At 40.8% G+C, this 288358-nt stretch overlaps 5 protein-coding genes, 1 long non-coding RNA gene and 1 other non-coding gene across 12 annotated transcripts; 3 read left to right on the top strand and 4 right to left on the bottom strand.

The window, feature by feature from the left end:
• The first annotated feature begins 34198 nt into the window (after positions 1-34198).
• Positions 34199-37582, top strand: C20H3orf80 (chromosome 20 C3orf80 homolog). The gene has a single exon (XM_085682478.2). It carries the CDS (start codon positions 35111-35113, stop codon positions 35852-35854), a length of 744 nt encoding a protein of 247 aa, XP_085538604.2. The 5' UTR covers positions 34199-35110; the 3' UTR covers positions 35855-37582.
• A 16987-nt stretch (positions 37583-54569) lies between these two features.
• On the bottom strand, positions 54570-135688 carry Ift80 (intraflagellar transport 80). 3 transcript variants are annotated; one of them, XM_087899459.1, is made up of 22 exons: positions 135541-135621; positions 131745-131800; positions 126865-126926; positions 125207-125286; positions 121064-121287; positions 118146-118256; positions 115359-115427; positions 104765-104874; positions 100713-100802; positions 99440-99577; positions 91561-91740; positions 87543-87661; positions 85617-85691; positions 84192-84355; positions 80629-80693; positions 76087-76222; positions 75559-75706; positions 73070-73241; positions 71932-72021; positions 71655-71827; positions 58965-59088; positions 54570-56205 (listed from the first exon to the last, which is right to left on the bottom strand). In XM_087899459.1, exons 4-22 carry the CDS (start codon positions 125239-125241, stop codon positions 56095-56097), a joined length of 2334 nt encoding a protein of 777 aa, XP_087755585.1. In that variant the 5' UTR covers positions 125242-125286; positions 126865-126926; positions 131745-131800; positions 135541-135621; the 3' UTR covers positions 54570-56094. The 3 variants fall into 3 exon arrangements, with proteins under 3 accessions (XP_087755585.1, XP_087755584.1, XP_087755586.1); XM_087899458.1 differs by lacking the exon at positions 131745-131800 and having other exon boundaries at positions 135541-135683; XM_087899460.1 differs by lacking the exons at positions 126865-126926; positions 131745-131800 and having other exon boundaries at positions 135541-135688.
• A 383-nt stretch (positions 135689-136071) lies between these two features.
• Smc4 (structural maintenance of chromosomes 4) lies at positions 136072-167128 on the top strand. The gene is made up of 24 exons (XM_048424880.3): positions 136072-136220; positions 137113-137235; positions 138198-138376; positions 138950-139141; positions 140539-140715; positions 147671-147835; positions 148080-148207; positions 149496-149636; positions 150376-150526; positions 152154-152318; positions 153105-153338; positions 154370-154555; positions 156500-156661; positions 158166-158391; positions 158495-158574; positions 160447-160599; positions 161584-161710; positions 162801-162990; positions 163809-163953; positions 164193-164366; positions 164995-165177; positions 165288-165520; positions 166442-166625; positions 166802-167128. The coding sequence occupies exons 2-24, from the start codon at positions 137118-137120 to the stop codon at positions 166952-166954; spliced, it is 3846 nt and encodes a 1281-aa protein (XP_048280837.3). The 5' UTR covers positions 136072-136220; positions 137113-137117; the 3' UTR covers positions 166955-167128.
• Positions 167129-168316: 1188 nt separating this feature from the next.
• On the bottom strand, positions 168317-180573 carry Trim59 (tripartite motif containing 59). 3 transcript variants are annotated; one of them, XM_087899457.1, is made up of 4 exons: positions 180448-180573; positions 179451-179525; positions 175228-175428; positions 168317-171221 (listed from the first exon to the last, which is right to left on the bottom strand). In XM_087899457.1, the coding sequence occupies exons 3-4, from the start codon at positions 175333-175335 to the stop codon at positions 170007-170009; spliced, it is 1323 nt and encodes a 440-aa protein (XP_087755583.1). In that variant the 5' UTR covers positions 175336-175428; positions 179451-179525; positions 180448-180573; the 3' UTR covers positions 168317-170006. The 3 variants fall into 3 exon arrangements, with proteins under 3 accessions (XP_087755583.1, XP_085538612.1, XP_085538611.1); XM_085682486.2 differs by lacking the exon at positions 175228-175428 and having other exon boundaries at positions 179441-179525; XM_085682485.2 differs by lacking the exon at positions 175228-175428.
• Positions 180574-213389: 32816 nt separating this feature from the next.
• On the bottom strand, positions 213390-276534 carry Kpna4 (karyopherin subunit alpha 4). 2 transcript variants are annotated; one of them, XM_087899455.1, is made up of 18 exons: positions 276377-276498; positions 268918-268962; positions 244759-244803; positions 244000-244089; positions 243860-243889; positions 243712-243764; positions 239707-239802; positions 238929-239014; positions 238041-238127; positions 235669-235838; positions 235538-235582; positions 233203-233334; positions 230015-230143; positions 228367-228471; positions 222686-222757; positions 221067-221229; positions 218351-218445; positions 213390-215316 (listed from the first exon to the last, which is right to left on the bottom strand). In XM_087899455.1, exons 1-18 carry the CDS (start codon positions 276443-276445, stop codon positions 215218-215220), a joined length of 1611 nt encoding a protein of 536 aa, XP_087755581.1. In that variant the 5' UTR covers positions 276446-276498; the 3' UTR covers positions 213390-215217. The 2 variants fall into 2 exon arrangements, with proteins under 2 accessions (XP_087755581.1, XP_087755582.1); XM_087899456.1 differs by lacking the exon at positions 268918-268962 and having other exon boundaries at positions 276377-276534.
• LOC125394250 (small Cajal body-specific RNA 7) lies at positions 229467-229790 on the bottom strand. The gene has a single exon (XR_007230154.3).
• Positions 276535-276967: 433 nt separating the features above from the next.
• On the top strand, positions 276968-287818 carry LOC125394037 (uncharacterized). The gene is made up of 3 exons (XR_007230058.3): positions 276968-277116; positions 286006-286166; positions 287361-287818. It is a non-coding gene; the product is annotated as an uncharacterized LOC125394037 (long non-coding RNA).
• Positions 287819-288358: the final 540 nt, after the last annotated feature.

The following is a 288358-nucleotide window of genomic DNA, read 5'->3' as shown; positions in this document are numbered from 1 at the left end:
AGGAGGCCCCTCTTGTTCAGGACTGTCAGAGCCACAGTTTGCAAAAAGTGCAGCTATTGATTAATGCAATGTAGTGTCAATTAGATGTACATTCCTGAGGTCTTTTGTCTGTTGTAGCTTTGTCTTTCTTTTTCTTTTCATTACATCAGGTATATTGCCCTGTAAATTGTGGTAGTGGTACCAGGAATAAAAAATTAAGGAATTTTTAAAAAAATATATATAGACCCAAATCTATAAAAATTATTGTAGAAAAACCCCCAAGATACATGGTTTTATATATAAATTATATTATATCTACATATATATGAAAGAACTGTATGCAGAACTGGCAAGGTTGCTCATGCTGTGATCCCATCACTTGAGGTGTTGATACAGGAGGATGATTATATTTAAGGCCAGACTGAGCTACAGAGTGAGACCCGAGTTAGTCTTTGCAGCAGAATAAGATAATGTATCCAAAATCAAATGAGACAGGGTAAGAGGGGGAGAGAAAGAGTATTGCCACAGTAACCTCTATAACATATAAACACACACATTTGCAAATATTTAAGTATGTAGGCACGCACACACACCAGATTGGTAAAAGTGTGCTCTCAAAAGGAAGAGAATTAGGTCCTTTGAGATTAAAGATGAATTTTTCATTATGTAATCTTTAATACTGTTGGAATCGTCACCATTTATATTATCACCGCTTGATTTTTAAAATGTTTAACAACTTAAGTCCTACAAGTGGCCAACCCAGCTCAGTTCATAGTTTTATTCTAAAAACATTTACAAAAGCAATTCAAATGCTCTAGCAACCCTTTCCCTAGGCCAGGTGTGGGGGTATGGGCCTTTGATCCCAGCACTCAGAAGGCAGAGGCAGGGCGGTCTACATAGTGAGCTTCAGGATAGCCAGGACTACATAGAGAAACCCTGCCTCAAAAAAAGAAAAAAAAAAAAAGCAACCAAACGCCCCCCCCCAATAAAACCCACCAAAAACTCTTTGTCCCAATGCAATAATAGCAGCATATAATCCCCTCTGATCACGTTTCAATGTAATTTAAGGCTTTGATTTGCCCATCCCCGAAGCAGAGATGCCATCACGAATCCTGGAGCATATCATTTGCACTAACTGTTCATAAATCACTCAGAGTGATGGAAATGAAGCTTGGCAGGGGCGCTCTCTCCTGTGTATCTGTAAACTGAGTTCAGAAAGTGATGGATCTCTCTGTCCTGGACATTTGGTACTTACTCATCATTGGATCATTCAAGTTGAATTGGACTTAACTTACATTGATCAATTATGTCTTTTGGTATTATAGAACTTAATTTATTATCAGATCCCTAGGGGCAAAGTTTAGCATGAATTATGCTTGAAATAGCCGGTAAAAATAACCTACTTGTCTGCTCAGTCCTCTGCTTGGTCATTCTTCTCCCTCTACACTCACTTAAGAAACAGTAATACATGTCTTACACTTTAAAAACAATCTTTTTTATTGTACATCCCAATTCCAGTTTCTTCTCCCTCCCCTCCTCCTGCTCCCCTCACCTTATCCCCAATCCACCCCTCATCCTTTCTTGAAAGAGGATGAGGCCTTCCATGAGGAGTCAACAGAGTCTGTCACATCACTTGAGGCAGGACAAAGGCCCTCCTCCCTGTATCTAGGCTGAGCAAGGTATTCCTCCACTGGGTATGGGCTTCAAAAAGCCAGTTTATGCACTAAGGATAAATACCGGTTCCATGGCCAGTGGCCCCACAGACTGCCCAAGCCACACATTCAGTGGGCCTAGTTTGGTCCTATTGCAGGTCCCCCAGCTGTCAGTCCAGAGTCAGCGAGCTCCTACTAGCTTGGGTCAGTTGTTTCTGTGGATTTTCCCGTCATGGTCTTGATCCATTTGCTCATTATTATCACTCCCCTCTCTCTGTGATTGAACTCTGGGAGCTTGGTCCCGTGCTTGGCTGTGGATCTCTGCATCTGCTTCCATCAGTTTCTGGGTAAAGGTTCTACGATGACAATTAAGGTAGTCATCAATCTGATCACAGGGGAAGGGCAGTTCAGGCACCCTCTCCACTATTGCTTAGATTCTTAGTTGGGATTAGATTCTTTTTTGTGGATTCCTGGGAAAATTCCTAGTGTCAGGTTTCTCGTAATGACTCCCTCTATCAAGATATCTCTTTCCTTACTCTCCCTGTCTGTCCTCCCTGTCTGTCCTTCCCCCAATTTGACCTTCCCAGCCCCTCATGTTCTCCTTCCCCTCCCCTTCTCCTTTCTCAACTCTTCTCCAACCTTCTCCCACTCCCCCCACACTCCTACTTTACTCAGGAGATATTATCTTTTCCCCCATCCTGGGGGATCCATGTATGTCTTTCTTTGGGTTCTCTTTGTTTCCTTGCTTTTCTGGGGTTGTGAACCTGTAGGTTGGTTGTCCTTTGCTTTATGTCTAACATCTGCTTATGAGTGAGTGCATGCCGTGTTTGTCTTTCTGGGTCTGGGTTACCTCACTCAGGATGGTTTTTATATCCATTTGCATGCGAATTTCAAGATAAGATGTCAATGTTTTCTTTGTTTTTGTTTTGTTTTGTTTTGCCACTGACTAGTACTCCAGTGTGTAGATGTACCATGTTTTCTTTATCCAGTCTTTGGTTGAGGAGCATCTAGGTTGTTTCCAGGTTCATCAATATGAAGAATGCAATAGATCCCTATCCATCCACACACACAAAACTCAAGCCCAAATGGATCAAAGACCTCAGCAAAAATCCAGTCAAACTGAACCTCATAGAAGAGAAAGTGGGAAATAGCTTTGAATGCATTAGCACAGGAGACCACTTCCTGAATATAACACCAGTATCACAGACACTGAGATCAACAATTAATAAATGGGACTTCCTGAAACTGAGAAGCTTCTATAAGGCAAAGGACACAGTCAATAAGACTAAAAGGCAGCGTACAGAATGGGAAAAAAATCTTCACCAGTTCATATCTTCACCAGCAAATCAGAGGGCTGATTTCCAAAATATACAACGAACTCAAGAATCTAGACATCAAAGTATCAAACAGTCCAATTTAAAAATGGGGTATAGATCTAAACAGAGATAGAATAAATAATAATAATAGAAGAAGAATAGAAGGATCTCAAATGGCCCAAAGGCACTTAAGGAATTGTTCAACATCCTTAGACATAAGGGAAATACAAATCAAAACAACTCTGAGATACCATCTTATACCTGTCAAAATGGCTAAGATCAAAAACACTGATGACAGCTTATACTGGAGAGGATGTGGAGTAAGGGGAACATTCATCCATTGCTGGTGGGACTACAAACTTGTACAGCCACTGTGGAAATCAGTATGGCAGTTTCTCAGAAAATTTGGAATCAATCTACCTCAAGACCCACCAATACCACTCTTGGATGCACCAAAAAATGCACACTCATACCACAAGGACATTTGCTCAAGTATGTTCATAGCAGCATTATTTGTAATAGCCATATCTTAAACTTAACGATGCAATTCACAAAACACTTTATGTATTTTATTCAACCAGGCTCTGTTTACAGCCATGTTGGGGAAGCAAACAGACATTAATATCTGTCTTATACATGGCGGTACCTAGATCAGATAACCAGGAATTAGAAAACTAAGACCAGAAGCTAAGTTTCTTATTCCATCCCATTAGTTATATACGTTCTGCAGTATTTATGTGAAATTTCAGAGAAAACTGTGCTTGTGTATAAATGTATTTTGTTGAGTGAGAGTAATGTGTCACTTTTACAACGTCTGGATTTCCTGAATGGTGCTCACATAGAAACTGTGTCATTTGCAGCTTTTACCCACCTTGACAGTTGAGACATCTGAGTTCACGTGGGTAGCCAGCGTGTGTTCCTGGGTGATGGGGACCATCCATTCTCATAGTCTCATTTATGACTCATGGTTTTGTGTGGGTGTTGAAAAAGAAAAATCCAAAGGAAGAGGAACAGGAAAAGATTTCTTTCTATATTTAAATATAAATAATAGAAAGAGGCAGTGCTAAGTTATAAATATCAGAAGTGAAATGTTCTCTGCAACATCCATGGTGATAGCATCACCAGTCTGAGAAATACCACCCCTTAAACTCTGCTTTGGAAGTCCTGATCATTGTAAAAATGAATGCCTTTTGATTGTTACTACATCAACTCATTTTCCCGAGGTTTCCCCATCTGATAAATGTAAGAACTCATTTTAAACATTTTAGGAATTCTACATGTGTGTGATTTTTATCATGTGTCATGTGTTATCAGGTGGTATGCTTTCGCAGCAAGTACGCACACACACACTGATTATTTTACACTGAATAGTTCTTACAATGACAAGAAACTTATTATTGACAGTTCACGTTATCCTCCTGATTAGTTCTACATATACTCATGAATGAAGACATTAAACGGCAGGCCCAGGACTAGAGTCTGGGGAATTTGACAATCTCTATGACATTGACATGATTTCATTGCTGTATTTTTCAAATTTCAATAAAGTTAGGTCATTAAATTTGCTTTTAGACACTCTCCAACTTGTTAGGTTAAAAAAAAAAGGGCATATTCTGTGAGAGAAAAATACCACAATCTTATACGAGTGCTGAAATTGTCTTTCTTCAAGGCGTGAAAGAAAATACTTGCTTACAGCAAAATGTTTCCCATCTCCTTTTGTTCAGTTTCAACTTGCAGAGTCATCTTGCTTCTAAAATGGTTTCTAAGCCAGAGATGGGAGGTTTTTGAGTCAGAAAGAAACACCCTTCATCCATGAGTATGAGCCTTTTCAGCATGCGAAGCTTAGAAGCCAAGTGCATAGCTGTGTTTTCCATTTTTTAACGTTTTCATATGCTACACTCAGCAGGTGGTAAACATCCATTTGGAGATTGCACAGGAGTGTCTGTATTAATCATACAGTCATGCACAGTGTTGAAAGAGAGCTGCCATCTCTTTGTAAAGGTGCTCTCGGAAGGATGTGTGTAGATCCCGTGTCCTTGAGAAATGCACTTGATATCAAGATAGAGAGTAAAAGGACAATTGATGTGCAGATGGACATCTAGTTTTCATATCTGTTTTTCAAGACTGATTTATCAAACTTAAACTAAACAAAGACTGATCACCTTGTGCTTGGAAATATTAGCTCACCTTCAAGATTAACACTGACCAGTCTTATTAAACACGTACAGAATCTGTGTATGTCATTATATGTAGTTTTTATCCCAGAGGGGAAGAAAGCAAGCAACAGTATGAAAACATGTCAGAGTCACATCACGCGAGAGGGCAGAGCTACAAGCATCACCACGCAAGAGAGTACACTGTTATTGAGAGCTAGGGAACAGGGGAACCAGGTACTCCAGCGTTTCAAGAGGAGACAGATTCCGAAAGTTAGACCCACCCTGTCTGAAGTCCACACTGCTGTTCAGCATGAACAAAGGTCCATGTGAACAGAGTAGGAAGCACACGGCAAATGTAAAGATTCATATGTATTTCCCACAAGATGGGAAATCTCCTCAAGTCCACAGTCCTTGCCCTGCCGTGCTGATTTATCATACTCAATCGATTTGTTACCAGGACAAACTGAGCTATGTGTTACAGCTGCTGCCAAATAACCTTTTAAGCTCTGTTCCTTCTCGTGGCCGGTAACAAATGGACAAGTTTAAACATGGGAGGGGACAGGTGATGGCACTTAAAGGTCAGGTGCTAAGCACGCCACCCACGCCTCTGGTGGAGCCCCGGTGCCTGATGGCTCAGCTTTCAGGAGCCTGAAGAGGTTGCTATAGAAATGTGGCCATAAAGCTGGGACAGTTGGAGTTCTTAGTAGAACCTGAGTTTCAAAGTCCGCAGACAACAGAAAGGACTTTCCTTGGTGCTGCATTTTACAAGGTAGTTACTTAATCTGTGTGATTGCACATGGTTAGCTAACTCTGAGAGCATTGGTTGGGAGGAAGGTGATACCACTGGGGGCCTAATCATTCTCATTAGGAAAAAGTGGCAGGAACTCCTGGGACTAGATATTAGGGAATGTGAAGGACTTCCCACATACAGATCTTAGTCTCTATGGAGAGTTCCATTCTTTACACCTGTCACTGTGGCCTGTAATTAGAGCTGGGCTCACTGTGGATTTGCAGTGAGGGCAGGGGAGAACTGATGAACACTAAGAGAAGGATAGGTGGTGTGGGAAGTCCTTCTGTATATGCGTTGCTTTTATTGGTTAATAAATAAATCTGTTTTGCCCAGTGGCTTAGCAGAATAGAGCAAGGCGGGAAAACTAAACTGAATGCTGGGAGAAGGAAGGCAGAGTCAGAGAGACACCATGTAACCGCTGCCAGAGACAGATGTGATGGAACCTTGCCAGGAAGCCACTGCCACGTGGCGATACACATATTAAGAGAAATGGGTTAATTTCAGATATAAGAGTAAGCCAGAAATATGCTTAAGCTATTGACCAAACAGTATTGCAAATAATAGAGTTTCTGTGTGGTTATTTTGTGGTCTGGGCAGCCAGGAATGAACAAGCGGCCTCCTACTACAGATAGGAGCTGAGATCAAAGGGTGAAGACTAATGAGAAAGGTGTTTGGGTTCCAAGGAGGTGGAACAAAACAGTTGTGTAGAAATCCAAACTTCTGAGGAGGCTTCCAAACCAAGGCTGTAGGATAGCTTTAGCACCAAATGTTAGGTGGGCACAGGGCAGACAGAATCAAGCAGATGGACCAAGACAGCACTTTTGAGAAAAATCCTGTGCCTGCTCTGAGGATTGTCTCATCTCAAGATACGTAGTCTATCTCTTGCCAAAGACGACTGCCTCAGCACCAAGGGAAAAGCTAGACTTCCTCGCCAAAGGCAAATTCTGACAACATGGTATGATTGGAGTATACATAACATCAAAATATGTCAGTTACCCAAGGGAAGTCTTGAAACAAAAAAGAGACACAAACCCATTTTTCATCCATTTCTATTAGAGCCTATAAGAGTTAGAGCCAGACACCTTGGCATTTTTTGGACCAGTCCTTCATTTTATGCAATGCAGTTGAAGTCCTGAGGGACTCAGGACACACTTAGTGAGGACAGACCTGGCACTGGAATCCCACCCCTCCTGGTGTTCTTGGTCAGAGTTCTATTACACTGGCTTCTGGTAGCCACAGAGTATTTATTGTATGTAAAAGACTGTACCCCTGGAGTGTCAACTAGTAGAGGAGCAGAATTTCACAATTCCACACAAGGGAAGAAGGAAAACATACTAAAACAGCAGCAGACTGGATGATAATGACCGGTGTGAGACATCTCCTGAAGACATTTATATTTGGCCCTGGAAAGTTAGGCGTACAGTCTAGAATGTGTTAGGAAGAAGTTCCACAAAAAGGTAGAGATATCCCAGTCTGGGGGCTGGAATGAATAGGGGACAACAATTCTCAGCTGACTGGGTATCTTAAGATAGCCAGCTGTTGACAGTGGCTTATGCTCTCTGAGATTTCCAGGTGGTGTCTTTCTGATTTCTCAAACAATCCTCCCAGTCACAAGAAGGTTGACTAGCTGCAAACTCATACCCAAACAGGAATTGTGTGACATGGTCATCCTTAGTTGCAAAGTAAGTCAGGTAAGCAAATACTTAGGTTTTCCACTTTATCTAGTAGATCTGTGTGAGGGGGAAAGCATTTAGAATGGGTGTTGGGTTAGACAACACCTAAGCCTGTGGTGTCAGGTGTACACTACTGTCCTATCCCTGAGGCAGACATTACTAATCAACCAGGACACTCTTTTTTCACTTGGCTTGAATATGACCTTAAAACTCTTCCATATAGTTATCCAAGCAAATACCACTAAAGAAGAAAGGCTGACTTATGAGATGAAACCTGTAGGCTGACATTGTCATTTTGGGCTTTCATTGCAGCTTTGAGATATGATGACAAAACACTTTTTACAAAAAGCAACGACGTTTTTATTTATCCTTTGAGAAAGTCATACAATGCATTTTGATCACACTCATCCTCTTTCCTCAACTTCACCAACTTCATGATCTCTCTAGAGAGAGAATACAATTTGTATTGGTCAGCTACTCCTGGGTATGTAGCCTATCCTAGAGTTCGGTTCATATGCCAAGGGTCGTTCCCAAGGAAACCGACCTTGCCTTGCCCAGCAGTAATCAAATGCCAACAGCTCCTTCTCTAGGGGCTGAACTTTGTGCCCACGTTCCATCCTCCATGCTGGGATTCTTGTCTGAGTTGGACTGGTACAGGCCTTGTGCATGCTGTCACTACCGCTATGGTCTCATGCATGTATCTGCCTTGTTGTATATGAAAGATATTGTTTTCCATGGTGTCTGCAGCCTCTAGCTTTGTTTTGTCCCCTCTTCAGAATAGATTCTGAAGCCCTGAGGGAATGACAAAACTCTTTTAAGAATGATATTTAACATCAGGGTCTTCAACTCAATTACAACAGTCCACTTGTCAGTTTTTATGCTAATACCAAGCTGTTTTTATTACTATAACTCTATAGTAGAGCTTGAAGTCAGCGATGGTGATGCCTCCAGAAGTTTCTTAGAATTGTTCAACATGTTTAGTCATCAGGGAAATTCAAATCAAAACAACTCTGAGATACCATCTTACACCAGTCAAAATGGCTAAGATCAAAAGCACCAATCACAGCTTATGCTGGAGAGGATGTGGAGTAAGGGAGCACTCCTCCACTACTGGTGAGAGTGTAAACTTGTACAGTCACTTTGGAAATCAGTATGGCAACTTCTCAGAAAATTGGGAATCAGTCTACCTCAAGACTCAGTGATACCACTCTTGGGCATATATCCGGAGGATGCTCAATCATACCACATTAAATAATGAGAATAAACCCTTTCAACTCTATTGCCAAAGTTTAATGCTGAGCACATAGCTTTGGGAAGCAGAAAGCAGAGAAGTCCACCCAAGAGAGCCCTGGGGACAGGCAGGTCAGGACTACAATGAAATGTGGGCTGACAGACTTTATACAGCGCAGAGCAGGGACCAGACCCCAACACTGACCCCCACACATATCCACGCCCACAGACAGCAGGAGTGTGTGTTCCCAGGGAGGCGTCTCCTGTTTCCTAATTGGTTACCTGCACCTTGGGAATCTTTAGTTATAAAACATTTAGCTGCCAAAACATTATCAATTGAGCCATATGGATAATGCATCAGCAACATAATCTGCAATTAGTGCAGCTGTCCCTCACGAGCTAGCCTGGGGAGCACAACAGGCCCAGAGCCGTGCCCTCTCCCTTGCTCTTAGAGCTTCCTCTCGGGGCCGACGCCGAGGACCCAGCACCCTCCTGCTTCCTCTAGACTCAGAGCATACACTCTTAAAAGCCCTAGTCAAAGCTACAGCGCTTCAGGGTTGGCCGTCCTCCCCAGGAGTTGTGGAATCGTTTCAGCCTATCAGTGTAGAATTGTGGGAAGGAGGAAGGCACTGGGGTCGATATTTCAGCTATAGGGGGCGGAGTCATGGCAACTTCCAGCGGTCCAACATCTTGCCCTCTCTGTCTTCCTTCATATGTCGCTGGCACTGCGGATAGCAACACTCTGCACTTGTGAATTTGCCGGGAGTCTCAAGTTTAAGGCCCTTACCCAGCCGTTGCCCCACTTCTTACCTCGTTCCTGCTGCCCCAGCCTTCCTCGGCCACCCTCATACCCCCACTCCCGGCCCCCTCCCCTGCCCTCACCCCCATCCCAGCCCCAGCGTCTTGTCTCGGACTTGCAAACAGGGCCCGGTCTATATGTAGCTTCAAGTACTCTCTCATCTCTCTGTCTTCTAGAAAACCTGTCTCCTATTGAGCACATACATGAGAAACGCTGAGGACATCAACGGAGTGGACGCTATTCAAAAGGAAAAGCCTGGCAGATGTCACCATCGCAAAACCGGAAGAGTTCAGACCGGGCATCCAGCATGTTACAGTACCCTAAGAGCTGACACAGGTTCCTAAGACACGTGAAGGAAAACGGCCAGACAAAGAGGAAGTCAGAGTGAAAGGCACCTGTATTCAGCCGAAGTAGCAGTCTCCTCCACCATGGGAACTGCCCCTGTGAGGCCAGTGCCCGGGGCTTGAGCTGCTGTACCCCTCCAAATCCAGAGATATGAAAAATAAATGCCTTTAGCCTGGAACCATGTTTCCCTTAATTGAATTGAAGGGTGGTGTCTTTCCTGCAAAGAAATGTTGAAAGCCTTTGGGAGAACGCCTTGGGTAACGGCTGATTCTACAGCACAATGATTAGGAAATGCACATTAGAGTCACACAAACGTTGGTTCAAGTCTTAAATGCATGGCTTTGGGGACGCTGTTTAATCTCTTTTAATGTTTATTTTCCTGAGACTGGCGAGACAGCTCAGCAGAGAAAGACTCTTGGCATCAAGCCTGATGACCTAAGTTTGATTCCCAGGATTCACATAGTGGAAGCAGAGAACGCCCATAGTTGTCTTTTGACAGCCACGTGCATATGTGCCATGTGGGCGTCACCTAAACACGTGAATAAATGTGATTAAGCACAAAGCTTTAGATAAAAGATTTCTTTTCCTGGACTAGGTTGTAGATCAGTGGCAGAGGTCTTGCCTGCTGTGCCGTGCCATGCTATGCCATACTGTGCTGTGCTTGCCATGCCGTGCTGTGCCAGGCTGTGCCGTGCTGTGCTGTGCCATGCTGTGCTGTGCCGCACTGTGCTGTGCCGCGCTGTGCTGTGCCGTGCCATGCTATGCCATGCTGTGCGGTGCTGTGCCATCGTGCCATGCCATGTCAAACATGCTTTCCACCATGAGGTCCTACGTTTGAACACAAACATTGGAAGTTAAAAAAAGGTCTCCTGCAAATAATAATAGCTTCTTGTAGGGTGGCTATAAGATTAGATATTCAGCATGTGTTCTGGAATATGGTAAATGCCCAACACGGGGACATTATTACTATTGTTGACATCACCGTTGCTGTTATATAATTCCCAGAAAGATGGCTTTTTGTGGTGTGCTTTGTAGTGCTGGGAGATCAAACCCAGGGTCTTGAGTGTGCTAGACAAACGCTACATGCCCAGTCCATTAAGAAATTCTTTAACTTAAGACCTTCTAAAGATATCAAAGGTATTGTGGAGATGTTTGCACTCACTCTGAGCTGAAGTTGACAGGCAACTCAGAAGGCAGAGGAAGAACAATGGACTAGGCAGAAGCCATGTGCTCGGAGGTCAGCCTCCTGTTTCTTCTTGCTAGGCAGAGTCCTAAGCAGGGAGACTGGGCTAACAGTTTCACTGCTGGTCCTGGCAAGCTTGTGTTTGGTGGAATTACACTACCTTGGACCAAGCAGAGTGTTGACATCTTGGTTTGAATCCCTGGCATGGTATCTTTGTCATTACTCAGAGCCTTGGACCGGAGCATTCTGAGGAGATTGGACTTCACTTATGAGTGAGGAAGAGAGGTTGCAGAGGAGACGCTCTGTCCAGACTGAATCAGCTCCACAGCCTGCCACATTCTCTGCCCTGCCAATAGAGTAATCTCCCAGGATAGATGGGACATGACAAGGGCATCAAGAGCCAACCTAGGAGCTGGTTTAAGTCTGTTCTAGAAAATGACAGTTTATTTGAGAAACAACAAAGCATTCCCCATGACTGAAATACAAAGCATCTTGGGTATTTAAAGAGACCTCCTAGCCCGTCACACAGCACCATCCTCAGATGGGGGAAGCTGGGACCACTTTGCTGAACCCTGAAATAATGCCCAGAGGGCCTCTCTGAGCTTAGGAATTACAAGGCTAAGGGAATGTACCCAGCCAGAACTCTATCTTCCCTTCCAAATGATACCCAGTAGTCAGAAATTTCCTGGCTAAATAGCCCTGAACCCACTTCTAAGGCTCACATGCACCTCTTCCCAAAGGCAAGATGCTTAACAGGGCTCAACTGGTAGGCAAATGGCAGTTCCTACTGGTAAGGTTCACCCCCACTTACTGGACAGTTGAGGTAGAGTCCGAGAAGGGACTAGAGCTGAGGATGAGGGTGTGAACCACACGTCATCAACTTTCAATACAGGGCTCAAAGAGCTTTAGAAGAGGTCTTTATAGGCTTGAACAGTTTGTCTATTTGACTTGTAACTGTGTGTGTGTGTGTGTGTGTGTGTGTGTGTGTGTGTAATGACATGTAAGCCTCCAATTGTTTACTGAATGGACAAATGTTAACCTCTGCAGACAACCAGGAGGTACTGTTTCAGTAAAGATGCAATGAACGAAGACGTTCTGAAGAAGAAGGAATAGAGGTTAAACTCATCACCAGAACTCCCTCAGGGTCAGCCTTGAGGGATTCACTACAGCCAATAAAGCAAAATCTCTCCCTACCTCCCCTCAGCTGGAAGTGCATGACCCAAGCAACAAGTGTGTCTCTCAGGGAGTTTACACCAGGCAGCTGCTGAATCTGCCAACCCCAGCAAGGAGCTCTCCTTAGACCAAGGACTCCAGCCATTTCCAGAGTGGCTGGGAGGCCGTTGTAAGCTTTCAGAGATTCGCTCCATCACACCTGACCTGCCTGCTAGGACTTCAACCTCAAGTTCACATGCATGAAAGGCAATAAGGGACATCACCATTAATAGCTGGCTCTATCTTATTTTCCTGGGACCTAGGAAGTTTGTTGGCTAAGCCCCCCAAAAGATAACTTAACCAAAGAAGGGGGAAAAAAGAGTTAATTCCATAAAACGAAGTAACTGCTAAGTCAACTTCTTTTAAAACATTTTAGAGATTCTAAGGTCAAGAATTAATGGTCCACTTACTTCAGAGGAATCAATTTATTTCTTCAGGGTTCATCTTCAGAATCAATCATTTTGCAGTCACCTAGAGAGCTTACAACACTGAACTTTGAGAGCACATTACAGTAAGCGCTCATCAGTCTGTGCATGACTTCAGCTACCACCAGCTTTTCCACGTAAATCCCAAAGATGGTTGATTTCTTGTCGCCTCGCTTGGAATGGGTGCAACCCTGTCAAGGCATTCTAAACAATGGGCACTGGAGCAGAGGCTTGCAGGCATCCGTTCAGCCGAGCATCTGGGGGAACCCAGGCTGCGGGAGACGCACAGGGAGTAGCGCACAGCTATGACGGAGACAGAAAATACATGGTGGTTATTTAGATTTCCCTTTGCTTGCTGAGTTACTTCTGCAATATGGGCCTCATTTGGGGCCTTGAAAGGTTGAAAGCAATAATTAGATACTGATGTGTCTTGGGGCACATGTGTTTAATTTCTGCTTTGCATGAAACGCCCATTCTATTTCATTTCAAGGTTGGTGCTGGTATCCCAGAGCTAAAACCGGTAGCTTGGGTGACCTTGGACAAGTCCTTCCACCTCCTCAAGCTTCAGTCGGGATGGATGCTCAGCGCTGAGAGTCTGGAAAATCCCATGCTAATTGACACCACCAGGGACTCAGACAGACCAGCTGTTTGACTTCAAAATAACCAAGCTCCCAGAAGAATGAGGGTGTTTTAGCACTGGGCTTTTTGGCAGCTGCCCAGCCAGTGGATCTAATGTCTGCAGTTTAGGCAGAGGGACTTGGGTAGAGAGCGCCCTGGCATTCAAACTCTAAGCATCCTATTCAGTCAAAAGTGGCTTGGGATTAAACAGACATTTAAATGACCCACTTGTCCCAAATAGGATCTCAGCTGAGTGTCGTCACTGGCGTGGACGAGTCGAGCCTGCAGTTCCAGGTTACCTGCTCTGTTCAACCTTTACTGCAGGCTGCATCACGGCGAGACGCCTCCCCAGGCCTACAGGTTTTATCCTGTCTTTGCCTGGGAAGTGATGGGAAAGGCCCAAGGGCTGGCTGCCACCGCTTGTGGGAGGTAGGGAGGGTGCGCTCTTCCCTCACTTTAGACTTCGCCCGCCCTCTGCGTTTCTTTTTCTCTAATCAATAAGACCCCCTCCTTCCCTCGCTAGCACTTTTTAATGCATCTCTGGTTTCCAATGAGAACTGGGTCAGAATGACTTGAGGCAGCATTCAGAAAGAAATTCTAGCCCTCGGCTACGTGCTGAAACTGCCTAAAGATCCTTTTTAAATGACCCACGTTGTGTCCTACCCAGTGACCTGCTTTAATTGGCCCAAGGGTTACCTGGCCATCATTTCGAATACTCCCCGGGGTGCTGTAACGAACAACGAGGCATGTCCACACATGCGATGTATGACACACGCAGCTACCAAAAGGTTTCTCGAGCCCGGTTTTCCCTTTTCTTCTCCTAAACAGCTAGACAACCAAAACATGGCATTGCTCTGTTCTCCCTTATAGGTAAGGAGCCCACACTGACCAGGGGAATATAAATGGAGCTTACCGGTTAGAGGTCTGAGAAGGCCTTTCAGGGGAGACCGGCATGGCCAGCATCCAGCCCTTCACCTTACCCTTCGCCCTTTGTGAGCTCACACCTGAAGCATAGATGCCAGGGCTGGAGCTATAGAGCCGTATTTCGGTAAAGTGGATGAGTGACTGTCTTGGAATGGAAAGAAAGGCCTGGACTTTTGGAGACATCTTAGCCAGAGGCATCTACCCTGCTCTCTGCCTGGAACCATGAGATGGGTAATCACTGCACTTGTTTCGATCTCTACCTGGATGGCATCCCTCTTGCGTGCTGCCGAAGATATAGAACCATTCCTTAAAAGATGTAGAACCAATAAGGTCTTGGCCATGAACATGGCCCCTTCTCAAGACCACCTCAGTCTTAGAACATGGAGCCTTAGAGACAATCTTCTTTGCTTAAAAATGGTCATTGCTCTTAAAATACATTTGTACTTAAACCTAAAGAAACGCATTTATAGTTCATTCAGAAGCAGGAAGTGCTCCCCAGCCCCCACTTCCCCACCATCCACGTGGTGTTAGTAAGAGAAATGGAAGCAGCAAGAAAGATGTGGATTCAAAGTGGTGATGTCTTTTCTTCAGGACTCATCTGTCCACCAATGGCAACAACGTGTAAGGAGGAAGAGGTTGATCGTCGAGAAGAGAAAGGAAAACAAAGGACCACATCCTCAGGAAGGCAACGGGATCCTGGAATGAAGGCACAAGCAGAAATTGGCCTTTTGGAGAAGGAAGACCAGTTCCTCTATTATGCAAGATGGAGGTCCAGCCCTGTGTCTAGACATACAAGCTTGGCTTATTTGCCTAATAATTAAGAAAGGGAACTTCTCAACCACAGACAAGAGTGACAGCAGAGAAGCAAGTGTGGAAAGTCAAAGAGGGGAAGCAGGTAGAAGCACACTCATGTGTGTGTGTGCGCGCGCACACACACACACACACACACACACACACACACACACAATCACCATGTGCACTACCACCATCTGCCTTCTTTTTCTTTTCTTCCCTAACAGCCTTGACCACCCCGTTACGCCCTAGGTTATGAGATCCAATCTATAAATGTTTATTGTAGGATATCCAGCTCATGCAGAGAAGTGCACGAGATCTCGTTCTCATACAACATCCAAGTCTGTCCCTACGGTGTCTCCTTGCACCTCAGCATCTTTGCTTGGGATGCCAAAAGAAGCCTTTTGAACAGCATCAGAACTATGGCAAGTCAAATGGGGGAGTCCAGGGGAATGAAAAGGAAATGTGATAGCTGAGAGAAGTGATGGTTGTGTTAGTAGCTCTGAAGTCCCTGGACATATTGTGGTGTTTCAGAACTTCCTGGGGCTCTTCAAGTCTCGAAGTATAAACAGGAATCTCAATATTGCTCTCAATAGTAATGCTAGTATTATGTTTTAATATTGCTAGAATGTTAACTTAGTTGATCTGGGTCAGGTCTACAAAATGACATTAAAATAACCTAAAAATACGGGCATGGAAATGTAGGAGGGCATGAAGAAGTTATGGGAGGGCAGGATAAAACTCCCCAGCAATACTTCCTGGCACACTGCCAGGAATCCCACACCAGGCAAGAAAACAGAAGCTGTTGTTATAGGAGAGACACAAAGAATGTGGCTATCTTCCTCCTGGAACCAAGACGGAGGAGGCCCACGTCCCAAAGGAACCCAGAACAAATGGCTAACTGTGGTGTCGACTGGCATACAAAAAGTTCATGTTCGACCTCTAGGCTCACTCAGTACCTATGGCTCCTGCCCATACTTCTCACCCTGTCCCCGTCACTAAACTCATACAGCCCAGGGGCTTTGGTTCCCTTCCCCCAGTTTCTGATTCCTATAAACACCTGCCATTTTGGTCACACACTCTCTTGTCTCCCCCCACACACCTTGTCCTCTTGGTTTCCTTGTCTCTCTCTCTCCTCTCTCTTCTCTTCCTCTCCCATTCTTCCCCGCTTTCTCCTCTCGTGGCCGGGTTAAGCAGCCTGGTCATGTCTAGTCTACTACTTTCTCTCCCTGCTCTGGACTCTTCCAGAAGCCTCTGGCTCTGCTCTCCCTCATATCTATAATAAAAACCTTCTCCTCCACCATACCTTGGAGTGGTCGTGTCTTCATTTTCATTGATCTTGTGCCAAAACCCTGAAGGAGCATGTACGACCCTCGTTCCAAAGGCCTAACCGTCCTCCTGTTCCTGGAAGATCACAATTTTGGGTCCTAGCTGTAACTAAGAGAGAGGGTGATGAGGCCTTGTAAGCAAAGCTGAGGAAAATACCAACCAATATCTTTCAAGATGATCTCTACTACAGCCTTCTAAGTCAGAGCTTGCCATGGTTTCTATTCCTCTCCTTTGGTTTCTGCTCCTTCCTGTGAAGTCTTCATCCTCCTCGTAGTTACACTATTTTTAGAACATTTATTCTCTCTCTCTCTCTCTCTCTCTCTCTCTCTCTCTCTCTCTCTCTCTCTCTGTGTGTGTGTGTGTGTGTGTGTGTGTGTGTGTGTGTGTGTGTGTGTGTATGTGAATATGCTCACGCCCTAGCATGCACAGGTCAGAAGACAATTTTGGGAGTTAGCTTCCTCCTACCATGTGAACTCCAGGGATTGAACTCAGGTCATCAGACTTGGCAGCAAGCACCTTTAGCTGTTGAGCGAGGTCACTGGCCCCATATTTAGAGCTTACATCCATCTCTTCCCTTCTCCTAAAGTGACCCCAGGAAGAAGACGTCTGAAGAATCCCTTAATTCTAAATGCAAGCTGCAAATATTAGATCACTAGTCTTTCCCTGTCAAGACAACCAGAATTAGAAGTTTGGAATTTTAATTTTAGGGGAGTAGCTTTATAAAGCAATGGCTTCAACATGGTGCAATGTTAGTTCTTGGTGAATGGAGACTAGCGAATTGCATAGTCTTACCATGGGAAAGTGGATAGATGACTTTGTAGTTTATAGTCAACTTTCTTCTACTAAAATGTCAGAGCAGGATTTGGAAAGGTAGCTCAGTGGTAAAGAACCCTTCCCGCTCTTGCAGAGGACCTGGGTTTGATTCCCAGCACCCAAATCAGGCAGTTTACAATTGCTTGAATTCCAGATCTAAGGGATCTGATGTCCTCTTCTGTACTCCATGGGTATTCATGGAGTATTCGTGTGTACATGCCCACACACAGACACACATACTTGTGTATAATTAAAAATATAAATAAACAAACAAATAAATAAAATGTCAAAGTAGATTAGTTAGAAGGTGGGGCTCAGTGGCTCTTAAGTGAAAAAGTATATTTATTTTGCTGGTGGCAGTTTAATTTGTTCTGTTTTTATACAGGGTTTGATTGTGTAGCTCAGGCTGGCTTTGAACTTATTGACCTTCCTACTTCAACTCCCCAAGTGTTGAGACCATAGGCTTGTGACACCACATCAGCCTCTACATAATTTGTTTTTAAAATGAAATGAGAGATATTGGAGTATAGGGGTGGTTATCAGAAGAGGATTTGCCTAGATTGACCTGACATCATAAAAATACCCAAGTTCATTCGGTAGAGGGAATCTGGCATTTTTGTGCAGGATTGTGGGAAAGAATTTGAGGAACTTAAAGGGTTACTTACGTTTATTTTATTTGCCTGAACATATATGTGTACCACATGCGTGTCAGGTGCCCATAGAGACCACAAGAGGACATCAGATGCCCTGGAACTGGAGTTACATAAGGTTGTGAGTCACCATGTGGGTGCTGAGAACCCAGCAGAGGTCCTCTGGGAGAATAGCAAGGAGTCTTAATAGGTGGCCCATTTCTCCATCACTATCCACTTTTAAGATGAACTGAATATGAAGATTAAATGTATGAAAAGAGAAATAACTGAAAAAAAGGAAGCAAAAGTAGACAGTAATAATGGATACTGTGAGGCATCTAGCCGCCCCTCCCTTGCTGACAGTCACCTTCAGTCCCTTTTGTCCCTCCAGTGACTTCCACTGGATTTGTGGCCTTCAATCAAGGACACAATGAAAGACAAACCCCACCCCCATTTGTTCTCCCTCTGCTCGAGCACCCCTACATTTCCATGAATCCTGCTAACTTTGGGCTTACTTCTGGCTAACAAAGAATGACCACAGCTGTGTTATCGAGCTTTCCCAAGAGCCCCCGTGGCCGCCCCTGAGGTCTGAAACCAGGTGCTGTCCCATTTGTGAGCTCCTTCATCTGCTTCCCAGCCACGCTGAGACATTTGAAAAGTGTCATTCCTTGGAGGCCTTTAATGGCTGCAAAGCTGCAGCTTCCCTGGGTCACAGTCACTGAGCCTGTGTGGACTGGGGAAGTTTTCATCTGGGAGCGGAAGGGGCCATCAAAGCACAAGACTTGTTTGGAATTTATTGATGTATTGGCAAATGTCTTGCAGCTTCTCTTATTATGATTGTTGCCTATGTATTGATTTAAAAAGAACAGCTTTTAAAATTGTGATTTGTTTGTCATAGAGATTTAGGTTGTTGGAGCTGACCTCAAAATTGATGTAATTAACTGGCTTTCGTTTGCTCTGCTTAATTGACTTTGAAGAACAGACAAAGAGAAAGCGTGTGTGGGGAATCGTTGGTTAGCTGGATGTTGTTTCTGGCTTTGGAGTCCTTGGTTCCTCAGACAATGATGTTCCAACATTAACTGCACTCTATCAGCAATCCCGTGATTACTATGCCATTATGCCCAATCAACAGCTGTGCGGAAGTGCATTTAAATCATATTTTTCCCTTCCTAGAAATTAGCAGATGAAGGATAATTACACCAAATCGCTTGAGTTATGATTGACTGCTTCCCTGCCTAACACTGTCTCATGAGTGAAAACTTAAAGAAAAATACAGAATTCTTGTTTCTCTTCTTTTTCTATAAAGTATGAACTCATGAACTTTTTTTCTAGGTGAAAGCTGGGGATGAGATGCCCCTATCCAATGTATCTAAAACCTAAGTCAAGTGCATTTACTTTGGTTGGTGAGATGGTTTAGCCGATAAAACGCTTGCCACCAAGCCTGGTGACCTGAGTTTGATCCCTGGGACCCACATGGTGGTGGGAGAGAGCTAATCACCACAAGTTGTCCTCTGGAGAGTATGGCTGCTCTCGTGGTTTTCATTCCTTCAACTAAATGACCTCGCAGTTCAGATCTTAAGTCACATGTGCCCAGACTCTGGGATGGCATCTATGATGGCCTCTCAGCAACTTTCCTCTCTCCTCACCGAGAAACACCCACCCAATGAGCATAACATCAACTTCTTCCATGGTCATATTAAGCAACTCCTTAGAGCCCTGTTGTATCCCACAAAGCCCCTGGCTAGGCTGAGAGGCTCACAGTCTGAAGAAACCATCTTACTGAATACACTGTTTAGCAGGTGGCAGTGGCAGACACCGATTTAAAAACTGGCGTGTGTCTTTTCAATTCTGTTCATTTTCCTCCTGTTTAGAAGTCGTCTGTGGTGGGTGGGAGCAACATGTCACCAGCTCTGTATACAAAGGGCCCCAGAAGGCGCTTATCCATGCAGAGCAGGGGCTCACCGCCCTTGCTGTTCCTCTTTCAGTTTCTCTCCAGCTGATTTGTAGAGCTGAGCACAGTTCTCCTGCTGCTGGTGACGGTTCCCCACAAGCCGGAGCTGGCTCTGATTGTGCCCACTACAGTCGAGACGGTTGGTGGTGCCGTGGTTGGGACAGCTTCTTGAGCAGGAACCATTGAACGGAAGACAAAGCTGAGATACCTGGACAGATGGTCACAGGGCACACTTGAGGACCTTAGGAGTTCTCGTATGAAGCTGGGATAAGAGGTCACCCTCTGAGTCCTGTGGTTATAACAAATCACCTAGAAATAATAGTGGCCGCTTATTCTGCTTATTCCGTTTCTTGGTTGCCTGGGTCAGGAACTGAAAGGGAGCATGGTAACAGAGTTATATGGCTGCTCCCCAGGGACCTCAGCAGGGACATGAGGGCAGGGATCTTTGGCAGGCTCGTTGACTCACAAGATACTGCATATGGACTAACAACCTGAGTGGGTTATACCATGTACAAATGGGGTCTCTCTCTGTGTCCTATCAAGATGGAGGAGGAGAAGGATGGAGGCGTGGAAGGAGGAGAATAGGAGGGAAAGAAAGGGGTGATGAACGCCATGTTGTGTTTCATAGTCTGGCCTTGAAAGCTGTTGCCACTCATCCCTGCTGTGCTCTTTTGGTTCAAAAGAAAAAACCACCACGGATCCCAGCGGAGGAGAGGTTATGAGTCTGGTGGCGCTCACCTATGACCCTAGCACTGGGGGACTGGGCAGGAAGATTCTGGGTTCAAGGCCAGCCTAAGTCACAAAGTGAGACCCTGTCTCACAACAAAACCACAACCACATAAAATGGATCATATCAAAGATAGCAGTAGTTTTCCCAAGAGGCCATAGGAGAGTCAAGAGGCAAGGGTATACGCATGTTACCATAGATCTGGGGAAAGAATCACCTACCGAGTTGTATAGTACATGCGCTCTGTTACCTGGTAGCTGCTGTGTCTATTCTATCTCCCTTATTTCATTTTTATTTCAGTATTTTACTCTGTAGCCCAGTATAACCTGCAACTCAGCCCACGGCTGTATCCCTGCCTGGCTCCCCACGTGCGGGAATAACAAGTGCCCATCAGACCCAGCTATTGTGCGTGTCCTTGTTCGTTCATTGGATCTGTGCCTGTCCTTTCCCTGACTCCTCCTCAGCCTTCCCTTCTCACCTCTATGCTGGGACCAGCCTCCTCCCCAGGGGACCCTCCCTTTTCCCCAGCCTCACAGAGTCCAAGATATCAGCTCGACAGCATCGGATGCTTTTGTTGGTCCCAATTAATGGTAGTGAATAGCAAATGATAGCGGGGCATCCTGGGAATATCTTATTCTCTGGTGTTCTTTGATGGATCTAATCTGTAAATGTAAACTTCAAGTTCCACCTAAAAATACATATTGGCTTACTGTAACTACAAACCCAAGGCAGTAAGCATGCTCTGAAGAGCTTGCCAAATCTTTGCTTCTAAGAGCCTGTAAGGAGCTTAAATATTTTATTTTGGATTGTGTAGATAAAGCTTATAAACATGATTGTTTAAAAGATCCTGAGTGTGAGAAAGCCTTTCTACTTCTTCCTTTACATCTGAATAGAAGGAGTGAAGCACAGCTTGTCTGTGCCTCTACCTGCTGGGTAGGTGTTGGGCCCACTCCAAATCGCTGCAGAGCAGGGGCTTAACCCACGATGATGCCTCCGCCAGAGATAGCATCCCCCTGCTCCCTGCGTGAACACCATCTCCGTGGACACAGTTCTCCCAGTGATTAGGAACCATTGCCCCAAGCTCATCCTAAGTGACCACGCTTGAGTTTTAACTTGTAACTACCACTCAGACATACACACACACACACACACACACACACACACACACACACACACACACACAATTCTCTCCTGGTGCAGTGGTAGAACTGGCCCTAGAGTGCTGTTGAGCAGAGCCAGCAGTGATGCTCCAGACTCACAGCTGACCCAGCCCAGGGCCCCTAAGGTTTTCCTACTGTGAATAAGAACACCACAGTCGGAATTATAGCTCCCCCTGTTTCTGTCACCTTGAATAGAGGACACTTCTTGAATCTCATTTTCTTCTAAATTCTCTACAATAATGAATTAACTGAGCACTTACTATGCACCAAGATCTTTGGATTCTGGTTTAAGCCTCATAAAAACCTTATAAATTAGATTTTATTATTACTCTCATTTCATAGGGAACAGAAGGGAGACTCCAAGCAACTAGGTGACCTGGCCAAGGTCATAGAGGTAGTGTTAGAACTAAATTTAAAGATCAGGTCTGTCTGAGCTCACGGCTTTAACTCTTAGCCTTATCCCTGCCAAACTGGGCCCACCAAGGCCCTCTCGGTCCCTCTTGCCATTGTAATGAGGAGGTGATATATATGCAAAGACTTTGTAAATAGTTCGCATGAAGCACATGCTAAGACGGGTAGCCTGAGCTGCAGGAGGCTGTCAGCTGGAGCAGGAGAGATGGCTCAGAAGCTAAGAGCAACGGCTGCTTTTCCAAAGGCTCTATGGATTCCCAGCGCTATGTGGTGGCTCACAACCATCTCTAACTTCAGTTCCGGGGGATCAAACACCCTCTTCTGTCCTCTGCAGCATGAACAGTGCATAAAACCTCACATGTACATATAGATAAAGATAAATGAATAATTTTTTGAAAAGAGGCTGTCAACTTTGTGAGACTGTACATCTTACAAAAGAGGAATTTAGAATGATGGTGCTGTACTGCTACGCTGTGGAGCCAAAGTCAGGCGCACTGCTCAACCTACGCGGTTCACTTGGTGGTACCATTTTTTATTCAGCTTTAACAGAAAGGAAATCAAGATGAAATGTCTTTCTGAACAACTTGGTTATAAATTAGACTTGACAATCTTAATAAAATTGTGTCTGGGGTTTGAGGGTTATATATACAGAAATGTGCCTAAAGTAATTTCTTTCATTTCCCAAACATGTAAGTCAAAAAAAAAAAAAATCTCAGTTAATCCCTCTAAGTCCACCCTTGGACTCATATGTAACCTGGCCCTGTCTAACACTAAACTATGACTGTCTAATATCAACAGCTGATGTATCCCATGAATGATGAGGCCTCTATATTTTTATCTCTGCCTAGACTAATAGATTTTAGGCAAAAACAGTGGAGGTTCTTCATTTAAAGTGTGCATTTACTTTCAAATAATTGACTTTTACCATTATAAATTTTTTTGTTCTTGTTTTTCGAGACAGGGCTTCTTTAAGCAGCTCTGGCTGACCAGGACCTTGGAGGTCAGCCTGTCTCTGCCTCCCAAGTGCTGGGATTAACAGTGTGCGCCACCACTTTCTAGTTTATAATCCTTTTTTTTTTTTTTAATTAAAGTGCCTTTACAATTCCTCACCTTAGGAACACTCCTAACCAACGGCAAGCAATTCCATTTATTTCTTTTCTCACTGCTGAATACCAATACCCAACAATCCACAGCTTTCAAAGGAGCCTCTATCTGGGTGTCCCGTTGGAGAGTACAGCCCATAGCCCTGTGGAAAGCGTAGCGGTGAAAACGGTTCACAGCTGGAGCCGGCACAAGGCTGACACTGCCTGTCCCTGGACCAGGAAGTTGAGACCCTGCAGGAAGCAGGGTAAAACCCCAAGGCCTGTTAAAACTGCCTCCTGCAAAGGGTCTCAGGACCCTCCCAAAACAGGTCCTAGTAACTGCGGACAACGTCAAAGCCACGCGACTCCGGGACACATTTCACATTCCATCCCTAACAACCCTTTTATATTCCTCTGGACGTCATGAACAAGCGCCAGCCTAGATAAGCAAAACCTTAACAGTGTTACCCCACGGTAGAGAGCCCTGCAGACTCAAAGTCTAATTGGAATTTCAGGGAAGAAAAACTTTCAGAGGAGGCGGGGGTGGGGAGTTTCCTGGTCACTTAAAGTCTACCCTACCTCGTTTCCTCCTAGAGAACCACAATATTCCTTAAGAAAATAAAGGTTCTAGAAAACGATGAGGTAATTAAGTTCACTGGTCCCTTCCCAAGCTGCCTTGACCACAGACCATTTTTTCTAAACAAGAATAGCATACCACAGAATTCATGCCTTCTGAAAGTTGGGTAAAGGCTATTACAATTGATTCCGAAACAAAATAACCAACACATGGCCAAAACACTTGCGGGCAAGCCAGAACATGTGAAGCGGAGAAAAGGTCACGAAGAAGGTGACTATTTTTTCCCCCGCATTGAGATTGTATTCTGAAAGGACTCTGCTGGTAAAGAAAATTCATAACACGTTCTGAAAAATTCTACACATTTAGTGTTATTTACATTATACCTTATCATATAGAATCATTTATAACCTGAATACAGTGGCAAGATACGAATAAGGAATGGAGTAAAGAAACCAAGGTGAGAGCTTAGTTGGTAGAATGCTTCGGTAACACACATAACACCCAGGTTCCATCCCCAGCACGGTATAATCCAGGCATGGTGCTGCATGGCTATAAACCCAGCACTTGGGAGGTGGAAGCAGGAAGATCAGATGTTCAAGGCCATCTTCAGTTCCACAGCAGGTTTGCGACCAGCCTGTGATACGTGAGTCCCTGCTTCAATCAGTCAATCATCAACCAATCAACAGGGTAAGAAAACCAAGGTCCTATTCAAGTGGAAGAATAAATATAAAAAAGAATGGCCAACATAAATATTATAACCTTAAATTTAGTTCTACATTTTCTAGTGACTGAAACGGAATGGGTTTCACAAACATTTACACAATTACCATGATGATAAAGTGTTCACAGGTGCGTAAAGGAAAACAGTTTTAGAGATTAGAAATCTAAAGGAAATCATTTAAAAGGAGAATTTCATAGGAGACCCAGTACCACCAACCATTTCTCAAACACTGTAAAAGACACGCGTTGCTAATTCTTAGAGTATTGCCCGTGACAAACCTGAGAGTCAAATATTAAATTTCACAAAGTTAATGGGTTCCGTAGCTGATTCAGGTAGACAAGATCCAAATCTAATTAATGGGCAGCCTAAGAAAAATTAGTTTTGTAACTCACCACTTTAAGAGTCAAAATAACAGCCAAGTCCAGAGAGGATGCATACTCTCTGCGGCTGAAGAGTAATTATGGCTAACACTCACAGTGAGCTCGCCATGTCCAGGGATGCTCTTAGCTCTTGGTAAGTATCCATCTGCCTAATCCTACATCTCTATAAGGCACACAGCACGGTCTCTCCTTTTCACAGATTAAGAATTACAAACCCAGAGACTAAGTGCCCAAGATCACAGAGCTAGTGAGGCGACTGTGTGCTGTGGCCAATATTTACAGTCAGTTTTTCACCTTGTTGACGGGGAAGGGAAACAACGTTCAGGGCAGTCTGCAAAAACCGAAGATAAACCCGACGGTGGTGGTGCACGCATTTGGGAGGCAAAGGCAGGCGGATCTCTGTGGGCTCAAGGCCAGCATAGTCTACAAGAGCTAGTTCCAGGACAGGCTCCAAAGCTACAGAAAACTCTGTCTCGAAAACAACAACAAAATGTGAAGATAATTCACTGTCTGCATTCCAGGTGGTTTCAGCGGCACTGCGTCAGTCAGAATCTGTGACGGCCACTCTTGACGGCTGTCTGACGGGACCTAGACTCACTGGAGGACACGCCTCTGGGCGTGTCTCTCACGGATTATCTAGATTAGGTTTATTGACTTGGGTGACACCACCCATGAGCTGGACTGCTGGACTGAATGAAAAGGAGACCTGAGTGAGTGCCAGCGTAGGCTGTTCTCTGCTCCCTGACTGGAGGACGTGAATCAGTCAGTGCCTCAAGCTCCCAGTGGCGATGATTTCCCCGCCATGACAGACTGGCCTCTCCAACTTCTCCCTTAAATTGCTTTTTGCCGGGAATTTATCACAGCACCAAGACAAGTAATTAATATTTAGTTCCAACAAGGAAATGAACCTCTTGAGTGTTTATAACAGAGCAAATTTAAAACAAGAGATTGGTTACAAGAAGTGCTAAGGACCTGCCAGGGAAAAAAGTAGGAAGCCTCGAGACTGCCACCAATTGAGAGAAGGAAGGTTCTGGTCTTATGGAAGTCTTGGGGTGGGGTTCCTGCGGAATCCAGAACATCCCTAGCCTAGAGAAAGCCACATGGAAGCTATTAGGACCCTCCCTCGTCTGCCTTCCACCATCTCACGGGCAGAATGTGGCCGGAATTCTACCCACAGCAAAGCGAGTCCTCCGAGGCTGAGCCACTCTACAACAGAGGGCTGAGCTGCAAAGGTTAAGAAAGAAATCTGAAAACACAGCCTTCAAGCCTGGCTCAGGCGCTGACAGCATCAACGTGAAGTTTCCATCTTCTAAGAGCTGGAGCGCCTGGGCTTCAGGAGGCAAATCACAGGCTCACTCTCCAAATCCCAGGTCTCTGTAGCAAGGCAGAAATCCACTTTGGGTTTGAAAGACGAAACCACAGGGGGAAAAAAGAAACACTGCATTTTGCAGGTATTAGAGCCTTGGAATTGTTACGTGTGAGGAAATACATACTGAAAATCCAATTTTGTAAATATAGGCAGATTCCATAAAAAAAAATGTCTTCTGTGGCATGATAAACAACTTGGCAAAGGGTCTGGGAAAGTGTGACTGTGACAGTCTGTGTCTTCCGAGCCATTTGTGGATGTGCTGCCTTCATTTCGGCCCGGGGGAGGGGTCTCTACATGCATGGGTAATGCCTGTGAGAGAGAAGGGCACTGTGGGTCTATGACCTGTGTCCAGCAGTCTTATCGTTAAAAGACTACTCTACCAATGAGGGCTAAGGTGGTGTCTGCAGAAGACCATCTGAGCACTTTGCCTCATGAATTTCTAATAGAACACATTTCTGATAGAAGCCTATTTCTCAAGCTCCTAAGGTTACAGTGTGCACATACCCACCAGAAATATGAGGTGGAAGATGAGACCTGACTCCCAGAGGAGATGGTACTGGGGGATTTCATGAAGAGAGAAGCACAGCTTCCAGTTGGGGAAGGGGGAACTAGGATGAGCAAGGCTTTGGGGAGGAGACGGCATCAGACCTGCAGGGACGGGGAAGGAGAAAGCTACGTGACATTTCAGAACGTGGCATGGAACAGCTATAGCAGGTAGCCTCTTACCGAAGCCAGAGTGTTGAAGGAATGGAACAGGAAGGGAAAAAGAAGGTCAAGAGTATATTTGAGGGGCCGGAGAGATGGCTCAGTGGTTAAGAGCATTGCCTGTTCTTCCAAAGGTCCTGAGTTCAATTCCCAGCAACCACATGGTGGCTCACAACCATCTGTAATGAGATCTGGTGCCCCCTTCTGGCCTTCAGGCATACACACAGAAAAAATAATGTATACACAACAAATAAATAAACAAATATTTTTTTTTAAAAAAAGAGTATATTTGAGGTGCCTTTTCAGACCTATAATGGGATATACCTCCAGTGGGAATTGAGAGGAGAATTTTCAAATATGTGGTGTAGGCAGAGGCCTCTTGCTTGTTCCTGGCTGCCCAGAACTGAAATAACCACACAGGAACTGTATTAATTAAATCACTGCTTGGCCCATTAACTCTAGCTTCTCATTGGTTAGGTCTTACATCTTAAGTTAACCCATTTCTACTAATCTGTGTATCACCACGTGGCTGTGGCTTACTGGTAAGGTCCCAGTGTGTCTGTCTCTGGTGGCTACATGGCTTCTCCCTGACTCCACCTTTCTTCTCCCAGCATTCAGTTTAGTTTTCCAGCCTAGGTCTACACTGTCCTATTACAGGCCAAAACAGTTTCTTTATTCATCGCCCAATAAAAGCAACACATATACAGAAGGACTTCCCACAGCAACTGGGGTAGATTCACAATCTTTTAAGACATTATTCATTACATTTAGCCCAGGAAGAAGTATGCTGGCTAGATGGACCACAGTCCTTGATAGGGTTCACATATGCGGTCTACCCCGCCAAAGGATTCTGTCTTGAAGGTGTGGTCCCCAGTCTGTGGAGCAATTTTGAGAGACCATGAAAGCTTTGGGAGGGCAAGCCTATTGGAGGAAGTGACAAGTCATGGTGACAGCATCTTGTTCTGAGTCCCTCTCTCTCTCTGCTTCCTGTCCACCATGCCAAGGTTCTCACCATTGCCAAAGACTATGAACTGAAACCTTCAAAACGTGAGACAGTAAATCCTTCCCCTCTTACGCTGTTTGACAGATGTTATGTCCCAGCACTGAGGATACACCTCAAGCTCATAGTGAGGCCAAGAGTGCTGTTGTAAATGCACAGCCTGAGCATGGGGCGGAGCGTGAGCTGTCGCTGCGTCGTGCACCCAGGACGGCAGAGACTGCACAGGGTGGGATGGAACAAGCAATTTCCCCTTGTTAAAAGGAGGCAAAAGTATATTAGCAGCTTCAAGTGAAAATAATGGAGCATAAAAATGTTTCACCTCATAAGAAGAAATAATTTCATGCTATATGATTTTTCTGCCAATGTGAGCACCTGGCTCCTCCATCAGTCTCTGAAAAATACATCCCAGCTTCAACAGGCTAACAATTGAAAATCAGCATGAGAGAGAAACTCATTCAGCCATCAGAACCGGAATTCTCATTTCAGATAGCCCGGGCCTACTATTTCTCATAATATTCGTGGTTTAGTTTTCATAGTGTCAGCAATAACATGAACATTATTAACCTCTTCTGCATTTGCTATGATAAATTAACCGATAAATTATTATAGAGCCAAGGCTCGGAGCTGGAGTCGGGAAAGATGGCCCAGTAGTTCTGAGCACTCACGGCTCCCTCAGCGGAACCAGGTTCAGTTCCCGGTACCCACATCACGTGGTTCACTGCTGCCTGGAGCTTCAGTGCTAGGGATGCTGGGACCTTTTTTGCAGACTTTCCAATCACCTGCATACTTGTGTTGCACATCCATACACTCAGACGCACGCACAAACACATAAAATAATAAATAAGTCTGTCTTTAAAAATTCAGAGCTGGTGGTTGCGCTCAGAGGTAGAGTTCTCGCCTAGCATGTGCAAAGCCCTAGGTCCAATCCCTATAATTATAAAACAAATATATAATAAACGTAGAAATTTAAGTCATTAGTAAATAATATTGTATATTCATTTGTTTTAGAACTCAGCTTATCCTTTTTTTCAGAAGCATATATAATTTTGTATGGATTAGCAACAGGCGACTTGGTTCATTGTTCAGGATTCATTGTAATGGAGGAGAAAATGTATTTGTTTACAGACACAAAAACAAAAACAGCTAAGCTCTCACATTATGACCTAAAGCATTAGTAACGGGTTACTAAAAGTGGCCATAAAACGACAGAAATAAACGTTTTTATTTCTTCAGGAGAATTTCATAGTCATGGTCTAGACTAATCCCAGCTTCATCCTCATGAGGCTATCTTTTGTTTTGTTTTCAAAACAGGGTCTCTCTGCGTAGCCCTGAATGTCGTGGAACTCGATCTGTAGACCAAACTGGCCTCAAACTCAGAGATGCACCTGCCTCTGAGTGCTGGGATTAAAGGAGACCACGTCTAGCTTCCTCGCTGGTCTTAGGGCTTGCCTTCTCCATGCTTCAGGGACTGTGAAGAACAATCTCCTGCAGACATTGGTTCAACTCAACAGGGGAAGAGAAGCCCACTCAGTCGTTTTAGCTAGACTTAGCCTGATTGGCCTTGGGTTTCGTTTTCAGTACTGCCACTAACTTATTCTGTGATTCAGATGTGCGTTTGTCTGTCCATCTGTCTGTCTCTGGTTCTAATGACTGAAGTGGGTCTTGAGCATGCTAAGCAGCTACTGTACCAAGGAGCTACATCCCCAGTCCAATTCAGGAGGTTTAACCTATGTTGTGAAAGGATAATAATAACCTACTTATCTCATAGACATTAAATAAGCAGAAAAACAAATTAACGTACATGAAAAGTCTCTGGAAAATTGTAAAACCAAATACAAATGTGAATGTAAGGCCGACCCCTATGTTCCTAGGGGCCTGCAATTTCTTTACCCTTTGTTACTGGCTTCAGTCCTGAAGGAAGAACCCCTTTTCCTTTTGCACATCATTCGAAAAGAAGAGCCAAAACCTGTGACTTTGATTTTTTTTTTTTTTTTCGCCTAGCATGTGGCCCGAGGAAGCCTTTTGTCAGCTAGTTGGGAGTTTGCAACCTTGAAAGAGGAAATCTGAATTCTACCTGTGTGAAGAATGGGATGCCAGAAAGAACAGGAAATCCTGTGATCTCCTTCCTGGTTTTCAAGGGAACCAAAGATTATAATCACCTCCTAGACCACCGGAGGGAAGAAGCTGGTTGTTGGGGAGGCTTCCGCTGCTTAAAACCGGTCTATAGCGGCAAATGCTACAGCAGAAGCCACACTGCTTTTTCCAGACCTAAGAGATGGCTGATGAAGGATCTTGCCACCCTAGAGATGTCTCTTTATAAAATTTCCTTGGCCTAGAGATTGCTGCCTCCTGCTTTTTTGTCCTGTTTTGTAGAAGGAGCAATGGGCCGCTTCCCGCCGCCCGCCTCCCAGCTAGCTTTACCCCTGAAATAATTACACGGAAACTGTATTCTTTTAAACACTGGTTGGCCCATTATCTGTAGCCTCTTATTAGCTAACTCTTACATGTTGATCTAACCCATTTCTAATAATCTGTGTAGCATTACCAGGCGGACTCTAACATGCAGCTGTCTCGGAGAGGAGAGCCATGGCGACTGCCTCACAGCCTTTTTCCTCCCAGCATTCTGTTCTGTCTACTCCACCCACCTAAGGGCTGGCCTATCAAAAAGGCCAAGGCAGTCTCTTTATTAACCAATGAAAGTAACAATAGACAGATGGCCCTCCTCCATCGCTGTTTTATAGAGGTCTTTTCTGGAGAGGTCTCCCAAGCCACTGTCATCCCCATAACAGGCCTGGGTAAGAACCTTGAGAGCATTGAACTTTCCCATCATCGGCCTTCATCAATGGGATGTCGATTCGTCACTTCGACTGTTTGCTGTTGTGTCCTCACCCCTCTCCAATAAGCTCCCAGACGACAGAGAAGGGTTTGATTTCATAACATCCCAGAGTGGGACGGAGCATCTAGCTCAGAGAAGGGCCCACATTAAATATTTACTGAGTAGTGATGGAAGAAATATGATAAAATTAAAAAAAACCTCCAATGCAGATTGTCTCGGGTCTCAAATCATTTCTAGGAAGGCACATTCATGCACATATACATAAAACCCTTAATTAACTGTTATTCAGGGAGGACTTATTACAAGTGAAGGAGCGCCACAAAAGGGGGTATTTAATAGATCAATTACAGTAATGTAATATCAATAGGAAGGACCAGGTTGCATATGCTAAGAGCTTCTTACAGACCGAATCGTTGACACTTCCTAACTGCCCATACCTAGACATTTTGAAGAAGGGACATGAAAAGGTTAGGGTTGTTGTGCCTCTGGCATGAAGGCAAGAGCGCCTAGTCAGCAGACAGAGGGAGGAAATGTGTCCTTCTGCCCCAGTGTGATGTGCTAGAAGGGGTTTCATGATTGGATATACTTGTTTTTTTTTTTCAAACTATCAGGACAGCTTCCAGGAACACGTATACCACACTAGTAGCTCGGTTCATGTTCTTAATTTAAGTGTGAGTGTATGTGTGCATGCGCGCATGCGCGCATGCGTACCTGTTCATGTGTATATGCATTTGTAAGTATACATGCGAGTATGCACATGTGTAAGCCATAGGTTGACATCATGTGTCTTCCCTAGTAGTTTGCCACATTATTTTTGGAGAGTCTCTTGCTAAACCTAGAGCTCGCTAATTAGGCTACAGCAGCTGCTTAGCAAACCGTGGGCTCTGCCTGTCTCCACCTCCTCAGACATGTGCTGTGCCACCCAGCTTTCTACATGGCGGCCGGGGATCCAGACTCAGTTTCTGATGCTCTCACAGGAATAATTTCACCAACTGAGTCATCTCCCCAGCCCATAATGTTCTTAGTCTTTAGCAAGGTACATTCCAACACACCTAAGTCAGCCACTGTCTCGGGGTTTCTATTGCCGGGAAGACACACGGCGACCGTGTAAACTCTTATAAGAAGAATATTGAATTGAAGGGGCTCACTTGAAGTTCCAGAGGTTCCGTTCATGACCATCACACTGGCGAGTATGGCAGCGAGCATGGCGGTGTTCAGGTAGATGTGGTCCTGGAGGAGCTTAGAGTCCTACCTCTTGCGGGTGGGCAACAGGAAGTGGACTCAATCACACCGAGCAAAGCTTGAGCCATAGAGACCTCAAAGCCTGCCCCACAGTGACACACTTCCTCCAACAACGCCACACCTCCTAATAGTGCCACTTCCTATGAGTTTATGAGGCCCAGTTCCATTCAAATCACCACAGTCACCTTTCACTGTCTGTTTTCCCCCTTCTCCTATGAGCTGAGTAACACAAGCCGGTGCAAACTGTAACAAGATGTACTCCTTCCCACGGAACGTGTAATTAACTTCTGTCTTCCTCATTAAACGGCTTGCTCTAGTTAGATGTTAGATACACTTTTTTAAAAAAAAGAATCTGAGTAATGAACAATGCTCTTTTGAGACTTTACAGGTGCTAGGGTTTCTTTCCTTCCCTTGAGAGGGTTGCACGCAATAAATTACACTGCAAATACCGACGGACTAAGCGAGAGCGAGCGCTGAGAGACTGAAGAGGCGGCAGTTTCTGTGGAGAGGCCTCATGGATGGCGCTTTGGGGACAATCAGTTTGGAAAGCAAAAATAAAAACTCCATCCCACACTCACTTTCCAGAGCTCCTTCTTTGCTTTCGTGTAAGCGAGGCCTCTCGGTGTTTTATTGTATGCCAGGCCCTGCATTCTTTAACTGTGCCCTAAAATTCTGCAGACAAATTCTAACTCATTAAAAGAAGACAGAAATGAAACAATTTAAATGCTGTTGTTTAGGAATCAGGGAGATGGTTCAAACTGTAAAGTATCTGCTGATGGGGCCATAGACATGAATTTAATTCCTGGGACCTACATGGGTGAAGGAGAGACTAGACCCCCCCCCAAAAAAAAAGTATATAAAGCATACCCCTTCCCCCAAAATAAATATATAAAGTGTAACTTAAAATTTAATGCGTTTGTTTTAAATCAACACCAAGCAGCCACCCTCCTTCCTCATCAGCCACACAACTCCCAGCAGCCCCTCCTTCTGTCATTGTTTCTGCTATGCCTAACAGAAATCCCTAGACCTCGGATCCTAAAAGCCTGGAGGGACAGCTTGCATTTCTCTCCTTTTGTACTTCCCGGCCATCTCAAGCCATAGGTTTCCCTTACCCCTGAGACTATCCGAACTGCACCAGTTTTATTTTTGTTTTGGAAAAGGCACGAAGGAGGAAGACATTTGGCATTTGTTCTCTTCGTGAATCTCGTCCCGACTCTACTCCGTTGAAAGCGGTATGCAGAACTGGGGTCACTCCATTTTGGGGAGGTATTTGTTTTTTAAATGTATTTATCAGTTATGGTGAGCATTCAGCAGGGCTCCCTGAATACAGAACACACTTAGTATACATTTTCAGTGTAAATTCGGCAAGAGAACAGGGAACAGAAACCAGCACAACCGGTGGTGACTCAGAACAAATCTCTTCCAAACCTCCTGTCTGGCTATAGTTGACAGCATTGTGAACTAAGCTTTTCAGACTAGTTCAGTCCTCCCCGTGGGGTACGGCCTGAGAAACGCTTTGGCTACACAAAAGCTTAGAAAACCCCTGTGCTCAAGGACAAACTCTTGTCTGAGTGACACTTAGACGCTTCTTCCGGAAGAGAAAGCATCATTTTGGAGGTGAAGCAAAGCAAGGTGTTCCCACCAAAAGAAGTTTTAGGAAAGTCTTCCTGTAGGCAGGCCCGAGGCCCATCTTCACCGACCCAGCCCCTACCCATCCCAATCTTGGTTTGTTTCTCTTTTCAGGAGAGAAAGCCTGACCCAGAGCTGAGTCTGTACCGTCTTAGTATGTTCTTTGACTTTTTCTTTTTTCTCACAACGACCTTGGAATTTCCCTGCATTAGTTTTTCTCTCTTCAGGGAGTCCCTCCGGTGTGAGGGTTGTCTTTTTTATACTGCCTCCATCAAAGTGGTTTCTTCAGGGTGATCCACCACCCTACAGATGTGCCCCATGGGTCTGGGTGCCCTGAGACTTTCTCAGCGGTTGGTTGCACTAAGGTAAACGGATCCAAATACTAAGTAGAAATGCGCCGACTTCCTTTCAAGTCAGACTTTACAAACAAGAATAACCTTGAAAAAGACCTTCACGTTCTGCTCAGGAACTTGGCCAGCCGCTTACCGCTCCCCTCCAGATCAGTTATTTATGCTGCAGGAGAGGGCTCCTAGCACCCTGCAACTCAAATCCCTGCCCTCCACTCTGGACATAGCGGAGCAGAGGGCTGGGTCGAGTAAGCCTCTGAGAAACAAGGGTCCTCTCCCTTCTCCTTAGCGAGCTGGGCTCACCTCCACAGAGGGCTTCTCTGTCCCTCTGGGGCTATTTCTGTGGCTGTAACTTGAACCTCTCCGAAGAATTCTTACCTGTTCTGGAGTTTCTTAGGGTCCCGACTCCCCAACAACCTAGACCTACCTCTCAACAGTTCCCACCCTGGAACCCTAGGGCAGCAATCGGGCTGCACTGGCCATTAAGGGCCATCATCCATTTTTAATCAGAAAGATCACAAGAAAGATGGTAAGCGAAACCCGGTCGCGGGTCAATTTAAATAATATTCCTGGGGAAATCCAATCACTTAAAACTGAGACACCTACGCTAGTGAGAGAGCGCCCCGCCCGTCTGGCGGGGAAGAGCGCGCCGGCTGAATTAATCAAGATCAAGGGGCTCCCGGGCTGAGAGCTCACTCAGCCTTAACCCTTCCAGCGCCGCGGGGTGCCCGGGTGCCGGAGGAAGAGCGCGGCGGGCAACGGCCGAGATGCCCAGAGTGACAACAAACAGGCCACCTCTGTTGATCCCCGCGACTCCGCACGCTTCGCCCGGGACCCCAGCGCCCCGGCAGCTCGGCACCTCGACTCGAGGTCACGGGAGAGCTCCCGAGGTGGCTTCGGCAGTGAGCAACAGCCACCTCCCGCAGCCTCAGCGCGCTCCGGGCTCCTCCTCCCGCCCCAGCGTGGCCAAGTGAGCACCGCTCGGGCCGCAGGTAGCCGGGGCGCGGGAGGTGGCGCGCGCGGGACCCATCGCAGCGCCCAGCCGCGCTGCCAGACGGAGCTCCGAACCTCGCGGTCCCGGACGCCGGCGGAGGTCTCTGCACCTGCCATGTGGGGCCCGGGGGTCACGGCCGAGGGCCTGTCGATGGCTCCAGCGCCGCCACCGCTGCTACCGCTGCTACTGCTGCTCGCGCTGGCGCTAGTGGCGCCCTCGCGGGGCGGCGGGGACTGCGCGGAGCTGGCGTGCAGCGAGCGGGAGCGCTGCTGCGACTGGGCCAACGCCACGGCCGTGCGCTGCTGCAAGCTGCCGCTCCACGCCTTCCTGGACAACGTGGGCTGGTTCGTCCGCAAGCTTTCTGGGCTGCTCATCCTGCTGGTGCTCTTCGCCATCGGCTACTTCCTGCAGCGCATCATCTGTCCCAGCCCACGCAGGTACCCGCGTGGCCAGGCGCGCCCCGGCCAGGCACGACCCGGGCCTGCCGGGGGCTCCGGACCGCCGGGGACCGTGGGTCCACCCGACGACGACGACGACTCGCCTGCCCTGTTGCGCGATGAGGTGGCTGCGGGCTCGCAGGACTCACTGTTGGACAGTGGCGGCGGCCGGGGCCGAGGAGGTGGGGGACGTCTGCCTCCTGCCTGCGTTTCCGAACACGAGCTGCGAGTGGTGTCGCCGGTCTTCCTTCAGCTGCCCAGCTACGAGGAGGTCAAATACCTGCCCACCTATGAGGAGTCCATGCGGCTGCAGCAGCTCAACCCTGCAGAGGTCGTATTGCCCGTGTCGGTGCTCGGGCATCCGCAAGGCGGTAGTGCCGGCGACCCCGACGGCGACCAGGGCCGCTTCCCGCTCATCTGAACGCCCAGAGCCTCACTGGGATCAACGGGATCGTACGAGGCTGGGGGCTGCGTGTGGCACGCAACAGCTGGTTTGTTGGCGGTCGCCCCTGGCTGCCTCTGACCATACCTAGTATCCCCGCACAACCTGTAGCCCCGCGCCTGGGTTGGGGTCAGTCCCCTCCCTCTCGCTCCCTGGGGATCCTGTGTTTTTCTATGTTTCTTTGGGCTCAAGGTTGGCAGCTCGGCGAGGGCGACGGCTTTGGACCAGCTAGCAGCTCCTTCTGGACACCCGTCCCCGCCCTCTGCCATGCCTTCCCTTGTGTTCACTGTAAGTGCCTGCTTCTCCAATCCAAAAGAACACGTTAACCTTTGGTGTGTCTAGAGACCCGCGGCTTGCTTTATGTCCGAAAAGGAAGGAGCGCAGGTCCATTTCTTGCCCTCCTGCTTGGACGGGTCCCAGTCTACCCGGACTGGAAGGTGAGGCCTTTGGCTCTGGGCCACGACCAGTGACTGCTGCATGCGGGTTTGTGGAGGCAGCGCTTGGCTGTGATGGGATCCCTTTCTTGAGAAAGACCCCAGAAAACCCTTTGGTGTCTTCCTAGCCAATCAAATAGTCACTGCTAATGGCTCACAGTTAAGTGGTGGGGAGGGATATCATCATGGATGGTTTAGTTGCAGCAAGATGTAGCAACTAATTAATCCAGACTGTATTTGTAATCTGGTACCGATGAACTTTTGGTTTTTGTCAGTAAGGTGTTTGTCTTTTATTTTTATATTTATCATGCACTAAACACGTCGGGAAGGTAGTTCAACAAATTGGCAGGGTAATCACTGTTCTGTTTTAGACCCATAACCATCAAAAAGTCGCCCACAATCTGCCATTGCTTAATAAGGTGTTGGACATTATTTCATTAGAGGTGTGGGGGATGGTCAAACAGGAAATGTGACATAAAACATAAAGGATATCTTATTTTCACTATTTGAAAATAGTTTATTTTTAGTACCAAAGCATAATACATAACTTTTATAATAACTGTGTACATTGTGTAGTCTGGATCTTAACTGTATCATGGAATTATGTGTAAAAAGGCCATTGGCACATGTATGACACACCGTGGAGCAAGATGGCTTGCCAGTATGTCCTTCTTTATGTTTTATTTAAGACATATTCTGCAACATAATTCCAAACATAAGAAACAGAATTGTAACTTTTGTTTAAACCTGTAACTTTGCAGTAATGTGCAAAGAAGGATTTGCCCAACCTATCTTTATTAAAAATTAAGCAGTATCATTTTACTAATTCTGGAACTTCCCCTTTAAGTAATAAGACACATTTTAATGCATCATGTATAGTGTACATATGGTGTCGTCAGTGTACAACGTACACATTGTGTGCCATGCAGCTATCACAGCATCCCGCTAGCGTGAGAGGAAGGGGTGGAAAGGAACGCCACTTTCCCTGGAGAAGTGTGAACAGCACCAATTGTCAAGAGAAATTATTCACTGGATCTGTGAAGAAGCTGAGCAGGCCTAGAAAATCTTCAAGTGTCTGATTTGTATTTTAAAAAAAAAGATTTGATTACTTTTAACTTTTAAAGACTGATTGAAAATGTCTGACGTCCTGGGAAATTTTTTAATGTATGAATTATAATAAAATCATGATTTGCTTTAAACTTCTCAAAGCTAATGACCCTGTTATTGAAGAAAACCTTCTGAAGTGCATTAAAATAGAAAAAAAACACTAAAATATTTCTCTGTGTATTTTTTTTTCTTTTTCTAAAGACAGGATCTCAGTTTGTAATCCAGGCTGATCTGGGACTCTCTCGCTCAGCAATCCAGGCTGGTCTCAAACGTGCCTCAGTCTTTGATGCCCCTGCCTCTCAAGTCCTGAGATTGTAGGTGTGAGCCACCACAACTGGCTATCTTTGTACAATTTTATTTGGTGTGTGACTATAGAGTAACATATTAAAATATGAAACATGTATCTCTTGTTTAAAAGCAATTTTAAACTGAACTGACAGGCAAAAGGCATTAGGAGTTAAGATTTTACTAATTGAAAATAATACAAGATTTAATCAAACATAATTATACTGCATTATATATTTATGTTACTCAGATGTGGAAAATTTGTGTTACATGTGGCTATCCATACAATTAATACCAAAAAATGAGTTTATTTTGAAGGCATTTATATGTTAGCTAAATATATCCATGAGTGTTGTGTTTTCCAGAAAAGGTTCAGGCCTTTTCTTCTCATCAATAATAATAATTCCAAATATCACCGGTAGCTCATCTGGAATGCAGAAGTTCACATACTAGATAAACATATGTGTTACATACACATGATGTACATGGGTAATCACTAGCTGTGTAAATGCAATTTGTTATGGGAGTTCAAGGATCACAACCAAAGGGTAAATGTCTTCTCGAAATACAATGGGTTTTGAAAAGCCATTAATCGCTACATCCAGCAAATGCAAGGATGCTCCAACTGTGGAAAATGGCATTGGCAATTCTGCCAAAGGGCATAAGGTGTACTATATAAGGAAAAGGAGATTCAATTGTAAAGGCCAAAGGGATTGTGAAGGAAATGGCCTCACTCAACAGTTTAAAAGGCAATATGCTAAGTACCTTGATGTCCTTTTTTTGTATATCGCTTCCCTCGAGAGGAATTAATAAACAATTCAGAACTGAAACTGATACATTATAGGCACAAATATGATGTTCAGATCTATACAATATTCCGAAATGACTTTTCATAAATTGAAAATAACTCGGACGTCCTTGTTGAGAGCAATGGGGATGTGCGTTGGATTTTGAGTAGCAAGCCTTAACCACCTCTCCAAAGTGACTCGAGAATCCCATTAGCGGTAGCACAGACAACCCTTCCTTTCATGTGGTCAATCACAGAGAAATTGTAGCACTTACTCCCTTTCAACACACTATCAAAATTAGCTGTTAAATAAACCAGTACCTTATTATTCACAAAATCATATAGAACCAGATGTTATTTATATACTTTTACTTACAAAATTCACTTTTAATTTTGTCACAAAAATTACATCACGGTGGGGTTCGACACTTGGTGTGTGTCAGTAATCCAAATATACCAGCATCCCCCTGAACTTAGTTAAATGGGGTTAAATATCCCCACTGTTCTGGTATCTCATACTTCTCTCTTCTCCCTGTGTTCTTAGCTTGCTCTGAGCTGTCTCTAGAAGGCTTCTTTAGAGGCCCTTCCACAGGGTCCTCACCGCTGTGAGGGCCCAACAGCACTCGAGTTTCCACTGCACCGTTTGTACCGAACTCTTACAAATCAGATTCTTTCTAGCATTTTCTTTGTTTACTCTTTGCATCTGACTTCTATAGGGTTGTACTTTGAGCCAAGTTTTTCCTCTTTATCCATTAAAGGGCTATAAACTTTTTTCCTCTTTAATGTTTATGTCTAGCACGCTCTCTGCCACTCTGGGTAAATGGGATCTTAGTGTTTCTAGCTCTCAAGCACAATGCACCCTACCGTCTGTCTCTTTGTTGTCCCTCACCTAGGGATGGTGGAAAGGTGGTCAACACTACTCCCAGTCTTGCTCCAAATATATGTTCTTTGCTGATTGGGGGAGAGAATTTGATCTTTGCATTTCAAAGGTCTTCATAACAAGGACCTTATTTTGCTTCCAAACTATCAAATATAGATATATGTATATTGCTTCTTCATAGACTGCTGTATCTTTTTGCTCAGTTTTTCTCAGTCAGCTTTGTGGTTTCCTTGGTGCATACTGTTTTATGTAAGTAACAGGAAACCACCTTGGCTTGCCAATAGTCTATTTGTTGCTCTGGAGAAAGGACCCCGTCCTCCTGTTATACGAAGCTTGGAGAGCTCCAAAGCAACTTGATTTAGGATGCTTGCTGTCTCTTGCGTGCCTCATCGTGTTCTCCAGAAAGCTGCTCCCAGTATCTGTCTAATTGGCCAGACTAGAAATTACCCATGCCTGTTTTCTATGCTTCTACATGATCTTACAATTTTAATAATCTCATTAAGATTTTATCTTTTGCCTCTTTGTTGGTCATATTTAGTTCATGAGAATTAAAAGGAATTAGAACCTTCCAGATATGACCATTTGTTCTTCTATTTGTATGAGTTTTATTTTCCTTATTGACCAAAGATGTTACCAGATCAAAATTAATTTTGATTATTTTTCTAGATCTTAAAAGTGTCATCTTTTGAGTCAGGTGGTGCACGCCTTTAATCCCAGCACTCTGAAGACAGGGGACCGCACATTTCTGTGAGTTTGAGGCCAACCTAGGCTACAAGAGCTAGTTCCAAGATAGGCTCCAAAAGCTACAGGGAAACCCTGTCTCAAAAAAACAAACAAAAAAGTGTCATCCCTTAATCTATAGGCTTAACTTTGATGGAAACTCTTTGTTTAGGTTTGCTTTCTACTGCTACAATGAACACCATAACCAAAAGCAGTTTGGAGAGAAAAGGGTTTATTTGACTAGAAGGTCCTATCCAGGTCACAGTCAGTCTCTGGGGTAAGTAAGATCAGGGCCACCTGACCAGGGATAGCAATCATTAATAAAGAAAAATGCCCCCACTGACTTGTTCAGTCAATCCGCTTGCTGAGAACAATTTTTCAATTGAGGGTCCTTCTCCCCAGATGACTGTAGTGGATGTCAAGTTGACAAAAACAAACAAACAAAGCAAGCTAGCCAGGATACTCTCCAGCAGAATGTCACATTCCTCGACACACAGGATCCAGTTAGACTAAGCTGGCTGCCAGATCTCTGCAGTGCCGTGGCAAGCCTGCCTCTCCCTTCATGCTCCACTCACCGACTTACTTCACGGTTCAATCTTCCAGCTCTTGCTCTCGGGAACTCCTCATAACATCATTATCTTTACTTAGATCTTCTTTTCTCATAGAGGCAGCCCAAGGCCCTTGCTACCATCTATCAGTCCCATATTTGTTTCTGGACATTCTCCAAGTTGCCTTTTCTTGAAAATTAATCTCCTGATTCTTTATGCTCATCTCTGTACACTGTATGAATTTACCATTTGTCTACAGATTCAGAGACATTAGCTTTGGGTTCTCTGGATTCTTCTTTTTATTTTTATTATTTTCTTTCTCATTCTTTCTCTTTCTTCCTTCCTTCCTTCCTTCCTTCCTTTCTTTCCTTTTTTTGGTTTTTTTTTTGAGACAGGGTGTCTCTGTGTAGCCCTGACTGTCTTGGAATTCGCTCTGTAGACCAAGTTGGCCTCAAACTCACTGAGATCCACCTGCCTCTGCCCGGCAAGTGCTGGTATTAAAGGTGTCCATCACCAATCAATGCCCAGCTTCTTTTTTGGTTTTTCAATACAGGACTTCTCTGTGTAACAGCCCTAGATGTCCTGGAATTCTCCTTGTAGACCAGACTGACCTCAAACTCACTGAGATCTGCCTGCCTCTGCCTCCTGAGTGCTGTGATCAAAGGCGTTCGCCACCACCAGAAAGTTTCAGATTTTTATTCCCAAGGATCACCGCTGGGGTCCAGGCTTGACAAATTCCTATGTTCCAGGGTAGAGGTGTGTGGATTAGAAATGTTAGGTAGGAGAAACAGAGATATGAAAGAAATACAGAGACACAGGATAGTACCAGGAGGGCAACTCAGTGAATACTGAACCTGCCCGTGATTATTTTCCTTACGTTTATATACCCCAATACTGAAAGTGGGGGAAGAAGGCAAAAGACTGCTTTACCATGACACAAAGGACAACCAGAACAGTCACTGGCTGCAGTACTTGAGACAACAAGCAACTCTTACTTGAGTTAAGCATTTTGATGTTTTGGACAGGATACGTAGCCAATACACCCTAGACTAAGTATCCCGTAGACAGCGAATCCCTATGTCAAATCCATTTTAAAATGAAGGAGTAGGAATAGGAGTAAGTTCTTTGACCTTTGTTCAAGGTGGAGCCAACCCACCTCTATGCACCACCTTAATCTTCAAAACACCAAGTAGCCACACTACAGCTCAGAGTGTGGAGTCACACCTTTGTGTGAGTAAACAACTTTGAAAGAGTAAAAATAAGCTCAAACTCTCTGACCTTCAGTCAAGATGGAACAGGACTCACATCTGTGAGTCCCCACATATTCCTCCCATTTTATTTTATTTTATTTTATTTTATAAAGCCTGTGCTTCTGCTACAGGATAGATGAGTGTATCTGCCTTGGGGGCCCATTTCCCATTTTCCAGACTTACCCATCATTGGTACATACATGTCATGTACATTCTGTCTTAGTTGCCTGGCAGCGGGGAGATCTTACCTGTCATTGACTATCATCCTCTGTAAATAAAGGGTTAAGGGAGAATGTTTCTCTAGGCACTATGCACCTCTGAGGTACCTTTCTGTCAAGGGAGTTCACCAATAACTAGATAATCATATGCAAGCAGATAACGCTTTGCGGTATACATGCTCCTGTGGCTGCAATATCTCCTAATAGAGGAGTGGAGGACTGTAGAAGGAGGGCTCACTTGTTTGTCCCGACTGCCCAGAACCAAAAATAATCACACAGAAGCTATATTAATTAGATCACTGCTTGGCTTCTTATTGGCTAACTCCTACATCTTAATTTAACCCATTTCTATTAATCTTTGTGTTGCCACATGGCAGTGGCTTACCAGCTAAAGTTCCAGCACATCATACTCTGGTGGTGGCTCCATAGCATCTCTCTGACTCCACCCTTCTTCTTCCCAGCACACAGCCTAGCTTTCCCTGCCTAGTTCTGTTCTTCCCTGCTATAGGCTCAAAGCAGTTCTTTATTAACCAATGAAAGCAACACACAGACAGAAGGACCTCCTACACCACAGGATGACCAGAGGTGTGACTGCCTTTTAAAATTGGTCTAGGATGTCTTTGACAGTTTTTAGCTGCATCAAACTCCAAATTTGTCCTATTAAACATATCAAGTCTAAAAACTCACTGGCAATGTCAAAATTCTCTCAGACAAGCTCTAAGCTTTTTCTCATCAGTAACATATTCATGATGAACTAAGGCAGTTACAAACATTAACAGATCAATACCATAATTCTAGCATAGACATTAGCAATAAATACACAATTTGTCAAACCACACTTCTCTCAAATCTGTTCGAATCAAAAGACAAGAAGAGATTTCTGTGATGGGTGAGTTAGGACTCTGCTTCCTCTCCTATAATCTGTCTGCATTGCTGCTTCTAAGTTTCAAAGATGAGTTCAAAGATGAGAGTCCCAGTCTCTGAGCAGCAGGCCAGTCTTTTATGCCATTCCCCCACATTTTCTGAAGAGGGGCTTCAGTCACTCTTTGCCTCCATAACAGTGTTCTGTTGCTTTAACACATCTCTTTCCCCCAGAGGGAAAATTTTCTGAGGTCTCAGTTCTCAGGTCCTTTATTTCAACAGCAGATTGAGCACAGTACTGGCAAAAAAAAAAAAAAAAAAAAAAAAAAAAAAAAAAAAAAAAAAGAGTTCTGTGACTCAAGACACATTATGAATAAACAGCCAAACATTCATTCATCATTCCTGGGCTGGCTCTAGTATAAACACGATCTGTTTGTCTGCATGTTTGTGCAGTAGCATGATGACATAAAAAAGTCAGGAAAACAGGTTCTCTCTCCAGCCCTTCTGTGGGAGCACCCGCAGCTACAATGTCCTCAGGGCTGACACTGCTCTGTTTTACAGGCAGTCTTCCTGTGAAAAAAAGCACAAACATACCCTCGACCACGTATTACACAGGATCGGCTCCTTTCCGACATAGACTCAGGGTATAACTTCGCCATTTGTTTCTTTTAAAGTTGTGTTTTAATTGTGCGTTTTAATACGTTTGGCAGCTTCGTGAGCTGCCTGGGGAAATTAGAATCCTTATTCCCCTGAATAATCTCCCTGAGGGACTCAAGATGCCCTGTAAACAACGATAAATAGGATCATAGCCTTTGGATATTTTATTTAAAGCTTGGAAGCTATATATATTTTTTTAAATCCAAACTGAAACATTCACTAGCTGGCAGGCTGTGACTTGCGCATTGACATCGCCACAGACGCTCACAGGGCAGAGCTGTGCTGCAGCCCGCAGCTGTCTGCTAGGCTGGAGCACGTAGGGCCATCTAACCTGGGACCAGGAGGTGCTGGTCCCCCATTGTCTGCTGTGCCTGGGCGGGGCGCAGGCCACGCTTTCCATGTCCCGTGGTCCCATCAGAGGCCAGCATTAAAGGTAGCTGATAAATTCTGTCTCCTGCCTTTCCTGGCTCTGGTGGGCCATGGGACAGACTCAGCTGGCAACAGTGCGTGCATAGGGTTGGTTACTATCTTGGCAACTTCAGCCTATAGCCCTTTCGTTCCCTAACCTTCACAGCAGCTGCAGAGGCTGTGGCCCTGAGACCACATCACCAGGAGCTTGCTGGGAGCAAAGGCAAGCCTGCATTTTGGTTTCTCCACGTCCTGGAGCCATCCAGAGGTGGCAGCTATGCTGCCAGCATCAAGGAATGAGCACAACATTTACACTATCTACAAACTCTGAATATCTCTGCATTTGTTTCTGCACCATCCCAGCACCTCTGGCTATCAAAATACATCCAAGAAACTGTGCAGACAGTTGAATACTATTTTTTTGTCCTATATCTACAAGCATTTACAGTTTTACTCCCAATATTTCATCACCGCCTTTCCACATTAATTATCTATATCTATTCAACTGCTTGGGTTTTTTTTTATTTTTACACCTGCTGTGTCTTATTCATCTGCATTGTCCTTCACATAGTCCCCAGTTACACTGGCCACATCTGGGCACCATCTGTCATAAACCATTTGTTGGAGAGACATTTGTCGGGGGCCATACTTTGGGGTGGCATTTGTTACAGTCCAGCCATGACGAGTTTACACATTCCAGGGTAGGGGTATGTGGATTAGGAACGTTAGGCAGAATCGACAGAAACACAAAAGAAATACAGAGACTTAGGATAGTACCAGGAGGGCAACTCAGTGAACACTGAATACCGATTCCACCTGCGTTTATTTTCCATATGCATATATATCCCAATACCAAAAGGGGGGAAGAAGGCAAAAGACTGCTTTACCATGACACAAAGGACAACCAGAACAGTTACTTGCTTCAGTGCTTGGGACACTGAGTCACTATTTCCTGAGTTAAGCATTTTAACTCTCTGACCTTTAGTCTTGTAGAACAAGACTCACATCTGTGGGGCCCATAGACCACAAAGTCTTCTTGACTGGGATCCTATTTTTCTTTGTATTTAATTTGAAAACATCATTTCCCTTGGTTTCTGTCCTGCATATCTCTGTCCCAGAAAGTCTTCAACTGAACTCTTCTTTATTGCTTGACAGTTTCAAGAAAATAACTCCTACTTGGTTCGAGGTTTTCTTTCTCTTTAAAATGTAGGTGATCAGTATTGTAAGTAGTCAATGTTATAGATGGCCAGTATTTTAGATGGTCAGTGTTGTAGGCAGTCAATGCTAGAGATGGTTAGTGTTGTAGATGACCAGTGTTTTCGATGGCCAATGGACAATATTGTTGTTAGTCAATATTTCAGATGGTCAAAGTTTTAGGTGGTCATCTACATGTGCTCTTGGCTGAAAATTTATGCAAGTAACTTGAACTGAAAGAACTACCGCAACTCTGTATAACAGATGTTCCAGACAAAAGAGTTCGTCTGCTTTATCTGAATCTGTGATAAGAGCTTCTTCCTGTAGGCAAGATCTCCAAACCTGGCATGACTGTAAGCCTTGTAACGTCTCCAGGATCTCCTGGACTCCCGTAAGAGTTTTCAGTAGCCTCCTGATGCATGATAGATTGTCTACTGATTCATAGTTCCACTTTAGCCTTGTCAGGAGGTTCTTGATATTTATCAAGGTTTCTCCTCTGTTGTCCTTTTCTCTAGCTCTGTCTGTTGGTTCTTGTATGGTCTCCTTTGGGTTTAGACTTACCCAAAAATGATCTCAGAAGCTTCTTGGGTGTTGTCCAAGAGTTGATCGATGGACATTTCTTTCCAGGAGCTTTCCGGGTTTCTTTTGTCTTTTTGACTGTGGGGTTTTCCAGAGCTCTTTGTACAAAGAAAAGACAGATGAGGCAGATCAACAGCCCCAGTTCTAGGAATGCAGTGGGTCTATGTCACACCATTAAACAGATGCTTACAAACCCCATTCAAGTGCTCGGCCTCCTGAAAGAGCCCCAGTTAGTGATGGCAGCATGGCCCAGAAAGTCACCATTTCAAAACTATGCAGGTTTGTTTTTCTGCTACCACTGAATCAGGAAGGCCTCTCTTAAAGGAGCTGCAGCATGCCACCAGCTGAAAAAATGCTGCTAAACTTTGCTTTTTGTGTCTAGTGTTCCTTTCCAAGCTTCTCCAGGTTTTACATGGATATAGTTGACTGTGTTGGAGCGCCAATTTAGTAGGAGGCTGCTTGTTCAATTCCTGGCTACTTAGCCCTGAAATAACCACATAAAAACCTTATTATTTGCAATACTGTTTGGCCAATAGCTTAAGCATATTTCTGGATAACTCTTATATATTAATTTAACCCATCTCTATTAATCTGTGTATCACCATATGGCTGTGGCTTACTGGGTAAAGTTCTGGTGTCTGTTTCCAGCAGGGCTACATGACTTCTCACTGACTCTGCCTCCTTCTCCCAGCATTCAGTTTAGTTTTCTCTGCCTAGCTCTGTTCTGCCCTGGTCTGCTATAGGCTCAAAGCAATTTCTTTATTAAACAATGGTATTTACAGCATAGAGAGGGGAATCCCACATCACCAGCAAAACCGAAAGAACACACACACACAACTACCACCATCATCAACAACAACAAAAAACAGGAATTAACAATAATTAGTCATTAATATCCTTCAACATCAATCAACTCAATTTGCCAACAAAAATACACAGTTAACAGATTGGATATAAAAACAGGCTACATCCTTCTGCTGCATACCAGAAGCACACCTTAACATCAAAGATAGACATTATCTCAGAATAAAGGGTTTGAAAAAGATTTTTCAATCAAATGGGCCTAAGAAGCAAGTTGGTGTAGCTATCCTAATATCTAACAAAATAGACTTTCAGCCAAAATTAATCAAAAGAGATGGAGAAGGGCATTTCATATTCATCAAGGAAAACCTTCACCAAGATGATAATTCAATTCTGAAATCTATGCCCCAAACGTAAGGGCACTCACATTTGTAGAAGAAACATTACTAAAGCTTAAATCATATATAGAACCCTCACACATGATAATAGTAGGAGGCCTTAACACTCTACACTCACCAATGGACAGGTCATCCAGACAGAAACTAAACAGAAACATGGAACTAACAGATGTTATGACTTGAATGGTCCTAGCAGATATCCACAGAACATTTCACCCAACACAGAAGAATATACCTTCTTCCCAGCATTGCATAGAACCTTCTCCAAAACTGATTATATACTTGACCATAAAGCAAATCTCAACAGTCACAATAAAAATTGAAATAATCCCCTGTATCTTTTCAAACCACCATGGGTTGAAGGCAGATTTCAACAATAGAAACAACAGAAAGTCTACAAATTTATGGAAACTGAACAACTCTCTACTTAGCTACCCCTGGGTCAAAGAAGAAAGAAATTAAAGCCTTCTTAGAATTCAATGAAAATGAATGCACAACATACCCAAACTTATGGGACATAAACAAAAGCAGTATTAAAAAGAAAGTATGTAGTGCTAAGTGCCTTCATGAAGAATTTGGAGAGATCTCATATTAGTGATTTAGCAGCACTCCTGAAAGCTCTAGAATAAAAAGAAGCAGACTCACCTAAGAGGAGTAGACAGTAGGAAATAATCAAACTGGGAGCTGAAATCAATAAAATAGAAACAAAGAGAATAAGACAAAGAATCAAGGAAACAAAGAGTTGCTTCTTCAAGAAACATAACAAAATAGACAAACCCTTATCCAAATTAACCAAAAGGCAGAGAGAGAACATCCAAATCAGCAAAATCAGAAATGAAAAGGGGGACATAACAACAGACTCCAAGGAAATTTAGAGAATCACCAAGTCACACTTCAAAAACCTGTACTGCACAAAGTTGGAAAATCTGAAGGAAACAGACAAAATTATTGATAGATACCGCTCGGTTAAGTTAAATCAAGATCAGATAAACAGTTGAAATAGACTGATAACTCTAAGGAAATAGAAGCAGTCATTAAAAGTCTCACCACCACCACCAACAACAACAAAAATTCCTAGGGCCAGACGTTTTTAGTGCAGAATTCTCCCAGATTTTCAAAGAACTAATACTAATAGTCTTCAAATTATCCCACAAGCTAGAAACAGAAGGAATATTTCAAAATTCTTTCTATGAGACCACAGTCACCCTGATACCCAAACTACACAAAGACCCAACAAAGAAAGAGAATTACAGACCAATTTCACTCATGAACATAGAGGCAAAAATACCCAATAAAATACTGGCAAACCAAATCCAAGAATACATCAAAAAGATCATCCACCATGACCAAGTAGATTTCATCCCAGAGAAGCAGGGATGGTTCAGTATATGCAAATTTGTCAATGTAACCCACCACAAACAAAACTGACAGAAAAAAAAAAAACCACATGAGATTTCCTTAGATGCTGAAAAAGTCTTTGACAAAATTCAACACCCTTTCATAATAAAAGTATTGGAGAGATCAGGGATATAAGGGACATACATAAACATAATAAAAGCAATATACAGCAAGCTGATTGCCAACATCAATTTAATGGAGATAAACTCAAAGCAATTATACTAAAATCAGGAAAAAAGACAAGGTTGTCCACTCTCTCCATATTTATTCAATATAGCACTTGAAGTTCTAGCTAGAACAATCAAACAACCAAAGGAGATCAAGGGGATACAAATTGGAAAGGTAGAAGTCAAAGCATCATTATTCACAGATGATATGATACTATACATAAGAGATCAAGAAAAAAAAAAACAACTCCACGAAGGAACTCCTAAAGCTGATAAACACCTTTAATCAAGTAGATGGATACAAGATTAACAAACAAACAAACAAACAAAACCAGTAGCCCTCCTATATACAAATAATAAATGGACTGAGAAAAAGATAGAGAATCAACACCCTTTACAATAGCCTCAAATAATATAAAATATTTTGGTGTAACTCTAACCAAGCAAGTGAAAAATCTTTATGACAAGAACTCCAAGTCATTGAAGAAGATAAACCTGGCAACCTGAGTTCAATTCCTGAAACTCATGCAGATAGACTAATTTCCTCTTTATTGACTCACCACACTTTCTACAGCTTACAATAGAACAGAGACAGAAGTGTTTACAAAGAGCACATTCTAGATAACATCCTGAAAATTACATAAAATCGAAGGTGAAGGGAAGCATAGTTGGAAGGTTGGGCCCCACCTTGACTCTGGATGTTTTAGGTGGAAACACAAAGAAAGAATCCTATCTGCCAAAAGACTTAAAACACTGAACACATCAAATAAACCCAGATTAGTATTTGAGGAGAATCACAGAGATCTAGAAAATAGGGGGAGGGAAGCTTGTGGAGGTTCTCATAAAGAAGACACCGTTGAGTCAGCGATAACGTGTACAAAAATCTCTACAGTAAGCACATTAATGGGTTCTCAAAATTACATCCTCACTGTAGCCCAATGGCATACCATGGGCTCTGACCAAAGGGAAGCCATTTCTCAAGAGATGTAAATAACCCAGTGCTGAAGTTCTAACCCTGGATCCGTCAGCCTAACCAACAAACATATTCTATCATTATCTGAAAAGCAAGTAGTTGACACTTTCAAGTTCCTCCCCATAAACAATATTTCTCCCAACCTTTATAAATGTCATATTTTGAGCCAGGCGGTGGTGACACACGCCTTTAATCCAGCACTCGGAAGGCAGAGGCAGGTGGATCTCTGTGAGTTTGAGGCCAACCTGGTCTATAAGAGCTAGCTCCAGGACAGGCTACAAAGATACAGAGAAACCCTGTCTCAAAAAAAACAAAACAAAACAACAACAACAAAATCATATTTTGTTGCCTTTTCAACACTTCCTAGAGAAAATGCATATTTAAAATTGTTTGTGTCACTAAACTTTTGGTGTTTTTTTTCAATTTTAAAACAGGTCTCGTTATAGAGATTAGGTTGACTTTATGCTTGTAATGCCCCTGCCTCAGCCTCCCCCGTGCTAGGATAGGTATGGGCCACCACACCTAGATACAGTCTAACCTTATGCTAGAAGTATGGACCCTCTTGGTTTATGAATTCTGATTCACTGATTTTTATAGAAAGAAATATATTTATTTGCTCATCTATCCACTACAAATAGTTCTGATAGGGGGCTAGAGAGATGGTTCAGTGGTTAAGAGAATTGCCTGCTCTTCCAAAGGTCCTGAGTTCAATTCCGGGCAACCACATGGTGGCTCACAACCATCTGTAATGAGGTCTGGTGCCCTCTTCTGGGGCAGGCACACAACAGACAGAATATTGTGTACAAAAATAAATAAATAAATAAAACCAAATAGTTCTGATAAAACTCTGGTCAGCTTGAGGGAAAAAAATGCTTTGGGTAAATGTTTTAACTACTTTTGAAGTAATTTGTTTAAATTCTGTCTTTTGGTGATAATACTCCCAAAATGAAGATAAGTGTAGAGATACAAGTTTATCACAAGTGTAGAGATACTCACAAGTGTATCACAAGTGTGGAGCTACAAGAAAAAGAATGCATTGCAAGTCATTTTCATTAAATTATAATGTTTTTCCATTGAAATTGCATAAAAGTTTTGTTTTGCTGTAGATTATTATAGTACAAGTGAGTTTCAGATAATCTAGAACGTGTGAGAATATCTGAAGACTTGATTGTATTGAAGACTTGCCTCAGATTGTATCGGAGTGTTTATGAATCAGCCTTAAACGTTACCACACTTAAAATCATACGCGAAGGGTATGGTGAGCGTGTGGCACGCAGGGCTGCACCACTAGGTGACAATACACCAGCGGCTTGAGCCAAGTAGAGGGGACAGAATGAAGAAACAGGCAGAATAAAAACGGCTGTGACAGAGGCTGTTAAAGGTCAGGCGCGTCACACACATCTTGGGAGTCCGAATGGTCATTTACCAGCATACAGATGCTACCGGAGCGGTGCAGGCTGGAGTGGAAGGTGCTGGAGAGTCTCCTCTAAAGAGCCGAGGTGTCAGCATCTCTTTGGTGCTGTGTACACGGTGCTAAGCCCTGGCCAGCGATTTCCCACAATCTTCTCTACAGATCAACAAGGATTGTTCAGTAAAGCATATTAATCCGTTTATTTTCTTATTGCATAACATCTTTTTGCGGTATGTACATGATGCTTCTGTTTTGTTTCATTATTCATAAGGATTTTAAGGGAAATGGACCTAAGGAACAGTGTGGTCCTGGGTAGGATTTATATAGCCTACTTACTTCGCTTTCAGAAAAGCTTAATGTGTCTTTTTGATGTTTGCATTTTGTGACAGTGGGGATCTCACTCGTGGACTTGCAATAGCCCCTGTCTAAAAGCATGCATGATCTGGACATACGAAGAAAAGTTTGGAGATCTTCTTCAGTAGACCCTTACACTAATTTTTTTACTATAGTAAATCATGTACTAAAATATATGTGCCTTAAAATTTATCATAACATAGGCTCGAGAGATAGCTCAGTCATAATGTGCCTTTCAGGCAAGTACAAGGACCTGAGTTCTGATCAGTACGTATGTAAAAACCAGGCGTGGTAGCCTGTGCTGTAACCCCAGTCTTAGGGTCAAAGGTAGACAGAGAGAGGAATCCCTATAGCGCCCTAGCCGCCCAGCCTAGCTGAACTGATGAGCTTCCAGTTCATTCAGAGACCCTGTTTGAAACAATCAAGGTGAAGAATCAGGGAGGGACAAGAGTGTCAACGCTGGGCCTCCACATTAATGCACACACACGTGGATCCACATGCACATGTGTAAATACCACATACACACAGCATGCACATAAGCAAAATCTTGAACAGGAATAAAACTTAACACACATGTTCTATTCCGTACACCATACTATTATTACTTTGGAACCATTGGTCTGTAGCAGAGACCAGGCATTCTTCTTCACTTGTTATGTTTATAGAATGCACAAAATATTGATATGTATATATATAAATCTATCAAAATTATAAAAGTTTTAGTGTTGAAGCAACTGAGAAGCTTCAACAACAAGAAACGAAAGTGGGGTGTTCATTTGGTTTTTGCTTTTATTGCATATTTTGAGACAGTATCTTTTTCTTTGCCCCTGACTGACCTGAATTCTCTACACAGGCCAAGCTCTCCTTCCACCTCTGCCTCCCAAGTACTAAAGTTCTAACTATGTGCCACCACACCTGACTCAAATATCTTTTTCTAATGTAAGGCAGAATCACCTATAAACACAGTGTTCGAAATGACAGGGAGCATGGCTTTCTGATACAGCACAGAATAGATCTGGTCCTGGTGAATGTCCTGAGTGAAAGGCGTGACTCTGGTGGTCCTGAGTGACAGGTGTGACTCTAGTGGTATGATAATGAGAACTCAAGAGACCTCTAGACAGCTTCAAGATGGGCCTGGCCACCTGAAGTACCCTCACGTGATCAGTGGGCTGGCTCTCTCAATCACCTGGACTCTGGGGACAAAATGGGTTTGGAGATTGCATTCATTGATTTGGTCAATGAGTTATTTAGTCGCCTGTGCAATGAAATCCTGATGAAATAGCTGAAGCAGATGAGTAACTAGAGAATGCCAAGGAAAGAAGCTCAGTGGACATGACAGTGTCTCATTTCAGCGATACCTGATGGCCGAAGGGGTGAGGCCATGTGCTGCCGAGACCTCTCCTGACTTTGGAAGTTGGCAAGATCGAATGTGGCTTGCAAGCCTGAGGGAATTTATCTGAGAGGCATGTTGGTCGTTGAGATGTTGAAGGCGCATACTAACAGAGATTAGCTGGGGCTCTGGTAATGCACCAGTATCTTCTTTAGTTACATATATCAGGACAGTTGGTGATTCACACCGGCCTGGAAGAGTCCAATATCAGTGCTGTCACCTGCACTGGGAAATTACAAATGTTACTTCTGCTATGCTCAGCAGGGTATGAATTTTATTTTTTACTATAAAAGATACAGTGTCAAAGACCAAAGAGTGGTCTATAATAAAAAATCTACCTGAGGGGGTAACTGGCAAAGAACTTCCAAAGTCCCAGAACTGTCCTGTTATAATAAATGGGGCGACTTTTGGGAAAGGAACCTAGACGGGGTGTGGTTGCCAGAACATTCAAGCACAGGGAAGAAGTAGGTGGAGGCCTAGAGATGGAGTTCAGCTGCATGGCTGTCCTGGCGAGCTTATGTCAAGTTGACACAAGTCAGCTGTTTGGAAAGTGGGATTCTCAATTGAGAAAATGCCTCCATAAGACTGGCCTGTTAGCAAGCCTGTAATGTATTTTCTTAATCAGTGATTGATATGGAAGGGCCCAGCCCATTGTGGGTGGTACAACAATTCCTTCCTGGGGAGGAATTAGTTCTGGGGAGGTATAAAAAAAGCAGGCTGAGCAAACCAGAAGGAGCAAGCCAGTAAGCAACACTTTTCCATGGTCTCCTCATCAGCTCCTGTCTCCACATTCCTGCCGTGTTTGAGCTACTGGCAAGACTTCCTTCAGTGATGGATGTGCTGTGAAATGAAAATTGAAACAAACCCTTTTCTTCCCCCAGTTGCTCTTGGCCATGGTGTTTTATCACAGGAATGGGAACTGTAAGACAGAAGTCAATGTTTTAATGATTTAGGTGTGTATAGTCAAACTCTGACTTTAAAAACAAAACAGAAAACCTCAATGATGTTGGTTGGTTTTTACTCTTACTCTTTTGAATCTTTGTTCTTTTGTGGGGCTTGCTACCCAGCTCCAAATAAATCACACACAGAGGTTTCCTATTACTTACGACTGCCTGGCCTTACTTTGGCTTGTTTCTAACCAGTTCTTCTTAACTTAAAGTATCTCATCCACCTTTTGACTGTGGATTTTTTCCTTTCCTTCTGTAAATCTCACTTCCATTCTTACTCCGTGACTGGCTGTGAGGCTGGCCCCTAGCATACTCCTCTCCTTGTTCTTGTTCCTCCCTTTTTCTTCTTCTATTTATTCTCTCTGTCAGTCAGTCCTACCTATCCTTTCTCGTGCCTTGCTATTGGCTGTTCAGCTCCTTATTAGACCAATCAGGTGTTTTAGACAGGCACAGTAACACAACTTCACAGAGTTAATACAACACATCTTTGCATCATTAAACAAATGTTCCATAGCATAAACAAATGCAACACATCTTAAAATAATACTCTACAACACTCCAAGACATCAAGACTTGGGGAAGAAGCTCCTTGTAGAACACATTCGTGAGTGGGGAAGATGGTCAGGATGTGGAAGTTCCTCTGTGACCGTCTTCTTCCCAGGGCCTTCCCCGTGTGCCTCAACACACCTGTTTACATTTCCATTTATCCTTCTAAATGAAACCTAAGTGAAGACTTCCAGTGAGTTCTATAAACAACTCTATTATATGGATTGCCACGTCAGACACAAGTGCAGGTACCCAGGGGCTCCAGAAACTCAAGGCGATCCAGCTGTGGCTCGTGGCCTCTGTGGTGATTGTTGCTAAGTCTAGGCAGTCAGTGTCAAAATGAATTAATTGTAAAATATCAAAGAATAGAGACCTACTTCATTATTTTTCACTTTTTATTGTGGTAAAATATACTAAACATAAAATTTAACCTTTTAACCATTTTTTTCTTTTTAAACATTACACTGAAACTTAACAATGTAGAAAACATATACAACATATAAGTAAATTCCTAAGATTACATGAACTGAACACACACTCTTGTATCCAAATTCTGCACCAAGAACTGAACAGTCCACCATTTCATAAAGGAACAGGAACATATTGGGAAGGAGCATTTCTATGAAAGACAACTAAACAAGAAATTACAAAGGAGGGGAAGAGGCAGTGCTTCCCAGGGAGTGTGCACGCGCTCCGTAACGTACCAGTTCCAAGTTCAGGGACTTACCAGTTCCAAGTTCAGGGACACTCAGAGGGACGCTCGTGCCACTGCTAAAAAGCTTTGGTGGACAGCAATTTGGGATGTGCTAGATTAAGGGCAACCAAACAGGCTTACCCACTGAGGCTGGCTTTGAAAATTCAAACTCTAGGTCTGAGATGAATGAAGAAAAGGAAATTTTCCCACTTCTTTTTCAGTATGGCAAAAAATAAATCAATAAAATTTACCATTTTAATCTTTTAAGAGGAGAAGTGAGGTTCATTAATGTCCACAATGTTATGCAATCATCATCACTATCCATTTCTAGAACTTGCTCACCCCAAACAGTAACTCTGCACACATCACACAACAAAACCCCAGCCCCTCCCCAGTCCCAGTCCCCCTTTCTCTTTTCTGCCTGGAAGAATTTGCTTGCTGTAGGCGCCCCGTGTAAGTCAGTCTTCCAGGACTGACTTCTGTGGTAGGTTCACTTCACGGAGAATACGTTTCCAAGGCACATCTGTGTTGCAGCGTGTGTCACAGTGCAATCTTGTCGTGAAAGAAGAACTCACTGCATGAGAACAGCACACTGCTTCACGCAATTGCCAGTGGACGGGCATCTGAGTTGTTCCCACTTTTCTTACTTTAACAATGCTATCAATTTTGACTTCGGTGTACAAGTGTCTGCATGCACCATCTCCTCACACCATTCTCATGTACTTTTGTTTTACAACCTATGGGAGATACTTTACAGTTTATAGATCAAATAGAAATAATAACATACATTGCAAAAACCTCAAGGCTTTATTATAAGCATTAATAACTATTCATCATACTAAAGAACCAGGAATAATGAAATAAAAAAAACTAGAATGTAATTAACATTACTTGGGCATAGATAAGCATATAGGAATATTTTGTTAATTATTAGACTAGAAAAATATAAATGAAGGAATTATATCAATATTTTGTACTTAATCTTCCTGAATGTACTTTCGGTACTAAATACACAGACAGTGCATATAATAATTTAAAGATAATGCCTTTTTTTGGATGGTGCTGGGATCAAACCCAGGGCCTCATGCATGCTAGGCAAGTACTCTACCATTCAGAGACAACACTAGCCTTCAAATTATGCCTTTTTTTTTAAAGCAAACAAAACATGCACATCTTTGGTTACTCTGAACTAGTTTAGAGGTCTGCATGGCATCAGTGCTTTAAGCCCACACTCTTGACAGACTGGCTGCTGGACGATCGGTCACGTTCCTTAGTAATTTCCATCTCAATTTTCGCTCTGATTTTCTCCCAGTCTATTTGGAGCTACAACAGAAGGGAAAGGAGAGTCGTGCTTACACCTTGTTTCATTTAATCCAAAGTAACCCAGAGTAAACAAAACACAATATATGGCTTCCGAAACTGAGAGAGAAGGTATAACGAGAAGTTAAGGGAAGCAATGCTGAAAACCCAGGAGCTACCTTTAGGATCAGGAGAGCGCGTCCAGAACACAAAGACTCGTGCTGTGATTCAGAAGACCCCCATTCTGTGCAGCTCTTTACAAAGTGCATGGAAACAGTTCACAGAACCGCAGGATTCTGCAGTAGAGCTTAGGAATAACGTAAAGAAGCCACTCTGCTCTGCTCCCAACAAAAGCAAACCAGGCAGGGCAGCACCTAGGGTGTTTGCGTCGACTCTGTTCTGGATATGGCAGAAGCCGAGTTTCCCAGTGCAGCCTCAGCTGCGAGGGAAGACAAGGTAAGGTTGTTCCCCCCCGAATGGCTCCACTGCAACCACTCCCACAGTGACAGAAGGAGGGGCAGTCGCCAACTGATGAAAGCCAGAGGAGCAGAGGACAGCAGGCTTGGGAGACACCTGAGAGCAAGAAAAGATTTCCATCTGTTTGCTTTTCTTTTAGACCTATCCTTTCCAAAGCTCCTAAGACATGATGTTAGGAAAGGACTCCTCTGCCTGAGTTCTATGAGCAAGTTCTTTAGAAATATTTATTTCTTTAGGAATATTTATTTCTTTAGGAATCCACTGTTAAACAAATTTGAAGATCACTTATTTAGGAATGGGTGTCCTCTGAGGCAAAACATGGGAAAAACTGAGTCCTAGACTAAGCTTAAACTATGAAATAGACTCAGAGCTCTAAGACTTGGTCAGCAATGAAGAGGCTTTTACCTCCACATAGGGGTGAACGGCATGAAACCAGACCAAAGCAGTTGCTGTTGTCTGAGAAGACTCAGCTGAAGAAACTGGACATTAGCTTGACCTTAACAGAACCGCATACCTATTTTATGCTAGTAGTTGATTGACCCATTTGGTTCTTTCATGTTCCAATATGCTATATCTAAATTTCCAATAAGTAATTTGTTTATATTTTGATGACCTTAAAAATAATTGTCCATATTTATCTATAATATATCAGATAGACTGGTTAATAATTAATAGAATTTCTTTTAGCCTAGAAGAAAACTGTCTGTGCTGAGAACCCAATGGCAGCCCGCTGAACAGCAGAGCAGATATTGAAAGGCTGACTTCCAATCAGGCCACAACTTGGTATTTTTAAATGGCAATGCACACATTTTCTGAAGACAAACTTTGCTGACTGCCTGTGCCTTCTTCCCGCCTTAATCTGACTTATGTTTGCTTTCTAGTCGGTCACAGTATAACTACTTGGTGGCCCTGCTGCCGCATTGCAGCAGTCCGTCTGTCATTGACCCGGTGACATGATTAGCTACTTGTTCAAATGTACACAAGTGGACCATGCACGGAGGGAGGGTCTCCTGCAAGAGATGACTGACTAATCTTACTTGGCATTTATCCAGCTTTAGGACTGTGTTCTACGGATAATTTCGTCCTAAATAAGAATATTTTTACAATATGTTTAAGGTAAAGTTGTTTGTTATCAGACTCTTTCAAGCGACTTCTACATCAAAAGCCATACTTTCTATTATAGGGAGTGTCAAACTATTTGGACCCTCTTATTTTGATCCCTAGTCAATTGTCAGTCACATAAAAGCATTTAAAACTCCATATCTAACAGCTCTGTCCAGTTCCCTGCTAGCCCACTCTTAGCAGAGATTGGCTGCCTAACTTAACAGAGAATAAAATGGCAATCAGGCATGGAGTCACGTGTCTTCATCCTCATAAACTGGCCTATACTAACCCTCACCCTCTGTGTTCCTCTGCCCCAGGCTAACCTCGTCCCTCGGGTCTCCGAGCCCGTTTCTCTTGACTCCTCTAGGACACTGCCCTCGGTAACCACAGACTCAAGTCTTCTTTGGCTTCCTGCCTTTCTTAATTCTGTCTCTGAGCGCTTCCAGCTCAGTCTTCTCACTCAGGGCTCCCTCCCATTCTCTCTCCAGAGCAATACACTGCCCATCAGCCACCCCTCAGAAAACGTCATTTAATGCGGAGCCGGGGATCAGGTCCAGCACCTCACACATGCTAGGCAGGGGCTCTATTACTAAACTATATCCTTGGTGGTCCTAGAAACTTCACTAAAACACTATCTGCTGTTTTCAGTTCTTATCCTGTGTGTCTTCTCTGTTCAATAAATACTTAACAGTTGTTTATGTTGAGCCTTGTCCTAAGTACAGGGTTCAATAAAGGATTAAAACTTTTTTTTTTAAAGACAGATCATGGTGGAAGCGACAGATAAAAAACAATTTTTAAAAAATATGTATTTATTATGTACACAATATTTTGTCTGTGTGTATGTCTGCAGGACAGAAGAGGGCACCAGACCTCATTACAGATGGTTGTGAGCCACCATGTGGTTGTCGGGAATTGAACTCAGGACCTTTGGAAGAGCAGGCAATGCTCTTAACCACTGAGCCATCTCTCCAGCCCCATAAACAATTTTTTAAATGTGTATGTCACACGTGGAAAGGGTTGGAATGCAGGGAGACTGTGAGTGCCAGGCGCAAAGCAGGAAGGTGCATGGTCATCTGATGGCTTGATGAATTTCTTGGTGTTTTCAAATGTAGCAGTCAAAGTATGAATCACATGGCTTTGTCATAAGATGAATGTTTTATATAAAGCATAGATACTATGATAAGACACGGTGCAATACTTACACCTTCTGCATACTGCAAATATCGTTTATTAGTTTCCTGTTTACCAAATGTCTCCAAAAACTTTTGACGATAAGCAAGAACTGTATCAACATGAGTTTTGTATTTCACAGCCAACTCCAGTGCCCTACAAGGAGAAATTACAAATTAGAGGTAGGACAAAAGACTGCTCTGCTTACCCCACAGTCTGGAAAGCCATTTCCTGCTGTAGCCATCTGTGTTCTCAAAGCCCAGACGAGACAGCTACTCTCGTACAAACACAAGTATAAATGCTCTGGGTCTTTTCTGCAGAATACGATGTCAGCACTACTTGTGAGGTGTGCATCCTAGACCCTAACTAGCTTATACAATCTCCATCTCCTTTGGTGAGTACTGCAGAGTAGATGTATGTAAAACAGTAATATTTTGGTAAATCATAAAAAGTAAATACCCAATATTTCTGTGAATCTACAATAGGTTTATGGAATAAAAGTGATATTACTATGTCAAATTTAAAATCACATAAAATAGAAAATTAATATTAAAACCAGTATGACAAATGTTACTACTATTTGAATCTTGGAAAATATCATGCTATGGTGGCAAGGTGTCTTAGCAGGTATAGGAACTTACCACCAAGCCCAATGACCTGAGTTTAATTCATAGGACCCAAATGATGGGGAAAAAAAAAAACCAACTTCCCCAAGTTGTCTTCCACCTATATACATGTGCACAAATCAATCAATCAATTAATTTTTAAAAATTTAAAAAATTTAAAGAAAATGCTAAGAAGTCATTGAAATTTTATAGTTTAATCAATGTATCTATAAGACTATGCTATTTTAAGTAAGGCTTTATTTAAATAGTAGGAGAACTACTAAAAAAACAGTAGCACCACACCAAAGAGACATATTTATCCTGGTGATAACCGGCAAGGAGGTGAACAGATTGTCTCAGCCCAGGATTCCATATATGTTTGACTAGGGCCTCAGCCTCCTCAAAGTCCTGAGCATGATTCGGGATGTGAGTCAAGAAAAGCCAAGTGCAGCATGTGTCTCTCCAGGATCACCAAAGTACTCAAAAGGGCATCAATTCACAAGGTCTCGTGTGCTCTCCTACACCATGACATGAACAGGACAACTATGATGGATCTGTTATTTTAGATAAGACAGGACATTAATATTTTATAACTTGTGACTCTTCAGTATTAGCCAAACTAAATAATATCTTTAGAAAGAATTTTGGGGGCCAGAAAGATATCTCAGCAGGGAAAGGTACTAACCATAAAAATCTGACAACCTGTGTTTCAACCAAGATAAAGATAAAAAGAGAGAACCAATTTCACAAACTTGTCCTCGGACCTCCATGTTTGCACTGTGGCACATGTACTGTCCTCCCTCTCTCTCTCTCTCTCTCTCTCTCTCTCTCTCTCTCTCCCCCATACACACTTACTCTAAACTCTGTGTGTTTTGACAATTGGTAGGCAATTGAAGGAGCTATCAAAAACAATATAAAAATATGAATGTAACTCAGTAATATCACCAATAGGAATGCCAAGATGATGAAACATGATTTCTTATAAAACAGATCAGCATACGTTATATATTTCTGTGGTGGTTTGAATGAGAATGGCCCCATAGGTTCACAGATCTGAATGATTGGTCATCAGGGAAGAATTAGGGGAGGAGGCCTTGTTGAAGTGGTGTGGTCTTGTTAGAGGAAGTATCACCGGGAATGGGTTTTGAGGTTTCAAGAGTCCAAGCCAGGCCCAGTGGCTCACTCTTCCTGATGCCTGTGGGTCTTGGATGTAGAATTCTCAACTGATTCCCCTGCACCATGCCTGCCGAAGTGCCTCCACATTCCCCACGATGATGAAATGGGCTAAACCAAAACTGAAAGCAAGACCCATGCAGTGTTGTCTTTTACTGGTGCTGCTCTGGTCAGCATCTCTTGACAGCAATAGAAGACCAACTGTCATGGACTCCCGGAGTTTTCCTATTTTTGCAACTTTAAGTCTTTCAGAGAAAAATGAGCCAAGCAGATGGGGACTGAAGTGAAAACAAAAGGCAACAATAAAGTAACAGAGGCTCTATTATGAGCAGTGATAATCAAGGTGCCTTGTTCCTTCTAGAGCTCTATTTACCCAAGCCTGAGCCTGTGGGCTGTGTCCCTGGAGACTCTGACAGTAGTGATGGGCTGGGAGGGACATCTTACCTGCAAAAGTGAAAGCAGGCAGACATAGGGAGCTGTTCTGAACTGGGGCTTTTCAAAAATTCTAAGGAAGTAATTTGGTATGCAAACATCAATACATTTAGTTATGCAGAAAAGACAATATAATGTCTAATCGGGTATTCTGAGGTTAGGTTCTGAGTATTATCTACATTACTGTCATTATTATAATAATAAAACATACATTAATTATTTGAAGAGTAATGGCTGAAAGATTTACATATGTGCTATTTTAAGTAGTCTCTAAATGCATACACACTGGGTAAAAAATGATTCTCTACCACATTTAGGAGGGAACTTACTTCAAATTATATAAGGGTTTTGGGAACAGTGTGTCTCTAGTTTTAAAATGGTTTGGCAACCAAACAAATGTGACATTAGATTCTAGGGCTGGAATAAGTCCATGTATTTTAAATAGGAAGAAGTTATATAAAAAGATATGATAACTTCTAAATAAGACCTTTTGCATAACTTGAACAAATTAAAAGCATTTTATATAACTGACAGACAATTAGAAATTATTCTATTAACACTTATACACAAGGTCAATGTGGTTACCTGGAACATTCATCTTTCCTCTCCTAACTTCAGTTTCTCAGAGAACATTAACACTCAGTGTCCAAAGTAGACACCAAACAGCTAAGCTGCCTACCCACAAGTCTTCAGGCTCTGTATTCTACTAAGGTGCAGGCAACCTCTGAATTCAGGGTATGAAAAACAGATGCACAACCAGTAAGAGCATGCTTCTCAAGCAGAGTAACACACGAATGAATGAAAACCTATCCCATTCTAGATGGTCTCATCAGAGGTAGAGTTCAGGGACCTCAAAAGCAATCTAATGCACCATCCAACACTTCCTTCTGTCATTCAGAATTAAGAGATCTAGCAGTGGGCACCAACACTTGCTGATACCTGAGAACCGCAGATGACCCAGACATTGTAGAAATACACATACCACCAGTATTTAGTCTCCCTCTCCTCATCCCCCAAATAAACTTAACCTCTAAGTTTAAGGCTCTAGATTCATGACCACTTTGTAGCAAATTCAGGAGACAGTCCCCAAAATGATGTAATCAACAATGTTGAGAAGATGGGAAATTCTAAAGGTCCAGTTTCTTTGATGTGGAAATTATAAGCAAACACAAAAAGAAACAAAACCTATCTAAGAAAGCATCAACTACTCACAACATAGCAGTCTTTTCTGGGTCTCCATTCAAACCATAAAACACTTATTAGAGGGCCCTAGAGAATGTGCAAGCATTTAAGTGTTGGTTGCTAACTTGATTATCACCATGCACACACCCAGCCATTCATGATGCTGAATTAGAACAAACTTAAGTCTTAACATAGCAGTGTTTGAAAAGGACCTCTCAAGCGTGAGCAGCCGCGTGGTGGGCTGGGCCAGCCCGCCAGGAGGAGAAGAGCGAGTAGCAGCACAGCCGGCCAGCCCAGGCCGCAGGGAGAACCATGGGCAGCAGTGCGGGGCCACCAACAGCTGTGGCCTCCAGAAATAATCTGACCACTGCAGCCTGAGCCCTGCCAACACGAGGAGGAACAACCATTTGAGCCTTGGACCTGTAGGCACCTGGAGGAACGATCACCAAAGGCTCTCCTCTGCTACACCTGAAGGGGCAATTAATGGAGTCATAGCCCCCAACTACATCCGCGGGAGGAAAAGGGACCCCTGAAACACAGGCTCCAAGTGTTCCAACTGGAGAAGAGACAGGTAGACAACAGTGCAAGAACACATTCAGCGACATAGAGACCAACACGGCGCCACCAGAGACTACTGGTTCTACACCAGCAGGACCTGAGCATCCCAACACAGATGAAGCAGAAGAAACGACCTTAAAAATAACTCCATGAAGATGACTGAGGCCCCTAAAGAGGATTTGAAAAACTCCCTTAAAGAAATTGAGAAAAGGACAACCAAAAAATTGGAAGAAATCAATGAATCCCTTAAATAAAACCAAGAAAAGGCAATCAAACAAGTGAAAGAAATGGTTCAAAATTTGCCTGCCTCTGCCTCCCAAGTGCTGGAATTAAAGGCGTACGCTATCACCACCCAGTTAATCCAACAAATTCTTAACACAAAACATTCAGGAAATACGGGACACCATGAAAAGACCAAACCTAAGAATAATAGGAAATGAAGAAGGAGAAGAAGGTCCAGCTCAAAGGCATATAAAATATACTCAACAAAATCATATAAGAAAACTTTTCTAACCTAAAGAAGGACATGTCTATGGAAATAAAAGAAGCTTACAGAATACCAAATACACTGGACTGATAAAGAAAGTCCTCTCACCACATAATAATCAAAACATTAAACATACAGAATAAAGAAAGAATATTAAGAGCTGCAAAGGAAAAAGGTCAAGTAACATATAAAGGCAGATCTATAGAATTACACCTGACTTCTCAATAGAAACAAAAAAGTCAGAAAGTCCTGGTCAGGTGTTATTCAGACACTAACAGACCACGGATGCCAGCCCAGACTACTATATTGAGCAAAGTTTCAGTCAACATAGACAGAGAGATATTCCATGACAAAACTAGATTTAATCAATGCCTATCCACAAATTCAGCCCTACAGAAAGTACTAGAAGAAAAACTCCAACCCAAAGAAGTTAGCCAAATCCACAAAAACAAAAGCAATAGATAATCCCACATGAGCAAATCCCAAAGAAGAGAAACGCACACACACACATTACCATCACCACCACCAAAACCAAAAATAACAGGAACTAGCAATCACTGGTCATTAATATCCCTTAATATCAATGGACTTAATTCACCTATAAAAAGACACGATTCACCTATAAAAAGACACAATCTAACAGAATGGATACGAAAACAGAATCCATCCTTCTGCTGCATACAAGAAACATACCTCAACTACAAAGAAAGATATTACCTTAGAGTAAAGGGCTGGGAAAAGATTTTCCAATCAAATGGACCTAAGAAACAAGTTGGTGTACTATCCTAATATCTAACAAAATAGACTTCAAACTAAAATTAGTCAAAGGAGATGAAGAAGATCATTTCATATTCATCACAGGAAAAAAATCATCAAGATGAAGTCTCAATTCTGAACATCTATGCCCAAATACAAGGGCACCCTCATTGTAAAAGAAACATTACTAGAGCTCAAAGCACACATCAAACCCCACACATTAATAATGGAAGACATCAACACCCCACTCTCACCACTGGACAGGTCTGCCAGACAGAAACTTAATAGAAATAAAGGATCTAATAGATGTTATGACTCAAATGGGCTTAACAGACATCTATAGAAAATTTCACCCAAACACAAAAGAATATACCTTTTCCTCAGCATCTCATGGATCCTTCTCCAAAATCGATCACATACTCAGTCACAAAGCAAACCTCAACAGATTAAAAAATAATTGGAATAATCATCTGTGTCTTATCGGACCATCATGACCTAAAGTTAGAATTCAACAACAACACTAACTGCAGAAAGCACACAAACTCATGGAAACTGAGCAATGTTCAACTGAATCACCACTGGGTCAAGGAAGAAATTAAGAAATTAAAGACTTTCTAAAATTCAGTGAAAATGACTAGGCAATCTACCCAAACTTAGGGGACACAATGAAAGCAGTGCTAAGAGGAAAATTCATAGCACTAAATGTCTATATAGAGAAGCTGGAAAAATCCCACACCAGCAAATTAACAGAACACCTGAAAGTCCTGGAACAAAAAAAAGCAAACTCACCCAGAAGGTCTAGATAACAGGAAATAATCAAACTGAGAGCCGAAATCAACAAAACAATGAACAATACAAAGAACTTTAAATCTTTGAAGAAAGAAATGGAAGAAAACACCAGAAAATGGAAAGATCTCCCATGCTCTTGGGTAGGTAGAATTAACATAGTAAAAATGACAATCTTACCAAAAGCAATCTACAGATTCAATGCAATAAAAATATTCACCTTCATAAGGAAAAACAAAAAACCTAAGATAGCAAAACAATCCTATACAATAAAGGAACTTCTGGAGGCATCACCAGCCCTGATTTCAAACTTTTCTATATAGAGCTACAGTAACGACAACAGGTTGGTGTTGGCATAAAAACAGATAGGCGGGCTAATGAAGTCAAAGACCCATATATCATCCCACACGCTTATGAACACCTGATTTTTGACAAAGAAGCTAAAATTATAAAATGGAAAAAATAAAGTATCTTCAACAAATGGTGCTGGTATGGTATCAACATGTAGAAGAATGCAAATAGATCCAAATCTATCATCATGCACAAAACTCAAATTCAGATGGATCAAAGACCCCAACATAAAACCAACCACACTGAACCTCACAGATAAGAAAGTGAGAAGTAGCCTTGAATGCATTGGCACAGAAGACCACTTCCTAAATATAATTCCAGTAGCACAGACACTGAGAGCAGCAATTAATAAATAGTACCTCCCGAAACTGAGAAGCTTCTTATTCTTTAGCAAAGGACACAGTCAACAAGACAAAACGGCAGCCTACAAAATGGGAAAAGATCTTTACCAACCCCACATCTGACAGAGGACTGATCTCCAAAATATACAAAGAACTCAAGAAACTGGATACCAAAATACCAAATAATCCAATTTAAAAAATGGGGTACAGACCTTTTAAACAGAAAACTCTCAACAGAGGAATCTCAAATGGCTGGAAGACACTTAAGGAATTGCTCAACATCTTTAGTCATTGAGAAATGCAAATCAAAATAACTCTGAGATAACATCTTAAACCTGTCAGAGTGTCCCCAAGATCAAAAACACTGATGATAACTTATGCTGGAGAGGATGTGGAGTAAGGGGAACACTCCTCCATTGCTGGTGGGAATGCAAATTGGACAGCCATTTTGGAAATGAATATGACGATTTCTCAGAAAATTAGGAATCAATCTACCTCAAGACCCAGGAATACCATTTTTGGGCATATACCCAAAGGATGTTCAAACATATCATAAGGACATTTGCTCAAATATGGTCATAGAAGCATTATTCGTTACAGCCAGAACCCAGAAACAACCTAGATGCCCCTCAACTCAAGAATGGATATAAAGAAAATGTGGGGGCTAGAGAGATGGCTCAGAGGTTAAAAGCACTGCCTGTTCTTCCAGAGGTTCTGAGTTCAATTCCCAGCAACCACATGGTGGCTAACATCCATCTGTAATGAGATCTGGTACCCTCTTCTGGCCTGAAGGTATACATGCAAGAAGAACCCTGTATACATAATTAATAAATAAGTCTTAAAAAAATGTGGTACATTTACACAACAGAATACTACTCAGTGGTACAAAATAATACATTTTGAAATTTGCAGGCAAATGGATGGAACTAGAAAAAGACATACTGAGTGAAGTAACCCAGACCCAGAAAGACAAATATAATGTTCTCACTCATAAGTGGCCTTTAGACATAAAGCAAAGAATAACCAACCTACAGTCCACAACCCCAGAGAACCTAGACAACAAAGAAGACCCTAAAAGATATACACGGAAATGCCTAGGAAGGAGAAAAAGACAAAATCTGAATAAATTGGGGGCATGGGGAACAAGAGGGAGGAGGAAGGGAGGGAGAGAGGGACGGAGGGAGGGAGGAAGGGAGGGAGGAAGGGAGAAAGGTAGGAAAGAAGAGGAGTGGGGAAAATGTATAGCTCAATTAAAATAAAATTTAAAAAATACTTATTAGGTAACAGAAATAAGAACACTATAATGTTGATAATTTTTAAGTATAATTGTGGCATTATGGCGGCTAAAATCTGTTAGAGATACACCCTTAAATATAGATAAAATGTGATAATTATAGTCTGTCTTAAAATAAACGTAAGGGAGGGTGTGGAGACAGCACAAAACCCCATCAGAATTGAAGTTGACTGAGGGTATTCATCACACTATCTTTTATGTGTTTTCCATAACAAGGATTTTTTTCAATTTCATCTTTTTGGTTCCTCCTGATGTATTTTGCTAAATACTCTTTTTCTTCCTTGCATATACTAGGCAAGTATTCTACAAATCAAGAGCTACTCCCAATCGCTGTTGTGTGTGTGTGTGTGTGTGTGTGTGTGTGTGTGTGTGTGTAGGTCAGAAGGTGATACTGGGTGTCATCCTCAATTGGTCTGCACTTTACCTTTTTAAAATGTTTGTTATAATTTGTTAAATTTGTTCTTTGACATTTTCAAACATGTATGAAATGCATTTTTATTATTCTCACCTTCCACTCCCTCATCTCCTTCCCTTCCTCCCTCCCTGTCACCCTCCTACAAATCTCTTTCCCACATTCATCCCACATTCATGTCTTTTTGTGTGTGTTTAGTGATGCACTTAGTTTAACCAGGGTCCTCAGTGTTACCATGAGTAGAGAATTACTCAATGACTGCCCATATCCCAGAATCTTTCAGTAATCTATATTAGAGCAAGTAACCAGAGCTGCTGTGAGTTCAAGATTGCATACAGCAATGGTCATGCACAGAAGACAGCATTCAGAAGCAGCTCTCCCCATCTTCTGGCTCCCTCTCCTGAGACGTTCCCCAAGCCTTGGAGGGGATGTTATAAACATCTCGCTAGGTCTGACAACTCATGTGTCATTCTATCTCACTTTTTAAACACAGGGTTTCTCACTGAACATGGAGCTTGCAACAGCTAAGCTGGCTGACCAGCAAGCCCCGCATCCTTCTTCTCCACCTCTCCAACATAATTACAGGCATGCTGCTTCAACCGGTTTTTATGTGGGTACCTGGAATCCAAACTCAGGTCCTTACTCGTTTGAGTGGCAAGCACTTTCCCAACTGAGTCCTAAGCGCACTGAGTCCTTTCCTTAAGCTAACCCTAAAATGTGGGCACTCAGTAGAGCTGCACTCCCTCTGCTCTCTGTAGATGCCCATCCTTAACCCATGGCCTCATCTTCTACTGACTGACAACCTCTTCAAAGCTTTACCTCAAAGTCTGGGAATGCCCTTGAACTTTACACCTCTAATCCTACTCCCTTATAGGGCTTCATGACCTTGACAACGGCAATTTAAATAAAATGATCAAAAGTTTTGTATAAGGGCTGGAGAGATGGCTCAGTGGCTAAGAGCACTTCCTGAGTTCAATTCCCAGTACCAAATGGTGGCTCACGATCATCTACAGTGGAGTCTGATGCCCTCTTGTGGAATAAATACATACATGCAAATAGAGGATTCATATACAAACAATAAATGAACCTTTAAAAAAGATTTTCATACAGATAAACCTTATGTCATACTCCCCACAAAACAAATAATCCTCCTTAAAGTAGAGTCCAGGCCTGCACAATGCTCCACAAAAGTATGGGCTTTTTCTGCTGCTAAAAGTACATGAATAAGCTTACATCCTAAGAGCCTTTCCTTTTATATACACAATACCTAAGCATTTTTTAAACCATCATTTGATAGTACACCTCAGCTACAGTGTTTGTGGGACCTGCTAAGTCCTAAGAAAAATCAGAAATATAAATGAAGTAAAAATAAGATATTTTAGAAAAGATCACCATGTTTTACTTAGTTGTCAACTTGACACAACCTAGGATCACCCTGGAAGAGTTTTAATTGACGAACTGTCTGCATTAGACAATTGTTGGCTGTGGGCACGTCTCTCAGGGGTTTTATTAATTGTTATCTGAGGTAGGAAGACTGAGCCTGAATGTGTGTGGCACCATTTTATGGGCTGGGCCTGAAGTGCAGAAAGGCGAAGAAACTGGCTGAGCACAAACAACTGCAAGCAAGCAAGCAACGTGTCTATTCTTGCTTTGCTCCTGGGCTTATAGATATAATAGAGCTTAGATTTTCCTTCACTTCCCCAAAATGATGAGCTGTAAGTTGGAAATGTAAGCCAAATAAACCCTTTTCCTAAACACACACACACATCACTTTCTCTGCTAAGTTGTCTCTTGGAGGGCCGCTGTGAGCTTGAGGTAAAATAGGCTATCCAGCAAGACCACCTCGACTGTTCCCCTACCAAAAAAAAATTGTTTGAAACAATATTTTAAATACCAGTTTTCCATATTTTTCACAGAATTCTAATGGTGTATAATGTTCTACTAGTTATTTAATATAGTTCAATAATATTACTCATAACCTATCTCTTTCTAAACTAATTAGTTTACAATTTAAATGGGTTATTCGTCCTTTCAGTACCAACATTTTTCCTGATCTTCTATATACTATACAATAGTAACAAACTCATGTAAATAAAGCACAAAGACAGATCAGCTGAATTATATAGATGGTTATAGCATGACAGTATAAGCAGATCATAGCATATTTATCACAAAACTGGCAAAATACATTTTGTTGCTTCTATTCAAGGGAAATGTGAAATTGGAAAACTATAGTTTATAGTCTAAGAGAGTTATTGCTGTGGGAGAATGCTCTTCTACACTCTAAAGATTTGTCATTCGTATTGGCTTAATAAAATGCTGATTGGCCAGTAGCCAGGCGGGAAGTATCGGTGGGTGACCAGACTAGGAGAATTCTGGGAAGAGGAAAGGCAGAGACACAGTCACCAGCCAGACGCAGAGGAAGCAGGATGAGAATGACTTATTGAGAAAAGGTACCAAGCAACATGGCTAAACACAGATAAGAATTATGGATTAATTTAAGTTGTAAGAGCTAATTAGCAATAAGTCTAAGCAATAGGTCAAACAGTTTATAATTAATATGAACTTCTGTGTGTTTCTTTGGGATTGAACGGCTGCAGCACTGGGCAGGACAGAAACTTCTGTCAAGTTATGAATCACTGCAGTGATTATTATTTGACCTACAATGGTGTCCTGCCTATCACATGTTCTAAGGACAATGGTGACACAAAGCTTATTGGGAGTAACAACCGTAACTGATTTGACTTAAGGCCCACTCCATGAAATGTACCCTATTCCCAGCACTGCGTGGGTGACCTGGAACTAGAGGATAAATAGCCCAGGCCCCTAGAACAAAAAAAAAAAAAAAAAGAAAAGAAAAAATGACATAATGATAACATGACTCCTAATGATATTATTCTTCTATACTTAGGTCAGTGCCTTGGTTAGCCATCCTCAGAGAGGTTTCCTCTTGCAGCAGATGGAAACAAAAACAGAGGCCCACAGTCAGACATTAGGCAGAAAGTTAGAAACCTTGGAATACTCAGCTCTAAACAGGATGTCTCCATCAAATCCCTTCTCAGAGCTCCGGGAAATCCACAGAAGAGGAGGCAGGAAGAGTGTAAGAGTCAGGGGGGAGGGAGGACACCAAGAAAGTGAGACCCTCTGAATAACATGAGCAAAGCTCATGTGAACTCAGAGACTGAGGCAGCACGCACAGGGCCCTCTGCATATGTTATGGCTCCCAGTTCAGTGTTCTATGGAATTTGTGAGTCTCTGCTCCTTGTGCCTTCTCAGGCTCTATTTATTTTTGTCCAATTCTACTATGTTAATTTTTGTCTGATTTTACTATATTTTACTTTGTTATATATTAATATTATCTCATAGAAGCCTGTTCTTTTCTAATGGGAAACAGTAACAAAGTGGCTCCAGATAAGAGGGCATGTGGGAGAAACTGGGAGGAGTGGAGAGAGGGGAGGCTATAATTTAGTATATGATATATATTATGTGAGAAAATGATCTTTCCAATAAAAGGGGTAAAATGGAAGATATGTGGGGTTTTTTGAGCCCAGGGAAAAACAAGTCTGTAAAAGACACTCTGGACATGTGAAAGTCTGTTTCATGATACAGTAAGTTCTGGGTCACAGAGTAACACAGTTGTGTTCACTGTGAGATCTGTTCTTAAGGGAGTGATAGGAGGCGCTTGGTGCATTACAAGAACAGCTGACACAGCTCTCCGCAGGGGTGAAGGCTGCCTCTGAGCACTCCTTCCTATAGACATTTCTCTGTTTCTGTCAGCACACCACCCCTCCAGCCCTGGGTTCCCCCTCTCTGGTTTATGGGATCGAGTTTCTCTTTCATCTACCCATCTCCCCATCTCCCGTCTCTGGCTGGGGTGGCCTCACTGTACACACTCTCCAGGCGGCTGAATCTTTCTTGTTTCCACTGCTCCCTTAGCCTCTTAGCTCTCAGTCTCCAGTCTACCTCCCACCTCAGAGTCCAAGTCCTCAGCTGATTATACTACCAGCTCACAATACACCTTTCAAAGTCAGCTTGCCTGACATGGGATGCACGATCCTCCCTCCCAAATCTATTAATAGCACCACTTCCTCAGCACTAAAATTATACATTTGGGAGGCATCATAAGACTCTTTTCTTCCTCAGACGAAGCACTAATTTCCAGAAATGACATTTTCCAGGCTGTTAAGATCCACCAGACAGAATACTCACAAATATAAAATGATCACATTCTCTTGTAGCATATAAAAACAATCAAATAGACCTGAAACTATAATTATCTAAGTTGCAGACAGAAGAACACATGAAGGTCAAAAGGGTCTTGGAACTGCGGAAGGGTTCTTATTACCTTTCCCAGTTATAGAGATCAATGTTGATCTGGATTGCTTGATAAATGAGGCCAGCCTGGAGAAGTAGTGTCTCAGCCTCCTGTATGTTCCCACTAAACATTAGTATGTGGGCCATTTTTGACTCTTTAGATGGAAGATCTTTTATAGCATTGATGTATCGAACTTTATCAATCTTAAAAAGGAAGAGAAACATATTGTAAGTCAGTAATAATATGAACCTAATAAATTTTGTTAAGAAAAACCTCACGATCATGTACATAAACGTGATTTACTTACTTCACCAATTGCCGCATAGGCTATTTCCGCAGTAATCATATCTCGATTAGCAACTGCCATGGCCGCTAGGCAGGCCCACATGCTCTGCTCCTACAGTGAAATATGAGAGTAGGTATCTTAAGTCGGTAGCCAAACTACCCATGAGCAGTGGTCTGGATTCTAATGGTGATATAACTAAGTAATTAATTTACCAATAAAAAATTACAAAACATGGCATTCAAAAAAAACTAATAATAAAAAGTTTCATAGACGCCAGACATGGTAGCACACTTTTAATCACAGCATTTGTGAGGCAGAGGTAGAATGCAGGTCTCTAGGAGTTCAAGGCCAGTCTGGCCGGAGCAGCAAGTTCAAGGCTGGCAAAATTCACTCTGGGTCTCTACTTAAAAACATTAGTAACATCAGATAGAGAACTTTTGAACAAAATTCTCTAAGTTTTTTTATTTCTAGTCACTAAGGATTTCTTTTCTACTTTATAACTCAAGATGGTGAGCTGAAGACGTGACAGGACTATACCTTAGAGGGAACAGGAGGGATAGAGAGAGTCACGCAGGACGCCACCACTAAGCCTGTGAGGAAAACATCTATTCTAAGAGCTGTTACCTGACAGTCAATAAAATGGGTTGTATCCAAGCATATTTAGAAGACACCAGATACAACCAAGTTAGGGAATGTTGATCTAAAACAAAGATTCTTTGTTTGGTTGGTCTTTTTCAAGATAAGGTTTCTCTATGTAAACCTGACCTCCCTGGAACTCAGTCTGTAGACCACACTGACCTCAAACCCAGAGATCTGCCCATCTCTGTCTCAGGAATGCTGGGACTAAAGACAAGGCATTTATAAAATAAAGATTCTTCCTTAGCTATCAAAAGGGTATCAGAGGAAGCGGAAAAGTGTATGACCCAGGGAGAGGAGAACTCGGGAAAGAGTCACTCCACGTGCCATGTGGAGAGCAAGGATCCATCTAGTTAGAGCTTCTTCAAAGACAAGACAACGTCCACCCCTGTGTAACGCATAAGCTGTCCGGTGTCTAACAGAAGATACGGTCTTGCTCACAGTGCTCTCAACCCTCCACTGCTATTAGGACTCATCCTGCAAAGGAAACTAAAGCAGAACATATCCACAGCAAGCCCGATACCTTAACAAAGCGGCAAAGCCTCACGGCGTCTTCCCACTTTGAGCTGCTCACATACTCGTGGAGGATGGCAGGGTACGGAGAAATGCTCACATGCACCAGGGAGCCATCGGCTCTTCTTATAGTCACCTGATTTCCGACAAAGCTCACTATATGGGGGTTTTTACTGTATTCGCTGTTGAAAATAAACAAAGGAAAACTTAAAGCTATGTTCTGCACAATTTCATATGTATTAAATTTGGAAAATAACTCTTACATATTTTAAATTTACTCCATACATTTAACTTCAAACAGAATGTATATTCAAATAAATATTTCAATAAAACATGTAGATGATAGAAATACACTTGAAGCAAAATACACCAACAATTTAAAGTGGCAAAAGTTATTCCATATTCATTTACTCCCCTAATGGCACTGACAGTAAGCTTTGACTATTTGGATCCCTATGGTAAAAGATTGGTCCCCTGAGGAGTGTGTTAGAAGTGGAGCCCAGGGATGTGCTCAGGGGGCCAGACACTGCCAGTGAAAGCTGTCCTAGGACCCAGTTCCTTCCACTCCCCTCCTTCCCAGCCTTGAGGGAGCAGCTCTGCCCCGGTACTCAGCCACGCCACACACACAGCCTTGAGTGCTCAATCCTGCCACATGCACTCTATTGCCACAGGCCTAAAAGCAATGGGGCCACTTGATCAAGGACTAGAACCTCTGAAACGCTGCCCTAAATAGCTACTTCTTTTTCTAAGGTGCCTGTCTCAAGGACTGGTCTAGTAACAGGAAGCTGATTAATGCATCTCTTTCCTTAAATCTGAAGATAAATTATGAGAACAAATAACTTAGCTGTTGGTTTTGAAAATATTTAAATGGAAAATGGAAAAATTAAGGTGAATTCCAAAATTATTGTCTCAAAGTGAAAACAGACAAACTGGAGAAATGGTTCAGTCATTAAGAGGACGCGGGTTCAATTCCTGGCACCCACACGGCAGCTCACAACTGTCTGTAACTCCAGTTCCAGGGGACCCGACACCTTCACACCAATGCACATAAAATAAAGTTAAATAAACTATTTTTAAAAACCCAGATGAACTTAAAGTAAGGAAATGGATATCTTTTCATTAAATCAGGACTACTTTTTGTTGTTTTCCTGGGACCGGATCGACTGTCTGCCCAGCCTATGCACACCAGGCTGGCCTAGAACTCACACAAATCCTCCTGTCTCTGCCTCCCAAGTTCTAGAATCAAAGGCATGCGCCACCATATCTAGATAATTTATAAATACTTTTTAAAATAAACTTTTGGTGTTTTTCTGGTGTTATTATAGTTTGTGAACTTAAACACTAAAAATAAACTCAAAACAGATTTGAAAAGCAAAGTAAAGCTGAGACCTAAGAAATCTAACTTGCTGCTTTTGTGGAGAATAAGAAATTTTCTCTTGAGAATGTAGGAACAATTTTCCTGATACATATAAGTTTTATTACTTTTAAAGACTTTTCATTATCTTTGGGGCGGCAGTGGGATCAGAATATATCCTGGGTGCATGAACTGTCTTTTTGAAGCCCATTTCGTACGGTAGGATATCTTGCTCAGCTTTGATACAGGGCGGAGGGGCTTGGTCCTGCGTCAGCTTGGTATAGCAGACTTTGCTGACTCCCCAAGGGAGGCCTTACCTCCTCTGAGTAGGTGGGTGGTAGGATAGGGGTAGGTGGGGAGGAGGGCAGAAGAAGGGGAGGTAGGAAGAACTGGGGCAAGTAAGTAAAATTTTAAATTTCTTAAACGAAGAAAGCAAACAAAAAAGAAAAAAAAAGATTTTTGATGTGGAATTCCCCTCTGCATGTTATGAATATATTTTATTACCATTGGTTAATAAAGAAGCTATTTTTGGCCTATGGCAAGGTAGAATATAGGTAGGTGGGAAAACTAAACTGAATGCAGGGAGAAAGAAGGCAGACTTAGGCAGATGCCATGTAGCTGCTGAAGGAGAAACGCCAGAACCTTACTGGTAGGCCACATCCTTATGGCGATTTAAGATATAAGAGGTAGCTAGGAATATGCTTGAGCCGTTGGCCCAACCGTGTTGTAAATAACACAGTTTCTGTGTGGTTATTCGGGTCTGGGCGGCTGGGAAACATAAGCACAATCTCAACTTACAGATTTTCAATGACTGTTGTTAATTGTCAATAACTACTGTTAAAAGTAGATTAAACAACACACTCAGCTGAGGAGACTGCAGGGCACAGAGCACTAAATCACACCAAAGAGCCTCAGCTGAGCCACCACTAGACAAGACTGAGCTTGAAAACTGTGCTCATTTATAAAAGAAGAACAAGTAGTTCATATTTTATTTTCAATTTGAGTCCCTCGCTTAAATCTTAACAAACCAGCTTTAGCTGAACAATTTATTTAGCTGAGTCTGATTAAACTTTAAAAACACACCCAGAGAAACGCACGGCAATTAGAGCTTCATTCACCGCCCAGAATCCTGAGCTACATGTTACCTTGCATCTCTTTCATACAACGTTTTAGGCAGGATGTCTCTGTCCACATAAATAGTATTAGGGTAATACCAGACTGTGAATCGAGTATCTTGAAGTCCACAAAGGATATTGCATGTATCACACCATGCCAACGTATGCACCATGGTTCCTTAATTCAAAAAGAACAGTCATGCTCCATTAGTGTCAAGAGATATTAGAATCTATCTTTTAAAGCACCTGGCAAACAAGATCCTAATTAGCGTAATGGGCACAGCTCTACTTTCTGCCTGTGTAACTAAACAGACGCAAAAACTCAGACATGAAATTCTTGAATGTTCTACCGAGAACCGTTTGCCTCTAATCTACTGGTGTTTCTATGCTGATTTAGTCACAGAACTAAAAGTTGCTGTTAAAATTGAGTTACTAAGCAGTGAAGAAATTCAGACTGGAATTCATGATTCGTTCAACTATAAAGGCAGTTAGCACATGATAGACAGTCTAAGAAAACTGACGATAATTAAAATCTAAAGTGCGTAGAAATTACTTTACCAAGTTTAATAATCTGTTCCTCTTTCCCAAATCGTTTCACTGAGGTGATGTAGAGGTCTCTATTTTTATCAATGAAAGCAATTTTTCTGTCATTGGTAAGTCCTTTTTGATCCAGAGCAATTTCTGAGATTTCATTCTAAAATTTCAAAAAGCATGTAAGTATTGAACTCATTTTAGGGCTTGACATATGACCATTTAAATTAATTATCAGTACATTTCTGTTTTTAAAGATCAATTAAACCAATTGTGGTGGCAAATATCTATACTCCTAGCACTCAGGAGCCAGAGGCAGAGGACTATGGATTTGAGGCCAGCAAGGGCTACAGTGCAAGATATTGTATTGAGCAGAAAAAATAAAACCTAACAAAACAATAATAAATCAATTAAATGTCAATTACCTACTTGAAATAGTAAAATGTCCCTATTAAATTATTTTTTTAAACCCAGGGAACACATATTTAAGGAAAAGTAAGAAATAACTCCAAAGAATGGGCCAGGTTCCCAGAAAGGAATACCCTCTAAAGTAATTTTAATTGGTAATAACTACTGACTCGAGAGCAGCGCTGAGGTGCAGTTACACTGCTGGGGACGCAAGGGAAGGGGCCCCTCCAACTACCATAAAGTAACATCCGCACTGACACTAACCACCGGCCTCTGCTCTGACCTCAGGCGACACAGTGAAAGGACAGACAAGTCGCAGTATCACGTGAGGTCTATGTTAATTAAAAGGTTTCTTATAAAATTTAACCTATGTATACCGCCTCACACTTATATTTTAAAGATTTGTTAAGTAAACTTTAGAAACACATGGGAATACCTCATGTTTCTAGAACATTAAAATTTACAGGTTTTTTTTTTCATGTGCTTTCCTGTGAAGCAGAAAATGCAGTGTAGACATTATACTTCCCAAATGAGACTCACAGTTATTTAGTTATTTGGCAGGGGAGAAGGGTTAGTCACAAAAAGCTAATAACAAGTGCATCCAGAACTTATAACTTAGACTTTTAACTTCAAGAGCTTTGTGCTTCTACAATAATAGAATATTTCTGAAATATTGAATCAATCTATTATATTAGCTAGTGAGATGAAGTTTCTTAAAACTCAAAACACTTTACTATGGGTCCATTTCAGGTCAATCTGTGAGTGATTTGTACGCTGTCTACTGTGTCTGAGCACTTTGCTAGGAAATGTTGATTCAACAAACATCATATTTATACCATCAATCATTATATCTAGATTTATATGCATAACACCTTTTAAAGTAAAAAACACACATATACCTTTATTCAAATTGGTGGACCAGTCATTCAACTTCATAATATATATTTAAAAGATAGCCCTCTGGAATTTAATTCATATTTTAAAGAAGAAAATAATTCTTGCTTCATGATTATTTGTTTGTGTTGTTGTTTTGAGACAGGGTTTCTCTGTGCAGCCCTGGGTGTCCTGGGTGTCCTGAAACTCTCTTTGTAGACCAGGCTGATCTTGCACTCACAGAGATCCACCTGCATCTGCCTCCCGAGTGCTGGGACTAAAGGTGTGCACCCCACTGCCCAGCTTTGTTTCATGAATATTAAAGCACTCATCAAGTACTATGATCCTAGACTTTTAAAAATAGAAATATTTCAAATAAATTACCTTTATAGATAAAGAAGAGAGATAGTGCAGTTGTTCAGAATGCTCGCTGTGCAATCATGAGGACCAGAGTTCAGACCCCAATCCCTGCAGATACCTGGTACATGCTTGGAACCCCAGCGCTGAGGCAGGGTGCAGACAGAGGGGTCTTTGGGTCTGGCTTCTAGCTTAGTGGAGAAACTTATGAAAAGACCCTGTCTTAAAGAAACAGGTGTGGGATGATAGAAGAAGATACCTAGCAACCTCTTCTGGTCTCTGTGTCCAAACATGCACGTATGTGCGCGCGCGTGTGCGCACACACACACACACACAAAAATATTTTTTAAAGAGAGTATTTATCATCACCACCAAAAGAAGATACTTCTGGCTGGAGAGATGGCTCAGCAGTCAAAAGCACTGGCACCTCCTCCAGAGGACATGGGTTCAATTCACAGCACCCACACAACAGCTTACAACTGTCTGGAACTCCATTCTAGGGAATCTGATACCTTCACACCAATACACATTAAATAAAGCTAACTACGTTTTTTAAAAAAGGAAAAGAAATAGTTACACTGGTGATTCTGGTTTCTAAGAAAGATGAATTCAGACATGGACAGTAACGATGTCTGTGTACACGGAGGCCAGGTGCCCTCCTCACCCAACAGAGCTTCCCTGTTCTCCCGTCCAGCGCCCTCTCTCTACTTCTGTCCCAGTCCCCCCGAGCCACTCTTTGTAGGGACATAAAAGCAGCTGTATTCAGTCAGCGTCCCCTTGCCCTGCACTAGTGATAATTACCTAATTTAGGTGTGGTGGCACGTGCCTGCAATCCTAGCACTTGGGAGGTAGAGACAGGATGATCAATCAGGAGTTCAAGGTCATCCTCAGTTACACAGTGAGTTTGGGCCAGCCTAAGCTACAAGAGACCCTGTAGTCAAACCAAAATGAACAGTAAACTTGAGGTCTACTCTGAATTCTGTTCTTACTTGGGATGCTTAGCATTTGGTTTCTTCAAATATACAAATAAAATTGATGGGATGAATTATTATTATATAGATGTAAAACATTATTTTGTTGCTGGTGTTTATTTTGATTTTTAATTAGTTTTGCTTTTGTGAGACAGGATCTTTCTACATAACCTTGCTGGCCCAATACTAGCTATGCAGCCCAGGTTGGTCTTGAACTTGTGGCGGTCTTCCTGCATCATCCTCATGGGTGGGATCACACCATGCACCACGATGCCCAAGTAGAACGTAAAACTTAACACTCTTGTGCTATGTTCACATGCACTGAGTAAGTAGTATAGAAATTACTTCCACACTTGCAAATATGAAACTGTAAATTCTTACTCTTAGGATATGTGCTCTAGTGAAAAAAGTAATCACACTAAAACAGATGTTTATCAAATGTTATTAAATAATTCTCACTTTAACCTTTCTTACAAAAAAGATCATTTTGACAGCTGAGAAATTAACTTCTTTATATGTACTTCATTCTACTGAGAAGGAAAAATTCTGCTTATATAGTCTTGATTTAAAATGACAACAAACAGGCTTCATATTCACTTCTGAGAGGAGGTAAACTGACATATATTATCTTTGGAAGGTAATACTTCTTAAGAATCATAAATGCAGCGGGGCAGTGGTGGCGTACGCCTTTGATCCTAGCACTCAGGAGGCAGAGGCAGGTGGATCTCTGTAAGTTCAAGACCAGCCTGGTCTACAAGAGCTAGTTCTAGGACAGGCTCAAAAAAAAAAAATCATAAATGCTCAATGCTCGAATCCTTTGATACACTATTTCACAAATTAATGGTACAGTTATAACAGAATATGCAAGGCAACATTATGATGGCAATAGCAGACACTGTTCTCGCCTGTCTTTGGACGGTCTCACTAGCTCAAGCCAGCCTTAAACCTGTGTCTTCCTTTACCTCCTTTAACGTTCCATGCTGGGGTGACAGAGAAGCACTGTGATCAGCCAGACTGAAAACTTGGGCACCTATCAGCTGGGCAGATTAAATAAACGGATACTGCCAGAAAATGTTACCTTATATGATGGGTGTTGGGAGAAAGAACGTTATGTAACCATATGAAAGGACCTCCAAATATGGCTTTCTGTGAGAAAAAAAAGTGTAGACCTATGTGCTTCACTGTTGTGTATGCAGAGGGAAAAAGACATTCCAGCACTGGTGGTCTCTAAGATACTAGTGATGGTGGTACTTATCTGGGAGAATATTGAAAACTAGTTTGGTAGGAAGAAATTGTTTTACCATACATTTTAATGTATTTTACATTTCTGACTTACATGAATTTATACATTATATAAATGTAAAACAACACATGACTAAGGGAAGAAACAAAGTAACAATTCATTAGAATTGTTAAGTAATATTAAAAGCATCCTTATGCTATGAAATATCACTTGGCTATTGTTTAAAAAAATAACTAATACAACGTGCCCCTTTATTTGACACTAAAAACCAAATCCAATACACACATTATAATTCATGGTGCTTTGTACTTTTATAGAGAGTAATTCCCCTCTCTAATACAGTCATTGAACTACAGTATGAAACCTAAAGAAAATGCTGCCTCAGAACAGGTCAGTAAGAAAACCACGACAAGCTTATAAAGACATGTTTATCTACAAAGTCTAGTAAAGCAGAACATGTTGTTGGAAAGAGTGACAGTCTGATCAGCAGACACCCATCGCATCATTAGCTCACTTGACACGCCTGCCAGTGTCCTATTTCAGGGTTCCCCTGGGCTTAGTCTTAAGCTACGGCATTTTTAGAAAAAATATGCAGAATATATACTCATTTTTAAATATTAAATTAGCTTGTTTTCTTCCTTAAAGGATAGCTACTAATTTCAAAAGGGAATTAACTAAACAGTGGTCATTTATACTAACACAGCAAATGTTTATTACCTTATGAGAAAGAAGCTTCCCATCCCCTAAGGGTTTTCCAGTTGATGCTTCAAAGAGGAAGATTACTTGAAAAAAAGAGTAGAACATTAGTGTGCTATATTAGAGCCGCTGTTGGTAAATTTCAGTGGCACTACCGTAATTCTGAGGAGAAATTATTTAACTTTATGGATCACAGAGCTCCAATCAGCCCAGAAAATAAGCAACACCAAATTACTAATTATTAATGAGGCCACTTTTTTATGAAAAGAATAGAACTAAAATTTTTCCTAATATATATTGCCTAATTAAAATTGTTATTAATGATTAAGGGTTAATGGCTCACAGGTTTATCAATAGCAAGTCTAAATGTGGATATAATGTAAAATTCAGGTATCTCTGATTTAGACCTCTGTAATGATCATATTCATGAAAGAAAATATGCATTAAGTACCTACCTACCATGATTCCAGGCAATGTACTATATATTGTTTCTATTATACACTCTTATGATAAAATAAGTAATTTATGCTGGGTTCTTGGCTAGGAACTTCAAAATCCCTTAACCTTTCCAGAACAAAAAAGTTTCTTTGCTATGTTAGAATGACAGATTCCTCATGGGTAATTTCTTTACTACAGGATAAGAGTTCACGATCAGAAAAACCAAGCAGCGGTTAACAGGACGGAGCTTTAAGGTCCCTGGTTTCTGTGAATACGAAGGGATCTAGAGACCGAGTTCAAGTGAGTGGCTGATGATTTAGCCAACCACATGATGCAATAAATTCCCAAAGTTCAAAAAAACAAGCAGCTGACGGGGAAAGTGATGGCAGTCGCACGCAGAATACCCTCAATTTGGGGCGTTGTATGAATTCTGAATATTCAGAGTTTGAAAAAAATTGCAGTATACCAGGTCTGGGAGGAAATGGACTGCCAATAATTAAGAAACTCCATAAAACATTAATGTTTTTACAAACTAATGACACTCAGCTCCCAGCTTCAGAGCAGTAGCCGGCTTGCCTCAGAACTGGAGACGGTCACAACAGCCTGTACTTATTAAAGACAGAAGCTTTGGGAGTTCTCAGCCCAAGAGGGAAGTTTCCAGAACTGTGCCTTCCATATTTCCAGTGAACTCATTAATTTTTAGAATTAACTTAAAGAAAAAAAAATATGAGTGCTATTATGGATTGTATCATAACTGTCTCCCCAAAGCTCCCCAAAGCAAGGAATCAGAAGCTTGGTTACCTAGAAAAAGACAAGATCTCCTGAGTAAATTGGGAACATGGGTACCATGGGAGAGGGTAGAATGGGAGAAGAGAGGAGGGGAGGAGAGTGGAGACAAATAAATAGCTCAATGACAACAATATTTTTTTAAAGGCCAAACATAAAAGCTCATGTCTGAAGGTAAAAGAAGTGGCAGTCATTGACTACTTGGAAAGACCGAAATGTATGAAACACTCTTAAGCTTCATGTGTGAAAGAAGTCTGACTGGCTAATGAACCCCAGGATCTGTTTGTTTGTTTGTTTTTTAAGTTTGAAATTTATTTTTCACTTGAATCTGGTAAATAAAACAAATAAGTATGTTCTTATGCACATAAAAAGAAAAAGAAGTTTGGTTGCCAGCCTACAACAGGAGGTGCTAGAGTCTAACAAGGAAGGCAGGCATTAAGGGCATGCCTCTGGGGCGAATGGTGGGACCCTAGCCCTCTCCTCTTTCTTGACTTCCAGACACCACGAAGTGGACAGCTTTGCTCTACCATGCGTCCCCTCCTATAATGCTGTGAGCCATAAGCCGAATGAAAAGAAGTTCTATGAAAAGAAACTGCAATGTTTTAAAATTCTAAACCACTATACCACTTCATATCTGTTGGAATGGCTATTATAAAAGTCACAACAACAAAGACAAAAATATCGGTGAAGATGTGAAAACCTGGAAATTAGAATATTTACACACTGTCAGTAATGTAAAATGGTGTTGCTGCATAGAAAACAGCATGGAGGAATCTCAAAAGAATATAAATAGAACTCCAAGTGAGCTACGAATTAAAACCACTTGTGAGAAGCAATGGTCTTAGCAGCTCAAAAAAACATTAGCATTCTCATAGCCATGAGCCACTACTCACAACAGACACAATGTCAAATCAGCCTGATCAGCAGATAAAGAAAATGTGGTGTGTGTGACAGATCCCATGACACAAGGGGGAAAGGAGGGAAGGGAGAAGGGAGGAGAGGGAGAGAGAAAGAGAGATTATTTAGCCTTGAAAAAAAAAAAGAAGCAAAAGGGGACTGGAGAGAAGGCACAGTGGTTAAGAGCACTGACTGCTCTTCCAGGGGTCCTGAGTTTAATTCCCAGCAACCACGTGGTGGCTCACAACCATCTACAGTGGGATTTGATGCCCTCTTCTGAAATGAAGGCATACATGCAGATAGAACACTCACATACATAAAATAAACAAATCTTTAAAAACAAACAAGAAAGAAAGAAAAGAATTAAAGACAGAAAAGAAATCCCTGAACATCTGGACGACATGGTAGGTGAAATAAGGTAGCCAAGTAGTGCATAGTTCTCCCAGTGTGAGGTGCCTAGGACAATGACTCTTAGAGACGCAGATAGCAGGACAGTGGTTGCCAGAAGCAGGGGGACAGAACGAATGTAAAGTTTCAGTAATGCAGGATGAATGATGTCTAAAGCTCCTCAGTCCAGCACTGCGTATGTAGTGACCCAGTGAACAGTTGTGTGTGTGTGTGTGGGGGGGGGGTTCATGTTATCACAAATGAAAATAGTAAATGGGGCTGGAGGTATAACTCAGCAGCAGAGTGTCCAGCATGGGTAAGACTCTGGGTCTGCCATCTCTCTGCCCTCCTCTCCTACTGCCTGGCTCATGCTGACCCAGGGATGTGGCCTTCGGTAGTTTCTTTAACATGCTGTTAGCCCCACTGTCACAGTCAGTGCCCTGCACTGCCACAGCCAACTGTGGATCATGTACTCATACCTTTCTTTTACTCCACTGACTTAAAAGTATTAGTTGAAAAATATGTAAATAAAATAAGTGGCACAATGAAGAACATTTATAGTGTTACTAAATAGAGAGGGAGTGTTAAACAAGTTGAAAAACTTAAAAATTAATACATATTTTAGAACCACAATCTTGAAAAAAATCCCTGATGAATATATAAAGATTTATTTATCACTGGTCTTAGATATTGAGACAACATATATTTATTCCGTTAGTATGAAAATTTTAGTTCTTATTTAACTCATGTTTAGGACAAATCATGGAATTCATAATTTTCCCACATAATGCTAACATACTAAGAGATGAAGAAGGCTGGAGATTTGGCTCAGAGGTTAAGAGCATTGACTGTTCTTCCAGAGGACAAAGGTTCAATGCCCAGCACCCACGTGGCAGCTCACAACTGTCTGTAACTCCAAGATCTGACACCCTCACACAGACATACATGCAGGCAAAACACCCATGCACGTTTTAAAACAAGAGAAAGAGATGAAGGGATGAAAGTTCACGAAAATTTTACAGAATTACGAGCTGCACGAAAACTCGGCATGAGAGACTGTACAAGGCCAGACTTACTCTTTTCGTCAGCTTTGTCTTTTACTGCTACAGTGTCGTTACTCAGGGACACAGTCTGTGCATTCAGAATATCTGTTCTCATCCCAGGAAACTTTGGAGAAGAAATGAAGCGTCCTTCATAGGAGTGCAAATAGATACCACCACCGTCCACCAGGAGAAAATGTCTAAGAGGGAAACAAATGGGAAGATAACTGTATTTTCATTTCTCTATTAAAGAAGAGCTTATCCTTTGAGGGAAAAATGTAAATCCTACAACTGTAATAAGTATATAGACGAAGACTGAAATTTTTTTTAAAAAAAATGATTTGTTTTGATTTGTTTTCTGGGTTTTTTGTTTTGTTTCATTTTTAAATACAGGTAGGGAAAGAAAATTAAAATGGCCCAAATCACAAGCCTATCTACTAAAATTTGATTTCATTTACATTATGACCTCAACTCATTTCTTCTCCTGGGAAGGAAACCCCATGCAAAGGCAAAGTTTTCCAGTCATGGATTGTTGTAAGAGCCTGCTTGTTTGTTTCTCGACTGCTCAGCCCTGAAATGACCACACAGAAGCTATATTATTTGCAATACTGTTTGTCCAATAGTTTAAGTGTATTTCTGGCTAACTCTTACATCCTAAACTAGTCCATCTCCATTAATCTATGTATCGCCACATGGCTGTGGCTTACTGGCAAAGATCAGTAGTAATGAAATAGTTTCTTCTCAGAATTTATATTCTTAAAAAGATATTGAAAGTAACATGTAGATTATATATCCATTTTATTAAATTAATTATCAAGAAATTTATTAGGTATTAATCTTAAATGCATGAAAAGTTCAACACAAGTAACATCAGAGTATCAACATGAGACACTGGCAGGACAACTGGTCCCCTGCTTTCTGTTCATTTGTTTTTTTCTTTTTCACTGATCTACTTTACTTTTAATTCTTAAACAAATAATAGAAACAGACTGATCCCAAATGACTACCACATCATTTCATGAGATTTTTTTTTTAAAGATGTACTTTTCCGTATACCTTCAATTCCAGCACTCATGAGGTAGATATGACTGGACCACTGTGGGTTTGAGGCCAGCCAGGCCTACAAAGTGAGTTCTAGGACAGCCAGAGCTGCCACACAGATATACACTGTCTTGAAAAACGTTAATTTTATCTTAGGTATATTCATGTTTTGCCTGCATGTATATAAATGTATGGCACACCTGCAATTCCCAAGGAGGCCATCAGAGGACACCAGAGCCCCTAGAACTGGAGTTATAGATGGTGCGAGCCACCATGTGGGTGTTGGGGACTGAACCCAGGTCCCGGCAAGAGCAGCCAGTGCTCTCAGTCACTTCATCACCTCTCCAGTCCTCTAGGATGTTTTAAAGAGTGTTTTACTGCTGCATGAGCTACCCAACAGTTAGGATATAAACCAATTACCTTTCAGCCTGGAGAATTAAACTAACAGTTCCTTCTTTGAGGTCAAATATAAGTGGTGTATTCCAGTTCTTCGTACTAAAAGATGAATAAAATGAATTTTATCAGTATTTCAAATACTAAAAACATTTTAGTAAGCAAGCAGTTATTCATCTTAAATGGTAAGTTTAATTTCACAAATTGTCACATACATATTTCTATTAAAGCACCTGACATATTACTCTAAAATTATTCACTCCCACGTATGTATCCTCAACTAAAAAGCACAGATTTTGTGTCCCCAGCAACTAGTACAACAGTCTTTCCATAAATAAGTGCTCACTGGAGTTGCGGCTCATGAACTTAGGACTCCGAAGAGCTAGCCCTTGTTCTGCTGGCCATTACCACTGAGTCTGGCCAGGCTGTCTCACGTTCCTCTTCTGAGAAACAGCAGCAGCATGGCACGCTGAGGATGGGTGAGGCAGATCTGGGTTGAATATCGGGCAACAGCATCCCAGACACGACTTTAACAAGCTTAGCTTCTGGAAACTAAGAGTCTTTGTTGAAAATAATAAAGAGCTAGAGAAGTGTCTAACAAGCTGCCTGATATAGATCAGCACTGGACAAAAGAATGCAGTAATAGCATGATGGCACTAGGCACGGTGGCACACAGCTTTGATCCTAGCACTCGAGAGGCAGTAGCAGGTGAAGCTCTGAGCTTGAGGCTAGCCTGGTCTGCAAAGTGAGTTCTAGGCCAGCCAAATCTACATAGTAAGACCCTGTCATCCCCTGCAACCCTATACATACAAATCCAAAAATAACACATTGAACATAATTATTCTTCCTATAGATCTTCTAGTGTTTTGTTGGATTAAAACAAACTTATTTCTGTAAAGTAGCCTGTAAATGTAAGCTGCAATCATGCTTACTCAATAAAGTGACGAGTAGATGCACAAATAATTCCTTCTCTCTCTCTTTTTTTTCTTTTTTGGTTTTTTTGAGACAGGGTTTCTCTGTAGCTTTGGAGCGTGTCCTGGAACTAGCTCTTCTAGACCAGGCTGCCCTCAGACTCACAAAGATCTGCCTGCCTCCCAAGTGCTGGGATTAAAGGTGTGTGTCACCACCATCTGGCTGGAAGTTGACTATTTGTAGCCATTGCCCAAAATGAAATTATATAAATTTACCATGACAGGCAAATTATGTTCGAAACAAAGGTAACAAAAGCTCAGGATTTATCCCTGCAGCTTCATCTGCCCCACTGTATTATACACACGGCACACGTGAGCATCCACCACTACATGGTGGCAGCAGTATAAGCTCACTGGCATCTCCTCTTCCATTCAGCAAAGTCATGCTGGTAGCTTACAATCGGCCACAGCATATGCTTCGACATCATCGTAATCACAACCAGTGAATGAGGTCTGTCTGCTTCCACCCTGATACCAAGTGTGCTTCAAATTCTCAGTCAAGCCTTTAGCATATTCCCATTCTTTGTCCTCTAGTAAGGAGGACACTGAATGCATTTTACTTTCACTCTCTAACAGCTCTGGGCCATCAGCGAACATTTAGGACTGCCAGTACCCCATGTCCTTACTGAACTCTCTTAGGTGCTATTCACCCTGCTACAGTGAATCTGCTCTTCCTCTCCTCGGCTGTCCTAAGCCCTGGGATTTGAGTTCAGATTACACCAAAGCCTTAGGAACTGTAAGTAAACGCCATATCACATGAGATAGTTCCAGTTTCAGAAGTGAGTATTAACCTTTGAAGCACTAACTTCATCAGATCTATCATTATAGCTCAGAGTGTTTCCTTATATCCTGGTCTAAGATATGGTGCTTATCAGTAAAGTTTTGAGAAAGGTCACACCAAACTGTATTGATATGAAAACTTGAAAATAAACCTCTGTTTCAAACAAAAACTCTGGATTTTTAGGAAATGCAAGATGCTTACGAGAATACATAGCACTGAAGAGACGTGGACACAACTAAGTGCGCGTGGTTCAGAGACGCCTTGATGACTCTGTCTCGGAACTCCAGTAAATCCACGGCATCGTTGAGAACATTACGAACCTAAGCAGAAAGAAAAGGAAAAAAAAATTAACATTTTTAAAAAAATCAAATTTTAATTAGATAAGCTAGTAAGATTTTAATATGCACAAAAATTCAATGAACCCTTAATTAGCTAAGAAGATAAAAAGTATTCATCTGGGCACAAGCTGATATACTTTGATATAAAAGTCAACTATGAAAGTACAGATGAAAAAATTCTTTTAGAAATAAATAGAAAAGACCTATAAGGATTTTGAATCTTCATGCCAAACTAAGCAATGTAGGAATGGGACAAAGTTAAAAATGCTCCAGCAGTGAGAAGCAGTTAGAGGAGGGTGACTTATAGAAGCTGGAAAGAGACCATATGATTTCTGTCCAAAAGAGTAAGAATATCTCTTTTCTGGTTAGGTTTTACTTCATATTTTAAGTTCTAGAAAAAGAGATATAATTGCTTTTAAAAAATCAAAGTGGAGGAGGTGTTGTTTTGTTTTGTTCTTTAATGTACAGTAAAGAAGTCAGACTGCAGAGAGAAGGGGAAGTACTTCCATAGATGAAAACAGGTAAGGAAGAAGGTTAAGAAGCCAACTGGAGTCATGCGTGGTGACACGCCTTTAAACCCCTACACTCAGGAGGTAGGTACACAGAGACCTTGGAGTTCAAGGCCCAGGCTACACAGAGAAACCCTGTCTCAAAAACAAACAAAGAATAATAACAACAAAAGAAGAACTGGAAAGGGGAGATTCAAAACACTTACCAGGAAAAAGTGCAATCTCACTCTGTGCAGTCTTGAAGCTGCTTTAGTCTGGCATAGCTTACAAGGACTAACTAACACCCACTGCCCTTTACATCCAGTTATTAAGTTACTGAGCTGGCCTATCTGAAATCAATCCACACCATTACCTTATGCATCCTGACAATCAGCCCATTACCACCATTATCTCACACCCTGTTATCAGGATCTTGAGCCAACTTGTCCATTCTTCACGTCTGATCTTTGGTACACTGATGGTCAGTCCCCCTGGGAGCAAATACACCTAACCCATCAGTTCTGAGTCTGCGCAGTCGGCACTAACCTCTGGAGAAGAAGACTCTCTAGGAAGAGCTGACAGCAGCAGGACCCCATGAGTATTTTCACTTTTTGGAAATTTCATCATTTCATTTTCTTTACAGCTGAATGAAATTCCATTGTGAAAAAAAATCTTACAAACATTTATAACAGACAAATTTGCAAGGATTTTAGCATTTAGCCATATTGGTCAAAAGTCCTGAAGTCAATGAACAAACAATAAATCAGGAAAGAGTGAGGGTGAGCGAGCTCTCTAAGCTCTGGGTGAGATCAAGATGCACAAGGTGGCAGAAGCATCACGAGGTGAGGGAATCAGGAAAAGCAATGCCTGACCCCTGCAAACCAGCCACTCCAAACCCTCCTCCAAATGCTATCTTTCCTCAGATAAAATAATAACGTGAAGTGCTAACTACCGGTGCAATGAAAGGACAGGAGGTCGTTCTTCTAAGTATGTCTTCAAATGTCTGTGTTCTGAGTCTTGGTGGCCCCTCAACCCCTTTCGTGGGATGTTCAGGAAATCAATTTATGCCTTTAAAAAAGAGGCACTTGCCACTTTTCAGTAAGGACACAGCTAGAAGGCTACAGCAATGAGAGAAGGGACCCTATTTGGACACTATGTCTATTGGCATTTTGGCTTTAGACTTCCCAGCCTCTAGAACTATAAGGAAAAAAGTCTGTTGTTGACAAGCTACCAAATTTTGGTATAAAATACAAAAAGTTAACCTGAAAGCTTGGCCAGCATGCTACATATGTGTTCCCCAAATATCATCATGACATGGGATATGCATGCCCATATACTCTTGGTTACAACATTCACAGTTTCAGAATCCTACCTCAAAGATACATAAGCACCTGTGCAGGCTACTTACAACAGCACTATCAATAACAGCGAAGGACTAGAGACAGCCCAAACGTCTGCCAGCAGCTTGAATAAACCACTGTGAATTTACACAAGCTGTATAGTTGGAAAACAAAATGAAGAACTGTAAAGCAACAAAAAAGGATACAGAATAGCATCTTTAATACATTATCTTCTTTCCAAAAGTGAAAGGGAGTTTACATATATGGGCATGGTTATATTTTTTCAAGTACAAAAAATATTAATTAGAACTTAATAACACATTATAAGAATAATGTGGCTGGGCGGTGATGCTGCACGTCTTTAATCCCAGCACTCAAGAGGCAGAGGCAGGCAGATCTCTGTGAATTTCAGGCCAGCCTGGTCTAGAGAATGAGTTCCAGTCAGCCAGGGCTACACAGAGAAACTCTATCCTGATGAAGAAGAGGAAGAAGAAGAGGAGGAGGAGGAAGAGGAAGAGAAAGAAGAAGAAGAAGAAGAAGAAGAAGAAGAAGAAGAAGAAGAAGAAGAAGAAGAAGAAGAAGAAGAAGAAGAAGAAGAAGAAGAAGAAGAAGGTGTTATTTTTATATATGTAGGATTGTTAATGTCTTGGGGAATCAAATTTTTCTTTTAAGAGATAAGAACAGCAAATAAAAAGTAAAAAAATAAAATCTATATAACCTTAAGTATATACTAGAACTTTTAGTATATTTAAATTTATGATTTATTTTTAGTTATGAAAATCAAATCCATTTTGTCTAGAAGTCATGATCATTGTATGTAGCACCTAACTTTAGTCTCCATACAAACAATTCTTCATAGAAGCCAGGCCTTCTTGGGAAAATGGATAACTCCAATTACGGCAGAGCAGATCAAACTGAAACAAAACACCTCAGCTCCATAAGAGAAAATGGAGAGTATATGGTAATCACTCTCACAATCTTAAAACTACAGCAAAGCTGTTCTGTGCTGTATCGTAAGGTGTGCCCACTTTCCTGCTCAGGGCAGGGCTGCTCTCAATTAATCTCTTGATGCTTACATCACCTTCTACTTTGTCCTGAGGAAATACACAAAAGAGGCCTGAACTATCTTGTCCCACCAGAAAGCAAGGATGTCACTGAAGACACATCAAAAGAAGTGAGAGCAATAAAATACCTTGGTGCAACTCTAACCAATCAAGTGCAAGACCTGTATGACAAGAACTTCAAGTCTTTGAAAAAAGAAATTGAAGAAGATACCAGAAGATGGAAAGATCTCCCATGCACATGAATCAGCAGAGTTAACATAGCAAAAATGGCCATCTTACCAAAAGCAATCTACAGACTCAATGTAATCTCCATTAAAATCCCTACACAATTCTTTACAGACCCTGAAAGAAGTTGAATATTGTTCTTTCAAGGTGGATCTGTAAGAGTTCGAGGCCAGCCTGGTCTACAGAGCGAGTTCCAGGACAGTTACATAAGGCTATACAGAAAACCCTGTCTCAAAAACAAACCAAAACAACAACAAATGTGAATGCTTGTTAATCTGTCCTTTGCCACAGTCAGAAACCCAAATATGGAAAAAAAGTCCCCTCCTTCATACTTCCTAATTCTCAAGAGCAACTTCTTAAATCTCCCCCATTCTTGACTTGCCTTACCTAATTTTTAAAAGGAATTTTTAAAAAAAGGTTAAATGAATAAAATGTTTAATTTAACTCTGTCAGTAAGAGCATGTCATTCCTACTTAGGTCAGCTTCCGGTGTGAAATCTGACTTCCTTGTCTGACTTCAACTCTCCTTCCTTAACTGCACCCACACTTCCCGAATGCTTCAAATGTCACTAGCCTGTGTTAAGCACAGTAACCACACACATTCAGGGTTTTTCAGGAAAGGCTCTTGCGTCATGACTATTGTCAAGGTCCTTCCAGCTGTGACTAGACATCTACTACTACCCAGGGAGTGTGATCAATAACGGTGATTCTCTGCTCTGTAGAGAGGAAAGGAGCAGACTCAGTCAGCTCGCAGCATGCTCATACCTGCATGGTCCGTCTCTTCGTTAGTGTCACTTGAAAGTTCTTCCACTCCCAGCGCTGTTCTACCACGTGTGCAAAGACAACATGCCCATTTCCACAGGCTCCAGCGATCTGAGTGCCATCAATAGACCACGCGATATTAAATATGCTGCCCGTGTTGGGTTTTTCTAAAGCATATGACCACTAGATGGGAAAAAAGGAGGGAGAAAAATGTATTACCAAAAAACAAACAAAAAAACACTGAGAACTTTTAAATTACGTACATATATACATATTAAGATAAGAAGATGATATTGAAGGAATATCTTTTGGAGGAATTAATCAGTAGTCAGTAGAAACTTCTCTGTGTGTTTCAGAAAACAATCATTTTTAGCAGACTACATCAAATACATTTCCTTTTCACTTTTGAGATATAATATAATTTCCTCTAGAATGATTAATTTATTTGACTGAACTTCCATATTCTCTACCCATTCTTCCAACCTTATAATCAAATGAAGTCTTGCTTGCTGCTGTGCTTTTATGGGGTGTTTCTGCCATGGCTCGTGTTACTACTTTTCAGAAATATTCATTATTTTGGGATGAGAATGAAGCTCAACAGCAGGACACTTGCTCAGCACAGGTGTGGCCCTGCATTCGATCCCCAGGCCCAAAACCACAGAAAGGGCGCAAGAAACTGCAGCACTACTGGCTGCAGCTCTGCTCTAACAACCATGAAGGAAAAGAAAACACACACAGAGACGCACACATACACACAGACACAACACACACACACACACACACACACACACACTTCAAGAGACCTTTTAAAAAATAAGTGAAAACTGTAAACTTCAAAGATTAAACACAATTATTTTTCTGCACATGGAGGTGTGGTGGTCCACGCTTTTAATCCCAGCTGAGAGGCAGAGGTCAGCAGATTTCTGAGTTCTAGGCCAGCCTAATCTACATTGTGAAATGCTTCAGGAATACTACATTATATAAAAATAGTCAACAGAAAAGAATAGATTTCATTTAATAATATGCGTAGTAGTTAGTGTTTTGGATCAAGCTTAGGCACATGTATCACTCTAACAATAGCATATTCTCAAGTATACCTAGAACAAAGATCTTACCTTAAATCGTATTTTTATTGTATGTGTATCTGTGAGTGTGTGTGTGTGAGCACATGTACATGCGCACACACATGTACTACGTATGTGCATGAAGTTCAGAAGACGCCTTGCAGGAATCAGCTCTCTTCTTCCACCATGTGGATACCATCAGGTCTGGTAGGAAACACCAGCCCAACATTGTCTATTTTAAGTTACTCAATCACAGAGGAAATGTATTTAAGTCAACTTAGTCTCACAAAAAAATACATCAGGCCAGCAAAATGGCTCAGCAGGTAAAGGTGCTTGCCACCACGCCTGACTACCCACCTAAGTTCAATCATCAGGCCCCACATGACAAAAAGAGAACCCCAAATCCAGAAGACTGTCCTCTTATCTCCACACAAGCATCATGTATGTAAATCCCCAGTAATTTACTTATAGCAAATAATAAACAAATGTGAAAATATAATAAACATGCAAATATATCCTAAAAGTTATCATTATTCTTTTTTGTCCTCTCTAATAACAATGATCAATGTGTCGATCCTCCATTGGAAAGGGAGGTTGACATTTTGCTTTGCTCTTATTTCTTTCTTTGTATGTGCATCTGTGTGGTGTGCATGTTGGTGTGTTTGAATGTGTGTAGGGCGTGTGTGTGTGTGTGTGTGTGTCAGTACACATAGGTCCATGTGCTTATAGAGACTTGAAGCTAGCAGGAGTCTTTCTTGATTGCTTTCTACCTTACTCACTAAAGCAGGATCTCTCACCCAAACCCAGAGCTTGCCAACAGAGACTAATTGAGTCAGTTAGCTTGCTCTGGGGACACCTGCTTTCCATCTTCCAAGCGCTGGAATTTTAGGCAGGTCACCACACCATCCTGGCATTTACTTGGGTTCTGGGGATGCAAACCCTAGTTCCCAAGAGGTTAATCTTTTCAGACAGGTCTTTGCAACATAGACTAAGCTAGACTTGAATCTCAATATCCTTTCATTTTCCTGGTTGTACCTGGGATTATATACACCTGGGTACATTTTTTTTTTTTAAGAGGAGGTCATAGAATGTAACCCAGGCTAGCCAGGAACTTGCAGTAGTCTTTATCCAAGCTGTACCCTCATCTCTAACTACTCTCAGAAGACAGACACTGACGCTCTGAACAGCCAAGGACCAGGACCAGGCATGAGTATTACTGAACGAATGCATGCAAGAATGAACAAGGTTATAGCTGCAGATTAGAAAATCAGTTTTTTAAAAATCTAAAGACTAACAAACCCCAGATGTTTAGATATTTTCAAATCAGCCTTCTCTGACGGCATACACCTATACATTTTAGTACTTGGAAGGTTAAGGCAGGAGGAGCTCTCTCTCTCTCTCTCTCCAAATCTGAGCTATATGATGAGACTTGGCTCTAAAACAAAGATATAAAACTAATTAGCCATCTCAAAAACACCACCAAAATTACTGGGTCAACTTCACTAGTAAGCTAATGAAAATGCTTCGATAAAACTTGGGAAAGGGAAACAATAGAACTGTGCATACAGCCGTCCACTAAGACAGTGCATTTCTACAATGCCGGCTGCATGATGTGTCCATTTCATCTCTTTGTTTGTTTAAAGATCTTTGTTTAAAAATTTTTACTGTATATGTATGGGTGCTTTGCCTGAGAATATATCTGTGCAGCATGCGCATGCTTGGTGCCTGCGAAGTCAGAAGAGGGCATCAGATCCCCTGGCTTGAGCTACAGATGGTTGTTAGCTCCCTTGTGGGTGCTGGGAATCAAATACGGGTCCTCTGGAACAACAGCCAGTGCTTTTAGCCACTGAGCCATTTCTCAAGGCCATAGTGTTCATTTTAAAACTCATGAAAGTAAGTTCTGCAATAGAAATCTAATTTAGAATAATTTCTCGAGTGTCTTATTCTTGGACAGCAGAAAAGAATCTTTTTGCTTTGTGGTTTTATATTTTACGATTTCCTTTCTTTTTCTTTTTTGCTTTGCTTTTTTTTGGGGGGGGGTTTCAAGACAGGGTTTCCCAGCAGCTTTGGAATCAGTCCTGGAACTCACTTTTACACACCAGGCTGGTCTCAAACTCACAGAGATCTGCCTGCCTCTGTCACCTGAGTGCTGAAATCAAAGGTGTGCGCCACACCAGCCGGTCTATTTTATGGTACCTAACCAAGTTGCTTTTATACCAAACATAAAAATGTAGCTATAAATTTTTCTTTGTCTTTAATTATAAAGTCAGAAATTCACTTACATAAATAGGAAATTTCTCAGAGGCGTAAACTAAAACCTTCTGGCAAATCTGAGATGGTGAGACAGAGACGACCGCCTCTGCGCCCTTCACCACTAATGCTTGGCTCTCTCCAACAGCTCGCGTGGCCACTGTAACTGAGTCCTGCTAGCTATGTTCATACCACCTCCTCCAGCACGTCTGAACACATATGACTAGACCAGGCTTATATTCCTAACCTACACCAGGCTACCAAGCTTCCTCTGGGGACATGCAAAATTCAGACGTGGCCTCTGATGCAGCCTACACTCTTCAATGGAAGGGCTGTACACTTCAGTCACTTTCCAGAATGGAAACCGGAGGGGGAGAGGTGGTGCGAGCCAGGTCACTGGGAAAGAAGATAAAAGACTCTGGGTATGCACACAGAAGCCAAGACAAAAGACACGAGACAACAGTGCTTTCAGTTTTCTTGGCTCCTAAGGCCTACCTACAATGTTCTCTGAGCCTCTAAAAGATATCCCTGTACCGTCTCAACCAGTTCTTCTCTGTTTAATGGTTTCATCTTCTTGCACACAGCAGCAATAAAATGTAGAAATCTAAAGTCATGGATCAGCCACATTGCTCCAACACAGTTTGAGATTTTCTCTTGTTTGATTTGCTCTGGGCAGTTTTGCTTCTTGTATTAAAAGGCAATGAAACAAACAATTAGTACTCAGAAGAGGAAACAAGTGGCATGTCCAGTGAGCAAGGGAAGACGGTACAGGAGAGCAGAGTTAATGGAGGAGAGATGCTCATTCGCCCTGACCACTGACTTTGTATATGGGGAAGAAAAAGCCAGAAGTCTTCGATTTTGTACCTTTGCCACGGGAGTTTTGATCCCAGAACTCTAGAAATATGCCAAAGCTACACTCACATTAAGCAAAATTTTAAAAAGTAATTTAAATTTCAAAAGAAAGGTTAACTTAAATTTTAAAATAAAATAAGCAGCCATATTGAACACCACAATATTTTTTTAAGTAGCTGAGGATGCCTCTACAAAAAGTTAAGGGATTGGGGCTAAGGAGAGGGCTCAGTGGTTAAGAGTGCCGGGTGTTCATCCAGAGGACCAGGCTTGATGAGCAGAACTCACCGGCACCTCACAACCCTCTGCAAATCCAATTCCAGAGGACAATGTGCTCATCCTATCTCGAAGGGCATCATGGATGCATATGGAGAACAAACACAAATGTAAGCTAAACACACATACACAAAAATAAATAATTTAAATGCTATGGTATTGAAGCATCCCTCTGAAAGATGAGACCTATTTTCCTGTGTTCTCTGAAATTGCTCATTCAAGTTATTTCCCAGCGGAGAAATACTTATTTAAACGTAAAACAATGACTCAAGTCTCAAGGCCAACTGTATCCTTTCTGCACGTTCCCTGTACACATAAACCACACTGAAAGGGCCCTCAAAGCACAATTGTTTGCCCTAGTTCAAAAATTTCAACTCACAAAATTATATACACATAAACTTTGCTTAAGACAAAGAGACAGGAGAAGCAGTTCCTATGTTCCTTTTGGAAGACTGGTGTTTAGGATTCTCATATATTACCTCTAACAAGATCAAATTGTAATTTATATGCATCATTGCCAATGAAAAGTTACATAAGACACTAAGCCAAGTTCCTGCAGTTAGCGAATTATTAAATTTATTTCAATTGAGTGGATGAGGGAATGAACAGAAGAAAGTCTAAATGCTCGCAGAGAAAATGAGAATTACAAAACAGATGTCTGCATAACCAATAGTGCCCCTACTGATACATAAATGCTGCATTACCAGTTAACTAAGAAGCCAAAAGCACCTCGCGTCCTCAGGTCTTTCTCCCTGAATCCTGTTCTGTTTAACAAGCAGTGGAATTCATTAACGTATTCTGAATATTTACTTAAAATATCTATGCTTAATTTGAATCACATTTTTAGACATCAAAAACAAAAATAAAGTTTATTATCGAACCTAGAAAAAAAATTTTATTCACAGGCAATTCATTTAGATCATCCAGTGATGCTCATTTTCCTTGCATATTTATTTTTGGATCATTACACTTAAAGTAGTGCTATCTCAGTCTGGGCAAATTCCTCAGTGGTTAAGAATACTTGCTGTGACTGTGGTTTAGTTCTCCACACCCGCCCTGGGTGACTCAGAACTGCCTGTAACTGCCTGCCCCAGGAGCTCCAGGCCCCTCCTCTGGCCTCTGCAGGCACCCATGCACATGTGGCACACACGGACACACACATAAATAAATAAATATAAATCGTCAAAATAATGCTCTTTCCAAGGTTCGTTCTTAATTCTCTTATTATATTTATTTACGTATTTGTGTGTGCTCTCTCCTTCTGCCATGCGGGTCTGGCATCAGAATCAGGCATCAGGACAGCAGCAAAGACCATTAGCTGTTAAGTCCTCTCAGTGCACATTTTATACTTTCTGAATGCATAACCACCACGTCAAAGTGTCAAGTCATACCTGAGAAGATTGTACTGATTAGTGTCTGTACTCACGGGCGTCAAGGCAGTCAGTCCATTTGCACGTTTCCTGTGAGTGAAAATGTACTGCTTTGTAGACTGGAGACGCAGGACACTTGTTACCAAAGAGACAGTATTTTGGCATCCTGGGAGTGTTTATATTTCTTTAAGACCTTGCTCATATTTTTAACTATAAAATTTCAATTAGGTTCTTTTAAAATAATTCCTTTGACTGGGTATGGTGTTGCATGCCTTTAATCCTAGCACATGGGGGTCAGTGGTAGGCAGATCTCTTTTGAGTTTGAGGCCTGGTCCTGTGTGGTCAACAGGAGCTACACAATGGGACCCTGTCTCCAAACAACCAGTTTATTATTATAGTTCTTAATTATTTTGAGCATAGTCTTTGTCTGACAGGTTCAGAATCTGAAGTCTTGGGAATGGCTTTGTCAACTTCTTTTTCCCCTCTGAACGGGCCACAGCGTTACACTATCAGTGTGCCTCCTATCTTTTTTCTAATGTGCATTGGTGTTTCGCCCACATGCAAGTATGGGAATATCAGGTCTCCAGAAACTGGGGTTACAAACAGCAGTGAGCTGTCATGTGGGTTCTGGGAATTGAACCCAGCTCCTCTGGAAAAGCAGCCAATGCTCTTAATGGCTGACCCATCTCTCCAGCCCATCTTTTTCTTTTTTTTTTTTTTTTAACTAGATATCAGGAATACCACCATGTAGGTAACTCTGGAAATTAGACGCCTCTCTCAGTCTGGGCAGCTGCCTGACGAGAGTGCAGTTATCTGCCCATTTCCAGACTTTTCCAGACTCCTTTCCCACAGACTATTTCTCTCCTGTGTAGTAACTGTGGTCTTTGTTCTGTTACTCAACAACTTGATACAGTCAAACAGAAAGAAAAAAGGCTACTCACCACCCCCTGGCCAGTTGGCTGTGCCTGGGACACTCCTATAGCGTCCACCAGGCCACCAGCAATTCTTATTTGGCCCTCTCCTGTTCATGCATCACTCAGAAGCCACCAGTGACAGATGCTAAATGCCTTCCCGGGTTTTCCAATGTGTGTCTGACCCTGATCTTGTATTGTATAAAGAATTCCTGAGTGAAAATGAGAGCCCACCAAAGCCTTATTCTTTATCTATCTCCCTTTCTCCTCCTTCCTACTCTTTTTTTTTTTGGTGGGGGGAGTGTCTGTCTATTACCTGCTTCATCTGCTACCCTTCACCTTAATGGGTTGAGGGTAGCCATTTGAGGAAGGGAGGGAGGGAGAGAGAAAAAAAAAGGGAGGGAAGGAGGGAGGAAGGGAGGGAGGGAAAGAGGGAGAAAGGAACGAAGGAAGGGTAGGCAGGCAGGCAGGCAGTAAGGCCAGCTGGCTTTTCATGGGTATTTCTCCTAATAATTAAGCACAGTCTTTCTTTCCCACACTTAAAAAAGGGATCCAAATATAGACCTCCACGCATGGGCAGCAGGGATGGACCAACCAAGTCACCTCCCCAACACACATCCTTAAGAAAGAAATATATATCCTCTGAGGACTTTTAGAGATTTGTCTGTTTGCTTACTTTTAGAAACGGCCTCACTTTTCCTGGCTAGCCTGGAACTTGCTGTGTATAACAGCTGGCCTCCAACTCACAGAGACCTGCCTGCCTCTGCCTTCCAAGAATTGGGATTAAAGGCATGCACCATCATGCCTGGCACAAAATCAACTTTTAAATTTCCTATTAATGCCTGCAAAAAATGCGCAACTAAAATTTTTTATGAACCATGTTGATACCAAAAATAAACTTAAAGCTGTGCTTTCCACAACTACACTGTCTTGCCACCCTTCAGAGCCATGCTCAAGACAAATATTTCCAAAAGGTAAGTAAATAGAGAATATGTCCACTCTTCAGCTGTAAACCATTTATCTCATAATCAGGAAGTGACTGAACCACCTTACTAAGACAAACAAGAGGGGTTAAGTCAAATACCTTCCTAAAGAGAGAACACTGTGTGGTTCATCTCCATATCTACGGTGCACTTCTGGGACTGCTCCTGCTGAGACTTACCCCAGTTTTATCACACAAGCGTAAAGTATGGAAGGATCCAACAGCAAACAACTCTCCATCCGGAGCCCAGGCAACTGAGGTAATGGGGTGCTCGTGAGGCTGAGAACTGTATAGCACGCGGCCATAACTATCCCAAACCTACAAAATCAAACATTTTCCGTGTTTTATAATGTCATCACATTACTACAAAAGTTTGTCCTCCAATAAATGTCAAGTGAAGACTAAGAAATCACAATCAAAGAGAATTAGCAACTAGATAATTTACCATCACACAAGGAGGACAAAGCGGAACTCCTGGAAACTTACACGCCTCAGAGAGAAAAGTTCACAACATTACCAAGCCTGGATTAAACAGGACATCTACCCATTTTAAGTACTTTAAATTTACTAGAAAAATCTGGTGATGTCTAAAATCTGGCCTGTCCTAGAATCTCTTTTTGCCAAATGAGATTTCTATTGACTTCTCTAACATTTATTGCAGTTGAAGTCCCTGCAACTACAGTCACACTTCTCTTTACTGCTGGAGCTAGGGATTCTGCAATAGGGAACCTGTTGCCTAGCCTATCAATACTGCAGAAAGGGGAGACATCTGAGCACCCACAAGGTATTTTGAATGAAATGGACTGACATTTCAGAAGCTACTAGGACTGAGCTTCCAAGTTTTAAATGACTAAAGAAACGAGCTGATTTAAATTGATGCACAAAAAAGATCTGAGTTGATATTGCTGTTTATTAAATCGAAATTTTATTATGAGAACTTTAAATAGCACTTCAAGCTGAAAACCAGTCTGCTCGATTGTTACAGATAAAAGACTAAGAGAATAGTCTTATATGCTAAGCATTTTCCCCTAAACTTTATTCTTTGAAGCCGACAGTAAGTCTAAACAGTATATATTATCATGACCAGTTTTATTTGTCAACACAATAGAGAACCATGTGAGAAAAGACTGTCTAGCAGGGTGGTCTGGGGATGTTGGTGGGGTTCTATCTTGATTATGTCAAATGAAGAGGGAAGACCTACCCATGTGGGCAGCGTGCCTGTCTGGGTTTGTGCCCTGGACTCTAAGCGTTGAGCCTGAATGAGCTACAGCATCCGTGCACGCGTCCTCTCCCTGCTCTGGACTGTTGGTGTGACCTGCAGCTTCAAGTCCCTGCCCGCCTTCCCCGCAGTGATGTAACTACCACTGTAAGACACACAAACCCTTGCTCCCTTACAGCTGCATTTATCTGGAAGCTTTGGCCCTGTAACAGGGAATGAAGCTAAGACACAGACCTTATACTTACAGTCTTCACCAGCAGACAAAATGCGGTCATTGACTGAGTTCCAATCGACTTTTAAAATAATGCCTTCATGGGCTTTCCACTGTGAAGGGGAAAGATATTACAATCTTAGAAGTGACATTTTTTTCTATTAAAAAAAACTGCTTTCTGTTTTCTTTTCATTTTTGTTTTGTTTTGTTTTTCTTAAGAGCTGAGGGTCTTACTGTGTTGCTCAGCTTGGCCTAAACTACTGGACGCAAGTGATACCCCTGCCACACCCTGCTTAGTAGCTAGGGTGACTGTAGACCACTGTCATGCTCAGCTTTTCACCTTTTTCTAGGGCACTTCCTTTTTGTTTCTTTTTCCCTCCTCATCCTTTCATGGATTCCTATCAGCCTTCAATAGTCACTGTGCAACTCCTCATTGGCTTGCTTCATTCCAGCTTACATAAGGAAAGCAGCTAGCACCATTAACATTCGGTTTGAAGCTTACATCCTAGAAATCTGCCCAGCTGTCTGGACGGCAGTGGGAAAACTGCTTGCTGCTAAATTGTTTCAGGTTTGACTTCAGCATAATAAACTGGAATAAATGTGATATAATCTAAGCTGTCAGCTGACTTCAAATCTCCTTTGTACTGCTGGTCCTTTCAGTGATACTATCTTCGCGCATTACTTACAAACTCAAGAAAGGGCTAGAAATTGATCCTAGAGCCTCACACATAAAATATGCTCTACCAGTTAGTGATATGCCAAACTGTTTTGTTCTTTTGTTTCAACCTCTACTGTATAAACATCTTTAGTATTCTCTTTCTTTCTCTCCCTCTCTCTCTCTCTCTTTTTCTCTCTCTCTTCCTGCGCGTCTCCTAAGCTTTACTCTCTTTACTTTAATGGGTCTATGTCACAACAGTATATATCACAAATCCTCTGCTGATTTACTATATGATAAAACGTTTTCTGTAATAAAAATATATTCTATACATACAAAATCCTTAGAGACAGACATGTACAAGTTACCCAGAAATTTGCAATCTATAAGGCAAGCATGATTTTCTTGCTCTTAAACATAAATGATACAGAGACATATAGAATGCATACCCATACATATGTATATATCTATGTCACACAGAACCTGGTAATATAGACAATAAGCATGGGTGCATTACTGTTAAATGTAATTCATGTTCCTGTTTGCTATTACCATTCATGTAATTAGGCATTTTTTTTAATTTAAGATCCATTTGAACAACATGCTCCTTATGGCAGAAAACATCTTCTATTTCTCTTTCTTATAAAATAAAATGAGGACACATTTTGTTTGCTTGCTTGTTTTGTGTGTGTGATGCTGTGATCAAACCCAAGGCCTCACACATGCTGGTCTATTCTATTTAATATACAATACTCAGCATACTGGCATACAGCTGGCACATAGTATATTTTTATACTGAATGAAAAAATATGCTTCCTCATATAAAACCGGATTCTGAGTGTGTGGAAATGGGGCTTACAGTTCTAAACTGCATTCCTCTCTGTGAGCCATCCATACTTGCATGTGCTTATACTCCTGGAGAATTGCTACAAGTTTAGAGTCACAAAAGGAATGGATAATTTGCATTAAATTTCTAATTATACTCTAACTCCTCTTTCGCTCCAGTGAACTGTGATAATGGGTTTATTTTCTTTCTCTTAAAGTACAAGCCTTAAAGTACATTTTATAATGATGCACATAACTTCAAAGTTTCATTTATATAAACCTAATTACAGATGTCTTAACGCACTTGAATATAAACCAAAGGTATAAATGAAAAGATTTCATGTTCCTGTTTTTGCTGCCTAATTTCATTGCAGATTTATTGGTTAGTTTTTTTGTCAGTTTAATACAAGCTAGAAGAGAAGAGGGAGCCTACAATGAGAAAATGTAGAGTCTGTAGGCCTGTGGGCTACTTTCTTGATTAATAATTGATAGACAGAAAGACAGATAAGAAATAACACATGTGGTCTGTACAGAAATTATAGTACATAACATCAAAGTTTCCTTGACCTCTTTATCACTTGAACTCTATATTTATCCAATTTCTAAAACAGGTGCTTTTTGTTTTTGTTTTTAATTTTGTGTGTTCAACTGCCTACATGCAGGTATGTAGACTACATGTGTGCAGTACCCACAGAAGCCAGAGGAAGGCACCAAATACACAAGAACAGGAGTTGTAGACAGATGCTACCTGCTGTGTGGGTGCTGGGAACAGAACCAGGATCCTCTACAAGAGCAGTAAATGTGCTTAACTGCTGAGCCATCTTTCCAGTCCCCTAGCTTAGATTTCTTAAAACACTCTTATACCTGATGTAGGCTGTCGATCTCCATCACCAAGTTCTTTATATCTTTTAAAATCATTTTTAATTTATTTTATCATTTTATATGTATTTCCCTACATGTATGTCTGGATACCACATGCATGCCTGGAGGCCAGAAGAGGGCATCCGATTCCCTGGAACTAGAGTTACAAGCAGCTGTGAGCCATGTGGGTGCTGGGAATCTAACCTGGGTCCTCCAGTGCTCTTAATGACTGAGCCACTGCCAGCCCCCTTTCCGTCTTTTCTCATCTGAGCTCTCTAGCTTATTAAAAGGTAAGGAAGGCGTAAAGGCGTATTAATTTGTGACAACGTAACAGTTTCGGGAACAGCTACTCAATATCAAGTGCTTACTACATACCAGACATTAATCCTCACAGTCTAGAAAGCGGGTATTACTGTCAGAGACAAGAAGGCTGAGGTGCAAAGAGACTCAAAACTTTCTGTCATCACACAGAGGAAGCAAGTGAAGGCCTGACCCGGCGCCTCACTCCAAAGCTGCAGCAGTTTAATCAAGAGCAGCTGAATTTGGCAATGTTATCCACACAGTTCTGGCTTTAGAGCCCTGAAGGGTACAGGAACAAGGGGTTGTGGGAACGTCTTCTGTGGTTAAAAAAAGGCTCTGAGGCAGGTATGTGGCAGGGCCTGTATGAAGGCCCCAAGAGGCTACTGCATGAAGCTGTGATAAAGCTTGCTCTGCACTGGAGACCACAAGTCAGTAGAGATGCCAGAGTCACGAAACATCTGCCAAGCAGAGCTGCAGACAAGGACTAGAACCAGCTCGAGAGAGAGCAATGTAAGGCATCTAAGCTCTTAGACAACAGACATGGGGCTACAGGAGTTGGAGTTTGCCCTGCTGGATTTCATTTTTGTTTTTTGGTTCATCTAATATTTTTGCGCTATGCTCCCAACAGAAAAGTAACCAAAACAAAAGCCAAACAACACTATGTCTGCCTTCCAGTACTAGAATCAATAACCAAATCGTGCATCCTAGCTTAAAGGGTGTCCTTCATTTGGTCCTGCCCAACCTGCCTTAACAGCCATGGTTGTTTTGCTTGCTTTGGGGGTGATAGTTTAACCATTTTCCTCGCATTTTTAAATAACCAGTGTTTTTCTACTCCCTGGGTTTAGGACCTCCCCACCTATTCTGTAAGATTTATCTCCTTTTCTGAATAGCACACAAGCAAATGTCAGCTCAGCATCTATCCTTATGCCAAATGTTCTCTATATTATTCATAACGTTATATGCACATAATTGGTTCTCAGTCTTATTTTGACTCCTCCACCGTTCTAAATAAAAATACTAAAACAATGCCAGGCCTTCAAGAGAGCACAAGTGTTTGACAGATGATAATGATGATTAAAAGCAAAATCTAAACACTCTTAAGAGTCTCACTTCGCTTTGGTTCGTCTCAGACCTACACACGGGAGGCTGACTCCATAAACTGCAGGATGCTCACCTGTGCTGACTCACAGGCCAACGCAGTAACTCAACACACCTGCATGACCGACTAGACTAACGTGAACTGAAACAACAGAAACGTGAGTCTTCTGGGAAACGTGAATGGGAATTCACTGATCTGTAAGAAAGTCTGATAAAACTGCAAGTTCAAAGCTCTTGGGCCGGCAGAAGACTAACCAGAAGGAGGGGACTGCAAGGACCACCCAGCTTCTTCAGGACGCAGAGCCAGATAGCAACTTACAAAGGACGGAGACGTACCTGTAAAACTTTAGCATTTGGCTGAAGAGGTTTAATGATGAGCTGCTTGCCTGCCGTATAAAGAACCTTTTCGGAATCAGGGCCCCATGCTACTGAATACACTGGTGTTCCTGTAAAAAAGGGGGAGAATGATAAGCGCACATGTTCATGGCCTTAAAAAATACAGTAATGTTAAGAGGATTAAAATCTTGGTATGATGATGGCACAGGCCTGCAATCTGAATACTAGGGAGACTGAAGCAGGATAGTCTTAAATTCAAGGTCAGTCTGAGCTACACAGTGACCCCATCTCAAACAGGATGCATAAAGAATCTGTGTGTTATTTTCATTTCCCCCTGAGTAGTCCTTTCATATTGGAGAACAGTCTGACGCTGAAACGCAACTGATCTAATAATATTTCTAAATAAAAATATGAAAGAGTTACTGTGACACACTATATTTTGTATTTGTTTGTTTGTTTGTTTGGATTTTTCGAGACAGGGTTTCTCTGTAGCTTTGGAGCTTGTCCTGAAACTAGCTCTTGTAGACCAGGCCAGCCTTGAACTCACAGAGATCCGCCTGCCTCTGCCTCTCGAGTGCTGGGATTAAAGGCGTGCACCATCACTGTCTGGCTTTATATTTTGTATTTGTATGTTTAACTTTGTTGTCTTTTTGAGAAACAAACCTACTGTGTAGCCCAGACTGGCCTCACTTCCTGACTTTTCCTCTGGGATTACAAGTGTGCCCCCACCTTACCAATGACACAATATTTTTTTCAACTAATTTAAATCTTGCTGAAAATATACAACATTTTTCAGACATTCCAGATACTATTCTATTAAAATCTAGGATAAAGGTTTTATAAAATTCATGGCTGTTCACCTCCCATGAATAGCCAATGTAGCTGAAACTGCCTAGTTGTATAAGGTGAATATAATTTATACACACATTCATTATATATGTAAGCACTATATATAAATTTAAATTATATACAGCATTATTTATAAGTGTGTGTGAGTGTATCTAGGGTTTCTTTGTGTAGCCCTGGCTACCTAGACTCCCTATGTAGACCAGGCCAGCCTCGAACTCACAGAGATCAACCTGCCTCTGCCTCCCGACTGCTGGAATTAACACACAGTCTTTCACTGAACCTAGAGCCCATTGATTCGGCTAAACTGGCTGGCCAGTAAGAGCATGGATCCTCCTGGGCAGAGATCTCCACAGGGACGGGATTACAGATGTCCACCACACCCAGCTTCTCTATGAGGGTGCTAGAGATAAGAATTCAGGTCTTCTTTTGTGTGACAAGCAGTTTACCAAATGAACCATCTCCCTGTGATTTCTTACATTTCAGATTCTTGGAGTAGGAAGGTTTTGCTGTTTATCAGATGGCTTTGAGACTCTATGATTGCATCAATGCATTGGACACATGGAAAGTTTCAGTTCAAACTTGAATAAAGGCTCTTTGCTTTTACATACGGGACTCGGTCTCCTTGTTGGTTTTGGAGAACTCCACAATCTGGGCATAACATGCACCATGTACATGGCTGGCACTGATGGAGGCCAGAAAAGAGTGCCAGGTTCCCTGGAACTGGAGTTACAGACCACTGTGAGCCACCATGTGGGTGCTGAGAATAGAAACTGGGACCTCTGGAAGAAGAGCCAGTGCTCTTAACCACTGAGACATCTCTCCACCCTACCCTGCTTTTTTTTGTGACACAGGATCTTGTCATACAGCCAGGCTGGCCTCAGACTCCTGATCCTGCTGCACTTGCACCCCAAACACTACGGACAGGGAGGCAGTGCACCATCATGCTTGGCAGCGACAGCATTCTTAACTGGATTACTCTCTGGGATATCTAATATCTTCTAGAAATCTATGCTTTATGTGACCTTCACTTTAAAAAATGAGTATAACAGCCAAGAAAGTGCCTATAATCTCAGCAGCACTCAAAAGGCTGAGACCAGAAGCTTACAAACTGGAGGCTATGCTGGACTACACAGAGAGTTATAGGTCAGACTAGGTTACATAGTAAGATTTTATCACACACACACACAATATACATACATACATACATACATACATACATATATATATATAAACTTATTGAAAGATTGGTTATATAGTAATAAATAAACTGTAATCCCCTTGCCTTGGTCTAACTACCTATTCACTAGAAAAATTAATCAAAGTTATATAATTAATCCATGGAACCATTACCCATTTATAATTATAAAACCAAGTCTTTGAAAACTGGCTAGAAACATATTTTTATAGCACTTGGCTTTTATGAAGAAATGAATGAATGAATGAATGTTAAAGAAATTTACATTCCCAGGAAAATGAAATCTGAATTTGATGATTCATGGTCAATCAATAAGATTTATTTGTTTGTTTGGTTGCTCGGTTTTTTAAGACAGGGTTTCTTTGTAGCCCTGGCTATCCTGGAACTTGCTTTATAGACCAGGCTGCCTAGAATTCAGAGATTCACCTGTGTCTGACTCCCTAGTGCTGGGATTAAAGGTGTGCACCACCACTACACAGCATGATTTAATTATTAGAGAGAAAATTCAATATGCTATAATCAAGAGGGATTGAATTTCACTAAGGCAAACACACTATTTATTTTGTGCATTTTCCCCAAATAAGTGTATAAGTGAGCATTTTATACCTTGCCATACTAACTCTTCAGAATGTTTCCACAGTTTACATTTAATGGTATAAAAACTCTAATAATCCTGAACGGTCAACAGCACCAGGGCTTGTCAGTATCGCAGCAACCCATGAAACTCAGCCCAAGGAGGGGATCAGACTCAAAGGGTCCCCTCCTCCTCTGTACTTACAGTCTCTAAGAGTAGCCTGGAGCTGGCCTGGGATTCAAAATCAAATTCCCAGCCAGGCTGGATGGGCTAATGCCTATACTCCAGCATTAGAGAGGTTGAGGCAGGAAGAGTCACAGCAGGACTGTGGTTAGCTTGATGGCACAGCACTGACAATGCAGTCCAAGTCAGGCTAGGCTGAGTGAGACCCCACTTCAAAAACAAAACCAAGCCAGGTGGTGGTGGCGCACGCCTCTATTCCCAGCACTCGGGAGGCAGAGGCAGGTGGATCTCTGTGAGTTCGAGGCCAGCCTAGTCTACAAGAGCTAGTTCCAGGACAGGCTCCAAAGCTACAGAGAAACCTTGTCTCAAAAAACAAAAACAAAAACAAACAAACAAAAACCAAAACAAACAAGAAAAAAAGAAAAAAACTTTAAAAGCAACCTTCAACCCTAGTAAACTCCCTAGAAAACAAACACCCCAAGGACTGGAAGGGAGAACAGCCAGGAATTTAGTAGGCAGAAGGTAGTTAGGTAGCAGTGCCAGTCAGATAAGTGCAGTTCTCAGTGTGGGGGCAGCCACGATAATCTAAGTCTGGGCAGTTCTTTACTTCCAACCATCATCACCTGTGCAAAAGGGAAATTAATTTTTGTGCAAAAGGGAAATTAATTTGTTTTTATTTCTGTTATTAAATATTCACAACACTCCGTAAAAGCACACTTTGCTGAGTTATACACTAACCGATGATAAACACCTGCCCCAAGGAAACAATTCTGTAAGAACAGCTCCCATTGAGTTACACAGGATGTGACTCTAGGCCTTCAGTTGTGGTCACAGGCACAGCTGGGGTGTAGGATGAGGAGCCAGGGATGTTTTCGTCCTCTTCACTTTAACATCTGAATCGAGGTCTCTTAAGGTGGCTGTGTCACCATTTCCTTGTTTTCAAACCTTCCCTCAGAATTCTCATCTACCTACCGTGTTAGGACAAGTAGATCATTTATTTCCTGCTATACAGTTTTTAAAGTAATAACAGTGTTTCAGAAACGTGATTTTGTATAAAACAAAGCAAGCTTAGGAAGTGAAACAAGAAGTTCCTTTGTTAGGGGTTTACACCGCATTCTTTCAGTCTTTCCATCTGGGCACTTTGCACGAAGGTCATTTATCCAGGTAGATGACCAGCTTCACAGAGAAAATGCTTTCTTTTATGCTGAATCCTTCCTACTAGCATTTGAGACAAATTCATAATACTTAAACTACTGTTAAAAAACATATGTATCAAAGCAAAAATTAGTCAGGCACAGTAGTGCATGTGTGAGATCCCAGCACCTCAGAGGCTGTGGCAAGAGGACTACTTCAAGTTAAAGGCCACCCTGAGAGCAAGGCCAGACCAGCCAGGGCTTTACATCAGGAAAAAATAAAGGAGCACAGCACCAACCATCCCTGGCGCTGCACTTCAGATTACAAGTAGAAAAATGACACCTCTAGACTCCAGACTGAATTATTTTAAAATAAGAATTTAGTAAATTATATAATAAGATCATTTATCATTAACAAAAACAGAAACACATAATCATTTTCTAATAATGTCTGGCCTTTTATACAGGGAATTTTATTTATGCTCCATTTCAGTTAAAACACTCAAGATCATCTTGTTTTTCTGACTTGTTACACTAAAAGTCATGTGATCTTTTTGACATTTTTTAAGAAACCACACGCACCTGGGGTTGTGTTAAATGTCAGACCCTTATCTCTCTGTAAAACAAATTATCTAAATTCTTTCAACCCGTTGAAAGCATTTTAAACCACAGAGGAGTTGAGAAAAGTGTATTTCGATTGTTTTAAGGAAGTACCTGGTCAAATGTGCCATGTTTTTCACATTCACACCATAATAGCATCACGTCAAAGTGCTGGTTTTCTGTTCCTAAAGGATGCATTATACATAATGCTCACTAAACACAGTGCTCACTAATCGATGCAGTGAGGATGTTAGAGGGGATGGAAATACTAGAGCGAAGTCTAGCACTGAGTAAACAGTGTCTGTAGCCACTGCTGACGACCAGCAAAGGCTTTGCTCTGCAGTAATCGACCGGTAGCTTCCTTTGCTGTTGACTGCAGCAAGCACTCAACAATTAGTTGCCCGTGGACAACAGTGGCCCACACCTGCAGTGCCAGCAGCACTGGAGAGGTTGATGCAGGAGTGCTGCACAGTGCATTCCAGACAAGCTGGGGTCACTGTGCAGGGTCTTGAATAATAATAATAATAGTAATAATAATAATAATAACTTTCCCCTTTGTCCTACTTATAGAAGACATGAACTAACTATAGCCAATCAAGAGGCACTCATTCCAAAAAAAGCAACGTCTTGTTTATGAATGTCACTGTGTCGGAAAAAAGCTTAAACAAAAGCATTTTTTTTCTTCCCTTTCTATCCTCAGCTCCTCCCGATTTCCCCATAGCTTATTTTTCTTTCATCTTTTACCTGACTCCCAAGTTAAATTTCAGCCTTTATTTCTGATCTTCATCATATTTCCATTAACCACAAAGACATCTTCGCTAATTTCATCATATACAATTCCAAACCTTTTATTATTTCACTTCTATTTGAAAAAGGAAGAAATGTCCTTACATATTTAATTGAATGATCAACCCATGATCAAAATAAGACAATACAACACAGAAAAAACTCAATTGTAATTATACACAACTTACATATTTTTCTCAAGGATGGTAACTCCTCATAGGCACCAGTGAAAATCATTTCTAAACCAAGCCTAACTGCATCCCACTCAAGTTGGGATTATCTTTAATATTCAATATCATTTTCTATGCAAAGACCTAGCAGTTGTAAACTTTATACATGAAAAGCTCTAATAGTCAACAAATGAAACAGGACCAGCTATAGTGGCATGTACTTTTAATCCCTATACTCCAGACTCAATAAGGAGGATCTCTGTGAGTTCAAGGAGAGCTAGTGTAGTGACATTTCATTTGTATCTGAGGTAGATACAGTGGTAAGAGACAGTGGCTGGCTGTTTCGTTTTTCTGACCTTCAGAATGAAGCAAAATTTCTGTCTCTGAACTTTTATTAATTGTGCTTCAGCCAGGGGTAGAGTGACTCTGCCTCAAAAGAAAGAAAAGAAAAGAAAAGAAAAAAAGAAAAGAATTCAGGAACTACTAATTTCTCTTCATCAACAAATAGGAAATACACACACAGCCAAGTCTGATGACCTGATTTTGAACCCTAGGATCAAATTTTGTAAGTTATGAGGTCAGCACACCGGAGATCACCACACGGATACTGGTAAAGCCAAAGAGGACATCTTTATTGCTGGCTGGTGACTTCACGGGGAGGTATGTCCAGATCATACAGCCCCGAACCCCCCAATTTTGTCTTTTATGCACAAAACCCACATCCTGGTTGCTGCATTTCAGTTAGTAAGAAAAGGAACTACAGAAGCCAAAAGGGTAGGGTTAGTATATCTGGGGACTTTCCTGGAATCTTTGACCCAGCCTTTGTTCCTTGCTGGCAGGTGTTGCAGCCTACATGCTGAGCTCCAAGGCCTGAACGATGCTTCCAATGTGGCATCAGTTGTGCTAAGGTCTTGGGGGAAGGGGAGCTCTACTAAGGCCTGGGGCCTGCACATCTACTAAGGTCTGACCTCCACATGTGTGCCATGGCATGCATTTACCCACACACAGATACATATACTAAATAAATGTAATATATACACATATGTGTGTGCATATATGCCAGAGAATAAACATTTTAAAAAAGAAAGAAGTATAGTTAGTATAAATGTGTGGATGAAATAACAAGGATACTCTCAATACTTTTAACAGAATTCTGAATTTTAGAGTAAATTGGATTTGTTTTATTTTTGTATCAAATTTTCAGACCCTGTGAAGGAGGCTGACTTGCCTGACTCTCTGATCTGGAGCATTAGCACCTAGCCATCACGTAGTCTAGGTTCACAGCTGTTCTCAAAGTCTGGTCTCCAACCCACTTGATATCATCAAGACCTCTTTCTTCTGGAATAGGTCATTATGGCAAGTTAACTTCTCTAATGATTTTTCCAGAGATGAAACAGGAAAAGTCTGCCTTGCTAGAAAAGTACACCAGTAATTAAAACACCAAGAATTAAATGCACAGTTCTGCAGTATTAAATGTAAAAAAGAAGCAGTTTATTCGATTGAAATATTTACAGGATAACTAAAATAGGAAAATATAACAATATTTATCAATTTAATAATGAATATAAGCCTTAAATGAGAATAAGGTTAAATAAGACAAAAATGATTAACAGTTTCAAAGCCGTCATCACCCCCTATTCCTAAAAGGGTTTCTCTGTGTATTCCTAGCTGTCCCAGAACTTGCTGCATAGACCAGGCTGGCCTCAAATTCAGAGATCCACCTGCCTCTGCCTCTGCCACCACCTGGCTCTCAAAGTCATTTTTATACCAAAGAAATTATTGCTATTTAGAATGCTGATGAATAGTGTCATTACTAATTTAAAACATTTCCTTGTTTGTAAACTAAGCAGTAGTTCAGTTTCCAGATCCCTAACATATAAAGCACAGCACAGAACTAATAAATAGCTCTGTATCACTACCCGCTCATAAATAAGATTAAGATTAAGCAATTTATTCCAAGTTTATACTTTATACTTGGAAAGTCTGAAATAACAAAATAATAGACTCAAGGGTAATATGTGGCAAAGAAAACAATCAGGAAGGGGCTGAAGAAATGCCTCAGTAGTTAAGACCAGTTGCCGCTCTTGCAGAGGACCTGGGTTTGGCTCCCAGCACCCACATGGTGGCTCACAACCATTTGTAACTTCAGTTCCAAGGGATCTGGCACCCTCTTCTGACTGCTGATGGCATGATATAACAAAATCTATGGGGCCTAGACCTAGAGGTGGTAGTACTTGCCAAGAAGTTACAAAGCCTTGATTGGAGTTCCAGCTCCAGCATTAAAAAAAAGAAAAACCTATAAAGCCAAAATAAAAATCACTGTGTCCACTAAAGTAAGACTTGCTCTCTAAAGACATATTTCATCGCTTTACTACTGAAGTAATAACTTTAAAACAGAAACATACCTATGACTGTTTCCAAGAATCCCAAAAGTTTTACTCATCAATGAACATTCTACTTAGAGATTATGGGTAAAAAGATTTTACCTCAAAAGAAAGACTTCTTAGTATTTCTGATCACTTCTGTTAACATTTGCTTAATGAAGAACTAAATAAATGTAACTTTAACATTAATCCCAGAGTGAATACCAGTTTTAAAATGCATTAGTAATAGATGTTCTATACTATAACTTTACAATATAATTCTGAACAATCATTTGCAAGATCAGCTCATACACATAAGACTGCTTTTAAGCAATTTAAGCCCCAATGGGAATGGCCGCCATATTGATTACTGCCCTCCTTTCCCCACACAGAACACTGAGGTGTTCCTTTAAACAGTGTCAGTTACCAAGTTTCACTCATTGTCTGTTCCCCTTTACCAGGACAGAAATCACAGGTGAACATCAGTTACAAGGGGTGCTAATATTAGTTGTTTTGAGACGTATAGCCAGGAACTGGCTACGTAGAACAAGCCTTAGATTGGTGGGCATCCTCATGTCTCATGCTCCAAGTACTGGGATTAAAAGCATGGTCCACTGATTCATTGCAATGAACGTTTGCCAGTAAAGCTGACAGGACAAAAGGGTATAGGGAGGGCCGCTTGTTTGTTCCCCACCACCCAGACTAGAAATAACCACACAGAAACCATACTATTTAATACACTGCTTGACCAGTGACTCTAGCATCCTCCTAGCAAGCTCTTACATACTAAATCAACCCATTTCTATTATTTTATATTTTACCACAAGACTTGTGCCCTATCAACAAGGTTCTGGCCGGAGGCTTGCATCTTTCTCCTTTGGCGGCTCCATGGTATCTCTAAACTCTGCCTTCCTTCTCCCAGCATTCAGTTTAGCTTTCCCCACCTACCTCTACTCTTTTGCCCTATCACAGGCCAAGACGGTTCCTTTATTAACCAATGGTATTCACAGCATACAGAGGGGAATCCCACTCAAAAGAATATACTATATGCCACACTGAGGCCCCCAGTGCCACTAGGATGAATGAGGAGATGTTGGAGAGCAGGGAAAGAAGCAGAAACAAAGCGGGTTTTTGATTTTTTTTGTTTATTTTCTTATTTTTGTTTGTTTGCTTGCTTTGTTTTCTTTTGTGGAGGTACACTGCAGGGGTGAGGGGAGGATGGGGGGACCTGAAGATGAGCGGAATTGAGGTGCATGATGTGAAACTCCAAAAGAATCAATAAAGAAGTTAAATTAAAAAAAAAAAGAAAAGAGCATGGTTCACTACGCCTGGCTATTGGGACTTTTAAGTGAAGAAGACATGTTTACTATCTTCTCATACATGGTGTTCATTCTTTCTTTTCAGTATCGTGGACTGAACCCAAGGCCTTCTGCATACTATGTAAGTGTTCTACCAATGAGCTATTTTTGAGACAAGTCCTTGCTATATATTCCAAGATAGCCTCAAATTCACAATCCTCCTGCCTTTGTCTCTTAAGTGTTAGGATTACAGGCATGCAGCACTACACCCAGCTAAATTGTCTTAACTAGACATCCAGACCTTCTTTATGTATAAGATGCTCTAAATATTTCATAATAATTTAAAAAGAGTATTTAGCCTACAATAGCCTTTATATAGATTTACTAACAGAAAGATAAAGCGTGTCTGTCAATAATGTAACTCTGAATTCACTATGTAGAGCTACCTTTGAGATCAACCTTCTTCTGCCTCCAGAATGTTGGGATTAGAGGTTCCCACCACGCCATGCCTGGCTTTTAAAATGTATTTTAATTTAAATAATATTACCACAGTCTATCAGGCATCACAGAAAGTAAGAGAGTTCAGGGTCAATGAGATGACTTGGCAGGAAAAGATACCTGCCACCAAGCCTGTGACCTAAGTCCCATCCCTAGAATCCACATGGTGAATGAGAAAACTAACTCCCACAAGCTGACCTGTAACCCCCACATGGGTGAAGACATGTGAACCCACAAATAAATGGATACATAAATGTAATAATAAAAAAGTATAGGGACTGGACAGATGGCTCAACCATTATGAGTATTTGTTGCTCTTGCAGAGGACCCACATTCAAGTCCTAGTATCCACAAGGTAACTCTGGTTCCAGGATATCTGACACCTTTGCCCTCTTCTTACTTCCAGAGGCACCAGGCATGCACGTGGTGCACAGACAACCATGTAAGTAAAATATTCACATACATAAAGTAAGTAAATCTTTTTTAAAAAATTGTTCCTAAGTCCCAAGTGTAGTAAGAGAATTCAGGTTTTGAATGTGACCAAAGTCAGTTTCAACCACGAGATTCTTTTTAAGGAAAAAGTATTTTTCTTAGATTTACTTACATTAGCATTTTATATGTATGAATATTCTTCCTAAATGTATATATGTAGACCATGTGCATGTCTGGTGCAGTTGGAAGTCAGAAGAGCATATCAGATCCCCTGGAACTGAAGTTACAGACAGTTGTGAGCTGTCATGTGGGTGCTGAGAACTGAGCCCAGATCTTCTGTAAGAGCAGTAAATGCTCTTAACTCCTGAGTCATCTCTCTAGCCCTATACTAGACTAGACTAAATATATATATATATATATACACATATATATAAAAGTTTTATATATATATAAAACATTGAGACACGTGTGTTGTACAATCTTAGAAATTCAATGACCAGTTGTAAAGCATACCTTGCTGAGCTAATGTTGACCTAAGCATCCCCGTCTTTGACCAGATTTTCACTTGTCCATCTTCTCCAACTGTGAAGGGGGAAAAAAACATTATCTGTAGAAAATATCTCAGGTTTACATTTGCACATACAAGTAAACATCTAAATGTTTAAAATTCAGATACAATTCAAAGTATAAAAGTGTATGTTTTAGCAGTAGATTTAAAAAAAATTACAGAAAAAACTTTCATCAACATAACCTAACTTCCATAGACAAAATTTTATTTTTCCTTAAAACTTAAGAATATATTACTCAAACACTACTTCCATTCTCACTGTAATCTCCACTTAGAATATTCCAAGGAGAGTATTCTCAGTGTCCTGTCTATTGCAGCTGACCACCAGGGGGCATAGTCTCAGTGTCCCATCTACTGTAGCTGACCACCAGGGAGAGCATTCTCAGGGTCCCGTCTACCAGCTGACCACCAGGGAGAGTATTCTCAGTGTCCTGTCTACCAGCTGACCACTAGGGGGCATATTCTCAGTGTCCTGTCTACCGCAGCTGACCACCAGGGAACAGGAGAAGGAATGAATGAAACGAGAAGAAATGAAATCCACAGTGACCATCTTAGCTGAAAGAGGGAGAAAAGCCTGGTGCTATAGCGAGTCATTTAAGAAAGGGAGTTGTTTGTTTGTTTGGTTTTGGTTTGGTTGTTTTCTGAGTTTTTTCAAGGCAGCGTCTCACTATGTAGCTCTGGCTGTCCTAAAACTCACTATGCAGTCCAGGCTGACCTCGACCTCACAGAGAACCATCTGCCTCTGCCTCCCAAGTGCTGGGATCAAAGGTGTGCACCACTATACCCAACAGGAGTTTTGCTTTTATTTAGTTAGTTATTATATTTTATTTTTGTGTTGCTAGATATCAAACCTAGAACCTTGCACATACTCTATTACTGAACTCCATTTCAGCCTAGGACATATTTCCTGCCTAATTTTTAAAATAGTTCACATGTAAATACATTTATATGCTGAAAAAGGAGCCACAGGAAAAGAAGTTAAAGGGACAGGTGAGACAGAGGACATGTCACTAAAAAACCAAGCCCTCCTAGAGAAGGCCTAAGGGACAGATTCCAGCCATGTGCCCTGTCTTTATTACTCCTTTCTCCGAGGAGTGCAGCCTGTCCTTGCTCCCTCGGTGTGCTCTGTACTTAGGGAGTTGCTTCTAGAGAGCACAGTGGGGTGGACACGGCAGAGTATAATTTCAGAGGGTGAGTCAGAAAAGATACTGTGGCTTCTAACCTGCTCATTTTTGGATCCTTGGGAAGCCAGACATCATGTCATAAAAATACTCCACTACCCCTATGAGACTGCCTATGTGGCAAGGAATTAAGGTCTCTTGCCAAAGCCAGAGAGCTAAGGCCTCCTGCCAACACCCATGTGTGTAAGCCAAGCTGGAAGTAGACCTTACAGCGCAGTCAAGGCTTCTTCTGATGCAGTCACAGTCACAACTTAAAGGAACCTCATGACACACTAAGCCAGAAATACCCACCCACAAAAGCTGCTTCCAGACCTACGGGAATGGCCACATATTCAACGCTTGCTGTTTAAGTGTCGAGTGACTAATGGGCACAAGCTAGTGCAGCAGTCGGTGACTAAAACAGTAAGTCCTACCTGGAGCAGAGCTGAGAGAGGAGAGAGAAGTGAGATGAAGGTAAGTTATAGGAGAATATTTTCAATTTTGGAATTTTCTAAAATTATAACTGTTACTTACTCTAGGGACTTGATCATTTTGTTTTGTTTTGTTTTCTTAGTTTTTCGAGACAAGGTCTCACTATGTAGTTCTGGCTGCTGTCCTGGAACTCATTTTGTAGATCGAGCTGGCTTCAAACTCAGATCCAGCTGCATCTGCCTCTCAGGTACTGGGATTAAAGGCATGTGCCACCATACCTCGCAGACTTGATCATCCTAAAAGCCTTCTTTGATAGAACATTCTCCAAAAGTCACAAGTAAAAGTAACAATATGATACTCAAGAAATGGACATAATGGCACCATAGCTCCAACAGTCACAAGGCTGAGGCAGGAGGATTGCTAAAATGAGACCAGACTGACCTACAGAATGAATACCAGGCCAGCCTGTACTTGTATCTTGTATCTTGAGACGGAGTCTCAAGATAGAAAATGAAGAAAAATAAAATATTCTGAATGATGCCAATGACACAGCAGTCTAGATTAGTGCCGTGACAACTGTTGCCACCAGATAATGAAACAGGCTACTGCTAAATGTACATGATGGTTAGTTTTCAATGTCACCTTGCCCATCTAGAGCCACCTGGGAAGAGACTCTCACTGAGAAATTATCTAGATCAAGTTGACCAGAGGTCATGCCTGTGGGGGACAATCTTGATTGTTAATCAATGTGGGAAGACCCAGCCCACTGTGGGCAGCATCACTTCATGGCTGGGCCCAGAACTACCAACAGCAAAAAAAAGCTGAAGTGTTTGCTCTCTCTCTCTGCTCTTGAGTTCCTACCTCGACTTCCCCACTAACACACACTAAAATCTGGACTCATAAGCTCAATCAAACCCTTAGGCCCTCAGCTCCCAGATGACGTTTTCGGTTACAATATTTTATCACAGCATAGAAATAAAAATAGAACAATGAAAATATTTGCTTAGAAACCTCTTCTCTACAAACCCGTTTCAAATATTACTCTGGAGTTGGAGGCTATTGCAGTAGATGCTCACCTAGCATGTGAGGGCCTGGTCTTACCCCCAGCACATCAGAGAGACAGAGGTGCAGAGGACTCACCCGTCACCAGCGCAGTCCCCTCGTAATTCCACCTTCCTGCAAGCACGGCCCCGCAGTGAGCTTCCACACTCTTCTCCACTCTTCCTAACTTGGAAATCAGATGAAACTTACCTAAAGGAAATTACATGTGAGAACCTCCTCCATTAAATTAATTTATACGAAAATATCTGTTGAGTTCTGTAGCATGAATAATAAAACCCGAGACAGATATTGGGGTTCAACCTGAGGATCAGAAAAGCAAAGCAGTCAAGCACTAAAGAGACCTTTTATCTCGATCAAACCTTCGGACTGAAAGGGTGAGATCCTGTCTCCACAAATCCTCAGACTCCACACTCTAGTGAGTTCCTGTCTCTTCTCCCAGTCATGTCACTCCTGTCTTCACCTCCCTAGTACTGGGATTAAAAGTGTTTGACGCCCAAAAACTGGGATTAAAGATGTGAACCAGCACCACCTGGTTCTGTTTCTGAATCAATCTCGTGTAGCCCAGTGTGGCCTAGAACTCACAGAGATCCGTCTGCTTCTGTCTCCCAAATCCTGGAATTAAAGGTGTATGTCACCACTCCTTAGCCTGTATGGCTGATTAGTGTGGCTGCTTTGCCCTCTGATCTTCAGGCAAGCTTTATTTATTAAGACACAAATAATATACCACTATAGCATTCCTACTATTAGATTAATTAGCATTAGTTAATTAATAATTAGTTATTGGGCACTAGAGGCATAAGAGAAAATAATATCATAATTCTTAATTTCAAGGAACACAAATCTAATTAAAAATGCAAAAAATGTGGCATGATAGATATTCACATACAGTATATTTCATTTAGTAAGCAAAAAAATTGGGTGATTTGGATTTGAAAATATACTTAAGCCCTGAATAACAAAAGTAATCTCTTACTAAATAAAAGATAAATTAATTCTAACTTTTTTGGACTGATCCAAATTAATTACAAATGGGAAAATAATTAAATACATTTGAAAGATGTAAAACACATTTTGAAAGATCACAGATGCCCTACAAACGTCCACAGGTTGGGACACAGCTGTAATGTCAGCACTTAAGAGGCAGAGGCAGAAGGATAGTGAATTCCAGAATAGCCTAGATTACACAGTGAGTCTGGGTTATTAATTTTGAAAATTATCTATTATAGAATTAAACAAATAAGTGTTTATACTGACATGCTGATAATGCTAACTGTAGTTCCTCAATATTTCCAAGTATCAGAAACAGGAAAACTAAAATAAACCCTGTGGGACTGAATTAGAATTGGTGTTACCAAGATATATTCCAGGTTTAGGTAGAAAGAGATAGAGAACTAGCGACTGGTATGCATCTAAAACTAATTTTTTACATTGATTTATTTACTGGGGAAGAGGCATGTCCCAAAGAATGCATATGGAAGTCAGAGGACAGTGTGCAGAAGTCAGTTTCTCCTTCCTACAGTGTGGGTTCTAGGGAATGAATTCAGGCCACCGGGCTTGGCAGCAAGGGCTTTACCCACTGAATGGCCCTAATTTTTGAAGTATAAATTTGTAGTCTTGTTTCTGTTTGATGAAGAGTCTGAAGAGGAGACACACTCATTAGAACAAATACTGTTAGCAGTATCCCTATCTTGGCTTTTAAATATCATTAACTATCTAAAAACAGGCCTGTTTTGAAAAATGACTAATTTAGAAAATGGGATTAAGAACTAGAAGGCTAGTTTGGGACATCTTGTGTCAGTAAGAAAATGCTCAAGAAATGATAACTACATGTACAAAACAAAAACAAAAAATCAATGTGGCTGGCTTCACTTATGGGACTCTCAGGGGCCAAATATGGGACAATTTCAAAATCAATATCAAAAATTATAGTAACAGAAATTTATGAAATAAAATAAACTTCTCTGAGGCTAACCTAACATTTAACCAAGTAAGACAAGTGGCCAGGGGACAGAAAGTTTTTCCTTGAAGCAGAATACTAACTATTTAACAAGGGAGAGGATTATAGAGATAGAAAAGCATGATTTGGCAGCTTCTCTGGGAATAAATGATCTAGCCAAGATCATCAGTAGATTTTTAGAAATGGGGAGAAGTCTAAGAAACAGACTATGTCTACGTAATCTCAAATATGTTTTTATAAACAAGCTATTAAAAGGGAGAACACAGAGGCTGGAAGATAGATTAGCGGCTAAGACCAGCTTCACTGCTCAGCACCCACAATGTGGTTCACAACCATCTTTAACTCCAGTTACAGACATCGGGCACCCTTGTCTAACATCTGCAAGCTTCAAGCACACATGTAGTGCACATACATACATGTAGTGCACATACATACATGTAGGCAAAACACTCACACACATAAAGTAAAGCAAATCAAAACTGGGGGAGAAATAGGAACACCACAGATTAACTTAGAAAGCACTTGCTCTCGGGTACGGCGTTAACACCACAATAATGTGTCAAATCAACACCACGAGTCTCCCAGTATTCCCACTAAAAACTTGTAAGCTGAATCAACTCATAAAGAAACAGTGACAAAGACAAGTTAAGGGGTTTTCTATAAAATAACTGGCCTGAATCCTTCAAAATCACCAAGGTCATTCAGGGAAATAAAATGTGCAGATGATAATTTTTCTACATCAAACAGCAGTCTTGTAAAACAACCCTAGGCACAAATCTTAGTACTAGACCATATTTTCAATGCACAGATGTACATGGGACATTCATTGAAAATTTACCACCGGTATGGCTGGCTGGAGGGACGACTCAATAGTTAAGAGCACTGGCTGCTCTTCCAGTGGACCTGGGTTCAAATCCCAGCACCCACACCGCAGCTAACAACTGTCTGTAACTCCAGGATCCAACACCCTCACATAGACATCCATGCAGGCAAAAGAGCAAGGCACATCAAACAAAACAAACAAACAAACAAAACTTACCATCAGAACTCGTGAGGACAAAACTTTCTGCCTGAGTCTGTTTCTTCATGCCTAAACTTTTGGGAAACCAGTGAAGATCTATTGGGTAGATGTCATCAGGCAGCTTTACGATTAGGCTGGTCTCACTGGTCAGCAGGTTCCACTTCACTATCTGGTGATCATCACTGCAAGAGTACAGCTCCTCAGCGGTCGTCCAACCCACACAGCTCACTAACTCTTGATGTGGTGTTTGGTTAAGGAGACATAAAAAGGAAAATAGCCAAATGGTTTCTAGCTTCTAAAAGTCTATTTGCATTGTGTCTTTTCTTTTCCTAGACAGAGTTTCTCTGCGTAGCCTTGATTGTCCCGGAACTCACTATAGACCAGGCTGGCCTCGAACTCACAGAGATCCACCTGCCTCTGCCTCCTGAGTGCTGGGATTAAAGGCGTGCGCCACCACTACCCAGCTCGTTGTGTGACTTTTAGTAATTCTTTTTCCATATAGAGGAAAAAGTCTCCCAAACAAGTTGTGAGGATAGAAATCAAAAAAAGTCAGTCAGAGAGGGAAGAAAATTTGTCATCGAAGATATTCCTTAAGTATGGTCAAAAGATACATACAAACACTCAAAATCAGTAAGTAAAAAAATCAAAAGGTAGGAAATTATGTTGAGAGATAGACAGGAAGAAAGGGGGACTAACGATACATATAGTTATGTATATATCTTATTACTCAAGTTATTAAAATGCATATATATTGTTATAATTTTAAGTTGTTTTAGATTTATCTAACATGTATGATTTATTGTGAATGAGCGTTTTGCTTGCATGCACCATATACATGCCTGATACCTGTGGAAGTCAGAACACAGCTCCAGGTCTACTGGAACTGGAATATGCTGGCTAATTCTATGTTGATTTGACATAGCTAGAGTCATCTGGAAGGAATTTCAAAATTCTGAGAAAATAACCCACCAGATTGGGCTGTGATGCATTTTTCTTGATGGATGATAGATGTGGAAGGGCCCTGCTCACTGTGGGCAATGCTACCTCTGGGCTGGTGATCCTGGGTGCCATAGGAAGGGTGCCAAGCAAGCCATGAGGGACAATCAGCAAGCAGTATCCCTCTGCAGCCTCTGCGTTAGCGCCTGCCTCCAGCACCCTCCAGTTTGAGTTCTGGCCCTGACTTTCATTAGCAATGGACTGTGATGTGGAACTGGAAGGTGAAACAAACCCTTGCCTCCCCAGGTTGTTTTGATCATTGGTGTTTCAGCACAGCAACAGAAACCTAACTAAGATATGGAGTTGTGGATGATTGTGAGCCACGTGGGTGCTGGGAATTGAACTGGGTCCTCTGCAAGAAAAATAACTACCCTTAGCATCTGAGCCGTCTCACCAGCCCTCTCCCTCTTTCTCAGACAATGTCTCCCTGTGTAGCCATGGCTGGTCTAAAACTTACTATGTAGACCAGGCTGGCCTCAAAATCAGAGATCCACTTGCCTCTGCCTCCCAAGTGCTGAGATTAAAGGCGTGAGCCACAGTGCCTGGTAACATATACTACTTTAAGAAGTTAAAAACATTAATTTTTAAGAAGACTGAACTCCAACAGTGAACTGTCTTGTGCAGTTACATATTATGATGGTAATCTTCTAGAGATGCTAGGGCCCCATGGCCCGTCTTACTGTTTCTCCTGCTTTCATTTTAGTTATCTATTTTTATTATTTCACTTATGGTCTAAGAGAAAACCTAGGGCTGTGTGTATGATGGCTACACCCCTAGCCCTTAGTTACTTATGTTTAATTGACAATACAGTGTTTTAAGTTTTTACATTATATTTACTATTTATTATGGGTTGTGTGTGTGTGTGTGTGTGCGTGCGCGCGTGTGTGTGCACCACCACCATGCTTATATAAAGGTCAGAGGACACCTGGCAGGAGTTTGCACGAGTCACTTTTCTCCTTTCACCAAGGAGGCCCCAAGAAGAGCGCTCAGATCGGGCTTGGTGCCAGGTGCCTTTACCCCAGGAACCCTCACCACTCCAACCATCTGCATTTTCTGACACTGGAGTCAAGCACAATTCACTTACAGTTTACTGCACCTACAAGACGCATAGGGATAGGTGAAATACGATTCCCAAATTCTTTATTTAATTTGGTTTTTAAGTCTCTGATTCATCCCAAGTGAACGAAAATGTAAGTGAAAATCCCACATGCGCTTTCAGGACAGCCTGGTACCCCTGGCAGGACTGTGTGCCTGGACACAGCATTTCTCCCTGTCACGTCACAAGACGCTTCCTCTTGCGTACCTTCCTATTTCCAGATCACCATGTTCATCCTGGCGAGGCTGTCTGTTCTCTTATAGTTCTTATACAATCTTCTCCCCTTCTTTTTTTCCAGCAACATTCTTTTTACCTTATGTGAACAAAGTTTTCCAAGGAAACAGAAGGAGACTGAGCCATAATCAGTATTTTTAATTAATTCAAAATACGATGGATTAAGCAAAAAAAAAAAAATGAAGTTAAGCAACATCATAAGAAAGTAAGGAAGAGGCACTGGACTAGTCTGAACCTAAGCACAGGGTACAGGAAAGGACCAGTGCAATTGTGCAATTGCTGCTGCCTAACAATGTTTCCTCTTTTAAGGACTTACTTGATTTTTATTTGTGCATGAGTGTGTGTGCCACGTGTGTATGTTGGGGTCCCCAGAGGCCAGAAGAGAGCATTAGATCCCTTAGAGTTGGAGTTACAGGTTAAGTCAACCAAAGCAAGCCAAACTTGAGTCCTCCGGAAGAACAGCAAGTGCTCCTAATGCTGAGGCATCTCTCCAGTCCCCAGTACTATTTCTAAAACCAAAACAGGCAGCTTAGTAGAGCCTACACCACACATACATCTCAAAACAAACAACAGTAGTTTCTAAGGCTATATCCATGTTCCGGTATAGGGTTAACTGAGATGGAGTAGAAACGAGAGGAGTGTTAGGTCAGGAAAATCTGAAAAGGGTAAATGCAAGCACCAGACACCAAGGGTGGTATGAATTCCCAAGAGTGCACTTTGAAAAGACAGAAAACTGATGTAAAGAGAAGGGAAACTATATCTTTATTTAGAATTAAGTAAATAACAAATAAGAACAAAATTTAAAAAGGGAAGTATATCTTCAAATCAGTATTTCCCTATTTCTAATCAGTAACCAGATTTTCTTAGTTTCACATCTATGTCAGATTGACATCTGGTAAGAAACAAAAATGGGGCCTGGGGATATAGTTCCCAGGACATGAGCCTACTATGCTCAGGGTGGGCCTGGGTTCAATCCCCACCAACAAAATTATCAAACAAACAAACCTCAAATAAATGACTAAAACACAGTCTTTGGGCTGCTAGGATGCTAAATCCAAACAGTTAAGTCTCACACCGTATTGAGCCTATTCCCTCACAGAGCTGCAATCAACTCCATAGGGAACATCTTGAGATCTGACTGAAATGACTAAAAGGGAGAAGAGCGGGTCAGTCGTGCCTTCTTAACATCCATCTTAACAGAAGGATCTCTCTAAGGAAGATAAACGACTGCCATCTTCCTGTGTGACGTAATAAAGGGCTGATTGCTCAGACTTCCCTAGTTGTTTCAGACTCTCCCTACTTTCTCAGAGTACAAGAAATAAAGCAAAACTAAATGAGGACATATGTGTCCGATCACATTAGCACATTATTCAGACTTTGTGTTCTTTGTTCTTTGTTTCTCCAAACAGGGTTTGTGTGGCCCAGACTGGCTTGGAACTCATGCTATAGACCATGCTAGCCTTGAACTCAGAAATCCACCTGCCTCTGCCTGGGTTTAAAGACGAGAACAACCACTGTCTGGCCAATTATTCGGATTTTGTTAAAGACTCTTTTTAATATATTAGATTATGCAAAGGATACTTTTTAAATACTTAAGAAGTAGAATAATGAAAATGTCAGTAAATATTTCAAAGTAAGACTTTGGGCTCACAGTATACTTTGGGAAAATACCTATAATTGGGATCTTAAATATTTTGAAAGCAATTTGTCTATAAAATACCATTCAAGAAATGAAAAATAACCAGTAAGTAGACTAAAAAAAAAGCATAAGAAAACCTTTAACAGTATCATAGCAAGCTGAATGCAGTGAGGTTTACAGTATTAAAAGGATATGTTTTGGTTCTTTTAAGAGAGATATCTTTAGCCTCATGTCTCCAGTTCCAGAAAGATCTTAAATACCACTTGATTGTAGCCACTGAAAAGATAAAAAGAAGACATATAGCAACATTAACAATGGTGCACAAACACAGACACACATACACATGCACACAAATGCACACACCAACATCCTTTGCATCCTAAGGATCACAACAGCATCTTCAATTCCTCTAAATACCTGGAAAGAGGAGGAAAACCAGTGGGTATGACAACGAAGCCAAGAATTGGCGGTGCCCTTGGGTGCCTACAACAGGCCTACTACCAGAGCACCACTAAATCACTATGTCTAGGGCTGAAGAGATGGCTCAGCAGTTCTGGGTATGTACTGCAGGGAACCCAAGTTCGGTTCCCAGCACCTTGTGTTGGTGGCTCACAACCACCTGTTACTCCAGGCTCCAGGAGATCCTATCACCTCTGAGGGCATTTGTACTAGTATGCACACCCCCCTGCACAGACACACAAATATACATAATACAAACCCTTTTAAAAGAAACCTCAGTGGATAAGGAATTCCCAGGACTAGTTAGGGGCTCAGTGGGAAAAGGAACCTGCTGCCAAGACTGACAACCTGAGTTCAATCCCCAGGACCTATGGTGGAAAGAGAGAATCAACTCCCACAAGTTCTCCTTCAGCCTCCACATGCACGCTATGGCATACATGCACACATACAATAAATAAATGAATTCCTTAAAAAAAAATTTCAAAGGCTGTCCTATGAACAAACCAAAAGATTTGGCAAACTAGGAAGCCCTCAATCACAGCTCAGGTTTGATCCCATCTAATGAATATATCAGTTAAATTCTAAGGTTAAATTACATTTTTAAGAGCCGTAAATCTATAATTTACATGAAAACAGTACAGTATTATCAACCATGTGGCTCAGTCTGCAGCTTAAAATTTATTGTGAAGAAAAAAACTTCCCAATAGTTATAGATAACACAGAAAAAACACTTGCAATGCTTAAGGACAAGGTGATAAATTATTTTAGAAGCTATGGAAGCCGGATGTGGGGCTGGTACTACTTGGAAGGAGGAGGCAGGAAGGCTGCTTAAACCCATGAATGAGGCCAACATGGGCAGCATAATGAAAACCCACCTCAAAAAAATTCTTTAAGTTGAGCAAATTTGGCACTGCGGCACACAACTTTAATCCCACCACTAGGGAGGCAGAGGTGCTGCAGGAGCTACTTCTGCTCCCTCAGCCAAAAGCCTTTGAGATACCAGCCCACTGGGGTGTGGTGTCTTTCGCGTTAAAAATAAGCAGCGGCAGCCCTCTCGCTCTCTTGCTTCAGATTCTGATTCTGGCTATCAGATGTTTTTCCTGGTCCTGCAGGAGGCTGTTGTCTAGGACGGTGATCTCTAAGTTTTTTCCCTTTAAATAAATAACCCTTTTATTAATCATAATTCTAAATTTGTGTGGGATTGTTTTGTGACTTACTCCAATACGGAGGCAGATGGATCTCTGTGAGTTCAAAGCTAGCCTGATCTACACAGCCAGAGTTACATAATAGAGAGAACCTGCCCCCCCCAGAAAAAAATCAGCATGTAATTATCAAATGAAATTTTAAAAAAACATAATAACACTCTCCAAATAAATGCATCATCAAAAGACTTACATGAAGAGAAACCTAAGTTGTCTGAGTTCAATTTACATTTATATTCCTTTTGAGTAGCATATCTAGACAACACAGAAAAAAAAATCAAGTGAGATTTTAATTGAAAGAGCAAAAATCTCTTTACCAGGTCTAAAATTACAGGGAACTACATCAAAGCAGGTGCTAGCTAGAGATTTAAAAAAAAAAATCTCTGGAGCTCACAGAGGCCATTTCTCACCCCCCTGAATTAGGAAGTCTTCTGGGTAGGCAAGGGGTAAAGTGCTCTTCACGTCTCTCTTTGGGTGATTTATCTTAACTTGTAAAAGTATACACCTGTATGTGGTACAGACAGAACACACATGACTTACCTCAGGCACACTTCATAGGTACTAAGCTTTCCCAAAACTCTTCCCATCCACCAGGACCTTTCAATTAGCATTAATCCCAAAGATGCCAGGAGAAAGACCACTGATCCAAATTATCAGAGCCAAATTAATTAAAGCAAGCTTTTTTATTCGTGTACATGGGTTGTTTCCCCCTAAAAGCAGAGGGGAGATAAGGGCTTTTATAACTCAGGGTAGGGGAGTTTTTAATGGGGGTCTTGGTGGGAAAAGTAGGCGGAGTTACAGAACAACAAGCAGTAAGAACAAGGTAGTCAAAGCAACTGCTGTTTTCTTTCAATTTAGTGGTCACACCTGAATCGACTGATATTTGAGCTATCATCTGCGCCCCTCAGCCAAACAGTCAGCGCCTTGTTGCTCAGACTGTGGCTTGGCAGGATTCCTGCTGGCACTGGCTTAGCAGAGGTCACTAAGTCTTTATCGTTCTATGTACCAATAAAGACTCAGATGTTTGGGTGAAAACCTGCTAGATCAGAGAAGCCTTTTGGGCCAGAGACCCAACAAGAGAAGCATTTTTCCAAACACCCCAAGCCAAAAAGACCACAAATCTCTAAGTCCCTCCCTACTCCTTCCTGTGCATCTCTCTGTCCATATTCCCCGGGTCCTCCATATTGTCTATGGCTAATTCCTGTCACTAGCTGCTGTTTCTGCGCCCTAATCCTAGGTTAATTTTATTGATACAATCTTGGAGTTTCACAGTGCAATCAAATATCCCACAGCAAACAACCTTTTGAAACAAAAGTTGGGCTGCAAGATAGTCATTACAACTTTTTGAAACATAGACATGGTTGTCGTTTCCTGAACAGGCAGTACAGAACCATTTGTAGTTAAGGTTACAGGTGGGGCATAGCCCAATCCTTGAGTAACAAATTTAATCATAAACAGCAATGAATCTAGTTTGTCTTTACTATAAGGTGGCTTTTAAACCTAAGATGGAGGCAGGCTGGTTCTTTATGAGAAGGAGAAGGGGGATAATACTTTATAAAGACCTGGTCCTTCATATTTATTCAAATTAAAAGAAATACAGAATAATTACAGAATTCTTGTTGCTTCTGGAATTGACAAACCATGGATAAGATATTTACATATTATACTAGTACAACCAGAAACCCAAAAGATATTTGGAATGGTAAAATGTAATTACATCCATAATAATTAGGATACTTCCTCACCAGAAGAAATCAAAATCAACCTTTACACAGTAAAAGCAGTATGTTTTTACTAATGGTTCACCAGTCATTCAGAAATATGGTGTCAAAGAGTCACAGGAGAATGACAACCTAAGACAGGGAAGATTCTCCCTGGCTCAGAACAATTTTTCCCTATATATTCCATTTAGCTGAAATCATCTCTATGGAGGACACTTCAATACAGTATTGAATAAGAAAATAAAGGAAAATAATATTAGTGAATAGCCTACTTGAAGAAGTGTAGAACAGTCTGAATGCTACACTGAGGTATTTTTTATCTGCCCACGTGTCTAATAAATTTCAATAGTCAACTTGGCTGGAATAAGGAACACCTGGGGCATTAATGATTCACACCTAAAGGTGTCTGTGAGAATGTTTCCATGGGTTTAGCTGAGAAAGGAAATCCTACCCTGAACACAGGCTTGAGGCACCTTGTTCTAGCTTGGATCCCAACTGGTTAAAAAACAAAAATATTGGAGAGAGCCAGCTGAGTCTACACTCCCCTTTCTGTTTCCTGGCCAGACCTCATCTCAAAAACTCATAGATTTCCACTGCCTCTGCCTACTGAATGCTGGAATTAAAGACGTGTGGCACCATGACTGGCTGAGACAGCATTTTCTACTGTCCAGGTGGACAAATGAACATGATCAAAATCCAGGGCTGGCATAGAAACAAAGAATTGCATATCTGTCAAAAACAGAGAAATAAATAATTTTATATCTGTCAAAAAGCAGGTAAATGTCTAATGTTTGGGAAACTCCCTGTTCTGAGTCTTATTATAAAAGAACACTTTCCATTAAAAAAGAAAAATCTATTTCCTCTTTTTATAGTTGAGAAACATACATTGACTCTACTAATATGCTATACATACCTTATTGTGAATTAGAGGGTACTGACTCAAATGAGATATTGCAGTAGAAATACACTCTAGGACCGGCACCTCGTTGAAGAATTTACTATATACATATAAGATATCTAGGTATTGATATATGTTTCCTGTATGGTACAAGTTGAGCATCCTTAATCCAAAAATCTAAAATCCAAAGGTGTCAACATAACACAAGTAGGAAAGCCCACACCTGCCTTCATGTGAAAAATCAGAAAACAAGGATGCATGAAAATTATTGTATGAAATTCCTTTAGCCTATGTTATGAAGTATACAAGTATCATCAACTTTACGCTCAGACTGACCTAAAAATACATAGTACGTAGTGAGTGAGACTGGGGGATGGCTCGGTGGGGAAAGTGGTTGTGATGCAAGCATGAGGACTTGTGTTTGGATCCCTAGCACCCAGCAAAAGCCAGCATGTCTGCAACACTAGCTCTGGGACAGAGGTATGCAGGTCCCCACAACTGCCAGCATGTCTGCAACACCAGCTCTGGGACAGAGGTATGCAGGTCCCCACAACTGCCAGCAGGTCTAGCCAATTGGTAAGCTCTGAGTCACTGAGAAACCCTGGCTTAAAGACTAAGGCAGCAAACGACAGGTGGGCACCTGGTATCTACCTCCAGTCTCCATGTGCATGCACACACACAGACATGAGCACCTGCACACACATATGTGCATACAAATACACGTACACACCTGACCACCCACAAGTACAGTGTGATCTTTAATTCAGGCTTTTAATTCAACTAACATAGAAGAATCACATTTCACCAACAAAAAAAGTGCTGCATGATTTTTTTAAGGGGCTATCTCTATGGAGATAGAAAAATGTCTATAACATATAAAAGAAAAACAAGACATATAGCAATATTACATAACTCAGAGTCAGCAAGATGGTTCAGTAGGTAAAGGCAATTGTTACACAAGCCTGATGACCTGAATTCAAACCCTAGCACCCACCTAAACATTCTGGAAGGAGGGAATTGACTCTACAAGGTGTTCTCTGATCTCTACATGTATTATGTACATATACACAATTTTTGTAAAATATAATTCAATCCCTTTTGTACAAATGAAAAGTGACACGTATTTCCATTGGCAGGCACTAAAACACTTCTCTGGGAAGATATGCAACACATTTAATGATGGAGACCAAATAGAACCCAAAGAGAAGTGATGACTATTTTCCCCCTTTTTTAGTTCCAGGCAAGTATGTGTGTGTGTAGTGAGTAATGATTATGACCCAATAACACCCCCTCTTTCCAAGGCTCAGGGAACATCAAAAAAGGAAGGCAGAAAGGTTGTACGAGTCAGAGGTCAGAGAGAACTGGGGAAAAATAGTATCTTCTGGACTAGCAAGGCCGTTGCACTCATGAACTGCAGGCCATCTATGGTGGCCTGCAGAGGACCTTCAAAAGATCAAGCAGTCAACATTCCAACATGGGGCCCCATGAGCCCTCACCCCCCGAGCTAAAGAGCCATTTGCAAGTGACTGCTGCTGGAGGACAGTCAGTTCCCTGAGGGCTGTGGTCCCTGGTAGACTGACCATGCTCTAGTAGATGGCCCCACACCCATGTGGCATTAGAGTCAGTGCATTATAAAAGGAGGGGAAGGCATGTAGTTGTGAGGATGGATCCAGATGATGTTGGAGAAAGATAGCAGGGGATACAGATGATCAACAAAAAAAGAAAGGAAGGGAGGGAGGGAGGAAAAAGAAATATTTTTTCATAAGATTATTAATCTCTGTACTTGACCCTTTTCATTTTCTAAAAATTATTGATTGGAGCTAGAGATGACTCATAGGTTAAGAGCACTGGCTGCTCTGAGGTCCCGAATACAATTCCTAGCAACCACATGATGGCTCACAACCATCTATAATGAGATCCAGTGCCTTCGTCTGGTATGTAAGCATACATGCGGGTAGAACATTGTATACATTAATAAATAAATCTCTGTTTAGAAATTATTTTATTTTATTGGGGCACTTTTCTGCAAAGTACATATATCACCAGAAAAGGGCATCCGATCCATTACAGATAGATGGTTTTGAGCAGTCACGTGGGAGCTGGGGATTGAACTCAGGACCTCTGGAAGAGTGCCCATGCTTAACCTACTCCATAAGCAGTTATGAGATGTTTATGAAATGCCCAGCAGAGCACCTGACACATAGTAAGCACTTAGTAATTGCTATGTATTTGAAGAGAAACCACTGTTTTGGTCCCCCAGTATACACTGACTCTTTTCTAGACAAAAGGAAATTACCTATAGAAAACCCACTCAGTGTGGGTGGAGTGGAGCCAGCAGGAGGCCCACACTTCAGCCAACTGGAGCCTTCTAGTCTGTCTGCACAGACACTATTTCACAGGTTGCCCAGACAGACTGCTTCTAAAATAAAAGACACAAAGAAAAATTCAACTTACCTGGGTCTTCAACTTTCAAGGTTTTCGGCTCTATCTTATCCCAGGAAGCAGAGGGCCTGGAGGTGCCAAACAGCACCATTTACATAAGGCTATGATGCTATGATAGAATGCAAAGCAAGTAAGATACCAAACTCTGGTGTCTAATTGTTACAAGGGTGTGTGTGTGTGTGTGTGTGTGTGTGTGTGTGTGTGTTACTGGCATGGAATCCACAGCCTTCTGGATACTAGGAAAGTGGTACAGGGCTGGCTTACATAACTTTCTAGTTATAGGATACAATATTTTTCTTCTCAAGGCATCTTCGATTGGGTCATCCGTCACTTGTCATCTAAGAAGTCCTGAGATATGACTTTGTTCTTTTTAGATTCTAAAGATGGTATTTCCTCAGTTGTTCTGATGGTACTAACCTCTGTATTTAAACCATAAAATCCTTATCTATTTTTCCTTTTCCATTGTTTTATTTTGTTTTTACTTTTGTTTCTGAGACAGAGCCTTATGTAGCCCAGGTTGGCCTCACACTTGCTATGTAGCCAAGAATGATCTTGTACCCCAATCATCTTGCCTCTACTACTCTAGTGTTAGGATTACAGGCAAATGCCACCAGACTAGGCTAGTATTCCAATTATCTGATCCTATTTTCTCTTCTTTCCATATTTAAAATATTTGATATTTGATATATCTTTCCATAATTAACACACAGGAAAAGACACAATTCTTATCTTTCAAGTGAAGTTTCCAGAAAATAACTGTTCTACTTCCTAGCTTCTCAGAGGTATTTTTGTGGTGATGAGTTCGGTAAACATTTCAGTGTGATTACAATACTACAAAGCTTTGTTAATTCCCTGTGCTAGGGAAGTGGCCCAAAACGTCAGTCATTCCAGACAAGCACATCACCATTAAGCTACATCCTTCAGCGGACTTTTATTATCAACAGGAATGGTCATTCCTATTTCTGTTAACAGTAACTTTGCACAATATTCTCTAAATATGCATATCAAATAAATGTATGCTTATTAGCCAATATCTAGATGATTTAAAGTTTACAGTTACAAATTTTTTAAAGATTTCGGACTGTCTTAAAGGGTTTATACTCAACCACCAAACTCTAAAAAAGCAATATTCTGTCTAAAAAAAATATTCTGCCTAAAATAACTGAATTCTTTCCTTTCTACTGCATAGGCACTCCTTACCTACCACATGAAGACTGTTTAATAACAATCTAACTAAAGCTTTTACTGATCTCTACCTGTAACATATCCCACTCCCACCTCAGTTACTTGTTAATCATTTGTTTTCCTTCTCATTCTTCCCTCCCTCACCATTGTATAGCACTGGCTCCAGCTCACTATGTAGACTAGGCTAGTCTAAACTCATGGCAAGCCTCCTGCCTCCTCTCCCAAGTGCTGGGATTACAGAAATGGCCACCACACCCAGTTTGTAGCTATACTCTTGACTGGCCTTTCAAGGTCCTTCATAAGCTACTCTTCCTCAAGTTTGCTATGGCATTATTTATAATTAGCACACACTTTAAATATGTCATCACACTGCAATATCAATTACTTATGTGCACTAGATGAACAATTACAAACAATTCGATGAGATAGACACTAGCTGTTGAGTTTTGCAGAATTATCTGTATTCTGTCAATCATATATTTTAATAAAATGCTGATTGGCCAGGCAGGAAGTATGGGCGGGTCAACCAGACAGAAGTAGAGATGGGGCAAGGAGAACAGGAGAAGGCTAGGGAGGAGGAAGCTCCCGCTACATTCCTGCCCAGACCACCAAAGAAGCAATATGTGAGCTGACAGCTGAAAAAGGTACCAAGTCATATGGCTAACGTAGATCAGAATAATGGGTTAATATAAGCTATAAGAGTTAACAAGAAGCCTGAGCTAATGGGCCAATCAGTTTATAACCTAATGTAGACTTTGTGTGATTTTCTTTGGGACTTGCCGGCTGTGGGGTTCTGGGTGGGACAGAAACCCCAACAAGCCGGCTCTCATGTTACAGAGTTTTATAAATAAACACTCCCAGAGATACTTTATGAGGAAACTGACCAATAATATAGCCAAAGGAATAATAAGATTTGGGGTTGTTTTCTAATTTTTAATGTGTATAAGGAGTGTATGAGTACCTGCAAGTATGTATGTATGTATGTATGTATGTATATGTGTGTGTGCCTAGTATTGTTGGTGTCCAGAAGAGGGTATCAGGTCCCCTGGACTGGAATTACAGGAAGGTGTGAACTGCCCTGTGTGGGTTCTGGGAACCAAAGCTAGGTCCTCTGTGAGAGCAGCAAGTGCTCCTATTGCTGAATCATCTCTCCAGCCTCCCTGTTTTCCATTTGTATTTTTCTATTAAATTCTGCTCTAACTAGCACACACACCTTTCAGTGTGGTCTAGTCTACCGTTTTGTTTTAGTGATTTTACATGTATGACGGTCTTATCTGCGAGTGTGTATGTGTACTACACGCATGCCTCCTGCCTGAGGAGGCCAGAAGAGGACACTGAATCCCCTGGAACTGGAACCACAGATGGTTATAAGCAGCTGTGTGGGTGCTGGGACTGAACCTGGGTCCTCTGCGAGAGCAGTAAGTGTCTTTAGCCACTGAACCATCCACCCTGGCCCAGTCTACTGTTTTCATAGCAGGGATCTTACAACACCCCAAAATACAAGAGTCCAGAAGCCTCTAGCCAGAATCCCTTTACCCTCTTGGCATCCCTACCAGTCCTCCACACACGTCCCAAAAATTCATTGAATTTTTTGGTGACATTTGTTTTATGAAGACAATTTATTTTTAACTATAACTATAGAGGCACATTATAATATTAAGTAAATGCGTATTCAAACCACACCAATCTCCAAACCCCAGCAGACTCTTACACTGGTGGGGGTGGAGGGGGTTGGGGAGGTAGGGGGGTTCTTTCCAGCACTTCCTGAGAATCACTGAAACTCGGTTTTATACATCTAAGAGTCATAATACATTACAGAGCAACAATATAAATTCATTCATAAAACAGGTTTATTGTTGCTCTAATAGGCCAGCCCCTAAGTAGGTAAAGAGAAAAGGAGAGGCTAACAGTTCTTAATTTAAAAGTTGCTATATAAAAAAAATAAAATAAAATAAATAAAAAAGTTGCTATATAAATATTGAAGGCAGTCAAACCAATCAGTGGTTCTTTAATATTGGCGGGGGGGTGAGTCAGACGGTTTTACAAGATTAAAGGAAAACTAACCTCCAGAAAAACAAAGCACAAACACGCAAAACTTTATATACAATTTTCGGAGAGTTAGAAACGGAGTCCCAACCACCATTATCCTCAAACTCAGGTTAAAAGCCCATTAACGAAACTAAGTTCTCCGGGAAAAGGAACTGTCACATCTGTTTAATAATTCTAGTTATTCCTTTCATAGTGCAAGGCACACAAATGGAATTTATGAACTAATTCCACCATAATGGTAACTAGTTAAAACGAGCAAACCGTTTCTTCCATTAGGAGCCCCGTCGGCCAAATTCAAACCTTTCATTAGTGACACTAACACAAAACAGTTCACAAATCATTGCTCTTCAGACGTGGACCACCAGATTACACACTAACCCCGGTCTCCTCGCTTTCCCGGTAAACTCCACATCCCAAGATCTACACCCAAAGAGAGCCCTGCTGGCTGGAAGGAGATGGGAAATAACTGATCCTCCGCATAGCTTGTGCCTTCGGCTTGGGGGAAGGTAGGTCCCAATGGTCGCTACGGCTTCCAAGCCCTTCCTTCAAAGGCTCTGGAAGTGAAGAAATTTACCTCAAGTTCCCGGAAAGCGGCGGCGATTGCTCTCAGAGCTTTGACCAGTTACCAAGAAGCCTCCCGACCTTCCCGTCACCATAGTGATTTCTAAGCGCTAAAAGCGTTCCCTGTTCCCGCGATATTTGCCAGATGCCAGTCACCCGAGCGGGCCCTAGATCCCGCCCCCGAGTGAGCCCGCCCTCTCGCTGAAGGCTGTCATTGGACATCAGTTGTGGGCGGGACCCTGCTGGGTGGGTTTATTTTTTTCCTCTTTATTCAAATTCCTCAGTTTCCCAAATGTTGTCGTCCCAACGACGCAAAGGCCTGTAGCTCCCACGGGTCTGTTTCTGGGAGCGACCCTAGGAGAACGGCGTCACTCTCCTCGTTCTCCCTCCTCAGCCGCGACCTCCCCTTCGCGCCACGGCCCCCCCCATCCCGTCCTCGGGGCCGGACCCGCGCATGCGCACGAACGGCCCGGCGACGGCGGTGGGACCCGCCGCACTTTTTTTTTTCAAATTCGCGGGTCCCAGAAACCATTGCGCGCATTTGTAACGAATTTCCGTTCGAGTTTGGATTTTAGGCGCCATTTTCGAGTGAAGGACCCGGAGCCGAGACACCGGCAGAAGCGAGGCGGGGGGCGGGCGGGGGCGGCCGTCGCACGGTTTGCAGCCCTCTGCTCGGAGCACAGCAGCCGACAGGTAAAGGAGCTCCTTCCTGGGTCAGGTTGTCACACTTTTCCGCGCTGTCCCCCGGTTCTGCCGGCGGCAGAGGCCTGGAACCCGAGCGGCCGAGTGCGGCGGAGGCGGTTGGGGGAGCTCCGCTGCCTGTCACCCCTCCCCCTCGACCGCCGGGCGGCGGCTCCGGCGCCTCTTCCTGGGGGAGGCTACGAGCCCGTCGGGGTCGGGGCGTCCCCCCCGGGCCTGCCCGTCACGTCTTCCGAGGGGGACCGCAGTCCAGCTCAGCCTCTCCCGGGGACTTGGCACGGTTTCGACTGTTGGGCGGGACTCCGCCCCGAGCCCGGGAGGGCTGGACCCCCGCTGGCCCGGAGAGTGACCTATCCCGGGCAGACGCTGTCCGAGTCCCCTTTAACAGACAGCGTGTGGCGGGGGACTCCAGTCTTTCCGCTGGGACGGTGAGGATAAGAGACCGCGACTCTCCCGACCGTCCGGGCGTCCGGACCTAAATGGCGGGGGTGGGGGGGTGGGGGAGAGGAGAGCGGGTGACGGGTCGCCGCCGGGCAGTTCGGGGCTGCCCTAGAGACGAACACTTCTCTGTAACTCGGAGCGCGAGCATCCCCAGCCCCGACGGCGTGGGACTGTCATCAGATGACTTCCCGGGGTCGTGGGGCGCGTTTGCAGGCTTGGACTAGATTTCCCCACTTCCCTGGGTCGTTGGAAACCCGGTTCCGCCCGATCGCTCCCACGGTGGTGGCGGTGGTGGCGGTAGCCGCTCTCCAAAGGACCCGCTACCTGCTGCTAGCGGGGTCGGGGTGCGCGCTGGCGGGTGGGGGTGAGAGCCACGGGCGGAGCCCGTCCTGCGGCCGCGGGGCCTCGGCGGCTGACCCGACTCCCGGCTCTCTCCTTGCCGCAGCCACGATGCGGCGGAAGGGTACCAAGCCCTCCGTCTGCCGCCAGGAGGGAGAGCCTCCGCCCTCCCCGGACGGCGACCACCGGGATGAGGACCCGGAGCAACCGGACGGCGCTGCAGCTGCAGGTGAGTGACCGGCGGGGACCCGCTGGGGTGGCTTGGGCGCGGGCGACAGGTTGACGTCGGAAGGTCGGTGTTGCCAGAAGTGCGACTCCGGAAAGCCACTCTGCGGTTTTCAAAGGAATTCCAGGCAGTTTTGCTGTAACGGTTCTGGAAGGGATGAGGGTGAGCGGCAGGAGTGAGTTGTGGATTTCGGTGATGTTTGGGAGTAGCACTGACATTTTTATTGTATTTGGCTGAAAGCGGCACGGTCAGCCCAGAGTTGTTGAGCGCCTCTCCGCCCCTAAACTGATCTGGATGTGATGCGAAGTTTGTGCGCTCCAGCCCCTGCCATGGAGTGCCCTTTTTGGCGCAATATTAATTTTTACTTTTTAAAGTGTGTCGGGGGACGGGAGTATATGCACATAGGCGGAGGCTCAGCAGTCGAGAGCCGCTCATTGTGGGTGCTAGGAACCGAACGCCAGTCCCCTGCAAGAAAAAAAAAAAACAGCTGGGCCCCTTCGATTGCCATTAAGAGAAAAATAAAATTTGAGAGCGTGTAGCATTCCGAGTGTAGAAAATAAGAGCCACTGTGAAACTCCTGTGACCGTGTTACTGGAGCTTGTGAGCTGTCTTAAGTGCTCAGCCATGTGCAGTTGGATTTGCTATCGTTTGGGTTGCGTCTCCTGTTTACTTGTAGGAAACAGGCACCCCTGCGATATTCACAGGTTTGAATATTTATGGTGTGATGTTTTTACTCCTCTAGGAGATTTAGTGAATTTTATGTCGGGGGGGATACTTCTTTCGCGAATTTTACTTTTTATAAAACTAAGCTAAAAGGTTATCCATCCCAGTGAGTTTAGGATATTTGTGTGGAAAATAGTTTCCTGGGTTTCATAAGTAACATCCCTCAATTCCGTTCTTTAAATAGACCTCCACCCAATTACACTAATGTAGGCTTTCCCCTCTTTGCCTTTCTGATAACCTAGAGACTCAAGGTGAGGAACTTGATACCAGAAGTTTAGAAGAGATTTTGAGTAGTATTCCTCCGCCCCCACCTCCAGCAATGGCCAGTGAAGCTGGAGCTCCTCGGCTAATGATAACTCATATTGTAAACCAAAACTTCAAATCCTATGCTGGAGAGAAGATTCTGGGGCCTTTCCATAAGGTATTTGCCCTTTTAAAGAACTTATAATACGTCTTTATTGCAAAATATTTCAATTTTCTATCTGTCCTGACTCTCTACACTGCCACACACACCCTAGTAGACACTCATACAATATGTTGCCTATGGTTTCAACAGCAGGAATTAGTTTTTCTATATCGGATATCTTTTGATGTCTTTGGTAATAACGTTTTCATGTTGAATCTGTGTTTTTATTAGAAGGGAATGTTTTCCCGTTGGCCGTTTTAATGCCTTCTACAAAATGTTGGGATTAGAATTTGAATATGGTTTTATTGAAGATATTAAAGCTTGTGCTACAGCAGAGCATGGTGTAAAAACTCAACGTGGGTTTTTGGAGTACATGGTTTCCCTCCGAGCACCAGCCCACTCTCATTCTTGGAGAGCTCTCCTTTGCTTAATTCTAAAGAGAAAGAAGAAAACTCATGTATATTCTAATAATGAAAACTTTTAAGTGCCTCTAGTTTTTTTTTACTATAAATTAAGGTATTGGGTAGTTTAAAATTAATAGTATTATGTGATTGTTTAAATTTAAACTTTTAAATTATTTTTATGCAGCGCTTTTCCTGTATTATTGGGCCAAATGGCAGTGGAAAATCCAATGTTATTGATTCCATGCTTTTTGTCTTTGGCTATCGAGCACAAAAAATAAGGTCTAAAAAGCTGTCAGTATTGATACATAATTCTGATGAACATAAGGATATTCAGAGTTGTACTGTAGAAGTTCATTTTCAAAAGATAATTGATAAGGTAAGAAATTAATTTTCTATTTGCAACTTCAAGCAAGAAAAAAAACAGCTGGGCACATTTTGTTATTGTAGGCCTGAATTGTTTCTTTACTATTTGTGTATAATTAAAGCAAAAGAAATACTGCTACTGTGACCATATTTATATTTACTTCAGCTTTTTGGAAGAAAACAGTGATTTTGGGGAACCCTGAGTGCTAAATAAACATTCATTCACTATAAATACAGACTTGATTTTTAAAGTTATTCTTTTTATTTCTTTAGAATAAACATTTTAATCTTTAAAATGTTATGGTTTACTGAATTGCTATTGCCATAATTTCAATGTACATTTGTTAATAGTAGCATTGTGTGTATCTGTGATATAAAAGAACTTTTCTACGGTTTGAACTACTATGATGCTTTTTTTTGAAATGGTGGGGGCCAAGCTAGCGTTTTTTTGTTTTCTAGAAATGCAGACAATTATAAATAATGACCAGATTATTTATATGGTTCTGTGGGTGTTTTTTCTCATCTATTTACTTATTATATTAGACAGTTGATTCAAAAATCAACTGAAAAGAACCTACAAAATAAAGAAATGCACATAATGAAGTGGTTAGATAATTTAGGTGGTGGGGTTTTTTTAACATAAAGAAATTACACAGAAGCATATATCTTAATTTTGCTTCTTGATTCATTCTGTTGAGCACCTGAGTTAGAGAATAGTGAACTTATGCTAAAATAGATTAATTGCTTTCTTTTTTTGGGTATATAATTGTGATTTTTTTTTTTTTACGGTTTGTTTTGCTTTCAGTTGATGATAGGGAATACTGTTCAGGAAGATGCAAAGGGGTATCTTGTGTTGTACCACCTACCCCCACCAAACCCGACTAACAACCTATACTCCCACACAAGACCACCACTAAAAATGTATTTTCCCTTAATGTGTTCCTTAAGTCATCTCTTTCTGTATAACTTTTTAACCAGTCAGCATGCTTATTAGTTTGAGTGGGGTCTGGTTGTTTTAGATATGTCCGGACTTTTGTCCACTGTCCTTGGTTCTTATTCAAATATATATTTTTTTTTGGCTTGTTTGGAGCTAAAGTTTTGTTTGCTGGATTTTGGCTTTTTGGTTTTAGAGATCTTTGAGAAAGAAGCTGAACAACTTAGAGAAGTATCTAGTCCTCACTAAAGCAATGTTTTTGTTTATTTTTTAATTTTAGAAAAATTATCAGTTTGTGTACATATTTAATACAGGGAAATAAGGACTAAAATTCTTTCTATACATGTATGACTGAATTTGTTAATTTAAGAAATATTTACTCCATTTGATTAGTTTCAGTATAAAGTAAATGAAATCTGGATCAGACCTGTGACTTTATACCAACCGTTTTCTGGTTTTGTTTTTCCTAAAAACAGGAAGGGGATGATTATGAAGTCATCCCTAACAGTAACTTCTGTGTATCTAGAACAGCCTACAGAGATAACACTTCTGTCTATCATATCAGTGGGAAGAAGAGAACATTTAAGGAAGTTGGAAATCTTCTGAGAAGCCATGGAATTGACTTAGACCATAATCGATTTTTAATCTTGCAGGTAAGTTTATAAACACTTCTAAGGTTCTTGGTTTTTAATTTTTGTTTTGTAATCAAGATTGAAAGCGTGTTCTTTTTACTGAGTCCTGTGTTTGGAGCCTTAAAGTACTGTAGCAGCACATCATGGTTTACATGCTGTAGTCAAGATGCGAATCATTATTTGCTGCTCTAGAAATTTAAGGAAATTCATTCAGAATTTTATGGTTATCGTTGCATGTTCATTTTATGTATTGATGTTGGACATACTTGTTCCGCTCTAGCAGCACGTAAATATTGGCGTAGTGAAATAAATATTAAACACCAATATTATTGTGCTGCTTTAGTGTGACAGGCATACAGCAACTATCACTTCTGTTTGTATTTCCCTTTAAAATAACATTTTAAATGAGATTTTTTAATAGTCTGCCCTTTTTGTTTATTCTCATTTATCTCTAACATAAAAACTATATACTTTATATTTAACAAATTTTCCTGAACTCCTAATATAGTACTTTTAACATTTATAGTAGTAATAAAGGTTTACTTAAAATGGGTCTTCTTTTGTTTACAGTGGCCTAATTCTTAAACCGGTAATGTTAGTGTCATCTCTTAGAAAAGTCTTTTTTAAAAGAAAGTATAAAAATTAAGTGTCTGGTATTAATTTGATTTTTAATTTGAAATTTCTGTTTTGGTTTAAAGATAATTTTATTAAACCCTGCATTTTGTTGTTTGTCTCTTTTTTTTCTGTATACCTCCCCCTTTTCCTTGGGAGTGTGTGTGTGTGTGTGTGTGTGTGTGTGTAAGTAAAAGTATGTCCTGCTAGTATAACTTATTGCAAGGAAGATATTGTCACCCGGGGAAGGAGCTGTTGGTTGATTGGGTTTTTTGTTTGTTTTTGTGGTTGTGGTGGTGGTGGTAGGGTTTTGGTTAGTTGGTTGGTTTGTTTTGGTAAAACTGTCTTTTTTAGGTATTATGAAATTCCTGTTTTGATTTAAAAATAACTTATTCTTTTGTCCTCTCCCAAGCTACTATGAGCATATAAAATTTAGAAAGATGTTGCTTATTATGTAGAGGTAGCTACTGATCTATCATATGCTACTGATTTTTAAAATAAGTTAGGAATTTTGATTTGATATAAAATGTTTTGTTGTGAGGACTAAGTGTTCCCATTAACAATATATATAATTTTTCACACATTTTAAGCTATATTCCTAAGGATTTTTTTATTGTAAACATTGTATAGAAGGCAAATAATTTTCTGGAATAACTTTTATCACCCTTAACTATCAGAACAGTGCATTTACAATACTTCAATGAACCACTTAAAAATAAATATTGAAAATAATCACATGAATGTAAATAAAATTTGAATTTATATGAATGTTTCTTAAGCCATGGGTGTTTTTGCTTTGTTTTTTTAAATGAATTGTTCTGTTTTGTGGATTTTCATATCTGGGAATTTAGCTTAATTAACTATGGATAACAAGTTGTATTCCTTTATAATACTAAATTTAATGATGGTAACATTTTTGTAAGAAATTATACTTACCATTTGTTTCTTCTTTGCTATTTGCTTAACTTTATCCTGAAATAATCAGTTTTGTGCCAGTGCAAAATAAAACTATCTTTTAGGTAAAATTTATATGCAGCTTATTTATACAATTTGGTAATGAAAAAGTGATAGAGCAACTTCCCAAACAGATAAATTACAAAAGTGTTGAGTTTATATTTAAAAATATGCTTCTGAAGTCCTTAAGATGCTTATTTGTCATTATCTGAACCCTTTTATGTACCCTTACATTTTTGTATTCTTACCAAACAATACTAACAGATTCAGTTTGATTTGGTTGGACTTAGATAAGAACTTTAGCAGGTTACCTTTTAGGAAGAAAAAACTGGACATTAAACTTAAATTTGAGGAAAAGTGGAAGTAGTGTTTGTGAGTTTTTCTTAGCTCTTTACCAAACCTTTGACTCTTAGACTAATAATAGATTTAAAGCTTGTGAAGGTAAGATTATAGCTTTTATTTCATTCCTCCAATCACTAACATTTATTTTAAAAATTACCCCTGGTTAGGATGGTGAGAAAATTGACACAGTATCATAAGATCAGCATCCAAGACATAAGTATACAGACTAGACAGTAATGATGATTACATCACTTGTAATATAAATTTAGATAAAGCAATTTTTTAATATTAAAATGCACTAAATTCTAGAAATTGTTTTTTAAAAGCTTTTCTGGTGTTATGGATTTGGTTTTTTTAAGTAAGCATTTCTAGTATACAGATCCATTTAAATTTTCAGTAACCGTTCAGATGTGTTCTTATGAGGAGTGTGCCAAAGTTAATGTGGAGATGGTTGAAGCCCTTTCTTTTCCCTGAAGACTGGTGGCCTGCTGGGCATGCCCACTGCAGTAGTCACTTACAGTTGCTTGGCCTTTGGTTTACTTAGTTTTCTATCTTACAGGAAAAGTTTGTGATGTTTTAAGACTATTAGTCCAAACAAGAAAGGTTTTATTAGTCTGTATTATTTCATAGGTGACTATTACTTAATTAGATTTGATTGGTTTGCTCCATTAGTTAATGCTTTTGCTCCATTCCAGTTAGAGAAATGGTAATCCTAGACTCATTACCTTTCAAGGTTACATTAATAAATGGGTGTATTGGGAGTAATTTTGTAAATTTCAAAAAGTAGAAATTGAATTTTGTCAAAAATTTCTGTATATGTTTTGTCTTCATATTACAAAATAAAATATTTTTGTTAATGTTTTCTACTCTGGAGAATTGATTGACCTAGATCTAAGTTATTTATTACTCATGTTTTTTTAATATACTTTTACAGTTGGCATGGCATATAAACTATTTGTTGTGATCCCTTAATCTGTAGAAATAAGAAATCTAAAAATCTATGACTAAGTTTCAAAAAAATTTTTTTTTACTAACTAGTAATTACTTCAGTTTTCCAAAGGTGTCTGGCCCAGTGTCTCAACTATGGAAAACAAGCTAGGAAGCTGCCCCTAAGCACCCAGAATAGATATGAAAAGTAACCAAGAAAGCATTTTGTTTTACTTGTGACTTTGGACAGATATTAACCTTGGGGATTTGGTTACTTGTCCTCTTGTAAAAATAAATTAGGATAAACTGTACCTGAGGAAGATAGAAGTTAACTTATAGTGCAGCACATAGCAGGGAAAATTAAAATGATTTAGGCCAAAAAAAAAAAAAAGAGCCCAAGGGATTAGAATATTGTTTGGTGATAGTGATTGTCTAGCACACATGAGGCTCTGGTTTGATATCTAATAATGTGTATGCAAGTTTTGCCTATGTGTATGCATGTGTTCTGTATATATGGTTGGGGCCAAGATACTCAGGAGAGGCCATCAGAATCCCTAGAACTAGAGTTATGGATGGTTGTGAGCCACAGTGTCAGGGCTGGGCATTGAGCCGGGATCCTTTAGAAAAGCGGTCAGTACTCTTCCAATGCGAAGCCATCTCTCCAGCCCCTTCCCCATTTTAATGAAAGTGGAAGAACTAATTTCACTTCCAACTGCTGGCATTTCAGGTGTGTGCTACCATAGCCGATTTTCTCTTAGATTCTTAAGTTCTAAGTGCCTGTAAGTAAGATTTTCAAAGAATGGTTTAAGTGAATCACAATATCCTTGATACCCAGCAAAGCCTTTATTAAGTTAGGGCTTAAGCCCCTTTCTAACTTATTTTTCCCCCTTCTGTTGCTGGAGATCAAATGCAAGGCCTTCTGCAAGCACTCTACACTAAGCTGTATACCCATTCCCACTACTCTCATACAACAACGAGGGTGGGGGGAATCTGTTAAAATTTTGTTCAGAACTGGGATGATAGTGTCTGTGGCACATGCCTTTAATTCCAGAACGCAGACAACAGAGGCAGGAAGATCTCTGAGTTCAAGGCCAGCCTTGTCTACACAGAGAAACCCTGTCTCAAAAAAGAAAACTTTTTCAGGCACATGACTTTATTCTCAGTACTCAGAAGGCAAAGTCAGACTGATCTCTGAGTTCTTGTCCTATAGAGAGCGACCCTGTCTCCAAAAAATAGAAGCAAACTGTCCAGTATGCTTTTAAGCTATAGAAAGTAGCAATGACTGAGGGTGTATGAAATTTTACCAGCTTCAGTTATAACAATTTGAAATGTCTTTTGGACATCACTATTGCACTACTATGAGATTTGTAACCCTGGTTTGAAAGAGTGACCCTTTTAAGTTCAAGTGCTATAAACTTTTTCTGGATAATGGGAGGAAAGATCTTAGGTGGTTACTCTTGTTGCAGAGAACCTGAGATTGATGCCCAGCATCCAGTTTACAACTGCCTGTTACTGACTCCAGGGGATTCAGCATCCTCTTCTGAACTGTGTAGACAGACCCCTGCACTAATGTGGGCACACAGGCATACATGCCCATCATAAACCTTTTTTAAAAAAAAAAAAAAACTATTTCAAAGCGGGGCAGTGGTGACGCATGCTTGTAATCCCAGTACTAGGGAGGCAGAGGCAGGTGAATCTCTGTGAATTCAAATTCAGCCTGGTCTACAGAGCGAATTTCAGCACAGCCAGGACTGTTGCATATTGAAAACCTGTCTTGAAAATCAAAAAGCGAGAGAGAGAAAGAGAAAGGAGGCACCGGAGAGATGACTTAAAGACAGAAGGGGGTTCTACCTATGTGCGTACATAGACATATATGCCAGCACTACAACCTACACATAAAGTAATAAAATGATATTTTAAAGCCACAACAGTCCTAAAAGAGATAAGTAAAACCTTACTGGTTGCCCTTTATTCACTCAATAACTGGTCTTTAGGATGAATGCAGTAGTAGGGGTATGGTCGTGCTCTCCTTAAATCCTAAAACTCAGGAGGCAGAGGCAAGCAAATTTCTGTAAATTCAAGGCTAGCAAGTGCTGCATAGAGAGGAGAGGCTCTTTCTCAAAGGAAAACAAAAGCAATAATACAATATGATACAATCTAAAACATACTGTTGCCTGAGACTTGACTTAGAACTGTTTGGATTCATAAATAAACTTGTCTTTAACTTAACTTTATTAGCATGAGAAGAAATCAGCTCCACATCCTCCATCTTATTTCAGAAGGAACAATAATAAAAATGACTACTATGCTTTCTCTGAAGCTAGATTACTTCCTAATAACTATAGATACCTTCTAAAAGTAGTTTGGGCAGGAAACATGATACTACTCAAATATGGGATGCTAGGAACCAATCTCAGGTTTCAGTGGACCCTGTGTTTTGATTATTTGAAAAATATAGATTTAATATCTTGTGGTCATTTGACTCAAATGTGGGTTCTTTTGGTGGTCTTTTTGTTGTTGTTGTTTTTCTTTTTTTTCCTTCATCTTTAAATAGACATTTAGATAATTCAATTTAAGTCAGGGGTACTCCTGGGCATTTTATAATGTGCAGCACTATAACAACAAAATCATTGTGCCCAAAATACCAGCAGTGCAACGGTTGATAAACTTTGCCTAAATAACTCTGAATAAGACTGAAATTCCTACTATAATCCAAAGCTTTGGGCATACTTCAGGTATGGGTCCTGTCTAAACTTATAATTATGTAGCACGAATAATAAAAATCTAGAGACAGATATTGGGGTTCAACCCTAAGACCAGAAAAGCAAAGCAGCCAACCACTGGCTCTTACCTCTACCTCAGCTCAGACCAAAACTGGGCAGTGTTGCCCATTTTCAATTCTCAGATTGAGACTGGAAGTGAGACCTGTCTCCTCCCACCTTATATTCTTTCCACCACTGCCCAGCCTGTACAGTTAACTAGTATAGCTGCTGAGATTAAAGGTGTGTGCAAACCACTGCCTGACCTGTATGGCTGACTAGTGTGACTGCTTTGCATTGATCTTCAGGCAAACTTTATTTATTAAAACAAGTAATATACCACTATATAATTGTTGATTAGGGTTAGATGGGAAAGTACTCTGCATAGGTACCTACATAATATAGTAGTATAAATACAGGCATTTGGGTTTACAGTTTCACTCTTTGCTTGTTGATCATGTGGTGCTGGATCACCAAAATTCTAATATTGTGGTGATGTATAAAACTATCTGTTAGCCTTTAATTCCATAGCTCTTGGGAGGCAGTGACAGGTGGAGCTCTTCAAGTTCAAGGCCGTCCTGTACTACATATTAAAACCCTGTCTTAAAAATCAGCAAAGTGCAGTAGTGACTAGATTGTAAAATGTTAAACTAAATTATTTTCCTTCAATACATTTTAGTCTAGGTTTAGTCATACACTTACAAAAATGGGAATCACTAAAATATCTCAACATGTAATTCTTTTCTTGACCATTTAGCTAAAAATAGGATTTTTTCCCCCACTTGCCTATTTATTTGCTATTAAGATGTTTAAAGAACAAATAGAATTTTCTTCACTTTCAGATTAATTGGTTACTTGGGAACCAACCTTAGGATACAGATTATAGGTTCTTTTTAGGAGATTTTAATTATAGTTCAAGGTTAATATATTGATTACAAACAGTTTTCCTCTGTAGCCTGTGACAGTTCTGTTTGCTCTCTGTAGTAAGGTCACTTGTTAGAATTACTACTAGGGTTATAGAGAAGTTAGAGAGCTACATAGATGAGGCTATAAGCACTCTGGCAGGCTTCCTTATACAGTATAACTATGAAGGGACTTTTTGAAAATTATTTCACAATGAGAGATAGTGATAATTGGTAATGTACCTTATCAAATTTTGCTTAACAGAAAAATTTGTTTACTTAACACCACAGCACAGGGTGCCTTTGTGTTGGTATGTACTGTCAGTCATTTTATAAGCTTATATATGAAAGAGGTTTTAGACCCTTGCACAAAATATCTTTAACCTGTTTGAAGAATATCATTTTAGTTGGGACTACCCTATTCTTTCGGGAGAAATTTAGCTGTCATATACAATGAGTGTGAATGTGACTCTCTTAAAGGGTGAAGTCGAACAGATTGCTATGATGAAACCAAAAGGCCAAACTGAACATGATGAAGGGATGCTTGAATATTTAGAAGATATAATTGGCTGTGGACGGCTAAATGAACCTATTAAAGTCTTATGTCGGAGAGTTGAAATATTAAATGAAAACAGAGGAGAAAAGGTAAATGAATTTCCAGTAGACATTTATTGCCAATGAAAATGTCTTGTTTATGGATCAGCTGTATTTATTGAGTTGAATACATACATTTTATAATTCATGCAGAAATGTTTGGGGTTTTTTGTTTTGTTTATTTTACTGAGCTCTCTATTTTTATACTAGCCTTTGGGTGAGATATTTTACTTGGTGTTTATGTTCCAAACTGACTTTATATATGAAATATGTTTTGACTCTTCAAATTTTGTAGTTAAACAGAGTTAAAATGGTGGAAAAGGAAAAGGATGCCCTAGAAGGAGAGAAAAACATAGCCATTGAGTTCCTTACCCTAGAAAATGAAATGTTTAAAAAAAAGAATCATGTCTGTCAATATTACATGTAAGTACTGTGGTCAACTTTGTATACATTTCTAAGCATCAAAGCCTTCTTTTCTATAATACTGTGACGATGTAAATTTTTCTGAAAGTCACTAAGTACTCGCTTTTTAATGTCATCTCTTAGTTGTGCCAGTTATGAGTAGTGTTTGTGTGTTTGTGCATGCATGTTTGCATTGCATACAGTAGCCCTGTCAATCAAGGATAGTATTCAGAACCTAACAGAAACCATAGGTAGTACTAAACCCTTATATATACTATTTGGTGTCCTTCAGAAGTGCCACAACATCAGAGGTAATCTCCCTTTGCAGTATGTAATGTTGGTGTTTTAATTACCACTATTACTATGCACCAACTCCCCAGGTAGGAAGACAACCAGGGTACATTCTCTCCTTCCACTAGGTGGCTCCAGAGATCGAATTCAGGTAGCAGTTATATCCTGCAAGCACTTTTACCTTCTGAGCCATCTCCCCAATCAATTGTGGGTTTTGTTTGTTTGTTTACAGTTTGGTGGGGAAGGGGGATGTGTACACGCACAAGTGTGCAAATATAGAAGCCATAGCAAAATATGGAGTGTCTTCCTCTATCCCTCTCCACTTCATTCCCTTGCAGGGTGTTCCCCTAAAGCAGAAACTCACTGTCCCAGCTAGGCAGGCTAGCCACCAAGCTCTTGGGATCCACCTCTTTCTGCTTTTGTACTACCATGCTCCCCACCCCTCCCCCAAATGGTCATGTTAACAGCCCACTTAGTCATGGTGCTGTACATTTTACCTGGGTGCAGGAAGTTCATACTCAGGTCTTCATTCTTAAAAATCAAGTGTTCTCACATAATTGAACCATCTCCTCAGCCCCTCCTTTCATGTTTTATGCTCTTTGCATTATTAAGAAGTATAAGGAGAGTTAGTGAACATAAGCATAATGATACCTTACAGTTGATCCTGATAACCATTATGGCTACTAAGTGAAAAGGTTGATATGCACATGTTGGTATACTGAATAATACGAAAGATTAATAGTGCTAGGCACTGTGCAATTTAAAATTTTTTATTTCCGTAATTTATCATTTAATATATTCAGATGATAGTCTACCACAACTGAAGCTGTGAAAAGCAAAAACATGAAATGCTACTGTTGAATGATAGATATAATTTATTCACTGAACCAATTTTGGTCCTAAATACTCGCTAGCCTTAACCCATTCTCATAGCCCTAACTTGCTATAAATTGATGAATATTTTAGAAGCAGCTGATTTTACTAATGTTACTTTACATTCTCTAATTTTCCTCTTTAGTTATGATCTGCAAAAAAGAATTGCTGAAATGAAAACCCAAAAGGAAAAAATTCATGAAGATACTAAAGAAATTACTGAGAAGAGCAATATGCTTTCAAATGAAATGAAAGCTAAGAATTCAGCTGTAAAGGATATAGAAAAGTAATAATCTTTGGGAAAATACCAAAAGTATTTAAATTCATTTTTTTCACTTGTGTCTGAATGTAATACATTTCCTAGTAAATAGCTCTTCTAGGCACCACCACCCCCTGTACCTAACTCACTGTTACAGAGTGCCCAACCGTCATACCATAAGAAATGCCTTTCCCCATAAAAAACTAAGACATGCACATTTTACCTAACCCATTAGCCCTAATAGTTTGCAATTTGATTTTGAAATAGAATTTTGGTTTGTTTAGGTAGACTTTAAAAATTATCACGGCTCTATTTTGTGCCAGCTTTCAAATGACAGTAGTATCCTTAAGTGAGTTTCATTTATTTATTTTTTATTTATTTTTATTTATTTATTTTTTTTTTGCTCTCAAGATAAGGTTTCTCTGTAGGTTTGGAGCCTGTCATGGAACTAACTCTTGTAGACCAGGCTGGCCTCAAACTCACAGAGATCCGCCTGCCTCTGCCTCCCAAGTGCTGGGATTAAAGGTGTGCACCATCACCACCAGGCACTCATTTCTGATTTTTTTATGCACAAATTCTTAAATACCTAGACATAAGGAACACAGGATGGTTCTCCTGGTCTTAAAAAAAAATGTAATAGCTTCAGCTATCAGGGAAGATCAGCTTGGAAGTTTTAGGATTTTAATTAATAAGACTCTTGACATGTCTATAGATGAAATATACTAGAAAGACTTATCTATGACTAATAATTTACTTTCTTTGATAGGAAACTCAATAAAGCTACAAAATTTATTGAAGAGAATAAAGAAAAATTTACACAGCTAGATTTAGAAGATGTTCAAGTTAGGGAAAAATTAAAACATGCTACAAGTAAAGCCAAAAAGCTGGAGAAGCAACTTCAAAAAGATAAAGAAAAGGTAGGTATTGGAAGAAATCAATTATTCAAATCTAAATACCAGATCTAATTTTTTTCCCAAATTCGCTTGATTTTGGTTCCCTAAGAAAATAAATTGGGATGTTTATATTTTATGTCTGAACACAATTTTGCCCCAAGGGTTATGTTATACATTACAAGTTTTAGAGCTTACATTAATAATAGTCATCTACATAATCAACAGTTCTGTTTTGATGGTGGTAATAATTTTCTTTTCCCTCAAATAGTAGTTTAAAGGGGGTTTTAGGTGTTTTATGTTCTTTGTTTTTCTTTTTTGGAGATAAAATTCTTGTTATTTAACACTGGCTGGCCTGGAATTCACTGTATGGACCAGGCTGAGCTCAATATAACTTGGATTCTCCTGCTTCTCTGCCTACTTAGTACTATATGGCTAAAGAAGATAGTTTTGTTTAGATAATCGAGTTTTTAAGAACACTTGCCCCCTCCCCCCCAAAAATCATTTACTTCTGTGTCTGCAAACATGTGTGCTGTTGCATATGTCGGTCAGAGGACAACTTAAGGGAGTAAGTTCATTCATTTCACCTTGTGGGTCTCAAGGATCAAACTCAGGTCATCAGGTTTGGTGGTAAATGCCGTGTCCTATAAACTTCTGCTAGAGTCAGCAAAAGGAAAAGGCTTTTAAGTGACAGACTATCTATTCTGGAGTTAAAGTTTTAAAAATGAATTTTGTAGCCTGGGAAAATGGCTTAGTGAGCACTGACGACTCTTTACAGTCAACCTGGGTTCAATGCCAGCATCCTCCTGTCATCGCACAGCTGTCAATTCCTCTGCTCTCAGATACCCTGTTTTGACATCTGCAGGCATTGTGTGCATGTGGTGAATAGACAGATATAAACACTCCTACATCTAAAAGTAGAAGAAAATCTCAACTCCCCCCCACCCCCCAAAAAAAGTGTTTAGACCAGAATGTAGAAATGCCTGTTTGGGCTAATCTGGTGTCTCTCAGGCTCTAGTCATTGCTTTCTCAGAGATTAATAGACAACACCCAAATTAATAGACAACACCCAAGATTCCGTTTCTACTTGACCCTTAAGGATTTTCCAAATACATTTGTACTGACTATATAGCTTAAAAGGGGTTTTATGTAATAGTGAAAAACAAAAATAATGTGGAGTAATGCTCATTCTATAAAGACATTTTTATTTTAGGATTTTTCTTCTGTTTATTATATGTGAGTGAGACGTTGCCAGAAAAAGATATTGAAGTCCCTAGAGCTGGAGTTAACAGGCAGTTGTGAGCTGCTGGGTAAGGCAACTGGACTTAGATCCAGAAAAGCAGAAAGTACCTTTAACTGCCAAGCCAGTTCATCAGCTCTGAGGCATTAGTTTTTAGGAGTAAAAGTTCAATGTATGATCACTACCTGAAGGTATTTTGGATAAAGTAGTAACTCGATATAGTACCTCTGAAAGGTTACAGTTTGTAAAAATGTCTTACTATTGGGTTAAGGGAACAAACAAAGATAATTTGGTGTGTTGTCTTCAGATAACTATAATAGAGATCCTAAGAAATACTTCTTCAGGTAAATTTTAATAGTATTGGGTACCCTCAGGAATATATTTCCATAACCTTAATTTGTTTTGTGATCCCAGGTTGAGGAGCTGAAAAGTATACCTGCCAAGAGTAAGAATATCATAAATGAAACAACAACTAAAAGTAGTTCTCTTGAGAAAGAAAAAGAGAAAGAAGAAAAGAAATTAAAAGAGGTAATGGATAGCCTCAAACAGGAAACACAAGGGCTTCAGAAAGAAAAGGAGGTAAGAGTCTCAGTGATGGTTTTGGTGTCTTTTCCTAACTTGACTCTTGTTGCAATAACATCCAAAGGTGAGCTTCTAGAAATAAGTTTAGGCCTAGTGCGGTGGTCCATGCCTATATTATAATGTCAGCAACCTGGAGGTAGGGGGAGGGGAGTTAAAGGAAAAGTTAAATTATGTAGCAAGACTGTATCTCAAACTGTTGAACCTTTTAGGTTAACATATTTTATACTTCAGTCTACACTATTGCCTTTTCTGTTTTCTCTTTTTGAAAGATAAATGTTGAATGAAGAATTTATAAATGTGAAGTTAATACTTTGACATTCTGTACAGTCATATTTTCTTATTTATTTTAAGGGTTTTTTTTTACTGTGTATCTTTTATCCTTGTTAATGATAAGGCTATGAATGAAATTACAATGATACAAAACTTTTTCAACATAAATACATTTGAGGAAACTTTCTGAGTAGTTCTTAGATCTGGTCATGTAGAAACAGTATGGAATCTAGACTTAAATTCAAGGCTTTTCTTAATTATTGCCTTTTAATTTCTGAAATTAGCATGCTAATACCCACTTCACAAAGCTCATATGACATTAATTAGGAAGACAGTTGAATAATGTACAATGACAACTAGGCATGGACTGTGTTAATCTATTCCACCTACAAGAATTATTGATGCCTACTATATGGATTTTACTTTCATAAATTGATCTCAAGAAGTATAATTTTCATTTTGGTCTAAGCTTGAAAATAAAAATTTTTGTATTTAATAAACTCATTTTTATAGAATCAAGAAAAGGAACTTATGGGTTTTAACAAATCAGTAAATGAAGCACGTTCAAAGATGGAAGTCGCTCAGTCAGAACTTGATATCTATCTCAGTCGACATAATACAGCAGTGTCTCAACTAAGTAAAGCAAAGGAAACTTTAATTACAGCTTCTGAGACTCTCAAAGAGAGGAAAGCTGCCATTGGAGAAATAAACACAAAACTCCCTCAGACTCAACAAGAATTAAAGGAGGTAAATTTTTGCTTCTATATTTCATCTAAACATTGTCAACTCCAGTTATATATGGAATTTTTGTTGTTGTTGTTGTTGTTTGTTTGTTTGTTTTTAATATTGGGGTTTAAATTGATTGGCATATATAAATTTTTTCAGCATAATTTCCCATGAGAAAGTATTTCAGTGTTGAATAGACTAAATTAACTCTGGTTAGAGGTATAGGTCACTGGGAGAGAACTTCTGGAGCATGTGTATGGCCCCAGGTTCCATCCCTAATACATCCCCCAAAAAAGGAATGCAGGGAGACAAACTATACTGTCTCCAAAAGCAAGCAATAAATAGCAGCTGTCACAATCCCATGGGGAAAATTTAAACAGATTTCTCAGACTGGGTATGTAGCTTAGTTGGTAGAGTACTTGCCTCAGGAGCATGAAACCCTGGTTATGACCACCAGCACCATGTAAAATCAGAAATGTTATGAATATTTTTGGGGATTGTTTTATTTAAAATTTGAGCTTTTATTTTATGCCTGTCTAATAAGGAATGGGGAAAATAGCAGTTAGATAAGATGGTTTCTAAATTGGAAATTGAGATACTAAAGTATCTGAGTGTGTGGCCCTATGTTAGTAGCTATCCCAATCATCTTACCCACCTCTATTTAAAAACTGTGCCTTTTTGTCTTGTTTCTTAGCCAAAAATCCATAACATAACAATGGTACTGCCCAGCTACACATACCTGGATTTGGTTTTGTTTAGGGCAGAACTTGAGAACTGGAAGAAACTTCTACCTGTGGGGTGCCAGACTGGGGTTTTTAATACCTGTAGCTACTTTAAGAGAGCTGAATTCCCTCTTGCTGACCCAAATAATTTTCATTTCTTTTAAAATAGGAAAGGCTCATCTGTATTTTCAAAGCCATGCCAAAATAACAACATGAAAGCTCAGTGCCTTGGGCCTCTCTTATTGTTGAAGCATTATAAATAGTTTTCTGCTATTATTGGATGTATCTAAGATCGAATGCTTATAGGTTTCATTTTGTTCTCACTTTTAGAAAGAAAAAGAACTTCAGAAGCTAACACAAGAAGAAATAAACTTGAAAAGTTTGGTTCATGATCTTTTCCAAAAAGTTGAAGAAGCAAAGAGTTCCTTAGCAATGAATCGAAGTCGAGGGAAAGTACTTGATGCAATAATTCAAGAAAAAAAATCTGGCAGGATCCCAGGAATATATGGAAGACTGGTAAAGTAGATTATATTTTACTCAGAAAAGACATTATATTCTTAATTTGACTTCAGTATATATTGTTACTTTGCCTAAAATAACGTTCAGTTTTTACTTGAAGGCATGACTGCACAGACAAAATATTTGCCCTTACAGGTTAGTTGTCATTATTTATGTAGTTTTGAGCTGTTAATATTCATGTTATACATTACTCTCCTGCCCAGTCTTCCCAAAACTAACCTGAGAAAATTTTTGAGTCAGGACTTCATGTAGCTTAGATGGACTTTAAAGTAAGACTGTAGCTAAGGTTGACCTTGAACTTCTGGTCCTCTTGCCTCAACCTCCCAAGTGTTGGGCAGTTGCCATCATACAAGAAGAAAAGTTTTCTTCAAAAATAATAATTTAGAAGTTGGTCTTGATAGTGGTGCATGTTTTAATATCAACACTTGGGAGGTAGAGGCAGTCAGATCTCTGAGCTCTACGTATTGAGTTCTAGACTGGCTAGAGTTGTATAGTGAGGCAGTATTCCTGAGATCCCATTCATCACCAGGGTTGGTTTGGCTGATCATGCTGAACAGGCTTGTGCCTATTCTCTATTTCTCCCTCAGCATGCCAAGTATGTACTTCCTAAAGCTGCACAAAACGATCTAATAGAATGATCATCCAAATAGAAGAGGACTGGGTTTTTTGGTTGAGGATGTGCCGTAGTTGTACTTCCCTGGTAGAACCTCCAGACAAAAATAAGGATTTAATGTAAATATTAAATATTTATTTAATACTTATTAAATAAATACTTTTATTTTTAGATTTTAATATAAACCTAAAACATTTTATTATAACATTTTATTTAACAATTTGTTTATGGTTTAGAAAGGTGAACTAGCTAATTTAGAACTCTTCAACCGTAACTGAGACTTCTTAAAATTCTTGAGCACATATATCCAGTTGATGGGTTCCCTACTCAGCCTTCTGGAAAGGGGAACAGAATAATCTGGAGGGACAAATGGAATTTAACCAATATGGTTGCTTATACATCTAATATTAGATGGCTCCTTTCTTAAACAGATTGGTCCTGTTTGTTTGCTGTGAAGAACTAAAGTCATTCAGTGAAAGCTGCTAGAGATCTTTTGCTTCTTCCTCCTCCTTCCCCTTTTTTGTTTTGTTTTTTTTTTCCAAGACAAAGTTTCTCTGTGGTAGTTAGTTCTTCATAGCAAATGAAAATCTGAGAGATAAATTCATAACTACATAGTTAATTCTAGGCAGCTTTCAATATGAAACTTTGACTCTCCACATTATATGCTTTCATGGCATAAAACAATTCTTATATCCTGTGTCTACTAAAAATTCACATCACATAACCATGACCACTCGAGGGTAGATTAGAAACTATAGGACTTTGGATTTAGCTCGGTGATTGAATGCTTGCTTATAAGGCACACAGTAACTTCTGTATTAGTCCTGTACAAAGGAAGGGAAATTCTGTATTGGTCCTGTAGAAAGGAAGGAAAGTTGGGGTGAGAAGGAAACATTGTGGCCCTTTTTATGCTTCTGTAAAACCAAGTATACTTATTTAATCTTCCACTAAGAATAGTTTAAAAGCCAGGCAATGGCAAATACCTTTAGTACAGCAGTCTGAGACAGGCTGACTTCTGTGAGTTCAAGGCCAATCTAGTTTACCCAACAAGCTCCAGGACAGAGACTACCACAGAGAAACTTTGTCTTGGGAAAAAAAAAAGGGGGGGTGGGGAGAGAAGAAGAAAGAAAAAATAGTTTAAGAGTAGCATTCAAGGGCTTGGGGGCTTAGCTCAGTACAGTGGGACAAGGTCATGTGTTTAGTCTTTAGCTACAGAAACCAGAAAAGAAAAATGTTCAAAATCTGAATAGTAATGAAATGATTTGTATGTATTATTTGTTTTTTACCTAATTCTTTATAAATTAATTTTCTATTTTTTTAATTATTAGGGAGACTTGGGAGCTATTGATGAAAAATATGACATTGCTATTTCATCCTGTTGCCATGCATTAGACTACATTGTTGTTGATTCTATTGATACAGCCCAAGAATGTGTAAACTTCCTTAAAAAACATAATATTGGCGTTGCAACTTTTATAGGTTTGGATAAGGTAAGCATTCATAATAAGTTTCCTATAATTTAACTTTGAAGTGCCATATTTTTCCCTCAGAATATTAGATTTTTTTTTCTTAGCCATTATTCAGTTACTCCCTGATAAGTTTTGAAATTTATATTCTGTGTGTATATGATTATGGAGGTTAAAAAATAAGTTTTGTGATGCTTCTACTAAAGAAATTCCAGTGTTAGAGTGATGTCTAGTGAATGAATGACTGTTAGTATGATGTTTCTTGAGGGGTGTGGGGGAGTTCGAGACAGGGTTTCTCTCCATGGCCCTAACTATCCTGTAACTTGCTCCGTAGAAGAGAGTAGTCTCTAACTCACAGAGATCAGTCTACCTCCGAGTACTGGGATTATTGCATGATCCACCACCTGTTAGTATATTTCTAAACTAAATCAGTGACCACTGTTTTCTTAATAGAACCTTTATTGAGAAATGTTATGTTATTCTGAAGTATAGAATTAAGTTATTTTCACTATATCCACAACTTGCTGGACTATGGCCATTAATATAATCCCAGACTATTTTCATTGCTTCATAAGCATTGACAATCAGTTCACCCACCCTCAACAAAACCATTGATTTGCTTTTGGTTTCTATGGATGTATTCTGAGCATTGGTTGATTGGGATCATAATATGGGGCCTTTTACACATACATACATTTACATAATTATTCAGACTCATTTGTTTTGTAGCATGTACCTATCTTTTTTTTGGCCTTCTGTTGTTTGTTTATACTTTTTGGCTGACTTAACAATAATGCTGTGGTGAAGAGTCATGTACAAGATTTTGTGTGAACGTGGGTTGGGATACCTAAGAATGGGGGTGTTTACTGGTGTGTCCTATTTATTACAGTACATCTTGATAGATGTAAAGTGGTATCTAACTGCTTTTATTTTATTTCCCTAATGTTGAACATATTTTGTGCTTATTAATCATTTATCTTTCTTGGGGGAAAAATGACTGTCTGAAATCTTTGCCTGTTTTCATTGGTTTGTCTTATTGAATTGTTAAAAACTCTTTAAATAGTGTATACAAGGCTCTTGTTGGATACTTGCTTTTAAATTTTTTTTTTTAAATTTAAATCTGCTATTTGGTGGGTTATATTTTCACTTTCTTGAATGGGTACTTTGAAGCACAAATGGCTCAGTTAACAGTATTTTTCTTTAGCTTCTTGGGTGTGTTTAGACAAGATCTTGCTTTGTATCCCAGACTGACTTTGAACTTGAAGCAACCCTCCTCTCTCTGCCTTCCAAGTGGTGGGACTATAGAAGAGCTCTGTTTGTGAGAGTTTTATAGGTTTTAGCTTTTAAATTTAGGTATCTAATGCATTTTGATGTTTTCGCATAATGTTAAGTTTTTGTTATCAAGTTGCTCGTGGCTACTGTATAGAAATAAAATTAATACTTGGGAATTTTATGTAGGAGCATGATAAGATTTTATTTAGGATTATAACACTTAGAAGACTACATAATTTTTTTTTCAAACTTTTAGATGACAGTGTGGGCCAAAAAAATGGCCAAAATTCAAACTCCTGAAAATACTCCTCGGTTATTTGACTTGGTTAAAGTAAAAAATGAGGAAATTCGCCAGGCTTTTTACTTTGCTTTACGTGATACCTTAGTGGCTGACAATTTAGATCAAGCTACAAGAGTAGCTTATCAAAAAGATAGACGATGGAGAGTTGTAACTCTGCAGGGGCAAATCATAGAACAGTCGGGTAAGTTGGAAATTTTTTGTTCCTACCGATCTTTTTTTTTTTTTTTTTTTTTTTTTTAATCTTTGGTAAGACATTTAAAGCTGAAATCTCCCATGTTCCCCAGGTACAATGACTGGCGGTGGAAGCAAAGTAATGAGAGGAAGAATGGGTTCATCAGTTATTGTGGAAATCTCTGAAGAAGAGGTCAGCACAGTGTAAAACAGAATTTACATATTTTAAACTGTGCCCGGTATTGATTTAACAGGTTTTCTATTATGTAAATGATAGCTATTTTATTGAGTGCTTAATGGGATGCAAAACACATTAATTCAAAAGTATATGCTTAAAAAAGGGTGTGTCAGAGTAGTAGAGCATTGGCTTAGCGTGCCCAAGGCCCTAGGTTTGATCCCTAGCGTCCCATTAAAAATAAGTGCATATCTTTTTAGTTAATCTTTTAATATCATAGAGATTTTTCATAATTTAGTCAATTACTTAATTTACTTTGCAGAATTACTGTTTTTTTTTTTGTTCTTGTTTTTCAATTTCAAAATACTTCCTAAGTATTTCAAAGTCTTCTTATCCATGTTTCTAAATTTTATTTTAAACACTTTGGGAGTGTGGAGGTACAGATTAGTGGTAAGGTTATTTGCGTAGTCTTTGTGAGGTATGAACTCAGTCACCAAAATGTGCTCTTAGTCTGGATTTCTTTTTCCAAGATGTGCATTAATTTCTCCCCATAATTTGAAATTGTTTGAATGCTATTTTTTCATTAAAATATAGGTGACTGTGTCTCAAGCTTTAGTATTGGGGGTTGTTTGGTTGCATGTCTCCTTCTGTTAGGCTAGCCTCAATCTCATAATCTTCCTCTCGACCTCTGAGTAGCTGGGAATTCACTTTTATTCTAGTCTTTAAGATTAGAAGTTTGGGGGAGGTGGACAAATGGCTCAGCAGTTTAGAGCACTGCTTGCTCTTCCGAAGGTCCTGAGTTCAATTCCCAGCAACCAGGCCATAAAATATATTTGTTTATATATTATGTATACAATGCTCTGGACATGTATACTGTGGGGGCCCCCCATGATAATCTTAAATCTGGGCAGGTCACCCAAATGAAGTTCTTTACTTCCAACCATGATCACCTGGGACTCTGGCCATGAATTTAAATAAGAGGCCTGAGGCTCAGTAGTTTACCCTGAAGCAATACCTGGTGTCAGAAAAACACCACAAGCTGAGATTACCTGACCCCCCCATCCAAGAGCAGACCATTAAAAGGAAATGCCTGACATTCCAACAAGATAGGCATTCTATCTAATGCCTGTAGATAGGATCACCTGTCAGCACACCTCACCAGAACACCCCTAGATAAATGTCAGCCAATCAGGGGTCCTGAACATCAGAGACCCCCTCACCCCCACCTTTACTACTATAAAAACCCAATTCTAATTGAGCTCAGGGCTCTCCAGTTATTCCCATACATTGGACTTGTGGAGAGACCTAAAATAAAGACTCTTTCCTTTTACATATGGGACTCGGTCTCCTTTGTTGGCTTTTGTGGGGACCTCACGAATTTGGGCATAACATATACAAAATAATTTTTTACAAAAAAGATTGGAATTTGGGGTTTTTTTTCATTTTTTTATTTTTTTTGTTTATGAATATGGGTGTTAATGTCTGTTTACCATGTGTGCGCCTGGTGTCCCAGAAGGCCACAAAAGGGTATAGGGTCCTCTGGAACTGGAGTTAAAGAAGATTGTGAGCCCATTATATAGTGACTGAGAATTAAACTCTAGCTCACAGGAAGTGCTCTTAACTGCTGTGCCATCTCTCCAGCCCTGTGTTTTGTTTGTTTGTTTTCATTTTGTGAGTAAGCTAACTTTAAATTGCCTCTTAAGAGGGCAGGCAAGATGGTTGAGAGTGTAAAGTCTCTTTCTGCAGAGGCCTGACTTCATGAGTTCAAGTCCTAGGAGAACCAACTCCCACAGGTTGACTTCTGATATTAAGTATACATGCAAATGCATACATATGTCTGTAAATATACCACTCTGTTAAAAATGACCCTTGAAGAATTTTTTTTTGAAGGTAAAAAAGATGGAATCTCAGTTGGAAAGGCATTCTAAACAAGCAAAGCAAATCCAAGAACAGAAAGTACAACATGAAGAAGCAGTCATTAAGTTAAGGCATAGTGAACGAGAAATGAGAAATACACTTGAAAAGTTTGCTGCAAGCATCCAGGTACTGTGTTTATGTTCATGTTCAAGTATTAGCTGAGACTGTTAGAATTTATCAGCAAGTGGGAAGATGCATTTTGGTTTGCTTCCAATTTTGAAATATAAAGAATTACTATTTTCCACTCTAGAATTACAATGTAATTTTAGCAACTTCATTACCAATTTTATAGCTTCACTCATTGAAAAGTGACTTGTTTTCTTGATTATAAAAAGTAGTATATACCATTTGTTTTTTTCTCTTTTGGTTTTTATCAAGATAGAGTCTCACTGTATTTGTGGCTGCCCGGGAACTCACCATGCAGTCTCTGCTGCCTGAGTGCTAGTATTGAAGGTGTGCACCCTTATGTCCAGCAGCCAGTTGTTTCTATTTTTAAAGCAGCATTCAGTAAACACTTAAATTACAGCCTTTAACAACGATGTATAACCTTCAATTTTTATAATTTAATTGCATGCAATGTATTTATATATTTGTATAAAGAGTAACATACATCTTTTTAGTGCCATTAACTTTTCATTACTTAATATCTAAATTTACTTGATTTCTCTGCCATGATTCATGTTTTTCCTTTTCTCTTTTTTGAGGGGTGGGTGGAGGGGGACTCGAGACAGGGTTTCTCTGTGTAGCCCTAGCTGTTCTAGAACTAGCTCTGTAGACCAGCCTGACCTCACTCACAGAGCTCTCCATCCCGAGTATTAGGTCTTTATACACACATTTGATGATTTCCTTAAAGTGACTACTGAAATTGTCATTAGCTGTGTTTTATTGTTTTAAAACACTTCTTGCCTCATACCAAATTGTCTAAATATTGATTCTAACTCATTATCTTTGTGATGAGTTTGTACACATTTTATTTACTGATCATTTTAGGTTTTATATTGTTTTCTATCATTTTCTTGTTAGCTTAAATGTCTTTAAAAATTAGTGTTCAAAGAAATATTTACTCTTACAAATTTAAAATATCATATAAATGCTAAATTATTTTTATAGGGTTTATCAGAGCAAGAAGAGTTTTTGACCGTACAAATTAAAGAACTGGAAGCTAATGTGCTTACTACAGCCCCTGATAAAAAGAAACAGAAATTGTTAGAAGAAAATGTCAGTGCTTTCAAGAAAGGTATGTTCAAAAATATTTTTTTTTAATTTTTAGTAACCAAACAATTTATAGAATAATAAATTATAGTTAAATCTCTTGCATGGCAATATGTTGATTTAATTTAGCTTTTGGTATTGTTTAATTCATTCAAGGTTAAATTCGTGTGACAAATAAAGAACTACTCCATTAAGTGGTTTGTGTAATTTGCCTATGGTCAGCCACATGGCATATGGCGACAGAGGAGTAGGTAGCATGCTCTGGTGCCAGTTATGTGCTTACATTTCTGCTCAGTTTCTTCAGGGTCATTACGATTAGATTAATAGGTGTGGGCTAGAGAGGTGGTCCAGTGATTCGAGCACTGATTGTTCTTCCAGAGGACCTGCACTCAATTCTCATAACTCTAGTTTCAGAGGGCCCAGTACCCTCTTCTGACCTTTGAAAGCATGCATGGTACATTTAGGTACATGTAGGCAAAAGACGCATACACAAAATTTAAAAGGAAAAAAAAATACATTTATAAATCTGAGAATTTGAAATAAGTAAATTACTCAAGAAGAACACACAAGTAAACAGTAAAGCTACTTACTTGAAGACTTAGCTAAAAAAGGTTTCCTCGACTTTTTCTTTTAACAGTAGCTGTCAGAATAGAAGCTTAAGAAAGCAACGCTGTGGATGCAGTTGTCTTTGTACCTCACTTAGAGTCCTTTGAGCATGTATTTCAGTGTATTCTATGTTACTGCTCTTTCTACACTTGAAATTCCATCTGTCAAACTGAGAAAGTGTCACTGCATTTATCAACAGCTGTATTCCACACCGTCAGCCTCAATCACTGCCAGCAAAAGCCAATCAGTTCATCATTTATGCCTTCTGCATTGCACAACTAACTTTAGTTTATTTGACCTAAGTAAACCTGAGGTGTGTTTTTGTAACAGGGGAGACCTACCAATTCATCTTGCTTCTTAACTTTTTAATAATGTGGTGGACTATTTATTTAACCGAAAGAAAATACCCAGTTTCTCCAAACCTGAGAAAGCTCTTAGAGCAAATATACGTTCAACAAGTGATAATTACTAACGAAAAGAATTCAGCTGTGTCATTTTTTTAATTTCAGAATATGATGCTGTGGCTGAAAAAGCTGGTAAAGTAGAAGCCGAAGTTAAACGACTACATGATACCATCATAGAAATCAACAACCGAAAACTCAAGGCCCAACAAAACAAACTTGATATGATAAATAAACAGCTGGATGAATGTGCTTCTGCTATTACTAAAGCCCAAGTAGCAATCAAGACTGCTGACAGGTAGAATGTGCACCTCCCCAGCCTGCCCCCACCCCGTCTGGACACTTTGAGAAGGGGAAAAAAAAAACTGAAAATGAAGATTTATCGTTTGTCAAATTCAAAAAGAACAAGTTGGTTAACAGTTGTATGCCTTAGAAAAGTTGGAGTTATAATTCATAACCCAGTTGTTCAAGGATAGACATTAAGTTACTCTGGCATAGAGAAGTAGAGCTAGGTCTTAAACAAGAGGTGATAAAGAAAAGCTCTAGAGAAAATCTTTTATTTTTTTATTTGTATATTGATCTATTTGGCTAAAAGTAAGAAGCTAGAAAAAAATCATTTGTTAGGAGCAGAAAGTCTGTTCAAAAGAAAATCTTTTAGTTTGGTTTTTGTTTGTTTTGGTTTTTTGTTGTTTCTTTTTAAACCAACTGAACATGGTAACATAGCCTTGTAATCCCAGAGACCCCAGAGAAGACAGGGTCAGGCAAATTGCTGTATTTCTGTGTGTTCATAGACACTTTTACATGAAGCCAGGCAGTGGTGCCACATGCCTGTAATCCCAGCACTCAGGGGGCAGAGGCAGGCAGGCCTCTGTGAGTTTGAGGCCAGCCTAGTCTACAGAGCAAGTTCCAGGACAGCCAAGCTACAAAGAGAACCCCTGTCTCAAAACAAAACAAAAAAATGCAGCTTACATGGACAGACCTTATGGAAATTTTTAATAAAACATACAACACAGTCTGTAAGTAGTTATATATAAACAGAGAAACCTAAGATGGTTCAGTAAATCACAAAATTTTAAAATCGCATTGTCACAAATTGTGTTGCTTGCTTTTTTTTAGAAATCTTATAAAGGCACAAGATTCTGTCGTCCGCACAGAGAATGAAATAAAAGACACCGAGAAAGAAACAAATGACTTAAAAGCAGAACTAAAAGCTATTGAAGACAAAGCAGAAGAAGTCATAAAAAAAACAAATGCTGCTGAGGTAAGATCTAGTACTGCCTTACAGGATAGAAGTCATTTGAAGCAATTAAAGTGTTGTGTAAGTTAAATTTTTTGTGACTATTAACTTAAAAGTATATAACAAACTATGAGAACTTTCTATGAATCAAATTTTATTAAATGAGACAAGAGAAATTGCTAACAATGTCTATGTAATGTAAAAAAAATATACCTATTTCACTTGTAGAGATGGTATTTGTCACAGTTATTCTTGGTTTTTAGGAGTCATTGCCAGAAATCCAGAAAGAGCATCGTGATCTACTTCAGGAACTTAAAGTTATTCAAGAAAATGAACATGCTCTTCAGAAAGACGCTCTTGGTATTAAGTTGAAACTTGAGCAGATAGATGGCCACATTGCTGAACATAATTCTAAAATAAAATACTGGCAAAAAGAGGTGAGATTACTCCCATTTAATTAATTTTAAAGCTTTTCTGTTGGCTGGACGGATAGCTCAGTTAAGAGCACTCACTCTTGTAGAAGACCAAGGTTCAATTCCAAGCACTTACACGCATGTAGATAAAACACTAGTACCATTTTTTTTAATTGCTTTTTGTTTTGTAGGGGCAGGTGTTTCTCTGGTTTTAAGTGTATGCTGTGATTCTTAATTCCATAATCACTTTTTTATATAAGGGATCTAATAGACAATTTGGAATTATTTAATACATAGAAATTAGTTCTCATTAGAAGAGAGCAAGTTCCTTCTCAGCCCAGAGCTTATGTACAAAGTAGTCATGGTTCATCCCGATATTGTTTTTATAGCTGTCATTGTTGATGTTTTGACTTAATAAACTGGGAGCTGTAAAGAGAGCCCACTGGTTACTACTCTGCAGCTTTTGTAGAGGACTCACAGCTTGCTTCCTCAAACCAATATCAAATCGCTTAAAACCAACTCCACAGGATCTGATACCCTCTTCTGGGATCTATGGCATCTACAAACGTGGCATACACACATACATGCACACACACCCATACACAGTAAAAGTAAATCCATCCTGTTTTTATGTCTTCTTAATTCTCTTCAGATTTCAAAAATCAAATTGCATCCTATAGAAGATAATCCTGTTGAAACAGTATCAGTTCTAACCCCAGAGGATCTTGAAGCAATCAAGAATCCAGATTCTATAACAAACCAAATTGCAATTTTGGAAGCTCAGTGTCATGAAATGAAACCAAATCTTGGTGCCATTGCAGAATATAAAAAAAAGGTATGAGTGAATTGGATTTTACTTAGTTTAAATTAAGACCTTTGGTTTTTGTTGCATAATGAGCAATGCTGATTCTCAGATTTGTGTAAACTTTTTTATAATCTTCACAGGAAGAATTATATTTGCAAAGAGTAGCAGAATTGGACAAAATTACTTCTGAAAGAGATAATTTTAGACAGGCATATGAAGATCTTCGGAAACAAAGACTCAATGAATTTATGGCAGGTTTTTATGTAATAACAAATAAGTTAAAGGAAAACTACCAGATGCTTACTTTGGGAGGGGACGCTGAACTCGAGCTTGTGGATAGTTTGGATCCTTTTTCTGAAGGAATCATGTTCAGGTTTGTAAGACTTGAATCCTCTATGTTACCTGAATTAATGTTTCTTGTGAGGGAAGTGTGAAGGTTGGAACTATAACTTCCTTCCTGATTATAAATACTAACTTGTTTATGTACCTTACGAGTTTACATCATAAAATATGTGCAAATTATGTTATACAATGACTAGTTCATTAATTCATCTTTTAAAAAATTTTTCTTCAATGCTAGATGCAATAATGCCAACATCTATAAATCCTGGCTTATCACTACAGGGAGATGGGAGCAAAAACAGACTCACAGGCCAGGTAGCCGAGTTTATACAGCAGTGAAATGACTGTCAGACAAAATAGAAAGGCTTTCTTTAACATCCCCCGCAATAGTTATTACAAAATTGGTTAAGAGAAAATAACAAATAGTAGCTAGCTTACTGTTTTAATCTTAAAATTCTGGTAGATAACTGGGTGGTTGGTGGCACATGGCTTTAATATCACCACTGGAAAGGGAGAGGCAGGCAGATCTTTGTGAGTCAGGCAGGGCCAGTGTGATCTACAGACTAAGTTCTAGGACAGCCGGGGTTATACAGAGAAACCCTGTGTCCAAAAACTTTAAAAATTCTGGTAGGTGTTTCTAACATATTTGTCTTCCAATAACATTTCTGTAAACTAGGAATAAAAGACCAGCAAGCCAGGCCATGGGGTGTGTATACACGTAATCCCAGCACTCACTTGGTTTAGGCAGGAGGATGAGAAGTTTTAAGGAAAATAAAAGGTCATTACATACTGAGGTCACCCTGTTCAAAAAACCAAAATCTAAATAATATTTGTGAAATGCAGCATACAGATTTAGCAAGGAAAAATAGTTGGTGTTAATTATAGGAAGCACTTCAGGAGTTTTAGCCTGAGTTTTATAAGGCAGTTCAGTAACATTTCTTCATTGTTTTAGTGTTCGACCACCTAAGAAAAGTTGGAAGAAGATTTTTAACCTTTCAGGAGGAGAAAAAACCCTTAGTTCGTTGGCCTTAGTGTTTGCTCTTCACCACTACAAACCCACTCCCCTCTACTTCATGGATGAGATTGATGCAGCCCTGGATTTTAAGAATGTGTCGATTGTTGCATTTTACATATATGTGAGTAAATCTTTGGAAATTCTGTTTTATTTCTTGCTATCAGGATTTTCATTTTACCCAAATTCTTAATAATATCATTATTAACATTATCCCATGTTAATCATGTCACAATTACTGCCCACAAACTCTATGAAATAATATTTGCCTATTTTATAATTTGTCTTTTTTTTTTCTAGGAGCAAACCAAAAATGCCCAGTTCATAATAATTTCTCTCCGGAATAATATGTTTGAGATTTCAGATAGACTTATTGGAATTTACAAAACATACAATATTACAAAAAGTGTTGCAGTGAACCCAAAAGAAATTGCATCTAAAGGACTTTGTTGAACTTGTTTATATTGAAGATTCTTCACAGTTAAATTGCCTAGATTTAGTATTTCTAGGTTTCTGTCGGTAACGAATTTTAAGTTGTACATTTTTCTAAGTTGTGTGACAAGTGGTTTCTGTTTCACTACTGATAATGTGTAAAATAAATTGTATCCGTTTCTATATTATAAAAAATGAGTCTGGCTGGTTTTTCGTTTTAACAATTCTTTGATCCCTTGGGAAATTGACAGCATGCCCCCAAGAGTTAACAAAAGTAACCATCTTGCCTCTCCATCTTTCCAACATTTCTCCGAAATTCATACTAGTGGCATCAGGAAGGTGTCAGGAAGTATATTCTTCCAATCAGCCTCACCCACAAAATGTTCATTGCAATGAGTCACTAGTTCAAGGTCTCTGGCACACCATCATCACTGGAATGCCTTTTGGACATCCTGCTATTGTGGGGCGGGGGGGGGGGGGGTAGGACCTGTGATTATTCTGCCATAACAGTCCCTTCTAGCACTCAAGAAGGTCACAGATGTTAGGATGTGTCAACCCAAGGCCAAGGATGTGAGTCTGGGCAGTAGCTGAGTCTTTAGCCACTGGGACTACCTTCTCAGGCTAGCAGCAGAACAAGCTCTGGTAGGCATAAGACATCCAAGCCAGGTACCATGCCTGTGGCAAAGGGTGGGGCCATTTCTCCCATGGGGGACAGGATCAACTGCTGCAGGTTTTTTGTTTTGATTGGCAATGTTTAAGTATAACCCATTTGAATTCTCCTGCCATAATGGGCTTTGCAGGTATTCCACTATCTATCTCTTTTTAGTAAGAGTTCCATGGTGATGGCACACGCCTTTTAATCCCAGCACTCTGGAGACAGAGGCAGGCAAATCTCTGAGTTCGAGGCTAGGCTGGTCTACAAGAGGTAGTTCCAGGACAGGCTCCAAAGATACAAAGAAACCCTGTCTTTAAAAAACAAAAGTATATTTATTACCCTGCAATCCCAGGGTAATGGTGGCAGGCCAGATTATAACTGTGCCTACATAGGCTAATCCAAACAAAAGAAAATGTTTCCGTGTCTTAACTCTCGTAAAACCACCATGTATTCACTGTATTGCCTAAAGAATGTTATGCTACTAGAAATAAATTTGAATTTAAAGTCAGCTATCACCAGGTGTGGTGATGTGCTTTACACCTTTAATCCCAGCAGTCAGGGGCCTGGTCTACTTACTGAGTTCCTGTCTCCGAATTAGTCAAATGCCTGCTATCATGATTCGTAATAAAGCGCTACAAATATAAAAGTGAGTGAAATTACATTTTAATAACTAGGTGGAGTTGAGAGCTAACTTCCATATAAAAATTCCAAAGCCACTTCCTAAGCCATTCAATAAAATACCAAGTTTATTCAAATACATTGTTACACATAAAACCCAGAATTTCCAAATGTGTTTTTTGTACAATCTCAGTCTCATAGTAAAGATATAAAACAGTATATAATAACTTACCAGAAAACAGAGTTGCACACAAAAAATTGTCAAGCCTTTTAAGGTAATACTCGGTATATGCTTGTTTAGGTTGGAATGTAAGTTTCGGTTAATAACACCAATCTTGGCCTGCTCCAGTTTTTAAAGCATGATAAACACTGATGAGAATGTTCTCCCACCTACCATGGCACTGCATTACTTTGGTTTGTTGCTCATCTGTACAAAGAAGTTAGTAGCCCCTTGAAAACTAACATTCTTTACTAATATTTACATTTAAAAACAGCACTCAGTGTGACCTATGTGTCTGTTAAAAACTGAACACTACTCCATCACCTCCACTCCATCTTCCAAATGGCCTCAGTATATAACTATGCTGGATAAAATCTGATCTTTTTATCAATGCAATTTTTTTTTCTTTTGCATTCAGCATCCTGCTGGCATGTATGCCTACATGCCAGAAGAGGGCACCAGATCTCATACATGGTCATGGAATCACACCATACGGTTGCTGAGAACTGAACTCAGAACCTCTGGGAGAGCCATCTCTCCAGGCCCTAATGATAGATTTCTAAGCATTATAACCTTGACTTTAACACAGCTTTAGAATGAATCTAGGACCTTTGAAATAAAATCCCCAGAGCTCAGGATTCAAGAATAGCCCATTTGGGTATTTTAATGACAGTGAACTAAAATTATACTGCAAACATCATGCTAGTCCTTGTTAAGGGAACTAAAGGTTGTCTTACTGAGTTCTTTTAAAATTAATCCAATTATGGCAACTCATAATTCCCAGTACTTGGGCTGTAGATGAGACCATTTTAAGATATAGTTTACATGAATTCTATTAAATGAATCATGTCAACATGATTGTCATACATGTTTCATATACTTTTTATGTAGGAACAAGATTAAAACACTACAAAAGCAAAATATATTCTTGTTTTGCTGCTGGAGACAAGGCAAGGGCTCCGCTTTGTTTTTAACGTTTTTGTTTGGTTTGTTTGTCAATACAATATCCAGACAGACCCTGACTTGAGATTCCCTAGCCATTAAACTCAGATTCTAAACACAATGTTTATATAAAATAAGTACTAGACACTTGCTTTATCCAAAAGCTCTATCCGGAATGAATGTTCTTGATTTATGTTTGACCAAAAAGATGTTTAAGCAATCCTAGCCTGAATCTTTTTCCGCCTATATCTATACACTGAAAAGCTTCAAATCACATCAAGATAGATATGTGGGTCAAGGATCTTGTTATTTTTTTCTAATCTAATATCTACATATACAAAGAACTGCAAAGCTACTGTAGCATGTTATAGTAAAAAAGAAAAAGATGCTTGTTAGACAGATTTACAATTTTGACTATCGAGCCAATATAATACTCAAATCAAAAATAATTCTCTAATCTGATTTGAATAATCTTTCAGATAATGTATCATTTCTGGCACCATTTCTATCCAATCATGGAAGGTTTACCATATATATATTCTATCTAAGTTTGCTACTTATGCTACCCAACTTCCATTTAGCAATGGTTAGCCTCTGCTAAACAGGAGAAGCCCACTTAAAACTGTTCATTTGGGTTTTCAACGAGATACTATTTTCAACATGATTTCCTTTAACAAATATAAAGTGTAGCATACCATATTTTTTAAGTCATTTAAGTTATTAGATAAACTTTGGTAAACAGACAAAGAAACCTCAGAGAAACATATTGAAGTGATTTCATTTAGGAAGGTGATTATGTGTTGGCTGAAAAAGAGTATCAACATTAATATCACTGAAATCAGGGAAACTACAGCAATATTTAAAATTTTAAAGAATTCGAGTTCTTTTTCATTCTTGTCAGGCCAGGAACATGGCATCCTTTTTGAAGAAATTCTCATTTCAGGAACAACTGCTTTCTTAATATATCCAATTTCTGTTCTGCTCCACTCTTCCTTTAATACTTTGCTTACTCGAGGATAAATTTCTACAGGCTGGACCTCAGGAAGTGGTCTCCGTTTCAACATCTGCACACGTTGGCGGACATCATCAATTTTTTCTAGGAATTTAAGTGGAGACTCATCTTGTAAAGCTGTAGTCTCTGCCATTAACTCGAGCTGCTGTTCTCTGATCTCCTTCACCCTTTCGATCTGCGGAGTGTATTCCTGATTGATCAGCTTGCCAACGTCGCAGAGAGCTGCCAAAAAAACTTTCTTTTTCTGTTCTAATGTATCACTAAGCTCCTTAAAATACTGAAGAACAAATTCCAAATCACCTTGAACCATTTTTTCAGAATGACACTTCTGTTCCTCAAGCTTTTCAATAAGACGGGTGATGTCTGTCCAGTGTGTGTCGGTTAACTGTTTAAACAACTTCTGAGGTGTATCCTTTTCTTTCAGATAGGCACTTTGAAGGTCATCTATAGGATGACCATGATGTTGGCCTATAGTAAGACAATGGCCACAAACTAATTTTTTATCTAGCAAGCAATAAACATTTAATGGCTGCCTGTAGTGTTCAGGGCAGGTGACAACATCGGGGTGGTCTTCTTGCTGGTACTTTTCAATAATTGCTCTCAATGCAAAATTTACAGGTAAGGATTCTATACCACTTGAAGAAATTTCAATAATACTTCTGCAGTTAGGACACTTGAGTGGAATTCGCAAAGGCCTCCATATATAAAAGTTTCCAGTTGCCTGAAGAACATTTTCTAAACAATTTCTACAAAATGTATGAGAGCATGGTAGAACTCGAGGATCTTCGAAAATACTGTAACAAATGGGACATGTTAACTCGTCCTCAAAATTGTGCATTTCCTGTCAAGAAAAAAAAAAATTAAATATATGTAGCATACATCTGGCATTCTATGTAAGGTTTTAGGCATGACCTTCAAATTAAATGAAGTATTTGCCATTTAAAAGAAAAGCATTTTTAGATGACTTTGCAGTTCAACTCCTAATACATACTGAATAAGAAGACCATCTAAAAGTATTCCACTGCTGGGCAGAGGTGGTGCACACCTTTAGTCCCAGCACTTGGGAGGCAGAGGCAGCAAATCTCTGTGAGTTCGAGACCAGCCTGGTTTACAGAGCTAGTTTCAGGAGAGCCAGAGCTGTTACACAGAGAAACCCTGCCCCCCACACAAAGAAAAGAAAAAAAAGGGAAAAAAAATCCTTGAAATTAGTGAAACTGATTTTATATACCAAAGACTAATATTCAGTTAAAGTCAACTTAATAATTACAACTACTATATGCAAGTCTTTACATTATAAGATACTAAAGTAAAATGGCACTTTGTGATGTATAAAAAATTATTCAATTTAAAGGGGGAAAAAATGTGATTTTTTTTTCTGAGATAAATGCTAGGGCTGCAGGCACAAGGCATCACAACTGGTCCAGTAATTCTTCTAAACTCTTATCTTTTCTAGAAATTACTATTAAGATCAGCATACAGCAATTCCTATTTTTCTCTCTCTTTTCCTTTTGTCCTTTTGTAGTGCTAATAATCAAACTCAGGGCCTTGTACATGCTAGGCAGATACTCAACCATGAGTAGTTACACAGCCCCAGATTCAGACCTATACTGCGGTTTTCTAAAGCAGTAATTTTAACCTGAAAATTTAAAAGGGAAAAGTTCATTGACAATAAAAAAAAATTTGAAAGATGAGAGTTAACAATGGTGACAAGTAATGACTGAAAAAATGAGAATCTAAAATAAATGGTAAAAGAAAATAAAGGATACCATTCATCTCTTTCCTTCGTTTAAAATGTTTGAGAGGCTGAAGAGATGGCTTAGTGATTATGACTGTAAACTTGCTCTTCCAGAGGATCAGAACTCAGCTCCCAGCACAGAAAGAGGCTCACAACCACACACAAAACCAGCTCCAGGGCTGAAGAGATGGCTCAGCAGTTAAGAGCATAGCCTGCTCTTCCAAAAGTCCTAAGTTCAATTCCCAGCAACCACATGGTGGCTCACAACCATCTGTAATGAGGTCTGGTGCCCTCTCCTGGCCTGCAGGCATACATGTAGACAGAATATTGTATACATAATAAATAAATAAATATTTTTTTAAAAAAAGCTCCAGAGTATCCACTTTCCTAGTACCTCTACATGCCTGCCCCACAACATATACACATACACGCACACACATAACTAAAAATGACTTTTTAAAAATGTATCTCAAGAATAGAAAGAGGAATCCAGCAATAGTTCAGAAACTCATTTGACAGAGGGTGGACATCCATAAGCTGTTAATATTTCCAACAGAAGCTAGAAGATCTGTAGCCTGGTTTTATAGTTTCCCTTTTGTTCCCAGCAGCAATAAACCTCAAAACTGCCTAGCCTCCAGCAGGGAAAAATCAATTAAAGAACCTTCAACAAATCCTAGAAGTTCTTTTGTTTTTTTGAGATAGAGTTTTTCTATGTAGACTTGGCTGTCCTGGAACTTACTGTGTAGACAAGGTTGGACCAGGCTGGTCTCGAACTCACAGAGATCCACTTGCCTCTGCCTTCCGAGTCCTAGGTGTTCTTTACAAAGACTATAAAAGCTGGCAAAACCTATATAAAACTAGTTCCAGATTAGAAGTTTATAAGAACAGGGCTAGGCTTAATAGTGTGTATGTGTAGCATGCACAGAGATCTGGCATTTTGTCATCAGCAAAGAAAGTTTGCAGCCACAACATTTGAAAGAACCTTTCATCTGGTTAGCCATCAGTGAAGATTGCTAATATCCTAGAGTAAGTGTCTTTTTAATTTAACTACGGAGGCATTTTTACCTTGAGCACTTTACGAGATTTTATAAGAATTTCTGTAACATATTATATATTAGAATGTAAGCCTCCCATTAGGTCAGAAATAGTATCTAAATAGCAGTCTTTAAAGCAATCTGGGCTTTTTAATAATAAACTCTGTTAGAAGCAATGAAGAGCCCATCAGAAAATATATAATGTATTGTCTGACTGACAATATTCAGGATCCATAATTAGCCAAGTTGTGGCATGTAGAGACTAAGTCTTGACCTGCACAGGATTCCAGGAAACTAATGATTGGGCAACAGTACAGAGACAACAGCCACTGTAAAGAAATGCAAGTAAATGCACGCCTAGAAGCCTTTACAACTTCACCCCACACCCAGTAAGTCACACAAACATACCAAGAATAACAAACATGTTTCTCAAAGTACCAATGATGTCAAAATACACAAGGAAGGAATACAGAATAGTTCTTTGAAAGGAATAAAATTTAAGCAATGGACATACATTTGATCCAGATTTAGTATCATTGCTATTTGGTGTGCAGGTAGCAAAACTGGAAGACATTAGATTTTAGGACTAGTTTGCTTACACATTAAATAGCCTCTAGTATTATTAAATCTTCAAAGTTCTATTTTATATCTCTCACAGAAATCTAGGGAGGGGTTGGAACATGACTCAGTGGGTAAACCATTTACCAATGTAAGTTTGAGGACCTGAGTTTGGATCCCCAGAAGCCATGCAAAGCTAACATATTAATAAACCAAGCACTCAGACACCAAGATGGAGGTAGAAGTGAAAAAAAAAGACCAACTCTACAAGAATTAGAAGCAGTGGCGTACATAGTTGTACAAACATAAAACACTCAAAGATCTCTGAGAATCCATTTGATGACCCAATAGCTCAACCTTTATTGTTAAGAAGTTTCCAAGCAAAGTATCAGTGGTTTAACACTGAACTCTACAAGAAAATGAAGCAATACCAAATACTGATTTACCAGACTGACATTACATTGGGCGGGGAGGGGCGGGGGACACACACTAAAATTTCCCTTAGTAAAGTCAAAGCTGGGTGTAGTGGTGCCCACCTGTAATCCTAGCACCCAGGAGGCAGAGGCAGGAGATCTGAGTTCAAAGCCAGCCTGGTGGACAGAGTGAATTCCAGGGCAGCCAGGGCTACAGAAAAACCCTGCCTCAAAAAAAAAAGAAAAGAACAGAAAAAGAAGCCAATACTCAATAAAAATGTTAACTGTTTATTATCTTGAATGTGAGTCAGATGTGAGTATGCGCATATATATGTGCATCTCAGTAAGCATGGGATCAGAGGACAACTTTCAGAAATCAGTTGTTGACTTCCTCCATGGATTCCAATAATTAAATTCTGGTAATGAGGTTTATATGACAAGCACTCAGTCACTGAGTCATTTTGAGCCCAAAAATATGGGGGAAGAAACTTACATACATTAAAAACATATTATTTAGAAGTACAGACGTGAAGGTGAGCAGAGAGTCAGTTGCATGCCTTTTATCCCAAGTACTTGGGGAGCAGAAGCAGTTGGACTCTCTGCGAGTACAAGGCAAGCCTGGACTCACAGTGAGTCCCAAAACAGGCAGAGACACATAGTAAGAACCTATCTCAAAAAAAAAAAAAGAAAGAAAGAAAGAAAGAAAGAAAAGTGAAAACTAAAAAACAACGTTAGGAGATGAATATGATACGTTTTAAAGAACAAGAACAGGGAGTAGAAAAAAGTATCTGCCAACTTTTAATGCTAAATTATCTCATTTAATCAGCATACAGCTAAAAATGTAACAAACTATTAAAAGAAGACAGATAATCCTACAAGAGGCCAGGCAGAAATGTATCATGCAAACCAAGAAAACATCAACAATGGAATACAGCAGAAGGATTAAAAGCTTAAAGCCAGCTTTTCAACGCGGTGACCGAGAGGAAGACGCCAGCATGCAGATCTTTGTGAAGACCCTGACGGGCAAGACCATTACTCTTGAGGTTGAGCCCAGTGACACCATAGAGAATGTCAAGGCCAAGATCCAAGACAAGGAAGGCATCCCACCTGACCAGCAGAGGCTGATATTTGCTGCAAGCAGCTGGAGGATGCCGGACCCTGTCTGACCACAACATCCAGAAAGAGTCCACTTTGCACCTGGTGCTTCGTGTGCATGGTGGCATCATCGAGCAGTCCCTTCGTCAGCTTGCCCAGAAGTACAACTGTGACAAGATGATCTGCCGCAAGAAGTGCAGCCACACCAACAACCTGCGCCCCAAAAAGAAGGTCAAATAAAGCTGGGTTCCTTAACTGGCCCATGACCCTGGGACCAAATAAAGTCCCCTTCCATCGAAAAAAAAAAAAAAGTTTGAGGCCAGCCTGAGTTATATAAATGGGACCCCAAAGAACACAGTAATTTCTAAAAAATAAATAAAATGACGAAACTTGTAAGACCACAGTTACCCTTTATACATGCTGTTCTGTAATATAACCTAGCTGCTACTCCTTTTATCAAGAGATGAAATCTATGTGCCACCACCACCCCCAGAAAATCTGTAGAGGACAAATGACTGCTTTGAGCAACGCTCGGACTTCCAGAGCATTGTGTATCAATTCCTTTTCTGTTGTAAAACACTATGACCAAGGCAGCTTACAGAAGACAGTTTACCCTGGCTTACGGCTCCAGAGGGTTAGAGTCCACGACAGTGGAGCAGCACAGCAGCGGGCGGCTGGAGTAGGAAACCAAGGGGTCTTTAACAGCTGTAACAGCAGCAGGCATGGGACAGAGCAAAGTGAAAAGTGAGGCAAGGCAAAGCTCTCAACTCTCAAAGCCAGCACCACTAACACCTTCTCCAGCAAGGCTGTATAATCTCTACAAGAGCGTCACCAACTGGGGACCAAGTGGCATGTTAAATGCCTAATCCCACTCAAACCCCACTTACCAACTAGCAGCTATGCAACAAGTCTAGGCTACCTGGACTTTCAAAAACAGCACTAAGATGCCAAACATATTAGTAAAAAGGCCGTCTTGGAAATAGCTGGCCAAGTTTTCAAATGTTATACAAAACCAGATAGCCAGAATACACACCAAGCAACAAGGAATGCTACTGTTAAGACAATATTACAAAACGTGCATAAGTTCAAGAAAGAAAAAGGTTTTATCCCACAATCTGGTACCTGTGTGACTTATTCACATCTAACTATAAAAACATTAGCAAAATCTCTAGTTAAAAAAAAAAGCAGGTAGCCGGGCAGTGGTGGCACACACCTTTAATCCCAGCACTCAGAAGGCAGAGGCAGGCAGATCTCTGTGAGTTCGAGGCCAGCTGGTCCACAGGAGCTAGAACAGGCTCCAAGGCCACAGAAAAACCCTGTCTCGAAAACACCAAAAACAAACAAAAGAAACAAAAACAACAACAAAAAAGCAGGTATCGCCAAGTATAAAGAGAGAATAACAGACCCACTAAAAAGAAGCTATAGCTAAGCACAGTAGAACACACCTTGTCCACCCCAATTGCCCCAGAGGCCAAGACAGAAACAACATTTCCTAGGCCAGCCTAGGGGAATAGAGCCAGAACTCATTCAAAAGAAAATCAGGAAAAGCAGAATAAATTAAGTGGAGAAATTTTTAAGAAAAACTTACTAGAGTTTAAAAAAAAACAACAAGTTACAGGTTGGCGGTGGTGGCGCACACCTTTGATCCCAGCACTCAGGAGGCAGAAGCAGGCGGGTCTCTGTGAGTTCAAGGTCAGCCTAGTCTACGAGAGCTAGTTCCAGTACAGACTCCAAAAGCTACAGAGAAACTCTGTCTCAAAGACCAACCAAAACAAAGCAAACAAAAAAACCCAAAAAACCAAGTTACTGTGTCGGTAATCTCTATAGGATGACCACCAATCTCTAGTCCCTCGGGTACCCCAATTCCCCTCCTCTTGAATGTGAATTAGACATCGTGACTCCTGCCATACAAAATGCAGAAGTAATAACCTGTTTGAAGGATTCTTCTCCTCTGCCCTCAGAGTTCCCAAGACCTGATGCTATAAACATTCCAAGGTCATTTGGTACTGTTAGGAGCCAGTACATTTAAACCAAATGTTTAACAAGGAATAGAAACCAGTAAACAAATATGTGAAGACGCTTCAGACCCCAAAATCCACAACCGCTGCGGGAGCAATAGCAAGACACCTAACCTCAAGACACCTAACGAAGTCACTCTGCATTCCTGAATTGGGGACAAATCGTGATGAGGCAATGCATTAACACAGGATCCTAACTAAGAGAGAAACAACACTGCTTGCACTGAGAAGAGGAAAGATACATAGAAAAAGAACAGAAGCAGGAAGAGCCTACACTAGAGTTCTTGCATCGCCCTGCAGTAATACATCTCACAATCTACACAAAGTCAGTGTTCAAATCACAGAACAAATCCAAATGACTACCACTGACCCAGGACAATAAAGCAAACTACGTGTGAAATTTTACAAGTTAGAATGGGGAGGGAGGGTCAAGGGTAAGTTCTTTCAAATGATCATGAAACAATTTCTCATTCATCTGTCCCAGAATACAAGTATGCAAATTTCAAGACAATGTAGTACGATCCCAAAAACCTGCAAAGATAATACAAACTAAAAAGAAACTAATTTCCAAAAATGAATACTTTATAAACTCCTGAGCGCTGAGCTGTACTACAACACAGCGAAACATTATACTTTACAATCTCTGAAGAAATCTATTTAGCACACCCCAGAGCTCAGTGACTTACTTGCCACAGGGCTTCTGGTGAGTCAGCCAGAAGTCTGGGAAAAAAGTCCAGTGGTGCTACAGCTAAGACTAAGTTAGGGCTTTGTGGCCCTAACTGATAAAAGCCTCTTCGTGAAATTACAGACTTAATTCAGAGCTGCTTCTATTAACCAGTACACGCCTTTAACCCTAACACCTGGGGCGTAGAAGTGGGCAGGACTCTGTGAGTTTGGGGTCAGCCTGGTCTAATTCTAGGACAGCCAAGGCTACACAAAGAACCCTGTCCTGAAAAACAGAAACAAAAAAAAAAAAAAAACTTCAAAGTGAAAATATATTTGATGGAAAACACACTTGCTGAAAGACGATGTCCACATAGATCCCCAAAGTCAAACTTTCACTTCACCAAGCTAAATTCAGGACCTTGGGTCACAAGAAATGGATGTAGATGGATGTTAATGCTGGGCAGGAATGAACCTGCAAACGTATAAAATATAAAGTGCACACACCATTTGTATGCATGCCTTCAGATGTCCAGGCAGTCTTGTAAAACTTTACATAAAAGTGAAAATTTTGCAGGGCAGTGGTGACGGCACTTGTCTTTAATCCCAGCAGAGGCGGGAGAATTTCTGTGAGTTCAAGGACACCCTCATCTACAAAGCAAGTTCCAGGACTGCGCTCTAACCGCTAGAATCCAGTTTGCGAGCTTCCGGCAAGGGGCTGGAGGTTGAGGAAACACACGCAGAGACAGACAGACACACGGACCTCCAATCAGTGGTACAAAGGCCCTTCTTTAATGGCACCATGGAGGCTTAAATACCCTGCAGACAATGGCCAACAGGTGAAAATCCCATCCTCTGATCCTCCAGGCAAAGCACAGCTTTTAGTAACTTCAATTAGAAGGCTCTAGCAGGGAAGAGCAGCTGAAGGCCAGGAACCCAATTGGTTCTAACACAGGACAGCTAGGGCTGTTACAGAGAAACCCAGTCTCAAATCCACCCTGCCCACACATACACAAAAGAAGAAAATCTTTTAGTAAGGCACTGGTGGCACCTTTAATCCCAGCACTCCACAAGGCAGAAGCAGGTGGAGCTGTAAATTTGAGGCTAGCCTGGTCTACAGTAAAAGTTCTGGGACAGCCAGGGCTACACAAGAAGCCCTGCCTTGAAAAAAAAACCAAGGGGCTGGAGAGATGACACAGAGGTTAAGAGCACTGACTGCTCTTCCAGAGGTCCTGAGTTCAATTCCCAGCAACAACATGGTGGCTCAAAAACCATCTGTAATAAGATCTGGTGCCCTCTTCTGACCTGCAGGGAGACATGCAGGTAGAACATTGCATATATAATAAATGAGAAAAAAAAAAAAGGTGAAAGTCTTTGAAGTCAAATGACAGTTGTTTCTCACATCACACCTCCTCCATAGGATCGTTAGAATTTTATAGACAACCAATATACATCTTTTTTCAGGATATTTTAAATTTTACATCACAGTCCAGACCACACACTGTAAAAATGTACTGACTTTTCATCATATACACCTAACTTACCGGAGCTTACCTGGTTTGTTGATCTCCTGATCTGGATACTGAATATACTTTATCTTCTCCAACTTTTCCAGGTTCTTTTGTTATTCTAAAATTAAAACAATTGAACGTTTCAGATTTTGTAAGGAAAAAAAAAGAGAAAAATTGCATAGGGAAGGTTGTTCACGAACTGTGCGGCTTATCTACACTATAGTCCGATGGTTGGTTGGCTATTTTTGTATTTTTGTTTTGTAGTGACACCAACAGCCTGCAGGGAACACAACTTTCATCTGGAAAACCTCAACAATTTTGCCACACAAAAGGACTTTTTTCAACATAAGGCATCTGTGAGTCTGGACCGTTTTAACCAAAAGAATGACGAGAACTAAACACGGTTCGGCTTGATGGCTTTGCAGAGACCAGGTTTGCCCTCGCCGAGGACCTGGACTCGCTAGTTTACCAGGATGGCCTTGAACTCACAAGGATCCTGGCTCTGCCCCCGCGCTGGGATTACCGGGGTCCACTATCGTGCCCAGCTACAAAGTCTGGGCTGTTGAAACTCAGCAGAACCGCGAAAAACACCCGCGCGCATCCCCAGTTCGCAACTAAGAACCTAGGTTATCCCCACCAACGCGCTTCCCCCGCGTCCCACTCCGGTCTCTGCAATGCCGTGGGTCTCAGTTTCACCTACGAAGGTGCCCATCTGTAAAATGGGCAGAAGCTCTACGCGAACCCCAAACAAAGAAGTAGCTCAAGATGGCAGTCGTCCCCGCCCCTCCTCCGGGATGTGCCGCCTTCAACCGTCCCGCCTGGTCCTGCGGGGTCCCCTCGGCTCACCCACCGGCCGCCACCGACCGCCAAGAGCCCGCCTGCAGCTCCGCGCCGCCGCTCCCCACGGCGCGCGTGGGGCGAGAGCAACGACCACGGCGACCAGCCCCGCTTCCCGCTCCTCCGGTCCCGGGCGGATGCAGCCCGGCAGCAGGGCTCGAAGCCGCCCCGTCGGAGCCCGACGGGACCCGGCGCGTACTCACCGCGAGGCTGGCGACGGCGCGCGCGGCGGAGGCTCCGGGGCAGCCTGGAGCGACGGTGCGAGCCACTCGCCCGAGTCTTCAGCGGCCCGGGAGGGGCGGAGCCTGCGGGCGCCAGCGGCTTTCGCCCGCGCCGCCTCGACCAATGAGAGGGCGCGGGCGGCCTTTGAAAGTCAACGGCCACGGGCCGGGCGCCTGCGCGCTGGGCGCCGCGGAGGGGCTCGGCTGGGTCGGGCGAGCCTCGGGGGACCGGGGTCGCGGCTCGGAGCTGGAGGGCCGGGGGCTGGGATGGCGCCGGGGCCGGGGGGTGGGGCGAGCGGCCCGGGACGCCCGCGGCTTTTGGAGGCGGCTCGGCCCGACTGCTTATTACTGGCGACCACGCCCGCGCGCGCTGGCCCGGACCACGCGGAGCCTTCCATTGTTGCCTCACGGGTTCCTGGCTCCTGCCGGCCGGTGAAGTCACCGCCTGGAGGGCACGGCCTCCGCCCGCCCCGCCGAGGCCTCGGAGCCCGGGTCCCCCTCCCGCCGCCCCAACTAACTCGGGCGCGCTCGGCGGGACTGGTGCCTGCTCCCCGCCCTGTCCCCGCAGGCGGTCCCCGGCCGCCCACCGTCGCCAGCTCGAGGGACCGGGGAGCGCCGTAGTCGTCTTCCCGCCCGCTCCCCGGTCCCGGCTCCCTCGTCCCGAGTGCACTTCGAAGTCGCACTCACTCCCGAGTTAGGTGCACGCGCGTCGCATCTGGCGTTACCAGAACTCCCGAGTCTTAGGCTTTCTATTCGGGAGATCTCAGAAATCAGTAAGAACGGAAACCAAGATAATATTAGCGGAGGCCTGAGGCGCTCTCAGCCGTCCTCACCGATTCAGTTACCTAAGGTGGAAGTGTGGATCCCGGGGACACCCGCAGATAGATCCGCCGATCCGCTTTGCAGATCTGTTCCAAACTTTGAAGTCAGCCTGATGGCTGTTTAACTTCGCCATCATACTAGGCTGCGACTGTCTTCCCAGAGCGATACACGCACTACAAGTACATGTTTGTTTGTTTCTCCTAAGAAATTGTGTCTTGGAGAGGTGGCCCAGCAATGAACAGGGCTTCCTTCCCTTGATGAGGACCGGGGTTAGGGTCCCCGTACCCACACGGCAGCTCACAGCGGTCAGCAGCCCCAGTTACAGGGTATCCCGTGCAGTCTTCTGCCCACCCACTCTGCCGGCAACAGGCGTGCATTTGGAGCATCCACACATATGCAGATCAACATGCGCGCAGTTTTTTAAAAAGATTTTAAAGTCTTTTAAACGTGTTATCGCCTCTAGGATTAATATGGCGAGTATTGATGAGTAGTGGTGTTTTGAGTTATTATTTACGCCACCGGGTTTCACCTCCGTGCTTTCACCTTTTGCAAGAAGACAGAAGCCGCCTTTACTGGCTGTTTTCCCAAAAGGGAAACATGAAGGAGTGGGGGGTGGGGGGGAATGCTTGAGAGAAGTAGAAGGGTAAAAGTATGTTGATCCCCAAAACTGAGGCGCACAGAGATAGGACAGATGCCCTGATGGAAGAAAGTCACATTATCAAAGAAGGGCAGGGTCCATAGTGGCGGTGTTAGCCTGAAGTCCCAACTCCTGGAAGCCAGGGAGAGCCCTAGTTACCCGCGCATGTGGGCTGCGTAGCTAATTCTAAGCCAACCTAAGATACACCGCAAGGCCTTATCTCAGAGACAGGATGGAAGGAGAGAGAAGGCAGAGAAAGGAAGAAAACGCTACAATTGCGCCTTCAAGGAACATGCCTTTAGAGGTCCATAAAGTTCTCAACGCGGCCAAAGATTTCTGTAACCAAACGTGGGGGGAGGGGCAGAGAGATCGAAGAGAGGAGCCTTAGAAACAACGCGGCTCTACAATGACCAGCGTGACGTATTGACGTATTGACGTATTTATGAATCATGACATGCTCTCTATAGAGGGTAGTGCTGGCCTGGGAAAGAGAGAGCAGAGAATTAAACTAATTAAGAGATTCAAACAAATTAAGGTCAAGGCTTAAAAGCAACAAACCATAAGATCCCATGTGGAGGTGCTTGGTCCTCCCAGAAACTTAGTCTGCAAAAAATGGTCAGCTACTTTGGGTCTTTTTCTAGATATTTCCATCATGATATATGCACTCCCAACAATCCCTTTATAATAGAATATTTTTTTAAAAAAAGATTAAAGGTGGTAAATATTTGCATTTGTTACAGGTATAGCATGGGAAAGATGGCGAGATAAAGCATGAATTCTGGGCTGGGCATGCAGCCAGTGCTCACCTGGCATGGTCAGTCCCCAGCCCTGAAAGGCAAATCAGCTGTGTGTGCTGACTTCTTGGAGTTCCACAGACACCTTGCTTGACACATTCTGTTTTGAGCCCTGAAGCAAGAAGTCTCAGCACTGGCTGCTCCCCCAGAGGACAGGGTCCAGTCCCATCCCCCACAGGGCAGCTCACAACCATCACAGGGAATCTGACTCTCTTCTGACCCCCAAGATCACCAGGCTTGCATGTGACTCACACATCCATGCATGTTACAAAGCACACCTGGTCACATTAAATAACAGGTAGGCTTGGGGTTTTTGTTTGTTTGTTTGTTTTGTTCCTGCTTTTTGCCCGACCCTAAGCAACTCAGCAGTTCGAGCACTTGGCTATTATTCTTCCATCACAAGCGCCTGAGTTCGGTGCCCAGGATCGAAGTGGACCCTATACAACTCCCTGTGACTCCAGCTCCAGGGGGGTCCAATGCCTGGCTCTGTGGACACCCACACATGTCTGACAATCACTCATACACATAAAGAAAAAATAGAAACGGGTGGGAGCTTGCATCCTTTCTAAGAAGAACAGTATATTTCTGAAGGAATGGCAACCAACATAGATTTGTATTAGGCGCAAATCCTAGGGCGGTTACTAAAAGAGAACGGAGAAGCCAGTAGAAGCTAAGGCTTCCCTCAAGGAGCTTCTTGGTCTGAGTTCATTGTAGCCCCAGCTAGTCTCAGGCTAGCAAGGTCACTTTCTAGTCTTCATACCTGAAGGAGACCCTTTCCACAAGAGTCTCTCCATTTGCTTCACACAGGAAAATACAGGCCCATTGGCCCTGTTTAAGTCAGAGTTCCTCAAGAGATTTCATCTTGTGGTCATCAACACACCAACCCCGCCTAACTGGAGAAGGCACTTAACACCGTGGGAGTCGGCGTGCACCATTGTGTGGTTAGGCGTGGTCTCCGGGTCAAATGTGGTGGTTCACATCTGTAATCCCAGTATTTTGGAAGCTAGGGCAGGAGGATTGCTGCAAGTTAGAGGCCAGCGTGGACTGTAGGGTGAGTTTGAGGACAACCTGGACTAGAAGGTTGGGACCTTATCTCAAAACAAACACATGTGAAAAGAACATTCTCTGTCTGTAATGCTTGTCATCCTGGTGGGAAGACAGATTTAATAGTATATGTCTGTAATGTCAGCACAGGGGAAACTGAGGCAAGAGGACTCTAAATTGATAAATAAATAACCTTGGTTAAACAAAATTGTTGTTGTGTCTTTGTGACTAATTTAAGATTTCAGGCCCCGGGAAATGTTTCTTTTGCTTGTTCCTTCTCTAAGAAGCCATGAATGTCCCACGATGATAACTTTGTTGCCAACAGCTAAGGTATTGGGTCGGAATCTTACAAGCTCTTCCTTTCCAGCATGCATTGCTTTAAACAATGATAGCCACAGCTTCAAGATAGATTTCCAACATCAGGTGCATTGTGAGGCCGATCAAGGTTTACAAGGAGAACCCTTGTAGTCAGAGAGTGCTGAGGGGAGGCCTAGACTCTCATCCTCGGGTATTCAGGGTTGATAGAAGACTAGAGTGAACTCTCTAGGAAAGGGCTGAGGGGCTGCCTTCAGTACTCCCCTTTTCCCTAGTATCTGTCCTTCACCCCAAACCTAGTAAAAGGTCAACCTAAGACTGTGGCATTCACTAGATCCTGGGTTGATCCAAGAGGAAAATTGTCATTGAACTGGTGGGTGCTAAGGTGGAAATGCCAAAGGTAAGGTCCTACCCAATTGTGCCAGCGAGGGGGCCAAATAAGTCTCTGTAGAGACATACTAAGAGTCAATGTCAGAGAGGCAGAGCCAGGCAGATCTCTGTGAGTTAAAGGCCTACAGAGCGAGTTTCAGGACGTAATGAGCCTACAGTACTGCTCAGCCACTAGGTTGGGTAATGTTCAGGTGCGATGCCCCTGGTGGCACACTACCTGGAAAGTAATAGATTTTTCTATAGTCCCGATAATAGGCTTCTCTGGCCACGAGTAAACCAGATCAAGCCAAATTGAAAAACTAGAATAGGTTTATTTGAGCAAATCAACTCCCAGGTGGGTTCTCTAGTCCCAGAGACAGAAGCTGGAGAAGTCACACCCCCAAACTAAAGGAGATTAGTTTATAGGGAGACTATATAGTTTGTAGGCAGGGGATGATGACTTGTCTACCACAAGCTGGGTTTGTGCCCAAGTACAGTAAAAAATTGAATGCTTTAGGTGGGGACGAGGGCTGCTGGTAACTTAGGGGAGGAGCTGCCATAGCCACCAAGAATGCAGAAAGGCAGGAATGGGGCTTCTCAGACCATGCAGGAGCTGCAGGAATGCTGGAGGTTCCAACAGAACAGAAAGAAGCAATGACTACAAAAGTCCTGGACCTGACTTCATCTCCTCCAGGGAAAATCTTTCTCTACTAAGTAGGTTTCTCTTAGCAGTTGTTCCCCCTAGAACTTCATAGATGAGCACCGAAGCTACCCCTCCCATTTCCCTCTCCAGCCCCTCCTTTGCCCCTCCCAAATTAATATCTCTCCTTTAAATATATGTAAATATAGATAATGTGCGAAATCTCTTTACCTTGACCCATATGCACACGAGTCCCGGGCTGACCACGTGGAATTATGGGTAGGTGTATGTGGGAACTCTTCCCCGGAGAAAACTGACTCTTCCTCTCTTGGCAGTCATGGCCCTCTTGTAGCTCATCCTGTCGGAGTGGGAGCACGTGGAATTTCCCTGTCTGTATTGGCATTTCAATCCGTGTGGTGGTTGTGCCATTGTTGTTGAGGCATCTACATTGCTGCAAGTTCATGGGGGCGCTGTCCCTGCTACGTCTAGGGAACGTAATCTCACAGCTGACTTCCAGGACCTCTGGCTCCTATAATCTTTCTGCCCCTGAGCCTTAAGTGTAGGTGCTACATTGCAGGTGTATCTGTAGGGATGGGGGACCCCACAGTTCTTACTCTCTGCATTTTGACTTCGTGGATCTCTACCGTGGTCTCCATCCATTGCAAAAAGGAGCTTCTTTGAGGGGTGGTGAAAGCTATACTTATCTGTGGGTATGAGGATAAATATTTAGAAAACAGTGGGAAATTATATTGGCTTAGGAAGATAGCAGGAGGGTCTCCTCTGGGGTCTACGGCCTCCCCAGTCATGAGTGGTTTTACCGGTTTCCGGTACCAGGCAGGCAATTCTCTCCCATTAAGTGGGACTTAAATCCAATTAGACAGCTGTTGGTTGCTCCCGGGATAAAAGTACCACTATTGCACCATTGTGAACTTCTTGCTAGTTCAGTCATTCCTGTGGTTCATAGGTTTTATAGCTGAGTAGAACTACCAATTGCTCCTCTCCCTTGGTAGCTGACATAGTGTCTTCTGAAACCATAAGAGCCAGGCTTCGGGAAGGCAGCTTCCAGAGCAGTTTCAGCTCTGTTCCTCTAAGGCCTGTATATGGTGTCTTCAGCAAAAGGCTCCTACCTTAAAATTCGGGGAGGCAACCACATTAGCTTGTATTGTTTTGTGGGTCTCTTAGACTCCCTTGTCCGACAGCTCAAAAAGAGGCTCTTTATGCTTGGTACTTGGGATTTTGTTGATAGTCTATGTATGGCTCCTGGCATAAAGTAGTTTAAACTATATATATATATATATATATATATATATATATATATATATATATATATATATGTATATGTATGTATATGTATATGTATATGTATATATATAGTATTGTAGATAAACATAAATTATTATTCCTGGTGTCTTTTTCACACATCCTTAGTGTCTTATAGCCTTCCTCTCTCCTCTTCCCTCTCTTACTATACAGGCTTTAAAGGGACACTGGAAGGACGAAATCAGCTTGCTATGTAATTGGCATGTTCTTGTTCAAATGACCAGTTACTGTGTTGAAAACAAGTCATGATTTCAGCCACCTGCCAACGAACAATCGGAGGTCTATTACCCTTAAACAAAAAGATGTTTGTTACAGCCAGACAATGCTGGCAGAGATGAGACCCGCCTTGTGACGGCCTCATCACCACACGTGGCCATTCCTTCCTCCTCCCCCACACCCCCAGAGTAAAGCGTGCTCTATTTGCTTTTCCATATAGAGCAGCTCAGCATTTCTTGAACCAGCTCCTGACTTCCTTATTCATAGAATCAAGCTGTTCTCACTAAAATAAATGCAGTTCCTTCTCTAGTAACAATTCCAGTGTGGGAGAGATGCTTAATCCAACAAAAAAGATGGCCTTGGCAGTTTGTGTGTTTATAACTCTCCTTTGCGGTAAAAACTGATAACGTTCAGAACATTGAAACCCCCACGACCTGTACAACTGCTTCACTGCAGTTTTGCCCTGGATCCTGGCCCTTCTCGTTCACTGGCGCTTAGGAATTCTCATGCACAAAGTCCGCTCAACCCAACTCAAAACTGGGGGAATAAACAATGCCAAGTTCAAAGCGAGACTGTGGGCGATGGTGCGGCAACACTTCTGCAGGGCAACAGTCTGGGTGCCAGGAACGAGGAAGCTGCCCACTGTTTAAAGCTCTGCAGAGAACGGATGTTCTGCCCCTTGAGAAACGAGTGACCCGGTTTCTATAACTTGTGATGGTAGACTCTGCAGAATGACATCATTTTCCAGTAGCAAGGTATTTGCCACGGGTTTGGAAGGGATCACGTGCCAAAACCATTTCTAAGTCTGATTGAAAGATCCGAGAGTAGGTGTCGGAAGATGGCTTAGTGGGCAAGTGTGGTTGCTATCAAGTCTGATGGCCTGAGTTTGTTTCCCAGAATCCCCTGGTAGAAAAGAGAACCAGCTCCTAAAAGTGGTGCTTTCACCTCCCCCATGCTTCCCAACATGCCATGCCCAGGAAATTTTAAAAATTACACCCCAGAATACTTTTAAGGTTCCCAAGGTTACTGTTAAATTTCAAAATATTTCTCGGCATATTTTAATAATTTTGGTTTCTAAAATATACATGAGCAAGTTGTAATTACAAGGAAAGCAAGATTTAGCTTTGTGTCACCCTTCCAAATTGTAATTCATCCGAAGATTCAGCAATCAATACTGTTTAAACCATGCTGGGCTCTTCCTCGGAAATTATATTTAATTAGCTACTCCATGAACCAGACCTCCAAATAAAATAAGAAGTCACTATTCATGGGCCTATTCATAATTATAAAACAAAAAGCAGATTCTGGGGCTAGAGAGATGGCCCAGAGGTTAAGAGCTGACTGCTCTTCCAGAGGTCCTGAGTTCAATTCCCAGCAACTGCACATTGGCTCATAACTATCTTAAATGAGATTTGGTGCCTTACATGGCAGAACACTGTATATATAATGAAGAAAGAAATATTTTTTAAAAAATGGCCAATTTATGGGACTGATCTATAAATAAAAAGAAGAAGCTGTAGTAGGCGACTTTCTAAAGAATTATTTATTTCCTGTGCACTGGTGTTTTGCCTGCATATATATGAATACATTATATATAATGCATATATATGCATATAATGTGTGTGACGGTGTCAGGTCCTCTGTGAACTGGAACTACAGACAGTTGTGAGCCATCACGTGGGTGCTGGGAATTGAACCAGCGCCCTCTGGAAGAACAGCCAGTGTTCTTAATTGCTGAGCCATCTCTCCAGTCCCTAGTATAAAACTTTTCATTTGTACAAAAAGAAACAGGAAATGGATGCCAAACCTAGAAAGTGGTTGGTCATCAGAGGACGGCTGAGACCCGGAAGAATGAGACATTTGTATAACTTAGTGATAAGGAAGCAAAAGAACAGAACTAGTGTGGATACTTTCAAGATCTTTAACGATACTTTTAAGAGTTGTGTTTGAAAGAGCTAGAACGCTACACACCAGTTTTAGCTTTAATCCCTGGTTGAGCTGGATTTGGATATGTTAACTGACCCTGGAGCCCTACGGCGTGAACAGCTTGGAATGCCACTCAGTGTCCTACCGTTTGTTCGCCGTCCGTCCACTGTGCCATTGACCTCCACGCATGCGCCGTAGAGTGAAACCATCACGTGATGGGTAATTTCGGATGTCAGCTTGACAAGGCCTAGAATCGCCTGGGTAGAGTTTCGGTGAGGGATTGTGTAGATCAGGGTGGACTGCAGGCATGCCTGTGAGGGATTTCCTTAATTAGGGTAATTGGGGTGGAAAGACCAACCCCAAATGTGGGTGACGGCATTCCACGGGCTGCGCCCTGGACTGGATGAAAAGAACAGAGCAGCGCAGCCTGCGGTGTCACACTTGGCTTTTGACTAGGATGCAGTGTGCCTAGACTCTTCCTAAGGTCCTGGTGCCCTTGACTTCCCCCGCCAGGATGGACTACAAGCTTGAACTACAAGCTGAAAGAAGCCCTTTCTCCCCTGTGTTGCTTCTCGTTGGGATATTTTATCCCAACAGCTGGGGGGGAAACCTAAGCCACATCACCCAGTGAAGTCTGTCCACCCACACAGCGGACTCCATCACAAACGTGTGCTGGAAGCTTGTTAAAATAAACTTGTTACAAGACAGGTTAGATCAGTTCAGTTTCAAAGAACACGCTAGCAAGGTCAGGGTCTCTGTTCCCTACCAGCACAGTAAAGTTAAACCTCATTTCTATTTTCATCTGTGAATATTTTATTTAATTTTTATTTATTGGGCGGGGGGTAACACGGGCCACAGCACCCTGGTGGGGGTCAGCGGAAAATGCACAGGAGTTGGCTCTCTTCTTGGATTAAACTCAGTCTTTAGGCTTGACAACACGGGCCCTTACCAGCTGGGCTGGCTCATCAGCACTGTGTCTTCATCTTTACTACACAGCTATGATAACCTTGTTCCCTTTACACACACACACACACACACACACACACACACACACACACACACACACTGTAAATTCATGAAGCAGTTGAAACTAAAGTATAAAATAAAATCTGTCTTTGAAAAGCGTTTTTTTGATTTAAGAAGTAATGAGTATAGTGGCCCCGTCACCTGCTCCTGGGATGCCGAGGCAGGCCAATCTCTGAGTTCAAGGACAGCCTGGTCTACAAACTGAATTCTAGAGCAGCCAGGTCTATCTATGTAGAGAGAGCCTGTCTCAAGAAGGAAAAAAAAAAGGAAGGAAGGAAGTAAGGAAGGAAGGAAGGAAGGAAGGAAGGACGGAAGGACAGAAGGAAGGACGGAAGGAAGGACTGACGGACAGAAGGAAGGAAGGATGGAAGGAAGGAAGGACAGACGGAAGGAAGGACGGAAGGAGGGAGGGAGGGAAGGAGGGAGGGAGGACAGGAGGGAGGGAGGGAGGAAGGAAGGAAGGAAGGAAGGGAGGAAGGAAGGAAGGAAGGAAGGAAGGAAGGAAGGAGTCACAATGGAACTTTAAAAAGATGGAGATTTCAATAGTCGGACCACTGCTCCTGGTGAGATGCACACGAGGGTAAGATGGGCGAATCTGGACCAAAGAGCTGTGGGCTAGCCTCGAAAACAAAGGGAGTGGGCACAGCAAGAGGACTTGGTGGGTAAGACACCTGCTGCCAAGCCTGATGCTCTGAGTTTGAGTCTTGAAATCCACATGGTGGAGGAGAACTAACTCCTGCCGTTGTTCTCGGACCTCCTCGCGTGCTGCGCATGCAAGCGTCTATCCACATGCACAGGCATGACACAAATAACTATATTCAAAAAAGAACATTTAAAGCTGGGCAGTGGTGGTGCAAGCCTTTAACCCCAGCACTTAGGAGGCAGAGGCAGGTGGACCTTTGTGAGTTCAAGCCCAGCCTGGTCTACAGAGTGAGTTCCAGGACAGCCAGGACTACACTGAGAAACCCTGTCACACACACACACACACACACACACACACACCCTCAAAAAAGAAAAAAGTTTTTAAAAAAATGTGTTTTGGGGGAAAATAAAACTGTGTTGCACACAGAAATTGCCTCTACTTACAACCTTTGGAAAACACAGGGAGAGAAACAGGACAGTGGGCTGTATTTATGTTCTCCCAGTCATGGGGTGAGCGCACACTGGTAGCCTTGTCACCTAGACTTAGGAACACGCACATATTTCAAGCCCCTGTTCTGTCTTCCCAGGGTTCCCCTGTGGATTGCTGATATCTGCGAGATGTAGAGCTACTCGGCCGTATCTCGTCTCACTCACTAAAGAGCGGTGGGAACATTTGTCTTCCCAGCTCCTGGGGACGGTGACATGAGCCCAGAAATCAGCAAAGGTACACAAATCCCACTTAGTCCGTTCATCCATCCATCCATCCATCCATCCATCCATCCATCCATTCATCTATCCATCCATCCATCCATCCATCCATCCATCCATCTATTTATCCATCCATCCATTAATCTATCCATCCATCCATCCATCCATTCATCTATCCATCCATCTACCCATTCATCCATCTATCCATCCATCCATCCATCCATCCGTCTATCTATCCATCTATCATTTATTTACTATTTCTTGACTTTTATTTATTTTGGTTTTGTTGTTGTTTTGAGACAGAGTCTCTCTACATATCCCTGGCTGTCCTGGAACTAGCTCCTGTTGATCAGGCTGGCCTCAAACTCACAGAGATCCACCCATCTGCCTCTGCCTCATGACTGCTGGGATTAAAGGTGTGCACCACGGCTGTCTGGTTTATCCTTTGAATTTTAAAGTGCAACTCTTCTGTCTTGAAGCTTCTGGAATAGCGTCTCACTGTGTAACGCAGTAGGGCCTCACACTTAGAATCCTCCCGCCTTCCTTTCCTTGCTGCTGGAATTGTAGGCATGTACCACCAACTGGCTGAAATTCTTTTTTTGTTTGCTTGTTTTTGTTTTTATTTTTTTGTTTTTCCGAGACAGGGTTTCTCTGTAGCTTTGGTGCCTGTCCTGGAACTAGCTCTTGTAGACCAGGCTGTCCTCAAACTCACAGAAATCCACCTGCCTCTGACTCCCGAGTGCTGGGATTAAAGGTGTGCCACCACTGCCTGGCTTGGCCGAAATTCTTGTAACACAACCTCCATCCAAACTGGTGAACGCTCCCCGAAGAGTTCTGAAAATTCCCATGAGCCTCAGTTTCATTTGTGGCATATCTATTCCACCCTTGTGTCATCCCAGAAGGCAGAGTTCAAGCCCATATCTAGACTTCGTGAAGAATCCCTTAATCCCAAGCGTCACCTATTTCAAACCGCAATCAAAGCCTGGGGAATCATATTGTAAGACTTTAGACAATTCTGAAGCCATTTCTGACAATTCCAAACCCTCTCAGCCTCCGTGCCTTAGTGCTTCCCCTCCTCCCCTGGGAACCAAGGACCTAACAACTACACATGCACGTACTCAGTTCCTGAACAATTACCCATACACGTATGTTTTGACTCAATCCCCTGGGAAACGGGGTCAAAATGACCTTTTACCTCATCTGATCTGACAATAGTTCTCCAGTCAATTATTGGTATTAGCCCTTTTCGAATAAGCCAATCGTAATGGTCAAGGAACAACCCCTCTTGTTTCTATGGGGCCTTCTCCTTTAAAAGTAGACTGTACCAGCTAGTCGGGGTCTCTCGGCTTCCCGAATGCTGAAGGACCCTGTCATGACAGAATTAATAAAATCCTCATGCTTTTGCATCGACTATGGTATATGAGGTGGTCTCTGGAGGCGACTCCTTCTTGGTTTGGACACTAGAGTCCAACAATATCACTGGCATCTAGCATTCCCGTTGCTTTCAGCTTTGCCTCCAGGACACCCTTTCTGGAATACCAAAGTCTTCCCATTGCTTGGTACCCTCCTTTATGTAAGCAGGGAGTTCTCAAAATGCAATCTCGAAACCTGCAGCATCTGCTCCAAACAAAGTGTGTGCAGACTCCTGGGTTGTACCCAAAACCAGTGAGTCAGGAACTCTGGGGGATGGTGGGCAGTGATATGTCTTCATGGGTTAGCAAGAGCAGTTCTGATGTGTACTAAGGTTCTAATCTTCTGCACTAACACCCAGACTTAATCTCTACCCCACGGCTGTCAAGATGGCTCAGCAGGCAGAGGTGATGATTGCCTTCAAGCATTGTGACCTGAGTTTGAGTCACAGGTTCCACACGGTAGAGAGCAAGAACCGATCCCCAGAGTGACACGTGGGGCTCAGCCGTCTGAGTTCTGACCTGGATGCACACAGCTCCTCACACTCACACCACACACTTACAAACATAGATAGATAGATAAACAAATGCAATAAAATTGTTTACTCCACATCTGCCAAAGGAACCTTCCCAAAGAGGAATGTCAGCAACACCTACAAAGAAAATATGCCTCTAGCTTGCTTTGCTTCCTTTGTCCATTTGTTTCTTGTTTTTCTTGCTCCTTTTCTCTGACCAAACACTTTCCCTTCCTTGCTATGAAATGCACAGGAGGAACCAGCGCCTAACCATCCCCTTAGCCACACCCTGATCGACAGGGTTGCCAAGCCACTCTCGGTAACCTGGGTGGACCCAGCCTGTGGGGACCTGATAGGCAGGGAAGTCGTGATAGCGCAGCTAGGTCTGCAGGAGCAACAGCATGGGAGGAGAGCGCGTGTGGTATGAACAACAAACACTGGATGCTAAGAAGACAAGACGAATAAAGACCGTCGCTCTGCACCCGGAGACTTTTGACTTACCTTAGAGAAGAAGGGAACAACCAGGAAAGGCAGTGCTGGCAACACAGCACCCACACTGGACGCTAGCAGACTCTGGTCATGGATACATTCTCCATTCCATAGAAGAGACTCCACTCTGTGGAACCTTCAGTTTTCCCAAAATTGGAGCCAGGTCTGGGACTTCTTGAGGCTGAAGTCCCCTGAAAGCACAGCAGGCTTTGCTTGTGACATGCCTTCTACCACCACCTAATCCCTCCCTTTCTCCAAGTCCTTATGCCCCTTGGTGACTGCAGAGACAGGCTCAGCTTCTAATTTCCCTGGCTTGCTTTCTCTGACAATATTCTAACAAGTCTAACTTCCTCTCGAACTTTCTTTCCAGCTAAGACCTTGGATTTCTATTTCCAAGAAAGCAAAACCATCTCTTCTTGAAGCTTTCCTCTACTTCCCGGAAGTGGGCTTTAGCCCATGAGGAGCCCAGTCTCCTCCAAAATACACACTACTCTTCCTCCCACACCCAAGTAGCCCAGAACCAGCTGTGGACACAGATGCTGCCCAGCAATTTGACCTTGTTCCTTAGTTCCTACCGCCAGCAACACCTTAGCCCTAAACTCACTCCATGATGACCTGAGACCACAGGGAGTGATCACATATGTCCTTGGTCCCCTGTAGAAATTCTAAAGAGAACACTACTTCTGCAAGCCAAGGGAGGCTGGTCCTGATGCTGGTTGACTGCTCAACAGGGGTCCTAGGTGTTGCTTGAAATGAGACCTAGTTTGTGCCTATTTGTGGTGCAAGCCTTTAATTTCAGCACTCAGAAAGCAGAGTCAGGCAGACCTCTGTGAGTTCAAGGCCAGTCTGGTCTACAGAGCTAGTTTCAGGACAGGCAAGGCTGTTACACAGTGAAACCCTGTCTCCAAAAGCCAAAAAAAGAAGGAGGGGAGAAGGAGGAGGAGGAGGAGAAGGAGGAGGAGGAGAAGGAGAAGGAAGAAGGGAGGGAAAGAAGAAAGGGGGAAGGAAGGAAGGAAGGAAGGAAGGAAGGAAGGAAGGAAGGAAGGAAGGAAGGAAACCTCAAGAAGCCATGGGTTCACGCCCCAGGACACATGTCTGTCCTTCTGTCCTTTAGACCTCCAAGTCTCAAGCCCATCATTAGCCAGGCACTATAGCTTCTATCTAAATCTGTTTCCTTCCCTTTATCTTTGTCTGTTTCATACATCCACGCAGCAAGGCCTGCTTTATTTTTCAAACCCAGACAGCCGGCACTGTGCATGCCCATCAGCAATGTAAATGGGTACCAGCGGCTGGGGCTACTGAGCTCCACTAACTGCCCATCTCTAACCATCCGGGCCTCACAAAGGCTTTCGCCAGTTCAGTCAGACTGAAGTATTCGGAAGACCTCCAGGGTCTTCCTCTTTCCTCTCTGGCCACATCGCCTCTTGGGGACCTGAAGGGAGGTTTGGCTTTGCTCACTGGTGGAGTATCAGCCTAGCGTGTGCAAGAGCCGATACTGGTTTTAATCCCCTGTGAGAGAGGGGATGTGTGTGGGAATGCAATGTTGCCTAGGCTCAAGTCATCCTCCTGCCTCAGCCCCCAAGCAGCTGCTTCACTCCGCACACACACCACCACTCTGTGTGCGAGTCCCCATATGATGTTCCTCTCCGTGGCCCTGTCTTCCTTTTACCTGTGCAATCCCCTCGGGAGCCTTGGAGCTTCAGCTGCTGGATATGTGGAAGTCTCAATTTGTAGCTGTAGTTCACAGCTCTCCCTTCTCCTTCAGAGCCGTGTGGGAACCCGCTCTCTACACATCACATTCGTTATGAATGTCTCCAGGTACCTGCTCAAGTATGTCCTAACTCCGAGTTCCTCCCACCAACTCGCTCTTTACCTACGGTCTCCATTCATAGTGAGCGACACCACTTTTCATCATTTTTACCCAAGAATTGAGAGACTCCAAAAACAGGGGTCTCTCTCTCTCTCTCTCTCTCTCTCTCTCTCTCTCTCTCTCACCAGCATCAGGTCCTCGTCTCATGGTTTGTGCGGAGGACTGGCCTGGAGTTCCTGCGTAGCCAGTTTCTCACCAGCTGTCTTGTTTCCCCCCGAAACTGTTCCACTCCGTTTCTCATTATAGCAATCCAGAAGGTGACAGCTTCGCCCCTCAAGTGGACAGCCACTTGAAGCTCCCGAGGAGGCCATTAAGTTCAGCCAAGGACCCTAGAAGCTAGCTCGGCTCCAAGTCACATCAGTGCTATTTTTCACCTTTCAGTAGCCAGTGTGGTCTGCTCCCCTTCCCTTCTTCCAGCCCCCAGTGCTGGGGATCACACTCAAGGCTTTGTCCAAGTTAGGCAAGTGTTCAGTCACCACATCCACCCAACCCCGGAGCAGCCTTCCTAAAGCACAGAACTTGCCAGGTTCTCTGTCTTGCTCTGGATCTTTTTCTGGCTCCCAATCAGCTAAAACGTCGTCTCTTCAAGTCCTAACTCCACATCCCTCTCTAGCCTCCATACTCTTTCTTGCCTTCACTTCTCACCTTCTCTCCATGTTCTAACCACACCAAAAAGACATTTCTCTGCAGCGGCCTGGAGGTCGACCAGATGTCCTCGCCCTTCTGCTAGCACCCTGCACCTTTCCTGTACTGTACTAACCATTGTCTTGCCAGAAGTTTACTGAGAACAGAACTGGGCCTGAACTGTGTGTGCACAGAGTAACACCCTAAATGGTTTATGAAGAATGGCCAAGAGAACTCATCATCATTGTTGGCAGCACACAAAACCAGAGAGAATAAACCGGTCCTCTGCGCTGTGCTAACCTGATCTGTATACCTTTTTCTGGGCCTCTGTTTTTCTTCACCCAACAAATGGGAGCATCCATCCCTGAATCCTTTCCAGTTCAAAGGACCTGCTCTGCCAGCCTCTGGGGACCCTGGAAGTTCTCTAGGAATCAATGGAGGTTGAAATGTGTTAGGACTGCTGCACATTTGCATCCATACACACAGAGACAGCTATCTTTTGGTTACTTAAAAAAAACTCTTCATTTAGAGATTGAAGAGCTCCCCCTCTCCTGCCATGAAAGGTCAGTGGTATCTTCTTAAGAGTCCAGAACAGAACAGATACAGTGTTTATTTCAAGGCGGTGGGGGGGGGGGTCCAAAGGTGCTGGAGAGATGGGTACATGAAGCCTGAAAGGCCAGCTCTTTAATCCATCAAGATTGTACTGATCTTCCCAGACCACAGTCACCAAGCAAAAATTGGTTTAGTCATCATGAGGAAAATGGGTTATGTGACTGCTGTACTTTATACTGCATAGTGACTCCAAATGAAAGCGATGCTAATAAATGACCCAATCCGAGAAGAAAGAGAAGGGACAATTTTCTCACTGAAAAGAGCGTAAGGAAACTTAGTCAGTGTTACACACTGTTCATCCTGAAATTCTGCTGCTGTGTTGAGCTTTAAAAGGAAGCCTCAAACCAAGTGATTGCTCCAATTAAGGTTCTTGTGAGGAAGAGGGTTTTGCAGTTCAAAGTCCTGCTAATAACTGGTGGTCATATTAAAGTGAGCCATCAGTTGCTGACCTATTAAGATGTTGTATACCTCGTGGGCAGAGTAAAGCCTATGCTACTGTAACCTTTTACATGCATCTGTTTGTTCTTCAGTTTGAGGGAAGCTATCATGAAAGTGAATACGCGCGTGCGCGCACGCGCGCACACACACACACACACACACACACACACACACACACTTCCCCTGTATAAAATCTAAGTACATACAACCATTGCTATTTTTGTTTCTGTGGTTCTTTCCCTTCTGTAAAAATCTATTTTTTTTCTTAAAAAGAAATATTTAAAGAATCTGTTATTATTTTAATTTAATTAACCCATTTTTGTTTTGCTTTTTTGACACAAGATCCATTTACCTCTGCCTCCCAAGTGGTGGGATTCAAGGCATGTACCGTAACACTTGGCCTGTTTTATTATTTTAAAGTGTGTGTGTGTGTGTGTGTGTGTGTGTGTGTGTGTGTGTGTGTGTGTGTGCGTGTGCACACGCATGGTATATATTTTTCTGGAGACAGGGTTTTCTGTGTAATAGCCCTGGTTGTCCTAGAACTCACTCTGTATACAAGGATGGCCTTGAACTCACGGAGATCCACCTGCCTCTGCCTCCCGAGTGCTGGGATCAGGTGTGTACTACCTGATAGAGGAAGTGGCTCTACAGCAGGTGTCAGGAGTCGACGCCTGGCCTGAGAAGCAGCACGCCAGCTTTAGGAGTGGAGGTGACAATGAAGAGCGACTAGGAAAAAAGTAGATGAGGATGGAATGAAAGTGAAAGTGAGCTTCTGCTCCAGATCTTACCAGTGTTCAGTGTGTTCCGTGGAGAAAAATGGACCTTTATCACCCATAGCAGGAGACTCCACGGTCATCTCCACAGGGAGCCACTGGAGGGTCCTCCTGACATTCATGGACCCAGAACTCTATCAGGAGGTGGGGTCGCCAGTCCTTGGGTCTTACAGGTCGACATGGAAAAGCTGAGTCAAGCATAGTGGCACACTCCTGCAGTCTCAGCATGAGATGGGCGGGGGAGGGTAAGGAGTCAAGGCCAGCTTTGGCTACAGGTCAAGTTCATGTAGCCCGGGCTTCATGAGACTCTGCCTCAGAAAAAGAAGAAGAGGACGAGATGGAAGAAGAGGAGGAAAAGGAGATGGAAGAGGAGAAAGAGGAAGAGGAAGATGAGTGAGTGAGTAGGAAGGAAAGGAAATGCTGAATAACCCAAAAGGGAGCAGGGAATTGGTTTTCAACTATGAGTGGTGATTGGCAAACCACAACAGAACTTCTTTTCCATGCACTGACCCAGCTAGGACTCACAAATGGTAAAATACTGGGATTGTACCTTAGAACAAACCCAAGAGAAGGCCCTCCTTGGTTAAGGTGGTGCCCAGGGACAGAGTGTTTTGCTTTGAAGGGTCTCTTTAACGCTGTGTCCCATCCAAGTCCAACAGACAACATCTCTCAGTGGGCAGCGGTAACTTCCTGTCAGATGACACTGAAAGCCAGGGGAACACACAGGCAGTGAGAGCTTTCACCGACTAGATACGGTGCTTTCTGGCTGCAGAGGCGGCCACAGCCTAACTGCAGAACCACCTGTTTAAAGTGAGAGGAAAGGCTGCTCTTTTAAGTCCTTTCTAGTTTGGGGTTGGGGTGATGGCTCAGGGTTAAGAGCACTGTCCACTCTTCCAGAGGACCTGGGTTCCAGTGCTAGTACCTACATGGTGAGTCACATGTTACTCCAGTTCCAGGGGATATGATTCCCTCTTCAGACCTCTGCAGGCACCAGGAACACATGTGGTGCCAAGACATAATACACACAGGCAATACAGTCACACACATACCAGAAAGGTGGTGGTGGGGGAGTCACCGGTTTGTATAAAAGTTGTTTTAAGTTCTCGGTACTTCCTGTTGTCACGTAGCAAATAACCTACTGAACAGTCCGTATCTGTGACAAGGCGTGAGGACGGAGGGGAAGGCCACGCCGGAGATGGAGGCTGCTGATATCTTAGCACAGGAGCTACTGAAGTGAGTTCACGCTTTGCATTTTTATCATCCATATATGCCATTCCCTATTTAAAAGGAAGAAGAAGGAAGGAAGGAAGAGAGGGAGAAAGAGAAAGAGAGAGAGAGAGAGAGAGAGAGAGAGAGAGAGAGAGAGAGAGAGAGAAGCAGAGAGAGAACCCTGAAGAGAGTCCTGCTTGGGGACGCTGAGGCTAACAGTTCTGTGCCCTCTACCTTCCTTCTTCCTTTCACACCTGAAGAGTTCAGAAGATGCGCAGGAATGCAGAACATTTCAAGCAGCTGTAAGAATCTCCATTCTTGGTCATTCCTAAGCAGTGGCCTGCTGGGGATGTGTGTTAAGGAGCCTTCATCAGCATTTTCAAAATTGAACCCTCCAACTCCCACTGGCGTTGACTTCTTAGTTTGGTGTCTGTCACTGTGATAAACACCGGGGCAAAAATGAACCGGGAAGCATTGATTTGTCCTTCCAGTCCCACTCCATCCTTGAGGGAAGCCAAGGTAGGCACTCAAGGAGGGAGCCTGAAGCAGAGAGCGGAAAGAAAGGCTGCTTGCTGGCCATGTAGATCTCAGCCAGCACTCTCAGACAGGCCTGGGCCAACTGCCCAGGGTGGCACCACTCACAGGGTGCAGGGCCCTCCCACATCAATCAGCAATCAAAAATTGCCCCTACTGACATGTCCACATAGCATCTGATTGAGGCAATTCCTCAATAGAGGTTCCCTTTTCTCAGGCGTATCAACTGCAAGCCAAGACTGCGTCTCAGGGTTCTGTACGCAAGTCATCAGAAAAATAAGCACTGCAAAGTGCAGAGAGAAGATGGACCCTGGACTGGACGGAGATGGAGGTGGTTGGAGGTGGGGGACGCTCTTACCGTAACAAATGCAGAGCCCTGCAGGCTCCACCCAGTTCTTCAGACCTGCACACTCATTGGCCTATGCTTGGAGGTACAAACTATGCCAGCTGAAGATAAATGCGATAAGAGCCTCGAAAGCAGGAACTGAGTTGGCCTTATTTTACTGCTGAATATTCCTATGACCTAAGGCCCAATGCAGCACTCGGGAAATAGACGGTGCTTAGGAAACACTGTGGCTCAATGACTGATTATTTCATAAATTGTGTGCTATGTCAAAAGGTGTCTTATCGGCATGGCCTATGCTGAAGACAGTAATTGTACATAAAAACTTTCTTTTTAATGTCTTTTTGTACATAGTTCATGCTGAACAAGAGATGTACCACAGAGGCACATACCCAGCCAAACAATTCTATGTTGTATTTGCTCATGATTTTTCATGCAATAGTTAACATTTTAGAGCATACGTTAGATATATAACAACTTTCGTGACAATGCTGGTTCTATTTATCCAAAGATGACTTCATGGGTTATTTTCTTTGTTCCTCGAGCTTTGAGGGCGGGGAGCCAGTGGAGACCGACAACCTGGGCTCTCTCTCTGTATCCATTCACAGCAGCTACCAGAGGCTGCGTCTCTGAGGGTGACTAAACTAGGCACCGAAAGGGTTCCGTACCAGATAGTAAGCCTCTCCACCGACGCAGCAAATCAAACTGAATTGAGAATTAAAAGTCCAGGTTTAATGAGTAAAATGCTCCCAGATGATTTTATTGGCCCCCAGAGAGGAAACAGGAAAAGAGAACAAAAACCACATGGCCACTCTCTAGGGGGCAGTTTATGGTCTTGAGCATCTCCAGCGGAGGAGCGCCATTTGGTGCACTTTTCTGAAATGCGGCCGGGTTAGGGGGGTGGTAGTGGAGGAGGGGGAGCTAAGGTGAGCAGGTGAGCTCCCACCTGAACAGGCACAGCAGAACATATTTAGGACTCATTTTGTTGCCTTTTTTCCTCTTTTGGCGAGTTGTGTCTGGTTCTACCAAAGGTCTCTCAGCTATCCAGCCTCCAGCTCCTTGTCATCCAGCAAGTGTCGGACATTAGACCAGTCGTTGGTGACCATTCCAACAAGTTCCGTGCCACCATTGTCCCAGCACATCTTGTAGGCAAGACAGTGTTGTGTGATGTTTTACTCTTTGACTTTTTGAGGGGGCCACCACCCAGCTCCCAAATAAATCACACACAGAGATTTATTCTTAGTTAGGAATGCCCAGTCTTGGCTTGCTTGGCTTGTTTCTTGTCAGTTTTTCTTAGCTTAAATTATCCCAACTACCTTTTGCCTCTGGGCTTTTTCCTTTTCTTACTTCTGTATGTCTTACTTTCATTCATTCTCCATGGCTGGCTGGGTGGCTGGCGCCTAGCGCACTCCTCTCCTTCCTCTTTTCTCTTTCTAGTTATACTCTGTACCTGCCAGCCCTGCCTATCCTTGATCCTCCCTTGCTATTGGTCATTCAGTTCTTTGTCAGACCATCAGGTGTTTTAGACAGGCAAAGAATCACAGCTTCACAGGGCTAAATGCAACATAGACAAAAGTCACACACCTTAATATTCCCCAACAGATCGTAGGTTGAAAGTTTTCTGGCTGGGTTGTCCCAGTCCCACCACTGATTGGTTACAGAAGACAGACAGTTCAGGCTCCGCATCCTCCATTTCTAGGAGTCCTCACTAGGGTCACGATCATAGATTCTAGGGCGATTCCACTGCACTAGGTTTCCACATCACCTACCAAGCGCCCTCCCCCGTTTCCAGTCATTTCTCCTGACACTCTCCCTCCACCCCATCCCTACACCTGATCTCTCCTATTTCCACCCCCACCTGCAAAATCTATTATTTCCTCTTCCAAGGGAGATCCATGCGTCTCCCCTAAAGACCTGTCTGTGCCCATGGATTATAGCATGATTATCCTTTATTTTACAGCTAATATTCACTTACAGGTGAGTACATACCATGTATGTCTTTCTGGTTCTGGATTACATCACTCAGATTTTTTCTCTAGTTCCAACCGCTATCCTGCAAATTTCTTATCATATTTGTAACTTTTGAGTAATACTCCCTGTGTAAATGTACCACAGTTTCTTCATCCATTCTTAGCCAAGCAGGAAAAGTGAGTATCCACAGTAGATACACTACTGAGAAGTTTCAGGAGAGCAAATATAAAGAGGACATAAAATGAGGGATAAACCACCAGAAAATGAAAATCCAACTCATATAAGATTTACCATCAGTAATAGTGAGGGACCAGCAGATAGAGAATAATTTCTGCAGAGTCCTGTATTTCTAGATTTGAATACAACATTCTTGTATAAACTCAAGTGAAATAAAATAGTAAAATAGAGCAAATCAAACAATCAAACTTCTCCATGGACTATTCTGAGAAAATTATCTGAGGCTAAGATTTTTTTTTTAAAAAAAGACAATGAACAAATGAGAAAACCATAGGATCCGAGTGAGCTTTTAGGTGGTGCAATGGCACTTACTTGTAATCCCAGCACTCGGGAAGAGGGAGGAGTGTTGGAGTCACTAATTTGGGTTCACTCCACCTTCACCAAAGATCAGAGAGTTCAGGCCTGATAGGAAGTTTGACTCAAGGCATGGCTACTACTAACAGGATGTTTTGACCTAGGATAGTTACTTGATGTTCTGAGTATTAAGAAGGTGATTACTTTGTCCCTTGCATCTTGGTAAAGAAACCCTCGTTGGGCTAGGGTTTATAAAGCCTGTGAGAAACAAAGGCAGGCAGGCTCAGGGTTTACTGGGTTGCCCTCTGACTCTTCCTGTGTCTCTGTGTCTTTTGTGTCTAATTCACACCTTCCCTACCATGGAACATACAAACCTGCTGAGGCTGGACCCTGACAAAGGAGCCAGTCTGGCCTAAACAGTCAAACTTTGTCTCAGAAACCAAACAAAAATCTTATGAAATTCATTAATTCCACAATTACTGTGCATTGAAGCCACATTGCATCAGAAGGCTGGAAGACTCTGGAATACATGTATGTATGTATGTATGTGTGTATGTATGTATGTATGTATGTATGTATGTATCTATCTATCTATCTATCAATCTATCTAGGAAGATTGTGTGCCATAAGTAGAATGGTTGAAGGCTGGGTAAATTTGGAGATAAGCTAAGTACTTATTTTTGTGTGCATAATTAGAAACTCAAGGGAAAAGAGCACAGCTATAAAATAAAAACAAAGTATGATAAAAAAAAACTTAACCATGGCAAGATTTTGCAGAATTAATGGAATTTAAAAGAAATGAACCATTTGTCATTTTCCCTTGCCACTGAAAGTGGCACAGCCCTTGTGATAATAAATTTATAGACTGTAAATGATCTGAGCATAGTGAGGGTTCTCTCTGGAGTAAGGAAAATGTTCTAATAGATTACAGACTTGGTTTGCAGAACTCCAAACACACTACAAATGACAGAATTACATATTTCAAGTAGGTCCATGTCATTACAATAAAGCTTTCTTCATTTTTAAAAAAAGCAATGCAAATAAAAACTATGAGAGAGAAATGTAGGGGGTGGTGAGGAAATGAGGATGCCCTGTGTATGTGCCCAAGAGTACAGAGATAACAAACCTGATATTGTTTCAGGAAAGCTTAAGTGTGTAGAGAACTGGCCTGGGGGTGGAGTTCATGGCGGAATGCTGGCCTGGTACACACAAGACCCTGATTTTGATCCCCAAATCCCCCACCCTAGAAAGAAAAAGGAACTAAAGGAGCCAATAAAAATACTTTTCAAGAATACCTCAGTAAACATTCTAAGCAAGGGAGTGGAGAGTACTATTAATGAGCTCAATCTTTATGCTTTTTTGTTGTTCATGCTACAGTTAAAGCATAATATCCAAAGTTGGTAAAAATCAGAAGCATAAAAAGTAAAAAAGAAGGCAGGTGTGGTGACGTGTCTTCAATCCCAGCACTTGGGAGGGAGAGGCAGGCAGATCTCTGAGTCTGAGGTGATGGTCTACAGAGTGAGTTTCAGGAGAGCTGGAACTAACTACACAGAGAGATCCTATCTCAAAAAAAAAACCAAACCAACCAAACAAAGCAAAACAAACAAAACCCAAAACAACAAACTAAAGAAAAGTAAAGCTACCAGGTATGGAGGCACATATCTTTAACCCCAGCATAGGAGGGAGGGGCAGAGGCAGGTAGATTTCTTGTGTTCTCTTGTGTTTGAGGCCAGCCTGGGCTACAGAGTGAGTTTCAGACCAGTCAGGGATACACAATGAGAATCAGACCAAAAAACCAAACCAAACCAAACAAACAAAAAACAACAACTAGAGAGAGATGGTGTTAAATCATTTAAAGTTCTGGATGTGTAGCCTTGTAGGCAATGAGAGTGGGAGTGAGGAAGGTGGAGACATTTCATTACCACCTTTCATACTATTTCTCCTTCCTCACATGGGTCTAGAGTTCTTTAGTGAAAGAAAGCAAAGACAACAATACAGATAGCAAAGATACAATTAAGAAATAAAAAGAAAGTATTTATGTGGCTCCAACAAGATGCTATCATGTATGAAAATATATTTCATGTTTTCAATCCTCAGTTGAGGTCTTAGAAAATACAAATGACACGGGGGTGTGGGGGTGTGGGTAGTGGCGATTGCCTTTAATCCCAGAGGCAGCGGCAGGTGGATCTTTGTGAGTTAGAGGCCAGCTTGGTCTACAGGAGCTAGTTCCAGGACAGCTAGGACTAGGACACAGAGAAACCTTGTCTCAAAAAACAAAACAAAACAAACAAACAAAACCCAAAATACAAGTACGTGACATTATAAATTTGCAAAGTACGTCTCTATATAAAGCCTTTAATACTGCCACCTTGTGGTGGCAAAATAACTATGAAGGAAAACCCTTGCATTATCCAAAATTTAAAATCTTTATGCTGTGTAGTAATGCATGCCTATTATCACAGCAGTAGGGAGGCAGGAAAAGGTGGATGGTTTCAGGTTAGAGGCCGGCGTGGTGTACATAATGCATTTCAGGCCAATGTAGAGACTCTGTCTTAAAAAATCAAAACCCAATAAAAGATTTAATAGTCCCTGTCTTCACAATTCTTTTTTTTAAATATTTATTTATTTATTATGTATACAATATTCTGTCTGTGTATATGTCTGCAGGCCAGAAGAGGGCACCAGACCTCATTACAGATGGTTGTGAGCCACCATGTGGTTGCTGGGAATTGAACTCAGGACCTTTGGAAGAGCAGGCAATGCTCTTAACCACTGAGCCATCTCTCCAGCCCCCTCTTCTTAAACATCTATGTAAAACTGACCTATTCATTACATTTCTCTAAAAGCTGTTTAACTTGTTTAACTTTAAATCCTATTTCTGTTCACACATACACACCCCCTCCCAATATCAAGACTAGGCAAGTGATCTACCATTGAGCTACCCTTCAGTTCCCAACAGCAGCATTTTAATAATAAAAGTATAAATCATGTTGTAATTGCAACACATGATGGGGCAGGTCTGAAGCCAGCTTCGGATATCTGGTGAAGCCTTGTCTCAAAAAACAAAAAAGTAACAGTATGGGGGCTGGGGAGATGGCTCAGTGGTTAAGAGCACTGTCTGCTCTTCCAGAGGACCCGGGTTCAATTCCCAGCAACCACATGGCAGCTCACAACTGTCTGTAATTCTAGCTCCAGGAGACCCAACACTCACGGCAAAACACCAATGTATGTAAAATATAAATAAATTTTTTTTTAAAAAGTAACAGTACAATTAATTTCTCACTTTTCAGATGTAGTTCTGTGAATTTTACAAGAAAATAGTTGTGAAAATGTAACAATTAAAACTTACTTATCCATTCTCCCTGGAGGTCTATAGGGCCCCTACAGTCATCTGCTTCTGCTTTTCTGCTGCATGGAAACCACTGCATCTGGAAAGATGACTTTCCAGATCATCTATTACAGTGTGACATATAAGTAGCACAATGTGATGCTTTGGGCCCGGCAGCCTCCACTCAGCATAACCTTTCTTGAGATGTACTCATGTGTATCCCTTCTTCTTACAGGAGAGTGCTAGTCCATTATGTCGATGTGCCAACTGAATGAACTGCCTTCAGCTAGACCAACTGAAGTAACAGAACTGCAAGTATTCCAGCACTGTCTTTTTTGTTTTTTTCTTTTTACTGTGTATACAGCGTTCTGCTTACATGTAAGCCTGCGTGCCAGAAGAGGGTGTCAAGGTTGGGCACCAGGCATTTTATGTGGATAGTCTTAAATACTCTTGAGCATATTATCTAGGAGTGAGGTTGCTTGATTGCAAGGTGAAGTGCACATATAATTTCCTAAGAAACTGCAATACTACTTTAAAAACAAGTGGAATGTAGTATTCTATCAGGCATCCTTAGCAGCAGCAAGCTATTTTAATGGCAGGAGTATCTAAACATTTTTTTTTTTTTACGTATTTCTTGTGATTAAAGATGTTGGACATCGCAGGGAGGTGGTGGTGGTGCGCGCCTCTAATTCCAGCACTCATGAGGAGGCATAGGCAGGCAGATCTCAGTGAGTTTGAGGTCAGCCTGGTTTACAAAGCAAGTTCCAGGACAACCAGGGCTGCTACACAGAGAGACCCTGTCTTGAAAAACAAACAAACAAACAAACAAACAAAAACCAAAAAAAACCCCACCAAAAAATAAAAGAGGAACATCAGCTACAATACACGAAATATGTATTTTCTGCTCACATCTTTCATGAGGAGTCTATGCGGTGTTGGTTATTTTAAATTGGTTTTCTAGTTGAGTGTATACATTGTGATTTCACTGATTTCCTGCTTCATTTAAAATTTTGTCTGCCTTAATTTGGAAAATGAAGTTAGTCCTTGGACAAAGTCTGTAAATACCTTCATTACTTCTCTATGACATCCACAAGAAATGTTTTTTTTGTGGTTTTTTTTTTTTTTATTTTTTTTGCAACTGCTCTGTACGAGAGAGCGTGGCCTGAAAGAACAGATGATCCCCAGGGCCACTTGGTTGTGACAGCTGGAGCTCCCAAGTGTCATTCAAACAGTCCTGTACATGTCACTTTAAAGCAAGGATAAAGCTTAACACGGAGCCAGCTTAGGAAGTGTTGATACAGTGTCAAAGTAGGACAAACTGGATTTGGAGCCTTGAGACAAAACTTGTTGACACCCTCCCCGCCCCCCATATTGTAGGTTATTCTACTTCACCATCTCCACTTCATACTGCCATACTTGGGACCTTTATGACCAACCGCTCTCAAAGTTTCCTCTCTAGGGTTCTTGTCTCAATAGTGCCCTACAACCAAGATGACAGATTTAAAAAACCAAATCGACATCCCTTCATTTAAAACTCCCAAAGGACCACGTATTCCTCAGCCTAGGTCCGTCCGACTGTTCCTGCTGTTGGCTTTTAGGCTCACTTCTGAGTCCTCTGCTTCCTCCTAACTCTTCCACTTCATGTCTGGGCTAACTATCCAACCTCTCCTCTCCATGTATTAGTTCATTAGAGTATGTGTAGGGATGGAGGTTTGGCTAAGTGGTAGAGCATTTGTTAGCAGGTAGAAGGCCCTGGTTTGCTTTGCAACCCTAATGAAGACTGAAAAACAAAAATCAAAGAATGTTTTGTGCTCCTGGCAATAGCCTACACTCTTCCTATTATCAGCAATATCACCACCACCCCCTGCCGAGACAGTCTCATGTAGCCTTGGCTGTCCTGGAACTCACCATGTAGACCAGATTGGTCTGGAACTGAAGAGATCTGTTTGCCTCTGCCTCTAAAGTGCTGGAATAAAGGGACGTATACTCAAATCGAAGAAATTCTGCATGACTCAATTCCTATTTTTGGTAGAGGGTCCTGAATCCAGGACCTTGTGCATATTAAGCAGTGCTCTATTACTGAAGTACAACTATATTATGTACTTCTTTTTCTGTTTTACAAAAAGTGGAGGGCAGAGGCTGGCTATAATAGAGCACACCTGTAATCCTAGCACTTGGGAGGTGGACGAAGGTTCTCAATTTGGGATCATTCTTAGTCACAAAACAAATCCTCATCTATGAAAAGAAAATCCTCATCCTGAAACAGGAGCAGTGTGTTTAAGTGGCTGCAGAGGCAGAGGCAGTCTTGCTGAATATTGTGCACTGCCACCCAGGCAAACTTGTAATTTTGTGATGTGCTCAATCAGCATTCCATCATTAATCAGTTTCATACTATACCAACTACCCTCCATTATGATTTGGGTTCTTTGTGCCAAATGTATTATAACGGAAAATTAAAAGAACACTTTAAAAAACTGAACTGTGCCATTAGTTTTAGAACACACAAAGTTGCCTGTTTCATAGCATAGAAACTGGTATTTGTAAAACACACAAGGATCCATTTCCATATCCTGTGAATGCCAGACATCCAGACTGGACATGAAGAAAAGCAAACAAGCAGTCACCTACTAAGGGATAATGTCTTTTTCCTTCCTAGACTGTAGATGTAGTGAGGCAAAAATTAAAAATTCCAAGTTGAAAAGACTTTTAGGTAGTCATGTGAGAAGTTGCATCAATGTCTTTTTCCTTCCTAGACTGTAGATGTAGTGAGGCAAAAATTAAAAATTCCAAGTTGAAAAGACTTTTAGGTAGTCATGTGAGAAGTTGCATCATTATCACACACTTTTATTGAGTGCCCATAGAATTCCCGGCACGTTCATGGTGTTTACATAGCTTTGCTGATACGCTGACCTTGCCCTTAAGGAGCTTACAATCTAGCGGGAGAAAGACGAGAAACGCAGGTGTGAAAGCAATGAGTGAACAGACACTACAGACTGAAAATTCACCATCAACATAAAACACATATTGCAAAATGAGTTAATGGGGGATGGCAAAGATGGTGGATAGCCTTGGTTATATTCCTGACTTCCTGAAGGACATAGATTTAAAATAGGCAAGAGACAAGAGTGAAGTTAAAACACCCAGGATACAAATGAGGTAAGTTCTCCCTTCCTCCCTGTACTTGGGGCACAAGGACTACAGGGGTAGTGGTAATGGGGAGACAGTTTGCAGGACTCTTAGCACCTCTAACCACAGTGGAGCTGGATGACAACAAAGCTACCATGTAGACGACAATCCTAAACTGGTTCAAAGGAGAATAAAAAAGTTTTTCTGCATCAGTTCTATTACATATATAATGCTTCAGGTTAAATGTTTAAGTTGGCTAGAGATGCCACCATGTTAAAGACCAGTAGGCCAGTTATGAAAATACAGATGTGGCAGAGTTACATAGGTGGTGTAGCTCCAATACTGGAAGTTAGTGGATTTGTTGAAAACTTCACCTGTTTATGAAGAAAGTACATTGGCAAATCAAAACGGAAACAGCTAGAGGTAGAAGCTATTCAGAATAACCTGACGGCTATGTTTCATGTAGAACTGAACAAAGGCAAAACCCTTAACACTGTAAGAGATGTTATCTAGTACATCCCCACTGACTGTGAGTTAAATTATGGGAACTTTCCATTATTCTTTGGAAAAAGACTCTTTTAGTCAAGTTGGAGAGTTAGATAGTATTACTCTATCCCCAAACAGTAAAAAGGCAGGCTTGGGATGTAGCTCAGCGGTGTTCAGCATGCTCAACACACATACACCCAAGCACACACACAATAAAATGGCAGCTGTATACTAATGAGAAAGGGCTCAGCAGGATGGAGAGGCACTGAGGAAACTATCTGGAAGGCAAGTCACTACAGGCTGATTCCACCATAAAGTCATGGAGATTATTAGATACTCTTAGCAGCTGTTTCAAATTACGAGTAAAAACAGACTGGAAGAATCTTTGGGTAAAATTAGCAACTATAGTCAAAGAGTTCATTAGCTACAGATATTGTGTCCTCCTAAGTCTTTTATCCATTCAAAGGTGACAACTTAATCCAGTGGTATTTATTGGTGGGGCATTTGGTATGTGGTAAGATTAGACAAGGTCATTATTAGAGCCTCCAAGATGACATGTTTGTGGGCCAAGAAGAAACCCAGCAAAAGGACATATATATTCATATAAGCGCCCCACTTCCTGTCATGTGATTACCAGAGGACAGCAAACACTACATTCAGCCCCTTGGACCCAAGTGAATGTCTTTAAAACTTACCCAGCCCGACGTATTCAATTATTAAGAGAAAATAAAAACTACACTAACACAGCTATCCAGATTAGAAGTCAAACACGGTTAGGGAAAATAAGGATACAGGCTTTAAGAGGCTTTTTTTTTTTTTGAGTGTGTGGGTATATACATGGAGGTCAGAGGCCAACTTTTGAGTCAGTTTTCTCCTTCCACCAAGTGAGTTCAGAGATCAAATTTAGGTCATCAGGCTTGGAGTTAAGTACCTTTACCCTGTGAGCCATATTACCAGGCCCAAAATCGCTTTGCAGAAGAACCAAGAATTTAAAGAGTTAAGTAAGTTGGGGTGGGCAGCATACTTTCAGATATAAGGGAGATGAAATCTGTGGAGAAAAGGCAAGAAACAGAGCAGAGGGAATCAGCAACAGGGCCTGCTGAAGCCCCGTGGTGGGAGGCACTTTCCTGTGTACTCAGCTGGTCTCGCAAAGCAGAAGCTATTATGCCAGAAAAAAAAAAAAAGGCAACTTGATACAGACATCGGGAGCAAATTTTCTGTTATTTTAAAGGCCCTGTTATTTTTTTTTATAACTATTCAAGTTTAATGAAATTTCTAGGTTAAGTCTCCAGGGGAAAACTTGCTAATTCTATTTTTCCCATGACTAATAATAATTAAAAAAAAGTTCAGTAGACAACTACTTCTGATCACAGTGCTCGGCTTTAAAGCATTCATCTCCCCACCCCCATTTATTTTGGGTTTTTTTGAGGCAGGGTTTCTCTGTAGCTTTGGAACCTATCCTGGAACTCCCTCTGTAGACCAGGCTGGCCTCGAACTCACGGAGATCCGCCTGCCTCTGCCTCGCGAGTGCTGGGATTAAAGGGGTGCGCCATCACGGCACAGCTACAGCATTCTTTATTAACGAGTTAATGCGCACTACACAGGAAAACGCAGTGGCATGTGCCTGTAAGCTCAGCTTCCACGAAGGCTGAGGCAGGAAGATGGTTATGAGCAGAGAAAGGAGATAGAGACCTGTCTCAGCAACACAGTAAGAGCTCGTTTTTTGAAAAGGGTTGCATTACTGCCACCAACGTGCACTGTGATTTACACACCTGTGCAACATTTACCTATGCATTTTAAATAAAGCACACATATGAACACTCGTGTAAACACACACACACACAATCTTTCTCTCGTACATATATTTGCAGTGCTAGGATAATATCCAAGGTTCCTCACATTCCAGGCAAGTGTCATAAAACTGAACTGAACCCCCAGCCCTAAAAAGAGCATGTTTTAGTAATGGGTTATTTAAGAAGCTTAACATTAAAGTGTTCAAATTTTTAGGCATGGATTTGCTAGTAAAGTATTTGGATAATACTGAATAGCTATCTGGATTTTCTAATATTAAATTATTAGGTGACATTTAATAAATCTTGCCAATAAGAAACCAAGTAAAAAAGGTGTAAGAGCACACAAACATTCAGGCTTCTAATATTATTCTGTAATTTAGGAATTCCTACTAATTCCAATATTACTCCATGTAAATTGCATGTATATGTACTTTGAGGGTAAACTAAACTAGAAGTTTTGATGGGTTCTTACAGGTAATCTTATTGAGACTCTTAGCTTGTACTGTGTGGGAGAAATCACTTTATAGTTCCGTGACATGTAGAAAGTACAATGGCCCCCAACACTATCTGGCACACGTACACACTCTGTACAGCACCTTCCTGCTAGAGGATAGGACCTGCCAATCTAACAGACGATTCCTCTTGGAATGGACCAGAATGCACCAAATGGGAAAGGATTTTGCAACTGTAATAAATGTACCTATTTAGTTTGGTCTGAAGTTTAATCAAAGGGAACTTACCCTGGGGTGTGAGGGACCTGACCTTATCGAGCCAGCTCTTTAAAAGAGGGCCTCCCCTGAGATCCCAAAGTTTCCTGGTAGTCTTGAAGAAGCAAGCGGCCAGGAAAGGATTGTGTTGCAGGAGCGCAGAGAGCAAGAGCCCCCACTTCAGATGAAACTGTAGCCTTGTCAGGCCCTGAGTAGAGGGTCAAACTCTAACTAGATTCCTGACTACAGAAACTGTGAAACAACAAACACGTCATGTTCTAGGGCAACAAACTTGAGGTAATTAGTTATTAGTCTTAAAAGACAAAACTTCATTTATTTCTAACTTTTTGTTGAAGCTGAACAACAGAGAATTGGAAAAGAGTGTTCCGTGAGTTATACTGATGTTACAACAAACGCACCATCACCCTATGAAGTGTAGTCAAGGTAAACCTAACTAGACCCTCCCACCTACATTTTAATGAAGTGTAGATAGTTCCAAATATAGAAACGTTCTAGGTTTGGCCTAGCACAATGTGGAAAATACCAGTTCCACCATACCACATGGCTACTGATGCCTTTCAAAATTACAAAATGAAACATAGATGAAATTGAGGCAGGGTTTCTCTGTGTAGTCTTGACTATCTTGAACTCATTCTTTATACCAGGTTGGCCTCTAGAGATCCTCCACCTGCCTCTGCTGGGATTAGCGGCATGCACCACCATGGTATGATGAACAGTATTAAAGTATATTTTAGACTAGGTCTACTCACACATCTTAACACAGTATTTTTATTTTTGTAGCACTTGAAAAGGGCTTGGGGTTAAACATGGCAGTTTAAGAACATGAAATATAATAACAGTTAGCTTATTAGACTTATTACTCTATTTCCCCCTTATCAGATATAATGGTTTTTGTTAAAATTCAATCAGTTTCCTAGGTCACTGAAGAATTTTTTAAAAAGTTGTGTTATTTGGGACACATTTTAGATATAGAAAAGCACACCTTAGAATTATAGAAAAAAAATCAATGTCCCATAGTGATCATAGTTAGAAACAAGTATTTAGACATTCAGGTAGCCCTTAGAGATGTGAATATTGTTCCCACACATTTTGTTTTAATTCCTGAAGCAGGATCTCATGACAATACAACCAAGGCTGTATTTGAACGAGGTGACTCTCCTGCCTCAGCTTTCTGAGAGCTGGGATCACAGGCATGACACCATGCTGAGCTACCTGCCAGAATACTTTATATACAGGTACCTATTACAAGCTCAGTGATTACTGTTTAATTAAAAAATAGTAATTATATAAGGGAGTACATGCTCACCTTCCCAGAATTCACACTTTATGCAAAAAATAGGCTTTGTATGCAATCTATCATTTGGAGCCACATGTTGGCTATGACAGTATTTAAAATATAGCTCAAGCTGTTTCTTAATCCCATTGACTTGGGAAAGTGAAGGAAGGTCAAAACCTTGGTGTCAGCTGGGAAAGGTGCAAGTGTAGACGGCGTCAACTGAACAAACTCTGTGGACGGCAATACTAACATGCCAGGACGAAGTTACAGCTTTCATGACGTCTTATGCTGGTTCTAGGAAAAAGGCTTAAGACAGGCAAGAAGCTAACAGAAGCCACTGAGGTATGCTCTAACTTAATATTAGACAGAAAAAGAAATCCACACATCACACACACACCCCATGTAAAACATTGTTTTAAGTTTTAATGTTTATTTCCCCAAGACAGCCTAGCCTGTATTCTACTTGGATAAATTTTACAAGCTAGTTTTCTGCTGCTTCTAGTTTTAAACTTTAACCATGTTTTTGATGACAAGGAATGCTGCAAAAATACTCTAGTTCAACAAAGAGTTATGATCACAAAATAATTTTTATCCATTCTACAGTGTTTCAGAATTACCAGTTGATTTTTAAACACAAAGTAGATATAGATGCTAATGGTGGCTAACCTGGTATGTTTCTTATAGCAAACTGTTGTTCATGCAACACTTGTGCTCAAAGGGGAAGGCACAGGAGTTCCTACAATGAGCCACCTTATAAAGAGTTCCTTTTGTACAAATTAATTTATGACATATTTAATTTAGTGTGCGTAACCTCACAACTGAGGTATTATTCCAATTTATAAAAACCACTTGCATAACTTTTATGCAAGTTTTAAAAATACAAAGTTTTCTCCCTAAAGTGGCTCAAAATAGATTGTTCATGGCTGCCTACATCTAAGATAAAAAGATTCTAAAACAATTCAACAGATTAGGCATATTATTGAAGGTGTTCAAACCATTACTTGATTTGTACATCTACTCAAACCCCTTCATCGGTCTTTATTCAGCAGTACATATGCACCAAATTCCATTTCAGAAGCTTCCATATCATTTTCATAGAAAACAAAATCTGAAAACAAGTTAACATTTCAACACAGCACAGTATTCTAGCACAACTGAAACTTCTCTTCTTTACAGGACTCAACGAAATCTAAAAATGAACTATGCTGTAGATTTACCTCATGCAAAGATCTTTATGTTATCTCTGAAAATGAAAAGAATGGCTTTTAAAGCACATTTTATACTATTATGGCAACTTGTGTGCTGCAACACAGTCTACTGTGAGGGAAATTTATGATTTTTTTCATGCAAAAATCTACACAAATTAGTTTTGATGATATGGAAAGCTTTTCATAGCATCAAACACTCATCTGGTGCAAATGCACAGGGAAACCTTCCTGAAATTTTCTGACTTGAGAAGCAACTAAAAAAGCCATACTAGGTAAATAAAAACTAAATTAAAAAAAGGGGGAGAGGGGGAAGGTAGAAGGAGAATAGAAAACACAGGCTGCAGAGTAAACCAATGTCTGCTGCTAAACCGGTCTTTGTTTTCATGTCCAGTGTACATTAACACTTGTGATCTCACTTTGATGATCTACTAGGTTTGTTATCAGCCCCCTGAAGGCGAATCAAGCTTGCATGCGTCCACATACAGCACCACAACCACACTCTACACAGTCACTCCAGGACTAGGAGTCCAGGGCATGCGTGAAGAGCCCTAGATTGGAAAGATGAACCTGGCTCTCTACCACGGAGCCAGACACTCACTCACCACTGTCCACTCACACTGCTTCTCAGCAAGCCTGGGCTCATTTCCCTTGACTTCCATGGGCATCGCTTTCATGCTTACAAGGCTTGATGACGACAGCACTTCACTTCCCTCCATTGACAGAGGGAGTCAGTGCTCCTTCTCAGGCACCAACACCTGTGACCTGTAGCCCGTTTACTCTCAACCTAAATAAGCATTCACGTCAACCTTTCCTTACATTGCCACTCATTCTCACTCGCACCCACTCGCCACCTTGACCTCATTTGGGCATATTCTGCGATTCCAAATGAAATCTTCACATTTTCTCTCCCGATTTAATGCAGCAGCAGATCCCATGAGCCAAGCTTGATGGATCGAACCTTTTTATATATATGTGTATATATATATATATGTCTCAGTGCTGCATTGTACCTAGCTTCCACAATATCTTTCTAAAACTGGAACCCCTCAGTTGGTACATTGGCAGATGAATTGAAACCAAATGTTCCACCTTGAACTGCCTCTGGAACAAGGCCAGGATCTTCATCAATCTGAAGGAAAAGACAAAAAAAAAAATAATAATGTGATGATTAGCTTTAAAGCACATAAAAACTGAAGAAATAAGAAAATACATGATAGAAACCTTACAGAATAGTAAACTGGAAATGACCTCAGATTCCAAACTGAGAGGGAAAACGGTGGTACTTACTGTAATTTCTCTCATACTTAGGAAAGCAAAGGTACTGGCATTAAATTAAAAAAATGAAAAGTTGGGGGCTGGAGAGATGGCTCAGTGGTTAAGACCACTGCCTGCTCTTCCAAAGATCCTGAGTTCAATTCCTAGCAACCACATGGTGGCTCACAGCCATCTGTAATGAGGTCTGGTGCCCTCTTCTGGCCTGCAGGCATGCATACAGGCGGAACACTACACTTAGTAAATAAATAAATCTTTTTTAAAAAAATGAAGTTTCAGGCACGGTGGCACAGTCTGTGACCTTAGCACTTGGAGGGAAGGCAGAAGGGTTACTGTGCACTTTCTGTCTCATCTACATAGCGAGTTCGAGGACAACCCGTACCACAAAGGAAGAAAGACCCATGGTTCAAAAACCAGAACCAAAACCCTCAAACAAACAAACCTACATTAGCAGAAAGTAAATGTTCTAATTATAGTTTTGGAATATACAAGCTATGTTATTCCTAATTACAAATTGAGACTTCCAAACTTTCAATTTTAAGACATAATTAGCTGGGTGGCAGTGCACGCCTTTAATTTCAGCACTTGGAAGGCAGAGGTAGGTGGATCTCTGAGAGTCTGAGGCCAGTCTGGTCTACACAAAGAGAACCTGCCTACAAAAAAAAAAAATTTACACAGACATGATTAGAGCTATTTATCCTTAAGGAGCATGCTTTGTTTGCATTTTTTTCTGATGTATTTAACTTCATATTTAAATAGGATTTAGTGTGGGCATTTCTCTTTCTATTTGTTTAGATTATCATGTGGGTACTGGGTCTGCTGTAAGAGCAAGTGCTCTTAACTGCTGAGTGAACTCTCTAGCCTGTCTTCCTATACTTGCATATTTATTTATTTACTTGTTTATTGTATGTGTATGTGTGTGTATTTGTCAAATGGTACAGATGTGGAGGTCAGAGTACAACTGGGAGAGTTAGTGCTTTCTTTCCATCATGTAGGCTGATTTGGGGACTGAATTCAGACTGTCAGTCTTGCCCCTATGAGGCTTCTTGCTCGTCCTAGTGAGGACTTTTCTAGTGGCTTATGGTTTTCTCTAATATGTTACTCTTTTTAGTAATGTGAAATGTGTTATGAAACTTAGTTCTTGTTAAAAAAAAAAACCAACAAACTAAACTAAAACACTCCACCTTATGTTATATGTATGGGTATTTAGCTTGAATGTATGTTTGTGAACCACATGTGTGCTTAGCATGGAGTCCAAAAACAGGTGTCAGGCTCCCTAGAACTGGAGTTACAGATGGTTTTGAGTCACTAAGTGGGAGCTCAGAATTGAATCTAGGTCCTCTGCACGAGGAGCTAGTACTTTTAACCCCCTGAGCCATCTCTCCAGCCCCGAAATTTATTTCTTGAAAAGTTGGGAAAAAAATTCACATACTGAGCCAGGCGGTGGTGGCGCACACCTTTAATCCCAGCACTTGGGAGGCAGAGGCAGGCGGATCTCTGTGAGTTCGAGGACAGCCTGGTCTACAAGAACTAGTTCCAGGACAGGCTCCAAAGCCACAGAGAAACCCTGTCTCGAAAAAAAAAAACAAAAAAACAAACAAACAAAAAAATTCACATACTGTGTAGTGGTACATGTCTTAGCCTGAGCACTTGGAAGGCTAAGCAGGGAGACTGCATATAGTTCAAGGACAGCCAGGCACATACAGCAAAACATTTTCTAACAAAACCCAAACAAATAAACAACTCTTTAATTTTAACTACTATTTAGTGGAACTCTAAATATATTTTTATGTACTGCTCCATATATTACATAATGCATTATATTTTGAGAATTTGTTATGTTCATCTTGTCTCTTTACCTTATTTGCTTTTAACCAGCAATAAAAGAAACGACATTTGAAAATACGGACTAAGGGTTTATTGCAGGTTACACTACTATTAGTCATTTTGTTTGCTTGGCCTTTTTTTTGTTGTTTTATTTTTTTTTTTTAAATTTCTTACTTTTCCCCCCAAAATAAGGTTTCTCTATAGCTTCAGGGTCTGTCCTGGAAATAGCTCTTGTAGACCAGGCAGGCCTCAAACTCAGAGATCTGCCTGCATCTGCCTCTTGAGTGTTGGGATTAAAGGCATGTGTCACCACTGCCCAGCTGCTTATTTTTGATTTTTCCTTTTCCTTCCTTCCTTCCTTCCTTCCTTCCTTCCTTCCTTCCTTCCTTCCTTCCTTCCTTCCTTCCTTCCTTCCTCCCTCCCTCCCTCCCTCCCTCCCTCCCTCCCTCCCTCCCTCCCTCCTTCCTTTCTTTCTTTCTGAGACAGGTCTCACGTAGCCCTGGAAGACCTTGAATTCACTATAAAGCCAAAGACAGTCTCTAACTCATGGTCCTTCTCCTGCATTTGCTTCGTAAACAGTGGGTTAGAGTTGAGCACCATCACACTTACTGCCACTGTTTTTTGTTTTGTTTATAGACATGTTATTATTGCCAATTTAAAAGTATGAGAACTTAGCTGGGCAGTGGTGGCATGTGCACTTAATCCCAGCCCATGGGAGGCAGAGGTATGCTGATCTTTGTGAGTTCAAGGCCAGTCTTGTCTACAGAGCAAGTTCTAGGACAACAGGGGCTATAGAGAAACCAAAAAGAAAAACAACAAAACAGCAACAATAGTATGAGCATTAGAAATGAGCTTATCCAGTATAACAAAATTTTTTTGTTATTGAGTTAATATCTTAAAAGGATTTAAAAAATACCAAAATTTGTTTTCAAAAAAAGTGCCATTACTGTCACATCTATGTTAGCTGTATTGCATAAAATTATACACATGTACACATCCTAGTTTTCTGTACTCTTTCATCCACATTGCTTAGCATAGGAAACTATAAACACATGTATAAGTACATCGTCTGAAGAGAAGAACTGGTCAATGATCTCATAGGCCAATTTGTAGATGTCTTCATTTTCATGATTCTGAAGTTGTTCAATTTTCTCCAGTCCTGCAAGAAATTTATGAAGTGAACAATGGTAATTAATGTGCTAGAAATTACAGTAACTTTCAAACACATAATGCAATCTTCCTACTCTAAAATTGCTGGGTTATGTCTTTGGCATCTACTGCATTGATGAGTTCTAACTAAGATTTCATAAAGAATACATTTACTTTAAAAAGACTAACAATCTGAGCAACAGCATGCAAATGTGTAAATTAATAATGTAGCAAATAAGTAAATTATAGCCCCAGCGTTCAAAAAAATAGTGTAAAATTATTTTTTGATTTTTCAAGCATTTGCCCAGCTTTTTCTGAGTTAATATGTATGAAAAAGAAACTGAAGATCCTGGCAATAAATACAATTACTCTATGATACTCACTGAAAACAATCTGGTCAACCAGAGTATCTCAGGGGAAGGAGAACTGACCTTCAGTATGCTCGTTAGATCTTAGGCAGGACTCACTCATCTGCTTCACAGAAGTCATTCTAGGCCTGCTGCAATGAAGAGCAGTTCCTCTCCCCCATGGGGCACTCCTCTACTCACTCCCTGGATAGAGGATGACCATGGGCGCGTGCCACAACTCACTCTCCTCTTGGTGCTTCTTCCATTACAACTTTAGTTACTACATATAGACTAAGGACTTGTAATTTGTTAGCTCCACTACTTCTTAGAATTTCATTAAAATAAAATTCAAATGCCTGCATACTTCTACAGGGACATCTCAAAAATTTCTAAAACTTAAACTATCTGAAAAACAATCATTACTTGGCTCCATGATTTAAACTTTTCATCTGCAATTCTTTCTCAATAATCAACAATATCTTGGGATCTAAGAAAGCTTGCATCCCTTCCCCTCAATCTAATCTGAATACCTCCCATAATCATCCTGGAGTCCTGGTGTCCTTCCCTTGTCTACATTATCACTGCCTTCACTTTTGTGGCCTGTCTACTATGTACTTTGTTAACTGCTTTCTCTACCTCCCGTCTCCAAAGGCCCCATGTGCCAGACATCCATCTGAACATATCCACTTAGATAAATGTACCAAGGGCCTGTCATTCTTTATGGAAAAACTCACTGAAATTTGTAAAACACAGACTCCTTACCAACAGTACGGCAAGTAATGCTCAAAAACTTTAAATTAAAAAATACAAACTTATTTTACTCATTACAATGTCTATCTGGTAAAAAAAAAAATCAAGTGGTAAACAAATTTTCTTATCTGTTTTACTGATTAGTTTAACCTATTCCCTTTGCCCTCTTCCCACTTTGATGGTTACTACACTATTTTTTTGTTCTCTCATGCCAGCAATTTTAATATGCCTATATCTTATTCATTAATGATAGTATTAAATATCTGTTTCTATTGTTTCTTCTACATTATGTTTTACAGGGGTGGGAAAGCACATACTGAGGATAGATAGAACACAGTGCTTTAAGCGTACAAGTAAGCAGTTATAGAACTGTATACCAGTGTCTTGATGCCCATTTTTTATTTTCATTAGTTTACCAGTCTCTAGATTCCCCATCTATCTATCTATCTATCTATCTATCTATCTATCTATCTATCTATCTATCTATCTATCTATCTATCTATCTATCTACCTACCTACCTACCTACCTACCTACCTACCTACCTACCTACCTACCTACCTACCTACCTATCTAGTGCGTGTGTTTGTTTTTCAAGACAGGGTTTCTCTGCAGAACTTTGGAGCCTGTCCTGGAACTCACTCTGTAGACCAGGCTGGCCTCGAACTCAGAGATCTTCCTGCCCTGCCTCCCGAGTGCACCACCACTGCCCAGCCCCACTTAACTTTTATAAGTCCTTCTACGTTTTCATTCACATTTCAACTTGAGCCAGACATTTATTTTATGATTAATCAGGCTGACATTCACATTTTGTTCTAGTCATAACTGGCACTTCAGTATTTTTGCCTAGATGTTAACTTTAAGAGTTAAAACGTATTGTGTTGTTCACATTCTAGGTAGCTCTGGTCCAAAGCCAGTTACGGTGACTACCGCCCTACAGAATAAAGTATTTACTGTTTGACAAAGGTCTTGACCTCCCGGGGTCTGGTCCCAGGCAGTTGTCATCTCATGCTCTGATTCAGCAATACCGAATTATTGAAAATTTGCTGAATGGTATTTCTCACCTCAGGCTCTGCTCATGTTGTTATTTTTGCCTGAACCACCTTTCATTCCATTTTACTTTACTTATTAATCCTTACTCGTCTCTTACAGTCCAGCTCAGGTATCATTTCCTGTTTCTTCCAGGATGGATTAGGTGTCACATTTTGTTGTACATTTCTATTAGGGTAATTAGCACATTAAATCAGTTCATATTTCTTTTGAAGTCTAAACTACATGCCTTGAAGGGCTGTTTGGTTTACCACTGTCTTCCTACTACCTTAGCAGGGTGCCTTCACTGCATGGCAACAATTCAGTTACCTAAGAATATACAGAAGGTTAAACAGGGCTGAATGTATAGAATATGGTACACTTTATTGTTACTCCATTATCTATGACAGAAAAATACAGAAGTGCTATATTACTCAGAAAATAAACATAGATACAAAAAAAAGAAAATCCCACTAACGTGTATATAACACCTCATAATAAACATACCACCACACTCCTCTATGAGATTGGCTATGGTTTCCGCCTCATCTTCAGCCATTTTTAATATATTACTTAGTCCATCAAGCACTACTTGCACAACTTGTGCATCTTTTACAGTCAGCAAATTGCAGAAAGGTGGAATAACATTTTGTTGGATAAGGTAGGCCACCTAAAAAATAAGGATACCATGAAATGATAAAGTTCAGCTGTTTTTTTTAAACTAAAATAAAGTTGACTCCAAACTCTGAGTATGAAAACATGAACACATCTCTCCCATGTTAGCTAGATTACATTATTAATCAACTAACTTCTTCTTAATGCGGCAAGTTTATTTTCCTGAAAATTTGTGTGTGTGAGTGTGCGTGCACACATGTGCACAGGGGATGACTAAAGTGAAACAGGAAAAACTCAACTCCACATTATACAATATTCTTTACTATAAAGCTACTTTTACCCAAGATCCTTTGCCTCTTAAAACATTACTGAATCAGCCAAGAGGATGACTGATATTTTTTAAATACTATGATTACTCTAGTAACAGTATCTACTAGCCCTATGCTGTGCTATTTTAGCATTCTGAAGCAAGATAACAGGCTATTTTTCAAGGCAACAGAGAAAGACATCAGGTGAGTACTTATCGCCCTACTCTTCAATCCCTTGGGACAGGGTCCTCAGTAAACTTGGAGCTCAACATTTCTCACTGAAGGTGGAAGAGCCTCCTGCCTCCCCTGTCCGCAGTGCTGGAATTATGGGTGTAAGCAGCAATACCTGGCTTTTTACATGGGTACTGGGGAACTGAAATCAGGTCCTCACGCTGTGTAGCAAGTGTTCTTACCCACAAAGCTATCTCCCCAGTCTCATGTTTGCATTTAAATTGAGTTTTTTAAAAAATGCATATCAGCTGCCACTTGGCACTTTATTTATCTTCATTATTATTATTATTTTTTGGATGAGCTCTGAGACTGTCAGTGCCAGTGTTGCTCCCCATATGTGCACAATGCTAAGCTCTGCCACTTACTGTAATACCTTTGTCCCTTGTATTCTTCACCTTGCTTCCTAGTCCCGATTACGTGACTGAGTTTAATCTCTACTTTGTTTATTTGTTAGTGAACTTTTTTTTTGGAGTTATTCACTATTAAGGAGAATCTCTAATGTGATTTCTTTCTGTCATATTAATTTTAAAAGTCTGTTATCTCTCAATACTATTTTTAAAAAAGTTTCCTCATTGTAGGAGTCTTGATCTTATTCTAGATTAGAAAATTCTTGCGTGGAGTCTAGAAATTTGATTTGGTGGATAACACTTTGCCTGGTATTCATAAAGGTCTAGGCTCAATGCTTAGCACTGTAACCACTAAAAAACCGTGTCTTTCCTAAGAAAAATGAGTAAAGGAAGTTAAGAAGATACTGTTACGTATATATCGCAGAACAGTGTTTGAAGCTGTAATCATCTCAGTGGCAGAATACAGGCTAAGCAATGGGCTCCATCTTTGGCATGTGTGATGTGTATGAACACATGCACACATAGCTCACACACAGCCTAAAACCAAATCCAATCTACAAAATATAGTATTCTATAATTACCCATACTGTTATTTTTACTTTTGAGAAATAAAAGTTCAACTTACTTGGTCTTTTCTTCCACTAATTGTTAAGTTACTTATGGCCCAAGCAGCTTCTTTCTGTGTGCCAAAATCTCCCTTAAAAACAAAACAAAACAAAGTAAAAAAAAAAAGAATACATGGTAAATTTGAAAAGACATTTTCTAAACTGATTTTCAGCTGTTCATTTCCAAGTTTCTCTGGTATGTTTATACATGTGTAATTTTTATTTACTGATAAGTCTTGAACCACAATCAATCTATTCTGAAGAAATAATTATTTTCTATGAATTCTCTAGGTTGGGGGATATGACAATATCACTATTCAAAATTAGAGTAAATGAAAGTCTAATGCAATTTCATTAAACAAATACAAACTGAAAACATTTAAAAAGGCACATGTAGAATTCAGTAATCTCATCTTGGTGATTTTACCAGAAAAATAATTTAATAATGTACATTTCCCCACAGATGGCTATAGCACAGTAATAGACAAAAAACAGACTCAGTTAACATTCTCAGCAGATACATAATACAGTAAATTTTCAAAATCAAATAATAACCCAAGCCATTAAAAATCAAGACTACACTCCTGGAAACAATGTTATATTAAGAAAAAATATTCATAAATAAGAGCAATCTAAGTTAGAATGGAAATGAGACACAAGGAAATGTAAATATCTATGATGCAGCTAAGGGTACAAATGGGTACAATCTTCCAGAGGCAAAAGGGAATTACGCAGAAACATTTTCTTATTTATCCAATTATGCTAAATATAACCTGGGAAATACCAGGGTCTCCATACCTACCACAGGCTAGCCTCAAACTCCATACTGGACTGTGTCTGCCTTTAGAGTATCACAGTGATGCTTCCACAACTCACAAGCTATTCTTTAAAATGCCACTAATTTTAACAGTGAAATTCAGAAACAACATAAATGTCATCAATAATAGGTTGATTAAATATCAATCAATAGGCTAGGTGAATGGAATAAGAAACAAAATCTCTCATTCTGTTGCCTACAAAGAGCTTAGCTCTAAAGATAGGTACCACCCTAAAAATAAAGGGTGGAAAAAGTATCCCAAACACAGGGCGTTAGGAAGCAAATAGGTGCTGCCATTCTAATATCTGCCAAAATAGATCTCAGATTGAAACTAATCAGAAGGGACAAAGAGGGCACTTTCACTGCAATCAAGGGAACAACTAACCAACATGACATTACTTTCCAAAACATACATGTACCACAGAAAGCACACTATCGGAATTAAAGAAGCAGATTAACATCAACCCAATAACACTATTAAGTATTTTCTAGTACTGTAGGTTTCTCCCACTTTCTCCAATAGGTATGACAGCTGGACAAATAAAAACAACAGAGGACTTCAGAACGAAGTGTCTCTACACATTATCTGCAGACTGTCCCTCAAACACCATGGGACATACATTTCACTCAGCAGCCCACAGAAGCTCCCCTAAAATAGACTGTACCCACAGACACAAAGCAAATCTGAGCATTATGAAATAAAACAGAATCTAAAGCAAATAAATCTCTATTAAGTGCATAAATGCATGGGGATTAAACAATTCATCACTGAATGATTGCAGAAGTTCAATTCCCAGCAACCACATGGTGGCTTACAACCATCTGTAATGAGATCTGGTGCTCTCTTCCGGCCTGCAGGCATATATGTGGGCAGAATACTGTATGCCATAATAAATCTTAAAAACAAAATTAAATAAATCCAGAACCAGCCAGAAATATAGTGGCATATGTCTTCAGTTCTGGCACTCAGGAGGCAGAGGCAGGCAGATCTACATCAGTGAGTTCCAGGATAAATAGAGCTACATAGTGAAACCCTGTCTCAAAAAGACCAAAACAAACAAACAAAAATACTCAGAACATTCTTCACATAAATATGAAAGAAAATCCTAAAATTCATATGGATCCAAATAGATCCCAGACAGCCAAAGCAAACAAACCAGAGCAAAAAGAACAATATTTGATAGATTGCTATTCCAGACTTCAAGCTATATTACAGAGCTATAGGAAAAAAAATAATATGGTGCCAGCACAAAAACAGACATGTAAATCAATGGAATCAAAGAGAAGACCCACACAAGAGCACACATAGTTATAGGCATCTGACACTGACAAAGATGCTAAAAACACTGGAGAAAAGATAGCATCTTCAACAGCGGTGCTAGAAAACTTGGTGTCTACATGCAGCAGAATGTAACAGACCCATTATCTACCACCCTGCACAAAAACTAACTCCAAGTAGATCAAAGACTTCAATTTGCAACCTAAAATGCTAAAACTGCTACAAGAAAATATAGACAGTACCCTACAAAGTTTACTTGTAGAAAAGGAATTTAAGAATAGGATTCCATTTGCTCAGGAATTCAAGCCAACAACTGACAAATGGGACCTAACAAAATTAAAAAGCTTCTATATAGCAGAGGAAACAAGAAACCCACTTTTGCCAGCAATATATCTGACAGAGGATTAGTATCCAGAATAAACAAAGAACTAAAACAAAAACCTCAAACAAAAAACTAGCAAACAAACAAAAAACAACTAAATCTAGGGGAAAAATATCCCAATTAAGAACAGGTAGGGATCTGAACAGAGTTCACAGTAGGAAAAATGAAGATGGCTAAGAAATACCTCAAAATACATTCACTATTTTGAACGATTAGGGAAATGTAAGTTAAAGTAACTTGAAGATTTCATTTCAGGCCAGGAGATGATGGCATAGGCCTTTAATCCCAGCACTTGGGAGGCAGAGGCAGGTGGATCTCAATGAGTTCGAGGCTAGCTTGGTCTACAAAGCGAGTTCCAAGACAGCCAGAACTGTTACACAGAGAAACCCTGTCTCAAAAAACCAAAAAAGATTTTATCTCATCCCAGTTAGAATGGTTAAAAACAACAAAACTGGGGAAGACGCAGGGAAAAAGGAGCCCTCATTCACCGACAGAAATGCAAACTGGGGCAGTCACTCTGGAAACACTACAGACAACCCTCAAAAAGCTAAAGATAAACCCAGCATAATGCTCAGCTATACTTGTCGTCATAAGCCCCAAAGACTTGACATCCTCCACAGATACCTGGTCACCTGTTCACTGATGCCCTATTCACAATAAATGGAAACAACCTAAATGTACTTCACCAGATGAAAGGATAATGACATACACTATGGAATTCTATACAGCTGTAAAGAAAAATGAATTCATAAACTTTGCAGATAAGTGGATAAAACTAGAAAATATTATGTCGAATGAGGTAACCCAGACCCAGAAAGACAAAAGCCATATGTTCTCTCTCATCTGCAGTTCCTACTTCCAAATCTTCAGATTGAGTATACAACATGGAGTGATTATAAAGGCGCTGGGACAGGGGTGAGAGGAGAGTGACAGGGGAATGGGAGAACTGGGGACTAAAGACTTCAAGGGCAAACAGCACCAAGGCAGTTTAATAAAGCCTCAAGGAAATCGTATTATTTTAGATTTATTTAAAATTATATAATACATATATACAGCTATGTATTTAGACTTATCTAAATATACACATACATATAGAGCTTATTTACAGGTATAGCACGTGGGCCAGCAATGCTCACAGAAAGAGCCATAGACTATCTAGCAAAACCCCCAGTACCTGGCATGAGAAACCTCTGTCTGAGTTGTTGGTCAGAGGGGTTCAAGAGATTCCTAAACAATACAGGCTATTGCTGTTACCCTTGGTTGTCACTCAATGGCTGAAGGAAAGTCACTATTTCTGATGACATCTTACACTTAGAATACAAGACTAGGAAGTTTTAAGCTGGATCTAACCTGAATGCTTCCTTTCCCACGGTTTCCATAGTACTAGAAAGTATAAAAACTTCCAAGAGAAGGAAGCAATCAATAGTCCTAACCAGCTATGTGATGCCTATGAACCATAACTAGCACGATAAGAGCTCCCTAAATGTGCAATAATGGTACTTATATGTTGGCAGTAACCAGCAGCTATCTAATTATACTTAGGGCTGCTAACAGGAGTAAATCATCCCTGAAACTAGAAACCTAGCCGGGTGGCACATACCTTTACTCCCAGCACTCAGGAGGCAGAGGCAGGTGGATCTCTGTGAGTTCGAGACCAGCCTGGTCTACAGAGTGAGTTCCAGGACAGGTAGGGCTGTTACACAGAGAAACCCTGTCTCAAGAAGAAGAGAAGGGGAGGGGAGGAGAGATGAGGGGAGGGAAGTGGAGAGAAAGGGAACCTAGCCAACTACCCAGGACTAGTGAGGCCATGAATCTTAGCAGAGAACTTACTACTGCCACTTTACTAGATCAGCACAATTCTAATTATATTCTAAATCCTATTTTTATACCCACAGGTGTAAAAATCCCTAATCAATGAAGCCTCTCTTCACAGCAAACAGAGAGCATCACAGAAAACCACAAGTGGTCATAACACAGAGATCAACAGATCATGGGTGTTTAGCTTCAATAGATACATCAACAACACAACCCCTGCACTTAAGATTCAAGGAACGTCACGGAAGTTAGGGTTAGAAAGACTATAAAAGCCAGAGAACCAGAAAGATGGCTGTGAGAATATGTCTCCTAGAGATGACAGAAAAGCTGTACCCATGAAACCTCAACACTATGGCAGCCTGAAGACATCCTAAATAATACCTATATCAAGTTATATTAATGTCAAAGGTAGACAGTTCATGGGGTCTCACCCCTAGACAAAGAACTGCAGGTACTTAATGACTGCTGAGAGGCAGGAAATAAACCTATCGCAGGGATGATCCTCCTAATTAATTTTCAAATATAAAATGGTCAGCTCTTAAATGTATATACACAAGCAACAAAAATGGATTCCACATTCTGAATTTATATATATTTATGCATTTATAATGTAACAATAATAAAAAGATCATCAATTTGTGATAGTGGTCAGGAGGCACAGGAGAAATTGGAGAGGACATGGAAGGCTGGAAGGGAAGAAAGAGGAAAGATGATGTAATTATATTTTAATTAAAAAAATAAAAGAGAAAAGCTGAAGAAATGTGGCAATACACGCAGAATGGGAGAATTGGAAAGTCATCATTTTGTCACTCTTTAAATAAGGAATCAAAACAATAATCAATAACTATCTGAAAACAAATCAGTCTTTTCTCCCAATCTCAGTGAGTGTAAGGAATGATATGGTACACAATAGCACACTCACCGGCCTCTGGATTTTGGGCAAGGATTTGCTCATGCAATCGTTTCACCTGCCAAGTGGAGATAACCCTTGTGTTGGACAATCTGTGGGGAGGAGGTTCTTCCTTTCCTTTCTCCACTTGGGTCCCAGGAATAAACCTCAGGACATCAGGTTCACTGACAGTTACCTTTACCTACTGAGCAATCTTGCTGGTTCAGCTTGTCATATTAAAAGAGGTAATATTTGCAAAATGCTTAGAACAATAATGACAGAACTGATTACTGGTAATGATACCATTTGTTTTAAGTTAATTCCAAAGCAATGGCTATCTTGGGCAAGAAATGACAAGGGTCAGGGATTTTCAAAGAGAAACATTTGTTCTACACATTATTCAAAAGTTTTAGAATCAGTTGTATTTTATAGTAGTATTACACCACTGTGTAGTGTCCTGTTAAATGGGGAAGTATTTATTATGATATCGCCTTATTCAGGTACACACGATTTTCTTACCTTATCCAAAAGGTGTATTATCATTGGTACAAGATTGGCATCAATTACTGCCTGAACCTGCTGCTGATTTCCTGCAGTGATGTTAGACAGGAACCACACTGCTTCCTGTGGAACAAGATGCTTTTAATATTTCTCACTAAAAGAATAAAACCTGTGTCTGAACTATGAAAAAGTATTCACTGGCTAGTGTCTCTATTTTATTACTGAATGAGTTCTACAATAAAAATCTTATAATTTCAATTTTACTATTCCCTTTCTGTATTAAAAAAGAATCTTTAGTTGATTAAAAGCTGCTTGCTCACCCCACCCCCTTAAGAAAAGGTCTCATTGTGTAGTCCTGGCTGACTTGGAACTCTACAGACCCACTTGCCACTCCCCAAGCACTGAAATGAAAGGTGTGTGCTACAATGCCTAGTCCTCCACACTTAATTTTCTGGATAACAATATAGTTTATACATTAAATAATTCTTTCTACATTTCTTTGGATAAATCACTACTGGTTTCTAATTCAAGCCACAATGAGCTAACTCTTCTAAAGAATTTTAACAGGTAATGCTATTTGTATGATACAAAAGAAGCTTGGCTGAATACATACCAAGGAGGATGTCATAAACTATAAATCCTAAAACTATTGCAAATGAGATTCAACATACTTTTCTCAAATAATGTGCTTTATTTGACTCTCTCTAGTCTACCTCAACAGTCCTATCCCAGTAGATAAATCTCAATTAGTCATGACAATGAAGACCATCAAAAATGCAAGTTAGTTCTTTTAGTGTCCTCATTTATAATAACCATTCATTGTACCAGCTCTCTCAAGAGCTAAATGTGGAACCAGTTGTTGGTTGGCTTGATTGGTCTATTTTAATGACCTTTGAATGCTGCCCTCAAAAACCACAAAGATGCTAGGCTATTGCTAGGATGATACTGATCACAAGTGTTTCAATTTCAAAGATAATAAATGTATTGCTAAAATCCAAGTTAGCAATAAACAACAACAAAATATTTGACATCCTATGGAGGATATTATTAGGACTTACCAAACTTAAATTCACCAATTTATTAATTAGTATTGTAAGTACTAGCATAATTAGACTCTTTTGGATCAGATCACAGGATATTTAATGATCCCGTTAGAGATTTTAGGGTGCTGGGCTACTTAGGTGAGCTGTTTTTGGGTTATAATCATCGGCAGTATTGTAATCAACAACCCACGTTATTTCTACAATAGCCTCAGATGCACTCCAATATCAGCATCACCGTTCAGTGCCCCCTTTCATAGCCACCACACACACACACACACGCATGCACACACTCACACTATTAAGTATAAATGAAACATTACACTAGAACTACTATATGTATTAGTAATTTCCATTCACGACAACATTCAACACCCAAGTATCTCTATTTCATCATTTCCAAGAGAGCCAAAAATGTATAAATCAGTGGTAGAGCATGTACTTAGCATGTCAAAGGCTCTGAGTTTGAATCTAGAACCCCATGAGCATCCTATAAAGAGTGAAATAAATATTTTCTCTTGAAACCTTTAACAGTAAATAGTAAGTCAATGCTATACAGACATTCCTTAGAACCTAATTCCACAAACAAAAACTACAATTTTATTCAAACTTTTTAAAAGACTTACTTTATTAATTTTCTCTTTGGGATGAGTGAGAAGTGCTGGGAAGTGTGAAAGAGCATCACAGTTTAAAACTACTTGAGTTTGCTCATCAGTCCCAGTAACAATGTTGCCCACAGCTCGAAGTGCAGCAGTCTGAAATGAAATGTTCAATGCTAAGTACTCTTATCAAACAAGATCAGACAACTTGAGACACATTCATGCCCTCATGCAAATCTTTCACTGAGAGTACCCTATCCCCTCTGAGCACCTCTCTGTCAGGCACTGATGTAAGAACAACAGAGGATGAACTATATAAATTCTAGGCCTTATGTAGCTTAAGCTATTTCAAGAGAACTGATAACACTAAAAGGGCAATTTTAGATAGTAATTACTACCATAAAGAAAATAAGTAATTTTCATTTTCTCTTAATTTTTCTCCCTATAAGATAAATGATTCAGCTGTTTAAACATGCAAATGTATTCTTTCAAGAACAGGCGATTTAGTACTTATTAGAGTGTTCCATGCTGCACAATCAATCTCAACCTCAAATCACAACATTTTTATTATCTCACAAAGAACATATACATCCATTAACTGTCATCAACACTGCTTTCAATCCTAGGTCCCTGGCAACCACCACACCCCTGTGTCTATAAATCTGTGTATTCTGTACATTTCATATAAGCAGGAACAAGTTCATGTCAATCTGCTATGTGGTTAGGAACAGCTTACTTCCGTTTGGGGGTTATTATGAATAATACTACACAAACATTACATAAGTTTCTGTGCGAGAAATGCATATCCATAATCTTGGATATGCAGAACAGTAGAAATATGAGATCACAATGTACTCCACATTTCACTTCTAAGGAGACTATACTCTAGTTGCCACAAGCAGTGTAATCTCCCTTTTTCTGCATTGTTACCATTTTAACTGTAGTCATTCTGAATGTGAATGATTTTCCAATTCAAATCATATTTTTTTTAATGATTAATGTCATGAACTTTTTTTTCCTTCAGGTGCTCATTGACCATTTTATGTCTTCCTTGGAAAACTCCAAGTCTTCTGCACCCCCTCCCTTTAAAACGTGTGTGAGTGTTTTGCTTGCATGTAGGTCTGTGTACCACACGTGTGCCTGGTATCTGAGGAGGCCAGAGAAAGGTGTAAGATCCTCTGGAACTGGAGCTATAAACGATTGTAAGCTGGTTACACTATCTTATTTTCAAGAATTATGATATAAAAGGAGAAAAACTTTAAGAAAATGTCTGTTAGTTGTCTGACAAAGTACAAAACATTAACTTTCTCTATGAACTGGCTAAAAGGAAAATCTAAGCCCTATACTCTCGAGCCACAATTCTAAGGTCAATATTAAAACTAAGTAAATCCTCTGCTTGAATTTTTTGGGGGTGTATGTGAGTACAGGGTCTCATGCAGCTAAGTTAGTTGTGTGCTCTTCCTACCTCCACCTGGAAAGTGCTAGGATCACAGGACTGTGCCCAACATCAAGTAAAAATAAAATAAAACCAACAAACTTATTTAATGTAAATTTGGGATTGGGGTGATGGCTCAGTAGGTGAGAGCTCTTGCTAAATCAACCCCCCAGAAACTTTGTTAAAGAGCCAGTTGAGTTCATGTGTCCATCTATAACCCTAGCATAGTAGGATGGAGACAAGACACCTACCCACTGTCTTCCTCTGGTCTCTGGGTGCATATCTGCTGCATATACATGTGTGTACACCCCCCCATACACACAGATGCAAATTTAATAGACATGTAACAAAGATATTTACAATAAACACACATTTAAAAAAATTACTGTTGGTCAAATCTTTCTGAATTAGCAATTTCATTTTTTTAAAAAGCATTTTAATTTTATAAAGAAACCCTTTTTATTTTATTTTATGCATGCATGTACATAAGCTTGAAAGATCAATATTAGCTGTTTTTTTTCTGTTGCTTGCCACTTTTTTTTCTTTTTTTAGCCAAAGTCTCTCACTAAACCTGGAGATCACGGGGCTACAGGGATCTTCCCCACCTCCTTGGTGCTGAGATTAGAGGCATCAACTGTCACATCAGCACTTATGTGGGTGGTGAGGATCTGAACTCAGGACTCAAGCCTGCACGTTACCCATCTTTCAAGCACCTTTGAAATCTGAAGTCAACGTAGTCAATACAGACTTAAGATCTCCACTGTTAACTACACACTAATATCACTTGAAGAGTTAGCTTAAGTGTGTAGGAAATATAATGGTTTTAATCTCTAGGGGCTAAGGAAGGAAAAATTTTTTTTTAAGCTTCATGGTTGATTCCAATGTCCAGCTAAGGGCAAGAAAAAGTAACTTCGGCTAACAGCTTTCTGTATGTAATTGTGCTGTACACTCTAGGCCATTATAGGAATAAAACTCATTATTTACCTTAGAAAGGTTGGGGGGCTTAGTTTATCTCCTTTACTGCAGTTTGACTATTTGTGTGTGTGTGTGTGTGTGTGTGTGTGTGTGTGTGTGTGTGTGTGGTACTAGAGGCTGAACTCTGCACAAGTTAGGCAAGCACTGTTTATAATGAGCTATATTCTCAGCTCCAGTTGTGTGTGTGTGTGTGTACGTATGTATGCTCACTCTGTAGACCCGGCTGGCCTGGAACTCACAGAGATTTGCCTGCCTCTGCCTCCCAAGTGCATCACCATAGCCTTTTTCCGCTTGTTATAGATGGAGGCTCACTGTGATAGAGAGTATGTGAAAGGATTTAAAAATAAAAAAGCCTAAAATAGAGAAATAATTATGAAGCTTTCTTAACCCACACATTTCAGTTCAAATCCTTTATCTCAGAATCAGTAAATCAATGTTAACCAAACTCATTAATGAGTAAAAATGGACGCTTTCAGGGGGGAAAATTGAGCGGAAAAAGCAAACAAGATGGTTTCAGTGCCACCCGAGGTAAAAGTAAAACCTGCTTCTCCATATTAGAAATTAGTTCTTCACAGTGGAGCCTCCCTGTCTGGCAGGGTAAGGAAGGTTCTTAACAAACTGGAGTGCTCTTGTTTCATTTCCTTCATTTTAAAGTTAGGATAAAATAACTCACCTTTCCCCATTGAAGAGACACTACAGTGCTAGGTGGATAACATGCTTTACATTGTTAAGACTGTTAATCTTTGAATGTCATGCTTAAGTCACTTAGTGGTGAGAAAAATCCATCTTAACCAAAGGAACTTACTTGAACTTTAACTTCCTGGTGGCTGAGTAGAGGAACCAAATGAGGAACTATTCCGGAGTCTATTACCATCTGTATCTGTTCATTGCCAGCATCCGTAAGGTAGGAGAGGGCCCAGACAGTGTCTACCAATATCTAAAATAAAAGTTCAAATCTTCAAATATTTTCTCATTTTAATATTTTTTCTTTTTGGGGGGAGGGGGTTTCTCTATATAGTTCTAGTTGTCCTGGAACTTACTATGAAGACCAGGCAGGCCTCAAACTTAAAGGTTCACCTGCCCCTGTCTCACTAGTGCTGGGATTAAAGGTATGTGCCACCATTTGGCCATTTTAATAATTCTTAACCTCACAACCAATTTGGGATCCTTCTCTTCTTGCTTAATTTAGGATGTATAAATTAATTATGGTCCTAATCTCAGATCAGTATCTAATCTTAATTCAGCAAACTACACATGCAAAATACCTAGCACATTAAATAGAAAATCAACTAACCAACCAACACAAAAACCAAATGAATAACTCAATGTTTTTTCTCAGATGTTCACAAAGCAGTATGATAGGTCAAAGGGCACTGCAGCAATGTATATAGTTACACACACACACACATACACACATTCAACATGCACAGTGGTTTTTAATACTTAGGACAGGTCAAATATATTTAAGAAACTCCCTAATACTGTTAGTTCCATTTAGGTATGCATACTACTACTACTGCCTGGTACTAGTATCCCAATAATTTTATCTCCTCAAAAAAACAATTCAATTTTTACTTCTGTTGTTTGGCTACAAGAATTAGATAGTAAGACCCTATTGCTGAAGAAACCACATGTCTTGGTTCTTGAGAGAGAGAAGAAGAAGGAATTGGGATGTAAGCTTTCTTCTCTCTCCCCAGAATTGCACCAGGCTGCTGTGAAGAACTGTTATCTACAGTTTAGCATCAGCACTGACCAGTCAGGACAGATGTGCCCACGGCTACATTAGTGGCAGGTCTCTTGTGGGTGTGACAATTTGCTTTCTCATTAGATTTAATACCTGTTTCATAGGAGGGAATTCTCAGCTGACACCATAAATCTGATAAAAAAAAAAAAAGCCTGTGGTTGAGGATATTATAGGCCCCGGGGTAGGAAATTTGTTGCTGTTGTTTTGCTAATGGATGTGATATGTCTGTCAAACTGCTTACTAAATAACCGTTCATATCCACAGTAACAGTGCTTCTATCAGCTTTGGTCAGAGAAGTTCCTATCTTCACTGATCAGCGAGGACTTTAAAGATTCATAACTGGTTAAAATACTGAGAACAGCTGGGTGGTGGTGGCACATGCCTTTAGTCCTAGCACTCGGGAGGCAGAGGCAGGCGGATCTCTGTGAGTTTGAGGTCAGTATGGTCTACAAAAGTTAGTTCCAGAACAGGCTTCAAAGCTACAGAGAAACCCTGTATCGATGACTCTAATTTCTTGGCACGACATGTCTATTTTATTCTTGAACTCAGAGCAGCGGTAATAATCTGCATAATGTTGGGCCTGCCAATACCATGTTATGTAACGAAGAGGGACTCAGGGGGCAGTTAATGGGGGAAGAAGAGATATTTTCTTTAGTGGTACAGCAACTAGAAATACATTTCTAACTCCTGTAAAACATCCCCTTGTGGTGTTATATTGTGTTTTAACAAATAAAACTTGCTTGAAGATCAGAGTACAGAGCTAAACCACTAGAGGCCAGGCAGTGGTAAACACCTTAAATCCCAGGACTCAGGAGACAGAGGCAGGCAGACCTGTTAGTTCAAGGCCACCCTGGGGTACACAAAATTGATCCGCTCTAAAAGAGTAAGAGAGCTCACACAAAGGTGATCCCAGCACTTGGGATCCCACATCTTTAATCCCACGACTAACGAAGTGGAGACAGTAGTGATATGGCTGGGCAGAGAGGAATATAAGGCAGGAGGAGATAGGAGCTCAGTGTAGTGAGGCAGTCGTCAGTATGAGCAGTCTGAGGAAGCAATCAGTCTGAGGATGCAGTCTGAGAACAGGATCGCCTGCCCTTGTGGTCTGAGAACTGGTAGAGGTAAAAGGTCTCTCTAGTGGCTCAAAAGTCAGGCTACCAGACAGGGTGACCATGAAACCCAAGGCAGTGAGGAGACAACTATCTGCATCTTTATGACACGGCTGGTTCTTCACTGAAGCTAGTTTGTGATAAAGGACACAACATACACACCTCAGTTCCTGAAACAGTAAAGTATGGGCGAATCCAAATACACACTGTTCTCCTATATCATAGGGGAGTCCAGTACATGCGTACCTACACATACATATATAATTATACAAAGAGAATTTACTCACATTTACATCTGTGTGATGAATTAATACACAAAGAGCTGGAAGAATCTGAGGAGAGAAATATGTACAATTCAAAACATACACAGATGTAAAAAATACATATAATGGTATCTAAGTATTTTTCTTTTGTTTACCTCCTGAATTGTTTCCATTGGTGGTGGTGGGTCTTTGTGGCGACATAAATTGACCATAACCCAGGTAACATTTCTTAAGAATGTTATAGGAATAGACGGACTTATGAATGAAAGTAGAGGCTTTACAACTCCAAGGCTTATCACATAATCTCTACACTGAGGTCCATCACCTGTAGAAGGATTAATTTAATAAATCAACAGTAAGCCTTTTCAGAAAACATAAAGCACTGGGTACAATTTGTAGCTTCTAGTATTTTAGTAAGATCTCTTTAGTGTTATATAAAGTAGATACTCTTGGTCTTTGAGCCCACAGATACAATGTTCCACCACTGCCTGTCTTCAATTCTTCTATATACTTCAAGCAGACATCTGTCACTGTTACCTCAATGACTCTTTCAGTTTAACAAGCTTTCAAATTAATACAAGAGATGCCAAAGTAACTACTGAGAAAATATTTGCAGAATTCATAGTCATCATCCAATATTAAAGTCTAGTGTGGTGGCACAAGTCTGTAATCCCAGCATGTTGGAGGTGGAGTCAGAAAAATGAGTCTAGGCTAGTTTTAGCTACATAACTATTAAAGCAAAACTAATTCACAAAAAATCTTTCTTGTACTATAATATCTGGTGATGTATTTGAATTAATTCCAAAACATAACTGGAATTAAAAATAAAACCCCAAATAATATAATGTTCCTTTAACAGGGCAGTTCTCAACCTGTAGGTCTCAACCCCTGGGGGAGGGTGTCACATATCAGATATCCTGCATATCAGATATTTACATTATAATTCATAATAGTAGCAAAATAACAGTTATGACGTAGCAATGAAGAACTGTATTAAAGGGTTACAACATTAGGAAGGTTAGGAAGTACTTTAACAGCTTTATACCTAAAACTTGGTGTAAGAGCAAAGGAGGGAGGCACCTGGGTATGCAACATCACTTTTAAAGGTAGTGTACTCTATACTAGTAAGTTCACAGAACAAGCTGCCCACAAAAACTCTCAATCATAACATTTTCATGTTAGACCTAGAAGAGGACAATAAAAAGATATCAGAACAATACTAAATACTCACATGTAAACAACTGTGGTGACACACACCCATAACCTCAGAATTAAAGAGGTTAAGGCAGGAAATCAAAACAACCTGGGCTACGTACTGAGTTCAAGGTAAGCCTGGGAAATATATGCTGCAGTCCATATGCAAGCACGCACACACACACACACACACACACACACACACACACACACACACACACACACACAGGGAAACATCATCATCTAAAAACAATCTCCAGCATCCCCCCTTATCAAAGTAATGATACCTCTAAAAGGGATTTTCAAGCCCCATCCTCCATATCGGAGGGCTCTGAAATATAGAAGGAACAGACTAGAACTCAGATCCAGAACTTTTCCATTATTGGTTATCTGATTCTTTTTCAAACAGGGTCTTGCTATGTAGTATAGGCTAGCCTTGAACTCAGCAGAAAAGTGCTGAAATTAGTTGTCTGAATTTAAAAGTTTGGGTTACTATGCCCTCCAGTAAACAGGCGTGGTGTAGCGCTGCAATCCCAGCATGTGGTAAAGGGGTGTGTATGCTCCAGCTGAGGTAGGAGGATCGGTGAGTTCCAGGTCAGCCAGATTACCATAAACAAACAAACAAACAAAATACCTCTACTGCTGGCCTTTAATCCCAGCATTTAGGATGCAGAGGCAGGTGGATCTAGATGAGTTCAAGACCAGCCTTGTCAACAGAGTGAGTTCCAGGACAGCCAGGGCTACAAAAAGAACCCTGTCTTAACCACCCCCAAACCCTTTAATTAAAAATGAACACTTGAAATATTGGGATTATGCTAATTATTCTCCCTACAATTATTAATAAGTGCAAAGGTGGTGCTTATAATGTTCAACAATTAATTAGGTTATTAGATCCTTCCTGTTAATTCAAAATAATAAGTTATATTTTATACACTACTAAATTTTAATGTCTTATGTAAAGTTTCATTTTAGACTTCTCAAGCATACTATAAAGAGAAAAATTATTGGTTTAAATTTTTGCCTATTGTTATTCTTAAATGGAGAAAGTTAATAAAGTGGGCACTAATATAAAACAAAATTTAAGTAATTTATATATCTTACAATCCTATCAATAAGAGTTGACTACCAACAAAAAGATATAACAGTAACTTAAGCAACAAACACACTCCTTCTATTTATTGTTTTACACATATAGTTACATAATTAAAATTTCTTTGCTAATTTCACAAAAACTAATGACAAGAAATTACTAATCAACTATTAGCAGTCATTTTTATTGGCTAGTACACGATTTTCTAACTTACTGGATTAGCATTCTAAGTTTTATACAAACCTATAATATTTCCCAATGCCCACACTGCCTGCTCACAGACATTCTGATGCGGTGAATGCAGAAGCCTTAGGAAAAGTGGCACAGCATCTGAAAGCGGAAATTACGTAACAAAGATGAGATCCCAACAAAACATAATACAAACTACCAAAATTATTTTAAAACATCTCCTTGTAAAATTATTTTTGTGGAAAAGTAACATCAAAATTTTAACATATAAACAATTCCAAATTAAAATTCCGTATTTCATTTACAATTAAACTTGTAGACCTAGAGCAGTCTATATGCTGTCCTCATGTTCTATGTTCTATCACTGCACGACGGCCCCAGCAAAAGACCAATGTACATAAAATAAAATAATAAATTAAAAAACTTAAAACATAACAAAAAATAGTTAAAAAATTGTGAAAAATGACATAGTGATAGAACCATAAAATCCTACTCAACCTGTTAACTCTACATACAAAACAAAACCAGTTTTAGTAGGATTTAAGGTAATTTCTAACTAGTATCATACATATCAAGATGTAAAATGCTTATTAGTTGGATAATATAAATTATAGAGAAAGGAATCCAAAAAAAAAATCAAAAGGACTTTGGCAAATGGGTTTACCAGTCCATAGAACAAGACAAATAAAGGAACATACTCAGGAGAGCTACTTCAACAACCCTAGGTCTTATGGGTAGATACTATTCTGTAATATAGCTTTTAGGAGGATCTATGAATTTATTTATTTATTTATAAAGATGAGGCCTCAAATTCATGACCCTTCTATGTCAGCCTCTCAAGGGTTGGGATTAAAAGCATGTGCCACTATGCCTGACCAGCACAGTTTATCTTTCACCAATGGGGCGGGGGGTGGGAGGATAACAATTTTGTTAACTACTCACTGGATTGAACCACAGCTTGTGTCTGTTCAGATGTTCCAGATGCAATGTTTGTCAAAGCCCATGCAGCTTCAAACTGTAAAGAAGGACTAGAACAAAGAGCAAGAGACTTTAAACCACACATTTTACTTCACCTACATATCTAGTAAGCTTTTTCTCCCTCTTTAATGTGTTGTTCGAAGTTTACTTATCCATCTATCCTTCAAAATATAACCCAGTCATTTCATGATGAAATTCAGACATGTGCCCCAAATGCCCTTCTTAGTAGTTTTAGCTCTATCTTTACTAAAATAGATTTTTACTGTCATTCCTCAGTTTTCAAGCACGTATCTTGCCAGATTCCCAAGTTCCCACGATAAAGTCATCCTCAAATTTGTTTTTGGTGCTTATCATGGTTTTAACTTTCAATTCTATCCTATAACCCCTCTGTGTGTGTCTCTGTCTCTGTCTCTGTCTCTCTCTCTCTCACCTCTGTCTGTCTGTCTGTCTGTCTGTCTGTCTGTCTCTCTCTCTCAGAAAATCTCTCTCTACAAAGCCCAGGCTGGCCTTGAACTGAAACTTCTAGGTCTCAGATTATAAGCATATATCATTATGCCTGGTTTTTGTTTCTGATTCAGGGTCTCTAGTATAGATTGTCCCTAAACTCATTATGTATAGTCAGTAAACTCTGAACTTCTGACCCTTTTGCCTCTACCTCTTGAATCTTTTTCTTTTAAGATTAAGCTAGAAAACCTACCCTTTCCAAAGAACATGGTCTAACTTAAAATAATTATATACTTACTTGTCATCTCTTTCAAGACAATGAACTAAAATAGGCAATATTCCAGATTTTATTAAGTCATCAATTGGTGGATTTCGATCACTGGACAAAAGTTTCCTGTAAGATAGATACCGCTTGTAAAACTTGATGCCATATATTATTACAATTGAGTTCACATTCACATAGAATATAGGCACTGTTGTAAATATGAAGAGATGTGTAAGAATACACATTGAAAGTTAATTCTTATACTTCATATAATGCAGTATTTTCTCTACTCATGAAAAGATTATTAAATTAAATCTACAAGTAGCTCCATTAATTGGAAAACTATGGTAGACATTTTGATACTTTTATAAATACAACACTATTCCCTCACCACAGCTAGGAATATGGCAACTAAAAAGGCAGGTAATATGGCAATCATTTTTTTTTCCTAAAAAGACAGGTTCTAACTATGTAGTCCTGGCTTCTGCCTCCTGAATGTTAGCATTTAAGGTGTGGCACAACTAAATATTTTTACATGTGCTATATTCAGAGTTAATTTTACACTTAGAGAAAAAGGTAGACAAACTTTTTACTTTGCTAGAAAAGGAATTAATAGGTTTTCAAAATACCTAAAAATTATGCATACCAGAAGTGATCACAATGTTCACCCCACTCTATATATTATTAAATATCATGAAAGCCCAACAACATTAACATAAATCTTCTCCTTATTGGAATTTGTTGTACAACTACATAAAGATAAGGTTCAAGAAAGTCTAGTCACAGCCAGGTGGTGTCAGCCCAGGCCTTTAATTCCAGCACTCAGGAGGCAGAGGCAGGCGGGGATCTGTGAATTCAAAGTTAGCCTGGTCTACAAAGCAAGTTCCAGGACAAGCAGGGTAGTTACACAGAGAAAACCCAGTCTCGAAAAACCAAAACCAAAAGAAAAAATGCTAGTCAGAGCATCAACCTATATAAACTGTCCCCATATAAGGCAGAGTTATTTACTCACCATCTTATGACTATAAAACTCCTTCTTTTACCTTTCAACTGCTGCATAAGGAGGCTACACTTTTCCTAACTGGAGCCTGGTACCACTGTGATCTCATCTCTAAACACTCTGGATCCTCCTCTCCTTGCTCGGAATGGCTAGCCATCTATTTATTTCAGGTTCCGTACCACCTCTCAAATCTAAGGTTTCGTGTACAGCATAGTCCCATGTTTGCTACTGGGTGCCTATTTCCAATTAAATTCTAAACAATTACTACTACTATTACTACTACTGTTTTTTCTTTTCTTTCCTTTTCTTTTTTTTTTTAAAGACAGTTGTCATATATCCAAGGTTAGCTTCAAACTGTCTATGTGGCTAAGGATGATCATATATTTCTGATCCTTCTGCTTCTACCTACCAAAAACTGTGATTACAGGTGTGTGAAAATATACCACTTTTAAACAGAGCTAGGTATACAGATTTGATAGTCTGTACAAACTAGGTAAGCACCAACTGAGCTATATACCTGCAGACCAGAATCTAAACTTCTATGTAAAGAGAAATTTACATACTAGCAGGACATAAAGAAATCAATCTGAAACTGACCCAAAAGCTACCTCTGTATTAGTTAGTTTTCATAGCGTGGGAAGGGCAATGTTGGCCACTGGGGAGAGGGGTGAGTGGGGTGGGGGTGGAGGAGAACAGACACCAAAGGTTGTAATCACTGTTGGATCAGCATGGGACAATACTGACATGCCAGGAAAGAAGAACCCACTGATGCAAAGGTAGCCTGACTATTAACAAGGGCCACCTAAAGGGCTTTCCTGTTTCTGTTCCACAGAAGGGAATTCATACAGGAACTGTAAACCTGGTCAAAAGTTAGGGAAGTGATAGTCCTTAGGGGTAAATATACAATTGTAGTTCAGCTAAATCATCATGTTGCCAAACTGCCTTCTAAATATTAATGTTTATAATTATCAATTTGTGCTTGGTCAGAATATTTTTGTAATGGTTAATACAGAGACCTATAACTGGTCAAAGTATCAAGAATAAGCACTGTTGAGTATTCAGCCCAAATGGGATATTTCTATTAGCATGCTCTCCCTTCAGGGAGCAGCACACATCACAGAAGCAGGTAAACAAAGTATGGAAGAGCTGGAGGACCAAGACCAGTCTGTGAAATATTGTCTTCAGGACCTACCATGGCCATGGCACTCATGAACTCACAAACAGGCATGGTTACCTTCACAAGAGCAAGCTATTCCAGCATTGGACGAGGGAGGGGTCCACAAGACCTCACTCCTAGTGGCAGTTGACGGTTTTTGAGAGAGTCATTTCTTTTTGGAGATGTGGCCACTGGTAGGTTGCCCAAGCCCCAGTGGACAAGAAGCACTAATTGGTCTCAAAGGTTAAAAGAACTTTTTTAAAAGGGAGGACATGAAGTTAGAAAGGGGAATCTGTTGAGGGAGAGTCAGGGAAGCGAGAGCAGGGAGGTAGATATGGTCAAAATACATTGTAGGCATGTAAGAAATTTTCCTATAAAGAATAAAAATATTCTATTAAAATCAAGAAAATAATATTGCATAGTATTTTCATAGTATTGTCCATAATTCATAGCACAGTATTTAGCATAAGTGTAGATAAAAATCAGGGGCTTTTATCTTCTTTAATTTTTTAAAAAATTTATTTATTTTATGTATATGAATGTTTTGCTTGCATGTGTGTCTTGAATCCAAGGGGGTTATTTACAATTGGAGTTATGGATAGTTGTGAGCTACCACGTGAGCTGTGGGCGCTGGGAACTGAACCCAGGTCTTCTATAACAGCAGCGAATGCTCTTTACCACTGAGCCATCTGTCCAGACCCTCCCTTTCTCATTTCATAATAAAGAGTACAATACCTACAAAAAAGCACTTTGGTGCCAGGGTCTTGATATGTGTTAAGGCTCAATAGTTTTATCTGTAGTTCCTTTTGCAAAAACATTGCTAACATAGTGAAAAAAAGGTAAATAATAAGTACTAAAATTATCTTGAAACCAGTTTGCTCTTATATATCCCTGAAATTGTCTCAGGATTTCTCTGGAACCCAGTTCAAAGTCGTACCTTAATCACCTTTCCTACAAACATGAATTTGCCGTTTCAGAACGTGATCTAACTTATACCAAACTCTAAGCAGTTTTTAAGCCTATGGGATACAATAATGTGGCAGTGCTACATTTTTCCCATTTGTCTTAGTTAAGGTAAATACACATAAGCAGAACATGTAATAAAATATAAAAGATTCACACACTTGATAAAATATTGCACAAATCTGTGAAAATTCTCTGCACTTTAAAATCTTATCAACTACAACCAGTATCTTGTTTAAATAATTTTTGCTTGAATAATCCTTCTATATCTATAAATATACAAAGCAACTATTATGTTAAATTATAACACAACCATGTCTTCCTCAACATACAAAGATCTTTCTCAACAATAAATTGGGTATATGTACGTGTGTGCTCATGTATGTGTACATGCACAAAAAAGTGAAAATCAGAGGTGCAACCTCAGAATCCATTCCTCAGGAGCTACCCACCTTGTGTTTTGAGACAGGGTTTCTCACTGGCCCAAGGCTCACCAAGTCAGCTATGCTGCCTGGCCAGGAAGCCCCAAGGATAGGTCTATTCTCCACTTCCAGCGCTAGCACTACAGGCCAGCACTACATGGTCAGCTTTTTACATGGGTTTTGGGGACTGAACTTGGGTCCTCGAGCTTGCACAGCAAGCACTCTCCAGGTTGAGCTATCTCCTCAGCTCCTCACTAAGTTTTTCTGGCTTTTTCCTAAAAATATGACAACACAAGTTTCACAACTGAAATGTACAAAATAACTTTGCATTTCTGGCTTAGAAAAACACTAGTGTATATGTAGCAATATATATTTAATGTATACTTGTTATACATGATACATTATGCTTATAACTCAATTTACTGCTTAGACTAATATAAGCACTTGGTTATCTAAGTGAGGGATCTGAAGAACTTGACTTTGAGCATTTAACTCACCTAGCAGCTTGTACTGCACTTAATTGAATTCCTTGGTTATCACTTGAAGCATTCTATAAAAAAAAGTAAAACAATTTATCACATAATACACAGTAATTAGTTGTTTAGTCCACAAAGTACAAAGAGAGGTGAATAAAACCAAACTTACTTGAACAATAGCTTCTAGAGAGGTATTTTGCTGGCAAGAAATTAAAGAGAAAACAAAAGTTAAAAGGTCATCTTTAAATGTTCCCTTTATAAAAAAATCTTCCATTGGAAGTTTTAGATTACCAAAATAACATAACTTACTACTCTAAAATCACCGTCTATGTCAGAGTCTTCACAGATATCTTCATGTGGCACATTTCTTCTCTTTAAGAGATGTTCATCTCTTTTATTCTTTAAAGAAGAATTTCACATATGAAAACCAGTTAATTTTCATTAAAAGTTAAGCAATCCCGTGCCTACAAATACAAAATACAAAATCCCGTGCGCTACAAAATAATGAAGCGCCTTTTAAATGTAAAAACAAATTCAAAAAAATTAAAGCCAGTTGTGAAATAAGCACTGACCCTAATCACAAACACTATTAACTTCTAGTGAACTGTGAACTACTGTCAAAACAAAATAGTTCTACTAAAATGGCTAGTGTACAGTTTTAAGCCAGAATGAAACACACACACAACACACTCAAAATTTTATACATCATCTGGAAGTGACTCTTTATTACCTAAAAGCAGAGTCAAAGCAAAAGCTGGGCGATTCACTATGGCTTACACTTTACATAAATCACTAAAAGTTAAAAAAAATAAACTTGCTCATATTCATTAACGGAAAGTGGGCAAGGTACAACTTGCCCACTTTTCAACAGCTCTCTAGGCTTAGCTAAAAAATTTGTTTGGGGGGAAAAAAAGAAATGCTGAGCACATGAGACTGAAAAAAACTTAACTATATTCAATAAATACAAGTTCGTTATACAACAGACTGTATATTTTGCAAAAGATATAATATTTTCTATATATGTTATCAGAACTATTTCTCAAAACACCAACAGTAAACCATACTTACCTTCCTTAATTCAACTACAACTTCATTTCGTTGTCTTCTCATAGTCTACAAAAAAAAACCAAAACAAAATCTCAAACCACTTTTTCTTGTTTCCAACTGCCTGTACATTAAACTCTCTCACACTTTCACCCAAAACTGCATTTTCTGATCTTCCACAAACATACTCCAACTCCATCTTATAAATGGTCGATCCATCCTTCCATTTGCATAGATATAAAACCTGGGGCCATGTTTTCATGTAGTATACATTCACTCATCCAACATCTTATTACTTTTTATTATCACCTTTGTAATTTTTCTGTCCAATTTGTTATTCTCTCTCTGAGATCACTGTAAATGCCTCCTAATATGTTATCTCTCTTGTTCTTCTTTTTAATAGTATTTTATGTGTATGTGTGTGCATGCACACTTGAGTGCATATGTACACGATGTGTGTGTAGAAGCCCAGGGAGGTAGGAAAATGGCATCAGATCGTGTTAATGACAGTTGCAAGCTGCCAAGCAGGTACTAAGAATAGAACCTAAGTTCTTTTTAAGAGTAAGCAAGTGCTCTTAACCACTGGGCCATCTTCTGGCCCTCTCTCTTCTTCTCTTGCTCTTGTATCTTCCTCTCTAGTCTACTTTTATCAGAGCAACCCCAATAATCTTCATTGCTTTAAATTTTGTATACTATATATGAACTCCTTTGGCAACTTGGTAAAAATCAAATTGTTATCTTCTGATACAGAATTTTTAAACACACACACACACACACACACAGCAATATTGGTGTATGTAGTATTTCCTAAGAAGATGGATCAGGTTCGTTCAGTTTTTAGACTTAGCCTTTCTATACTTCAACTTCCTCCTCTACAAAATGGCAGAATAGGTTTCCTGTCCCTGCCCTATTTTTTCAGCAGGATCTCATTATACAGTCTTGGCTGGCCCAGAACTCATGATATTGACAAGACTGGCCTAGAACTCACAAAGACTTGCCTGCCAATGCTTGAAGGTTAGTATCAAAGGCGTGTGACAGCACACTCAAACATTACTCTATCACTGGGCTATATCTCCAGTCCTCTTTTTACTTTTGAAGACAGGGTCTTACTATGTTTATATTGCTCAGGCTGACCCTGAACTCACTCAGGAAGCTTTGAAACTTTTATCCTCTTGCCTTAGTTTTAATAGTTGGGATTTATAGGACTGTGCCACCAGGCCTCACTCAGCCTACTTCTAACACTTACAGTAAGGCTTCAGTAAGTAAATACATCAAAGTACTCAGACACTTCCTGAGTGTTAGTCTTATCGTTACTGCTGTGTCCTCAGGGTGGAATGTTCTTCCCCCACCATCTTGGTGTTCAGTCTTCCTTCTCCAAGTCATTCATCAACTTTCCATCTATATATTATTCTTTATCATGACATGTATCACATCCTAATTTACTATATAATTTTATTTGCTTATTGGTAACCCCCATTACAATAGAAATCCTCTCTTTATATAAGGTAATAAGAATAAGCATTATTTCTTCTCAATTGTCTTATTTTATATGTGTAGAAAACTTAGCTGCAATTTTTGATCACATTACTTTATTCTGTGGTCTTCTGATTTTTGGTACAGATAAATATTGACAAAATTAAAAAATACTAACAAATACTGCAAAATGAATAATCAGTTATGAACTTAAAAATTTTAAGATCTAGTATCTCATTTAAACATTACAACCTACAGAATTTTTATTCTTACATATTCACTCAAATATAAAAACTGTAGCCTATATTAAATTAGCCCTAGAGGACTCCAGTATCATACAAAGCCCTTAGCAGTAAACCACATCATTTCCCAAACATCTAGAAGTCAAATTCAAGTCAATTTGAGTCTAAAGCTCCTATTAAAGTACAAGCATTATAGGCTGAGATTTAGTAATATGAAAATCTAAAATCCAAAATTCTCTAAAAATCCAGATTTTGAATGTTGACATGTCTCAAGTGATAAACTATATACTACAATTGTTCCATGCTCAAAATTATTTGACATATATAACTATCAATTAGTACACACACACACACACACACACACACACACACACACACACACACACATATATTTAAAAGACTAAATCCCAAACATGGAATTCATTTATATTTCATGTTTGGGATTTAGTCTTCTTTTAAATATATGCAAAATTTTGAAAATGTAAAGATATTTTGGCCGAAGCATTCTGGATGAGAGATACTCAACTTGAGCAATGAACTACGCTTATTGTAACACAAAATACATTATATTCTATGCCTCATGAAGACTGCTGTGTCTCTAAGACATATTAGAGACATATGTCTCTAAGACATATTAGACATATAAGAGGGTTAAAAAATGTTGTAATAAGAAAGACTTCTGAGGGACAGAGGTATTAAATCCCTGGGAAGGTTGCATTAGTAAGCACTGCACCTTAAAGACAACAGGAGTAGAAAGATCTTTACTTTCTTCACATTGGTGCAAACTATTATATAAGTCCCTCTTCACTGTAATATAGCCTATTTATTAAAGTTAGAAGTTTCAATGATTTAAAATAAAAAAAGCAAGCCAGGAAGATCTCAAACTCAAGGCTGTCCTGAGCTATATAATGAAGCCCTGCTTCAAAGACCAACTGACCTATACTTGCCCTCTGCTGCCAAAAAACACAGACACTAATAAAGCATTTATTGACCCAATTTAACAATGTAATAATATATGACTAGAGCTACTGTTACCTATAGAGATTATTTGCAAAGTAAGAGACTGGACAGTGTCTTTACTAAAGGATAAGAGTTTAACTTCTCTTTCCAAAGTAAACACATCTCAAATCAAGGACTTTTACTTCTGAGGGCCTATGAAAGGAGCATAAGGCTTCTTAGATCTCTAAGTCTCCCCTCAGTTTAAGCATCAGGCTTTGCATATGACGTGTAGATACAATGTTTGTGAATTCACAAAATTCACATTGCACTGAAACAATTACGAAATTTTCAAGCAACTGGTTCTTAAAGAATCCAGAATGTCATTTCTTTCTCAAAAGTATGCATGCTTTTCTTTGAATTTTAAAAATATTTACCACGTTTCTATCACTATATTAGAGTTTAAACATGACCCCTGCTCTTAATGGAATAAAGGTATACGCAGTTCTCTGAAACTCTAAAATTAATTAATGGTTTAACATACTGTAAGAATTTTGGTATTTAAAATTTTCTTAACAAAACCAAGACTTAGATTAATTAGAAATTATTCTCATTAGAGAAAAAGCTTTAAAAAATGTAAAGTATGAAGGTACACACCTATAACAGTAATAATGTAGAATCAAGGCAGGAAGACCTTAAATTGAAGGCCAGCAGAGGCTAGAAAATGAGACTCTAATCTTAAAAACAATGCCCAGTCCACAATCTATGAAAAATTTATTACTCACTTATTTGCTAAGCACTACAAATACAAAGATGGACCAGAGACAGAATATCCACACCCTCAAGAAGAGAGAGACAGTTCAGGAGACAAAATCATTTGCCACCAAGCCTAAAGATTCTCGGGACCCACATAATGGAACAGAAAGATCAACTCCTATAAAGTGTCCCCTGACATTAGTAGTGTGGGGTGTATGGGTGCATAAGTGCACACAATGCAATAAAAAACTTTTTTTTTTAAAAAAAGAAGGTTGTACTCTTATGACAGAAACAGTGTTAAGATAGTCTCTTACTATGTAATCTTGGCTGACCAGAGGCTTACTATGTGGAACCAGGCTGGCCTTGAACTCATAAGAAATTGACCGGCCTCTTCTCAAGTGCTGTCATTAAAGGGAAGCTACCATGATTGGCCTAAAAGGTATGAGAGCTAAATCTTGACAGAATGATTTAGATGAAGATATTCCAGACAGACAACATAGTATATACAAGAAAACATAAGATAAAAGAAGACATTTGCAGCCAGGAGTGTTGGTACACACTTGTAATCCCAGCACTGAGAAGGCTGAGGAAGCAGGAAGATCAGCTGATCTCAGTTCAAGAATAAGTGGGCATCACAGAGAGAAACTCTGTCTCAAATGAAGAACTACACATAGATAATAAGTAATGTTCAACATTCTTAACTACCAGGGAAATGCAAAGTTACATAAATTAAAGTTACAGTGGGTTCCATCTCATTCCAGGCAGAATGGCTATCTACAAGAAAATTAAAAGAGCAAATGTTGATTAGGATGTATGGCAAATTTAACAATGCATTGCTGGTAAGAATGTTAATTAACTGTCACTATGGAGGAGACATGAGATATGGTTGCTTTTATTGGCTAATAAATAAAGTTGTTTCAGCCAGTGGCTTAGCAGAGTAAAGCCAGGCAGGAAATCCAAACAGAGATACAGAGCGAAAGTAGGTGGAATCAGAAAGACACCATGTAGCTGCCGAAGGAGACAGAATCTAGATCCTTACCAGTAAGCCACAGGCTTGTGCTAACACACAGATTAATAGAAATGGGTTAATTGAGATATAAGAATTAGCCAGGAATATGCCTAAGCTATTGGCTGAACAGTACTGTAATTAATAGTTTCTGTGTGATTTTTTTCAGGTCTAGGTGGCCAGCAAACGAATGAGTAATCTCCACCCATAGATGGTTCAGCAGTTAAGAGCACTGACTGCTCCTTCAGAGGACCCAGGTTCAATTCCCAGCTCCCATATGGCAGTTCACAATTGTCTGTGACTCCAGTAACAGGATATCTGGCACCTTTACACTGATATACAAACAGACAAAATGTTAATACACATAAAAATAACTTTTTAAAAAGAAAAAAATTGTCACTATAGAAATCAGTATGGAGGTTCTACAAAAAAATTAGCAGTATACATCTGTTATATAACGTAGCTATACTATTTGTGGGTATATATATATCCACAAGAATCATGGATACCTATGTTTTCTGCTGCACTTTTATCAAATGCCAAGTCACAGAATTAGCTTCGGAATCATCAATACATGAATGGATAAAGTCAATATGGTATACATAGTCAATAGAGTTTGACTCAGCCAAAGAAGAATAAAATCATACTGTCTGAAGGAAAATGAGTAGAACTAGAGATTATATTACATGAAATAAGCCAGTCTCACAATGACAAAAACTACATGTTTGTTTTTTTCCCATCCGTGGAATTTAGGACAGAGGGAAAGGGACATGAAATTCAAATAGAACACCATTAGAGGCTGTGGATGAGCAAAAGGAGGGGAAAGAATTAAGAAAGGATAAGACCAAATCCAAAATACATGTATACATTATGGAAATGAATGAAGTCTATTGCTTTTACAATTAATATACACTAGTTTTAAAAAGGTGTCATGTTTAAAATCTGTGGAAGAATCAGAAATGAAAAATGAAGGGGTAAGCCAAGAATTCTATCAATTTCATAAAAAGTACACTTTGTTTTAATTGCAGACTTTAGCCCAAGTAGGCACCACAACCTAAGAATATTTGGTAGGCGCAAGTTATTTAGCCCAATTAAAATGGTAAATCAAGAGCTGAGCACGTAGCAGTGGCAGATTAAGTTTTCAATGCCAATAATTTATATATGGGTCATTTCAAAGCATGGCATGCAGAACTATTTCCTATAGTAATATTTTATTTATGTTTGAATAAATAAAGCTTGCCTAAAGACCAGATGGGAGACAGAGGCAGATGGAATCTCTATGAGTTCAAGGCTATCCTGGGCTACACAAAATCAATGCTGAAACAAATTCAGGGGGTGGCGGCTCACACCTTTAATCCCAGTAGTAAGGATTCACACGTCTTTAATTCTAGCACTAGAGGGAATATAAAATGGGAGGAGAGAGAGGCTTATTCTACTTTGTCTGTGGTCGCCCAGCCTTGGTAGTGGGGTAAGACTTCTCTAGTGGCTTGGCTGCTTTGCTTTTCTGGTTTTCGGGTTGAACCCCAATATCTGCTACAATTTCCCATACTACTTTAATAACTTGCCTATGCTAAATGGCTTCCTGCACTCAATAAGCCCGTTACTGACTCAAGCTCCATATCTTTCCACTTACATTGAGAGAAAACTTGAATCTGACGTTCATCACTAGTAGTATGTATAATTAGAACCTTATTACTGCTGCCAATAAACACTATCTCTGAGAAATTAAACTATGGTTTGAAAATAAGAACCAAACCTTTTCCTCAATGAATTTTCTAGTAAAGGGTCCCAGAGCAGACATCACTTCCCCACCAGAGTAGGCACCTAACACTGATGGGAACTGTAAATACTACGCTGGTCGCTGTTAGGGAAACTGGAAAGTGGACGTGAAAGCAATGGCAGTGACTGAGGACAACAAAAAATGTACTATGCTAAACAAAGTAGGGTACATAGATTAAAGTGAGCAATCACTGCTTGCAAGAATGCTCGTTGTTCTTCAAACTTTTCATGTTTGCAACAGGGGAAACAAAAGTTCAAGTGTTATGAAGAAAACAACACATGAAAAGGGACACTGGGAAAAATTAGGAAATAAAATCAGATTTAATCAGGTTAAGGAAGTCAGCAGAACCCAGCTTTTACAGGACTGTGGAAGAATCTAATTTCTCTGCTGATCTGGTGCATTCTGAGAAGAGGAAAGAAGTGTTTAAAAAAGAAACAATGTTACTGGGCCCGGCAGCTCATGCTTACACTCTCAGTACAGGACGGGACAGAAAGATTGGCCTTGAGTTTAAGGCTAGCCTGGACATCATATGGAGACTGTCTCAAAAACAAACAAACAAAAAAACAACAAAAAACCAAACACTCTGGGAATGGAGATTTGACTCATTTTTTAGAGCATTTGGTTCCCAGCATCTGCTACCGCACAACAATCCCAAATTGCAGTTTTGAGAGATACAAGGTACTAGGCGCTTAAATGGTGCACATACATATATAATATACAAATATAAAACAAAGAAACAAATCAAAATAACCACCCACTTAAACACAAAATGTTAAAAAGTCAAGATGATGGCATCATCCCAGCTCTCAGAGGATCACTGCAACGGCGATGCAAGTCTGATCTCTATAGAGCTCCAGGGTAAAAGGGCTACAAATAACCCATGACCAAAATCCCCCACCAAGAAAAATTAAAGGTAAAATATGAAAATCAAGACATTAGGAACGCACAATTTTCTTATGAAAACAATTTATTGTCTATTGCTTCCTAACATACCCAGAGCTGGGAAACAGTAAAGTATCCTCTCTAGGTCCTGCCTTTGTTTTAAGTGAATCAATACATATAATAAAAATCAATAAAGGCATGTAAAAGGAAAGAGAATAAAGCAAAAAACCATGCCATTAGCAAGTTACAGGCCAGAGGCTAAGGAGACTGTTTATGTGGCCATTAGAAGTCACACTGATTAAGGAAGTGGTTTTATAGAGTGTCCCTTTCATCTCTATGGACCATTTCAACTTTAGTTTCTCTAGATGGAAGAAACTGACCAACTGTCAACTACATAACAGAACATTTTATGGGTTTCCCTACTGTCTCCCCATGGGCTTCTGGCCTTTGCACTCAGTCCCTCAAACCTGTATTCCTATCCTTGCAAAAATGGTTTATTGGAGTTCCTCAGCAAAGTTCATTGTCTGCTTGGATAGCCATTTGGAGTTGCTCAGAACAGGCTGTCACATGTCCTAGGAGGATAAGGACTTCATTAGCATGCTTTTCCTAGCTGTTTCTATTCATTTTATTCATGAAAAATATTTCTAATTAAAAAAATTATTATTCTATGAGCATGGGTATTTTGCCTGTATGCTTGTCTGCACATCACTTTCATGTCCAGTGCCCATGGAGGTGAGAAGGGGATGTCTGACCCCTTGGAACTGGGGCTACAGACAGTTGTGGGCCACCATGTGGATGCTAGAAATTGAACCTGGGTCCTCAGGAAGAGCAGCCAATGCTCTTAGCCACTAAGACATCTCTTCAGCTCCTCCTATTGAAAAATTTAAGCAAATCACATTATAGAATTTTGTAACTGAAAAGAAGAAAAATCATTTACTTTAAATTACTTCATTTTAGAGATAGGAAATGAGACTAAGGTGACTTTCTTAAGAATATCAAGTCTCTCAAGGGCATAAGGGCACATAATCCCAGCACTCGGGAGGCAGAGGCAGGCGGATCTCTGTAAGAGCTAGGCTCCAGGGCAGGCTTCGAAGCTACAGAGAAACCCTGTCTCGGGGAAAAAAACAAAACAAAACAAAACAAAACAAAAGCCCAAATCTCCCGAGCTTCTGTGCTGACAATATACCACAGCTGCAGTATTTCAGGGAAGAGACCTGAATGGGGGGGTCAAAGAGCTCAAGTTGTGTGCGTTTGTGGTTGTAAACCTACAAAATTTACTACACTGAACAGGACATGAATGCAACAAGATGACGACACCGAGGTTCTGGCTCAGGCAACTGAAGGACAGAAATGTCATTTACTGAGATAGGGCAGACAATGATACCAGGCTTGTTCAGGGAGCTGGATGGGTTATATCACTCAATTTTGAACTTACTAAGTTTAAAATGCTTGTAATGGATAAAAACAACTTGTCAAAATAGTCAAAGGAATCTGGACTTCAATCAGGTTGGGACTAGCTAGGCAGAACAGTGCCTGCTTATATTCCCAGCACCCAGAAAGCTGAGAAGAACTGCAAATTCTAAGCCAACCCAGGCCATTATAGTGAGACCATGTCTTCTCAACAGTTGAAAGTTAAAAAAACAAAGGGAGAAAGGGAAGACACCAATTTAGAAAGTTATCAGTATAAAAATGCAAGACCAGACAACCTGATGAAATCCCCTATGGTACAAATACAGTGCTAGGGACCTTTAGAAGACTAAAGAAGGAAAAGTCAGTGAGACAGAGCACAGGAATCTGGAGCCACCTGGGGAAGGGAGACTTTTCAAGGGACCATAACTGAGCCAAGGATACACTGATGAAGACTGTGGGGTGGCTCAGTAGGCAACGGCACTTAACATAAAAGCCTGACCTAAGGTAGATCCCTGGAGCCCACGTAGAAGTGGGAGGAAAGAACAAACTCCTTAACACTGTCCTCTAACTTCCATATACACACACACAAAATGCTTTAAAAATAAAAAAATAAAGACCAAAACCTACCTATTACTAAACATACATTAAAATTAACAAAACAGATAATAATCACCATAAGAAGATTCCAAACCCTGTATCTACTATGAGATATGGCCTACTTCTGTTATCATTTATTACCACCACCACACTGACATTCAATTTACTTAAAATACTGTTCAGTACTTTGGAGTTTTTAACTCACATCTCATTTATTACGTGGTATTATAACTGAGTAAACTAGAGAACAGAGTTTAGATATCTAAAATTTCTTAATGCAAACACTCCTTTAACTTTGCAGTTCTCATTTTCTTTCTTGAGCCAGACTGCAAGCAGTCTCACTTTTGACAAAAAAAAAAAAAGACTCAGTATTTTATTTTATGGGTTCTTCTCTACAAATGTAGCCAATGGGGTAGTTACCCTACTTAGTCTAATTTTTAATTAGCCATTATCCATCAAAGGGCATTTTCACCCTTTAGAGATATTCACTGCTGTGGATAAGATATACAGAATTCTTGCTTCCAGTTATGTCAGTGTATATACCTGAAGCAGGATTGACAACATTCTTTTTTTAAAAAAATATTTATTTATTTATTTATTATGTATACAATATTCTGTCTGTGTGTATGCCTGCAGGCCAGAAGAGGACACCAGACCTCATTACAGATGGTTGTGAGCCACCATGTGGTTGCTGGGAATTGAACTCAGGACCTTTGGAAGAGCAGGCAATGCTCTTAACCTCTGAGCCATCTCTCCAGCCCCCGATAACATTCTTCATTCTTGTCAATAGTTCACAAGGAGTCCAAATTCTCCATTACCTTATCAAACAATTTTCTTTTTTGTTGTTGTTCCTTTAAAAATGTATCCAGGTTTATCTTTTATTTACTTGTTCTTATTGCTTTACATTACACTTTATGCACATATGCATGTGCCCATGATATGAATGTGTAGTAGTCTATGTACGGAGGTCAGAGAACAACTTGCGGGCATTGGTTGTCTCCCCTACCACATAGGAACTCAGTCATTAGGCTTGCTGCTGAGCAATAGGACCCCAAGTTTGCTTTACATTTATTTATTTGTTTGTTTGTTTGTTTATTTATTTATTTAGTATTTTTGAGACAGGGTTTCTTTGTATAACAGTCCCATCTGTCCTAGAACTAGCTCTTGTAGACCAGGCTGGCCTTGAACTCAAGAGATCCGCCTGCCTCTGCCTCCAGAGTGCTGGGATTAAAGGCGTGTGCCACCACTGTCTTTTTATAGCAGCAATCCCAGCAAGTTCTTCCTATTGAGGTTCATCTGTAAATTCTGTACCTCATTATGGTTTTAAATAATCAAGATTCCTTCCAACTTTGGTAGAGAGATGTGCTGTGACAGATTTCAGGTAATTAGGTTCTTTAATCACACTGGCTACTTGCAGCAGGGGAAAGCAACCCAGTTGCTCCTTAAATAACGGTCACTGCTGTGGGTGGGTGTTGTAGTGATATTTCATTTATTTTCAATAAATAAAGCTTGCCTGAAGCTCAGAGAGTAAAACAACCCTGCTGGTCAGCCTTACAGACCAGGCAGCGGTAACACAAACACCTTTAATCCCAGCCCTAGAGAGGATTATAAAATGGGAGGAGACAGCTCTGAATCTCATTCTGAGATTCCTGGAGGCAGGATCACCATTTCGGACTGAGGTAGAGGTAAGAGTCTGGCTGCTTTGCTTTTCTGACCCTCAGGTTAAACCCCAATTTCTGTCTCTGAGTTTTTATTAATTGTGCTTTAGGGTGTGGTATCTAATGGTTTTTATTTGTCTAATGGTTACTAGAATACTTCAAGAACTTGTCTCTCATTTTTGGTTTTGAGAAATGCCTAATCAAGTCTTTTGCCTATTTTTTAAAAAAAATGGCTTTGGTTGTTGAGATCATCCAGACTAAGATAGCCTCTTCCAACAAAATATGTGGCCTTAAATGTCAATATCACCAAAGTTGAAAACACTGCTATATTCTACTGAGTTATTGCCATGAGATGACAAATTAAGTTCAAGTACCTAGATGGATGAATGGAAGGAAGGAAGTCAGTCAGTCAGTCAGTCAGTCACATATAATGGCACATACCTAAATCCAAGCTCTTGGGATGTTGAAGCAGGAAGATGGCTGCTCAAGGCCAGCCCAGGCTATATAGTAAAATACTATTTCACAATAAAAAAAAAAAAACCAGCTATGTACTACCTACTCACAAAGAGGAAAATATGAACTAGAAAAAAAATCTTAGAACACACTCATATTTTCTTTTCCTCTCTTATTTTTTTTTTTTTTGTTGTTTGTTGTTCAGGCATGGTGGCATGCAACTATAATCCAGGTATTTAGGATGATTTCAGAGTCAAGACTACCCTGGGTAACTTAGTAAAATCCTATCTCAAAAATGAATATATTCCCTAAAATATTTCCTTTGGTGTAAATTATATAGCAGATTCAGTAATACATGCCCAAAGTCCTGGTTTCTCAAGAGGATGAGGAAAGAGAAGGATTAAAAGTCAAAGACGGTAGCCCGCGGGTGTGGCTCACATCTTTAATCCTAGCTCTCAGGCGGATCTTTATGAGTTCAAGGCTTGCCTGGTCTACAAGAGCTAGTTCCAGGACAGGCTCCAAAGCTACAGAGAAACCCTGTCTCGAAAAACCAAAATAGTCAAGGATGGTATGGGCAAAACAGTGAACTCCACAATATTCAGAAGCTTCATAGCATTCTGGGAGAAGCTGACAATGACTAAGTATACAAATTCCTGTAACTTTAAGCAGAAGAGTTTTGGGAGGTGGGAAAGGCATCCTGACAGCCAGAATGTGTGAAGGACCTAAAGAAGAGGGCTTAAGATGGCTAAGAGCTAGAAGAAAATAGGAGATACTGGTAGGAAAAGTATATAAGGACCAAATCTGAAGGACTTGAAGGTCTCAACTGGGCATTCAGAGGCTAAATGCAGCACACAGGAAGCTATTAAAGCAGGGGAGCATAGTTGGTTTGTTTTGTACAGCAGGGTGTGAAACCCAGGATATTTGCTACAACATACTATATATGTGATTCAACTCTGGTTTAGAATATACTGTGTAATATGATAAACTTTTAAGGCTATAAGTTCTATTCAGATGAACAAAAGCTGATATACGGTGTATATCTAACTACTTACGTTCCTGCTGAATGTTTAACATCAAGCCGCCAGCAAATTTAGATAGGTTAGCTTACCACTATTTTCTGTACTGAAATCCACATTGTAGAAAAGGGAGTAGATTCATACCTCTGTCATTGTAAAAGCTGGGGAAATGATTTTGGGTTGAAAGCATGAACACTCTTCAAGGTGAACTCAGAGAAAATAGAAACCTTCTGTGGAGCAGAAAGACAAAAGCTCATTTGATCTTGTGGCAGAGGGGCTTCTTTCCTCTATCTAGAAGGCTAGATGCATATAGATTAGACTTTTTTTTGGCACAATGAGAAGCACTTTTAAGTTTATACTTAGGAGACAACCAAAGGAAATTTAAAATCTTGAACTTCTGACTATGATAAACTAAGCCATACAAAAAACTCTGCAATATTCTCTAATGCTGTACCTGATCCTCCAAGAAAGTCCTTTTCCCAAGGTCAGGCGTTTAGACAAAAGCCCCCATTCCCACAGGGGCTTGAAGAAAGTTCCTGCTTGCTAAATAAAAAGGGAGTCATTTTTATCTCTGGCAAGAGGAACTTGTGGCCCTTCCACTAAGTGACTGTGGTGCCCATTAACTTGTCAAGGTCAATGCTAGCCTCCAAGCTACCTCAGTGCTGGCTCACAAAGCCCCACCCCAGCTCACCAGTCCATTCTCCAGTTCCCATTTATTCCTGAAAATCTTTGTTGGGTCACTTCTTGCTTCCCCAGGTTTCTGTGCCAAATGAATGGGGGAGAAAAGTGAAAAGGAAAGGAAAGGACATGACTGCTCCTGGGTGTGGTGAGGAGAGTTTATTATAGATACAAAGACAACTGGGAGAGTCCAGAGTGGACAAGACCAGACTGCGTTGGGCCAAGGGGGAAGGGAGGGGATGGGTACAGCAGCCAGGAGGCCAAAGGTCCAAATAGGGGCAGGGAACTAAAATGTTTGTGCTGTATAGGGAGGAGCCCTTGGGGGAAGGGCAGCCCAGACCCTGGGCTGGAGAGTTCAGAGTAGAGGGCAGGGAATGCCAGTCATGTCCTGTAACAGGTAGGGACCCAGGGATGCTAGGAGACCTGGCAGCCAACACCTAAACATGCTAGGCAAGCACTCACCATTGAGTACTTCTCAGCCTGGATTTGCCTTTTTTTTGTGCATTGGTTTTTGCCTGCATGTATGTTTATATGAGGGTGTTGGATCCACTGGAATTTGAGTTGTGAACAATTGTGAGCTGCCATGTGGATGCTGGGAATTGAACCTCAGTCCTCTGGAAGACCAAGAAGCCAGTGCTCTTAACCGCTAAGCCATCTCTCCAGCAAGATTTACTTACCCTGGCTATTTTCTTAATTGGAGAGTGGCAATCTCAAAACAAACAATCCCTTTGAAAAGAGCTAATAATGATCTGCAACATTGTAACAGAAAATAAACAGAAAAGAATGAAATACCGCCACAGTAGCAGCTTTTTCTGAAAGAAACTGCTTTCTATTGGTGCTTCCTGAAAGTTCCTTATGTCAGTGAGATGATCCCTGTAGAACTGACAGGCAGGCAATTCCTAATTGCCTAATTTAAAGGCACCTGATGGCCTAAAAAAGCCAATCTAGGTTGATTGATCTGCTTTGCCTTGGGTTATTTATGAGCTCAGTTAAATTAACTTCAGTAACTTAACACATATTAACTTAATACTAAGACTTAGTAGCTAGGGGGAAAAAAATTAAGTAGCCCACTTGGAGATGGCAAGCAGTATGGTAAAAATCTATGAATTCTCACAAAAACATTTAGTATCAGATAAGTTAAGAACTGGTCTGGTAACTTCCCTAATAGCCTACCCTACCTGACCCTAATCTAAAGAAAAGTGGGCTCACTATTATTACTGAAAGTTTAATTCAAAACAAGTACTTAGAAAGGTGGGATTTTAATTTTTTGAGATGCAGAAGTTAAGGTTGAAGACATTAAACTTTGCTAATGGTGTGTGGCTAATGAGATGTAATCCTAATCTTTTTACTCTAGTGATCAAGTTTTTCTACCCAAGGGAAGTGTTAACAAATAGAAAACACTTGGGATTGACCTTCCCTTCAAACTGAAGGTCTGTTAAGAAAATAAAGTAATTTACTTCAATTCTCACAACAGTTACATCTTTCCACATGGTCAGTCTAAGGCCAGGGCTCTGAGATCCTGACTTGGTGGACTAGGAATTCAGTTTCTGTTCAGTGCTCTGACCTCACACTTATAACAAGATCTTAGACACAGATTCTGAATAAGGATCTTCAGAACAAATGCACAAAATAAAGGGAAGGGCAGAAGAAAAAGTTGGTGACAAAGAGCTGCTTGCACAAGCTCAACTGACAATAGGTCAGTGGAACTTGGTCACGGCCCCAAAGAATTCTTTCAACTAACCTTTCTTTGTTGCCTCTACAATACCATCACTGAAATATATAATTCACATACTGTTGACAGAAGTCTACCTTGCAGGATCCCACATCCCACAGTCCCAAAGAAACACACAGAAGCTTAACATTAATTATAAACTGTTTGGCCTATTAGCTCAGGCTTATTATTAACTAGCCCTTAGAACTTAAATTAACCCATAATTCTTATCTATGTTTACTCACATGACATGGTAACTTTTCTCAGTAAGGCATTCTCATCTTGCGTCCTCTGCATCTAGTGGCGACTGTGTCACTCTGCCTTTCCTCTTCCCAGAATTCTCTTACTCTGGGTCTGGTCACCTGGCCTATACTTCCTGCCTGGCTACTGGCCAATCAGCATTTTATTAAATTAATGAGTGACAAATCATTACAGTGTACAAAAGCATTATCCCACAGCATTTCCCCATTTTATCTTTTCAAAACAAGAACTCTGAATCTAATCTCCTTTGTTTAGCTTTTTTCTCTGACCATTATCCATAATAACTTGTAACCAACACTCTAAACAAAGACAAAAATCCATAATCCATTTTTTGGGGGAATGTGGGTGTAGTTTTCTAGGTTACTTCCTGATGATTGGGGGCACTAATAATCCTATGAAGACACAAAGAAAATTTAGGATTATGGTCAAGTCCTGATTGGAGCATTCTGTCAGGCTGGATCATCTCAGCCAGCAGTCTTGGGGCTATTCTGTATGTAGAACTCAAAGGAAACTGCAACAGAGGTGCTCTGAATTATTGGATCATCTGGACATCTGTTGTCATTGGAGATTTTTCAGGGGGACGTCCTTGATCAAACCTTATTTTTCTTAACCCAGAATGAATTCACAGCCTCTCACTTCCTGTGGAAATAAAGCAAAACTTCTTCTCCAAAGTAACACATCTTTTGACTTAAATTTTGAAGTCAAGGCATTTACAAAATATGTAGGCTGGATTAATCTAGCAGCATTTATAATCAAATGTCTTTTAGCAGCTGCTGCTCCTTCCTCAGAGGTCAAACAATTCAAAGACAACACAATAACATACAGTATCCAGATTATTTTCCATCTTTATGTGGCTTTTTTTTAAAAAAAAATTCTATTTCATTTATTTTTAATTTTTGGATTTTTTGTTTTTTCTTTTTTGCTTTTTGTTTTTTTTGAGACAGGGTTTCTCTGTAGCTTTGGAGCCCATCCTGCAACTAGCTCTTGTAGACTGAGCTGGCCTTGAATTCACAGATAATCGGCCTGACTATGCCTCCTGAGAGTGGGGATTAAAAGCGTGCATCACCACTGCCCGCCCAGCTTATTTTATTTATTTATTTATTTATTTTTGCGACAGGGTCAGGATTTTTCTGTGTATCTTTGGCTGTCTGGTAGCTCTGTAGCACAGGCTAGCCTTGAATTTCAAGTGCTAGAATTAAAGACGTGCGCTACCACACCCGGCTACTCTATTTCTTTTTTTTAAGGACTTTTTTCTTTTCTCTCCCAAGCCTACATTTTTTAAACCCACTGTAATAGCTTAGAGGTTTTGTTTCATCTGAATCTGTCTTTACTGTATATATCGTTTTCTGACCACATGAGTCTTTAATCTGCTGGTGGCTGGCTCCATTCCATTCCTCGGCTTTTTAAGAGTCTTTTTGAGTGGTGGAGGTACTGGTGGGAGTCACATTTATTGCCACAACTCTGGAGTTTCTAGATCTATGTCACCACCAAGAAGCCTGATGCTGGTTGCTCATAAACACCATTTAAGTGTTTAATGGCAGAACCTTTTAAAAGAACTGCACAGGAAATTGAGTCAGGAAGCTGTGCCTCTACTTGCCTCCAGCAGAGTCTACTGGAGTAAAGACAGTTACTAAGAAGCTGCACTTGACTCTGTTCTTCTCTGTCTAGAATCTTTTTTTTTTTTTTAAAGCTTTCTCTAGAAATTCTTGCCAAATGTTTGGGTACCATTATTCCATAGCAACATACCATATAATTTACTCACCTAAATACAATGCAGTGAGTTTTTAGGACTGCTACCCTCTAACTGCAGGTGACTTTCATCACCACAAACAACAGTCCTAGTCCTAAAGCATTTTCCCCCATTTTCTCTATCCTAACTCTTAGCAACCAATAATTACTTTGTCTTCATTGGGTTACTTATTCCAGATGTTTAACACTATGATATTATGAAGTATCTATTTGTGTACCACCACTGCCCCAACACATCTCACAAAATCTTCAATTTCTGGACAATAGCGTCTTTAGAACCCAGGCATAATAACATTTACCATACCTACAACCGAACAATCAGGAGGCTAAGGTAGGAGCATATTAATTTTATAAATTGGAGGCCAGTCAGGGCTGCAAAGAGAGACTGTTCTCAAAAAGACTGCTAGCCAGGTGTGATTGCACAGGTCTTTAAGCCCAGCAAGATCTTTCTAAGTTCAAAGCCAGCCTGGCCTACAGAGCAGTTCCAGGACAGCAGGACAGGGAGAGATCCAGTCTCGAAACAATAACAACCAAACAAACAAGCAAAAAAAAAGAAAAAAGAAAGAAAGAAAAAAAGAATGCTATCTATTAGAATGATTATAAGATGAAAGTGGCTGGGGAGCCCTATGGTAAACTTAGAGATCTGGGACTTAATTTTATCATTACTATTATTTGCAGAACTGTTAATCAAGCCCAGAGTCTTATAAGCTTTATCCCAGTCACAGGGCAGAGCCTTTTCATCTTTACCTCCCAATCTTTGGGCAAGAGAGAATGCTGAAGTGATCACCAACCACTTAATCATGCCTAGGTAAATGATGTCTAAAGAACAACCCCAGCCCTAACAACTATCTGGTATGTTTTAGGAGCTGAATGTGTAGTAGTACCTGAAGGTTAGCACACTGGGAAATGCCATGCAAGCTCTGCGGCCCTTCCAACATAACTCTTCTATTTGGCTGCTCAATTTTAGCCTTTTAGTATTTGTAATTGTTTCCCTGGACTCTGTGAACTACTAAAGTTATTCAACCAGAGAAGGGTAGTCATGGAAATCTGGATTTACCGCTAGCTGATCAATCAGAAGACCACAACCTATATCTGTAAACAGCATATAAAAAGAGGTAAGCAATCCTAGATAGCTTCTGAAACTGATTTAGAGAACATCTGATAGTTACTAAAAAACTGCTTTAGATTAACACTAAAGATTCCCCCTCCAAATTGGGGAAAATCCCCCAAATCTGGTGTTAGAAATATTGAATGTAGAGCAGTTTTGCCATATCTATTTGTAAATGGGACCTTACTTTTTATTTAGACAGAGGAGAAATGATGTGACATGTCCTTCTGTACATATGTTCCTTTTATTGGCTAATGAATAAAGCTGCTTTGGCCTATGGCAGGGCATATCTCTATATGAAGAGAGAGTAAGTGGAGTCAGGAAGACGCCATGTAGCTGCTAAAGGAGGAAGATGCCCTGAACCTTTCTGGTAAGCCACAGCCTTGTGGCAATACACAGGTCGACAAGAATGGATTAATTTAAGATTATAGAGCTAGCTAGAAATAATGTCTGAGTCATCGCCCAACTCATCAGTGTTGTAACTAATATAGTTTCTGTGCAATTATTCGGGTCTGGGTGGCCAGGCAATGAAGGTGCAGTCTCCGTTTACATTATGGTATAATGTGGGTCAACTATATCCACATAAAATCTGACAGCTTAGAAAGGAGTTCTAGACATAAAAGAACAGAAATGCTTCTTGGTAGCAGCATTTTTTTTTCAGACTGGCTCTGTTGACTGGCGGTAAGTAGAGGCAGCTCCTTTAAGAGAAGGCTTCCTCAATCTGCATTAGCAACAAAAAGACTTCTTTGAAAGACAGCTTCCTGGTTTGTGCTGGTAGTATGAATAACTCTGGCTCTTTCAGGAGGCTGAGCACTTAAATGGAGTCTGTGAGAGGAGCATGCGACAAATTGCTTAATGAAGACATGGACTTATGTCCCTGGAGCTGGGGTGGTGAGCATGGCTCGCAAAGGCAGTGGCGAACATACCTCTGCCATGTTGGATTGGGCAAACAGGCAAAGCCACACACCTGTTTAGCATTTTTAAAAAAAAGGTATTCCTGGTCAGAAAATTAACTACAGTATTATGATAAGGTAGATTCAGATGAAAAAGGCCTCTGAATGGGTCACAGTGTTGGATAAATGTACATGGGCTTCAGAGAAAGAGAGAGAGAAAGAGAAAGAGAGAGAGAAAAGTACAGTCATAGATTAAAGATAATAAAATATTAAAAAGAGTAATTAAAAAGTCACATGAATATGGTAAATGTATGTTATTGTATTTTCTTTGATTTTTTTTTCAAACATGAATAATAATTTAATAGAGGCATAAAATGCTATGTCCCTAAATAAAAATCTTGGCTAACCCACCATTTTCAACTTTAAAAATATTTTAAGTACTAAAGAAGCCACAAATAAAATTAAATGAACAATATTTGACACACATATAACTATTAAGAAATATTATCAAGATTATGTTATTAAAATGACTAGAAGTCAACAAGAAAAAGTTTTTTAAAAAAACACAATAAAGAATTGAAAAATTGACAGTAGGAAAAATATCTAACTGATCAATTGATATATAAAAAACATGATTAACCTCACATCAGGGAATTTTATTTTATTTATTTATTTTTGATGAGAAAGTAATTTTATTAAATTATAAAAGTTTCCATTTCCGCCCCTCCTCCCAACACCCTCCCACTCCCCCTGATTTTTTTTTGACTGTGAATGAGCTAAGTACAGAGAGACATTTCACTGTATGGGCTGCTAAGCTAAACCAACATGTACATTTTAAAGTTATCTTGACTTCAAAGTTTGAATAAAGGATATGTTACTTTGAAAAAGAGGTTCTGCTTTTGTTTTCACAGAAGATAAGAACCTGTGGATCTCTTCCAGGCTAATGTGGTTTGAGGGAAAAAGATCCCCCCACCCTCGCAAAAAAAAAGTCTCTGTGAACCCTAAAAATACTTCACCCAACAAACAGTAGGAAGCAGTTGGAGAAAACAACACCCAAATTCCCAAAATGATCATTTATAAATATTTGTTTTCATTTAAAGGGGATTGATTATAAGTGTTAAATGGTCATAATCAATTTCTTAAAAAAAGGGGGGATATGATATAGAGATGAATATTTTACATTGGTATGGACTTTGGTTTATTGGTATAAATGTAAGGTCAATATATTTCTACTCTTGGTTAAGGTATTATGGTTATACAGCTCATTTATAATTAAAAATTATAGATTAATAGTCATTTATAATAGTCAAACTTGTCATGTTAGTTGGGTGTTCTAGATATATAGAGATATATTTCAGATAATTTTCAAACCTTTTAAAGACCTACAGACTATGGTCTTTTAAATGTTTTAAGAAGACATTTTTTAAATGTTCTAAGCAGTGAGACATGTCTGCTTCTGGCAGCAAAAATTACTTCAGAGAAGTTGATGGTCACTGAAGAAACTCATTATAGAATTTGTCTTCAATGTGACAAGGCTAGTCATTTGGGCAAAAAAATTGTTCCTGCCTGGACTGCTTTATGGTATGCTGTATGAACTGGACATGTAGGACCCATAGAAAAGTGACTGCTGAACTTTCCAAAAGATGGGATGGTCCTTCAGGGTTCCTGTTTCACAGAAGAAACTGTCAGACATTCTGCAGGACATACAAGAAAGCAACTGATGAACTTTGTCATTGCAAGGCAACATAGATCTTCACATTTCCTGCTTCGTGGAAAAGTCTGTTGGATACTCTGGGCCTGTAGGCTGAAGATGGACCTGTAGGGTGAAGATGGATGCCACAACATTACAGAACTTTGGATGACTGTCCAGACAACAAGATGTCTCTGTCAATTCTAAAGTTTGGAAGTTGTTTACAATGTACTTTCTGTTTACTTAGGTAATGTTATATCCTTCTGGAGTCTTTGAAGAGTTGAAGATATAATTTTCCTTAGTTATAATAAAAGGTAAATTAGATATGAAACTTTCCAGATACAAATAGACTATTATACAAATAATTCTTGCTTTATACTTATTTTGTTATATGTAATTTTACTGTGTAAAATTACTTTTTATTAAGACAGAAAAGAGGAGAGAGATGATGTGGCGTGTCCTTCATGATGTGTTGCTCTTATTGGTTAAATAATAATAAAGCTGCTTTGGTCTATGGCAGGGCAGAATATAGCCAGGATGGAAGAGATATGAAGAGAGAATAGGCAGAATCAGGGAGACGCCATGTAGCTGTTGAGGAAGGAAGACACCCTGAACCTTCCTGGTAAGGCACAGCCATGTGGCAATACACAGCTTAGAAAAATGGGTTAATTTAAGATTAAAGAGTTAGCTAGAAATACGCCTGAGTCATCGCCCAAACAGTGTTGTAACTAATATAGTTTCTGTATGATTATTCGGGGCCAGACAACAAAGGTGGAGTCTCTGTCTACATAGGACTGTGTGATTTTTTTTTGATTGACTTCTTACAGGAAGCATAATGTTTTCAAGGTTATATATCCATACCGTTACCTTTACCAGCAGTCATCCTTAGACTATGACTCTAATCAAAATGCTAGCTGTTGCTTCAGATTTATCTGATTATAAGAACAAGATTTCCCATTATGCTCAAGCTATTTAGAGCTGGGTCAGTTCCATAAAACTATATAATCTAAAATCAGTTTTTTCTGCTTGAAGTTATCAGGTAACTTTCAATTTTAACATCACCAAAAAGACCCCAGTAGCCAGTAGAGAGCCAAAAAAAACTTGGGTTTTCACAATATGGTATGACAGTAACTACAGATTAACATTTTGCTTCTTTTTCTACACTACCAAAAGTTAAAAGCGGCTAGAGGCAGGATAGATAGTAATAAGATAAGGTCACCTACAATGACCATGCAGCTCTGAAAGTGCTACTCCTTGGAGGAACCACAAACATACCATTTAACCAAACCAGGCATTAAGAGCAGCAGCAACAATGTTAGCTGACACAGCACAGCTGAGAAAGCAATAATGGAAGGACACCAAGACAGTATACAATGTCTTTCATTTTTGTAAAAGGGAAGAATTTGTTTTGATTCAAGGTTCAAGAGATACAGTCCCCCATAACAGAGAGCATGATGGCTAGAATAGACTCAGTAGGCAACAACCAGAAAATTTGCTTTTTAGTATTAGAAAATAAGTCCATAATCAAATTAGTAAACATTTCATTATCAAAGGATTCTGGTGATTGTTAATAAAAATTCAATGAAGTTTCAAGTAAAATGTAATTTAAATTAAACTTGCAATTTAAAAACAAAATACAACAACAACAACAAACAACCAGGGTCTTCTTATATATCCAAGATTGGTTTCAATAGGTGCCTGTCTCTGGGATCCTGAGTGCTGAGATTACAGGTGTGCATATCATATAGAGTTTGCATTAAGTTTAAAGTAAATCAAATTTACAGTAAAAACAGAAAGCAAGCAAATTTTGTTTTGGTACTAATTAATATAAAAAATTTAACATTTTCAATAGTCAAGCTACTTAGATTACCAGCAAATGTCTACGACCTGAAAATCAATATGGATACTAAACAGTAAACAGTACTATAAGTGAATTATAAATGTTTTCTAAGTCTGGAGAGATGGTTCAGTGGTTAAGAGCACTGGTTGATTTTCTACCCAGTTCAATTCCCATCACCCACAAGGCTGCTCTCAGCCACCTGTAACTCCAGTCCAAGGCAATCTGATGACCTTTTCCGGCCTCTGTAGACATTGCACACATGTGGTAGACAGCCTATGTTCAGGCAAAACACCCATACACATAAAATAAAAATTTTTAAAAAACTGTTTTGTGGTTAAACTTACAATCTTGTGGGAAAGCAGCAACAAAAATCTACATAAAGCATTAAGCCTAGCAGCGGTGGCAGGGGCCTTTAATCTCAGCACTCAGGAGACAGAGGCAGGCGGATCTCTGAGTTCGAGGCCAGCTTAGTCTATAGAGTTCCAGGACAGCCAGGGCTTCACAGAGAAACTCTATTTAAAAAAAACCAAAAACAGACTGATGATCTGAGTCTGATTCCTCAAACCCACATGGTAGAAAGATACAATCAACTCTTTCTTACTCTATCTTACAAGCCTGCTGTGGAAAATAAGCACTCATGTATACATGTACTCACATACACACAAAATAAAGGTAAAGATTGTTTTTCTAAAGAGTTGGTAGTAATTATAAGTGATAGTTATCTCTAACAAAGCAATGCTAATAAACATGATTATAAGAGTGAGGTTCACTGGGCCGGGGGTCCTCAGACTTTGAACTCAGAGATCTGCCTGCCTCTGCCTCCCAAGTGCTGAGATAAAGGGCTTGCCCCACCAGGCTTGATGGGACATTTTAAAAGAATTTTCAAGGTCAAAACTATCTTCCTGAAAAACAAAACAAAACAAAACATTAATAATGTGTATGTTGATGTTATGGGTATACATATGCATGTTAACACTGCACTGAGGCAAAGGGTTAAAACTGTTAGTGCTCTAGCATGAATTAAGATAAACCAGCATTGTGCTGTTTATATATAGTGTTATTATATTTCAGTGAGGCCAATTTACTGAAGAATGTCCTTGGGGCTAGAGAGATGACTCAGCAGTTAAGAACTCTGGCCGCATTTCCAGGACTTGGGTTCAATTCTCAGCACCCACACAGCTGCTTAGAACCATCTGCCACTTCAGTCTTAAGAGGATCCACAGGGCAGACATACATGCAGACAAAACACCCACACTCCTTATTGCCAGGACAGTGGCACACACCTTCAAGCTCTGCACTTGGATTGTGAGGCCAGCCTGGTCTACATAGTGAGTTCCAGGCCGCTGAGCGTCACAGTATAGTAAGTTACAAGCCAGTCAAAACTACAGAAGTGAGAGCCTGCCTCAATAAATAAAGAAATAAATAAGCACACACACACATTTATGAATTAAATACTGACCTTCTCTTTCAATTACATGACAAAACAGGAGTATACATAAATGACTCCTGCAGCAATATCAGCTTCTATAGTCAAATGTAGAAAAAGTACTTAGGCAATTAAGTTGTGAAATGAATTAACCATTTTTTCAAGAAACACCATTTTAACTTGAAAAAATGACAGAGGAATTATAGCTATTTTGATTCAGTGTCTAGCAGATGTTTTCAAAAATGAGCAAAGTAAGCCTATGGCTTAAAGGAAAACAATTTACAGTATTTGCTGCTAATGATTAAGATTTGGGTTTTCAAGTAAAAATTAGTTTTAGAAAACTGAGTCTACTACCATGAGCTTGACATATTTCAAACACTAATGATTTTTCTGAATTGTACTAATAGCAATTGTAAAATTTCCTTCTTTTAAAAAAAAAATCTCTTTAAGTCGGGAGGAAATCTTTTCATAAACGGTGTTGGCATTTGGAAGATCTGAACAGCTTCATTTGGTTTTGTCAGTGGAATGTTTTCCGGGGGCTGTATTATATAAATATATTTATATAGTATCTATAATTAAATATTCTGAAAAGGTAAATGCTTTTTTTCAAACACTTACCTGTATGCTAAATTCAGAAACTGATGTGGAAATCCACTGTCTTCTCTTAAACCAGGTATCAAAGAGATACGAAAAAGATGTTAAATATGGACATTCTTCTCATTAAATAATTTTGGTTTGGGAAAGTAAGTTATTTTCCACTAAAATTTTTATATTCATACAAAATAACTTTGAGGAGTTGGTTCTCTCTTTTCCACCACATGTGTCTCAGGGATTGAACCTAGATCATCAGGCTTGGTAGCTAACACTTTTGCCCACCCAGTTACCTGCAAGTTCAACATTTAGGTAGGTGGGTCTATGAGTTCAAGATCAGCCTGGACAACAGAGTTCCAGGAATTCCAGGGCTACACAGAGAAACCCTGTCTCAAAAAAACTAAACAGTAACGCACACGCACGCGCACGCACACACACACACACTATTTAATTTCTAAAAATGGAAAATAGTGAAAGAGATGCACAAATAAAATCCAAGACTCCTCAATGAATCTCAAACCTCAAACATCTACAGACTTTTAAGGTAAATCACAAATTGTTGGGGCTGGAGAGAGAGCCCCATGGTTAAGAGCACTGGCTGCTCTTCTAGAAGATCTGGGTTCAATTCCCCACACCCACATAGCAGCACACAACTGTCTGTAACTCCAATTCTAGAGAATCTGGTACCCTCACACAGACATACATGCAGGCAAAACACCAATGCACATAAAATAAACCTTGTTAAAAAAAAAACCCAAACCTTAAAACAAACAAACCCACATATTGTCCTTATCTTTCACGCTCTCTCTTCCTCCTCCCTAGTCTCATTGTAGCCTAGGCTGACTCATGGTAACTCTCCTGCCTCAGTCAAGCCTGGTGAGAAAAGCGAGTCAGATTGCCTGGACTGGAGTTACAGATGGCTGTGAGGAGTCATGTGGGTGACAGGAACTGTACTAGGTTGAAGATCAGCCAGTGCTCTTAACCACTGAGTCATCACTGCAGTCTCAGAAAATACTCCAAATTCACACTGGTTAGCACCCATCAGAATTTTCAGGTCATCAACATTTGCTGGTAAGATGAGCAGTCTGACTACTGAAAATGCTAAACGTTTATATGGGATTTCAAGCATGGGCCACCACAGTCCAGCTCAGTTGTGCTTTATAGGTGCCACTCAAAAACTATTCTCACAGTAGTGTCTAGCAGATGAAAGGACTCTCATTGAATACTGACTTTACCAAATCTAAATGGAAACAGGGTGTGCTTTTTAGTGTTCAAAGTTTCAAGTGATACAAAATTCCAAACTCTGTGCAGAAAGAAACAGTAATGACTAACCTACAAAAATGTTAGCAATGCTTTCAAACAAAACCTTTTGACCAAAATTGAGATTTGTATAAGGTTGAGAAGAATTAAAATAGTGGAGTATAAAAATTACAGAAGGCTTTGATACACCTGAGTTAAAATCACTCCCTTGACTGTTAAGTCATAAGCATAGCTTCTTTTTAATTTCTAAGATTGAGGTAAATGAGGAGTTTTTAAACATACCTGTAATATTGGTGCTCAAAAAGCTCCTTCAAACAAGCTCCTGCCTCTGTGACAAAACTGAACCAGAAGGCCCCAAACAGCAATGCAAGTCAAAACTGATCATACACTCTCATTCAGTACAGGCCTCCAGTAAATGACCACTACCCCAGAAAATAATGAAAATATTTTAATTAATCACATCCACTGTCAGGGATCAATATTTTACAACTATCTATGGAGCTGGAGAGATGGCTTAGCAACTAAGAGTTAATTTTCCACCTGTAACTCCAGGGGATCTGACACCCTCTTGTGGTCTCTGCAAACAATAGGCATGCACATGGCACACATAAATGCAGACAAAACATCCATACACATAAAATAAAAATGCTAAACAAACAAAAATAACAACAACAACAACAAACTCCAAATATCATTAAGCAGGGTGTAATGGTTTAAGTCCTTAATCCCAGCACTTCAGAGGTACAGGCAGGCAGATCTCTATGCATTCAAGGCTGGTCTGGTCTACATAGCTAGGGGCTATACAGTGAGATCCTGTATCAAAAACAAAACCACCCTCCAAATGCAAGGTTACTTCAGAAAGCACAAGAGTTTGGGCTCAACTGTCTACAAAAACTAAATCAAAACAAACAACTACCTATGCATTTTTCCTAAAGCTGTTTCAGTCCTTCAAAATCATATTCACATTCTTCCTAATAGTGCATAGTCATCTAATCATGAAACACTTAACCAGTAAACCATAAAAAAACAAGGACATCTTGACACACACACCTTCTTTATATATGTGTGTGTGTGATATATATATATATATATATATATATATATATATATATATATATATATATCTTCATGTGCACTGGTGTTTTGCCATGAGTTTCGGATCCCCTGGAACTGCAGTTACACAGACAGTTGTGAGCTGCCATGTGGGTGCTGGGAACAGAACTAGGTCCTCTGAAGAGCATTTAGTGCTCTTAACCACTGAGCCATCTCTCCAGCCCCTTGATATTTTAAGAAAATTATCAATGAAGCAATTCTGAAGTCAGTTGCCTTACAGACCAGAAAAACTGATAGGAGGCTAAAACAATAATTTAAATCCTAGATACAGTTCTATGAGATAGCTCATATTGTTTCATGCTTGGACTATTACTTGAAGAATTAGACAGTAGTTATTTTAAGCACAGTAAATATGTTCCAAGATTTGTGATGAGAGAGGTCAGTCTCTAAAGTTACTAAGACTTAATAGCTTAGCAATGTTTTTCACTCTGTATACTTTGAGTGAACAAGGCTATTTCCCCAAAACAAAATAGCCCATCACTGTTACTTCTACATATTTTATACTCAAAATTGTGTTGTATATTAATACTCAAAATTAGCATAAGTTGTTTTCCAAGATCTAATTACTTTTCTAACATAGTTACACTCTATTTGAACCTGGAAACTTTTAGAATTTTTATAAAAACTTTGAAAGTTTACTAGAAATGTTACAAAACCAAACTTTAAGTAGAAGAGCTTAACTTGCTTGTTCCTGGCAAACCTCCCCAACAGTGTGGTCACTGCCATCTCCTACACTGTGCTGTATATGGACAGCCTGCTCTGTTACGACTCTCAAACTGGCACTAGATGATCCTGCAGCACACTATATGAAGAGGTCAAGTTTTGTGGACATCATCCAATAACTCCTTTAACATTATTTCAAAGATACAGAGACTTCCTTTGACTTCTGTACTTTCAAGAAAGCATGACTGTATTTTTGGAGGAGTCAAAATGATATACCAAAAGGTACTAATGAATACTAGATAGAAATTTATGAATCATAAAATTATGACTTCAGAAGAGTCACATCATTGTGCCCAAATTGTCCTCCAACAAGCAATTCCCCGTTGACTCTTTAATGTGACACAAAGTGCAGAGTAACATGTTACAGACATACAGAAAAACAACCTAAAAACCACACACAGCAAATAAGGGAGCAAGAGATCCAACCACATTGGATCTACACATAGTAGACTCCCCTCTTCCCTTAACAAAAAAGATAAATTGTTCAGTGAGTTGTCAAGCATCTCACTAACACTAATGTACCAATGTCTACAGCATTCATGAAGCAAATATCTAGTACTGCTAGTTTTGTAGATGAAAAGAATCATAAGACTTAAATGATTCTTCTAAGGTCACACCCAGTTAGAGAGCAGGTAATATTAAATTAAACTGTCAGATTTTATACTCATTATTTCTAATCAATCTCTCCCTCAAATGTAACAACTATCTCACTCTATATGCTGCTGAATATTTACACATACACGTCTAATAACGTAGTTACCAGCCATCTGAGACTATTAAGCACTTAAGATACAGCTGGTCTAAACAGAGAAATACTGTGATGCTAAAATGGAATTTGAAAATGTAGGAAAAAAAACATGTGAACTATTTCATTTTTTAGGCACAGACTAATGTTAAAATGACATTTAGGATATCCTGGGCTAAAACTCATTGTATGGCAATACTTTTGCCTCCCTCAAAACATAAATATTAAGATCAAACCAAAAAGCAGTAATTTCTTAATATTTGTTACATTCTACATACAGTACATATGTAACACAATGCAGTAACTGTATCTGGAGGAGAAAGTGCACATACATGTTTTGAAGAACTACAAGCATGTAAGTGGCAAATACAAGTAATAGACTTGTATTCTAAAAGTAATAAAAAATGTTTTTGTGTCATAAGTGCACATGATTTTAGAAGCTTTTTCCTTTCTTTTGCGTACTGGGCAGCCTTATAATGCCATAATTCACCACTGAACTACACCCACTTAGTGATTTTGAGTAAGTCATAAAAGTAAAATTTTTATTTAATCATATTTGTAGATGAAAAATGAAAATATTCTAATTTCTAATACATATACATAGATTCAGTCATCAAAGAGTAGATACAGATATTACGATCCCCAAAAAATGCCTAATAAGCTTTAAAAAAAATTTCCACTCCTTTTTTGAAAAATATTTATTTATTATGTATACAATATTCTGTCTGTGTGTATGTCTGCAGGCCAGAAGAGGACACCAGACCTCATTACAGATGGTTGTGAGCCACCATGTGGTTGCTGGGAATTAAACTCAGGACCTTTGGAAGAGCAGGCAATGCTCTTAACCACTGAGCCATCTCTCCAGCCCCCCTAATATTCTTTTATCTTTAGTTTTAAACTTCCTATCATAGTAGCCTGGTAGATTCAATATTTAATCTCTTAGAGACTACAGTGGCAAGAAAAACATAGTAAGGCTACGTTTTTTAAAGAATAATTTTAAAGCAGGGCATGGTGGCATATGCCTGCATCCCAGCTGGGAGGGCAGCAGGGATGACCAAGTACAAAATAAAAAAATACAACAGTGCGGCAGGTTGGACATGGTGGCACATACCTGTAATTTTATCATTCGGGGGCTGAGGGAGAAGGACTGAGAGTGTAAGGCTTTCCCGGGCTACAGCTACATAGTGAGACCCTGTCCAAACTAAAAGAACAAGAGGGAGGGGTGGACGGGGCAGAAAGGGAGAAATTAAGTCTGGCAACCCCATAAAAAAAAAAATCTAACATTTCATATCACCTAGCATCTCTTTCTTGGTCTGTAACCAAAAGAAATAAAACTGTCACATAAAAATGTGTACACAAATGCTCATATCAGTATGTAACTACCAGGGTTAATGATGTATCCATGAAGATGAACGCATACACACAAGTTGGTCTAACTATATGCAGAAATATTATTCAACCCTATGAAATATTCTTGATATAGTATGGATGGTAGATAGCCACAAAGTAACATAAAATGTACATTCTGTTTACATGAGTCGTTCAGAATGGGCAAACGAAACACTGCTTTTAGGCCTGGAGTGGCCGAGAAAGAGAATCACTACTAATGACTATGTCAGGGGTTCTTTAAAGAGTGGCAAATATCCTAAGTAACTTTGGTGCTGACTGCACAATTATGTGAGCATATTAAAAACCACTTTATATGGGTGAACTGAGTGTTATGTGAATCACATTTCCATGAACCTGTTAAAAATACATAGCAAAAGAAAGGTATTAGAAGCCAGGCCTGGAGGCAGAGGCAGGTGGATCTCTGAGTTTGAAGGCCAGCCTGGGCTACAGAGCAAGTTCCAGGACAACCAGGGCTGTTACAGAGAAACCCTGTCTCAAAAGAAAAAAAGAAAAAGAAGAAGAAGAAAAAAAAAAGGAATTAAGAGATTGGCTGGTTACATGATACTTTTCTGAATTTTTAAACTTTGTGGTATTTATCAGTTTTATAGTTTCCTAATTTGTGCTTTTTATCTATTCTAAATATTTATATTAGCGCGCGTGTGCGCACGCACATGCACACACACACACACACACACACACACCCGGAGTTCCATGTGTAAATTTAATGACAACTATGAATTGTACATTTAAAAAGTTGACTTTTATGACATGTAAAATTACTCCAATAAAGATGCTAAATTTGAATACTGAGGAGATGGGTCAGTGGTTTGGCTTCAAGCACCCACATGGCAGCTCACAACTGTCTGTAACTCCAGGTTCAGGGGATCCGGCACCCTCCTCTGGCCTCCCTGGACACCAGGTGCATACATGGTGCATATACATATATGGAAGACAAAACACCCCTACAAATGAAATCAATTTACAAAAAAGATTTTAAATTTCTACTATAAGAATTAAGAAAAATAAGTTGTATTGACCTTCAAACAATCTCAAACAGTCATACACACTCTGGGGCACGTAGTCCTAACTACCACAACCAGCTAAAACAGCACAAAGTACGTTAAAAGCCTGAATGGCACTTTAAGAAGTGCACAAAAGTTGCTATCTCAATCAGGCAAATGCTCGCGTTCAGAAACTGACCACAGCAACATGAAGATCAGTCACAAAAACATAGGGCGATAAGACATTTTACCACTTTCTCTTCAAAGCTAAACTCTTGACTCAGAATGGTTTGTGTGAAAGGAAATATAAACAGACTCCTAAAAAAATTCCCAAAGCTGAAGAAAAGGGTTGATAGAAGCGCGTACGCGCGCTCACACACACATACACACAGTGGGGAGAATCTCTGTGCTTAATACATCGAACCTTGGAAGCAGCTGTGTCTAAGACAATGAAGCCTTCTTTCCCCCCTTTTAAACTACGCGGTGGTGTCAATCCGAAGACCACCCGATTCCACCACTGCCGCCACCACCACCAAGAGGTGGGGAGGAAAAGGATCCCGTAGACTAGAGGGTGACAGCTTTGGATAACCCTTTGGACTTTCTATGTAAGAATGCAGCTGCTAGTCTCTTCTCAAGAGAGGGGTAATGAGATTTGTGGAGCAGCTCAAATAAGGGGGATCCTTTTCCTGGAAAAGGGAACACCGTGGGGCCATATCTCGAATCAGCTACGACCAGAGTGAAAGCCAGGCCGCTGGAAGGCACTGTTAGCATCACCAGGACAGCCTCTCGTGGCGCGGGTGTCTTTTTCAACGCAGAAGTTGACTCCTGTAGTTTGGACGTTGGGGTTAAAAGAGAAGTCGGGGAGATCAGGAACAAACGCCTGCATGTGGAGGCGCCGCAGGCCCGGGGAAGTTACGGAGGTCGCCGCTCGCTCCCACGCCGCCCGCTGCCCGCAGCGCCCGGCGTCGGGGCCCGAGCAGAGCCGGAGCCTCCGCCGCGGTCGATCCCCCGGCCGCCCGTACCCGCGTCTAGCCGGCTCGACAGGGCAGGCCTAGGCCGCGCCCGGCGGGCCCGAGCGCTGTCGCCGGCAGAGGCGGAGCAGGCCCGGCACAAACTTCCCGGCGCGGCGCCCGCGTCACGGCCGCCAGTCCGCCCGCCCGCCCGCCCGCCCAGCGCCATGCCGGCTGCCGCGCCCGCCCGACTCCGCACGCACCCCGTGTCCCGCCCGGGCCGGAGGCCGCGGACCTCACTGTACCTCTAAGTCGCGGCCTTTGTTCTTGAAATTCTTGAGCCGTTGGTTGTCCAATTTCTCGTTGTCCGCCATGGCCGGGTCGGCGACTCTCCCCCCTCCCCGCCCGGGCCCCGCGGGATCCGCCCCAACCACCGCGCCGCACCGACGCTCCCAGGAAGCCGGCCGCCGCCTGCGCCGCCCGCCCGTCCGTCCGCTCCCTTCCTCTCGCCCGGCCTCTGCGGCCTCCACTCCCCGGCCGGCCGCCCCCTCCTGTCCCGAGCCCCGGCACCACAGCAGCTCCGGCGAAGACGACCGCGGGGCCGGCGGCGGCGGCAACGGCGGCGGAATGTGCTGCCGGCTGAGGGGGAGGCAGCCTCGATCTGAGGGCCCGGCTCTGCGGCCACGCCCATCGCCGCCAGCCCGCCACGCCGATTGGCCGGCCGGGCTCCGGCGCGCTTGGCCAATCAAAAGGGGCGATGGAGAAGCGGGGGCGGAAGCGCAAAAGGAAAGGGGAAGGGAGAGTCTGGGACAGGAAAGAGCCGGGGCGGAGGGGCCGGGGGGCGGGGAGGAGCCTCGCGCGGAGGGAGAAACCGGAGGAAGCCGGAGAGAGGCGGGGCCGGCAGGGGGCGGGGTCGCCAGGGTCGAACCGTCCCGTTTGTGGAGGTTCGGTGGTCGGGGTGGCCTTGGATGTTAGGATTCTGGACTCCGTTCTTTTTCTCCTCCGGTGTTACTTGAGCGTTTCATTCACTTTGGAAAGCAAAGAGGTGTGTCCAAGCTCCACGCGGGCTCCCAAACAAACCCTAAGCCCTGTTCTGGGGCGTCCCAGGGCCGGGGCGTCGGGACTAGGATTGACTGGGGTGACGTGCATTCTGAAAACTGGAGGGACAGAGGAAGGAAAGGAAAGGGGCCTCTGACCAAGTGCCCGCAACAGGTAGAAACTTGTGAAGACTTGATACTTCTGTGATATCTCTTTTTTGGGTGTTTAGTCTTGGAAAGTTAAGCTGCTTGGTCACAAACTATTAATGTATAGAGAATTTGACATAGCAAATGCAACATTGTGATTCTTGATTAAGAAAGTTAATCCCAAAAATACCATCTTAATCAGGAACATTGTAACCAAAGGCGGAAGTAAAACAAGATATAAAAGGAGCCTCTCAGATTTTTCAGAAGAGGTCCAGCTAGGGACGCAGTTTGTAATCTCGGCTGTTGCAGCTGAAGTAGGAGGATCCGAGTGCAAGTCCTGCCTGAACTAGAGAAAGCCACTCCGGGTCGTTTAGTGACGCGGCTCGCTGATGCATCTCAAGATAAAAAGTACCGAGATATTCATTGGCAGAGGCTAAGCATGCTGGAGGCTCTAGGTTCAGAAAAGAGAGTGAGGAAATGTTTTCAAGTTTATATTTAAGCCCACTGTGGTGGTCAGTACCTTAAACCCAGCACTTGGGAGGCAGAGGCAGGTGAGTCTCTTGAGTTTGAGATCAACCTGAGCTACACCGTGATACCCTGCCTAAAACAAACGGTGTGTGTGTGTGACTATTTATCAGTTAATAGTTCCTCAAATTTGTGCGGTTTTGTGAGGCAGTGACAGTTCAGAGATAGAAGTAAAGAATGGGGAAGCTGGATGTGTTGGAGCTTGGCAAGAGACCCTATTGCAAAACCCTTTGGGAACTTTCGGCTTCTGATTCTTTCTGGTATAGTTTGTTTGGGCAGAACCACAAGCAGAAATGAATATTTAACATGCAAATATTTCATAAACACCTTTTAAATCAGAGGGTTTTTTAAAGGTATAATATAATGGCAATGGGTTTGGACAGTACGAAGGATTGAGTTCTCTTGGGGATGAGGGGCTATAGGAGTCACTTCAAGATTGTGATGGGAGGAAGAATGGTCAAAACAAAACCCTTCAGACAGAGTAATGCCTTCCAAGTAAGTTTTTGATATTTTTGTCTACTTTCTTCTGGGTGTGGCAAACTATCTCTTTGGAAGTAATTCACACTGAAGGCTACCTTGAAATGTATATTGAATTCATATCTTAAAATTCAGATTAAGTTCATTATGTGTGTGTTGGAGTCTGTGTGGTACACGAACGTATTTGGGTATGCACATCTTTGTGCAATGAGGCCAAAGAAGGCTGCCCTACATCGTTATTCCTCTACCTCACAGCCCTGAGACAGGGTTTCTTACTGAACCAGAAACTCACTGGGATACGCTGGCTTGTCACCTCAGCCTTCCTGCCTCCACCTCCCAACGCTGGGATTCTAGGCATGCACACCTGAACTGGCTTTGCTCGGGGCCACCTCAAGTCCTCATGCTTGAAGACCCTCTCCCTTGTATATTTTTATTCTCTGAAGATCCATTTAGTTGAAGTGACATTATATTTGCATGCTGGGACACTAGTATATTTTAAAATATAAGTAAGTCAGGTATGGTGGCGCATGCTGGGAATCCAGCCCTGAGGTTAGATGACTCACTGTCTCCTGTAACTCCATCTCCAGAAGATCTAACACTCTCTGACCTCCAAGAGCATTGCATACATGTAGTGCACATATATACATACACACATACACACAGGCAAACAATCATACACATTCAATAATAATAAATCTCTTTTTCAAGGGTAGTTAATTTTGGTAAAATTCATGAGGCTACTTAGGATATAGAAAAGAGTATATTGTAAACAATTTAAGGTTTCTATAATCACAATAATAATGTTACCAGATATTGAGCTGCTACAATCTTGATCTGGGTATTTTATTTACGTGAGGTATTTTATTATTGTTATTTGTATGTTTACTCTTATAGCACTTATCCAGCACTATGTGACAGTCTTTTTTGAGACAAGGTATTTCTGTGTAGCTAAGGTTTGCCTGTATTTGTAATCCTTCTCTTTCAGCCTCCTGGGTGCTAGGATTACAGCCATATCACCATGCCTGGCCAAGGCAGCCTTCTAATCATCAGTTGTTTCAGGGTCTCTCAGGTTAGATTTAAGCTGGCCTCTGACTTGCTGTATAGACAAGAATAACCTTAAGTTCCTAATTCTCCTGCCTCCTCCTCTCTGGTGCTTAGACTGTGGGAGTGAGTCACCGTATCTAGCTGTATAAATGCATTGAGTTCCTACAATGATCCTATGCAGTAATCATATCCACTTTACGAATTAGAAAATTGGACCATAGAGAAGTATTGTCATCAATTTAAGTCACACAGTGAATGTTAGAGCAGGTATTTGAACTGCTCCTGACACCAGAGCCCCCTGGGAAGGACTCGAAGGTGAGTATTCATAGTGCATTTTCAAGGGAGATATTATTTCCATTTCCTGTATGGGAAGCCTAAGGTTTGGTGTGATTAAGTAACCTGCTGTGGGCCTCACACAACTAAGCAGCGGCTGGAGCACTAGTTTGATTCTGCGGCTGCCTCGCTCTAAGCACCACACTCTTGGTAGGGAGCTCTTTGTCTCCCTGGCATCGCACACAGACCTCGGCTGGACCTCTCAAGTCCAGCTCTCAAGTGTATGAGGCAAAGCTGCTCAACCCTCAGTGACGTCAAGATCACGTGGGACACATAAAAGCCACGTTGGTGGCCCCTTCCTCAGGCTGTCTGTTTTAGAAAGTCTGAGCTCCTGAAGCAAAGCAGATGTTCTGCTCCCCGGGATGACGGTGAGCTCTACTGGATCTGCCAAGCTTGGCATGACAAGCAATTTTAAGATTGTGTCAACATTAAGGAAAGGAAAAAAATAAAGGTTACACATCACGGGTGATGGGTCATGTGTCCTGCAAAATAATGTACGGCATGGTTCTAACCATAGCTCTAACTAAGAAATGTAGCCAAATAACTAGTGTTTCAAGGACTGAAAGCCTCCAAGTTAGTAAAAACCAGTTTGGTATTGCCGAATAGATTTATGTTGTATTTTTCTGGACTCTTTTCTGGGTCTAGTTTTTCTCTCGCGTTTCCGCCAACGGCATTCTTTGAATCTTCTTCACGAGGATTGGCTGCACAGACATATTTAAGTGCAGTTTGCTCTTCTTGCTGTTAGTTCACATCTTGTGCGCTGTGGCACCGACTTCTATTCTCCCTCTTTGAAGGCTCGGGCCTGCTCAGTTCTCAAGTCAGTTCCCAAAGAGTCAGGCGGTTGTATCTTCATGACTTGTTCCTTCGCTCCTGAATCCCAACCCATTTGCCAGCCATTGTGTTTCCCTCCTTTGAGTCTGGTTCTCAGGACCTTCCCTGAATGTTTATTCAGGAATAGCATCTCCTGCTCTGGACTTAGCTTGCTTGCTTGCTTTCTTTCTTTCTTTTTTTCTTTTTTTTTTTTTTTTTTTTGTTTTTCGAGACAGGATTTCTCTGTGGCTTTGGAGCCTGTCCTGCAGCTAGCACTTGTAGACCAGGCTGGCCTCGAACTCACAGAGATCCGCCTGCCTCTGCCTCCCAAGTGCTGTGATTAAAGGCGTTCGCCACCACCGCCCAGCTGGACTTAGCTTTCTAACCTCTGTCCCACCAATAAACAAGATAGAAATGCACCTCTATGTTAGTTGCCCTGCTCAGGGAAATTCCTGTTTGATCAAATCGGTGAAGGAAAATCCCAAAGTGCTGTTAACTCATAATCCTTCATCAGTTCCACTAAATGTGACACTCTGCTTCTTTAACTGAAAACATTAAATGTCTGTGGTTCTTTATCCCATTCTCTCCATTCTTACACTTAATTTATAGCAGTGTATTAATGAGCTAGTATTCCCCTATTCTGCTGCCTCTCCATTCCCAGTGCTAACCTCCTGTTCTTTCTGTTGAGGTCAGTAAGGCTGTTTCGTGTTCATGATGGTTAGAAGAAGAACACAGCTGTGATACCCCTAGCTTGTCCTCCTGATTTGTGCCTGAACTTTGAGATCAGCACTCCCTTCAGATGGGTTCTTCAACCTCAGGATATCTTGAGTCACAGCCCATTCCATCTTCAGAGGATATATGAGCTATGCTGGAAAATGATTCTTACAGCCAGGCCAGGGGACAGATCTGTAATTGCAGGTATTTGGGAGGACTGAGGCAAGAGAATGGAAAGTTCAAGGCCATCCTGGGTAACTTTGGGGGACCATGTCTTAAAATGGAAAATGAAATAAGAAATGGCAGGAGACAGCTCGGTAGAAAGTACTTGTCCAGCAAATATGAATCCCTAAGTTCCATTCACAGTCTCTGTCTCTGTCTCTGTCTCTCTCTCTCTCTGTCTCTCTCTCTCTCTCTCTCACACACACACACACACACACGATGCTTGCCAAACACTTGTGTGCTTGATATAATCGTTTAAAAGAAATTGTCATGGCCAGACATAGTGGTACACGGCTTTAATCCTAGTGCTGGAAGGCAGCAGCAGGTGGATTTCTATGAGTTTCAGTCTGGCCTGGTTTCCATACTGTGTTTCAGGCAGGGCTACACAGGGAGAAAGAACGTGGTTTGTTGTTGTTTGCTTGTTTGTTTTGTTGTTGTTATGTTTTTGTCTTTTAAAAGAAAATGTTGTTATAATTCTTAAGGAAAAACAGTTAAGAATCTGTGGAAATGAAAAGGATGGATGTGTTAACTGTCTGTCTCTGTCCTTTGTCACTGCCCCCCTATTGTGTGTGTGTTGTGAATGTGACAGCCTGCTATCTAAAGAGATGTCTTGCACTTGCATTATACATTCTATTTTGAAATAGAACAGCAGAAAAGCAGCCAGTTGCCTGGGAAAGGTTTTCACGAGAATGGGAGACTTCAGTAGCCTCAGTGAAGAGAGACTGGTGTCCTGAAGCGGGTTGCTGCCTTGGATAATCCCACATAGTATGACGTTAGTGTAAGGTGTTTGCTTGTTTTTGTCCCTATGAACATGGACTACATGTGGATATGGCACTCTGTATACACGTATAATTGTCAAAGAAAAATTAAAAACAACACAAGACTGAACACTTTCAAGGCACATAAATTATTCTTGAAATACACACCTCATAGGATTTACCGGCACTCTATTTTTAGTGTGTCACCATGTTACACAAAACCCCGAAGTCCCTTGGAGACCTTCTCCAATGGAGTTTCCATGGATTCTTCAGATGTTTCAAGAGTCAAAGGGCTCCTGATGTTCCGGATAAGCTTGGTCCCTGCAGATCACCTGCGATAGACTTCAGAAGAATTTTTGTTGAATCTTTTGATTTTTTTCCTAACTCCATCACACTATTAAGTGCTGGAAAACTCCATCCTTTCACTCACACACTTATTCTAACACTCATTAGGACCTGCCGAAGGTTGCTCACCGTGCAACCGGAAATACAAAACCTAGGAAGTGTTAGACCACCTTATCTAGAACCAATAACTATGAGAATGTCTGGTACTTCTGTCTTCTGACTACAGCCTCGAGAACTGTCTGTTCATACCTTGGTGTTCTCTGTATGCCTGCTATACTGATCCCAAATTAGACTCCCCAGGTTCCAGTTCTACCTAGAAACAGAAGTATCAGAGGAAATCTATACCTTCAATCAAAGCACCTGGAAGGCAGATAAATACAGGCAGGTCTTTGTGAGTTCAAGATCAGCCAGATCTATATAGTGGATCCCAGGTCAACCAAGGCTATAGTGTGAGAGCGGGGGAGGGGGGGCGGCGGCGCACGTGGTATTTAAATTTGCCGTTTTAACACTTTTGAGTGTAAAGATTCCCTGTGGGGTTATAAGAACGCGCTTTCAGTGGTGTTGGAGATTGACCCTAGGGCTTTTATCCATGCTAGATAAGCACTGTCAATGGCCTGTATACCCAGACCTCTTTTCCTTGTTTTGTTTCATTTGGTTTTGTTTTTGAGATAGCCTCACACTGTAGCCCAGGTTGCTCTGGAACTCACCACAGCCCAGATTCATGATCCTCCTGTCTCGGCATCTGAAATGTTGGGATTACCAAACCCAGCTCTTTGAAGAGTCACCCATCTCGGACTCCTTCATTCCTGCCGTTCTCTTGCAGGCATTCCTATGAAGTGATCAGAGGGCACACTGGCAGAGGGCTAATTTCACCACCACCCCATTTGTTACATTTTTTGTAGGAACAATTTAAATAGACCGTGTATTTCCCATATTACAAAATATAAAGCCTTTGTCACAATCCCTAAAAATAAGACAACAGAAGGAGATTAATGTATTCTGACACACCCCATATGCAATCACTTACTATAATGTATATCTTATTGGGTGCTGTATAGCGTGATATATAATAATATGGAATGCAGCATAGCATGAATCTGTGTGTATGCTCTGGGTTGGCTTTATGCATGTGTGGCCGATACAGTTATGTAAAGCCCATGCTTAGTTTAGTGTTTAATGTTTACTGTCACCATCATGAAATTCGTAGTTTTTGAACAAGGGCTCCACGTCTTCATTTCGTACTGCTTCTTGCGAATTGCCTTGTCTGCCTGGCCTGGTGTAGTGTATAATCTTTTGAAATTATCACAACTTTTTTCCACGCACTGTTTCAATTTTTAAAGGAAACATCTATATAGTGTTTCTATTTTAAATGTAAATAAGCACTGTAAATGTAAATTGGATCATCTTGTGTAGCATTTTGCAATCTGTGTTTTCATTTTGTGACATTTCTTCCTATCAGTGTATTTCATAGTTTGCAGTGGCCAAAGAATGCTCTGTTGTATGGATAAGCCATAATTTGTTTAATCAACCCAGCAGTCTCCTACTGGCACTCCCGTGGTAATTTGTTATGACATAGAGCAAGCACACTTTAGTGTGTGTTGAGTACTTGCCTCACTAACTCCCTGGGGTAAATCTCTAGAACTTGCTGAGTCAAAGGATAGGGCTGTTTTAGACTGTGAAACATACAACCGGATTGTCCTTCTGAAAGATTACACAAGGTTAGACCACTCCAGTTGCAGCAGCACTGCACAATCATGATTGTTGCCCTGCACGCTAACTGGCCACAGTAACTCAGCTTCACCCTGTGCCTCTTTTACTGCCTCCTCTAGTTGTTTTCAGGTGTGTGACTTTGTTTACGCTGCATTTGTTTAACTCTGTGAAGCTGTGTTACCGTGCCCGTCTAAAATACCTGATTGTCTAATAAAGAAGTGAACAGCCAATAGCGAGGCGGGAGCAAGGATAGACAGGGCTGGCAGGCAGAGAGTATAAATCAAAGACCATCTGGGAGGAGGAGAACAAAGAGAGGAGGACATCAGAGGCCAGCCACCTCGCTACACACAGCAAGCCATGGAGAAAGAAGTAAAGAAAGGTATAGAGAAAGATAAAAGCCCAGAGGCAAAAGGTAGTCAGAATAGTTTAAGACAAGCTGACCAGAAACAGGGCAAACTGAGGCCAGGCATTCATAAGTAATAATAAGCCTCCATGTGTGTGATATATTTGGGATCAGGGTAGCCTTCATCTCAGTATGCAGGTGACCTTGAACTCCTGAGCTTCTTGCCCCCACCTCCCAGTGCTAGGTTACAAGTGGTGTCACCAGATCCAAATTTCTTCTGCTCTTAACACCCAGTTATTGAGTTCTAGCTTTGCACCACTCAGAGTTGTAGAAGAACGGTACACAGTTCCCTGCACTGCCCACCAGGATCCCCAGACCTTGACGTCTTCACAGTCAGCGTTTACATCCTCACTTGCGCTGAACTCTGAGAGTGAATTGTGTACATCTTTAATGAGCTGCCTCTTTTCTCAGGGATAATTTACTGCAAATGCTTCAACTCATAATCATAGGAAAAAGATACAAATTGTTTTGTAGGTACATTATTTCAATTTTATCATTTCCCCCAGTTCTTTGAACAAAGGTGAAATAAAAATTGGTCAAAGGTTTTCGCCTTTCTCTCCTTTTGAGTCATATTGTTGTAAAATATTAGTTTAAGATGTGTGATGTTCGTTTATGCTGTGCAACGTTTATTTAATGATGCAAAGATGTGTTGCGTTCTTTTATGTGGCTTTTGTTTAACTCTGTGAAGCTGTGTTACTGTGCCTGTCTAAAACACCTGATTGGTCTAATAAAGAACTGAACAGCCAATAGCAAGGCAGGAGAAAGGGTAGGCAGGGCTGCCAGGCAGAGAGGATAAAGAGGGGAGAAATCTAAGCTTGAGAGAAGAGCAAAGAAAGAGGAGAAAAAGCAAAGCAGAGGAGGATGCCAGGGGCCAGTCACACAGTCACCCATGGAGTAAGAGAAAAGACATATGCAATAGAGAAAGGTAAAAACCTAGAGAGAAGGTGGATGGGAAAAGCTGGCTAGAAATAAGCCAAGCTAAGTCCGGGCATTTGTAAGTAAGAATAAGTCTTCATGTATGTATTTGGGAGCTGGGTGGCGAGCCCCCAGAGAGGTAAAAAACAAAACAAACCAACTATATATATATATATATATATATATACATTTTTTTTTTTTTAAAAAATAAGTCATGGAATGGTGTAAAAAGATACTTTGGTAACAGACATTCCACACTCTGGCTTGGTTAGATTTTGTTCATTTGAGTTGCTTGTTTTTGTATTTACACGTCTAAAACTAAACAAGTTTTTCTTAAAGGAAAAAATAAGACCCAACAGGTTAAAGAAGTGGCGTCTAACTACAGATAATAGAAATTTGTAATGGTAGATTACACTATAGAAAATAAAAATTCCAGAAATCTGTTATGTTCATTTATTTGCTAATTTTTATTTATTCTTTTTTTTTAAACACAGCTGAAGTTTATGGAAACGCAATAACATGGCATCAAAGGAGCAGGGCAGAACTGAAACACCTTTGTTTATTTAGACAGGCTTTCACATAGCCCAAGCTGGACCCAAGTGACTATGTAGTTGAGGCTGGCCTTGATCCCTCTGCTATTACCTCTTGAGCACAGGTATGCATTCTAATGCCCAGCCAAAATCGTGTATAAACGCCTTGGACTTATCTTTCGAGAGCCTTTCCTAATGGGGGAATTGTACTTGACTATGTGCAAATGAAGGTAGCCCTGACTCACTCAGAAAAGGAAAGTGAACATTTTGGAGAAATACCCTTTCTACTCAGCCCTAGAAATGACGGCATCTGTGTACTTAGAAGGATGACACTAAGCAGCCACCTTTTCTCTTGGATCTTTTATTAAGAACCAAAGCAGAGTTGAGTTGTTGATAGACAAGATTAAAACTTTAATTGCTAATACATGGGCTCCTAAGGCATCAAGGGGAGCCGGCATTAAACCCCACTGACCTGGGCTTGCACAACTTCAAGGTGCGCTAATAAGAAAGGAGCAGCTGGACATCTTACGTATTAGTCTCTAAGAAATAGTGTTTCTGGATCGGGGTTACCTCACTCACAATGATTTTTTTCTAGTTCCATCCATTTGCCTGCAAATTTCATGATGTCATTGTTTTTTACACAATAGTACTCCATTGTGTAACTACCACATTTTCTTTAGCCAGTCTTTGGTTGAGGGGCATCTAGATTGTTTCCAGGTTCTGGCTATTACAAATAATGCTGCTAGGAACATAGTTAAGCAAATGCCCTTGTTGTATGACTGTGCATCCTTTGGGTATCTGCCCAAGAGTGGTATTGCTAGAACTTGAGGTAGATTGATTCCCAGTGTTCTGAAAAACTGCCATACTGATTTCCAAAGTGGATGTACAATGTATACTCGCTCATAAGTGGATATTAGACATAAGGCAAAGGATAACAAGCTTACAGCCCACAATCCCAGAGAAGCTAAGAAACAAGGAGGACCCTAAGACAGACATGTGGATTCTCCTGGGAAGGGGAAATAGACAAGATCTCCCAAGTAAACTGGGAGGGTGGGGGCAGGAGGGAGGATGGGAGGGGAGAAGGGGGGAGGAGAACATGAGGGAATGGGATGACTGAGCTGGGGGAAGGACAGAGAGGGAGAGCAAGGAAAGAGATTTCTTGATGATAGAGGGAGCCATTTGGGGGTTAGCAAGAAACCTGGCACTAAGGAAATTCCCAGGAATCCACAAGAATGACCCCAGCTAAGAATCTAAGCAGTAGTGGAGACGGTGCCCTTCCCTTGCAGTCAGACTGATGACTACCTTTGCTGTCATCGTAGAACCGTCATCCGGAAGTGATGGAAGCAGATGCTCAGCTAAGCACTGGGCTGAGCTCCCGGAGTCCAATCAAAGACAGAGGAGAGATACTGTGAATTAAAGGACAAGACCATCATGAGGAAACCCACAGAGATAGCTGACCCGAGCTAATGGGCTCTGGACTGACAGCTGGGGAACCTGCATAGAACTGAACTAGGCCCTCTGAATGTGGGTGACAGTTGTGTGGCTTGGACAGTCGGTGGGGCCACTGGTAGTGGGACCGGAATTATCCCTAGTGCATGACCTGGCTTTCTGGAGCCCATTTCCTATGGAGGGATACCTTGCTCAACCTAGATATAGGGTGGAGGGCCTTGATCCTGCCTCAGTGTGATGTAACAGACTTTGTTGACTCCCTATGGGGGGCCTCACCCTTTCAGAGGAGTAGATGGGGAGTTGGGGTGGGAAAGGGAGAGGGAACTGGGATTGGAATGTAAAATAAAGATTGTTTTGTAAAAAACATAGTGTTAAGCAGTGGTTTCAACCCTTCCCATGAAAATCCCTTGTCCCATTCTAGTTTCTTCCCCCTTTCCTATTTTACAGTAAATAAAAGGGATCTTGGAATCTGTCCAAGGTCCCAGCAGCTAATCCACAGCACAGAGTGGAAACAGAGAAGCTCCCCAAGGAGGCCACCTGGCACCTGACTGCTGTAGTCCCAAGGCATTTGCCAAGTGACCCACGATTTTATTTACTCCAGGTTGGGATCTTATACCGAGGAGAAATGACTGAAAACAAAGTCAAAATTCAGTAGGACAGAGCGCTGAGAAAGGAATCAGACTAAGGTGGGGAGGGAAACAAAACCAGGAACCAAAGCTGTCATTGTTAGTGTTTGTGCGTGTGCGTGCACGCATGCACGGAGGTCAGAGGACAGTTTGCACAATCCATTCTCTCCTTCCACTATGTGAGTCCTGGAGATTGAACTGGGGTCACCAGGCTGAGCAGCAAGGCACTTTTACCTCCTCAA

Source organism: Myodes glareolus, chromosome 20 (genome assembly GCF_982192425.1).
Source record: "Myodes glareolus chromosome 20, mMyoGla1.1, whole genome shotgun sequence".
In the NCBI taxonomy this organism is placed as follows: Eukaryota; Metazoa; Chordata; class Mammalia; order Rodentia; family Cricetidae; genus Myodes; species Myodes glareolus.
The sequence above is the reverse complement of the archived record's forward strand: the minus strand, read 5'-3'. Positions and strand labels throughout refer to the sequence as shown.

Bases quoted from the DNA above. Each gene is read 5' to 3' on its own strand.
- C20H3orf80 (XM_085682478.2), top strand. From the start codon at position 35,111: ATGTGGGGCCCGGGGGTCACGGCCGAGGGCCTGTCGATGGCTCCAGCG.
- Ift80 (XM_087899460.1), bottom strand. From the start codon at position 125,241: ATGAGGCTAAAGATATCTCTCTTAAAAGAACCAAA. The intron at 87,662-91,560 runs GTATGAGCATGC...CTTTCTGCTTAG, and splicing joins CGAAGAGACGGACCATGCAG to GTTCGTAATGTTCTCAACGA. The intron at 76,223-80,628 runs GTAATAAACATT...TTGAAATTTTAG, and splicing joins GGAAGCTTCTTTCTCATAAG to AATGAAATCTCAGAAATTGC.
- Smc4 (XM_048424880.3), top strand. From the start codon at position 137,118: ATGCGGCGGAAGGGTACCAAGCCCTCCGTCTGCCGCCAGGAGGGAGAG. The intron at 137,236-138,197 runs GTGAGTGACCGG...CTGATAACCTAG, and splicing joins GGACGGCGCTGCAGCTGCAG to AGACTCAAGGTGAGGAACTT. The intron at 153,339-154,369 runs GTAAATTTTTGC...TCTCACTTTTAG, and splicing joins CTCAACAAGAATTAAAGGAG to AAAGAAAAAGAACTTCAGAA.
- Trim59 (XM_087899457.1), bottom strand. From the start codon at position 175,335: ATGCACACGAAGCACCAGGTGCAAAGTGGACTCTTTCTGGATGTTGTG. The intron at 171,222-175,227 runs GTGGGATGCCTT...TTTTCTTGACAG, and splicing joins TATCAGCCTCTGCTGGTCAG to GAAATGCACAATTTTGAGGA.
- Kpna4 (XM_087899455.1), bottom strand. From the start codon at position 276,445: ATGGCGGACAACGAGAAATTGGACAACCAACGGCTCAAGAATTTCAAG. The intron at 243,765-243,859 runs GTAAGTTTGGTT...TTTTTTTTATAG, and splicing joins CTCTAGAAGCTATTGTTCAA to AATGCTTCAAGTGATAACCA. The intron at 221,230-222,685 runs GTAAGTTGAACT...CTTATTTTTTAG, and splicing joins TTAGTGGAAGAAAAGACCAA to GTGGCCTACCTTATCCAACA.